General features: G+C 41.4%; 1 protein-coding gene across 4 annotated transcripts; it reads left to right on the top strand.

Moving 5' to 3' along the window:
• The first annotated feature begins 9,305 nt into the window (after window positions 1-9,305).
• On the top strand, window positions 9,306-202,732 carry LYPD6 (LY6/PLAUR domain containing 6). Of its 4 annotated transcripts, none has more exons than XM_036320152.1 (5): window positions 9,306-9,406; window positions 175,703-175,891; window positions 185,205-185,303; window positions 197,909-198,039; window positions 199,817-202,732. In XM_036320152.1, exons 2-5 carry the CDS (start codon window positions 175,774-175,776, stop codon window positions 199,982-199,984), a joined length of 516 nt encoding a protein of 171 aa, XP_036176045.1. In that variant the 5' UTR covers window positions 9,306-9,406; window positions 175,703-175,773; the 3' UTR covers window positions 199,985-202,732. The 4 variants fall into 4 exon arrangements, with proteins under 4 accessions (XP_036176045.1, XP_036176046.1, XP_036176047.1 ...); XM_036320153.1 differs by lacking the exon at window positions 9,306-9,406 and adding an exon at window positions 82,967-83,141 and having other exon boundaries at window positions 197,909-198,062; window positions 199,817-199,950; XM_036320151.1 differs by lacking the exon at window positions 9,306-9,406 and adding an exon at window positions 82,989-83,141.
• Window positions 202,733-229,453: the final 26,721 nt, after the last annotated feature.

Genomic DNA, 229,453 nt, shown 5'->3' with positions numbered 1-229,453 from the left:
TTCCTTTGGGCCTGTCTTATTAGTTGCCCTTAGTTTTCAAATCAACACCTGGTCATGCAGCAGGGCAAGAGGCTGCAAGTCCAGGTTACTCTGCCTGGGACAGGGAATTAGGACCCGTGAGCTTATTTCTATGCAGGGCATGTAATTAAATCTTGCGGAGGTGAAGTCCACCGTGAGTGCACTCTAGCTGTAACTCACTGCTCATGGTGTCGCTGGTGTGATCACTGATGTAGCATTCATCAGTCTCTCCAAGTATCTGCACTCAATCAGGAGACAGACGTGATTCCACTTTGGGAGACTTACGATCTAAGGATCTTATTGTAGCATTTCCAATTTCCTGCTCCTCTTGCTGGTGGGTCTGTTAGGCAGAAGAAAGGCCAGGCTGATAAGGTGTGCTTTATGAAAGAATATGAAAGTCAGGAATAAACGAGAGAGCTTTCTTTGATCGATATTCAATTAGTCCTTTTTGTCTTTGTCCTGAAGTTTTATTTTGAATTAATTTATCTTTTAAATTTATCTTTGTTGCTGAAAGTATTACAGATGTCCTCCTATGTCCCCATTGACTCCTTCCACTCCGCTCCCGCCCCTCCCCAGACCTATCCTGAATGTTTAGATGGTGGGGTTGCATTTCTTCCTTAGGCTCAAGTAGAATGTAGTTTTCCTGGGGAAAAGTTCTGAGAAATGCCTGACCCTGAAAGATAACCAGATTTGTAAAAAGTAAGCCATAGGGATAAGAGTGTTAAAATGATGGAAAGAATGAAAACAAAAACCTGATTAAAAATGTACATTCTTGCCTCTGTCCAATGCTGTGGTTTACGCTTCAGTAGAACTTCAGGACAAGGTCTTGAAGAGCAGCCTGGATGCTGGAAGCCACGTTCGCATTAGAAACAACCTAAGCAGCATTTCTAATTTCTGGGGGCTTGGTCTCTTTTTGCCCCCACCATGGGAGACAAGGTCTCCAAGTCACTAAACACCGAGCATGCCTGGCTGGTTCCTTCCCCTCATCCTGCTGGCCCTCCTCTCCCTTGTAATGGATGAGGGTCCTCCCTGCCCTTTGGATTTGCCAGTGGGCATGGGAGGGGTGGTGGTTCAAGTGTAGGTCTCTCCTAATTCCAGTTTTCTGCATCATTTGATTTATTTAAGTACCTACAATGCCAAGGCCCCTGGGCATTCATCCAATTCACTGCTTTTGTTTCCATAAACAACGTCAGCTCTGGGACTCACCTGAATTAGGCCAAAGGCTGGCTGAAGGGGTATCTCTCCTGCTCCCTGAAGGTCAAGAGACTGGGACTATCAGTGTATAAGAGTTTTTTCAGAAAAGTATTCCCAGATCAGCATTTTATAAACAGTCTCACTCAATATTCAAATCTTGCCCTGGCTGGCGTGGCTCAGTGGTTGGAGCATGGACCTGTGCACCAGAGGGTCACAGGTTCAATTCCCAATCAAGGGCATGTACCTCGGTTTCAGGTTTGATCCCCTCTCCTCTCCTCCCTGATCATATCCCCCCACACCCCCAACCTCCAACCCTGCCCCCTAGGTCAGGGTGCCTGTGGGAGGCAACCAATCCGTGTGTGTCTCTCTCACATCGGTGTTTCTCTCTCTCTTCCCCTACTGCCCTCCTTTCCACTCTGGCTGGACATCAATGGAAAAATATCCTCACTCCTCAGGTGAGGATTTAAAAAAAAATTCAAATCTCAATGAATTTCAATAACCTAAGTTTGGGTTTTGTTTTGGTTCTCGTAGAAAAGTAGGCCCTAGAAATTGATGTGTGGTGTTAGAGGCTACCACCCATTGATTAACACTAACAGATTTACATTGAAGAGGCAAAGTCCAACAAGCTGATGTCCAAATGGCAGTCAGAAATTCACAGATTGATGAATTACGTGTTTTAATGCTAAGGTCAAAGAGAAATTCAACTAGATGTTTGAGAATTCAAATTCCTTATTATTTGCTCATGGACCCTAATGATTAGTATACACACATCATACTAGTTAAATGAGCAAATCATTAACCTTGGCCCTTGCTGTGCACTGGCACCATAATCAATAAATGATATTTGTTCTTTCCTGCCAAATAGTTGGAGCATGAGTGTCGGGACAATATTCACAATGGATACGCATGAGAGGGAGCAGTATTTCTAGCTGGCTTGCTACAGAGGGATTCCCTTGAGTATGATGATGCCCACATCACCATGCAGAACAAATGGATGTAAGCAAGATATCCATGAATGCTCAGCACGCCTTCTTTGAGGAGGCTTAGGGACCAACAATGATAGAGTGATTCTTGTTATTTCTAAAAAGTCCCTTAAAGTACTATTTTCTGTAGCGACTGGTTTTCTAAATCCTTCTGTTCTACTTCCCTTACTTACAAAGACAATCTCCTTTCTGTTTCCCTGATGCCTGCCCTTCTTAACACCACTCCGTACTTAGAGGTCCGGGTGTAGCCTCCCCTGCATCAATCCTTCCCCTAATCCTCCCAGCTGACAAGTTTGAATGAAACTCCATGGAAGGTTAGGAGATCTTGGAGAGGAAATACAACATGGAATTACTGAGCACTGATATCAGAAGTGGCTGTACAGGGTCACTCCACAGGGCCCTGATACAACCCTGGGCCTGCCTCCCTGTGCCAGCAGCCAGCTGATTGCCACTCTTCATTTCTTACTGGCCCACCCAATTCCCAGCCACCAGAAATCCACTGGGCATCTTAAAGCTTTAATTATTGAGGCTCCATCTGTGTCTGGCATAGAGAAAGGAAGGTGTTTCTTCCCCCTTTTGGTTTAGGGTAGGCACCTCATCTCAGGATGATTGCATGGGAATATCTACTTCATTCAAGAGTCTCCTCCCCCACCTCTGATGGTACATTATGGTCCACTGACCTCAAAGATAATTATATAAAAATAGTGTTATTGGAGACTTAAAAACCAAGAATATACTAATGTTGGATCATTCTTTGACCTATTCAGATGTAGTTAATTTGAGGGAATGATAGAAAGAGGGGAAGTTGCAAAAATATTGGGAGGAGGAAGGGATAGACATTATGTTAAGAACTATTTTATTGTCTCTCAGGACATATCAGATATTTCTCCATTCTGATAGCAGCTATTCAATTAAGAAAGTAGGGACTACTGTTAGATTGTTCAGTGTTTAAATCTTTACCATAATGAGAAAAATAGTACTCATGTGTGAAAATATCTTAATGTCCACAAAAAACAAACAAAACATACATCAGTGCAGAGTACTCTGGCTGCTAAAGGCCATGCAGAGACATGCTCGTATGTACAGGGCATGTGGTGGGGCCCAGGAAATGCATTACCATTGCTACACCATTGCTACTACTTGGTCAATGTAGTTGTGTCATTTTTGGAGGCAAAATCTGGGTGTTGTCCTTTAAATTTTCTGCTACGTGATGTATATATGTCAACTATATTGCCAATTCACAACGTTTCTTCTTTTTAAAGTGTATGTTTATATCCCAACTTTCTCCTTCTCCTTGAACTGTGATACACTTGAACCCTTTTTGTTTTCTGTTGAAGCAACTAGAAAGCTGTTGGTATATCTGACCATACCAAATAGCAGCCATGAGGAGAGGACTGTACCAGAAACTCCCAATGGTGCAGCTAGCGCCAACTGCAATGTCCCGGTTTTATTTGTCACCATAGAGTGGATTTCTACAATATGCCAAGACACGTTATGCTCAATTTAGTGTTGGTGGAGGCCATTATGGACTGAATGTTGATGTCCCTGCTCAAATTCATATGTTGATATCCCAACCCCCAATGTGATGCTATTAGGAGGTGGGACTTTGGGGGATGATAAGGTCATAAGGGTGGAGTCCTCATGAATGGGACTAGTGCCCTGATGAGAGGACACAGAACTCTTTCACTCTCCTTCTGCCATGTGAGATACTATGAGAAGTGGGTGGTCTGTAACCCCTAAGATGGCTCTCCAGTGCTTGGCCATCCTGGCACCTAATCTCAGACCTCCAGGCTCCAGAACTGTGAGGAATAAGTTATAAACAAGCCACCCTGTCTATGGTATTTTGTTATAGCTGCTCGAACTAGCAAAGACAGAGACCAACTATCAAACACCTCCATGTTTTTACAAATGCTGCAAGAACTTTTACAACCTTTTGACAGAGTCAGCTCCTAAGCACTTGCTGGTGAGCCAGTAAATTGTCATTTTCTTTGTCCTGGAAGCATTAAGACTCCCTTTTTCAGGACAGTGTTATTTAAAACTGGAGTCATTCAATGAATAGCTGAGCCCACATACACTAATAATCTTCCCTTCTCTTCCTGGTCATTGGATTTCCCCTCTGTTATGATCTCCTCTCTATCCTATGAGAGACAGAATCTTCCTGAAACAAATACCCTTGGAGTTTTCTCTAAAAACCAAACCAAACACAAAAAAGGTTACATGGAAACCAAACCAACTTACAAAAAGGCAAGAAGGTGGATGATAATCCTCTTATGTCTGCCTCAGATTTTTATTTGTTCAGGATTTATGAATTAGTAATTATTTCCATGATTGCACAAAGGCTTATAGTTATAACTGTTGAATTCAATTAGCTACTGAGACTATTTCGTACATTCAATAATTTTTTTAAAAAATCTAATCCCAAAAAGAAACTCATATTAAAATTTAAACATATAGAACCTAGTTTCTAGGTTTTCCCTTTAAGTTTATAAGATAATAAATCTAGCAATGTTTAACCACTCAATAAATATTTATTAAGTGTCCACTATACTGAGCAGTACTTTCAGGTGCTGGGCATACAGCAATGAACAAGTCATCGTCTTTGCTTTATGGAATTTATCTTCTACAGGAAGATAGTAAGCAAGCAAATAATTCAGGAGAGATGTTGCCAGGAAGAAAACTAAAGCAACAAGAAAGGGATGAAGAGCATTGGAGAGGGTGTGTTGTTGTAAGGGACCTGTGTAGGTGGGAGGGGCGTAAGCGAGGATGTGAGGATGTGACATTTGCACAGAGCTCATCAAGGTGTTTTGCCTTGAAGTTTGATTTGCCTTCTATTTTATGTCCAGGCAATTATGGGTTGGATTTGCTGAAATGGACTTGGTAGGCACATGGTATTGATGAGGATCAACACCTGTGAAAGGGAAGGAGGGGGAGGCAGTTTTTGGCAGAGAGAGATAGTGAAGTGTCATGCCTTGGCTAACCTGTGTCTATCACACAGGCCTTCTTATAAAAGCATTTTCTTGTTAAAGTCTTGCTCACTCAGAAGTAAAACAATCAATACATTGTTAAGTGAGTCACTGAATGAATATTTAATAAATATCAACTATGTACTAAGTACTCCAAGAGGATCTGAGTAGGAAGGAGAAGCAAGTGTTCTGCCCTCATGAGCCCTCATGTCTGGGGTGATACATGTGCATGTGAATAATTTCAATTCAGTGTGGAAACTTTATTTAAAAGGGGCTCTTGCAGTGCATTGGAAGGCATGGCTAAATGATTTACCTGCAAGTACATTTTGTAGCTAACTGACCTGGCAGGCTCATTGGTATGCAGTCTTCCTCAAAATCAAGTATTCTTCTGGAACACTATTAAAGTTATATTTTGGAAGAGGCAGAAAGTTGATAAACCCTAGCCTCAGAATCTCCCAACTGTAGAACAGCTGCCCTCAGAACCTCCCAAATCTATAACAGCTCTTCCACACTTTATCATTCAGGACTCATGGGCTTCCACTGATTAGTTTTTGGAACATTTGCATGGACAATGAATGAATAAAACCTTCTTTCATGTAAGAGAATAGGTCCTGTATTATTTTTCCACTTAAGCCTCACAGTCACCGCTGCACACAATGCATGGATATATATAAAAGCGTAATATGCAAATCTACCGGATGGCAGAATGACCGGTCACTATGATGCGCACTGAACACCAGGGGGGCAGGCGCTCAACACAGGAGCTTCCCCCAGCCCACAGGCCCCAATCAGGTCCCTCCCCTGGCCAGCAGGCTCCAATCTCCCAACGGGGAACTGGGAACCAGGGATGGGTGGCACAGACGTGGGCGGTGCCAGGCCAAGGCCCCTGCCCTGACATTGCCCCACACACAGAGGGCAATGGGAGACTGGGGGCGGGGCCAGCGAGTGGGCGGGACGGGCCAACCTCTTGGTTCCTCCCGCCCCCCGCTGGCAGGCTCTGATCGCCCAATGGGGAGTGGGGAACCAGGGGTGGGTGGTGGGGGGGGGGGGGGTTGGCTGCTGGCAGCTGGGGAAGATGGCTCTGATCACAGGCCAGGCCTAGGAACTGTACCTGTGCACGAATTTCATGCACTGAGCCTCTAGTAGATAAATAATTTCCTACCCTTGAGCTATATCTCTGTAAAGGAGCAATATATAGGTGCTTGGAAGATATTTATATGTTACACCACAGTATATATAAACTCTTTGTATTCAACTAATGTCTACAAGTTGTTAAAGAGGACCAAAGAGACAGACCTTTCTAACTTAAAAAAAATCTGGAGATTCTAAAGAAATGAAAAAAAGTGAAATAAGAAGTTGAATAGAAAATAAACCTACTGAAGGGACCTGGATAACATTTGCATTTAGAAAAATCCAGGAGCTTTATTTTAGAAAGAGAATATGTCAACCATATACATTTTTGTGACTGTTTTCTTTGTGCTTATTTTTCTTTCTGCAAATAACATACTCATTGAAAAATTCTAGAAATGCTCAAAGAAAAGAAATATAAATTCTACCCATAATTTTACAACCAAGGAGAACTACTCTTGTCTTCCGATCTTATTTCTATGTGTCATATTTTGTGTCCATTGAATTTTAAATCTAGCATCTTTTCTTGTCACTATGTGATACGAGATGAAAGGGGAACTCAAGCTCTAGAATGAAAAAGCCTCATAGCAGCCGAGAAGCTATTTTGGTACCCATCAGTTTCAAGGGTGACGTTGCTGCGGAGGTCTTAAATTTAATTTTGGCCTTGCTGCCTCAAGGCACCCAATCTCAGTGTAGTCTTTAATCTTGTGGGAGAGACTTTGTTTATATCCAGGGGAGGACAGAGTGAGCTAGCACACTGAGAGCTACTGCACTAATTTAGAGATTTTAGTGTTTAATAGAAGAGTATGGAACCAGTTTGGGATCAAAACCCCTGTTATTGGAATTGTATTATCTTCTAATGCCTTCCTCCTCAGGTGCCTTCCTGGGTCAGGCTTGCCTTTACTGAGAGCCTTGAAGCAAATCATCCCTTATTTGATGAAATTTGTCCTCTAACTAAAATAATCTGCCCATTCACCACGCAACACCTAAGTCCTCACTTAGTCATCCACAGGTTCTTGGAAATTGTACTTTAAAAGAAACAATGTGCAGTGAAACCAATTTTACCATAGGCTCACTGACACAAACACAAGTTAAGTTCCTAAGGCATACTTCTGGACACAAAGGTATCCAGAACTTCTAAATCAAGACCCAACACACTTCTAATATTAAACATTTAAATAAAAGTGAGCTACTCATACATTTAAGAAAGATTAATAAAACAAGTGAGATGTTTCTCAATCGGGTCGCCGGTGGCTGAAGCCAGTCCCAGCAGCTCAGGGCGCCAGGTGGGACCCACCCTGGACAGGATGTCCTTCTTTCCAAGAGGCACTCACACACACCCACACTCACTCGGATTGGGACACTTCAGACACGCCTGTCCGCCTAACGTGCACATGTTTGGGATGTGGGAGGAAACGGGAGTTCCTGGAGCAAACCCAGAAAGACACGGGGAAAATGTGCCAACTCTACAACAGTCTGGTCCTGGCCCGGGACCCATTATTTTTCCTCATCAGTTATGATACAACGATGTTGAATGAAACATTATGCAAGCGCCCGCTATGTACAATTTTAGGCTAGATAAATGGGGCATGTTAAAAGCACACACACAGAACATATATCTGTGGCTTTTAGAGATGATAATTGAAGAAAAGAAAGATTTTACCTTCACGTATGGTTGATGGTTTGTCAACCCTCTAATATTCTTGGACAGAATCCAACACCTGCATAGTCACTTCTGTGCATTTCTTGGATGACATGTTTGATACGTGGTCTTTGCATGAGAAACTGCAAAGCACAGAAATCGACAAGGTTTCCCAAGGTGGAAGGTGAGTTTACATGGTGACATCAGGATCCAATCTGAGAATTTAGCAGGAGACTGTAACAAATTCACTTAAAAATGTGTTGCATGAAAGTCCTTTAATCTGACAGGCACAAAGCTGCCTTCTCTCCACCCTCCTCCACAATTGGCAATGATTTAAGTCCAGAAAGTAACTTTTTCTGGAAAGCACTTTCCTAATTAATAGCTTTCCCTGTGACATCATTTCTTTGTTGCAACATGAAAAGGGTATCACTATAAAGTCAGTGCTGCCCTTGCCTTCATTACATGAGGAACAGAATGCTTTTTTAATGTTTGAGTTGATTTTTTGTTGTATTTGAACAATTTCAAAGTGGACCAAAACAATAAGGAAATACTAAAGATTTGGTTAAAATAGACTACATTGATGAGAATCTATACACTGGCATTTGGGAAGGACATTTATAAGACCACCAATCCTCCTTGGAAAACAGTCACAGGAGTCCATGTCTAAAATATCGTTGGGCCTCTCTATTCCTTGAGCATGTTATACATTCATGGAAAGGGAATGCTTCTCAAACACACTAAAAACAGAGCAGAAGCCATGACTTTAGAGCAATGGGATTATAATTATGCTAAAACCCACAGAGCTTGTCTGATTTTCATTGCCTTAATTAGGGATTCTCAATATTTCACAAGCTGAGAGGGCCAACAGTTGACATGCAGGTTAATTTCCTGTCCTCGGGCATTTCGGAAATGCTGCTCCCGGAGGTGTGCAGACTGGGTCTCACTCTCTCTGAGTGATCAGCATCCTCCTCCCAGCATCTGCCTGTGCAAGTCCACGCATCCTACGTCAGTCTCTGCAAGACCACTGGCCCCAGCATCAGACTTAGGTGACCTTAAGAAGTTTCTCTTCATCATTCCTCTCATTTTCAGCTATTGCAGATGGAAATGAAGAATTAAGAATGGGAATCTAATCAGGATTTTAAAGTATTTTTTTTTTCATGCTGTATGTCAAAGCCTTGGTTTTTGGGCCTTAATGATCATACTGCATAAATGGAAAGGAAAGTCTAAATCTGACAGTGAGACAGTATTTCCCCTTTGGTTGCAAACAACTTGAACGAGGTCAGCGCCCCCAGGTTTTAGTTTTTAAGTCCTCTAACATATGTGTTCCCACCATAAGAAACAAAGTCTTGAAGCAGAATGTTGATTTTATGTTTTCAGATGCTGTCAGAAAGGATAAAGAAGGTTTTACTTGCACATCTGTTTGACTGCTTGCCCACCTTCTGGATAACCTCAGGACTTTGTGGTGTTTTGGTTTAAAGGTACGTGAAATGATATTTTTAAAATGGAATGGTTAAAGATTATATGAGGCAGTAGCACTTCATAGTTATGACTTGAAGAATGACACCACAATAAAGTCTCAAGGTATGTATTCTGGAATGTTCAACTTTGAGAATATCAATGGCATTCAACCTGACACAGACTAAAATATGCTTCCTGGCACAAGAATCCTGGCCTCCATGCGGCTGCCTGTGCTTTGGGCTAAGGAATGTTCACGCATTGAAAAACCAGTTGTAGGCTCATGCTCCATGCATGTTAAGAATACGAATTCGATAAACGATAGAGAGTTTTGTATGTAATAATGGGACTCGTGAAGATTTAAATCTAGAGGAAGGATCGTTACCACCTTCATAGCTCTACCTCCTGCTGCAGCTTTGTTCTCAGCAAAGCAGGCCTCCTTCTCTATTTGTACAATTGAAGCAGAAGTTCAATTTTATTGTCCCAGATTGGATTGAGGGCCAGGATTATGGCAGATGCACTATGTTGCCTACACAACAGTTAACCCACCTTCTCCTTTGCTAACAGAAGCCTATACGGGTGGCAACATGCTCAGGGAAGGGGATCCCTTCCAAACCGCAGGACTTCTGGGAAATGCCTTTGTCTCTAATCAATAGGGCCAGCATATATCCTAGTTTTCCCAGGACAGTGATGGTTTATGTGTATTGTCCTGGTAAAATTGCTAACTGTGCACTCTTTCACTTTAAAACATTCTAATTTGAATGATACATTATATGAGAGAAACCACTGCTCTACCTTTGTTTCTGCCTCTGGTAATCTGAAGTGGGGTATGATGCTTGGAGCTGTGGCAGCCATTTTATGCTTAGGAGGATAAGAGCAGAGAGAATCAGAGATCTAGACCCAACTGATTCTGGATCTGCAGTAGAGGCGAAGAGTTGTCTTTCTTACTTAAGACATTTAGGGGAATAGTGTCTTACTTACAAGGAAGGGTATGAATGGATGAAGCTGTTCCATGGGAAGGATTTGCAATCATTTTGGGTAATATTTCTGAATTATATTTAGTATTATTTTCTCCTTTCCTCTTTAAGAATTCTGGAAATCACATATGGTTGAGAGGTAATGGTAGAAAAATAGAAGAAGCCTGGTCTACTGCTCAATGAGAGGGGTGGAAATTAAAAAGGAGCAATGTTTTCTAACTCCCTAGTATGGGCTTCTTTTGGACCAGCGGAAATCACTGGCAATATGTTTAGGGATCAAGGTTCTCACTTCCCACAACTGAACCACCATGTCCCCTGCCCATCTGTCACTAGCTAGCTCTGGGGCCTCAACAATTTGACTTTTACATCATCAAAATGGCTATATTCAGAATTTATGTTTTCTTTATAGTTGTGACATTCCTTGTGTGCTATTTCAGAGGAGGATATGTAGTTGAGAAATTCTGAAAACTGCTTTGGATTCTTTAAAAATGTATAGAAAAGAGAAAATATTTTCCTTTACTTACTTTAGGAAAATAATGGCTTATGAAGTTCTAAAGCAAAGTGACTGACTTCCAAGGGAGAACACACAGGGAGAGAACCAAAATATGCAGTCTCTAGCACTATGCCTGGCACAGAGTTCCAGGGGGGATTTCCTTTCTTACCATCTTCCTTACTGTATTATTAGGTAATGATGTGACTCTGTGGGATCTGACTTGGTAAGACCTGGATGCTTACAGGATAATTTTCTTTGCTTTAGACAGTGCATCCTTCTTAGCTTTACCTCTTAAAGAGGGCAAAGTTCTTTTTATTTCTTCTTCTCCAGAATCCTTGGAGACTTCCTTCAAAGCCATAGAGTAGTGGGTCAGTCCAAGGGAACTGATCTGTCTGAATGAGTTCAGTATCTTTAACTATCTGTGATGATCTGCAACAATTAAAGAATTAGTCTTTCCAGCAGTTTCCCATCTCTCGTATGTTGGGTCCTCTGCCATCTTGGCCTTACCTTTGTGGCAGGACAGACATCGTAATTGACAAACTCCATGTAAGACTACACAGACTGACGAGAATCTGTAATACTTGACACTTTCATCAGCAGCATGTAAAAGTGCTCATTTCACTGTACGTGTGCAAAAATGGATATTGCTCCTTCATATCCAAGGGGCAAAGATTTTTTTTAATTAAATCTTTATTGTTCAGATTATTACATTTGTTCCTCTTTTTCCCCCCCCCATAACTCCCCTCCTCCCAGTTCCCGCCCCACCCTCCGCCCTCACTCCCCACCCACTGTCCTCATCCATAGGTGCACGATTTTTGTCCAGTCTCTTCCCACATTTCCCACACCCCTTCCCCCCCCCCCGAAGAATAGTCAGTCCATTCCCTTTCTATGTCCCTGATTCTATTATAATCACCAGTTCATTCTGTTCATCAGATTATTTATTCACTTGATTCTTAGATTCACTTGTTGATAGATGCATATTTGTTGTTCATAATTAGTATCTTTACCTTTTTCTTCTTCCTCTTCTTAAAGGATACCTTTCAGCATTTCATATAATCCTGGTTTGGTGGTGATGAACTCCTTTAGCTTTTCCTTATCTGTGAAGCTCTTTATCTGACCTTCAATTCTGAATGATAGCTTTGCTGGATAAAGTAATCTTGGTTGTAGGTTCTTGGTATTCATCACTTTGAATATTTCTTGCCACTCCCTTCTGGCCTGCAAAGTTTCTGTTGAGAAATCAGCTGACAGTCGTATGGGTATTCCCTTGTAGGTAATTGAGTTTCTTTCTCTTGCTGCTTTTAAGATTCTCTCTTTGTCTTTTGCTCTTGGCATTTTAATGATGATGTGTCTTGGTGTGGTCCTCTTTGGATTCCTTTTGTTTGGGGTTCTCTGCGCTTCCTGGACTTGTAAGTCTATTTTTTTAAAAAAATATATTTTATTGATTTTTTACAGAGAGGAAGGGAGAGAGATAGAGAGTTAGAAACATCGATGAGAGAGAAACATCGATCAGCTGCCTCCTGCACATCCCCCACTGGGGAAGTGCCTGCAACCCAGGTACATGCCCTTGACCAGAATCGAACCTGGGACCTTTCAGTCCGCAGGCCAATGCTCTATCCGCTGAGCCAAACTGGCTTTGGCGTAAGTCTATTTCTTTCACCAGGTGGGGGAAGTTTTCTGTCATTATTTCTTCAAATAGGTTTTCAATATCTTGCTCTCTCTCATCTTCTGGCACCCCTATAATTCTGATGTTGGTACGCTTGAAGCTGTCCCAGAGGCTCCTTACAGTATCTTCGTATTTTCGGATTCTTTTTTCATTTTGCTTTTCCGGTTGGGTGTTTTTTGCTTCTTCGGATTTCAAATCTTTGACTTGATTCTTGCGCTCCTCTGGTCTGCTGTTGGGAGTCTGTATAGTATTCTTTATTTCAGTCGGTGTATGCTTAATTTCTAGTTGGTTCTTTATCACAACATCGAGGGTCTCATTAGATTTCTCGAGGATCTCATTAAGTTTATTGGCGGCTTCTAGACAGTTCTTGAGAGACCTTAAAAGTGTGGTTCTGAACTCTATATCTTCCATTGACAATTTTGTCCTGTTTCTTTGTCTCCGCATTTTGTTATGCTTTCTTGGTGCACCCCCTAGTGGTCTTTGTGCACAGTCTTGTAGTTAAGCCTTGATTGTTGTAGCTAATACTAGGGGGGATTTGACCTCCAGGCCAAGTGGCTGTGAGAAACGGGGCAAAGATTTTTTAAAAACTGGTATCTCATTACTATTTTCAAATGTATTTCTTTACCACAGAGGGTATATTTTTGTTATTTCTTTTCTTTTTTTAAAATTGCCTCTTCCTGCCTTCTCACTTTCTATTAGAGTATATTTTCTCTTTGCAGCTTATGTTTGTTTGCATAAACAAACGTGTGTGTGTGTATGTGTGTGTGTATGTGTGTGTGTGTGTGTGTGTGTGTGTGTGTATGCACACATGAACGCTAAGTTGGGCTTAGGCTTGGGAGAGTAATGTCAGCATCACCCACCTCCATGTCAATGTACCTGATGGGGGAAAGGAGGCCCACATAATATTTTGAAAAAGCAAGATATTATGATACCCCAGTTGATTAATTAATTATCTAATCAATCAATTTACTCATTTGTCATTCCACAAACATATTTTAAGTGCCTACGTTGATAGGCATCCTTCTAGGAGCTGGAGGCACAGTTGCAGTAATAGGACACCCTGTCTGCATTGGAGCTGCTGACATTGCAGTTGAGAAAATATATGACAACCAGCAAATAAGATGAATGACACATGCTAATTCCCACTGCTGATAAGCATCGCGAGGGAAGCTACAGCAGAGTAAATGGATAAACTGTGACTGTATTGGGGATAGTGTAGAACCCACACTCTTAGCCTCCCCATAAATATCATACTGCCTTTTGGACAGAGAAGGAAGCATTGTCATTCCCTTCTTTCCTTTTTTTGCTCCTTCCTCTCTTCCCCCTTTAGCAAGTGCTGTTAGGACAAATAAGGCAGACTCCGTGGAGAGAGCTAGGGTTATTATTTTCATTTTCTTCATGGAAAATCTTCTTCCTGGTGAGTATTTTGTTATCCAAGGAGATAGTTCAATCTTGACAAAATTGGCTGATAATTGCAATAAATAAATATCTTTCAGGCCCATCAGCCCTCTGTCTTTATTGCCCAATTCCCAAAGGTGACTGAGTTTTGCACTGAGTATTACATGACCTCAGAGCTTTTGCATTAACACACTCAGCCACCGAGCCTTTTCTTGGCCTGTGTGTATTGGCTCGTCTCCATTTTTGAATCAATGTGTAATTAATTTTCAAGTGTGCTTCTTGATTTAGTCACAGAGCTAATAATGTGGAGGATAAAAATATTTTTTAATGAAATTCATGCCAGTTCACTTCTAATCGGCATTTCTTCAGTATAGGCCTTTTTCTTGCAGCTCATTTCAAACTCAGCCATTTAAGATATCCTTGTCCTCCTTTGAGCCTGTTTTAAAGGAGTAATCTTAGAGGCACACTTTGATAGTGACCCTAAATTATTTACCTGTTAAGTTCAAAGCTTCCAAATGAGTGGACTTTGTTTACATGCATTTATATACATCAGCATAATGTTCGCAATGAATCCTTGGCCCTTAACTTTTTTGGCCTTAAGCAGATAGCCAGATCTTTCTCTAGCAATATGTGTTCATTCATGAACAAAAAAGAATTGCAATTCAGGATATATGGTCTGATGGCAAACCACATGCAAGTCTAGAGAAACAAGGGAGAGGAGCGCTCTTTTATTAACTTAGGAGGGTTGTTGTAAACAAAGTGTCCACTGGAGGAACCTAAAAGTTCAAAGTATAGAGACTTTTCATTGGCTGAGCTATGTCAGTTTCCCATTGGCTGAGCTATTCCTAGAGAAGGAGGGATCTTTTCTTCTGAAGTAGTACAGTAGCATCACTTCCTCTCACAGATGCAAAGCATGTCTCTTCCTATTGGGATCAGTAGGTGTGCTGAGTAACACATGTGTGAGAGTTGTTTCTTGTTGCCCCCCCAAATTTATTTTAAATGAGGTTTCTGTTTATTAATTTTCACAATTTTTTTTCTCTAAAAGTTTTTGTACTGTTTCCTTGAGATAGCTGCAGAGTGGTATCTGGGCTTTTATCCTAATCCTTTAAAATTGAAGTACAATTTATACAATCAACATTAAATGTGTGGCTGGCACACTAATCGCATTATATTTTTACTTGAGAATAGAGAGCAATAGGAAAAAATAATGTAACAAACATACTTGAAGATACCTATTACTCCTTCCTACACATTTGTTTACTAGCGATACCTTCAGTGCAACATCAGCCTGCAGCAAAGTCAGGCAAAAGGGGGAATTCTTTTCTGTTCTTTTCTTAGTACCAAAACATTGAGCCAAGTATTTTTTCCAACTACTCATTTAATATGTATATAATTTTTTTTTTTCAGAGAGTAAGGGAGAGGGAGAGAGAGATAGAAACATCAATGATGAGAGAATCATTGATAAGCTGCCTCTTGCACACTCCCTACTGGGGATCAAGCCCACAATCTGACTGGGAATTAAACTATGACCTTTTAGTTCATAGGTCAATGCTCAACCACTGAGCCACACAGCCAGGCTGCAACTACTCTTTAAATTGTTACTATTCACATTCAAATCTTGATTGCCAATGCTAATGGTGACAGATAATTTAAGAGTGTCCTTAATAAAAATAAAACAAACACACACACACACACTTAAATTTAGCTTTGAAATGCATTTTGGTACTTTAATTTTAATGTGGGATAATTAAGATTCATAATATTTCACACAACAGGATGGATATAGTTCTATTATTTAAGGAAATTAAATAAGCTAATGGGATGTGTTAGTGTGAACAGCATCAAGCACACCTGAATTCACACCAGGACTCTGCCACTGGAGAGCTAGCGGGTCTCAGCCAGTTGTTAAACTTGGAATGGTGATCGTAGCTACCTCGTGGCATATTTGAAAGGATTAAAAGAGATGAAAGCATGTAATCACTTAGAAAGGTCCTCAGCACAAGATAAGCTCCCAATGTTAGTTATTATTTTTGTTGTCACTATATGGATAAGTGTCAACTATTGAATGTATGTATTGGATTTTTAAATGGTCATATAGTAGGTTTCCTATCAAAATATTAAAAAATATATTATTATAGACTTTGGAAAATATATTATCAAGGATAAGAAACCAGAGTAATGCCAGGAAATGTAAACTAAGAATTATATATACAGGATGTCCCCCCAAAATGGATACACACTGTAACAGGTGATAGCTCAATTTGGAAAATGAAATGTATTTTAATAAACACTGCCTTTATAATTATTCAAAGTGTGTGTATCTATTTTTTTGAACACCCTATATATACTTCTCTGGATCAGCAAGGCTAAACGTAGGGTCATATTGGAGTTGATGCTGGGCTCATGCATTGTTAAGTGGTTTATACTTATTTTAAAGGCAGAAATATACATTGATGTCAACTTTGAAAAGAGAATCAAGAAACTCTATGAATCTCTAGTACCATTCATTTTAGCAACCTAATGGAAGGCTCTGTGAGTGGATCAAAATTGAGGTAGACAGACCAGTTTCAATGGGTAAATATGAGCTAACAGGTTTGATTCAGGCCAGCCAGGCTGGCGGTTGTTATCTTGCCTAACACTGCCCAACAGGCACAGAAAGCTGGGCAGAGAGGGAGCGATGCACATTGAAACCTTAGGAAAGACATATTGCACATTGCACATATTGCACATACTGCACACCTATTGCACATTTAAACCTTAGGAAAGACATAATGAATACAGACTAGGTCCAAAGAAGGCAACTAAAATGCTCAGAGTGCCAGAAGCACATGAATAAAAAGAAACTCAAATCTGAGCTTCTATCAACAGAGACTAAAATCTTAGAACTGTTGAATCTAGAAATACAAATGTGGAAAGAATATACTAAACACATTGACATAATAATGAAATATAAAAGTAGACTTACTGATTAAACTGTGTTTTACTAGAATGAGTGTGATACCCCTTGAGACTGAAAAATAATCATTTAATATACAGAAGGGAATATTTTTCACAGCAGTAATGAATGTATGGAACTTGTTAAATCACATAAAAATAATGTAACTTTAAAAAGACAATAATGGATTTTTAGATTAGAACTTCAAGACAGGTTATTTGGATAAAAGAAGGATGTTTAACTCAATATAACACCATAGTAGTAACTCTGACCCACCTCTCTTGGATTCATTGTAAGAAAGTTAGATTGAATTGTCCATCAGTCTGATCCAATAAAGCAATTTCTTAATATTTTTATTAGTCAGTTTGGTAAAAATATTTTTAAATACATTATTTTATTTTATTACCAGTCTGCATTCAATATTTTTAATACACTTTTAATTGAAGTACAATATGTGAAAAATGCACAAATCAAACAACAGTTTGATGAATTAGCACGAAGTTAACACATTCATGTAACTATCTCTTAGGATCAGCATCCCAGAAGCCCCAGTGGGTGCTTTCCCAATTACTATTCCCTTTCTCCCACACAAAGGGAGGGCACTCTCATAACCTCTAATATCAGAGATTAGGTTTACCTTTTCTGAGGTTTTAATAGAGCAATCAAATGGTATATATTCTTTTCTGTCTGGCTTCTTAAAATTATGTTTGTGAAGTTCATTCATATTGTTGTGTGATGTGGTAGTTTATGAATTTTCTTTGCTGATTATTACTCTTTTATATGAATATACCACAATTTATTCATTCCAATTATAGACATGTGGGTTGTTTCCACTTCAGGACTGCTATGAATGGAGCTGCTATTGTTATCTTGTACATGTTTTTGGTGTACATATGGATGACTGTTGAATATATATGAAGAAGTAAAATTGCTGGGGCATAGGTTATGTCTATAAAAATAAGATTTTGGAAAAAACAGGACAATTGCACAAGCCTCCTTCTTCACATCGACTCCTTGATGTTTGTTTATATGTTGGGAATAGTGACTTTTCTGCCAAATAAAGCAAGGTGCCGATTGTTCCTCCTGGGTCAACACCCAGAAGAGAACACTTGTTTTGAGGCTGCTGGGGATTGTGGCTTCTTCTGCCATTTCAGACCCTTAGTGTAGAGAAGCACAGGACTTGATTGAAAAGTTTGTAAGGAGGATTCTCTGAAAGGTCGGGGGCCTCTTGGGGGACCTTGCCGAAGGCAGCAGACCCTGCCTTGACTTTTCCAAACAAGTCTGAGCCCCCGGGTGTTTTATTGGAATCTTTAGACTTCAAAATGTCCTTGCTTAAAGGACACTACAGACGCATGTGTCTTCTCAAGGATCTAATAGTTAATTTTAGTTCAAGCTGTAGCTACAATAAAAGCCTAAGGAGGTAGGTGAACGAGGCTGTTTGGTTCCTATAGCCAAGCAGTCCCTTAGCCCTCTCTTTCACAGAAACATGTGTCAGAATAATCATTTATCTGTCGCTCAGAGTCTGCCTGTCAGCCCCGGCACCTTAGGACTTAGTAACAGTGGAGCTCTTCCTGCTTTCATGCTACTTGCTTTCTTTAGACCACAAGATTTGCTGCCATACTTGGATAAAACTTCTCATTAGCAACTTTAAAAATATTTTCCATTTGTCTGGAATTTGTTGTATCTGGAAATGGACTTTAATATTTTTATTTGCCAATACTTACTGCTATCTAATGAAGGATACAGTTCAAGTACCTGAGACTTGAGGTAGGGTAGCCACTGTCCTGCTTTATTCATGCTAGATGATCAGATTTTTGGAAATATCAGTTGTACTGTCAACCGGTGATTGTTGGTGCCAATTCAACACCAATAGGAGTCCCCAGTTTGAGGTGCCCAGAAGGAAACTTTATTCAGTGCAAAACAGCTCAATGGTGATACAGCATGGCTGTGAAAATAGCAGGGCTGTGAAGTGACACTGGGGCTAGGCCCCTCTCTAGACAGCTCTGCTCTGCTCCTTGCAGGTCTACCTTGCACTGTGCTGATCAGCCCCATTGTGTGCCAGGCTGCTCTGGCCTGCGCTGGTCTGCTTCACGCAGCTCAGCCAGGGAAACACCGTCTTCTGTGGAAAGGCAAAGTGTGCTCTCAGAGTCAGAGTGGAGTGGGCTGATATGGACCGAAGTCCCAGCCCCTGGTCCCTGACTGGTCTGCCCTCATACAAATGAGGACTCCAAATCCTCATAGTTTGGTTCAAAATAGACACAGAAGCATGGAACAGACTGACAATTTCAGAGGGAAGGTGGGGATGGTGTGTGTGTATGTATGTGGAGGGGAGGAGAGGGGGAGGTGGGAAGAGATTAACCAAAGAATGTATATGCATATATGCATAACCTATGGACACAGACAATGGTGTGGTGAAGGGTGGCCGGTGTGGGGTGGAGAGATCAATGGGGGACAAAAGGAGACATCTGTAATACTTTCCAGCAATAAAGATAATTTTTTAAAAAGGTATTGTCCTGATTGGTCAGGATAGAGTGGCTCTGGTTGGTGGGAAAGCCTCTCCTATTGGTTGAAATAGGATTCCAGGAACTCCTTTATAAGGGCTGGCGCAGATGGCAGAAACACAGTGCAGGCAGCTCAGCACAGGCATCTTTCTGAAGTGCGGTTTATGCGAACGGCCCCTGTGTAGAACTGGCTGCTAGGACTCTGTTTGTTGTTTGTTTGTTGTTTGTTTTTTAATTGGAACCTAATTAGCCACCAGGAGCCCTTTTTAGGTGCCTTGTTTTCCCCTCAAGGTTTACAGTATGTACTTTTCTCTGCACTGAAGAGGCAGAGTGGGTTTAGAGTAGGGGGTATTGGTACTATGTTGTTACTGACTGTTTGAATGCAACTGAATTGCTGCTTTTAAAAAACAGTTAATATTCCTAAAGAGGGATCAATTTGGCACCCCTAGTTGGGGATGTCTGACTATGTATGTCTTGAGCACTCTTCAGAGTTCACTTAGTTTTTAACACTGTGAATGTTTAAGATATAGACACTTATTGCCAAATTTAATTTTATATCTGATTTTTGATCACGTGCTAAGCGCTTTATATGTAAATCTCATTTAATTTCCTAAGCAACCCTATGAGTTAGATGCTGCTATTATCTCTTCTCATAGATGGGACAGCAGAGGCTTCCAAAGGTCGAGCATACTTCCCAATGCTAAGTAAGTAGCCCCGGTTGGTGGCAGTATCAGAACTCAAGCCCAAGGTCTACAGACCGCTACTGAAATTGTGAACCACTTTGTACACTCTCTCCCTGCTCTTGTCTTCCTATGATCCTGTTTTGGTCCTTCACTTGTGACAAATCTAGTCTTGTTTCTTGGTTAATAGCTTGGCAGCATTTAGGATTCTCTCCCATAGGACTGTCATTCACCATATTAATCATTTCTGTCTTCCTTCGGGTGTTGCCTCAGAATTCTCTCAGCCAAGCAGGTTGATGCTGCCTCCGTGCCCAGTCTCATCAGATTATAGTTTGGCACGAGGGCATACCTAGCACATAGGTCTTCTCTAAGGCTTCTGTTTATTGGCTGATATTTTAAGACTACGGCCTATTCAGTGATGATGCCATACACTATAGCATGTTAATGGTTTGCAGTAACAGAATATTTTACATGACATGTTAATACCTGAAAATGAAGTGTATGATGTTAATTGAAAAAACAAAACAAAACATGAAGTTGTACGCAATGTAGAGTTGTATTTCAATGTAGAGTTGTGAGACTGCACATTAATAGAGATTGGCAGATAATTTGCACATGGCTGGTATTGTTGATTATATTCTTGGTGTATGCTAAGTTGCTAAAGTTAATAGAGCTAATAAATAACAGATCGACTTGGAAAAATGATGTAAAAGTAAATACAAACCAATGATCTTAAGTGGGAATTACATTAAATGCCTTTTTTTGATCTCACTTTTGATCTCAGTTTACAAAATGCACTTGGCATATGTTCTTATTTGAGCATTGTAACAGCACAAGGGAATAGGGAATAGGAATTATCTGCCCTGTGTTATAGATGAAGAATGTGAGGCTCAGGGAAATTGCTTGCCTGCCCTAAGTCTCCAGTGATGGGACAAAGATTCATACCCAGTTCTCCTGACTCCAGGTTTAAGGCTCCTCTCATCATACCGCATCGTTCTTTTCCCCAGAGGGCAGAGCTACTAGCATTTGCTACACACCCATAAGCCACTTAACGCGAGAAGTCTACTAAAACCTTAAACCAAATCATCGTTTCCAAACCACATCTCCAAAGCCATCTTCATCTAAGAAAGCCTGGCCAGTGACACACCTCTAAACTAAGTAAATGAAATCCCAAACCAATGAATTACTTAAGTGGTAGAGAAAATAAAGATGTAACATGATCTGAATCCAATCTTCCTCAATCCATCTTTTGGGGCTGTAAAATAGGTTCTTGAGTCTATGGTAGGTTTCACCTCTTCTTCTTCTTCTTTTTAAAATAGTGTTTTATTAGCTTTTTAATGTGGTAAAATACATGTAACGTAACATTTACCATCGTACCAGTTTTTAAGTGTACAGTTCTTTAGTGTTAGGTACAGTCCCATTGTGCAAGCAATCTCCAGAACTCTTCATTTTACAAACCTGAAACTTTGTACCCATTAAACAACTCCCCATTCTCCCCTTCCCCAGCCTGTGGCAACCACCATTGTACTTTCTGTCTCTATAAATTTGGCCACTCTAGGTACCTCACATAAGTGGAATCATACAGTATTTGTCTTTTCTTATGACTGATTATTTTACTTACAATAATTTTCTCAAAGTGCGTTCATTGTAACATGTGTCAGAATTTCCTTCCTTTTTAAGGCTGAATAGTATACCTTTGTATGTATATAGCACATTTTGCCTATATCTATATCTATCTATCTATCTATCTATCTATCTATCTATCTATCTATATAAAGTGTAATATGCAAATCGACTGGATGGCGGAACGACAGGTCGCTATGATGCGCACTGACCACCAGGGGGCGGACACTCAATGCAGGAGCTTCCCCCAGCCTGCAGGCCCTGATTGCCTGATTGGGGCCTGTCCGCCAACCGCTCAATCCCTCCCCGCAGCTGGCAGACTGATCACCTGATGGGGAATGGGGAACCGGGGGCAGGGCCAGAGGGCAGGGACAGGTGCTGGCAGCCAAGGAAGATCGGCCCTGATTACAGGTCATGCCTAGGGACCCTACCTGTGCACGAATTTCGTGCGCCAGGCCTCTTGTATTCATATATTGATAGACACTTGTGTTGCTTCCACCTTTGGCTGTTGTGAATAATGCTACTATGAACATGGGTGTACAAATATTTCTTCAAAGGCCAGCTTTCCATTTTGGGGAGTCTATACCCGGAAATGGAATTATTAGATCAGATGGTAATTCTACTTTCAATTTTTTGAGGAGCTACCGTATACTTTTCCATTGAAGATGCATCATTTTATATTCCCACCAACAGTTGACGATAACTCGGCTGAGGCTAGCAACAGATGAGGGTGCTGGGGAGATGTCTCTTCAATTCTTTGGTGATCCGAATCCTTACCTACTAGTCTTCAGGTCTTGTATTTCCTCTAGTGGAGGAAATTCAGGTTTGCATTTTTTTAGTGACAGGAATTTAACTACAGTGGCAAAAGGGAAGGCACAGGTTTGTGTAGGTAGTGGCTGAAATGTATATTCGGGTCTGAAGTGGGGATTGCAGCGGCGAGGCAGGCAGGAATAGTGTTGATTGTTAGAAAGGTGGCTGCTCCTAAGGAGATGTGCCAGTCAAGCCCAACCAGAAAAACAGAAATCACTGTGCGCATTTAAAACGGAGGGGATTTAATGCAGGGGACTGGTTTCACGGGAGATGGAAGAGGCTAAAACTCTAACCAGAAAGCCTATTGTCAACCCAGAGTGCTGACGGAAGCAGAAAAGTAGGGAGAAAATAGTCCAAAGCAGAAAGGAAAGGGGAGAAACAGCTGGCTTCTCCCTTCCTCCAGCTAGTGTATCCCAACGGCCGAACCTAGCCAAGAGCCACTGATCTGGGACCTTGGAAAACAGAGCAGAGCTGGGAAGGGCAGGGAATTAATCTAAGACAGAGAGGCCCAGGTGTACTTGGGACAACGGTGCTGTATGAGACACTAACAATCCCCTTCTGCTTTATTTGGAGAATTTCAGCCCTTTTTTGGGCATGTCACCTGCTGGGCTTGGCGGTGCTCCTTGAGCTCTGCTGACAAGGCTTCATGTTTGTCCAGGGCTGTGAAAGCCTGGGATTGGGGTAGCTAGTACAGGTGGAAAACAAGGGAGGAGTAAGCAGCCCCGTGGCCAAACTCATGATCTTGGCTGAACAATACAGTCAGGTAATTCATGGAAAAAAGCTTGGCTTGTTGGTTTGGGAAGGTCAAGAACAGGGTGCCTTCTGACAATGCATCCCAGGAATGTAGGATGGGGGGTTTTCATATTAGTCATTTTGAAATAAGTTTCTTCTTCTTCACACAATGAAGATATGGCTTATTTTTCATTCTAAGTCTTTATGTATATATTTTCTTACATATAGCCCTTAGATAGAGTGGGCCACAATGACTTACGGGAAAACACTATGAAAATCAGCATTATACTTATAAGACATTATAGGGTGTGGACAAAGTGATAAGAGGGGAAATGTAGGAGGAAGAGAAAATAGCAAGAAGGAGCACAGGGAGAGAGCAAGGCAGTTTAAAGAAAAGGGAAGAGGTTTTGAGAGAGTTGAGACGTTGCGTAGAAGGTCAATAATAGAGAAACTGAGAGATAGTTAAGAGAAAGAGGAAAGGGAGTTAAAGAAAGGCAGAGGAATTTTGAAGGGAGCCTTAGGTGAGGTCTATTGTCAAGTATATTAAACTGGGCACTTAAAACTTTGATTTTCACAAGAGTCCCTCCAATGTATAATCTGTGAGCCGCTCACTTCTTAAAACCAGCCGGGATGATTAATATAGTGGTAGCAGCTGTTAAAATACCAATTTACCAAATGGTCTTAGCTCTGAGGCATCCTGCCCCCATCACCTGCTCCCTGAAGCCTCTGCCCCATCTTTGGGAACCATGCTGACCTCCTCACCATCCAGTAACCAGAGATCTTCAGATCCCTGCTCCTGGGCTTCATGCCAACCGCTTGGCAAACATTGTGAATATCACTGTATTTCACTTGGATTGTCACCACACCCAGCGAAGAAGGGTCATTCTCTGGTTTCAGTTGTACTGATCGACATATTGTCATTCCATAGGCTGGAAGAAACTAGAACAAGGAATAGATGTGTTCTGAAAACCAGCCATTCCCTGACTGTGGCCTACAGACAAGAGAAAAAGGCAGCCAATAATACAGCTAATTCCCAGATATTCTGTAACGTTGGTGTTAGATTGATGTGCTCTTCTGGGGCATCCTGCCCCCTAGAGAATGAAGTTATGACCAATAGTTCAGTTGAGCATAGAACGTGGACAGGATTACATCTAAACAGCACCTTGGCCCCACCTTATCCGATGATTTGTTCTCTTTAAAGAATTCAAGCTATTGATCAATCACTCAAGCAGAAATTTACTCAACAGAGTTCTATATCAAGGAAAGCATATAGCAAGAGTTAGACCACTGGTTGGCTCTATGCTTCAAAAGCCCTGACCAAATTTGGGCATCCCTTGATGTTTGGGATCTTAAACACCCCTAGCGCTAGGATGTTTGGGATCTTAATTGTAGACTTGAAGTCCTTTTTTTCTCATAGGAAGTTATCACTCTTTACCCGATTGCCTAAAGTTCACTTTAAGTATGAAATTAATTCCCTGCAAAAAAAAAAAAAAAAAATGAATCTGTTATTAGTCACCTACAACTTATTTTTTTTCATTTATCTGCCAGTTCTTTTTTCTTTAATATAGCCTCTGTGGGTTTTTTTTCTATTTGTGCTATGGCAGTAGGAGAGAAATCTTGAATGCTGTTCTCTTGAACAGAGAGTGACTTCCATATTGGGGCATGAGCTGCAATTGGCCTTTTCACCCCAGCGTAGAAACACAGACCTTATGCTAGCTCTCTCTGGTGTTAAACACCCTTTCTGGGAACCCCTGGTGGGAGCAGCAGTTTAGGGCTGTTTCCCACCTACCGTTGTGTGGGTTACATTTGCACACGTGAAAAAGAAATTCTGAAAGTACAGTTTGACCTGGCCGCCATCATGCTGTGTCCATGCTATTTCCTTGAGGGCCTTCTCTCTGAGTCCCATTGCCCAATCCTGGTGAACATTTGCCGGGTCTTTCTTTAAAGAATGAGCTGATTGAGAAGTCACCTCGCTCTGTTCTGCAAGGAGATTTCTGGAGAGACAAATTGAGGGACACTCAACCACGAATTTAACCTCAATTCAACCTGAGCCTGACTCCTGCCGATTGCATTATTTTTTTCTGGGAGGAGAGTGAGAGTAGGATGACCCTGGCAGCCTGAGAATGACAAAGCACCCAAAAGCTGCTGGGAGATCCCTGCTGTGAAATGGCTCTGGCTGTGTTTAGCTGCGCCTCTCAGATGAGCAGGCTGCGGCGGTGTCTCTGAGGCCTGGCTTTCTGCAGAGGAGGCCCTGCTGAGGCAGCAGCTGAAGTTTGCCTTCAAGATCAGAAAGCAAGCGTGTTCAGGTTAGCTTTCAAAGTACTAGTTTTTATTACATTTTAATGATCAGACTCATATTTTATTCATAGGACTCAAGCTGAGCTCCCTAGAGTTAGTAAAACAGAAGGTTTCCATTTTACTCTCAGGCCAACCTATGAAAAAGTTTGAAATAGAGGGGAAATTTGGGGATTGGGCATCCTTATTAAAAATGAACATAAAGGATTTGCTCAACACTGAACATAAAAGATTTGCTGAACATCGACAATAAAATATGTAGAGTAATATACTTATGAAGCTTTCAGTGGTTTATGTTGAATATGTCAATAAGATATCTCTTTTTTTAGAGACCTAGGCTCCCTTGAACTTATATTTCCAACCCTTCACTCTGTACCTCTAGTAGAAACAGAACTCTCCCTGGAATTCCTCTCTAACTTTAAAAGTTTCAAAGCAGTCTGTGTTTTACCTTTTTCTTTTGGAGAAAGTGGGAGGGGCAGGCATTGGGTCATGCTGCATTTCTACATATAATGTGGAGAAGATTGAATGAGGTTCTAATTCATTTTGTAGGGAAGAATGAAGAAGAATTTAATTTCCTCTGTACTCTGCTGCTAGATGCAAGTAATGATAGGGGGTGATTAACTTTTATGTTTCTGAAGCATTTTCACATGGAAGTCATTTTCAAAGAAACAGCAAGTAATCCTGGTAATTTAGCGTTTGTTTGAGGCACTTTCAAAGTGACCCCTGTATCATGGGGAAGATTCAGATAACACCCATTGGAGGGAGGAGGGTGATATCCAGATGTGTAATTGGCATCCCATTGTGCAAGTTTTATCTATAAATCACCTTGAACTCTTTGGCCAAAAGTCAAAGCCCTGAGTGTGGCCTATGTTGTTCTCTCTCTCTCTCTCTCTCTCTCTCTCTCTCTCTCTCTCTCTCTCTCCCCCCCCCCCCCCCCCCCCCCCCCCCCCCGCCTTCACTTTTTACAGCTATACTCAAAAATCAAAGTACACCTCCGGAAGGAGATCTTAAGTTAATGGTGATAACAGAAATTCAACATCAATTCAGCATCCTCAGTTTAACATAATCTGCCTCAATTCAGGGCCCAATTCTTCTGTATTAAGCAGCTTCACTATAATTATGGAGTGAAGAAATGAATGAGTAGAAGAGAAGGGAATAGGAATGAAATACTTCCTAATAGCAGATAACCCAAAAGCATTTTCTGGACATAGCAAAGCAATATATGTTTTGGTTTTTTTGTTTGTTTTTCTGTTGTAGATTTACTTCCTTAATTACATTTTGCTTGGGTTAATACTAAAATTCATGTTTTTAAGTGCTTTCACACTAATTATGTGAATTTAAATGCCTCAAGGGGCTGAATAGCAAGGAGACATCAAGAGTAAACCAAAAATGTTCCGGTGCTAATTCTTAAGTAGGTAATTCACATAATTTTTCTTCACTGCCAACATATGGTACCTATGTGTTTCACCAACAGCTGCTGCCTCCTAAATATTTGGACTTGAGTGGAAGGAGATAGTTTTTGTGTATGGCTTGCACTTTTTCAATGCTTTGTCTGAAGAAGAAAAAAGGGATTGAATTTCAAATGCTTTCAAACTATTTTCTATAGATCCTTTATTTTTGAAATTCTGGAGATTCATCTATTTAGATGACAATAGGTCTCATTCTTATAGTTCAGTTTTCTTATTTGAAAAATGGGAATAAATAGGTTGTTGTGAGGATTAAAGGAAATAATCCACATACAAATATTTGGACAGTTCTTGGCTTATTAAATGCCCGAACTAGTGGGTATCAATATTCCTCTTGTTACATGCTCTATAGAGTAAATCAGCATCGACTTTGGCTTTCCAATGAAACTTAGTGGTTGGGATACTTCATTGATACTAAACATACATGCTAGTGGTTTTCCAACTTTTCATTACTAAATAGCTCTCCATGCTTTGTAGTACAATAACTTAACTTTTTTTATTAAGTAATTTTAAAAAATTAATCAAGGATGCTTAACTACCACCCAGCTAGTGTGGTTAAGTGGTTGAGCCAAGAGGCCCCTGTTCCATTCCAGGTCAGGGAACATGCCTAGGTTGCAGGCTCAATCCCCAGTAGGAGGCATGCACGTTGGCAGCTGATCGATATTTCTCCCTCATTGATGTTTCTATCTCTGTCTCCCTAGCCCTTCCTCTCTCTTTTAAAAAAAATCAATAAAAACATTAAAAAGAAAGAAAAAATTATGTTAACTGCCAATTGGAACTTCTGATTGATGTGGCATGATCAGTACTGTAATAAATTGATATTATCCCAGTTGTTTAGCAAATTAATATATACTTTCTTTTAGGTTTTAAAAACTGTCATTATATATTAACTCAAATATATTACTTACTGTAGATACACCTTATTTAAAGGCCCTGATTTATCTACTGTTCTATATTTCGTTAGGGTAGAATGTTGGACAGAAAGAGGTATAGCAATTAGTAGTTTAACTACTTTATTTAACAAATGGGGAAAATGAGCACAGAGGGGGTCATGTGACTTCTAATGTTAGGGGCAGAATTGGGACTGGGATCAGATCTTCCCGTGTGAAGCACTATACTTTTCCCAATGTGCCGCATGAAAGTCCACATAAAGGATTACACTGTACTCTGTGATGTCTTAGCAAATTTTTATTCAGAAGAGAATGAAGGTGATTTTTCCCCCATAATAAAGATACTAGCCAACAATTACTTGTAGTTCCTAGGTAGCAGTCATAATGCTAAGTGCTTTACAGGTGTAATCTCATTAAATATTCATGGAAACTTTATAAGGTAGGTACAGTTGTTATCCTTACTTGGGAAAGTTATCCCAGTTGGGAGAGTAAGGCTCAGAGAGGTTAAGAACTCAAATTGTAAAATATCAGCGAGGGTTCCAATGAGGTATCCTGGATTCTCCTCTTTGATCACTCCACTGAACTACTGCCTCTCTACATGTGATCCCTGCACCGAAGAGATGGAAGACAATGTTTGTGCCTGTGGCTGCTTACCTCAGGAACTTAGGACAACTGTGTAAATAAAGACAAAGCCATGAATTCTAGGTTGGAAAGTCAAAGAACTTTTATCTCCCATGTTCATAGTCTGCATTCGTAGCCTAGGCTACTTATCTTGTAAGTGTAAGTCTTGGCTTAATGGAAGCCCAGTGAAAATCCTTCTCTACTCAAGTGCATTTAACTGGCAAATTTAACCACGAACCAAGAATGGGGACTGGGGAAACCATAAAATTACCTAAGTAGCAGCTAGAAAGCCTGTGTCCATGTATCTCTTTACTTAGGAGAGTTCCTCTAATCCTTTACTCTTGGAAGACACATTTTCTTTATAAATTGCTTTTCATGTTCTTTGTACATTTTTCATTTTTGTGATATCAAATTGCTTTGCAGGAACTCTTTCCATACTAAGCCCATCAATTTTGGGGCTGTCATAAATGTACAGCTATTTATTTCTATCTGTTGATTGCTTTATAATTTTATTCATTCTTTACATGTAAAATTATTATTGTTTTATGTAGTAAAATCAGTCAGTCCTTTTCTTTATTATTTCTTCCTTGAGCATTATAGAATGTATACCCCCTTGCCTGGCCACTATTCTATGCATCTGAAACTAATATAGAATATTGAATGTAAACTGTGATTGAAAGATAAAAAAGAAAGTATACCCCATCCCCAAAATATATTAATATTCACATATAGTTCTTCTGCTGTTTTTAGAGTATCTTTTTTTCACTTTAAAATTTTAATCAAATTAGAAGTACTTTTGGTGTTGGCTATAAAATAGGGATACTTTTTATTTTTTACAAATTTTTAGTCTTTTAACTCACCCATTTGGTGAAAATTAACCCCTTTTCTATTTATTTGAAATATTCTAATTTCTGATATATACAATTTTTTGTGTAATTTCTGTGGTGTTTCATTAATACATTATGCATTAGTATTTTACTAGTTTCAATTATTGTTGGGTATGCACTTAATTTACACTCATTTATGCAATACTGGACTGGGTCTCTAGTTTCCTGGCCCTTAGCAAATTACAACAACCTCCAGGTTCTTAAAGCGAGCATGAGCACATAAAAAAATAAATGACTATGATTAGCTTGACTAAAAGATGGGAAGTAGAAAACACTACAAAGTAATCTTGAAAACTCACTTGAAGTTATTTGGGAATATGTAATATAAGTTAAAGGTCTTTCAAGATCTCAAACACCTCGAGACTTTCACTAAGTGATTGATATTCATAAAGAACTCAGGTTATAAAAAATAAATATTCACATATTCATAGACTCAGAGCCAATTTCTTGGACTGAACTGGGTCACAGTGAAGTATGGGGAAACTCAGACCCTGCCTGCTCTGCCAGCTGCATGTTATGTAATAGATTTTGCTTCCTACTTATGATCTGTGCAAAATATAAAAGGCATAAACTGGAATTAAAGCTTAAATCGGCTCACAAATAATTGAATCAATTATTTGGCAAGCGTGTATTTTTTTCTTTGGGAAACTACTTATGGAAACATACAAATTAAGAATAAAGATTACTCTACAGAATGCATCACTACCTAAACCAGGTTATTTTAATCTTGAGTACAACCAGGGCAGCTGGAATTCTGGAGGAAATAACTCAGCTTTGACATGTGCATAACAACTAATTCTACCTTTTCTAGAATTTCTTCCCTTTTCTCCCCTCCTTCTTCCCCCATCAATACAAGGTCTAAGAGCAAGTAGCAACACCTTACAGGGCTCGGGAGCTTCACACTCAGCTTGCATACTCTCTGACTGCTGTAAGGAGAGTCTTGTCATAGTGCTGAGACAACAATGAGCTATCTGTTAAAGTGAAAGAGGGAGTGACCAACCATGGCTAGTTTTATAGTTCTATTTAAAAAAAAAAAAAGTCTCCCAGCCTGTGTGGCTCAGTAATTGAGCATCAACCTATAGACCAGAAGGTTGGGGTTCAATTCCTGGTTAGGACTTGATCCCCAGTAAAGGGCATGCAGGAGGCAGTTGATCAATGATTGTCTCTCATCATTGATGTCTTTATCTCTCCCTCTCCCTTCCGCTCTGAAATCAATACAAATATTTTAAAAAAATAAAATACAAAAAATAGTCTTCATTCTATAAAACATATAGATCTTAAGTGAAGAGTTTGATGAGTTTTGACAAGTATGTGTACCCATGTACCCAACATCCAAATCAAGATATAAAACACTTCTGTCACCTCAGGGAATCCCCTCATGTCATATCCAGTGAAGCCTACCTCACTAGAGAGTCAAGCCCTCTTCCAATTTTCTCACCACATAGGTTAGTTTTGCCTCCTTTTATAATTCATACTAAGGACCCAGTGCATGAATTCGTGCATCTTGAAAGGAACTGTGGGCTAGGAAGCTATGGTAGGCACATGGGTGGGTCTCAGCCCATCTTCTGTGCCCCCGCCTAGTCCCTCATGCTGCAGTCCTCAGCCCCACTCTCACCTGTCTGCTGGCAGCCCCACTCCCACCACCACCGCTCCCACATGCTGACGGCACTGGCTCTGCTTGCACCGGCTGATGGCATGAAGCAATTGGGGCCGATGCCAGCAGCGGGTGAGAGTGGGCCCAGCACCATCAGTGGGTGTGAGCAGCAGCTGCTGCCCTGATCACCCCTCAGGAGCAGGGGGAGGTGGAGAAGCCCTCAGGGGCAATCGGGGCGGTAGCTGCTGCTTGCACCAGTTGATGGCACCAAGTGATTGGGACCAGTGTTGGGCGCTGGCAGCGGGTGTGAGCGGCGGTTGCTGCGCTGGCTGTGTGTGCGAGCGGGACTGGCACCAGCAGTGGGTGCGAGTAGTGGCTTCGGCACTGGCAGCGAGTACTAGCAGGGCCAGAACCACAGCAGGTGCGAGCGCCAGGTGGGACCATGGTACGCAGGAGCAAAGTATTTTAAGTAACCACCAGACCAGTGGTTCTCAACCTTCTGGCCCTTTAAGTACAGTTCCTCATGTTATGACCCAACCATAAAATTATTTTCGTTGCTACTTCATAACTGTAATGTTGCTACTATTATGAATCGTAATGTAAATATCTGATATGCAGGATGGTCTTAGGCGACCACTGTGAAAGGGTCGTTCGACCGCCAAAAGGGTCGCGACCCACAGGTTAGAACCGCTGCACCAGAGGCTCGCCCTGATGACTGTGACGGGCGCCCCACCTTAGTCTGCCCCCCCCCTCACCTGCTCCACCATCCTGCTGCGGGCGATGCCTGTCATGTTGCACGTGCACCCCCTGGTAGTCAGTGCACGTCATAGCTACCGGTTGTTCGGCTCCACCGTTCCGTCTATTTGCATATTAGGGTTTTATATATATAGATAAATGGAATCATAGCATGTTCTTTGAGTGGGGCAGTCTGGCTTTTCTCAATCACCAAAATGTTTTCAATAGGCATCCATGTGGTTGTGTGGGTCAACTTGTTCCTGTTTATTGCTGAGTAGTACTTCATTGTATCACTAACCACCATTGTTTTGTCCATTCATATGTTGGTGCTCATTTGGGTTGTTCTAGATGTGGGCCATTGTTAATGAAGCTGCTATGAATGTTTTTCTATCTGTCCTTTGGTGGACATATATTTTCACTTCTCTTGCATAAATAACTGAGAGTGGAATTCCTGAATCAAAAGGCAGATGTGTGTTTAACTTAATAAACTGCCCGCATGATTTTCTATACTGATTGTATCATCTTAGTGTCTGAACAGGAATGTGAGAGTTCATGTTATTGCACATCTTTACCAATATTTGGTATTATAAAATTTATTTCTATTTTAGCCATTCTAATAAGTTTGAAGTAACATCTCATAGGTGTTATAATTTCACTTTTCTGATGACTAATGATGTAGAGCACACTTTCCAGTGTTTATTGGTAATTTTTGTGTTTTCTTTTATGAAATGACTATTCAAGATTTTTGCTCATTTTAAAATTGGGTTCTCATTTTAGTACTTTATAAGATATTTTTATATATTGTGGACAGATGCCATTTATCAGATATATTGCAAATATTTTTCCCATTCTGAGACTTGTTTTAAATTTTCTTATTTTTTGTTTGTTTACTGTCTGAATATAGCTCCAACCAGAATATAAACTCCATGAGAACAGGACTTTTGTCTCTTTTGGGTCCTATGGTTTATTTAGCATTTAGAGAAATTTCTGGCACATCATAGACACCCAAGAGGTATTTGTTAAAAGGACAAATTGATGCCTTTCCTCTGGGGCTTGCAAGGTGTTTTGGAGATGTGGAAATGAAGACTCAGATGAAAACAAATTTGGTATGAATCTTGAGACTCTTGGTTCTTGTCAGAGTCCCTTTGGGGCCTACTTTTTAACAACATAACATGTGTCGCATCAGCACGGCCAAGGGTGAACCTGAGTGGGGGCAATGAAAGGCTTAGAAAAGGCAGACAAGAGAATGAAAGCTGGGTCTCGGTGGGACGCTGCTTCTCTGATGGAGAGACAGCGCCGACGCCCACAAGCCATGTCTTTATTTTATAACCGATGCCACGAGGCAAAGTAAGGGCGTGATCAAGATGTTTACAACATTCTCTGGGTTTCAATCCTACTCAACTACATGTACCTGAACTCTATTGAGCCCACATCACTCAGGCACATGGGGCCACATGTTCGGACCATAGGTTCAAGCTTACAACTATAGCTTTTGGCTATAATTGTGCTGGGTGGGCTCTGCCCTCCAAGTTGGGACTTGCACATGGCATTGAGAGGACTGTGCCCTCTCATCAGTCCAAGGCTTGAACCTGTCCAAAACACTGTAGCAGCTCCCCACAATAACAGCAATGGAAAACCCAGGGAGTAGAGTGGAAGTACAACATCTCTCCCAGAGAGCCCCCTGTGCTGTTCCTAGAATAGAACATTCTCACTTTACGGAACTAAGAACAAAGCAGAAATGTATGGAACACATTTTAGAAATATTTTCAAACTAAAACAATTAAGAATGTAAAGTTTGTTTTTTAAAGAATTAGGCTTTAGTAACTTGCAAAATACATTGTATTTCCAAATAATGCTGCGAAACAAGGAGTTATTATATACATTATCAGTGTGGTTATATGGCTGCTGATATTAAAGCACTTGCTGAATGCTTAGGACTTTATGTGCATGAACTCATTTAATCCTCACTGTACAATATGTAAGACAGACTAAGGTACTATAAGAATATACACTCAGGAACTCAAAGCTTAAAGAGGTTAAGTAATATGACAGCAATGCCCATGTATTTACTCAGGACATCACATTGAAAATAAACTTTATCTGAATTCCTAATGCTGAAGGCACTGTCAGGGGATCTTCAAACCTCCTGTCCCAAGTTTAAATGTGGCCAGACCTAGACTGGTTAAGGCTATTATTAAGGATTTAGCACTTGCTGCCCAAATGTGGTGTAATAATATGGACATCAACTTTAGGGTTCCCTCACTACCATCCAACAACGCCAAAAGGGAAATCCCCTTGGCACTCTGGTGCTTATAGGAAGACTAATTTCTACTCACAGATCTCCAGACTCACATAGTTGAAAAAGATGCCTGAGTTTCAAGAAAGAGAGAGGAAAACATTCCAAAATACATGGTTATAGTCTGGCTATGCTACCGTTAGGACTTATGATAACCCACTCTCCCCCACAACACACACACACACACACACACACACACACACACACTAGTTCCTGGAATTACAAGAAAGATGCCAGGCATTGTGAGATTGAGCTAGCATGCCCTCTGTGAAAGGAGTTCATTTCATGGTCCTCTTGGAAGCTGTTGAACCAATCCTGGGAATGATGCTCTCTTTGGTACCTTGATGTTACCATTTTCTGATCGTTGCAGCCCTAAGTTACTTTGGCCACAGGTACAGGAAGTCCTCTCTTCAGAATCTGTAAATCTTCTGCTTCCACAAGAAAAAAATAGAAATCTCTCCAATTGGCTCATTGACTTCTCCTGATCTCCAATTTCTTCCCAAAGTCCCAGAAATTGGCTCATGCCCTATTTCCCCAAGACTCCGTTTCTCTCTCTATTCCAGTAACGGTGACACTGATTTAACCCATTTTTCCATCCATTTCATCCCTTCTTTCCTCATGTCTCCTAGGTTCTTGCTGACATGCAGCTCCTGTGGCAGCACAGTGCCCACTAACTTTCTTGGGCCATCTTCAGGTCACCTGGTGTCTGTTTGGCCCTCAGGTTGAGGCTGTCTCTGTCAGGTCATTCCATCACAAACACATTCTGTTAGGAAACATGACTAGGATGTGGAGAAGGCTCCAGATCAAGGCTACCACCACATAGGCATAGCACAGAGGAGGGACTAAGGCTACACAGCACAGGCTCATGTGGAACCCCGAGAAATCACTGGCCTGGCCAGAGGATGGCTTTGTGCTGGGGAATAGTGAGAACGAACAGGTGGGGGCACGAACAGGTAGAAGCCTCCACAGTCAGACTGAGGAATACTATATTTGACGAAATAGGCAGAACCCTTGGAAATGCTTGTGCAAGGGGGTAAAAGGATAAAAGTAAAGCTTTAAAAGATTAGTCTGGCTATTATGGTATATTGGATGGATTGAAGGCAGAGACACTGCATTTAGGAAGGTTTTAGAGCAACAAAAGAATGAAAAGCCATGGATCACACTTATGAGAAGGAACAGAAAGAGGAGAAGTTAAGGAATCCATTGACAGAAGAACAAACAAGAGATGGTGACAGTGTTTATATTCATAATGCTGAACAGCTGGGAGAAAATGGAGACATGAAGTTGAAATCCAGATGTTCTCAAATACATATTCAATTCTTTAATGTTAGATGAGCCATATGTCCAAATTTTTTAAATGTTTTTTGTTTGTTTTCTGACGGTTGATGGCTATTTTATAGACACAATCATGCTATGTATACTCAGGGTAAACAATGTTCAAGAACAAGCTAATAAATTTTATTTTATCTTATTGTTTAAAGTATTACAAATAGTAGTACATATGTCTTCTTTTTTCCCCCCCATTGACTTTCCCTCAGCTTCCCCTACCCACCCCCCCGCACATGCCCTCACTCCACCCCTCCCCCGCCCAGTGTCTTGTGTCCATTGCTTATGCTTATATGCATGCATACAAGTCCTTCGGTTGAGCTAGTTAGTGATGGTACTAATAATTAAGGATAGTTTGGATAGAGGTCTAAGTGAACTTTGGGAATTAAAGATAGAAAATTATTTTGTAGAGTTTTTTATCATGAATATTCATGGAATGACTTGCTTGCCCCCACTTGCCTGGGAATAATATATGGCAGGCCATTAACAAAGAATGTGCATTTTATTTATTATTCTGGCTTGGAGAGCGAGGGGTTGGTAGGTCTTGTGCTTCTGTTTTTTGAAAGGGTAGAATTTGTTTAGAGACAGAATGATATAGTCTATTGTAGACCAAATAACTATTTTGAAAATCCGGCGAAAGCCCGCCTGGCTTGGGCACATAATCCCATCTCTGCTGTTTAGCAGCCATGTAATTTGGGCAAACTCACGTCACCTGCGAGGTGGCCGATTTGTTATTGCAAAATAGGGATAACAGTATGTAATTTGTGAGGCTGATTGCAACACTTAGCTAAGTTAATGTGGTATTAATGACAGCAGCAGGGGAAGCACTCAGGAAAAAGGTTAGTTGCTGTCCTTGAAAAACTTTGAGAAAGGCTCATTTGCTTAGCCAAGTTATCTTGATTAAACCTGGGAGAACCAGTGCAGAATTTATTGGGGGCTGGAAAAACGTACGTGCAATCAATGCTACCTGATTCTTATGAAATTGCTCTAGGCCTAGGGTGTTGACTGTAGTAGACAAGCAAGGACAAAGAGACGGTGTGTAAAGTCATCCTTTACTCTTAAAGAAAAGTGAGAAACTAATCAAGGAAGTCAAGCGAAGGAATAAGTTATAATTTGATCTCAAGTTTGGACAGATTTATTTCCATTTTTGAAGCAAAGTAATTGTATCAGTGAATAGATGGAAGGGTCAATAACACAAAGATGAAGAAGGGACCAAATCACAGGAATGGGGCAATAAATTCAGCGCTTCGCAGAAGCCAAAAACGAAAATATAAAAATCAACAAAAGTAATATGTCTGACTTTGTTTCCAGAGGCAGATGTTATTGTGGATAGATGGCAACTCCTTGGCACCATGTGAATGATTGTGTCTCTTGCTGCATAGGAAATGCTGATTTAGGATTTGGGAGATTTTTATTAAGAAATTTAATCTAAGGTTGGTGGAAAACAAGAATGAGTGATTAATAATCAAACTGAAGAATGAAAAAGGGTCAAAGCAAGTTTGAATAAAGGAAGAAAAATGAGGCAGAAACTTATTTAAGGAAGCCAGGCTAAATTATGTCCTTCAAGCCTGCATAAGTAGCTCCAAAAAAGAATAGTAATTGGTGAGTAATGGCCTACTATTTAGAAAACAAATAACTTTTCTTGTGTGTGTGTTCTGGGTGTAGACATATCAGCACATCGATATAAAATTATTAGTTGCTAAAATGGAATGAGTGTTACATTAAAATGAAGACAAATACAAGTGAAATAGCTAAATATCTATATAACATTGTATCATTTAATTTTTTCATAAATTGTTTGAGAGAAATGAAGGAGTCATACAAAATGACTGGGAAGTTTGTGAAAAACTAAAGAGGAAGCACATCAAAATGAAGACTGGAGAGATTTAAGAAGAAACAATTCTTTGAATACATTTTAATAGTAAGATTAGAATTTCTGACTTCATACAGATCAAGGGAGAAAGCCAGTATCACCCTTTGAGAATGGCAAATGAGGTTCAAGAAATGGAAGAGACTGACTTTTGAAGACAGTTTTATGGAAAATTGTTCAATTGTATGTTCCTTGAGAACAAAGATCATGTCTCTTTAACATGTATGCTTCAGTCATTTGGGATGCTCATATGGTGTTTTCTGAATGACACTAATCCCAGAAATTGAAACCTGAAAGGTACTGATTCAAAGAAATTCCAGTTCTTTATTATTTGAAAAATGCTCTTTATGACACCAACTACAAAATTAAACCAAGTGTTAGGAACTCAACTCTGATATTCCAGAGCTTTGCCCCATGCTATTGATATGTTTTTCACTTGAGACTGAAATTTGATTCAGAGAACCACTATTTAGACAAATACTCGTAGATTTGTCTGCACTATAGTGTCATATCTGTGACAAGTTTCATTTTCAGAATTTAAATATGCAATTACTAGGGGGAAAGATCTGGAAAATACTAAGGAGTTCATCATAAATGGACTTTGTGAATATTGAAGGATGGTCATCAATATCTGCGTAAGGAATGCCATAGAAAGGGTCATTGAGTCATAGGCACACACATCAACTTCCAGTACCTTCACACTCTCACCTCACTCCCCACCCCATCTCACCTTCTGATATTTGATGGACTGATCCAAAGGCAAGTAGCAAGTAGTGAGTAGCCACAGGTAAATCCCTCTCAGGTAATGGAGAACTGACTTTAACAATAGAGTCAATATCTAGCTCACAAAGTTTATTGATATTAACCTAGTTTGAGACCCAACCCTCAAAAGAACTTAGTTGAAATGATCTCATAAATCTTTTAAGATAAGTTAGGAAGCCAGGTCTGAAGAGGTTTCATGATGAATGATAAAACACAGGAGCCTAGATTGCGTGCCCCAGAGGAAAGCAAGTGAAAGGTGGGGAATGAGAATCAAATGGGGTGAGCACTTCAATGGCAACAACAGCAATCACCCCACAAACACCACAGCCCATGCTGCTTTTACTGGCTTGTTTATGGGGTTACAGAGCCAGTCATGTTTACTCTGTCCCACAGTCAGTTATCATTACACACAGAAACAGCAAATGAATTCTTCTCAGTGAAGAAATAAACTTCCTCACTGTAATGGGGTAGTAGTTTTGCCTGTCATCGGGTTACTGAAACCAATCATTATTTGGGGTGGGGGGCATTGAAATTATTTAGGAATCCCCTATCCCCGGGCAGACAGACCCGAAGTTGTAGCTGACCTTCACTGCTTCTGCCATTTGAGCCGTAAATCTCCCTTGAAGGCAGACAGCCCTTGGGCAATTGTAGAGAGGGCAAAGGCAGAGAATTATAGGTTGTCTGGGAAGAGTTGAAAGATTAGACCTCAAGAGCGAAAAAAAATAAAATGAATCATCATGAAGGGCAACTACTACTTAGGGTCAAAGTTTAAATGTCTGTAACCCCTGTTTTTGTTTGACTTGCTGCTCGGATAATTAATGCTCTCAGGTCTTGGAATAATTGAAAGTAAAGCAGTACATTTAGAACAGATGAATTCATTTCAGAAAACAAAAAGGATAGTCATTTTAAAAAATCTGTCTATTAGTCACTGAACACATGAAGACAAACACAAATGACCTAGCTTTCCTTTTCTAAGTGAGTAATTTCCTTTTTTCAAACTATAAAAGGATATGATGGGTTTCTTTAGAATAAGAATGGTGACATAATATTAGAATAGATCCTCAATTTCCTTTCTTTAAATATGTCTCTCTGCATACAGCTTAATTTGTGTACTTTTAAAAACCTTGATGTAAAGAGCCACAGAGGATTTTGGAAGGAGTTAAGGCTTCTGTCCTACTGTCTGGGGAGGTGGTTGCAGGCCTTGAGCTTGAAATGACATATCAGAATGTATGTCATGGTCAGTCTTCTGCACACATAGCATAACCAGCCAATGTGGTGCCTTAAAATTGCCTTTCTCCTCAGCAGCAAGAAGGATTACCATGCATGTTTAACAATACACTTAGACAGATTTTAATTATTTCTAATTTAAAAAATTAATACAATGCCTGATAACTGGCAAACTAAATATAGACTATTTTGTTATATCAGGGAGAAAAAAGATTTTTCTGGCCTGCCAATAATATGTGTATTTGGATCCTAGTCTAATCTATGAGTCTATTTCAGTTATACGGGGAAGATAGATTTAACATTAATGCTTGGAAATAGGAAACTTTAAAACTTCAACTATTCCAGATATTCCCAATTCTCTAAGAATGTGTAATCAATCTGATAATGTATAAATAAAAGGTATGAAGTGGAAATCCATGACAAAATAAGATGCTGGTAAGTCATAGAGAGATTTGCAAACGTTGGTTGTTGTTTTCAGGTGTTTGCTGAGAATCATTTTAATTGAACAATGAGCATCTTTGTGGATGAATAATCCCAAACACCTGCTGATATGGATGTGCCACTGCACCTGGGACAGTTGACTCTACCATTTCTCTGATTTGGGGCAAATAATTCTTCAATTCTGCCTCAGTTTCCCCATTGTCCAATTTCTCAGAGAAGTTATGCCTTTCAAATGCCATGTGGAAAACAATGCAGTGAAAATGAAATCCTTTGTTATCACAGCTCTCTGCAGTGCTGCCATTGCTCCTTCTAAGCCAGAATAGCTGAGGGAATGTGTGGTCTTGGCCATGGTCAAACTAGCTGCAGTTACCTGTATCAACCCTGGTTTATAAGGAGATCCCTGTGGACTCTGAAAAGGGGCCCAGTCTGTCACTGTCAAGACCTATCAGACGCAATTAGAAGCAATTATGCCGATAAAGCTGAAAAATAAAAAAAAAAACCTTCAAAAATCTAACAAACAAAAGCACCCCTCATTTCTGCCAGCTAAACTCATCAGACATCTCAAAAGAAAATATTTTTAATTTTTTTCTTCATTATGACAGTATGCCTCGGTTCTCTGCCTTACCTATTTTCACACTTTTCATGAAGATAAGCTCTCTGGTGTCTCCATGCTTAAGGACTATTAGCCAAAGTCAAGTTTTATGGAGGCCACAGAGGGGCCTGCCTATTGCTTGTGTGAAGATGCATCTCTGGGGAAAGACTTGGCAACACAGTGACCAAACCCGGACAATGACAGTGATCTCCGTTAACCCGCAGGCTTAAATCATCTCTTAAATGTGTCCAATTGGTAGTAAAGTAGTGAAGTTTGGTTGACTAGGGCTCCACATGCTTCTTGTTCCATTCCAAATCTTTCTTCATCTCCTTATTAGAATAGCTTTCCAAAGAGAGTTGTGCCTTCTGAGAATCTAACAGATCTCCAACTCGAAGTGAGTTGATCTACTTGCACGTTACGCTTGGTTGCAGCTTGCAGAGTTCAGCTCTCTGTGCTCATTAGAGCTAATTGTACACGATACTTTCTCATGTGCTGCCCCAAGTCCCATGCCAGGTAGGGGTGGCATTTAAATCCTCTGATAACATGATTATTGAGTACTAGAGGCCTGATCACGAAATTCCTGCAAGGAGCTCAGCCCTCACAGCCCCCGCTGCCTTGACCGGCCCTCACAGCCCCTCACAACCCCTCGCAACCCCAGTCGGCCCTCACAGCCCTGGCTTTGTCCGGAAGGTCATCCGGACAGTCGTCTGGATGGTCATTCTGCCCTTTGGTCTATTTAGCATATTAGCTCTTTATTATATAGGATTAGAAAGTAATTAAAATGACTCTCTGTGACAATCAGTTTCATCAACAACAGGGAAGGAAGCTTGCCTGTGTTCTTAAAGGCGTAGAACTATGTGGCAAGAACTTGCAACCACCTGATGTTTAGAGATTTGCAGAATGAGTAAATCCGCTACTTTCCCAGAGTGGCAGGTAATGTCCTTTGGCTGCAAGTGTGTCTTTAATTCCGGTGAGACTGCTCAAGGCACTGCACGGGCCTTACTGCTTGCTCTTTCCCATTCATTTTGAAGTTGTAACCCAAGTCCAGAGCTGTTTCAATGTGACCCTGAGGATACTTTAGTTTCCCATTTGTGTTTAAGTAAATAATTGTGATCAATAATTTCCCTCGGGAGCCCTTAGAGTGAACCCTTAGAGTGTGGCAATTACATGAAATTTGCTTGGCTCTTTCATGCATGCCCAGAGTTAGAAATAAGCCTGCAAGGCATTTGGAATGATAATTTCCAAGATATGCCTGAGTCCCTCAATAGCTCTGTGTTCCCTCTCTGGCTCATCAGTATCCCATTGTCACTTATAACTGCACAGACTCAAGGAGATAAGGCAAATGGAGGGTATATTCTTTTAAGCCGCGGAGAAGAGATATTCTATTCTCTTTTACTAAACTGAAACCATGTATTTGCTACAAGCATAAAAGCTAATGCTTGGGGTGATATTTCTTGTTTGACTTTTTTTTTTGCCAAAAAAAAAAAAATTGATATTTTAAAGCAAACTATGCTATAGTTGGCTAGGAGATGGCTGGGTTTGTGATATGAATTAAATAAGTATTATGTCTGAGTATCCATTTAGAAGAGTATTCACATTGTCAACAGCTCTTAAAGAAAGGCAATACATAATCAATAATGATGTATTTTTTTTTTCTGAAAACCAAACCTTCTATGTAGTGACTTGACACTTTTCTGAGAAATCAATGGACATTAATTTTACATAACCACAAGCCACATTTATAACAAGTGGAGAGAAATAAAAATCTTGACACATCCACTTCATAGAAGTTGGGTAAATGTTTAATTATGCAGCTTATTTTGTAACCTTGTAGGATTTCTAGAGGGTGTTGTGTTCTAAAATACAAATAGTACTACAGAGTTTTACGATAACTAAACCATAAATTGATGTTATGATCTTTAATAATTTAAGAAATGACAAGACATAATAAAGTTGATAAAACAGACACTAAAGTAGAAAGGCTCCAAACTTGCTAATGAGGAAACCAGCACTCCACTGTCAAATCCTTACTATGCAACTTAAAACCTGCACTATCCCACTTATTGAGGAAGTCCCTTAATATCCCTTAACTTCAGTTTCTTCATTTATAAAACAAGGATCCAATTTATCATCAGGTCACAGGGTTACTGTGAAGATAAATGAAATATTTATGACAGGGAATTAAAAACCATAATGTGCAATACAAGTGTTAATTCTAACAACAGTTAATATCACATGGCAAAAGCTCTGTAAGGATTGTAACCTTTGTTATCTCCTTAAAAAGTTCACAAGAGGGCTAGTCTTGTAAGTTCACATTTTTTAATTATCTTCACAAATATTTATGCCTATAATTTGGATCAATGGTTTTAGTAAGATAATGGTGATTAATCATCTAAATAGCTTAGCTTCTCATAGATGTGGGTAACAGAAAGAGTTAAATCAATAAGCTTTTCTAACATATAGAATACACTTATATTCCATACTAGAGGCCCGGTGCATGAAATTCATGCACTTGGCGGGGGTGTCCCTCTGCCCAGCCTGCACCCTCTTGCAGTCCAGGAGCCCTCAGGGGATGTCTGACTGCTGGCTTAGCACTGCTGCAGAGGCAGGAGAGGCTCCCACCACCACTGCTGCATTTGCCAGCTGTGAGCCTGACTTCTGGCATTGAGCATCTGCCCCCTCGTGGTCAGTGCGCATCATAGCGACCCGTCATTCCACCATTTCGTCGATTTGCATATTAGCCTTCTATTATATAGAATGTTCTTTTAAAAAATGAATCAAAATGAAAAACTATTAAATTAGTCAATGTAGTAGATTTCAACAAGGCACATAGAAAGATCAGTGCACAGAGTGGTAAAGAGGCTAAGAATGTCTTTGCTGCTTTGTCATTAACATGCTGTGCGATTTCTTCTAAACCCCTCTGGTCCCCTATTTCCTATGATGCTCCACAAAGACAGGGGTTTGGCTATGGAAGTGCTCTTTAGGAAAAATTTATTAGGGAGGGAGTGAAGGTGGGGAACGTCAGCTAGGATGAAGGTGAGCCTCAGGGCTCATGCCTCTGGCATAAACCACTGCTCCTTGGTGAGGGGCTTAGGGAGATATAAGAAGGGACAGCAGTGAGCTTTTAGCAGGCCACACTCACAGCACTGGCTGGCATGCACCAGCTTAGTAAAGAGCATCAAGGTGGGGCACCAAACTGCGTCTATGACAACTGGCCATATACTTTCTTACAAAAAGCTTTTAATCTAACAGAAAGTCAGGGAAATGTGTATTATGATCAAGTTCTCCCTGAAAGTTACTTGCTTCCTTTTGTCTCATCTATGTCAAAGAACTGTAGACTTTGCCTTTAAAATTTGGTATGCTTATCTTCCTCATAACCACCCACCACATGGCCATTTCAGTAACAATGTCATCTTGCCTTACAGGGCAGATTCCAAGAAAAAGCTGACAAGGCAAGAAAAATGCTAAGTTGATTTAAATGGTTTTGACAACTAAGATATTGCTTCTCCTTTTTCATGTTTTCTCCCAATTGTCCATTTTCCGTAAATCTGATGATACACTTCCTGATTGGTTGTGGATGGCCAGCAGGAAGAAATGCTGTCATCAAAAACTAGGTATTAGGCATTTAATTATGTAAATTTCAGACCAAAATTATGGAACCAACAGTAAAAAAAAAAAAAAAAAAAAAAATCCAACAAAAAACCACAACAACACCCAAACTTAGAGTGGTCTGTCTCAAAGAGAGCCCTTTTCTTTCTAAAAAATCCAGAAACTCAGATTTCTGAAGCTAGGTCTTTTTGTTTGGGACACGCAACATGTGTTATCCTCATCTGAGACCTTCATCACAAATACTTTGTAATGTGTTGTAGTTTTATTGGTTCACTATTGATAGTCTGCTCTCCCCTTGGTTGCAAGTACAAGTGTAGGTGTCTGTCCTATTCACCACTGTATCCCCAACACCCAGCCCATTGTATCCTGGAATATGAAGCCTGTTTAAATGTGTTAATCCAGTGTTTTCCAAATAAATGTATGCACAGACCTCCCTCCCCCACCCTCCCCACAAACACACTCAGTCCCTATCTGGAAAATATTTTGGGAAATACTATCTTAAACCAAGAAAAGACAATTCAACAGAGGTTGGCATTTGGTCTTAGTCTAGATCAGTGGTTCTCAACCTTCCTAATGCCGCGACCCTTTAATACAGTTCCTCATGTTGTGGTGACCCCCAATTTCATTGTTACAAATTGAACATAATTAAAGCATAGTGATTAATCACAAAAACAATATGTAATTATATATGTGTTTTCTGATGGTCTTAGGCGACCCCTGTGAAAGGGTCATTCGACCCCCAAAGGGGTGGGAACCCACAGGTTGAGAACAGCTGGTCTAGATGGTGACTGGGCTGATCATTCACCTTTTACCCTTCCCCAAATTTAGTCTCCACCCCCCTCTATCCTGGCCCCACAAGTTACATCATCTGGGCTCCATCGACTCTGGTTTCTGGTTGGATTGGGACAATGTGAGGCAATTCAAGAGAGCAAAGAGCAGGGGAAAAGGGAACATTGGAGAATCCTCCCTCCCCACTGCTCCCTCTGCTTCAGCCCGGCTGTTCTGTTCCTGGCTGCATCCCTCCAGGACAATTTCTCCTCCACTGTGGACTCCCATTGATTCTGCCAGCTCATCCAGACTTCAAGTACATGCTCCCTCCCTCCTCCCGTCAGTTCCCCAGGTGCTATCCTTGGGAGCCTCAACATTGCCTGCAGGTTTCCTCAATCATCCTCGGGCCTCTGTAAAAAGTCCTTTTGGTTCAGTCTCTCCAGAATCCCTTCAGAACATGCCTTTTGTTTTCTGTGGGCCCCTGACCACTACAGTGAGAGCCTCTTCAGCCTGGCACAGACTGCCAGGAGGGAATCGAACATCTTCCTGGCAGATGTTCACACTGTGGTTTTGTTATTTTGACTGAAGTTTCATGAATTCCCAGAATTTCATCCACACCTGTAAGGGTAGTACAAAAATAAATCCCAGAACCAAAGTAAAGTACTCTTATGAGCTCACAATTGGGAGGTGAACTGTGTTTTAGAGGGTTTTAATCTATTCCTTACATAGGTTCTGAACTTCAAAGAAAATAGGAACTTACTTCTTGGGTCCATCACTCTTCATTTTTAGTATAGTTCAGGACACTGTAGGCACTCACTGCACATTAATTTAATTCATATATTCATTTACATGATGGCCACAGCTGCTGAGAATAGACAAGGTGGAGGCATTACCCATTAGCTTCAGACTGAAGGATAACATTTGGCAGCACTATGAAGAAAGGAAAAGAGGGACACATTTGTGAAAAGAAGGTACCAAATCCCCAGGTGTAATGTTTAGCACCTTTTATGTGATATAAAGATAAGATGAATACACTTAGTTTTTATTATAGCAGACTTGGCAATAATTAGCATGTGTCCAGTGATGGTAGGATAATAAGAGTGTCCTTTGGGTCTAAGAAGATATGCTCTGTAGATGGGGGTGATTATGTCACTGCATGAACTATTGGTTTTCTAACTAGCTTTAGTAGGTATATTTGCCTTGGAATGGATATAGGATACAGCAAATCAAATAATGTTGCAAATCAAAGTTCCCTAAAATGTGTGGGAAGAAAACTTCCCATTCTGATGATGGGGCTACAGAAATCCAATGCCATGTGAAGGCCGCCACTGGGTCTCATGAGCAGTAAGAGGGGGTAAGACTAGGGAAGCAGACTTCTTCCTCCAAACTAGTGCCTGGGCTGGTTATTTAGTAAAGACCGCAGCATCGATCCAGGCTGCTACTTGGTTAACTTTATGGTGGTCCTCCATAGTTTGCCATGATCTGCTTGGATTTTTCAAGGACTACATTACTATATTAAATGCAGAAACCACTGTAGGAAACACAGAGAATATCCTGAGTGTTTCTTTAGCACCTCAGGAAGCCTCTTGCAGCATTAATATAAATATGTGACCATCTCAGCACCAATCTGCATTCCCACCAACAATGCATGAGGGTTCCCTTTTCTCCACATCTTCACCCACACTCGTTGTTTGTTGATTTACTGATGATAGTCATTCTGACAGAAAGACAAGTACCATGTGATTTCATGCATGTGGAATCTAATGAACAAAATAAACTAACAAGCAACGTAGAGACAGACTCAGATAGAAAGCAGGCTGACAGCCGTCAGGAGGGGAGGGAGCTGGGTGGGAGGGTGGAGGGATTGAGAAAAAAAATATAAAAGGAAAGACTCATGAACATGGACAACAGTGTGATGATTGCCAGGGGAGGAGAGGTGGGAGGAGGTTGAGGAGGGTATGGGGGTATAAATGGTGGTGGGTGGAGACTTGACTTGGAGTGGTCAGTACAATACAGATGATGTGTTGTGCACCCCAAACTGGTATAATTTTGTTAACCAGTGTCACCCCAATAAATTCAATAAAAAGAATAAATAAATAAATAAATAAATAAATAAATAAATAACCATCAATTAGAGTTGGTCTTTTCCATCAAAGATTTTTGGAGGAGTAAACCCAACATAACCACTGCTTCTGTTTTGATCTCTTGCTCATTCCTTCTCCTAAACCTTAGCCCATTTCTTCTTGATATAGTTTCCATTGCCTTGGAAATTATGCTGCAGGATAAAATGGTTGCCTTCTAGTTGTGTGGGTCCTTGAAATGAGTTGTGTGTTTCCCTTCAGTGGAACTGGTTCATAGGATTTCAGGCTAAAGCTGTCTGGGCAGCTAAGCTTGTGATGAAAATAATGACAATCCAGTTCTCCTGTTCCTCCTTATAATTATTTATTGTAATAATCATTTGTTTATATGTTTATCTCCTCAAAGTATTAGTTCCTTGAAAACCTGTCTCTTTGGTCTTTATCTTGTCCTAGCAGCTGACTCTTCCCAGGATGACTGAAAGTAGAAATGACATGTGCCCCGAGGGAGAGCCCTCCCTAACCCAGGCTTTTTATCTCCACCAGAGAGATGATATCAGAGCCCACAAGTATATCCCCAAAAATGTGAGTTATTCAGTCTTAACACCAAGTGTAGGACATCAACAGTCAAGATTAAGCTTTATCTAGCCTGCTCAGAGGTGACTGCCATTACTCTTCCTGAGTGAGATTAGGATCTAGGCTTGTCCCATTCTCGCTTTATACTTTGAGGTCCCCGCCCCGTGTATCTTCAGTGTCCTCTGCTTTTGACATAGGCAAGTGTTTAACAGTTTAGTAACAGATAGCCAAAGAAACTCAAAACCCTTATTTCTAATAATGGTATCTGTCATTCGCATGAATCAGTAGTCAATTCTGGTGGTTTTCCCAAAGCAAAACAATAGAATGCTGTGAACTGGATCCAAATCTCCAACTCTTGCTAGTGGAAAGAAACTTTGCTTTCCATTCTTACTGTATCCATTAAGATTCCAAAGATTATGTAGGTAAGCTTCAGACAGAGAACAAACCCAGAATATCCCATGTGTTTCCCACATTGGTTTCTTCTTTTAATATAGCAATGTAGTCCTTGAAAGATCCTGGTAGATCATGGCAAATTATGGAGGACCACCATAATTGACTAAGTAGTAGCCTCAAGCAACTGTGCTGAATGCAGTGTTGTTACTAGAACATAGCACATCCTCTCATACTTGGTATGTGACCATTTATTAGCACAGAAATCCTCCAGGCTGCATCAGGAAGTAAGGATCAAAGAATAGTTGATCCTTAAACAATATGAGTTTGAGCTGTGAGCGTCCCCTTGTAGGTGAAATTTTTATCAATACATACCTGTACTGCCTTTGATTTGCAGTTGGGAGTTCATGCATGTGGAGGGCCAACTGCTACACCATTTCATATGGGACTTGAGCACTAGTGGGTTTTCATATCCACAGGGGGTCCTAGAACCAATCCTCCATGGATACCAAAGGACAACTACATTTTTGGGGGCATCAAAAGTTGTATGCAGATTTTGACTGTGTGGGAGTCATCACTCCTAATCCCAACATTGCTCAAGGGTCAATTGCGGTTCCCATTCACCTGGGATGGGAAAGCTGTCTCAGGGCTAAATTAACTGTCCAGGTCTCTGACAGAATATAATCCCAAATGATTTCAGTAATCTACATATTCCACAGATGCTCATACAGATCCATTGCTGCCCAGCTATTTGGGGCTTCCAATGCCAGGAGTCTAGCAGGTAGAGAAGGAGTTACTAGCGTTACTGACTGACACTGATATCTTGAGAGGGAGGGTAACTGCTTCAACACGGGGCAGGGAGAAGAGTCTTGCTGGGGAAGCTTTCCTACACCTGACACCATGGAAGGATGTTCCTTCCCATGTTCCTTCCCATGTTCCCGGGCACTCAGTGTGCCCTTATATAAAACCTGCAGTTTCTACTGTAAGACCTGCTGTTTTCTGTCTGATGGCGTTCCCTGGCTGAAACATTATTGGCCCATGCAAGGGGCAGGCCACATGCCAGAGCATCAGTTGGTGGGTAAATACCCCAGCTTCTTCTCCCTTGAGTGGGAACCAAATATTGATTTTGACAGTCAATTGCTATATAAGCTTAGAGAGAGATTTACCACAATGGGCTGGATATAAAAGGCTTCATGGAAGAGCTGGAACTTGACCTCCTAAAAGAAAGATCAGATTTGGCAAGTGACAAAGTGGATGGAGGGTATTAGGTTGGAGGAGTGACATGGGCAAAAACCTAGGAGTATAGTCACTTTACTTTATTCTAAGTAGGTTAAGCTAGTATTTCTCATCCTCCCTTATATGTATCAAGCACTGTGCTAAGTCAATTACCTAGTCCAGTGGTCGGCAAACGGCAGCTCGCGAGCCACATGCGGCTCTTTGGCCCCTTGAGTGTGGCTCTTCTGCAAAATACCACGTGCGGGCACGCACGTACAGTACGACTGAAACTTCATGGCCCATGCTCAGAAGTCAGTTTTTGGCCTGGGCGAGTCTATTTTGAAGAAGTGGCATTAGAAGAAGTGGGGGGGCGTCGGTCGGTCAGGCAATGGGAGACGCGGCGCAGGCGGGACACGGGATACGCAGCGCGGGGGGAGGCACACGCGATTCATGCACGAGTTGAGTGAGCCAGTCAGTCAGCAGTCTCATGTGCAGTGGTTAGTGCTAGTCGCGTCCACAAATCGCGCGCCGGTGACAAAAGTACCTACTCGAAGCATAAAGTTACCTGTATTTTTCCAACCAGCTGCAAATCCTACAGGTATTTTTGTCATCAGTTTAAGAGTTTTAATTCTTTTGTGTTGGTGGCTTTATTATTATAAAATGAAACATTATTTTAGGTGCCCTGTATGACATGGCTACAAAGAAGAAGCAAAAAAAAAAAAAAAAAAAAAAAAAGGGAAGATGAAAACCGTGAATTTACAGTTGAATGGACCAAGACTTTCGCGTTTATTCAAAACTTAAATGGCCTTCCAACCTGTCTTATTTGTCAGGAAAAATTGGCGCATAACAAGAAATCAAATTTGGAGAGACACTTTACAACTAAACACGTGTCATTTAGTACTAAATATCCTGTCGGTGATGCAAGGAAGAAAGCAGTTGAGGAACTTCAGAAGAGTCAAGAAAAATCAAGTTCTGTATTTAATTACTGGATGCAATCTTCCAACAATGCTAATATTGCAAGTTTTGTGGTTAGTCAAGAGATTGCTAAGAGAGGAAAACCATATACAGATGGCGAATACATAAAAAGTTGCTTTATAAATGCATCCGAAGAGCTATTTCGGGATTTTAAGAACAAAGGAGATATTCTAAAAAAAAATTAAAGAGTTACCATTGTCTGATAAAACAGTGAAAGATAGAACAGTCAAAATGTCTTCGAATATAACCAACCAGCAAGTCGAAGATCTTAAAAAATTTGGCTCTCAAAAGAAATTTCAATAGTTGTACTGTTGATATTTGGCTCTGTTGACTAATGAGTGTGCTGAACACTGACCTCGTCTATTAGGGAAGAAGTAGATCAATTTGACTGAGACAGAGTAGAGGAGCATTCAAAATGTATTAAGAATAGACGTGAAAATTTGGATTCCAGCAACAAGAGTTTGAGGTATATTGGTGGGATTTGAGAATGTAATAAATAACCTTCTAGAAGCTAATGAGGTAGTATAAATAGCAAAGACTTGATTAAAATCATATTGGAGGGGAAAAGACCAGTTGAGAGACCCTTGTAATAGGCCAGATGAGGTATGACATGAGCCTCATTAGGATATAGGCCACATGGAATGGACGGGAATCTGCAGACAGGAGCCTGCCAATGGTATGCATTAGGGAAGAGGGAGAGATCAAGGCTGACCCCAAAGTTTTCTACCTGATGGTGGAGGGGGTGGGAGAGATCAAATATCAGAGAAGGAGTGGGTAGTCTCGAAAGTGAAGGAAATTATTAACTTGCTTCACCACACGTCTCTTTCTTTTTCTGCAAATCCTTGCCGCCGGGAGCTTCTGAAACCTAATACCAAATTCAGTTTCTGTGGACTAGATCCTCTAAGGGAGGAAGTGTTGAACCCTATTCTAAGCCTCCCTGAGCTCTTTCCTTTTGTATTTTTCATGTATCATAATATTTAATAGAAGGGGAATTGTACTTTCTAATTCCCATTCCAAATTGCCGTCCTTATGGAGAATCTTATTTTCACAACACCAGGGGTTGGAGACTTTCTAAAATTGGAATTTCCCAGCTCACATCAGGATAAGTGATACTTTTAATGTTCCTTAAATATAGTGTTTGAACATTTAATTATATTATGCAAAATTAGTAAACAACTATTTCAAGACAGGGCTGATTAACATGAATCTGCAAGGTGTGGTATTTATTAGTATTTTGTTTTCAGGACCAAGCGATACAGTGTCCTAGCTCTTGAAGTTGAAAGATGAGTGGCGCCTAGAAAATGATATAACAATGATGACAGCTGGTGTTTAAGTTTCAATGAAATAGTTGTTTTGATGATTTCTTATGGAACTGATTAGTCCCCTGCTGGTTGGCTGAGAGAGAGAGACAGCTGTACTCTCCTCTTTTCCTTTCTATGACTTGAACAGCCCCGTGGATGCTCCTCACCTATTCGACTTTTTGCTCTTTGTCACATGGCTAGATGTTGTGTCAGCTGAAAGAGTTGCTGGCCAGAGAGAACCCAGCACTGTAGATGAGATGGCTATAGATAAGGGACTGGGAAATTGTCGAGGAAAGATGATGAATGGAAATATTGAAACAAAATATACATCTTTCTATTGGTCCTTCAGCTAAAGCCACGGTGAGCACCCTTCTGCCACATGATTATGTGCCAGCAGAGTCTCATGGCTACCATGTGTCTTATGGAATTCAATACATGTTGCTATGTTAAGTTCTTTCTTTGCAAAAATAAGGTGTTAGTTGCAATATATTCTAAAAGCTCTTTTTCATTCTCTGTATGCCCCTTCCTGTTTGTATGCCTCTTTTTATTTTTTTAATATATTTTTATTGATTTTGGAGAGGAAGGGAGAGAGAGAGAGAGATAGAAACATCAATGATTAGAGAGAATCATTGATTGGCTGCCTCTTGACTCCGCCTCACTGCGGATAGAGCCTGAAACCTGGGCATGTGCCTGACGGGGAATCAAATGGTGACCTCCTGGTTTATAGGTTGATGCTTAACCACTGAGCCAAACTGGCCAGGCAGCCCCTTCTTATTTTTAAGGGATTCTCAAGTGGAGACATTTACCTGCTTGCTACTGATGGTCTCTGGTCTATGAAATCTGCCTTAATTCTAGACACTTCTAAAACAGGACTCCACAGCCGAGCTGTTGTCTAGACACTGACTGTGAAATAGCAGTTTTAGACCTGATTGAAGACTTTTAGTGTGATTTCACCAGGCTGTGTCTCAAGACAATCACCAGCATGTAGATTTTCTTTGCGCCTTTGACCATGCTGCATATTACAGGCAAACACTGTAAGTTTGATCATATGTAGACACCACTGGTAGCCTGCTTCTGGTAAAGTGGCCTCCGTTGGCCCATATCCCTTCCCCAGAAGTCCTATGGACATTGTAGAATATGAATATTCTACATAGACATTTAATTTTCATGAAATAATAGAGAACAAATATAAAATCTGTAAATTTCCTATGTGCACTTTTCCTCTTTTTAACTCAAATTCCATTCTGTAAAAAGCCTTCATCTCTCCCCTGGGGCTGGTGAGGATGACATTGTTTTGGGCTGTAAATCCCAGGGCCTCAGCTCTGGAAATCATTTCAACATCTTCCAGAAACCATGGGTACCTACATTATCTATGGCATATTTTCAGGTGTGCTTGGCTCTTTGGTTATTTTGGAATCAGCACAGTTTTATCCTTTTCTGCTTTATGTCATCATTTTTCTTTTCTTACCCCTAGGATTTTCCTCCTTTCTAGTCATTCCTCTATACTCCTTGTGTCTGCACATCTATGTGTCATTTCCATTTCCCACTGGTAAAGGCCTTTGGTTAAATTATCAACTGATTATGTATTCTTCACTAAAAGGGGCATAAATTACTTTTTATCTTTTCAGCATCTTTTCTGTTCAGGAACTAGCTGCCCTTCCCTTATTTGGTGGGCTGTTTGGTCATATGGTCTCACCTCCTTCAACACACAGCTCTGGCTGGCCAAAATACCCCGCCCCTTTAGCCTGAACCCTGACCTAAGCCAAGCCAATCATTGTCTTCTCTAGAAATTTTGTGACATCTTTCAGGAAAGTGACTGCGTCTTATGTTTTCTTAGTGATTACTAGTTGTAAGTCAAATAAAACTTAGGACTGATAAGGACTATCTTTGCCACAACCTGGAAGAGAATGAAGCCAGCACAGAGAAAAGCAAAGCCAAGAGAGGGCGGGGGTCTGCATTGAGTCCTTAAAACATGGCAGAATTCCAGGCTTTCAGCCTCTACTTTTCAGGTACATGGGCCAACAAGCTCCCTTTTCTTAAAAGCTAGTTTGAATTGGGCTCTTGTCACAACATCTGAAAGATTTTTTACTAAAATACAAGTACAAAAATGTCAGTTATAAGTCAAGAAATATCATCTTAAACAAGAAAAGGTCTCATAGCCTATGACTAGAAATATACTTTCACATACATTAAGTAATGCATTATAAATGAGAGGGGCTAGATTCTTGTCAGACATAATGTGGGGACAAGAATCCAAAGTGTCCCCTGTTAATTGGGTCCTTCAGAGTGCTGTCTAGCCAGTGCTCAGAAATGGGTGCCTCTGAGAGGTCCCCAGCATTCTTGGTTCCTGGTCCTGCTGCCTCACCACTGCTTTGAACACCTTTAGGAAGCCCAGGACTTTGTCTCCTTCAGGCAAGCATCAAATACCAATCTGGCCTTCTGAGGTGTGGGGTTGCTCTTCCCTTTATCATTCCTTCTCAAACCTGAGAGAAGATCCTTCTCTTGATCTGGACACCACAACTGTGAGCAGAGCACAACTAACAACCATGTTCAGATTGGCTGCGGTCACAGCCCTCGGGCCATGGATGCTCCCTGCTTGGCTCTCAGCCTGACCGCAAGGTCTCCAGGTGTGTCCAGCCCTCAGAGCCAAGGCCCTCCTCTGCAAACCTTATTTCCTATTCCAAAACCAACTTATTTCATAGACACTTGCCAAGGGAAATGCCTTCTCCAGATGGGGAAAGCTTACCCAGTCACAAGGGTATGGTCTTACTCACTGGCCCCCGGGGCATAACGATCATAATGATGCAGCAGGTATTGCCCAGCATCAGGGCTTTCAGCCTTCAGCCTGCGTGGGACAGCGCCAGTCCAGCCAGCCTACTGAATTGCTTCCTCTAGTGCCTGTCTCCCAGCAAGAGTGAAGGTCACGCCTTAACATATGCCTTTATGCTTAATGCTGCCCAGAGAAGACACACCCCTTAGCACTGCCTAGAATTGTTTGAATTCTGATTCTGCTAAGTAGCTGTATCACATTTCAAAAGTAACCACGATAAACCTCCATTTTCTTCACATGTAAATGGAGACAAAGATAGTAGTTACCTCATAAATCAGATTAACTGATTATATATATCAGTTCTTAGGCTAGTGCCTGACTAGTAGTAAGTTCTTGATAATTGTAGCCTCTGCTTTCCTTGCTCACCTTTTACATACAAAAGAGCGTACCACACTTGGAAAGAGTAAGAAACAATGGCGGGCTAAGTGCAATATAGAGTCTGCATGATAAAACCCTGTTTCCTAACCCACAAAAAGGGGAGAGCAGTAATTCTGGCAAAGACATCCCTGTGCTGTGAGTGTACTCAGTGGTTCAGATCACATGGAGCACTTAGTCTCCAGACTAAATCATCTGCCCTGAGGTCGATGATGACTTCGAAGTTTCCCCAAAGAGAACTTGGTTGTGCTGCAGGTGGTGGGAACAGCAGCAGGTGTCTGACCGGTGGGGTCAGAGCAAACCTGGGTCAGCAACCTCGGTACTTGGGTTCTGGCTAGGAGAGAATTCAGAGCAAGATCCAGACTCTAAGGGAGCACTTATTTGGTAAATTATAGAGGGAGAGAAAAAAAAAAAGGAATTCCTAGAAGAAATAGGATTAGGAAACAAGTTATGGAAGTAAAGGAAGGGCCCTTGGAACTTGGGAGTGAGGGAGAGTGCACGGGGTCCTCCATCCTGAGAGTTTTAAGGGCAGAGATGTTAGGGAAGGTCCCAGGGAAAGATCTTACTAGAATATTCTGAAGTTTCCCAGGTATGTTCATTCAGGGTTGATTGGCCAACACCAGGGAAGGGGTCATTATCCCATGCAGCTGGTCCTGAAGTCAGCCATGGCTGGTTTTATTGCTTACCTGGGCCTGGAGCTGAAATACAACTGAGACATAGACATTATCTCTAGGGAGGAAAGACCAAGCCACATGACCAGCAGAGGAGGTCATGCTAGGGGAGGAAAAGTCACCTTAGGGGGCCAGGTCCCACCCTACAATTGATTGGCCCTTGCTAGGCAACAGGTGTCAGAGCAAACCTGGGTTCAGCAACCTCAGTACTTGGGGCTTTCCACCCGGGTGACCCTCTGTACCTGGCCCATCATCCTTGCTCTGCTCATGTCTGTCTAACTGCCTACAGCAGTTGGAAATTGCTTTTTGACATGTGAAAGTAAAGAGCCCCTCTAACAGTGCTCCCAAATCAGGAAAACTACCTTCCCCAGAGATTAAAGGCACTCTTCTACCTCTTGAGAAACAGAACATTTCTTGCATCTTTTAAGACATTTTCTCCAACTTCTTCCCAATTTTAAATGTCTTTTCTGGGATCATTATTGGTGTGAATGCACAATGATAAGCCATCCATTTTTGTTGGAAGAATGGAGGTAGTTTGTGGGTGAGCCTGTTTATTATGCATCTACTCTGTCTGGCACTGTGTGAGGCACCGGATTTATGCTGGGGAATAAAGAAGGCACCTTCTATTCCCCATTGTATCCGAAGAAAAGAACAAATGATGACTCAGGAGAGTGAGAAAGACAAAGGGAACACAGTTCCTAAGAAGGAATAGAGAGGAGTGGTTTTCACACATTAGTGTACAAGTGCATATGAAAACGCTGCGCAGCTTGTTAAATGGCAGATTCTGAGTCAGCAAGTCTGGGGTGGGGCTCGAGAGTCCACATTTCTAACAGTTTCCCGGGTGACATTGGGGCTGCTCGTCCAAAGACCGCTTTGAATTGCAAGTTTCGAGTAAGAAGGGCTATGCTTTTCATTCAAGCAATGACTTTTTTCTCCCCAGTTTTAATATGTTTTTCCCAGTTTAAGCCCAGAGAAAAGATGAGCATCTGCAGAGGCGGGGAGGGATTTCTATCTGTAGGGGGCGTGCAGGAGGCAGCCAGTCTATGATTTTCTCTCATCATTGATGTGTCTATCTCTCTCTCCCTCTCCTTTCCTCTCTGAAAGCAACAAAAATTTATTTTTTAAAAAAGAATGTATTTAGCTGTAAGAACAGATTATTCAACTACTAGTACCTAAAGAGCATCTAATATGACAAGAAATCCAGAGATGTTCTTTTAATTGCTCAGCAATCCCATCTTGACCCAATCTCTATGTATCCTTTTGTCCTCAAAGTTATTGCCTCCTGCTTACAAGAAGGCTGCTGCTGCTCCAGATAGCCGTTCCATGTTCCAGGAAGGAAGAAAAGCAGATGGCATGATGCCAACTGTAAATGTCCCTTTTTAATCAGAAATGCAAAAGCTTTCTCTGAAACTCCTTGGCAGACTTCCACTTACATTGCATTGGCCAGAATCTCATCACATACCCAGTCAACAAGGGAAGTGGGTAAAATGAATATTTAATTTTCCTACTTTCCATGACAGAGTTTGAGAAGGGATAAAGAGGTTGGGAATGAGTGATGGCTCAACCAATTTACAATATCTGTGTCATTCAGGGTCGCCTGTAGAGTTTATCTAAGCATTTCTGTTTTAGAGTAATTAGCCCACCAACAATATCCTATCATGTTAAATGTACTGTGCTCACTAATAAAGAGCTGCCTTCTCTTTTCCTGAGTTCTCCTTCTAGTCACAGCTAGCATGAAGGCCTCCGTTTGAGAAGGAATATGGGACAGACTGAGACCTGTTATTCTCCAAGCTTGTAATCACTCTTACCTGGCTCATGTTCCCAGGCTAATTCAGTGATTGTTTAAAGGAAAGATAAAGTAAAGACTATCAAGTGCAATTAAATCTAGGGAGCAGTCAATTCTGGATCATCTAGCAGTAGATGATTTGTTTAAGGATTTTCCACATTGAGAGGGAAAAATTACTTCCTTCAACTAAGTCCTGTGATTTCAGTCCTACCAGTAATTCACCAGGTTTCTCAGCAGAGCACAGAGGGAGTTCTATCATCTCTTAACCAGGTTATTTGAAAGCTTTATTTTGTACTTCTTTGAGAAGGCAATACCTTCAAAGCCATAATAATATGAGATTCTGAGGAATTCTCAGGAAATCACCAGAAAAGTCACATAATAAACCCCAGTGGAATTAGCGGAGTCTTTGGGATGGGTCTCTTACTCCTAGGACACAGGCTCCCCTGACAGCCTCCCCAGCTGCAGCTTCTGACTCTGCCTCCCACTTGGGGAACCGATGGTGCACTGGGAAAGGTGATAAAGACAGTTCAAGGGACTCTTTTATGGTATGGACAGTAAGGGAAGATTACCTTGGGGCCAGAAACAGCAGGAAACTGCAAAACTTGCCCCTTCTGGTAACTGTTCCCTCCTCTCACTGAAATTTAGGAGGGCTTTGTAGCCTTAGAGCAGTGGTTCTCAACCTTCCTAATGCCGCGACCTTTTAATACAGTTCCTCATGTTGTGGTGACCCCCAATTTCATTGTTACAAATGGAACATAATTAAAGCATAGTGATTAATCACAAAAACAATATGTAATTATATGTGTGTTTTCTGAGGGTCTTAGGCAACCCCTGTGAAAGGGTCGTTCGACCCCCAAAGGGGTTGCGACCCACAGGTTGAGAACCGCTGCCTTAGATGAACACAGGCACTGCTGAACCCTAGCTGGGCAGAGAGGGGGAGCTGGATAAATGAACACTTCTCTCTCCTCCTGTCCTGCGGGCACCCTCCTTTTAGCAATTAAAACCTGAAAGACGGAGAACAAGGGAGGATACAGTCCACAGAAGGCAAACTTCCAGGCTACAGAGCAGAGAGAAGGATCTTAGAGATTGTGCTGGGCGTTCTCCATTTGCCCCTACAGATCCAATGGCCTTCCTCCCATTTGTTGTTCCATCAAACTCACTGTCACCTCTTTAGACTTGTGTAGCATGTCTACTATGCAGCCTTCTTTAACTTTCTCTGGGCCCTTCTTTTGCATCTACCTACACATAGCCCCACCTCTCCTGTGACATTTACCACTGATCATCACGTTCATTATTTAATAGATCAGCTCCCCACTAAACTGTAATATTATTGAGGTCAGAGACTCAATACCATATATACCATATATACCATATATATCATATATACCATATATACCATATATACCATATATACCATATATACCATATATATAGTTTTTTAACCCCTGTCCTACTGTCTGACACATAATCGATGTACAATAAATATTTGACAAATTAAGGTAGGTGGAAGAGTATGAATTAAAGAGAACCTCTCCCTCCCCAAAGATCTGTCTACTGAAATATAGCTCTATTAACACTCCCTTGCACATTCATTTGGACTAAGATTCAGATGTTCTCTATGTAATTTGTAAGTCCTAGGCTTTTTGCTGACGATTTTTTGTGTGTCACATTTGCAGTAACAGTTCAAATCTCAAAGCTCCAAAGACCCTGCCTGCCTAACTAACAAGATGTATAAATTCCTCTTATGATCCTCTCTCCTGTACTGGTAAAGAATCTCCAGGTGTGCTTACAGGTGTCACACAATGTCCCTAGTTCCGTCCTTACTCCTTCCCTAGGATTTAAGGATCTAAAATGGAGTCACTCCTCCAGAAGTCCCAGGTTGGGATTTGCCTCACAGATGATCAGGATCACTGCTTGCAGCTTTGCAGTTCCTCTACTTTTGCTGTGACCACTTTCATCTTTCTGCTGTCGCTTGGTCACCTTCTGGGCTTTGTCCTTGCTGCTGCCAGCTCTTCTCTGGACTGACTGTATCTACACCACCTGCCCCAGAGACCACTGACCTCCACACTGCCCACAGGTTCCTAGTCACATAGCTCCCGACTTCCTCTAACTTGCCAACCACCATTGCCTCTCTTCCCCGCTGTTCACTGGGGAAGTACTTTAGCTTTGCCTGACCAGACGTTTCAGAAGGGCTTCCTATACCAGAGCAGTGCGGCCTCTAAGGACTAAGCTCCCTATTCCTGATTCCTCTCCTTCACAGAGCTCAGGCATTCTAGGGTCAAGATGGATTGTATTTGGGCATGTGAGGACCTTAACCCCCACCCAGAGCCAAAGTGTCAACCCTTCTTGCTCACTTCGCCACACTTAACAGGCTGCTTCCCTCAAGGTGATTTTTCTCTAAAGGTTCCATTTCCATTTTCTGTAGCTTGCTTCTTTTTGAGGATGTCTAGCCCATCCAGTGAGACTGTAATGTCCGAACCCTATTTGTATACAGGATTCAAGCTCTCTGATGAGGGTCTATAGGGTTCTATCAAAATCAAGGAGAATTAGTGATCATTTGTTTCAAATATCTTCAAGTACTCTATGATAAGTAAGAATCACTGAACCTCTATGACAGAAGGATTTCTGTCCAGAAAACCAAAAATACTTTCAGGGAGTGGTCTTGTTTAACCCCATAGTCTACCCAAACAGTCTTACACCCAGCCCAGACAAGATACCCAGTGACATCTGGAAGGAATAACACTTTTTAATCCTCTACACCTGACATGATTTCATTTGACATGACCAAGCTTGCTGCAGGCTGAGGGACACAGTAAATGATAGAACTCAGAAGTGGAGCTGGTACATGGTGATAGGATGGCCCTTACCTGTGTTCCTGGCTAGCCCCAGGTCACTGCTGTACAATAAGCCTGCAAGCCTGTGAGCCCGGGGCCTCCAACACCACAGAGTCCTAATGCCAGCTGGGCCATTGATTTTCACAGAAGGAACTCAGTCTGCTCTCATACTTGTGTATGTTATTTGCACTTTTCTTGTTTGCTGGTTTGGTAGGAAAGAGAAATGAAAACCAACTTACACTGAGGCAGATTTGTTATTCTTGTCCAGCTTCATAACTGGCTGAGGCCTTTGCTGTTTTCTGTTGGTTTCAGTCAAGTCATCAAACTGTGTGGTGATTTTGATGAGTGGAAGAGATCATAAATATTCAGACATTTGGATGCTTTCAAGCAGGCGAGAGCTCAGGGTTCAGGATGATGAAGTGGAAAACCACAGGCCTTGGAGTGCACAAGTCCCTCAGCTACCACATGTCATTTAATGCCATATGAAATAGCAAGGGCAGCATTTGCCCTTCGTCTACCTTCCAGGCTTTAGATGACTGATGGTCAGTAGGTGGAAGGTTATAGATATACTTTGCAAAATATATTCACAGGTATAATGTTTGGGAACATTAAGAGTACAACAGAAGGAAGTTGGAGAAAGGGATCAATGGCACTAATAATACTAATTAGAGGCATTAATGAGCAACTTTGTTCACTTCCCAATCTTACGCAAGATTAACAACCTCAGGGACGTGTTAAAAACATGGACTTACTCTTTAAGTGCGGTGAGTGTGGGTCATAACTGATCCTTATTAGTTATGCTTGTGAACAAATTAATTGATTCCTCTAACCTTCAGTTTTTTTCATTGATTAAAAATATCTACTCTGTAGGCTATGCATGTATGGGGACAGGGGATACATGAGAAATCTCTGTGTGTCTTCCTCTTAATTTTGCTGTGAACCTAAAAGTGCTCTAGCCCTGCCGGCATTGCTCAGTGGTTGAGTGTTGGCCTATGGCTCAGGAGGTCACGGTTATATTCCTGGGTCAGTGCATATGCCTGGGTTTTGGACGCAAGCCCCAGTGTGGGGCGTGCAGGAGGCAGCAGATCAACGATTCTCCCTCATCATTGATGTTTCTATCTCTCTCTCTCCCTCTCCCTTCCTTTCTGAAATCAATAAAAATATATTAAAAAATGAAAATAAAAGTGCTCTAGTGCAGTGAGCTAACAAAATAGATCAGTGGCTTAAAAAAATAAATTATTTTTTAAAAGTGACTAAAAATAGTATTAATTTAAAAAATACCTACCTAGAAAGATTCATTTGTAATTGATGATATTGGTGACATAAAGTATCTAACAAATAAGTGGTATTCAATGAATGATTTGGGAGGAAAAGATGCAGTCATTAGCGTTTCTCATGAACACATTGCTCTCATTCCTTTATTAAGTTCCAAAAGGGGGAAGGGCTTTAAAAGCTGTAGGAGCAGAATATTCTCTTTTGCAGTATAGATAATAGGATGAATGAAAGTATACTGATAAAGCCCAACAGCAGCGCACATAAAGCAAATATGCTAAAAGCTCAGATTCAGGAGCCAGACCGCCTGGGTTCAAATCTCAGCCCTTTCACTTGCTAGAAATGTGACTTTGATCAAATTACTTTAACCACTCCATGCCCCAGTTTCCACATTTATAAGTTGAAAATAATCATATATTTTCTAGAGTGTTGTTTAGATAATTGAATGACTTAACACATGTTAATATATATAAAGAGATTAGAGCAATATGTGCCCTTAGTAAATGCTATGTGTGTTTGCTATTATTATTATTTTATTACTATTACCCTTTTTATACCTTTTAAATGACTGGACAGTGCCTTGGACATGAAAGACATTCAATAAATATCTTTTGAAATTTTTTTTGAAGGAAAGAAGATGAGGCAGTTAGGTGGTAAGTGACAAGGCTTGTAGTATCTATTAAAAATGATAGTGCCCTGGCCGGTTTGGCTCAGTGGATAGAGCATCGGCCTGCGGACTGAAAGGTCCCAGGTTCGATTCTGGTCAAGGGCATGTGCCTTGGTTGCGGGCACATCCCCAGTGGGGGGTGTGCAGGAGGCAGCTGATCGATGTTTCTCTCTCATCGATGTTTCCGGCTCTCTATCCCTCTCCCTTCCTCTCTGTAAAAATAAACAATAAAATATATTTTTTTAAAAAATTATACTAATATTTAGCCCCCAAAACAAGATTGAGTGAAAAACTGTACATGACGACATTAGAGAGAATGTCTTCTCACCGTCTAATTTAGACGATAGGCTCCCGTAGTCAGAGAAATTAGACCCTCCTGTTGCCCCTTGCTGGGCCACTAAACCCTCCAGAGTGGCCACTTGTGTGCCTCTAACTTGCACCTGCTGGGGGGCTGCATGGCTGCTACTGTGGGGAGCAGGAGCCCTGCTCGTGGGATGCAACCAGGGCAGCTCTGCTCTCAGCTGCTTTATGTATTGTGGTCTCACTGCTTCAAAAAGGGTGGTTTTGTTTTGTTTTGCTGTTGTTGGTTTTGTCTTTAAATTACTGCACTAGATAAAACAAGAAAAGGGAATATGCAGATATCTTTCAGGATGTGCAGTGCAGCCCACCCGGACCTGGCACATCATGCCATTCCCTGGTAGATCTGTGTTCTGAATTGAAAACGAAGCAAACCTCATGCTTGTCTAAAGGCCTTTCTTCCTGCCCTCTCCTCACTCTTTATTTCTTACTGTCTTTTTGTGTACCAGTTATTGTATGCATTTTCTACTTGTGTGTTTATGGCTGCGGGATTGCTTTCAGAGGGATACCGTAAGAGCGGGGAAATTAAAGCATCAAAGGACCTCAAGCAGAAAAATCCATCTGACCTGGTGACAGTTGGTAAGCATTAGAGAAAATCTCATTTATTTGAAAACCATAAGTTTGGCAATTTCATTTCGGCTTAACTTCGCTGTCCTTCCCGGGTTCAATCAAAGAGAGGAGGAAAAAGCAACTTCACTGAATTTGGTCAGAGAGAAACTTTGAAGCTCACAGCAAGGTTGTTTATGTAAGAAAAATATCTCATTGTTGGTCCAAATCCGACTGCCTGATGCCCTGTTGCATTTTAATGCAAACTTTTAAAGCTATGCCCCAGATTTTCCTTTGCAGCTGATGGATGGGGAGTATGGCTCCATAAGAAGGCACACATTTTTTCCGCCCTTTTCTACTTCTGGCTGCTTTATTGGGTGCTTTATCTCAACCGCTTACAATTGTTTTATGATGGAGGCTGCATTCCAGCTCATCTCGAAGTAGAATGTGCTCTTCCACAGGGGCAGGGCCCAGGAAGAATGTCTTTCTCGCAGAAGGAAAAGTGGCATTTGTCAGTGATGCAAACCAGACAGGAAGGGAAGCATGGGAACGCTGCTTGTTCACAAAAGGATCCTAAGACACTGAAGAGTGAGCCTGACAGATTCCATCAGTGACTGAGGTCATCTGCCTGCAAGTCGGTGATCTTGTCTCTAATCACAGAGCAGATAGGCCCGGGCCGGCATGGGGCTGTGCACCCTGGGCTTTGAAGGTAGTGACAGACACTGCGGTTTTCACCAGGCAGAGTGATGGCGCTGCTTTCCTGGGAAGACCTTTGACCTGGGTCATGTTCTTTGTATCTTCAATCTCCCATCTGCCCCAAATTTAACTCTTCTAGACAGGCCAGAGCAAAGATTCCATCCTGGTTAATCTAATCAGTCCTATTTCAGAACTCAGACTAGAACTAAAACATTCCATTTCTATGATAAAGTCCATTGTAGCTTTGCTCATCTACAATGTCACCATCTTCATGGAGTATTGTATTTTCCTGAGAATGTTTGCTAGAAAAGACTTTTAAAAGCAAATATGTATATATATATATATATATATATATATATATATATATATATATATTAAATGAATAAATAAATAACCTATTGTGCAGTATTTGAGGGTAAGAAATAGCTGTTTTGTTTATTTTTAATGTGTAGTTTAAATCTAAGAATCAATTAATTATCAATTGTACAACTGTGTAGCTATAAGATACTTAGGCCTCATTTAGTTTTTATGGTGTGCCAAAGAGTTTCAATACTTTTTTGTTCACAAAATGTTTAAAATTTGTTTGGGGAAACAAAACAATCTTAAATAGCAATTAGTGAGAAGACAATGTGATAATTAACTACATTTTATACTGTCAAAATAAAGTGCTGAAGAGTCAAGTACTCTAGAGAACAGAGCCTAGTAGAATGAGGTGTTAATTGCATGGTATAGATTAAAAGGCAGGAGCAGTTCCAGAGAGTTGACTATAGTGCAGCTTTGTTAGGAAACCACTGAGGAGGCAGTTCATGCAGTCATTTAAAACATCTTTTCTTGGTTATATTGCATTGTTCTGAGAGTAGTTTATGATTCTTGATATCAGATCCCCTTAGTTACCCTAAGGACTGGAAGAAAAGGTGTATGCTAATACATCTATGTGTTAGACTGAATCTGAGTGTTATGGGGTAGGTTTACCTTGGGAAAAGAGGTGCTCATTTAAGCTTTTACCAGATAGCTTTTAAAGCATGAACTAAACTCACTGTTCTTTTAAAAATGTTTCCTAGCTTTTCCTAAAATATCTAGCAATGTTCATGAGAACTGGCGACAGGGAGCTTTCAAAAGAAGTAGATTTTATTTCATGGTTCCCTTTACCATCAAGCACATTTCTCCTTTAAGTGGCATAAAGCTGGGATCTTCATCTCACACACTTAAAGCCCCGAGGTGTGTTAACATTTCCGTTGAGTAATGAGGATTCTTCTTCACTCCAGAGTGTTTTGGACTCTGAGTGATATCACTTCAGGAGATCTTCCAGACCTTTAGGAGACTTCTCATTAGCTAATGTTTAGTGCTACCACCAGGACCACCAAGGACTTATATCTTATAACAGTCTTTTCTTAGACTATGTTGCAACTCACTCCTTTTGTCATCTATTTGATCAGGGGTTTCTTAGTAACCTTGGGTTCATTATAAAGGATCTATGGGATCTCTGTAAAAGTCTTAATTAACCTTACATTTTCAATTTGTGATCTGGGTAGGAACAAAGTTTCTTGGATGCTTTTCCTGAACTGAAACTGTTAAAGCACGAGTGGATTATTTGATGGGCTAACAGGGACCACCAACGTTCTTTGGATCCCACTACGAGAAATACTGCTCCAGGTCCATCAAAGGAATGGGCTGCCATGCCTGAAAGAGAACAAGATGGGGAACTGCTGCTCTGTGGATGGAAGAAGAATGAAGCCTGGCCATGGGGTGTGGGCAGTTTTCCTGAAACTGGGCAAAGGAATGAGGTGGTGGCAATACAACTATCTAGAGATGGCAGAACCCCAGATGGGAAAGATTGTGCTGTGGAACTAGAAGCCAAGCAGCAGAGATAAATTTCTTTAGCTGAGCTTGGTAAGGGTGTGAAGGCTTATTCAAGGGCCTGTAAACAGTACTAATTTTTAAAAAACCCTAAAAGTCTGTGAAACAAGGACAAACTCCTCCATTTTCCTGGATGACAAAGATTTCATAACAAATAAATAATTTATTGTGCAGGACCTCTGAGGCTAGATCTAATTGGAGGAGAGAGGGAACTAAGTAAAATAGCCCAGTTTTATTTATTTTTAATGTGTTGCTTGGGGTTCTGGTAATATCCAAGGGTTGTGATGAAGCCCTGATAATCAAACTTCTCATCAACCTCGTGAAGGAGTGTTAGAAGAAAATTTCATTTTATTTCAAAAAATTGTGAAACATAAATGCTGTTGCATTCCAGAAGTCGTGGGAGTTCAAATCTGTTAACAAGTCTTCAACAGAAGATCACTGCAAAAAGACTTACTTCTGTTGGGATGTAGATTTCTCTGATCTTGAGAAGTGGCTTAACAGACAAATTGGTTTTTGTTTTTAATCCTCACCCAAGAACATATTTATGGATTTTAGAGAGAGGAAGGGGGAGAGAGAGGGAAACATCGATGTGAGAGAGAAACATCTACTGTGGTTGCCTCTCACACATCACCCAACTAGGGACCAAACCCCCAACCTAGGTATGTGCCCTGACCAGGAATTTGAACCCGTGAACTCTCAGTACATGGAGGACACTCAACCCAAGTGAGCCACACTGACCAGGGGAGGCAAAGCAAATTTAACAAACATAAATGCAAGCCATGTAGGGATTGCGTAAGCCACAATCCCATTTGGTAAAATGGAAAAAGAAAACCTAACTAAACATGTGTTTAGTGGAATTCATCAGTATTTCTAAGCCACGGTGACTGTCAACACTGACTACAGAGAAGTAGTGGACCTGAGGACTCTTGCGGACTTTCCACTCATATCATATCAATCGTATTAAAGTGAGCTGACAACCCACATTTAATTAAATGCATGCAGAGATATGAGTTGAGTTGGAGTCACAGGTTCCCATGTAGCATTTTAAAAATATTAGTTTTAATTTTGTGATTATATTGTTAATAGCTGGAACCAATCAATTCCTTTTTCCGTATCTCACGTATTTCCACAGGGAAATATGTCTGGGAAATCTTGAGGCCCCAGGTGATTGTACCTCTGTGCCTAATGGAGTGAAGGTGAAGAACGAGCGATCAGAGTGTGCTTCCTGTGCCAGCTGACTTGTCCTCCCGCTCCTCATAAAAACAGCGGGGGGTGACCTTAAGCCAGTGTCGGAGTCTATCACCAAACACGATACAACCTGTTCCTTTCCAGATGAACTACAAACGTATTTCATCCTAGTGGAAGGAATGTAAGCAATTTCGTCCTAAAATATCTATAAAATGGTTAAAAAGCTTTTTATAATGGTACAAATAAATCAAACCAGTGACTTTTTTATGGCTTCAAATGCAAAGGCATTCTTATTTGATGAGGTATATTTTATAAGAATATGAAATTTCTCCTTTTATTTTTATCATTTTTTTAATCCTAACCCAAGGATATTTTTTTCTTTTCAGAGAGAGTGAAAGGAAGAGAGGGGAGAGGGAAAGGGAGAGGGAGAGAGAGAGAGAGAGAGAGAGAGAGAGAGAGAGAGAGAGAAAATGATGTGAGAGAGTGACATTGACTGGTTGTCTCCTGACTGGCCAAGGATCAAACCTGCAACCCAGGTACATGCCCTTGACCAGGAATTGAACCCAGGACTCTTTGGTGCATGGCCATCACTCTAACCACTGAGAATACTGGCCAGAGCTGAAATTGTTCCTTTTAATTGGCAGGTTTGAGGTAGCTTGAAACAGTGAAATACTGGCAAGAATACTGGACATGTGCCAGGGAAAACGAATTGTGTTTTATTTCTCACACAAAGGAATTATATGAGCTTCACTGCATCCCTTGCAGTTAAGTCCCCAGTTTCTTCTGTTGTGAGGTGAATGATTTGTAATGGATAGATATTTTCTAAACTTCAGTCATTCCAAATCATTTCATGATTTTTTTTTTTGGCCATAATTACATGCTAGTAAGCCAAAAAAGGTTGTGATACTTTTCTTTATATATATTCCACTTTTATTTTAAAGATGTATTTGAGAAGACTTCTGTTTCTAGTCAAGATGGAATAACAAGAAGCAGATTTATCTTCCCACCTGAAACAACTGAATATATAAACAAATTATAGGAAGCTGACATTTTCAAGACATTGAACATCAGGGAATGAAGGCCAGTGATATCTGAGAGAGATGATATAAATGAGGTTAGCCCTACCGTTGTCCCAGGTTATAGCCTAGAAAGTGTTTTCAGATGTGGAACCGGGAGGGCGAACCCTGGCAGAGCCTCGTAGTCTCTCTGAGTTGAGGCCAGCAGACTGGAGAGGAAACAGCTGCAGAGTAAACTGGAGACCTGAGAAGTTTCCCTCCAGTATTCAGCTTAGTAGTAATCGGTGCATGCATGTGAGAAAACTACTTGAGGCTGAGAAAAGAACCATCTGGAAGTATTAGAATGAATGATCAATAAGGATCATAAAGTGCTGGGAATAGTGCCTCTTCTCAGCAGTCAGACCTCATAATTCTGAAGAATCAGGTATTCAGAAGGGTGTTGCCTCAGTCATGGGAAAGTTGGCCCTCCATTAAACTCCACTGTGGTCTCACCTGAAAAAGCTTAAAAGCAAAACCTGATAGGATCAAACTGTACCAGGCAACTTAACTGTGCCCCAGAGCAAAGTTAAAGAACTTTTATTTAAAAAAAAAAAATATCCCTGCTGGTGTGACTCAGTTGGTTAGTCATTGTCCTGCCCACCAGGAGGTTGAGAGTTCAATTTTCGGTCAAGGGCAGGTGCCCAGGTTTTGGATTCAATCTCCAGTAGGGGGTATGGAGGAGGCAGCTGATCATATCAATCTTTCACTCTCTCATCCATGTCTCTCTCTCTCTCTCTCTCTCTCTCTCTCTCTCTCTCTCTCCCTCTCTTTTCCTTTCTCTCTAAAAATCAATACACTATTCTTTAAAAAATAATATCCAACACCAATCAAAATAAAATTTCCAATTCTGGTACCCATTCAAAAATTACCAGGCATTCAAAGAGGGATAATGAGAAGGGGAAAAAATAATCAAAACAACCCCAAACTGACACACAATTTAGAATTTATAGACAAAGACATTAATCAGCTATTATAGCTTTAATCCACATATTCAAAATTGTAGAGGAAAGACTAAATATTGTTAGTAGAGAAATGGAAAATATGAAAAATATGCAAATTGAATTTCTATTGATGAAAACTAGAATGTCTGAGGTGAGAAATACACGGGGTAGAACTGATGGCAGATTGGACATTACAGAAGAAAAGATTGATGAATCTGAAGACATAGGAATAGAAACTATTCTAACTGAAACATAGAGGAGAAAAAAGAAAGTAATGAATAAAGCTTCAGAGGGTTATGGAAAAACTTCAAACAGTCTAATGTATGTGAAAGCTGATCTGCCCAACCATTCTGGTTCAGCAGTTTAGTGTCAACCCATGAGCCAAGAGGTTACTGGTTCAATTCCCAATCAGGGCACATGCCTGGGCTGTGGGCTCAATTCCCAGTAGGGGGCATGCAGGAGGCAGCTGATGGATGATGTTCCTCTCTCATTGATGTTTCTAACTCTTTATACCTTTCTTTCCCTCTCTCTCTAAAAGTCAATAACAAATTTAAAAAAGAAAGCTGGTCAAGCTGTATTAATATTAGACAAAATAAGTATCACAACAAAGAATATTACCAAGGATTTTTAAAAGTCCATTCCTTAATGATAAAAGGGTCAATTCAACAAGAGAATATATCAATCCTAAACATTTATACACCTAATAACAGAACTTCCTTCAAAATATATGAAGCCAAAACAGATAGAACTATAAGAAGAAATAGACAAACCCACAATTATGGTTGCAGATTTCACCACCCTTCTTTCAATAATTGATAGATCAAGTGGGCAGAAAATCAACAAGAAGACTTTACTACCACATCAAACGCACTTGACCTGATGGACACTTATAGAACATTCCATCCATCCATTGCAGAATACACATTCTTCTCAAGGGCACCCAGAACATTTGCCAAGAGAGACCATATTCTGGGCAATAAAACAAATCTCAATAAATTAAAAAGGATTCTGACCACAAAGGAATTAAAATAAAAATCAATAACAGGGTGATGTTTGGACAATTTCCAAATATTTGGAAAATAAATAACATACTTCTACATTACCCATGGGCCAAAGAAGAATTCCAAAGAGAAAGAAGAACGTGTTTTTACCTGAATGAAATGAAAACACAGCATATTAGAAGAAATGTATAGCACTAAACCCCTACAGAAGAATAGAAGAAAGATCTCAAACAAATGACTTCAGCTTCTACCTAAGAAACTAGAAAAGGAAGATGGAATTAAACTCAAAACAAGCTAAGGAAAGGATTGTGTTTTATCCTGGTAACAGTTAGCTGTGTGACCTGGGGAAGCATTGTTCCCTAGACCTGCCTGGTTTCATAATTAGAAAAATGAGGGCTGTAAACAATATCACGTCATACCAAATGCTGGGGCTGCAGCACAGGAACCACCAAGGAGCTTATTAGAAACACTAATTTCTAAGTGCTGACCCAGATCTAGGGAATCACAATTTCTGGGTAGAGCCTAAGCACCTTTAAAACACAGAAGTGATACGATTGTTCGGAGAGCGGCAAAACCAGTGTCATACCGTTTAATGACATGACTTCTGAGGAGATGCAAGCTAGGAAGGCTCAGCCTTTGACAGGAGGGTCCTCAGCTTCAGGGTGATCCCTACCTCCTGTGACTCAACTAACCAGGTCATCCTGGGAGATTGCAGGACCTGGACACTGAGGATATTAGCAGTGAGCAGGATGGACTAATGATAGAGATCTTTCATTCATCGTATGTTATAGAAGCCTCAGAGATTTTTGGTTGCTTCCTTAGTAGGTGAGGGAGTTGAGTATGACTGAGGTTGGATTCCCAGCCCTTCTAGCAACATGGGAACACAGGAAGTGGTTTAATTTGTTTCATTTTCATTTCATTTCTGCCTATTTCTGTTCCCTAACTTACTTCCTTAATCATAAATGTCTCAATGTTTCTCTTTGAACAACCTCAACAAATTTATGCTGGCATCTTTTCGAACTGTTCTCTAAAATGAGTTTCATTTGGAGCGAATTATTCTTTCAATCTTTTGTTTCTTGGCTGTCCTTCCAGAAATTAGTCCTTCTTCCTATGCTTTGGAATTTTGGTTTGCAGACTCATTTCTAGTATCCACTCCAAGCATTTCCCTCCCTCACAGTTTGGTGGTTGTCTCTACCTAACCCAGCTCTTCTACTCTTAAACCAGAACAGGGTTTTACAATTCAGCTGGGATGTACTGTCTCTAGGGGCCATTGAAAGGTACAGTAGGTCCTTTTACAGAGCCAGTTGGCTCAGTTCCTGTAGCATTTAGGCTTTTTCCATTGTCTTCTGAGGTTCACAGCTTCATCTGAAGTCCTAGCCCCTGTAGAGCGGAGAACCCTGTCTGCCTCTGGCATCAAACAGGAAGCCTGGCTCTGCTCCAAGTCTCATTCACATTTAGAACTCCTTGTTCCGCTGGGACCAAGCTCCCAATCACCAGTGCCTACATCCAGGCCCAGACAACTCACAGTTTACATCTTCCTTTTGTATCTGGTCCATAGAGATTTTATCTTGTACCAGAGCCTGGTTGCATCTTCTTGGTTTTCTTTCCTTCATTTCTTTCTTCCTCTCTCCCAGTCCCTCCCTCCCTCCCTCCCTCTCTCTTCCTGCCTTTTAAATATTTCATCTGTCCCTGCTATGTGTTCAGAGCAGAAAGGTGAACTCACAGCCTTTTGATCATTATAAAAGTCTGAATTCATTTGAAATGGTAAACAAATGACATTCTTTCCAACCCCCAGTCTCAGGAGTAAGATCTACATCCTCTACCATGATTGATTTTCATTGTTCCTCCACCTGACAGAGCCTGAGCATTTATGTCTCCTATTAACACTGTGGTATGTTTTACAAGTTGGTACTTATTGATTTGTTGGAAATGTTATGTGTATATGTTTTCCAAGGTAATCTGCTAACTGCTTAAAAGCAGGGATCGTGGCGTATCATTCAAGTATTCCCCAAATGACACATTCTCTGGTAGCCAAACACCAAAAGCCTCAATAACTAGGAAATTTACTCCCCCATCTCAAATTTCCTTGATTCCTCCATCAAGTGTCCTATTAATATTAATAAAAATATTTGTAAAAATATGTATATACCAAAATATAATGTTGAAATATGAAAATGGACAGCTATATACAATTTAAAAATATGTACATATTTGACATTTTTTGGGGCCCTTTTCTTTTTCTGCTATGTGCTTTGAGTATTTGTGCCTACTGATCTTTCAACTTGAAAAATATTGTACAGTTGTCTACTATCCATTTCCCAGTGATCTGAGAGAGAAATTCCCCATGGAAGGGCCTGCCCATCAGGAAGTCAGCTACCTGTGACCAGACAGCCAGTACATTCTTTCTTTGAGCAGGTGTTAACCCAGCCCAGCTAGTTAAGAGCCTGCAGGGTCTCTAGTTTTGGGAGTCAAAGAGGCAGCCTGTGTGGGGTCCCTTCTCCTCCCCCACAGACCCATTTGTTACTGGGGATACACGCCCTCCAGGAATCTTTCAGTGTTCTTCAAACAGTGGGCAGGCACAATGCACCTGACCTTGTTCAAAGGCAGGGGCTCACTGCCCCAGGCAGAGAGTGCAGAAGTACAGACAATTACATCTTTCTCCAGGCTTTTTCACTTCCTTGCGTGGAAAGGCTCCTATATCTGTCGACCAAAACACTTATTATTTCTCCCTTTTTTGTCTTCACTTCAGTAAATTAACTAATGCACACCATTGGTTCTTAATGATTCAGCAATAAGAATCTTCGCTTTGATAAGAGGCAGCCAGTGGGGAAAATGCAAAACTTTGTATTCTTTATACCTTAGATCATTTATTTACCTCAGAGAAGAATGTTTTTTGTGCCCCCTCACTGAATCAGGAATGGACTTTGTGCGAAGCATGTTTGATCCTGCAGAAAGGCTCTTTGGAGAGTGGCATTTGCTCAAAGGGAACCAATGCCTGCAGGGTGTTCTCACTGAGGTGGAGGTGGCTGGTGACAAGATGTGACATCTGTAGAAGAAATATAGCCAAGCATTTTAGTCGCCTAATACTTCTCAAAAGACACAGGACTCACTCACAAAGCAATAGTAGAGAAACTTGGCTCATGGTCGAAAGGCTATTTACTCAGAACTCTATCCACCCAATGGTACTTGCATTTTAATTATAAAATGGAGAGAGAGATGTGAAATCTGTGTGAGGCCAATACTGCCACCACGTATTCATGAACACACATGAAATGCCTAGCCTAGCGTGGCAAAGACTATCTTGAAAGAAATCCATGATAAGACAAGTGTGTCCATTTGTGTGAGAAAATGAAGGATACTTTACCAAAAAAAGGTAATTTGCTAAGTAATTGAAATGTTATCTTTAGACTCTAGGTTTCCTTTCAAGTTTCATCTTGGGCTTATAAAAACAAACTAGAAAGTGACTACATTCCTAAATCCCTGTAAAATGGACTTAAAACCCGATTGGCACATTTTAACGACTTGTGTGAGTTGGGGGTGGAACACTAGGAAATGTTTTTTTCAAGTGCATACTCAAAGATGAAATATAGTAATGTGTGCAAAAATAGTTATAGAAAAGAGTGCTGTTGAATATGTTTGCCAGGAGATTTCTATTCTAAAAGTGGAAAACTTGAAAGTCAGGGCCAGGGCTGCCCGACTTGGGAGGGGCCTAGAATTCAGTGAAGCCACCACCCCACCTTCTAGTACAGGGAGTGTTATGGGTTGAAAACATAAGAAGTTCTGTTTCCTGAGACCCCAGCATGTGGCCTTATTTGGAGTTAAGGTCTTTACAATTAGTTATAATGAGGCCATACTGGATCAGGATGGGCCCTAATCCAGTGACGGGTGTCCTGTCTTTCCAAGAAGAGAAAACAGGAGACAGAAGATACCCGGAGGAAGCCATCGACAAGCCCAGGAACGGCCAGGTTTGCTGGCAATCACCAGAAACCAGGAGGGAGACGGGAGATGTGGAATAGACTCTCCTCCCTGAGGAGGCCTTGATTTTGGACTTCTACCTTCTGTGAGAAAGTAAGTTTCTATTGTTTTAAGCCAAGGAATTTGGAGTATTTCATTATGGAAGCCTGAGCAAACCAATGTGAGGTAACATGTCTACTAGGCTTATGATATGGAAGTGGGAAAAAGGGCTGAGACCTCGGCTTTAGAATAGGATTCTCACTGAGCCCCTTGATTTCAGCGTAACAGAGTTTGCTTTTTGGGTTGCAGGTTTGATTCCTGTCAGGGCATGGGCCTGGGTTGCAGGTTCAATCCCTGGTTGGTGGTGTCAGGATGCATGTGGGAGGTAACCAATGTTTCTCTCTCTCCCTTCTTCTCTAAAAAAATCAATTTTAAAAATTAAAAATAAAAGAAGATAATAATTTGAATAACATTCTCTAACTTTGACAAGTATTTAAACGTGAAAGTATTCATTAAAGTTGGGTTCCTGTTGTGTGTGTGTTTTTTAAGAAAACCTGTAATATTTAATATCGGCTAGTTGCCTCCATTGGCCTCTGTACCCAGTCTTGGGTCTCTGTACAATGATTTATTTGAAGTGCTTTTAAGATAGCATAGCTAACTTGACATCTTTCCAGGAATTTACGTTTATTTTCTGGATTTTTCTAGGCCTTGTCATGGTTTCTTCATCCATCTGTCACATTAATATTTTTTAGTATCTCCTTGGAATGTGAATTATTTTTGTTCTTTCTTTTAAGTTGCTTCATTTCAAGGTCATTAGGGTTTTCATTTGGGCTTGTGAAAATAATTTTTTTAATCCTTTGGGTGACTTGGGCAAATTGATGAAGTAAGCCCAGTTTCAGTTTGTTTTTCTCTATATTCCTCCCAAACTATATTTTTAAAAACACGTTCAACCACAGGTTTCTTGGCTCCTACCAACCTCAGATTTAGGTAAAACTTGGCCTAAATTCTGATTCTAAGAATGTACAATTTCTGAGAAAAGGTCACTACACCTTGCAGAATTGTACTGACTTGCTTTTTTTGTTGTTGTTGTTAATCCTCACTGGAGGATATTTTTCCCACTGATTTTTATTTAATTATTTTTTCCACAGATTTTTTAGAGAGTGTAGGGGAGGGAAGAAGAGAGGGAGGAGGGAAAAAGCAAGAGGAGGGGGAGAAAGAGAGAAGCATCAACACATCAATGCGAGAGAGACACATAGATGGGTTGCTTGCCTCCCACATGTGCTCAGACTGGGCCGGGAATCAAACCTGCAATCTAGGGACATGCCCTTGACTGGGAATCGAATCTGTGACCTTTCAGTGCTCGTGCTGAGGCTCTAACCATTAAAAAATACCAGCCAGGGCTACTATTACTTTTTGATGCATTTTCTAATGTCTTTTTATGGATACCTTCTGCAAGGGCATATTATATCATAAAGTGAGTTTGTTGTTTAATCCCTCAAGCATTCCTTCTGAAACCTCCCAGATTCCCCTGCTAACACTGTCATGTTTCATATTTACTTGTTAGGTTATTGATCAATGATTTTGTCCCTCACTAGACTGAAAGCTCAATGAGACATGGCATCAGCTATATTTTTGTTTTGCACATCATTGTCTTTCAAGCTTCTAGTATGTACCATTTGTTCAAGGGGTATTTAGTAAATGAATGAATTTGCTCTGTCAGCAAAACTCATTGCTATTCTTTTAACATAGAATTCCAGGGAACTTTCACACTTCCATATTTGATTATTCCATGTACCGTTACAGTGTCAGTCCCATGACACCTCTACATTTGCTCAATCTATCAGACATGGAGAATGTTGGCAAAGGAGCACGTTTGTGTTAGATTGGCAAGATTGTGACTTATGCCTTCCACTGAAGAGGAAGGACTGGCTGCTGGATCCTGGCCACTAGGCTCTGGACCCTGTGACAATCAAGGCTCTCCCAAGGTGGGACAGCCAGGCCCTGCACAGAGGACACTGGCCAGAGATGTACTGCTGAAGAATTGTACAATTTTATTGGAAAACCCTGTTTTCTTGTTGAAAGTGATTTCTCATTGGGAAAAAGGGGAAGACAGATAGCTATGACAACATCCACATGTAGAACTAGGAATGGACTATTCACAGTTGACTCTTCATAAGACCACCAGAAAAACCTGAAGATCAAGCACAGATAAATTTATCTGTTCTATGGTAACACAGACAGCACCTCCTGGGCAGAATCTTAGTAGAAACTTAAAACTTGAATAACATTCTTGCTAGCATAAAGCATTCCTTAGCTACTGTCCTGTTATACCGCCCCACAGAGTGCTAAATCTGGATTAATCCTACAATTTGTGATGAAATTGTTTTTCATCTTTTCTTTCAACAACTGTCTGCTGTCTGCTGGTTGGTAGCTGTAGGAGAAGTGAATTTAGAAGGGCGCTGAGGCCAAGTCAGGGCTCAGAAAAAAACAAACACATGACCATTCACAATGTCTGCTATGGGCACAAGAGGAGAGTGGTGAAAGTTTAACTTTTATACTTGTCTTTTTTTCTTTAAATATATTTTTATTGATTTCAGAGAGGAAGGGAGAGGGATAGAGAGATAGAAACATCAATGATGAGAGAGAATCATTGATTGGCTGCCTCCTGCATGCCCAACATGGGATTTAGCCCACAACCTGGGCATGTGCCCTAACCAGGAATCAAACCATGACTTCCTGGTTCATACATAGATGCTCAACCACTGACCCATGCTGGCTGGGCTGTATTAAGTCTTAAACATTTATATCTCTGTTGAGTTTTGGATCCACATAACCAACTACCCACTGGGTAACCTTGTCTGGATGTTCTACAACCTTCTCAATCTGCACATGTCTAAACTTAAAATTGTGATTGCTCTCCTTCACTAAAGTTTATTAATCAATCCATCAGATAGGCCTGATGATTCTTGCCAGCAGTGTTCCAGGCAGGATTACCTGTTTTGATTAGCACTCAACTTGAGAAAAACCCTCTTTGCAACCTGGCTAAGGAAATTTGTTCTAATTGTGGAATTATAGGCATCAGCAGTGGGGATGAGATGATGGAAATCCGACCTCCTAAGATCTTATCCATTTCACCTTTCTTGGCTGAGTACAGACATGAGATCAGAAGCAAAAATTTAACTGGTACTTGTTTATCTCAGGTACAGTCATAGAAGGAAATAAAACTATTGGATTTATTCTTTACAATATCCTATTTAGGTTTCATATATCTGCACATATCCCTCGACTTCCTCTCTTTCACTTCCAACATTTTCATTGTCTGATGGTCATTAGGAGAGAACTTTACTTATGTGAAGAACTAGTGGCCCGGTGCACGGATTTGTGCACATTGAAAAGAAATTAATTAGAGGAAACATTTTAATATCGCTATTCGGCCTTTTTCTATAATAGAAGTGTCAACCAAATTCATGATCAACAATGCCATATTGAAACACATGTGTGCAATTGGTGCCAGCGAGAGCTTTATATATATATATATAAAGATAAACTTGCTTAATTAGACCTGCTTTCTGATTTAGCTAAACTTTTTTCCAGCCCAGTGAAGCACCCCAACTTCTCTTTCAGGTAATTGTCAGCAACACAGGAGTAAATATCAACACAAAGCAGATTATTATTGTAGATCATGCAGAGAGAACAAAGGGTAAAATATTTAACTGCAGTAGTGTTTGACTATATTCTGTACAGTGAGCAAACCTGAAGTCATTTTCAAGGTCCACTATTTCTTCTTTTCAGTTGGGTCAAGTTTCTAAGCTTTCTAAATCTCCATTTTCCGGCTAATGAAAAAAAAAAAAAAAAAAAAAAGAATTCCACCAAGTCTCCTATCTACCTACTTAAGGACTTCTATGAGGATCAAGTGAGATGAGGCACAGAAAAACACTTCACAGACATTTGGTTAAAGTGTGAAATATTTGTACTTGGCTATAAAGCAAGTCATGTTCTTGGGCTGAAGAAACTGCAAGAAGGCTAGCCGTCCTTATGGAGAAGAAGCTGGGTGTTGCTATGTGTTGTCATTACCCAGCGCCCACAGCCACCATTTCTGGGCTGGGCTGGGCAGTGGGCCACATTTTGTGCCATGGGGTCTTGGCAGCTTTGGCTGCGATTTGGTGGGCTGTCGCTCTGGGATGGTGTCAGGGCCTGTGTCCCACTTGGGGGAAGCCAAGTGTTGCTTTGTGGGCGCCAGGCCCGCGGTGCCATTTTTCTGTAAATGACCAGTGTGCATCATGGCAGCTCCTGCATTGAGAGTCTTCCCCCTGGTGGTCAGTGTGCATCATAGCAACCGGTCAGACAGTCAGACACTTAACATATTAGCCTTTTATATATATAGATTACAGTGTCAATTCCCAGCAGGATGATATCTGAGTTTATGCAAAAAATGCTCCCTGATAGAAACAAGGTCTAAAGCTGTCTTAACACAAGTGAGGGGTCTCTACTGGCAGCCAGAATTACTGTCTTCTAGTAGAAAAACCGGTAGGGAAAATTGAGTTCTTATAATAAATTTCATAACAGCAGCTTAGCTGTAAATGATTTTTTAAAAGTCACTTGACTGTGCAAACTAGTTAGAGCAGAAATATTTTAATGATATTTCAAGAGCTTAATGTCAACCATCAGTGCCCAATAAATGAAAACCACTTTTAGTGATACATCTGGAAATATGATGGTTTTGTTGAGCCAAAAATCTCTGAAGCTCTGCAAAATCTGAATTTTTATTTTTACCATGTGCTTGTTATATAAACTTCTGGTGTTTGTGATAGAGGAAAAGAAGATGAATTAGATACTACCTGAGATGTTGAAAAATGAGTAAAATGCTAAGGCATTAAATTTATTGTTTACTCATTGAGAGAAAGAAAGTTAATAATTTACTTAAAGGAAACAATTTTACTTAAGGAAAGGATAATCCTATATAATAAAAGCCTAATATGCTAAGTGTCCGGTCGACTGGTAGGCTGTTCAACCAATCAAAGCGTTAATATGCTAAAGATCTGCTAAGGCTGCTCAACCACTTGCTATAACATGCACTGACCACCAGGGGGCAGACACTCTGATTGGTAAGTTAGCTTGCTGCTGAGGTCCACATCACTCCCCAGCCCTGATTGCGCACCTGTGGGGTCCCTAGGCCTGGCTTACACCCTCTCTCAATCTGGGACCCCTCGGGGGATGTCGGAGAGCTGGTTTTGGCCTGATCCCACAGGCCAGGCCAAGGGACCCCACTGGTACATGAATTCGTGCACCGGGCCTCTAGTATTTTAATAAGCAAAAAGGGGAAAAAGGATATATTTTTAAATAGGAGCAGCATCACTGGAATGAAACAAGTAATGTGCCGAAGTAGCTACTTTGAAGGGGGAAGCACTCATTGGAATGGAAAATTTCTTGCATTTCTATAAAATCCAAACGTTGTCTTCATTCTCGTCTATTTATTCATTTAACTAATATTTATTGAGTACCTACTCTGTGTATTGCATTGTATGAGACATTGGCGATATGTCATAGCTTTTTCTTTCATGAACATTTAGTTAAATTGTCATTAAATTGATTAATTCATGCATTCATTATATTAGGTAAAATTAGTTTAGCTCTGTGTGACAGGAAACTTGAAATGACAAGGGTTCAAACAATTGCCTCATGCAAATACAGGTCATCCAGACCTCAAATTGTGATTCCATCATCCTGAAAATCCATAAGTTATTTTACCTTGCTGCTCTGCTGTTCATATTTTTTTAGGTTATTTCGTACACTTAAGTTTAGTAAAGTCCTAAATATATAGAATTGTTACCCGTACACATGAAGTAAATGCTCTGCCATTCTTAACTAATGTATGCATTTAGCTTTTTGAGTCTGTTTCCTTTCACTTAGCATAATGCATTGAGATACATAATGTTTGTATCAATATCTCATTCCTTTTATCTTTGAATAGCATTCCATTTTATGGATGTACTCAGTTTGTTCATTTATTCCCCAGTGGAGAGATTTTTGGATTGTTTCAAGATTTTAGCTATAAAGTAGCTATAAATATTTGTTAAAACGTTTTTGAGGGAACATAGGCCTTTTATTTCACTTGGGTCAATATCTAGGCATGGGAATATTGGACCATATGGTTAAGTATATGTTGAAATTTATAGAAGCTGTGAAATTATTTTTAGAGTGACTGTTCCATTTTGCATTCCCACCAGCAATGTATGAGAGTTCGGGTTGCATTGCATTCTCAACAGTATTTGGTATTATCATTTTTTAGCCATTTTATTAAGTGTATCTCATTGTAGTTTAATTCAAGTTTCATTAATTATTAATGATAATGAGCATTTCTTCTTGTGCTATTTGTGATCTGTATATCTTTTTTGGTAACATGTTCAAATCTTTTGCTCATTGAAAAATTGTGGTTGTTTTCTTATTGCTGAGCTTTGAAAGTTTTTTATACATATAGGCCTTAAGCCCCGTGTCAGATATATGATTTGCAAATATTATCTTCCAGTCTATGTTTTTCTTTTCATTTGCTTAACAGTGTTGTTTACAGAGTAAACATTTTTAGTTTTGATAAAGTCCATTTTGTATATTCTTTTATGGACAGTGCTTTCTGTCTTAAAATTGGATTTTCACATGTTAAAAACTAAATTTATTTTAAAAAGAATAAATTTCTCCTAGCAACAATAGATTATCTACATAGTAGATAATCTACCTTAGCTATATTTCATAAATGTGACATCAAACAAGAAGAAATTAGATAATTTATGCCAAGAGAACCAAATTAGAGTTATGATAAGGATCTAATTATATTAATTTTTAAAACATAGAACTAAATTGTTTTAGATTTTTTACAACAGTAGCATGTTAATACATAAAATAAAATGCTTCATGAGTATTTCAAAGACCATTCATTTATTCACCTATTTACTTATTTTAAAAATTTTATTGAGCACCTACTATGAACCAGGCACTGTGTTTTAGATGTGGGTACACAGATAAATATGGTGAAATACAGAACTTTGGACAAGTAAGTCAACAGATTATTACATAATATGATAAGAACTATGGCTGGCCTATGTTCAAAGTAAACCATGCTTTTCCCATATGTAGTGGTTTTATCACACTTATCTCAGTTTACAATTATTTGGTTGTGTGATTTGATTTAATGCTTGTCTCTCCCATGCTGTGTTTTAGGAATGTAAATATGATATGTTTTCTTCATTGTGTTTGGCACATAATAGGAGTTGGGTCAATAGTCGATGAATAAATGAAATGCTTGCTACTGGAGTACAGAGAGGAGGAGTTGCTAATTCTGGCCCTATCAGTTTTAAAGACTTCATTAAGAAGGTGATATTTTGAGTGAGTCTTAAGCAGAGGTAGAAATTACTGGTAGGGGTGGAACAGGTGAGGAAGAAAAGGGTGGCATCCCAGTATTCTACAGTTTTAGTCCTGGACGTGTGAAGTCACATAACACATGTGCAAAGGACAAAAAATTGCAGTGGGGAGGCAAGTGTGAAAGTAGGGGATGGAGCCAACAGGGAAGGCTGAGGTGAGAAAGGGAAGGGAAGGCCTTGCCAACTAGGCACCAGGTTTGAACTTCATAGCAATGGAGTTGGGGGGATTGAAAGATTTTAAGCTTATATATACCATAATCACCTTTGTCATTCTTAAGGAGATACAGAGCATTGTGGCTGACTAGACAGCAGAACAGTCAAGGCTGCTGCTGAAACCTGGGTGAGATGATGAAATGGAGGCAGTGACAGTACAGATGTTGAGGAGGGAGAGATCTGAAAGCTATTGTAGGAGACAGAATTCAAGGGACATAGTGACGGATAAGATGTGAAGGGTAAAAGAGAAGGGGGATTTAATATTTTAGCTCTTCTGATGGATGCCTGAAGAGTATTGTATGTTTGGAGTGAACAGATTTTTTAAAAATTTCCTGAATAATAAGTGTTACATGTTCTTTAGAAAATATGGTAAAGAATAAAGAAGAAAACAAACAAAAAATCATCTATTATCCTGCCACACAGAGATAATACTTGCCAACATTTTAAGTGTATATCTTTCTATCATTTAAAAAATACATTAAAAAAAAGAGATCCTAAGGATTCTATCTCCATTAGGAACTGAGCTTGATAAACTGCAGTAATACACTTAACTTCATTTTGAAGCCAAATATTAAATTTTTACTAAACTATGAGCTGAGCCAATGTAAAAAAAAAATAATCAAGTGAACTAGGTACATAGACAGAACTTCAGAAGAACACATTTCTTCCTTGGCAGCGATGACACCCAGGACTGCCCTTTTCAGTACCAGATCCTAACACACAGGGTCACTGAGAGAGTTCCAGGTTCAGTTGGATTAATTCATGTTCAGTTCCTCTAGCCCCGCAGGGAGACAGCCCCACAGTGGTCACCGCGGGTGTCTAAAGCAGTGTTGATTATTTTTCCCACTTGAACCCTGAGCTTGTGTAAACCTGTGCACATAAACCAAGTAAGAGAAAAACTTTCTGAGGTCCAGAGCTCTTAGCCAAAACTGTGCTATCCGAAGCCCTCCCAAGAAGAGAGAATGGAAAGGGAGGTGGTGGTGGTGGTGGTGGTGGTGGTGGTGTGTGTGTGTGTGTGTAATGTTTTATGTTGAGAGGGAGTAGATTATGGGGAGAGCAGAGGCAGGAAGTTTCAGAGGAGGCTTGCCCTAAAAGAAGCTTAAAGAATACAAAGTCCAAGGAGGAGATTGAGGAGCTTCCAAGATAGATAATTGTAGCCACTGGGGCGACCGTCCTAGCAAAGGCAGCCCTGCAGGCCAGGTACCTGGTGGAGGTGGGGCGCCCCCCCCCCCGCCCCCCGCCCGCTCCCGTGCCTGACTCCCAGGGGACCCATGGAATCCTTCTTCTAGACCTTCCCAGGGACCTTCCCTAGTCACCCCCCACCCCGCCAGCCCTGGGCAGTGCTCAGAGGGCAGTGGCTTAGGGCCATGCTCCGCTTCCCCTCTGAGGCTCTGGGTTGAAAAGTCCAGGAGAGTCAAACATGATTTACAACAAGAGAAAAATCAATGCCGCTGAGAGGCTGGGAGGAGGAGAGGGCTTTACTTGGGGAAAGGGTATGGCAGAGGGTGGGAGAATTATGTCCACCAGAACCCACACCGATTCCCACTTCCTCACGAAGACTTGCCTCGCACGCTCTCATTCCCCTTCATTGTTCGCCCCGCACGAGTCCTCATTTGCAAACGTCAAAATGATCTACGTCTGACCCGGGTGCGGAACTCCGTTTGCTTTTCAGCGCCGATCTTCAGTGCAACGGGTTTCGTGCGGCCCCGGGGGCGGCGGGGAGTAAGGTTTGGCGGGGCCCTTTCCCACCGCCAGGCTTTCCATCACTCATCTGCTAGTCCGGGTGAGACCAGCAGCGCAGGGCTCGCTCTCCGGAAGGAATCGCTGCAACCTGAGCAAACACTGTTGGCTTTGAACGCTCCTGGGAACGGGATGCACGGGCAGGTCTCCAGTCCCCCGGGTTCCGCCCGCCGGACTCGGCTCACTCACCCGGCCAGCCCGAGCGCGGAGCGGGCGCCCCACGGGTGCCTGGCCGGCCGGTCCCGCGGGCGGGAGTTTGCAGACTTGGGGCTCCGGCGGACACTCCCGGAGTTGGGCCCTGCGCGCCGGGCCAATGAGCGCACCCCGCGGAGGGCTCGGCTCCCCCCGCGCGCGCTGATTGGTCCTTCGGCCCGTGAGACCGGGCTGGCCGGCAGCGGCCAGAGGCGGCAGCGAGTGCCCGGCGCGGGTGGGAGTGGCGCGCGCGCCCCTCGCCGCCCCCCGCCCCTCCCCGCTGCGGTCTCCCTCCCTCCTTCCTCCTCCCTCCCTGCCTCCCTCCCCGCACTCCCGGCTCCGGCCGCGCGCTGGCGGGGCTCCGCATTGCACACTCCGTGGGCGCCGCAGTGATCGTGGGATGGGGCAGCGGGCTGCCGCTGGCGGCCGGAATCCGCACGCAGCCCGGGTGAGTAGAGGCGGGCTTCCCGGGAGAGCACAAAAGGACACGGCGTTGGTGCCAGCGGCCCGAACTAATGCGGAGCCGGGGCCGAGGGGGAGTGGGCTAGTCCCCGAAGCTGCCCGGTGCTAAGATCGCCGCCTGGGACCAACGGAGCTGGGGTCCTCGCCTTGCCTCTTGCTCCGGCGTTTGCCTGGGAGGGAGCAGCCGGCACTGCGCGCAGCCTGGGCAGGTCCAAAGGGGCGTGTGCGCGCGCCTGTGTGTGTAGTGCTGGGGCTGGGATGGAAATGTCAGGAGCTACCAAGTTCAACGCCGGAGAAATCTTCCCCCAGAGTCATTCAGTCGCTTTCCAGGGCCAAGCATGTGTCTTTCAGGAACTCCAGCCGGCGGGAGTGCCCGGGCGGCCGAGTGGCAGCGCCCCACATGTTGCTGGCGGGCTGGCGGGCTAGGGGTGTGGGGACGGCGGCCGTGGCCTGGCTGAACCCACCCAGAGCCTCTGCCCAAGGTGCTGTGAGCTGGGGCGCCTCCAGCCATGGCTAGGACCTTAGACCACCCACCCAGGCGACTCCGCGAGGGGCAGTCCGCCCAATCAGTCAGGGCTTCGCCTGGGCTTGACTTGGGGACTTGCTTTTCTCTTTCCTAACAGCGATTCGGTTGATTTACATTTGGCGAAACAGTCCATTTTAGCCTAAAGCTCTCTGATGGTGTTTCTGACTCGCTCTGACTCCCACCACATTCTCATCAGCTCGCCTCTCCTCCCCACTCCCCGCCCCCCAGTATCCACTCTGCTCCTCACTTCGCGATTCAAAACTTGATGTTTGAGGATGATTATTCACTATGGTCCCTTGCATCTTAAGTACCACAATAATTTTTCATTTCCTCGGGGACTACGAGGACTTGTTTCAGTTTTTTGCTGGGGGGTGGATGGATGGGGAGTCGAGGCGGGAGCAGATCTTTGGTAGTGATTTGTTGGTAGAATAGCATTGACCTCCGTAAGCATATGACAAAAAGAACGTTACGCTTCTCCCTCTGGTAACCTACCCAAGGTGTGACCTCCAAAATTCAATTTTCTTTGTGGGAGGCCAGGGAGTTCAGATTCTCCAGGGGGACGCTTATTTCTTGTTAAATTGACTTACTGTGACATATGCTTGGTTTTGCCCTGCTCTGGCCAGCCATTGCAGATGCCATGATATTATTAGAGCAATTCCCTTAAAGCCATTACATTTTCTTTCGAGTGAAAGGACTCGGGGTAGGTGCTTACATTTTTGGATCTGCACCTTATTTCTCTAGAAGACATTAATGGTTACTGTATATGTGTTCACGTTTACCAAGTTTGCAAAAGATATTTGTGCAATCGTCCATGAAATGGCTTAATGCACATTTATGTTAAACCCATTTAAATGTAAAACATCTATCTGTTTTCAATTTTAGTTTCCACCTTGACCAAAGGCATCAGACTGAAACAGAACTTAAAAGAGGCTTTCTTGTTTAAACAGGATTTTTACAGAACTTTAGGCTGTAGAGCACACAGTAAGCTTTCTGAGCCTGTATGCACACATAGGCTGTTAAATTTGCGAATTGGTTCTTTGAGTTAAACATATGGGACATGCTTCCAGATAAGACAGGTAGGTAAGAATCATAGGTCCATATTTTGAAGCTGTTGACGGTCTTTGTAAGATGAATGTTGATTTCACAGAATGCATAAGTGAGCTGACTACAAGCAGATAATTCCAAGCAAAACACCATACTATATATGATTGCATTATGCTGTACAATTTACATGGTACATTGAGATCTGCTACTGAAGTGTCTTAAGAAATCATGTTTTATCAACCCCATTTACAGGTGGAGCAACTGAGGCTCTCAGAGATTAAGTGACTTTTCTGAGGTGAATAGCAGAGTTCCAGTCAAGTTTTTTCCAATTTTAGTTTCTTCCCTCCCTTCCTCTTCGCTCCTTCCCTTTCTTCCTTTATGCTGGGCTACAATCTTTAGTGTCTTTCTATTTCTAATTTCTGCACCTCTTTTTACTATTTAACCCATGGCTTTAGGACCATTATGTGCCATTCCTACTAAGGTGTGAGCTAATGAAGACTTAAGGAGAAAGCGAATAATGGTTTTAAGGAACTACCCTTTTCAAAGGGGTATATTATTTTCATCAATGAGTTGTTAAATATATAAGTAATCAAAACCCTAAAGAATGATGTATTAATGGCAATGTTTCAGGAAATCAGGTGCCTAGTAGTGGCAGAGAAGTTTGAGAAACATGTAAGTCTCCCACTTTATAAGCAGATTACTCATAAACTCTATTGACAATTATAATGAAGCCCCAACAGATGCTTATTTTATTAGGGCCATTCTTATTTTAAAAAGAATTGACAATACAGATTACTTAAATAAACCCAGAACCGCTCTGGGGAAAAAAAACAAACATCCACACACCATACCCACTTATTACAAGTCCTGAAATCCCCATTACCTAGTGTACAAATGCAACAGAAAACATTGATTAAAGAGCAATCATGTTTTTACTTGCATAGGTGGCAAGGAGCCTACAGGTATCTGTCTGATTACAGTAATTCCCCCTTATCTGCAGCGTATATGTTCCAGGACCCCCAGTGGATACCTGAAACCACGGATAGTACTGAACCCAATATACACTATGTTTTTTCCTAAAATACATTCCTGTGATAAAGTTAAATATATATATATATATATATATATATATATATATACACATATATATATATATATACACACACATACATATATATGCATAGTAAAAGATTAACAATAATAACTAATAATAAAATAGAACAACTATAACAAAATACTATATTAAAAGTTATGTGAATGGCTTTGGGGCCACTATTATGCAAAGTAAGGGTTACTTGAATACAAGTACTGCAGTATCAAAGCAGTCAACTGATCTGATAATGGAGAAAACTACCAAGTGACTATAGGCAAGGAGTACATACAGTGTGTGTACACTTGGACAAAGGGATGATTCATGTCCCGGGAGGGACAGAGCAGGACTGTGAGAGTTTTCATCACACTAGTCAGGATGGCGCACAATTTAAAACTTATGAAATATTTATTTATGGAATTTTCTACTTAATATTTTCAAACTGTGTTTGACCATGGGTAACTGAAACCGAGAAAAGCGAAACTGCGGATGCGGGGGAGGGTACTGTATTTGTTCTAAACTCATCTCTTGCACATCTTTTCTTAGAAAATCATTGCTCACAGTATTTATTATTGACATTGCATATTATTTATTAAGATGATTAGAATTAATTTTGTTTGCATTAAAATAGGTGGGTATTGAGTTTACTAGTAATAAGTCCTGGCTTCACATATACTAACCACAGGACTTCAGAAAGTGACTGAACCTCTCTGTGCTTCAGTTTCCTTATGTGTAAAGCATGAATAATAATGGCACACAACTCATGCAGATTTTCAGTTTCTCCATGCAGCAATATTTAGTGAGCACCTACTGTATGCCAGCATTGCTTTAGGTCAGTGTTTCTCAACCTGTGGGTCACGACCCCTTTGGGGGTCGAACGACCCTTTCACAGGGGTCACCTACGACCATCGGAAAACACATATATAATTACATATTGTTCTTGTGCTTAATCACTATGCTTTAATTATGCTCAATTTGTAACAATGAAATCACCACAACATGAGGAACTGTATTAAAGGGTCACGGCATTAGGAAGGTTGAGAACCACTGCTCTAGGTACTAGGAATACATAGCAAACTCTTAAGTACTGTGTAATGAGAATTGTATAAGCACTTGGCTTACATCGTACCAAACATATACTCAGAGGTAAAAAGAATATACAGTGTAAATGAGTTCTCTGCTTCTGTTTTTGCTGAGTAATGGCTCTACACCCAGATTTTCTCATGCAATAAACACACTGGAGGTAATAGATGAAGAAATGGCAAATGCTCAGGATATTCCAGACCTAATCAACAGACTAGATGCAGATAAATCACCAAGACTAGATGGCAATCACCCAAGTGTGTTGAAGATACTTAGTGTGTAGGTGACAGCTCTCTGGGGCATTGGCTGGCATCCTTGGGGGCTCCTGTTAGGTAGGCCTTTCAGGGAGGACCCTGGAATCATCAAACCAAATCAACATCCCTGTAGACAGTTGGGAGATCAGTATTCAAAGCAACATAGGTTACAGCAAATACAACTTATTTTGTAGAAAAGGGGAATAATATATTACAGTTAAAGAAGGAAATATGTTTGAGGCTACAAAAAAATGTGATATTTTTTAACTTTCAAAAAGCTTGACCAGGTTTCAAATCCCAGTTCTTACCCTGTTCATGACCTTTTTGTTTGGCAGAGAGAGAAGAAACAAAGAGTGGGGATAAATAGACACTTTCTAAGTGGACAGATAGGCTCTTCCAGGAAGTCGTTTGGGAAAGGTTTTCATGTAATTTTATAAAAGTTTACAGAAGGTGTGCAGTTCTTATTCATAAGTGAAAACCAGGCTGGTAAAGTTGAACCACAGGTATAACTTAAAGACAATCCAAATGGGAAGACAATTAAAGTCGAAATGGAAGATTGAAGATAAGTATACTTGGGAAAAGCAATGTCAAGCACATTTGTAGGAGATGGTTTTAAATTCTCTTTCCATCAGCAGTCAACATGGCTGGATAACATTCTCTCAGTTCTCTAAATAAAAGTGTGTCTGCAAGTTAAAGGCAATATTAAGGAAAGAGTAGGATATAAAATTCTACACTAGTGTGATACCATTTTAAAGATGAGTAATTGATCTCTACTTATCAGTTCATCTATATAGAAAGAAATGTCTACATATTAACAGTGACTATATCTAGGTATTATGGGATTGCAAATGTTTTTCTTGTCTTACTACAGTATTTTCCAAATTTTCTACAATGAACATGTATTGCTCTTATAAGAAAAAGTGCTATGAAAATAAGATGTATTATAACTTCAGATTTGATATAGTCTAACTATAAGAAAAGCTTATTTGCTTATCATTTCTATGTCTTCTACAAATCTGTAGTTGAAAAATGTGCTGTGTTTCCCCCTGAATTGCCTATATATAAAAGGCAGCATGTTTAAATACTTTTTATTGTATTAGGTATTAGGAAAAGGTATGCTTTCTTTAGATAGTAAGAACTGAGAAATCAAAGGTGTTTATTTTTTGTATAGTTATCAGAATATGAAGTGCCAAGTTAATGGAAAGATTGCTGAGTTCTTTCTATTGTATAAGCCCCATGAGGTCAGGGACCAAGTCTGTTTCTTTCCTTTCTGACTCCATAATGCTTGCCTTGGTGCCTGGCACATAGGAGTCTCCCAATACATACGTTGAATGTTTTTGAATTGAATGAAAGGGCTGAAAGCTCCCATAGACTTATAGAGATTTGAAATAAGAAGAGACCCTAGGGGCCATTTAATCTTCTGAAGTCCTATGGTTCACTCAAGTCTTTAATTTAGTTGTGATTTGTAAGTCATTGGGCCATTCCTTGTACCACGGTAACTGCTAGGCCACAAAAATGGTTTGTGTTGGTCACCTAGGATCCTCTAGCTTATTCTCGAGTTTTGATCCAGGTCCTGCCACTTGATTCTATCTCTTATTTCATGTCCTTATGTTTTTGGACTGGTATATGCATAAATGATTAACACATAATGGGTTGTTAGGTGAAATGAAAGTATTGGGTGTGAAATCTTCATCTTTTGATAGACTTTAAGAAGGCATAGATGTAAGAATTCATAAACCCAAGATTATCCTTCTATCTCTGCCATTTTTTTGAAATCGTGATTTTTACTTGAATTATCAAAACAAATGCCTTTAAGAATTCTAAATGATTAAATAACAATATGGTTAGTGTGTTTGAGTGGTAGGATTTTGGGTGAACATTTAAAAAATATACTTCTCAATATTTTTACAACCTATAAAGCAGGAGAAATAAAGATTGCATTATTTTCATTTCATTCGTTTTCTAATTTTCCCAGTAGCAAATAGTATAATAAATTAGCAAATATATACATTATTTAAGTTTCCATTGAGACATCTAGAAATACCAGTTCCTTTCTGCCATTAAAGCAATTTAGATAATGTATACACTTACTTGCGCTTATAATAGTAGCATTTATTACCCTCTACTTTTTATATATATGGATTTTCATCTAAGGGACTCTACCTGCTCATGAAGGATTCTGTTAACTTTTCATTGGCAGAGAGGAAATGTAGAATAAAACTTAAAAACCTGGGATATCCTGGGTTGTAATTCTGGCCCCACCAGTTGCCAACTGTGTGACTGTGGACAAGTTATTTAGTTTCTTTCAGGTTAACTGGTTACCATTAACTAGCGGGGTGACCTTTAGCAAATCAGTCACCCACTGTCTGGGCTTCATTTGCTTGAACTATAAAATCATGGGGCTACCCTAATTAAACTTTAAATCCCCGGATGAATTGTGACCAACATATATTTTTTTGCCATTTAAAACTGTCCATTAATGCTGATCTAATAAAATAGTTTTGAGCAACTGAAAGTGTGGCATAATATTGATATTTAGACCAAACCAAGTTAAACAGACAGTGTTCTTGGCTTCTAAGACCATGAGATCTGTAATAAATAATTTAGAAGATCTAGCGCCTCTCCCTTAAATTAGTTCTTGCTAAGCTGTTCTTTGACTTAATTCTCCATGCAGAACACATTTAATTTCTTAGAAATTTTTCATCTTGAAGATGCAAACATTTACTTTCAAGTGTATAAAAATATTACCACTTAAAAATACTGACTTTAAAAGGAGCAATATTCTGTATTTATGCAGTGTCTTTTCATACAAGATCAAAGAAATAGTATTAGAAGTACATGTTTTCTCTTTTATGTATAACTTCATAGAAGAATTTGCTTCTATGGAATTCCTGTAACTCATATTCCCAGTAACCCACTCAAGTGAAATCACAGGAACTTTTGCAGCAATTCTGACTTGTTCTTGGTCAAACGTGTCCTTGGCCAGGAGTGTCTTTCTATCTATTATTTCTCAACTGACAATCCTTTTTATTCTTCAAGACCTAGTTCAAATGCAATTTCCCCAAAGAAGCCCTTTCTCCTGATTCCCCCATCAGTGTGAATTTTATTCTTTTACTTATACCTGTATTTTGAACCGACATAATGTCTTTTTACAGTCTAGCTTATTTTTTATATAATACTTTATTTCTCTTGAATGCCAGCATGAGCATATTGCCTTGCACAGAGTAAGCCCTCATTAAATATATTGAATAGAATCACAACTTTCATAGAGAAAAAAGATTGTAAAGATTGAGGAGAAGGAGGGGGGGGGAATCACAAAAGACTGGTTTAAATGAAAGGAATAGCTTTTGTATTTTATGACAACTGCCACATAATTTGAGTCTCTGGATGCTGGATGTCCACAAAGAACAAACAAATACCACAAGCTGGCACCATTTCCTCTAAGGCACTACCCTGCTGTTGTTTCTTAGGAATAGAATCTCTTCCAGGTAAACCATGATTCACCATGACCTTGGACTTGGGAAAGTTAGGAATGCCATCTTCACAGGTGGAAATCAAAAGCAGGCCTCGTTACACTTTCATGCTAAATGGCATGTGCTTTTAAAAGTGTATAGGTAGTTTCTGTGTAGGTAGGGCTGGCGCTTTTTAAACTGAGAACTACACAAGGCTGGGTCTGCTTGATCTCTAATAGCTGCTGTTCTTCTTCCTGTTCTGCAGTCATAGTTTGGATTCACAGCCAGCTGACTTGCAATGTGGTTTTGAGGAGCACCAGGTGAGATATGGCTGGCTCAGCATCGACTCCACCCAGTTCTGAGAAACAACTCAGGGTTCATGTTCTCCTGTTGCCAATGCTGTTATTCTTAGGTGTAGGCAAGCCTGGCAAGTGGAAATCAACAGGATGAAAAAGATATTTTTCCCACCAAAGCGACTCCAGAGGCTCAACTTTCTAAAGGAAGGATAATACATATCATTTAATGGAATAGCATTTTAAAGAAAGGTACTCTTTGTCATGGTGCTTTCTTCTTGGCTTGGGAACTACATAGGAGAGGCCTTTGCTAGAAAGGGTAATTTTCAGCGAGGCTACACAAATTGAACAAGTGTGGAGTGCTATAGCACCCAGAAGGCACTGAAGACAGGCAGGTAAACTCATTTCTTACAGCTTCCGAGCAGTGGTGACCTTGCATGGAGGTTTCAGATCTCTCCAGGAGAAGGGTGTACTGAATAAGGTTGAGCATGGAAAATGGCAAAGGAAAGAGTGCAGTCAAGAAGGAGCTAGAAGACTTACACCAAAGAAAAGATCACCACTTTATAATCGGCGTAAGAAAACTTTCTGATCCTGCTTCTGATCTTATCTGTGAAGCCCTAAAATAAACAGAAATAAATTTGAAGAGAACTGCCAATCTTTATCTACCTTAATTATGGGCTGCGTTCCTGCCATGGCCTCCATTAAAGCCACTCCCTTGGTAAGTCATTGTCTCACCTTTAGAGTTCGAGAGATCACAGGTTTCCCAGAGGGGATGGACATGCTTGCTAATGAATGAATCCAGGCTGGTTTCATATATGTAGCACATATACTGGTCAAGTAGGCAAGTAAAGGTTGAAGGGATATAAGAACCCAAGGGGATTGAGACAGAAACATAGAGGAGGCAACTATATTGCAGTGAGGTAAGGGTAGAAAGGAAAGATGTTGGGATTATTTGCTTATTTTTATTTCCCACTGTTAGTTTAAACTCTCATCATGCTATGCTTTGACCATCAGTTTCCACATTTATAAAATGATTTTACAAGCTCAGCATTTCTAGAGCAGGATCTTCCAGAAGAGACACTGTTCTGTGAGATGATGAAGGAAAAAAATGTACGATGGTCAAATATATCTGGAAATAATGGGTTAAATAATATTTTTTATTGCAAGACTTTTCAGGACTTTTAGTATCTGAAAGATCACTCTAAACATCTGAAAGGAGGTGCAGCATTCAGTGAATCCCAACCTGTTTGAACCCATTTTGAAGGTCAAGTGTCCTGCACAACACCAAATATTGGACGAGCTTGTGTGAGGTTATTCTGGGTTTGAAGTTATGTGAATCTACAATTAGACCATTTGTCTGTCCTCCTGTATCTTTTCTAGCTAGCCTTGCATCTTCTGTAGAAGAGTTTGTGTTGTATATAAACCTTTCGATCAAAAATGTGCTCTGTTAGAAAATTTCTGCATCTACATTAAGAGAACAGCACTGTTAAGATAGTGCAAACCTGCAAGCTATGCATTTTCCCCTCTACTTTTATATTTATTTAGATTATGCAAAGTCCCGTGCAGTCAAAACACAAATAATGGATTCCCAAACACACACACACACACACACACACACACACACACACACACACACACAATATTGAAACATTTATATTAGTAGAGGGGATAATATTTCAGAAAAGAGCAGTTTATAAAAGACCCAGATTTTATTCTGACAGGCATTCCTGAGCAAAGCAATGCAATTAATCACAGAGCTGTAACATAAAGATGAAAAGATGAATGCTGAACACATACAAATGTGCACTGTTCTTCCCTTCATCTTCAGGATTACAGATATTTTCACACCTCACCCCACCAATACTAATCTTAGATTTTCTGTTTGGCGCCTGCCAGACTCACTCCTTGCTCAAAGAGGAGCTGGTGTAAGCTGGGGTGTTCTGGGGAAGGGAGTAGAGGCATGGCTAGGACTGGATTATGCCTCCTTCTACTGAAACAACTCTATTTCCAGAGGTTGTTGGGGTGGGGGAATACACCGTGGTCCTCTGTAATTTTTGGGGTTAGAAAGAGTAAGAATTCACAATGGCTCTTTTTCATATTGCAATCATTGTAGTTTGTGAATTTTCTAAAATTAGAGTAATCAGAATCGATAGCTAACCTATAGGTAATCTACAGTAGACAATTTACAGTGGGCTATGAATTTGGTTTCCTTTATATGTTTTTAAGAAATAGTTGATTAGTTAAGCTTAAGAAACAAAAGCCAAATTGGAGACTAATTTCCCTTTACAAGTACATTACATTTACATATTGCTCTCTTTCTAAGGTTTGGTTGTCTATCCTCCACATATATTTAAAATGTTTAAGAATCTTTGTCAAAAGTTCTGTTATTTGAATCAAGCTTATTTCTGATGAGACATCAATATTCCTATTTAGGTTGGCAGAAGAACCCAAATGACTTGTTTGTGGTTTGACATTGACATTGATTCTATTTGCTGTAATTCACCCACCTGACAGTATTAAAGTTTCCTTTCCCATCTTTTTTGGGTAATACTTGTGTCATTTGGGGGGGAACACTTAAGAAATTGCCTCTTAGTGGTGATTTTGAGAATTGTTCGTACTTGAATAGAGATTATGAGCTTAAGTTTAGTTTTGAAATGCTTTAAAAATAGTTACATATTTTAATATTGCATCAACAGGGTCTACATTTAACATGTCCAACAGTCTGAATGACCTAATATTTTACATTTGCCAATGCAAACATGACACTAATCAGGCAACAATTACTTTCTTTCTGGGCCCTACCCAATGGCATAAAAAGGAAGGATAAAACATGGCATCTGTTCTTATGGAACTTGGAATTGGCTTCTCTCTCTGTCTCTCTCCTTAAACATTTGAGGACCAACTCGTGCCAATCACAGCTTAAGGTGAAAACACAGAAGTGAATAAAACAGGCAAAAGTATCTGGAGATAAAGCAGTGAATAAAGCTCACAAAAATCATAGAGGGATGGAGGCAGAAAATAAAGAAATAAATAAGAAAATAGCCAAAACCGGTTTGGCTCAGTGGATAGAGCGTCGGCCTGCGGACTGAAAGGTCCCAGGTTCGGTTCCGGTCAAGGGCATGTACCTGGGTTGCGGGCATATCCCCAGTAGGAGATGTGCAGGAGGCAGCTGACCGATGTTTCTCTCTCATCGATGTTTCTAACTCTCTATCTCTCTCCCTTCCTCTCTGTAAGAAAATCAATAAAATATATTAAAAAAAAAAAAAAAAAGAAAATATGCTGTGCTTGGCTGGTGTGATTCGGTTGGCTGGAGCATTATCCATGCACTGAAAGGCTGCGGGTTCGATTCTAGTCAGGGCACATACCTACGTTGCAGGTTTGATCCCTGGTCAGAGGATTAATAGGAAGCAACCCATTGCTGTTTCTTTCTCTCTTCCTTTCCCTTCCCCTCTCTCGCAAGTCAGTAAGCATGTCCTTGGCCGAGGCTTTTAAAAAAAAGAAAATATGCAGCGTTAGGTGGTAATATGTTCTATGAGAAACTAATGTGGGGAAGAGGGAGAGGGAATGTCAGAGGGGACGGGAGCCAGTTGGTAACTTTAAATATGGTGGCCATGGAAGACCCCACTGTGACGGTGCCGCATGAGCACCTGGACCAGGTAAGGGAGAGAGCCATGGGGACCTCTGCAGGAAGAGCCTTCCAGGGAGACACGCAAAGGTGCTGTGGTGGCGTCATGTCTGGCTTGCTCACAAAACAGCAAGGAGACAAGTGGCAGGAGTGGAATAAGCCGGGGGGAGAGTAGCAAAAGGTCATAAGGAGGCAGGCCATCCATCATACCAGCCTTAGAGGGTATTACAAATATTATTTCTTCCTCCCTCCCTCCCTCTCTCCTTTATTTCTCCCTTTCTCTCCCTCTCCCCCTCTTTCCCTCCTTTCTCCCTCCCTCCCTCCCTCCCTCCCTCCCTCCCTCCCTCTCTCGCCCCTTCATCTCTCCCCCCTCCGCTTCTCCCCCTCTTTCCCTCCCTCCTTCCTTCCTTTCTTCAAGTGAGTTGGGGAGCCATTGAAATAATTTGTACTGAGGAATGACATGATAAAATGTATCATTTAAAAGATCACTGGCTACTGTGAGAATAAATAATAGGAGGGAAGGGGCAAGGTTGGAAGGAGGCTGTTGCTATAATCCAGATGATGTTGGCTTAGATTGAGGGGGTGAAATGGGGCATTCCGTGTTGATTTGGAAAGAGTGGAGGAGATAGGATTTATCAAAGGGCAGGATGTGAGGCATGAATGAGAAAGCAGAGTCCAAGATGGTTTCAATTGTTAGGGTCCCATAACTGGAAGGGTCAGTTGTCATTTACCGAGATGGAAAGGCTGAGTGGGGGCAGATGTGGAAGAGGATCAGCTCAGCTTCAGACACCTGACAGTTGAGATGCCCATTAGGCTTCCAAATGGAGCTATGGAGTAGGTGGTTGGAAATATGTATGGAGTTTAGGGAAGGGATCTGGGCTGATATATAATTTTGGGAGCTTCATTATGTCTGTACAGGCCGTGGAACAGGAGCCAATCCACAGGCCGGAGGAGAGGAGGTCAGCAGGGCAGAGCAGAGGGAGGACAATTAAGTGGCAGTTGTGTGGTCCTTTAATGTTTCTACAGGTGAAGAGAAGTGGGACTTTGTGGGCTAGAAGTGATGGGGCAATTTTCATGGAACTGGTCCTTGCAGTGGGTAATATTTGGAGGGTGTAGAAATAATGAGGAGAGGGCATTTGGGTTAAAAGGTACCAGGATTAAACACTCTGCAGTCCCTTAGTAGGAAGGTAGTAGGGAAGACGTACCAAGATCCTGGTAGGTTTCTCACACGTGGAAGAGGAAGGACGTCCAGTCTCTGTTCAGTCTGTTTCCTGGGATTGTGATATGCAAATGGTAGTGAGACTTGGGTCCCATTAAAATCTGGAATATTTTCCAACACTTTGCTAACAGCTTTTCCTCCTAATCCTTGCAGCTGGTGCTGCCGTATATTTTGTTGTAACTTGAAACTGACATGTGGGGAGTTTTAAATACATATGTTATCAAAACAGATGTTTCGCAGACTTTATAGACGATCAAGAGGTCATCTCATCTTTCAGAAAGCAGCCTGGAATTTGAATTTAGTTCTCCCCATAATTTCATGCTCTCCAAAGTAACTCTGTGGGGAATGTAAAATTTATTAGCAACTTTGTCTTACTCTTGGATTTTAGAGAAATGGCTACTTCAGTAAACCTGAGCAAAATTATGTGCTGTGTTACCTACAGGCAGATTACTGAATAGCTTTACTGGCCTGGTGATAAATCTAAGGTAAATTAGTATCCTATCCCTGGAACTCTGGGGTTATATTTCATTAAAAAAACAAACAAACACAAGAAAACACTGCTTTTTTCCCCCTGAAGTCAAGTGATAATTAAAGCAAAAATGAACTTCATAAAATAATACAAAGGACGCCAACTTCAGAACAAATAGAGAAATTTTGCCTCGTGTTCCCTCTCCCCCTATTATTTTTTTACTAGAATCTAGATGAGAATCAAGTCCTGCTTTTATTCCGTGTAAAAGTTTCTCATGGAGTTGCAAAAGCTGTGGACTTTGGCAGAACTCCCTGAGGTAAGAGCAAATGATGTATTTCCTTGTTCCCTTTACAGAAAGAATGTCTTTAAAACAATGCGGTGTTGATTGTTTGGCATAACCAGGTGTGACAGTTGAGCGTCCCCATTTTTTCTCTGGGTTTCAAGGAGCTACCGAGAGCAACCCCGGCAGCCTCGGCAGTTTGTGGGTCAGGCCCTCTGGGTGTGGGGTGGAAAGAAGTGTGGTGAGCCCACAGCACTGTCAGTAGAACTTTCTAGTCTCTTCTGTGGTGACAAAAACATTCTCTCTCTGCACTGGCCAATGTGGTAGGCACCAGCTGCATGTGGCTGCTGAATTCTTGCAATATGGCCAGTAAAGCCAGGGAACTGGATTTTTCATTTCATTTAATTTTAATTTACTTACATTTAAGTGGTGACATGTGACTAGTACCTGCTGTATTGGACAGTGTGGCTTGAGCCGACGGCTTACCTTGGATTTTCTGGGACGTGAGGTGGGCAGATGCCCACCCTGCCCTTACTGGGGCCTCCCCACCATCCTGGTGAGCGTCCGCAAACATATCCTTCATGTACAGACACAAGGCCTACGCTGCACTATGCAGTTGGCGATAGAACAGGACTTTATGAAATACCTCTCCCCTGCCCTTCACGCTAGTGGGGGAAGACAACAGGAAAAGGTGGAATGATGATAAATGAGACGGAGTAGTTGCTATGGCCTTAAAGACTTTTTATATTTAACAAGCATGATATTCAAAATAGCCAATTTAAATATTTGAATATTTTATTACTGATTACAAAAGAGAATTATCCCGAGGAGTAGACTTTAGAGCAGGGGTGGGCAAACTTTATGACTCGAGGGCCACAATGGGTTCTTAAACTGGACTGGAGGGCCGGAACAAAAGCATGGATGGAGTGTTTGTGTGAACTAATATAAATTCAAAGTAAACATCATTACATAAAAGGGTACGGTCTTTTTTTTTTTTTTAGTTTTATTCATTTCAAATGGGCCAGATCCGGCCCGCGGGCCATAGTTTGCCCACGGCTGCTTTAGAGGCAACATTTCGAGATACTTATTTTACTAGTGTCTTGAAAGTAGGAATTCTGTGAGAGGCCAATTTCTGACCCTGAGGAGGATTGCTTATTTATAAGGAGCACTCTTAAGGTCTTAATTAATTTTTGAAATTTAAGAGTGGATTATTGAAGGCCTACTGTGTGCTTTCACATAAATACCAATGGGGTGTGTGGCACTGTGCTCTGGGGAGGGGACTGTTAAGGAGAGGGGCACTTAGCTTGGGCTATTAAAATGGCTACGATAGGGATGCTGAAAGGCAAGGAGTAAGGTTGGGTGTGTGACAGGGACAGACCGTGGGCCCAGCCTCAGAGTTCTCGGTTGGAATGTTGGTGTAATGGAGAATGCCAAATTGAAATTATATTCCAGATCCCGGTGGGTGGTCAGGGAGAAAGGAGGCCTTTGCCTCTCAGCGATCAGTTTTACACCTGCAGGAGTTTGACACACTAGCAGTCTCACCGGTACTGTGAAGAGCTGTCCACCTCCTGTATCAGGAACGGTCCCCCTGGAATTCGCAGAGAAGGATGTTAAAAAAGATTGGTTGGTTGATATTTCTGTGGTCATTCTGCCACTCTCAACCATAAAGCTGAATGGAGCTTACGTGCCAGTGACTCTGCCTCACTTGCCATCTACATGAGGAGCAAAATACTGTGTACATGGAAGAAGAAAACTAACAATAAAAAGTGCCACGAGGTCCCAGATGAGTGGTGCAGACAGGAAATACCGTATCCTACAGTTGTCTTCAAAGACATCCAGGGCCGTCAGGTGGAAGGGCCATTGTACTTAATCTCTGGAGCCCCAGAAGGCAAAACTGGTGGTGTTTTCTGTACGTAAAGAAATGGTTTTTGTAGGCCCATGAATGCAGAGCACTGTGGGGAGGGAGAGTGATTTAGGAGAGGACCCGGTGTGTGGAAGACGAAGATGTGAGAGTGCTGGCAAGCTGCTGGGAGATTCATTTCAGTGAAAAGGAGGGAACGCTTCAGAGAACAGAAGAGCCTGGTAGGAGGGGGCTAGCCCCTTCACTGGAAGTGTTCCCAAAGAGAATCCCAGGTCCCTGAATGGGGGAGGGGGCACATGCAAGGAGAGCAAGGGTCAGCAAATTGCTGACCATGGGCCCAATCCAGCTTTCTGCTTCCCTTTATAAATAAAGTTTTATTAGAATCCAGCCGTGCCCATTTGTTTAAACTTCATGAGTGGCTGCTTTCACACTACAATGGCAGAGGTGAATAGTTGTGACAGACCCTAGGGCCAACTAAGCCTAACTTATTTACTATCTGGCCCTTCATAGAAAAAGTACGCTGGGTCCTACAGAAGGTTGGACCCAGGGATATATAAAATCCTTTCTAGTTCTCTGAATGTAAGGGATTCAAAAGAGAAAACAGCCTCTGCTAGGAGCTGGTCATTCTACATGACGAGTTGGGCATATCTCAGGGGATTAAGTCAGTGTTTCTGAATGCAGGGTACAGACTCATTCATTCATTCATTCATTCATTCATTCATTCATTTTTATGCATCCAGCATATCGTTGGCTGATGTAGATTGTAATCCAAAACACTTCTCTGTCTGCTCTTGGTAAAGTAAGTGCAAACTCTGGAGTGAGCTGTTGGCATTTTGATAACTTTGCTACTATGGAAATGCTCATTAAGTTCACTGTTTATAATTAAGTTTTATGGAGTTATTTTATTTTAAGTATAATGGTCTCACCTAGACACAACTTAGAATTTATTCACGTGTTTGGCTTAATTGTCGGATGTAAGAAGTGATTGTTCCAAAATGAAAACCTGGCTGTATTGGCAGGAGAGGCAGCTCGCAACATTAAGGATGGGATGCACATTACTATTCATGCCTTTTTAATTGATTAGCCTTTAAGGCTTCTGAAAGCCTCTAAAAGTTGTTTTGTCAACATTAGACCAGCTGCTGTGTAATTATGGGAGCTCTTCTTGCAGTTAAATTCTTTTAATAACGTGTTCAATCTGCCGATGCCAAAGTGCTTTGAACCTGTGATATATTCTACGGAGAGCTTTTGTTTTTACTTACAGATGGTTGGTGCCGTTTTCTGGGGAACTCTGTAGAATTTTCACAGAAATTTTAAAGACAAATTACTTCAAAAGGGAAGGAAAATGCATTTGAACATCAGGTTTCTCCTCCCCCTATTACATGTGACTTGAATTTTGAACTTGACTCATAGCAACCTAAATATGCTCATTAAAAAAAGAATTCTCCACCTTGGAGCCTTTTAAGGCGCTTTTATCTGACTCTAGCTTGTAAATGAAAACTTTTTGGCCCCAGTCAGATGATGATGAAAGCAGTGGGCTTGTGATAAAGATCACTGCTTAACCAGGAACCAGGCTCGGAGCAGCCAGGCTCAGTGGTGATGGTGCCTTCTGTGAAGGGGGCTGAAGCTGTGCTTAGACACTCGAATGCCACTTTAGAGTGTGTTTTGTTGTCTTCTAAAGGGGTTTTATCCTAAGTCTGGCATGAGAAGGTATAACTAGGGATGGGACTGGTGTCAGAAAGATGCAAACGGGATACCCTAGGCTTCTTCCCTCTGGTCCTCACGGCTCCTACCCTTGTCCCCTTGTGCAGTGTTACTGTGGACAGGTTGGTTGCACTGGTGCTTAAGGCAGGTACGAGGAGGGCAGTGATGATGGTCGCGGTGGAGGTTACTTCTGCTAGTTCAGGCCATCTAAGTAACTTCTTTCCTGTAGCATTTTAAGAAAGACAAAACCATCTGACCTAGAGGCACAGTTCTTCCGCATCAGGGGAACAGGAGACTAGACGGGCCGCAGCTGGCTCTTTCTGGCCCCTGTGTTCAGTTTGTGTTAAGGAATGCATGTATGTTATTGGGAAACTGTGACGTAAGTCCCTCAACCACCTGTATTCACCTTTTCTCTCCACTCGGTAGTGTAAGGAGGCTCAGGGAGAAATTGACCTTTAACTGTATGAAAAGGCCAGCATGCTTCATAGAAACAGGAATATGAGTGATCTGACAAATCTGGAGAAGGAGCTGACCTTGACAGTCAGGGCTTACTAGTATATCACAGCCCGGCTAGCTGAAAGTTGTACTTCTTTGCTCACTCACTCAGATGTGCAGATTTCTTTGCATGACGCTCTTGAGCCCAGAGAATTGAGGCATTTGGGGGAGCATGAATATGTAGATGGAAAGTACTTGTGTGCTATGAGGTAGCCATTGAGATGCTGGTATAAAAAGAACTAGAATTTATTTAATAGAAAGTTGCCTACATTAATTTGTTTTTTCTTGTGGGATAAAACTTGTTCCTAGTAAATAAATTCATCATTTTAAAGTCAGATTAAATATTAATTCAGAGTATTTTTAATATTTCAAGTTGGTAGAATAATCTACCCATGTGTGATCAATAAAACTAGCTGAATCTTAGTGTGCTGTCACTAAATATCAAAACTTGTTAATATCACTATACATTTTTTGGTCACATCACCTTTTGCTAAGTTACATAGTTTACATTGATATGACCGGAATTAAATCTGCCTTCAAGGGTCAATTCTAATTTCTTGCATGATACCTGGTCTTCTAATTAATTTTACCGTATAAACGTTTCATACATAATGTTTATCACATTAGCATTTTATATGCTTTCTAAAAGTCTTGCAGATATTTTTAGAAAATTATAAACTTTCAAAATTTTTCTGAAGGCTGCAAAATTGTTTTTGTTACTTTCCCATACTTTCACATTACCTTGAGATTGCATTAAATCAGGGGGAGAAGATGTGACTTTAACCTCTGGAGCTAGGAAAAGCCCTGATGTTCTTCAATCTACACACCTATGTTTGTACATATATCCATGCATACGAGTTGTAAGTTCCCAAAGAACACCACTATCAGCAAGACAAAGGACTTGTGCACACTCAGATGGCCAAATGGTTATGGAGGTCTTTGCTCGTCAAATTAATCATCCTTCTAAATGTTCTATTATATTCAAAGATACTCAGATAAATTCTTTTCTTAAGAAATATTTAGATTCCTGTACATGTACAGCAAAAACCAAACTCAAATGAACTTAGGAAAATTTATTTTTAAAGGGTTATTATGCATGGAGCAGAATGGATCTTTATCTTGCCTTTAATGTATTTTCTTTAGACTCTATAAGGATTGGCCTTTGCACTCTGGGTCTGTGTGTTAAACTCACAGGACAGCACTGCTCCCCCTGTACATGATTAAGTGTAGAGTAATTAAGGGAAGAGTCAGGCAGTGAAACTATAGGAAGACCAGGGCTATAGCTGGGCCTTGAATGCATTTATTACTCCCTCCTCATCTCAATTTTTCTGAACTTGTTGGTTTCATTCTTTCTCGCTGCAATCAGGTACAGAGGAGGTAGGAAAGATAACCTCGATGCTTCTGAGATGTACACATCTTGTAGTGTGTGCATGCCACCATGTTGGATTGGCTCATGCTCTCTTTGGTCCCAGACTCAACAATCCTGGGAAAGAGCTTATTGGCCCAGCCTGGGACAGATATTGACTTGGACCAATCAACGGCAGCTGAGGGTAGGACCACTCTGTACTTGTCATTGGTGGCCCCTTCCCTGTGTATGCGAAGAATCAATGTGAGCTGGAAAAACTTAATTCATGTGAGATGTTTTCCTTCTCTATACACAGACACATCACCTCTCTCTTCCCAACCATGACTACCTGACCTCTTCCAGACACCTTCTTTTTTCCTTTCACCTCTGCTTTGCATGCCACTACTTTTCCTGATTTGGTAAAGAACACGAGGCAAGACACAGTGTAGACAGGAGGAGAGTTCCTGGGTCAATAATTTAGAGCAGATCTCTTCTGGACTTTTCCCTCGAGCCCCAGACCTGCTCATCTTCCTTTTCATAATGCAGGAAGAAGTGGCAGTTTGGGAGAAGGCAAATGAAAAGGTCAAATGATGAAGCTCAAATCTGCTTTTGGCCCAGGAGACAATGCCCTTTTCTAAAGGCTAAATGTTTTCTCAGGATGAATGGGTCAGTCAAGAGTCCAAAATTTCACGACCACCTTAGGAGATATTTGATTCTTTATTGGATGTGTGACATGGATAAGAGTTGAAGAAAATGTACTTTTGATTTGTCTTCATTTCCTAATTTGTTTTCATCTTCCAAATTCATTTGCACATACTTTTCAGTCTCAGGAAATTTTCCAAACCCATTTAACATTTAACTTCAAAAATGTACTGCGTTTCTATGTGTGTTCACTTAAGTAGGAGTCATTCTTTTCGCCCCAAGTTAATGGTGCTAACTCACTTATGTTCTGCTTCTGACAGCCATTCAGTAGTAATGCATTCCCTAAGGAATTGCAGTTGATTTCTAAATCTTGTGTTTTCAGCTGCTGCCTACTTAACCCACTCTGATTGGCATTTAACCATTGAATTAGATTTTTCTGCTATTAAAGAGAGCTTTATGAGCTTTAACTTCAAGTGCCTGTATCACAGTCTGACACCAACTAAGCACTTTTTGCTGGAAAAGACATTGTCTCCTGGGATCGAGGGAGGATTTGGATGCACAGTTACCTGACACTCTTTCTCAGGGTTCAGTTTAGTGTGCTTTTGGGTGGCTCTGTAGGTGAACACATTATTAATGACCTCACCTGGCACATGCTAACATGCTGGCTTTATTCTTGCCATCAGTAGTGATCATATTCCCTGAGAGCTGTTTCCCTGGGCCTGTTGACTGACATGGCAATAAATACATCCCTGAAGGGTAAAACTGTAGCTGTTTCAGCACAGGTAGGACAAAAATAAATATTTCACTGTTTCAGTATTACAAATTATAATCTCATGGCAGCATGCAATTCAAGGTGGTCATAGCTCAATTTCTACTCTTTTTTTTTTTTAACATGATGGTTGAATAAGTAGAATTTTAAACATTTTAATCTAACAAATTTTGCAGACTATGTTCTGTGCATGTTCATTCTTTGCCCTCTAAATCATGGAGTGCATCATATCTTAAAAACAACATTTACCTTAAGAAGTTCTCATCTTCAGTTATTGACAGTACATAAACAAAAACTGGTTTCTGGACCCATAAATGGATTTTGAGGACAGGAATATATCTTTGCCTTAAGGAGACCAAATAATGCACTTGCTATTTCTTCTCCTTCTTTTATCATATTCATTCAGTCCACATGCATCAGTTATGTACCTGGTCTGTTCTACCTCTGGAAAGTTCAAAGTTAATAGGGAAATTTCCAGTAAGGAGTTGTAGAAATCATGATAGAAGACATGGGGGGACATGAAGGAGGCAGAGGTCAATTCAGATCAGGGGAGGCTTTAACTAAAGATGACAGCTGCAGTGGGCCATCTGAGCAAGGTGGGTATACCTCGTCGGGCAGGAAGGAAGAGGGTGAACCAAGTAACAGAGCATAAGGCAGCATGGACAATAGCAGGAAATCATGAGTTTGAATAAGATTAGGATGAAGGCTATAATATGTGTATAACTAGAAGTGGGTAGGCTATGGGCCTAACGATATATGATATATACCATATATATATTTTAGTTAGACGCACACATGTATATGTATATATACATACACATACATATGTAAATATATATATATATATATATATATATATATATATATATATACACATATGAGTGTATATGTATATGTGTATCCAACTAAGGAATATTTTATTTTAGATGCCCCTATTTTTTAGTCTTTTTGTTATTCATTCCTCAGTTTAAGAGGAGGATGAACACTCCTGTATTCATTCTGGAGAAGTCTAAGAATCTTGTGGTGGAGGAAAGGGGTGTATTAATAATCTGAAAAATGTACTAGATGATTATGCTAAGTCTCTATGTCTGCCCCTCTGAGAATTACAGCTAAACTAAAAGTCTCTAAAGAGGCTTATATTGTCTTTTAATATCAATGACTTCGTTAGAGTACTATCTCAATTCACTCTTCTTGAAATAAGACACTCTAAACATTACTGGCTTGCCTCCTCTCTGCCTAGGCTCTCATGATCCCCCATGTAATTTTTCACTACTGAATAAAAAAGTTCATTTGTAGCCTAGTTGGCACGAACATGTTTTAAAGTCTAATAGGAAAGGAGTATTTGGGGACAGAACATAAAAAGAGTAGCAGTTGTAACAGAAAATGGCAGATATTATTTGTGGCTTCACATCTTTGATTTTCATGATGGAGGTCATTTCCAGGACCGCGTGAGGGTGTCCAGCCAAGGGGGCGGACAGCGGACGAAGGTGTTGCTGGCATTGTGCAGTGATTGTTAGTACCCTGTCCTCCCCTCTCAAGCTCTAGCCCTTGACAATCAGAACACATCAGACTTTCTGCAGTGGCTAAGGCCGAGAGTGACTGGGAGAAGGGGTTGAAACTGAAAAGAAAATAATGACTCAAATATGAGGCCCATATAATGTTAGAATGAGAACGGAATTTAATGATTATCTAATACTTCTTGGGAAACCATGGCACTGAGAGATTGAGCAGCTTGTCCAAAAGTCCCAAAGCTAATCTTCATCAGAAAAGGATGAGAGCCTAGGTCCTCTGACTTCAGATACTAGACTTTTCCAGATTCTCAGACATTATGCCGATGTCATTTCTACATGCTTTTTTCTTTTGGCTAAACAATAAGAGTTAACCCCATTGGAAGGTCTCATCAGCTCATCTGAAATGTATCTCTCCATGAACTGCCACCTCTTCCTGGTTTTTGGATCACTTAGTGGAATCAATATCTAGTTACTTCTAGCATCACTTTTGTCTCCCTCTTGTATTCCGTTGGCCCCTTGGTCCTGTTCATCTCACTTTAGAAGTGTGTCTGAAATCCATCTTCGTTTTCATTCCCTGCATTCCTTCCTTCACTTTGTATTTTTTCCTTTTTCTCTAGACTATTGATGTAGCTTTTAAATTAGGGCCTGCCTTCTACAATCCTCTCTCTTCATTGCCTCTGGAGTTTTCTTTGTAAAACATAAATCTGAATGACGGGTTCAGCAGCCTTCAGTGACTTTTCTCTCTGTAAAATTCCCATGCTGTCATGTGGCCCTTCACGGTATGGCCTTAATGTTTCTCTTCAACATTTTCTATGTCTGTTTTCTCCTCCCTTTATCCCCTAGGCTCCAGTCACACCAGTCCATTCAATATTCCTAACTTTTCCATGTATTTTCCTTGGAATCCTTCATTGCCACAAGTTTAAGTATATATCATTGCCCACTTCTATGTACATATCACTTTATCACGAGGCCTTCTCTTCTCTTCTTGGTTGAGATAAACCTCTCTGTCCTCTGTTGCCCCAGAACACTTGTTTATACTTCTCTAATAGCCCTGTGTTGTGCAGTCTGATGTGCACTAGCGTTCATTTTCTTTTCTTTTTTAAATGTCTGCTTTACTTAATAGTCTGTGATTTCCTTGAGCTACGCAGTTGGATCAGATTCATTCTTGCATTCTTGGTACCTGTGGTAGACTGAATAATGGTCCCTCAAATGTGTCCATCCCTTAATCCCTGGAACCTGTTAATATTACCTTATATGGCAAATGGGATTAAGTTAAGTGTCCTGAGATGGAGTGATTATTCTGATTATCATGGTGGGCATAATCCTATATAGTAAAACCCTAATATGCAACTTGACCTAACGGTGGAATGACCGGTTGCTATGACACGCACTGATCACCAGGGGGCAGACACTCAAGCAGGAGCTGCCCCCAGTCTGGAGGCCCTGACCAGTGGCAGGGGTGTCTGCTGGTTGCCCCACATATTGGCCCTGATTGCTGGCCAGGCCTAGGGACCCTACCCATGCACGAATTTCATGCACTGGGCCTCTAGTGTAATTATAGGGTACTTATAAGAGGGAGGCAAAAGGATGAGGGACAGGGAATGTGATATGATGAGGGAAACAGGGGGAGAGAGGGAATAATCAACAGCAGCAGACATTGGAATGCTGCTCTTTGAAGATGGAGGAAGGGTCCACAAGCCAAGGAATGCAGGTAGCCAGTGGAAGCTAGAAAAGTCAAGGAAATGGATTCTCTCCTAGAGCCTCTGGAAGGAATGTAGCTCTGCCAATGCTTGGTTTTAGCTCAGTAAGACCATTTCAGACTCTGACCTCTGGAACTGTGAGACCATAAGTTTGTGTCATTTTAAGCTACCCAGTTTGTGGTAATTTGTTATAGCAACAATAGGGAACTAATACAGCACCTAACACACACCTGACAGGTAGAAGGACTCAGTCTATTTGCATCTTTTAAAAAATGTTTTTATTGATTTTTAGAGAGAGAAGAAGGGAGAGGGATAGAGAGATAGAGACATCGACGAGAGAGGAACATGGATCAGCTGCCTCCAGCATGTCCTCTACCAGGGATGAAGCCCTGGTATGTGCTTTGATCAGGAATCAAACTGGTGACCTCTTGGTTCATGGGTCGATGCTCAACCACTGAGCCACCCTGGCTGGGCTATTTGCATCTTATCTTGATTAAGCAGAGAATTGTTCCTGATCCTCAATCACTGGCTCTCCTAATTATGGTAGGTAACATTTTGCTGTGTGCCAGTCACTGGGCTCAGCACTTTACACATGATCCTTATAATCACCCTATGGCTAAGTGTTATTATAATCCCCACTTGGCAGACGATGCACAGAGTGTATTAACAATTTACCCAAATTAACACTACCCATAGGTGATGGCACTGGGACTTAAGGTGGGTGTGTGGCTTCTGGGTCTTGCTTCCACCAATTTATCTTTTCTAATCATGTACTCATGTCACATACATAGAATTTACATATGCTGTCCTAGGGTGGAAAAAAACCTGGAAGAGCTAACTTTGACTACTGATATTTTCAATAATTAACTGGATCTGTAAATGTGGGCAAGTCAGCTAACCTAGAGCTGGGTGTCCATCTTTGTCGAATACGTTTTTTTTCTGTTTACCTTATGAGGTTAATATGAGGATTGAACCATAAGTCTTATGGGAACGTGCTTTGAGAAGGATCAGGCACTACACATATGCTACTTATCACTGTATATTTGGTTGTATGTGTATGGTCCACAGATTCCCCTGTACCAGGGTTACCTGGCTGGTTAGCTATGATGTCTGACTCATTTGGTAAGCGGATGCTTGATAGTACTTGGTAAATGCATTTGATAAAAAAGCTCTTTTGCTCCCTTGATTATCATTCTCACATTTTGGATCAATGATACTAAAAATCTGAGAGCTCGCAATTTAGTCTTCTGCATAGAATTTCATTTGAAAATATTTTTATTGATTTTAGAGAGGAAGGGAGAGGGAGGGAGAGAGAGAGAAACATCAGTCATGAGAGAGAATCATCGATCGACTGCCTCCTGAATGCCCTACACAGGGACGGAGCCTGCAAACTGGGTATATGTCCGGACCGGGAATCGAACCATTACCTCCTGGTTCACAGGTCAAAACTCAGCCCCTGAGCCACACCAGCCAGGCAGAGCTTCATTTTTTTTCTTTTAAAGCTGAATCCTTCTGATTGCACTCCTGAGAGAATATTTGTATCTTATCACATGCAGGAAAGTAGGATTTATAGAAGAATTGCAGTAAATTCAGCAGCTTTTCAGTGTTTTGGGGAGAATAAGGGACAATTAATCCCTAGAGAACGATTGTCATTTGTGGTGGAGAATCTTAGCTGGTGATGAGTTGCAAATCCTGGGGAGTCTTGACTCAAGAAGATTGTGAGTTTTAAAAGAAAGCCCATAAAGTGAACTTATTCTCTTTTCCACTGTGCTGCCTTAGCCTGCAACATTACCTGTTCCTTTAAGATGCTTTAATTGCTAATTGCTTGCCATTTGATTTTGAGATTAGTGGAGATCACCAGGATAGTGGGAGGCTAAGGCCTGACCTGTCCAGACCTGCGCTGAGTGGCAGGGTCTCAACTTTTTGAAATATTAATGAGCTGCAGGGCAGCTGGTTTTGATTGAGATGACACCTGATTTTTTACACCTTGCTTTAATTTATTGTTTCTTTTGTTTCCCTGTCAGGTATTCCTACCCGTAACACGGGGTCTACAGAGCACAAGTGTTTTATGCAGGCTTGAAGCAACTCAAGCTGTTATCCATGGTATATGGAGGATGCCCAAACATACTAGTAAAATCATACTGTGACAGGCGGCATCCTTATGTATACATTTTTGTTCTTCTCTTTGATATTTTCCTTAGGATGGGTTCATACACACAGAATTATTCAACCAAGGGTATGAACTTAAAACAAAAACAAAATTAAAACTAAACTAAACAAAAATCTTGATACATATTGACAGATTGCTTTCTATAAAGAGTATACTCATTTACACTCCCACCGGTAGAGTATGAATATGCTGATCTCATTGCAACCTTGTGTGCTCGCTTATTCAATGCATATTTGTGGAGTTCTCCCAATCTTCCAGGGTCAGGCATTTTTCAAAAGTGCAAAAGTGGCCCAAGCTGGTGTTGCTCAGTGGTTGAGCATTGACCTATGAACCAGGAGGTCATGGTTTGATCCCTGGTCAGAGCACATGCCCAGGTTGCAGACTCGATCCCCAATGTGAGGTATGCAGGAGGCAGCTGATCAATGATTGTCTTTTATCATTGATGTTCCTATCTCTCTCTTCCTCTATCTTCCTCTCTGAAATCAATAAAAAAATATTTTTTAAAAGTACAAAAGTACCCCCAGTGATTCCAGGACCACTGGTTTAGTTGATGGGAGAAAGATAAGTAATTTTTTAAATATATATTTTTATTGATTTTAGAGAGAGAGGAAGAGGGGGAGAGATAGATAGATAAACATCTATCCATGGTTTCACTTATTTATGTATTCAATAGTTGTTTCTTGTATGTGTCCTGACCATGGATGGAACCTGCAACCTTGGCACATAGGGATGACGCTCTAACCAATTAAGCTGCCTGGCCAGTGCCAATGTTTTCTCTCATCACTTCTCTGTGGGCTGAATATCTCCTACTAGCCCCTTAAAATAGGATGGATCACTCTCATTGGATCATTCCTATGTTGTTGGCGTGTGTGTGTGTGTGTGTGTGTGTGTGTGTGTATGTTTTACATAGTACTTGCTATTCCTAACTAGAAGCCTCTTCACACTCAGTCAAACACCATCTTGAAGCAATAATTCACAGTAGTGTCAACTCTAGGCTTATCAATACAATCCTCTACCGTGCAGCGCTCTCCAGCATTCAAATAATTCTGCTGGATGATGTTGTCTTTCAACTGAACAGCAAAGTGTTATATGAATATTATCTCATTTAACCATTGCAATAACCATGTGAATCTGACATTTTAATTCTTTTTACAGAAAAGGAAAAGAATGTAAATAAGAAGTCACTTTTATTCAAGGTGACACAATTAGTAATTAAGTGTTAGGAGCTGACTCAACACAGGTCTTCTGACTTCAAGGTCAAAGTTTCTAATGCTGTGTTACAACCTGCCTTTGGGATTTCTCTAGTTCTGCTCCTGTTTTAATACACAAATGGATGCAGTGACTAGATTTTATTAGGATTATTTCATTTAGTGTCTGCAGGTTTTACCCTGCCCTCCTTAAGCTCATTTTCTTCCCTATTTGCTCATCTAGAATTCTAGGCATCTCGAGTGGTGTTTCTCAACCTTTTCCATTGTCTCCCTTCACCCAGAGAAAAAAATTTTAATTTAAATTCTTCCTAATGAGAGAAATTAAATCTAAGGAATAAGATCCTGTTGAGTAGGATTGAGTTTTGGTTGGCCACAAACTATAGTAATGTGTAAAGTTCTTTGCATCTTAACAATCGACTTTTATTTTCATGGAGGGCGCGAAAATGCTGTTAATGGGCAAACCACCTTAGATAACCTTCATGCTGGTTGCCAGAGGACGTTGTAGGACTTACAGATGGAGCTGGCATATACAGGGTGCCCCAAAAAAGTCTATACAGACTTCGAGTGATTAAAAGGCAGTATTTATTAAAATACATTTTATTTTCAGCTGTTAAAGTGTGTATACATTTTTTTGGGACACCCTGTATGGTTAGCTAGTGGGACAGTTACGGAACTGACATTACTCTTTAGCTAGAGGCTATTTGGAAAGCTACAAGCCAGCCAGTTACTTTAAAGGAAGCTGTGCTTTAGGGTGAATTGCTAATTATTTAAAAATGCATTCTGTTCGATCAAACCACCTGGAATTTCCAACTTGACTTTGTTTTCCATATACATATATGTCATGTAGATTCTGTGTCCCCCTCCACCCACTGCCTGCTTTTTTATGAGTTCTGTATGGGCTCTTGTCTACTTGTTGTCACAGCTCCAGGCTGAACTTTTAGATTTATTAGTTTCAGATTTGTGGCAGTTACATATGTTTCCATTGATAATTTTAAAGAAATAAATGCTGTCATGTTCAAAAACACTGCATTGGTAGATAAGGGACGCCTAATGCTGGGCTTGACTGGCTGCCACCAACTCTGACATCCTCTGACCCTTGGCATGGAAAGAATGTAAATGAGTGGGAATCAAAGGCCCCAGGTAGCTTCTGTTTGTTTTTGCAAGAGAACCAGATCTGAGTGATTTGAGTGGATGCCAGATTTATAAACTGCAGAGCCAAAGAAAAGAGCAAGGTTGGCAGGGAGGGGCCCAGGAATTGGGGGAGGCGGACTTGCAGGGGAGTAGGCGGTGGTGGAAAATGAGGCTTGCATTCATTTCTATGGGTAGAATTTTTAAGATTAACATGCTAATTTCTTTAGTGAAGTCAAGCAAGATTTTAAGTCATTTATCAAGGCTCATCGAGTGCCTATTTATAGAAGTCAGAATAAAACTAAATGAACCACGAATGCTAACATGCATCTAGCAAATGTAATAAGATTTAAAAGTTAAATAAACCAACGGGGCCTCCAGTTTTCTCCAGAGCCCCTTTACAAGTTTTAACCATGTTTCCTTTCCTTCCCCCTTCATTTTACACAATGTCTTGCGTGGATTCTTATAGCCTCAGTTTTTAGAATACTAAAATGATTTAAAATCTCGTGTTGAGAAGGCATTTCATTTTTAGTTAAACATTTAGTGGATGGTGGCTTTCTTGTTTTAATCTCCTGAAAAACGGAAGATTTTTGTTTTCTGGGCAGCAAGGCTTTCAGTGGGAGGCTCCAAGTGGGTGGCTTAAAACTGCAGGTATTTATTATCTCACACCGTCTGTAGGGCATGCCGTGGATGGGTGTTTGTTTCAGTCCCTTCCAAGGCTGCCAACAATTGTTAGCCAGGGCTGGGATCTCATGGGAAGGCTCAGCTGGGGCAGGACCACTTCCCAGCACGGGTGGTTGTTGCATACGTCAGGTTTTGGACCAAGGGCCTCAGTTCCTAGCTGCTTTGGAGGCTGCCCTCAATTCTTTCTTATGTGGGCCTCCCCAACTTTGCAACTTGTTTCATCCAATCCAGCAAGAGGTACAGTCAGCGATGAAGCGATCCCATCACCTCTGCCATCTTTTATTGGTTAGAAGCAAGTCACATGACCAGCCTACACTGAACAGGGAGGAATCAGCCCACGGCATTAATACCAAAAGGGGCCACTTAGAATCCTCTGCCAAAGAGATACAGGGCTCCATTCCAACCAGCCTTAGGGCCTTGTGTTCTCTGAGGGAAGGGACCTTGTCTTTTCTGAATTAAACTATTTCCAGAGCCTTTGCCAGTACTTTCTGCTGAGCTGGGTTCTGCAGCCCTGAGCCAGCGCTGCTGGGAGCATGACAAGGCCACTCTGGAAGTAAATACACAGAGAACCACCTCCTCCAGTTACCTCAAGCAAGAGAATGCAAAGCCTCAGCGCTCTATCAAAACAATGGTGGAAACACACCCTCACCTTTTCATTTTCAAAGCTGGAACAGAAGGAAGAGAATGTATTCTGGGTCAGGACAGTCTCACTTTTTTTCTCTCATTCGTTTCCTGCTGGACTCTCCCGGACAAGATATCCAGAAAGCCTGCTTTGAACGGCAGGCTCTGAATAAAAATCCAAGAAAGGCAGAATTTCTTCCTTTAAGGAACTTACAGACTTGTGAAAGAGACACAGATAGAAGTGACTGATTATGAAATGGCATCAAAGGCCTGTGATAAAGTTAAACAAAGAGGACTGTGGGAACATAGACGGAAAGCCTAAAGTGTAGGTGAGTGAGCCTTAGGTGACATTCAAGGAAGGCTTCCTGGAAGAGGTGATGCTGAGTTGAATTAGTTGAGTTAACCTTTGAAGAAATGTGGGCAGACTCTGCAGAGAGGATGGGGCATCAGGTGTGAAGGCTCCTGGGCAGGAAGTTTGGGATCTTAGGAAACAGCAAGTTGTTTGATGTCGATAGAATTTCCAGGCCCACGGCAAGGGAGTGAAAGATGCGGCTGGCAAGGAGGCAGGAGTCTAATCATCATCAGAGTTCTTGGATACTGTTCCAAGGAATTTGGCCTTTACTTTGAAAGAATCAGGGGATAAGTCAACCAGTTTTGTGTTTTAGAGAGGGGTGTTAGGAGATCAGAAGGCCAAGTAGGATAAAATGATGGGGTCTCAAATACAATGAAGTCAGAATGGAGAGGAGAGGATGCATGTAAGAAATCCTAAGGCTGCAGAATCATGAAGACACAGAGACTGAATTGACTGTGGAGAGTGTGGCAGAGGGAGAAGTGAAGCTTGCCTCAGATGTCTGACTTAGGGGACCGGGTGGATGGTGGGGTCATTCATCAGTCTACAAAATATTGGAAAAGCAATACCTTTGAATTCAGGTTTGTAATTAGTAATTTTTAGGGACTTGTGGGACATCCAGGCAGAGATGAGCAGTGTTCAGGGTGTACTGGTCAGTAGCTCTGAAAAGAGGTCTGGTCCAGTGACTTAAATTTCAGAGTCATCTACCCAGAGGTGGCAGTTGCAGCTGGTGCATGGAGGATACCAAGAGAGAATATACAGGCTTGAGAAAGAAAAGAGCTAGGGGTGGGGTCCCATGGTACCTGAATTTAGGGGGAAGAGTAAACTGTAAGAGAGGAGGAGAAGGATAGGGTATAGTAATCAAAGTTCCTGTGGTTGCAGGCCACAGAACCCACACAGCTGGCTCAGACAGGAAAGTACGTTTCTAAGGTTTATCAGAGGGCTGAGGAGGTATCCAAGGCACTCAAGCTCTGGGTCTAGGGACCACAGGATGACTACGAGCAGCAAGAATCTGCCATTCTCAGTTTGTCCTATCTCAGCAAAGCTGCGTCTTCTTTGTATCCAAATCTCATCCCTTCCTGCTGCTCTGTGCAAGTGACACACCCCATAGCTCCTGAGTTTGAACCTCCCTCAGTGACATCACCAATCTGGTTGGTTGCCCCTCAACCCTGGAAGAGTTATTCTAGTTTTTCTGTCTTGGGTAGGTGCCCATGAGGCCTTGCAGTACCAATATGGCTAACAAAGGCCCTCTCCTGCCAGGGTCAGCCTCTAGAGCAGCGGTTCTCAACCTGTAGGTCGCGACCCCTTTGGCGGTCGAACGACCTTTTCACAGGGGTCGCCTAAGACCATCCTGCATATCAGATATTTACATTATGATTCATAACAGTAGCAACATTACAGTTATGAAGTAGCAACGAAAATAATTTTATGGTTGGGTCACAACATAAGGAACTGTATTTAAAGGGCCAGAAGGTTGAGAACCACTACTCTAGAGAAAGAGGGCTGTGGAAAGAATCATACTTACTATGATCTGCCCCAAAGACAGCACAACTAGTAGAGATTGGGGTCAGGAGGGACAGACAAGGAGGGAGTTCCAAGGAGGAGGAAGTGGTCCATGGTGTTAGATGCCACTGACCTCACAGAGAGGCAGAGTTTAAGAAGAGTTGATGAATGAGTTGGCTAGTTATCTATACTAATAAAAGGGTAATATGCAAATGGTTGGGACGCCCTCACGTGTAACAACCGATCAGCAGGCTGCATGCACAGCAGGCATCGGTGGGCAGGCACTTGCAGCGTCTGGGACTTGCCTCATGCCATCACAATCCATCACCAGGAGGCCCTGGGGCCCAGTGGAGGCCTCTGCATGGCAAGGCCTAGGGGTTCCACGACTCTCTGTGGTGCAGAGGCGAGACCCCTGGCTCCAGCCTAGGGGAGCTCAAGGAGCCCTGAATGGGTGGGCGGGGCCTACCTCTTTGGGGTGATGAATCATGGGGTTCCCACACTGTGACAGGGCACAGGCCAGGTTGGGGGGAACCCCCGCCCCCTGAGTGCACAAATTTCATGCACCGGGCCACTAGTGTGAAAATAAAAGGGGAATCTTTCAATTGGTTTTTATTTAGATTGGGAAGGCATAGATATGCTTATCTGTAGAGGAAAAGGAAGAAAGCCATTCAGTTGGAATTGAATGTGTTATTGAGGGATGCGTTCCTGAGGGTGTGGGAGGGGTTGCAGATGGAGGGATGAGCCCAGAGGGGAATGGGGTCATTGCTCTCACTAAGATAGGAGGGAAAGAAGGTTACAATGTAGATCATTTGGGTGGTGAATAAAGAGGGTGGGCAGCCAAGAAATTAAGTCCACGTCCCTGTATCAGGAATGATTTATACTCTACAAAACCCCAACTTCTTCTCTCACTCCTTAAATATATTGAATGTCTTTGCCAACAACAGTATTTGATATTCCATACACTAGGGGATTGACACGGAGAGCTGCAGCCAGGACTGAGTATCTTTATAGGACTCGTCAGTAGGACCCAGTGTCCCTGTCCAATGCTAATGCCTCTATGTTTTTAAGTAAGAGCATCCTGTGAAGAGCAAACACACAAAAAATGTGAGTGCAGCTAACAAAAATATGGATCAAGGGCTGGTTGCAATTGTACAGGTTAAAAGACTTGCCTTCTCCTATCTCTTCACCATGATCTTCCTCCTCCTGGCTGCAAGGTTGGGATCCTGTCTTAGGTAGGCTTACCGCAAGTTCCACAACAGTCATTGCTACAGAACACAGCTGAGGATGCCTGGCCCTACCTGGGACTTGCACTCCCAACCAATGAATTATTTACCAGATCTGGAAGGTTTTCCCATGCATCTTAAGCCAGGCTAAATGAAATTTACTACCACATGGTTCAAGGGAAATTTAAATACAGAAAGGAAGAGAAAGTTGGATTTATGTTACATGTCAACCCATATTCTAAAGACATACATATTTTTTTTCCTCTAGGTAGTACTCTGGCTTAGTTCACCAAAAAGGATGGGTGATGGTGATTTTACCCCAATTTCTTTCCTATCCTCTGCTTCCCTCCACCCTCCTGACTCTTCAGACTACAAAGAAAGCAACTCTTTTTCTCTTTTATGTTAAGGAAGCAAAACTGGTTGTGGGAATCCCTTCATGGTAACAGTCACCAATGTGTTTTTAGTGTCTTCCATGTGTCAGGACTCGTTCCATTGAAACTCATGCCTGCCCCTTGGCTGGCATCAGCAGGTCTCACCAGCTGATAGGCTCAGCAGATGTCTAACTGGTGTCAAAGAGTGCAGAGCACAAGACCCTCCAGTAGAGGGATGCTTGGCAAGACATTAATTTATCCAGGCTTTGATCAAGTCTCCAAGATACTCTCAGTCAATCCTAATTTTAGCTTTAGGATTGCTCTTCTTGATCCTAGGGAGGGGTATTGGACCATCAAGGAAGCAAAATCAAGTCCCTGGGCCTTCTGTTCCCTCTCCCCACTCTCCATCACAAGCTTCAGAAATTCCAAACCCTGGGAGAGGTCTCTGCAGTTCAGCAAGAGGCATAATAAACTCTCAGGAGAGACGGGTGCATTCCAGGGGCTTAGCTTCCCTGTGCTGTTTATTGGGATTGGCCCTCATTCTGGACAGAGGGACAAGACCTTGGACTGCACCTTGAAAGTAGGGATTTGATAGCCTTCCCCAGGGTGAAATTTTAGTGGTGAATGGGTGCAGGTGAGGCTTTGTTTGGCTTTAAGCTGCCCCACCACAGCCCATCCTCCTTAATTCCTAATACTTGGAACACAACTCTCCCAGTAAGACCTTGAGCCTAATAAAGTCCCATTCATCTGTTTAGATTGTAACTGTACCCTTTGCTCATGTGTCACATTTTTATTACTTTGAAGTCTCCGTTTGAATGCAAAGAGTTCTTCCTTTGACTGAATTTGCCTAGCAGATTAGTTATCCAGACTGGCTCAAAGCCCAAGAGTAGAAGTAATAGTCCCTGTGTCATCCTAAGTACTGAGAGACAATTCATGGGGCCAGCTTAATCTGGAGTGCTATGTGGATTTCATTCTCACTTGTTAATTAACAAACTCTTTGGAGGAGTTGAGACCCTAGAGCTAACACCTGACTCCAGGTGACTTCAGGATGTTATTGTCTTAAAGCTGATTTAATCATTAATTTACAGGAGACTTTGAAGAGTTTCATTAACAAATTTCATCTTTATTAACCCAATTTACATGATGTTTAAGAATAGCCCAAACTAATCTATTGTAACAAAGGCCAGAATCATGGTCACCACTGCAGAGGTGGGGACAGGACAGGGACGTGAGTTTTCTGGAGTGTTGGGAATGTTCTGTGTCTTGCTCTGGGTGGCAAGTTACATAGGGACATACATATGTAAACATTCATCGGTGAAAAAGAAAACAAATATTTTCATCTAGGAGTTATGCCATCATTCTCCAAGGTCACAGACTTTGTCATAGATCCTCCGGGCAAACCTTTGGAAGGTTGTAAAATTGTGCAGAGTTACACGGTCAGATTTGTTCTTTGAAGAGCTCCCTCTGCTTGTTGCTGGAGAAAGGGTAGGAAGGGACACAAGTGAAAGCAGTGACAATGGTTTGAGACCATTGATGCAGTTCAGCAAAAGACAGTGGGCTATTGGATTAGGTGTGGTGGGAGAGAGGAGGAGACAAAGGGATGAGTGGGCTGCGAGAGAAGGAGGTGTCGAGGATGACTCCCATGATTCAGGAGCAGTAGGATGGATGGAGGGCCATTGCTTGGAGATAAAGAATTCAACTGGAGACATGTTAAGGTTCAGATGCCTGCGAGCCAGCCTTATAGATGACAAGTAGGTAATTAAATAAATGCCTCTGGAGTCAGAAAATAGGTCTGGGCTGAAGTTATAAATGTGAGCATTGCTGCCGTGGGATAGCACTGGGAATGCATGAGATCACTTTGCAGACACCGTAGAGTTGGAAGAAGAGATTCCAGGACTCTGCCCTGGGGAATTGCCACTTGTAGAGATCAGGCAGGGGAGGAGCCAGAGCCAGAGGCTAAAAAGGTGAGGCAGAAGGATATTAAAGAGACTGCGATGCAGTGCGTGGCATTTGAAGGAAGAGTGTGTCCAGAAGCTAAGGGAGGTCAACTGAATGATGTTGAAAGCCAAGTAAGTTGAGGACTGAAATTCTTATTGGATTTAGTAGCATGGATGCCATAGGTCCCCTCAGCATGAATAGTTCATGTGGAGCTGGGTTGGTAGAAACCACACTAGAGTGAGGCAAAGATGGATTTTTTTCCCTTGCAGTATATTTATTGCTTTATCTGTACATTCAAAACATCAATCGTCAATGTAACATTTAATTGTGCAATAACAATTAAGTTGAAGTTTAATTCTACAGTGCAATGTAAAGGGGACTAATTGGGGTCCTAGTTTCTTAGTTGTTTTAGTCAAAGAAATTGAATTTAGAGAGTGCTATGGGAAATTATTTTCAAGTCCATATGTTTACTCAGTAAGATTTTTAAAGAGATCATTTTCACGGTCCATTCCTGCCCCCATGCAGAAATAAGCTGCATGAGGCTTGATTCAAATTGCTTTAAAGGGCAAAGTACTGAGTGAACTTTCTTGGGAAATTTAGATGTTCTCCACCTGATATTGAAGCTAAGTATCCCCCTGGGCTAAATGACCAGCATCTTTTCTTTTCTTTTTTTTTTTATTGCTTAAAGTATTACAAAGGGTATTACATATGTGTCTCCCCCCCCCCCCCCCCCGCCCTTGACTATCCCCTGGCCTCCCCCATCCCCCAGCGTCCCATGTCCATTGGTTATGCATATATGCATGCATACAAGTCCTTCGGTTGATCTCTTATACCCCTCCCTCCTGGCCCCCAACTTTCCCCGGCCTTCCCGCTGCAGTTTGACAATCTGTTTGAGGCAGCTCTGCCTCTGTATCTATTACTGTTCAAGAGTTTATAATGGTCTCTATTATCCATGAATGAGTGAGATCATGTGGTATTTTTTCTTCATTGACTGGCTTATTTCACTTAGCATAATGCTCTCCAGTTCCATCCATGACGTTGCAAATGGTAGGAGTTCCTTCCTTTTTAGAGCAGCATAGTATTCCATCGTGTAGATGTACCACAGTTTTCTAATCCATTCATCTACTGATGGGCACTTAGGCTGTTTCCAGATCTTAGCTATGGTGAATTGTGCTGCTATGAACATATGGGTGCATATATCCTTTCTGATTGGTGTTTCTGGTTTCCTGGGATATATTCCTAGAAGTGGGATCACAGGGTCAAATGGTAGTTCCATTTGTAGTTTTTTGAGGAAACTCCATACTGTCTTCCATAGTGGCTGCACCAGTCTGCATTCCCACCAGCAGTGCACAAGTGTTCCTTTTTCTCCACATCCTCTCCAGCACTTGTCGTTTGTTGATTTGTTGATGATAGCCAGTCTGACAGGTGTGAGATGATACCTCATTGTTGTTTTGATTTGCATCTCTCGGATGATTAGTGACTTTGAGCATGTTTTCATATGTCTCTTGGCTTTCTGAATGTCCTCTTTTGAAAGGTGTCTATTTAGGTCCTTTGCCCATTTTTTGATTGGATTGTTTATCTTCCTTTTGTTAAGTTGTATGAGTTCCCTATAAATTTTGGAGATTAGGCCCTTATCAGATATGACATTGGCAAATATATTTTCCCACACAGTGGGTTTTCTTGTTGTTTTGTTGATGGTTTCTTTTGCTGTGCAGAAGCTTTTTATTTTGAAGTAGTCCCATTTGTTCATTTTCTCTTTAGTTTGAAGTGCCCTAGGAGCTGTATCAGTGAAGAAATTGCTTCGGCATATGTCTGAGATTTTGTTGCCTTTGGATTCTTCTAGAATTTTTATGGTTTCCTATCATACATTTAAGTCCTTTATCCATTTTGAGTTTATTTTTGTGTATGGTGTAAGTTGGTGGTCTAGTTTCATTTTCTTGCATGTATCTGTCCAATTTTCCCAACACCATTTATTGAAGAGACTATCCTGGCTCCATTGTATGTTCTTGCCTCCTTTGTCAAATATTAATTGAGCATATTGGTTCGGGCCAATTTCTGGGCTCTCTATTCTATTCCAGTGATCTATATGTCTGTTCTTGTGCCAGTACCAGGCAGTTTTGAGAACAGTGGCTTTGTAATACAGATTGATATCTGGTATTGAGATCCCACCTACTTTGTTCTTTTTCAGGATTGCTGCAGCTATTCGGGGTCTTTTTTTATTCCAGATGAATTTTTGGAGAGTTCGTTCTAGATCTGTGAAGTATGCCGTTGGTATTTTAATGGGAAGTGCGTTGAATTTATAGATTGCTTTGGGTAGTATGGACATTTTAATGATATTGATCCTACCAATCCATGAACACGGAATGTTCTTCCATTTGTTTATGTCTTCCTCTATCTCTTTTTTCAACGTCCTGTAGTTTTCTGAGTAGAGGTCTTTTACCTCTTTAGTTAAGTTTATTCCTAGGTAGCTTAATTTCTTTGGTGCGATGGTAAATGGGATTGTTTTTGTAATCTCTCTTTCTGAAAGTTCACTATTGGTGTATAGAAATGCCTCAGATTTCTTGGGGTTAATTTTGTATCCTGCTACATTGCCAAATTCATGTATTAAGTCTAGTAGTTTTTTGATGGAGTCTCTAGGGTTTTGTATGTATAATATCATGTCGTCTGCAAATAAGGACAGTTTTACTTCCTCTTTTCCAACAGCATCTTTTCTTAAACTTATTTCAGAAGTCTCGGTAATGGAAAGAAACCAAGGCAGTCAGCGCTCGCTCATGCCGCATTTTTTCAGAAGTCAAACATACTGTTTTGTTGACCTAAATGCATAGGTTGAAAAAGACAGCAGAAAAATTATTATGTCCTGGTCTTCAGCGTAGGGAGTGTTTTATGAGTATGATGTGTTGTATTGCTTTGGTCAATAACTTTGACAAGTGCAGGGTAGAAGTGACTCTAACATCCTTGTGAGTCGTGGTGACACCTGGCCTTGGACCTGCAGGCTCCACAATCCTGGGAATGGTGCAATGATTGGAACATTACTTTGAGCCCAGGAAGTAGTGGATGCCCAGGGGATATTAAATGTTGAATAATATTACACTGAATGGAAAATATGTCCCTGACAATCTCCTTTCTCTTGCTTTTCTTTCTGAGTCTCAGGCTCTTAAGAGAAATGACCTGTATTAAATTTCATATTATTCACTGCTGAGAATTGCAAAGTCAAATCTATAGTGAGGTTCTTTATATACTGGTGTTGAGGGGTAAAGAGTTAACGTCCTGCTTAATGGGAAGGTGGTTTTTACTAGATGTGGCTAATATTTTTAGGACAAATTTGATTTTACAGCAGTCATATTTACAAAGTATTATATGTAACATATATTACACTATATATTTTTTATTATTTTGCATGCAAGAAAATGTGCTGAGATGACCTAGGGGAGAAAATATTAAAAGAAGGCACCTCATTTCCACACTTAATTAGTTTTGGCACTGTGCCAAGGTTTCAAGGGAGGTTGGTGTCCACCTTGGTCCAGGTGAACTTGAGTCTTCAAGGGTATAGGGAAATGTAGGGGTGCTTCCATGACCCATTAGAAGAGCGATTTGCTTTAGATTAGAATCACAATGCTTTTGCACATCCTTCTTAGACGGGGATGGAGTATTTGTGGATTCATTTTGGCAGTGGCCTAAAAAGACTTGCCTTGATTTGTTGAGGATTTTTCATCAGCATGAACGAGCCCTACAAGTAAGTACCCATGTGTGGCACTGTGAATTTCGGCATACAGGTAGCATCAAACCAAATTATTCTGGGATTTGGAGAGACTGAGACATGAAGCTGTTTGGATGCACATATAGGGGTGAGTGGGGAGAAACTTGAGTGAGAGATTTCTTTTCTTCTGATGGTTAGTTGATGGGAATGATGTCGCCTGCTTTTTGATTACCTGCTAAAGATGGGGTCCTGCTCCCTGTCTCTGCGTGATAAAAGTGAAGCCCAGGAAATTCATTTGTTCATGGACCCTGGGATTGCAATGATCTCAGGCAAGATCTAGAAAGTACCTTTTCCTAAACAGAATCAGGAAAGTGGGTTCTGCTCTTGCTATTTGCACACTCTTGTTTCCCTGCCCCTTCCATCATGCTTCCTTAAGGCCCATTGCTATAACTGGTACCAAGACAGTAGAAGTTCCTTCCTAAATGCCTTGAAGGGACCATTCTGTTATTATTATTGCTATTGTTGTTCTTTAGTATTGCAGAGAGGCAAGGAGTTGGGTTTGACAGATGGAGTCGGAGGGACTCCAACAAGAGGGTGTGGCTGGGATGGAGGGGAGCCCTAGGACTGAGGTGTGAAAGAGTTATACAGGATATTACTAAAGAGAACAATGCCATAAATATGCAAAGCGTATGGAATCGGGCATCTAGTTCCAGAAACGCTACCACTGCAAAATTACAACGGCAGCATTTTCTCAGCATATAAGCCAAGTGTTGTTTTAGCCGGAGCGGAGGCAGCTGAAGTGGAGATAGTGAGCACACCTAAACAAACGGGGCTCAGGATAGAGCTGCAAAAACACAGAAGGGCTGGATGCTGGCATGGAAACCGCCGCGGGGCTGAAACAACAGAAGCTGGAGTCCAGTGGTGTGGTGCTCTGGGTCTGTTTGGAGGCCCCGGGAAAACAGCCCTGCAGATAAACTCTTCAGATTCCCAATCTAAAACGGGCACAAAAGAAACAGCTCTCTCTAACTTGGTAGTATGGAAGCGCTTTCTGCCTGTTGCCTCACATTATGCAATCTGTTTGTGTGCCCCGAAGTTGATCTGAATGCTGTTAAAATAAATAGGTAGCGGTCCCTCACCCACCACACCAACCTGGCACTTTTTTCTTCATTGCTGAGTAGGTGGGGCCCTTCTAATCTGGAAAACCCACTGGAGGGATGGTTAAGAGCACAGGCTGGAACCAGATATATCTGAATCCCCATCTGAAAAATGCTACTAATAATAACTACTTGGCAGGGTTGTTATGATAATTAAATGCAATTAATTGTATTATTTAAATGTAATGCAAAAATGTGTTCTCATTAGATGCCATGTATCTGTAGAAGATCTAATAATAATACATTGCCAGGTGCTTACCATGTCTCTCCCCCTCCCCTCTCTGTGCCCTGCTGGCTTTCTGTGCAATATCTCATTTGGGATAAGCAACTGAATCCAAAATCACACAGCTCACAGGAAGCAGAAGTCAGATCTGAAATCCTTAGAAATGACAGCAGAGCCCCTGTGTAACTGTTGCTACTGCCCCTCACTTGGAACCTGGGATGTGATAGGTGCAGTTCTGACTAACTCCATTTAATTAATACAGAACAGTACAAAGTTGCCTGCTCTCTCTGGGTTCCGTACAGATTGTCCACAGTGCAGTCCCCCAACAGTGGGCCTTCTTGTCTCCTTTGTCCTTCTGGTGCCAGAAGACGGCATGAAATCAGACTTCTGCTGCACATGGCCATGGATATACGAGCCATCCACTGCAGGATCCCACTGTCTTACTGGGTTTAGGCCACTGCTGCTAAGAAACCTGCTGACCCCTGGTTTAGGACTTTGTCTGCAAAAAGGCTGAAGTCTATTCTACTTTGAATTAAGCAACTGATTTTTCCCTGTGGCAAAGCAGATACCTTCCTTTTCTTCCTTTTTTTGGGAAACATGCCGAATAATGTGGTCTCTTTGGTGTGTTGGTAAGTTTTGGTGCAAGGAGACCATGCAGGAGTCTGCCTGCTTTGCTTAATGACGCGAGAAAATTGTCATTGCTGAAAAGGTCCCAGGTTTCAGGGGGCACCGCGCACAGGAGCTGCTGAATCAGATTGGGAGGGGTGCAGCCGGAGACCAGAGCTCTCCTCCCAGACACGGGCTCTGACCTGGCGATGGCTCAGCGAATCTCACAGACTCCATGATAATGTACATGTAGAAAGGCAAAGCCAGGGAAACTATGTTGGGCCCCTCTGATCCTTTCAGTCTTGTATCATCATCTTTGTTCACTGGCGTTCTCATTGTTCTTGCCCTGAAGCCTCCCTCAGCCTCTACATTCATTCATCACACAGGCACCGAGTGTCTCCATGCACCACACCCTAGGGCCTTACCCTGGGAATCCAGTAAACACAGTTCATCTACATTTTGCTGCTTTTTTTTTTATTATGCATCTTCTAGAGCTAGTGATGCCTAGTTTTACCAGTTCTTGGGAATGACTCTGCTAGATATAGCTAATTCATAGTAAGAGTCAACGGAGTTTACATGATCAAATTTTTTATAATAGTATTTGTCCTGTCACTTCAATTAAGTTCTATTGCTTTTAGGTCGTCAATTTAGCAGCAATATTTTAACTTATTGTAATATTCATTAATTTATTAACAAATATTTTAAGGTATAATATGGTTCCTGTTATCTGAAAGGTATGATTCCTGCTTTTGATGAGTGTTTATGTTTTTTTGCACAGATTTTAAGTGAGAGTTTGCAGAAGTTCCAGGGAAGTCTTACACTCAGCAATTTACCTTGCATTTAATGAGCCTTATTTCTTCCCCTCCACTGACATAGCCTCTAAGGTCACACTGCAGTTGCCGCATGAAACCTCCTCTGACAGCCGTGCAGTTGCCTTCTCCATCACCCAAACCCACTCTTCCTGTTTCCAGGGCATTTCTCGCCCACCTTTACAGTGTGCTTTGTCTTGCAATGTATGTCTTGCTGCCCCACTCAGGAATCTCGTGCCTACATCTTTGTTTTCGCCACAGTGTTTTGCAAAGTGTCTTGCAGAGAATATAAATACTCAAAAAGTACTGACTGCATGATTAACTGAATTTTGTAAGAGAGTGATGCTGTTTGAGGATACTGAGTATTAGCAAGCATTTTAATGGTCATCTCGGTCCAGTTGAAGAAGATATTCCTTCACTAGATTGACAGAAACCTGCTCTCTCAGGGACTCTTGGGCGTTTTACAAACCAGTTTGGGTGGGCTGAGCAACCAGGAGGGTGTGTCTGTGTGGTAGAGGGGCTCCCTCAACTCAGGGCATAAGAGATATCATCAGAGAGTAAATTCAGGCCATAGCTGGTTTGGTACCAGATGAGCAGCTGTAAATTGGGAGCCAGTGGGAACTGAAGGACTTGTGCCCAGGAACAGGAGGAAGGTAGCTGAAGCAGAGCCCGTCAGCCAACACCCAGACCTGTGCATCAGCATCTGCCTCTGGCCTTTTGTTCAAAACTGGAAGACCACTGTGAGCCGGATCCTTACAAACCACTCACCTTAAATGTTTAATGGTAAAATGATGGGAATAAAAAGTATCTTACCAAAGGATGCTTGGTGGAGTGGAATAGACCTCCATTTAATAATTAGTATTTGAAAAAAATTCTGGATCAACCTTCTATGAGGTTCAACCAAAATCAGCAGCAGGGGAATTGATTGCCATTGATTCTTGTGCCTGGATACAGCTCATGGTGCTTCAGGCCTGTCTTCCATTTCAGGAGAGGCCCGGAGCAGGAGCCCTGCGCTGAGCCCAGCTGTGCTCCAGGCCAGCTCTGTTCCTTTAGATTTGAGGTGTGTTGTGGCCCTTTGCGGGTCAGTTGTGTTTTAGAAAAAGGGATGCTGTCTTCTTACCTACTTCAAAGTAAGGGATGACTAGGTCTCTGAGATCCTTTATGACTAATTCCATAATTAATTCATTATAATTTATTAAGAGTGACTATAATTTAATTCATTAGTTCAACAAATATTTATCAAGCATAACCTACTAAGTGCCAGGAATGCAGCAGGGAACAGCAGACAGAACCCCACCCTTGGGAAGCTTACCTCTGCGGAATTGGGGGAGATAGACCGAAAACAAAATAAATGATAATGTATAGTAGGTGAAAAATAAGTACTGTACAGAATGACTTAGAAATAAAGCTGAACAGGAGGATGGAGAGAGATTTGCTATTTTCCATAAGGTCAGGGAAGGCTTTACCAGAAAGGTGGCTTTGAACAAAAACTTGATAGAGGTGAGGAAGCAAACCATATTGATCTCAGGAAAGAGCATTCCCGACAGAGGAAGGAGCAAGTACAAATGCCCGAGGCAAGAGCTTGTCACATTTGAGAAATAGCAAGCAGTGGACAGAAAGATCTGGCCTCTGAGCTGTATTGTATGGTGTGTTGAAGGCCTTTGTAAGGTCTCTGGGTTTCATTCTGAGTGAGATAGAGAGACACAGGAGTGTTATAAGCAGAGGAAAACCATTAGCTGATATCTCTTTAAAAAGAACCACTGCCTGCTGTGCTGAGAAGAGACTGTAGAGGGGCAAAGTGTGGAAGGTGCGAGACCTGGAGGGAGGGTATTACAGTAGTCTAATTAAGAGGTGATGGGGCAGTGGAGTGGTGAGAAGAGGTTGGAATATAGATATGCTTTAACTATTTGGAATGGGTAAAGTTTATGTGTGAGACCAAGAGTGGAGTCAAGGATACTCCAAGCATTTTGACCTGAAAGACAGGAGAGGTGGAGAATCGATTAACAGAGGTCGGGTACCCTGAGAGCACAGCAGACGCTTGGAGACAGCTCAGTAGTTCTGTGTTGGACCTTTTAAGTTTTCTATGTGCATTAGAACTTCATGAGGAAATGTTGAGTAGATAGTTGGATCAGATGTGTGTAGCTCAATGGAAAGAGCTGGGCTGAAAACACATAGATGGTATTTAAAACCATCAGACTGGAAGAGCATCAAAGGATGAATGAGGATCAAGAAAGAGCAGAGGCCTAGGGACTGACCTTTGGGACTCTGAATATCATGAGCATGGGCATGAGGAGGAACAGCAAAGGAAAGGCAAAAATACCAACCATCGGAAAAGAAAGAAAAGCAAACAGAGAGGTGTTCCCACCTCCAAGTAAAGAAAAGCTTATGAAGATGATGCGATGAGTTATGTCAGATGCTGGGAGTAGATCAAGATGACGGCTTAGAATTACCATTGCATTCAGCAGCCTGGAGGTCAGAGGTGGCCTCCATGAGAATTGTTCTGGTGGAGTGACGGAGAAAATGCTGGTTTGGAGGGAGTTTAAAACAAAATGGAACTGCAGACAAGTATAAATGACTCTTGAAGAATTTTTGGTGCAAAATGAAGATAATTAAGGGGACTGGAGTGAAGAGGACTCTTGGGTTGTTGTTTTGTTGTTGTTGTTTCTAATTTTAGATGGGTGAAATAGCAGTATCTTTTCTGCTGGTACTGATCTGGTAGAGAGCAACAATGAATGATATTGAGAGGAGAATTGCTTGCATGTTATGCAGGTGGGAAAAGAGGACCTACAGGAGAGGTTGCCCTGTTTTATGCACATGGACATTCCATCCCTGTAGCAGAAGGAAGGCCAAGTGGACACAGATTCTGGCAGGTGGGTAGAAATGGTAGTGAGAGCATGTGGAAGTTGTTTTTTGATTTATTCTAATTTCTCAGAAAACTAAGAGAACAGGTCTCCCACAGACAGTGACACTAGTGTAGAGAATGGCAGATGCTTGAGGAAGTAGAACATTGAAGAGAAAAAAGATATAACATTGTCATCCAGGAGAATAGGAGCATGAATGGACTGATGTCTAATGTTGTGGATGAATTTCTAATCCTGGTGGTAGGTGTTATTACCAGTATTAATGTATATTTGTCAGTATTGTTCTACCAAGTCATATGCTGATTATCCCAACAACACAATGCGGGGTGGCCATGTTGGGTGTTCTAAAATCACACAATTTGGCCTGGCCGGTATTGCTCAGCTGGTTGGAGTGTCTTCCCGTACACCGGAAGGTGGTGGGTTTGATCCCGGTCAGGGCATATACCTAGGTTGCAAGTTCGATCCTTGGTTGGGGTGCATGTGGAAGGCAAGCGAATGTTTTTTCTTACATGAATGTTTCTCTCTCTCTCTCTGGGTCTCTCTTTCTCTGTTTCTTTGTCTCTCTCTCTAAAAATCAATAAAAAATTAAATCACAGTTTGAAGTCAAAGTGTGGGATTCAAAGCTAAGTCTTCTGAATGGCAGTCTAGAATTCTTTTCTTCTATTAAGCTTCTCTTTTTAAATGACTAATTAGTGATGATTTTCAGGTATGATGGTACTTCACCAAATCTCTATTTATTCTTTGATGTTTTATTGCTCCGAATAGTACTGGAGAGAAAAGATCAGATTAAGTATCATTTGTCCATAACTAGTTTCATCATCTTCAGTCCTAGTCCAATGTACAGCAAGTTTAATGGTGAGAAAATTCTTGCAGAACTTAAAAATTAAATTGACTTAACTTAATAGGAAAAACATAGTTTTGTTAATGGAAATTCTGGCTGCTTTCCAGATCATAAATACATCTTAAAAATACTTTTGTTAACATGGCGAAGTTATAATTTCCTTAAGCGCAAAGTATTATTATAAATAGGAAAGAGGTATGAAATTATTCACTTTACTCTGTAGTTGCATCTCATAAGATACTAATTGTGCCATGTGCATACGTAATATTGGGATAAAATATCTCTTATTTTCTTTTAGGTATCATTAGAATTTCTAAGGTAGAATTGCTTATTTTCCTATTGTTACTTGTTATATTATTTCTTATTGTTATACACAATTCCTGGAATTATGTTCCTATTCTACTTATTAAGTTGGTTTAATAAATTTCAACTGTTACATAACCTCCTCAAAATGCTGACTCTTAAAACTAACTCTTCAATGTACGCTACCTTCTGGATATTTGCTTACTTCTTTTTACCCACTTTTACCAGTAGACCCGATTCTGCGACCCTAAATCACTGTTATGACACTCACATTGACATCAGTCAGCATCTCATTTTGGTATTACTGACTATATCATGAATCACTGGAGTTTCTAAATCTTCCAACAGTTTGATTCTGATCTTGTATAAGATTTAGTTAGTGTCAGAACAACTTAACTATGTACAAAATTTGGTCAGACATAAAAACTTAAAAATTGAAATAATTTATGAATGTCTATGGAAGAGGAGTAAGTATTCAAATTGATAGCATGTTTTAATAATGTTACTTCATTAATTTAAGAAAAAGTTATGAAAATATTGTGGACTAATCTCCCTCTGGAATTCTTTAAGATGGATGAGGTTTTCTTATATTGTTAAAACTTTACACATGGTTTTTCCTGGTATATATGGCAATAAGTAGAGAATTGTTGGTGATCTTTTAAAATATTCCCTAAGGAAAATGGTGAGAATAAATAACTCTGAATATCAATATGTGTCTTATAAAGACAATGTTACAATGGGTGCTCTTATGTTTTATTGTGGTAAAACATACATAACGTAAAATTGACCATTTTAAACTATACAACTCAATGGCATTCATTATTTCCACAGTGTTGTCAAACCATCACTACTATTCTATTTCTGAAATTTTCTCATTATTCCAAGCCCAATGAGTGCTTTTTAAATTAATGAAAATATTAAAAGTTTTCTGTATCAGATGACTCATCTTGAATAATGCCTCAGGGCTTAGGAGATCATTAAATGTGTTTAGGGTAAAAGGCTATCCAATATGGGTGTTTATCTGATAACACGCTCATTTGTTACTAGGCTGAAGTCAGCCACATCTTTGGCCTCATTAATTATTGTTATAATTCAGTTTTTCAGGTAAGGTGATTGCTTTCATGAGCCTTCCCTTAACCCTTTTATAAATGTACCACAAAATGAAACTTGACATCTGTTAGTTTAACATCAGAGAGACTTGAGATTATGTATGTTGCCAAAGATTAAAGTAAATTCAGTCTAAAGAGACCCCAAAGACAGATGACTAGAGGAAGAAGTTATGGAAACTTGAATGAGAGAGAAGTATTTGTCTTGCTCAGTTAGTATGGGTCATGACCTTCGAACTGTGTCAATACCATAGAAAGAAACCTGTTTGGTAAAAATACAATGAACTGAATATACATGGAGCGAATTTACAACTTTTCATTTTAAAGCATTGATGCATTTGTTGTTAGATGACAGTGGTGATGATTTCCTAGTGGATGACATAGGCCAGTAAGAAATACAACTGAGTTTCTCCACGAAGGTGTGCTTACTATGACCTACACTTCTTTCTCCAACTATAAAACATGTATTCATTTTTAAGGATCTAAATTAAGTGTCATTTCTTTTCCAAAGCCTTCCCCAACTTCCATAGACAGTCGTTGAATTTTCCTTCATGGTCCAATAGTACTCTTCAAAAAATCCATACTGTAGTAAGCATCACATTAAATTCTCATTTTCTCCACACTGCAAGTTTCTCAGGGGTGGGGGCTGTCTCTATTTCTACTTGTGTTACCACCACTATTCCTAGCACACAGTAGAAACCCATTAAATATTTGTTGACTGACTGAGTGCAGGAGCTACTCAATCTAAGCATTCATAGTGAGATTCTCATTTTCTGACACCATCTCAATTATAAGATATTCATATTTTATTTACTAAGGGAATAGGCAAAATATATAGGGTCTGATTTTATGTGTTAAGGTAGAGAGACATTTCCTTTTGTGACATAAATGGAAGACAAAGTATTCTGATCACAAAGTCTTAGACATTTGCCTGTGACTTAAAAAACTCAGCATGGCATCCGTTACAGAAATTCTTGAATGACCGTGTTGATTTGTCATGAGAATTGAGAAGGCAGTGCTAAGGGATGTGTTTCCTTCACGTCTTCTCTGGTAGAGTATGGAATCACCATTATCTGCTTTGTTCCTGGGGAAAGGCCCAGCACTGGTCCCTGTCGCGGGCACTGGTCAGGGCAACATTCCACTTGACGTGGAGCTTCCCACAGTTGGGTGCTGGTGTTGGTATTGCAGCTGGCACCACAGAAGAAATAGCCCAAAGGAAATAGCCTGTCTCGAGGTGTCACCATGGTTGTCTGTGACTAGACCATGAGATGTCTCTCACTCCCCGCGAGGCTCTGTCCAGATGCAAATACAGCATCCCTCTACCTTCAAGTGGCGTCAGGGCACCTATTCATTCATTTTCTCTCCCTTCCCCTTGCTTCACTTTGGGTCCCTCCTTCTCCATGAAGGGGGAGCTCATGAAGTTCTAGGAGGCAGAGTGTGAATAAGTGAGGTTGGCTATTCATAGGTGCCTCATGTTATTCACTGTGCATAAACTCAGCTGACCAACCTCGGGCCCTCTCTGCTTGCAACTTTCAGAGCAGACACATCTGAAAGGTACACTTCTTCCGCTAAGCCCCAAGAGGACAAACCCAGGAAGGACATACTGAATTTATCGGAGTTTAACAGTATTAACCAGAAATAAGCCTTAGTTTGTAAAAGAAACTGGCAATTTGGATAACCAGCAACAGAGTCCTAATATCAGTCATGTCTGCCTAGGGCTACCTTGGTGAGCTGCTTGTTAAGAATTCAAGGACTTAAACTGGCCTTTTCATCCAGGCAATTGGGGCGATTTATTTTCTTATACTGAAATGACCAGTGAATGAATTCAGTGAAAGCAATTGCACTGCTTCTGTATAGATACGGAATTTCCCGCCTCCCCCCGCCCATGAGTATTAAAGATAGAACTCAAGCCTTCATTGTTTGTGCTCTTTACAAAACAGAAGAACTATAGGAAAGTGGGAGGGAGAGGGGGTTGATTTTCCTTTGGCACTGAAAAGAAATTGTACATTTGTCTCTACGTATACAGAGTGAGAGCAAGAGCAAGAGAGAAAACATGAGAACTACCTGCTTTGGAGACTGGGGTGGGGTGGGGTGGGAACTTCCTTTGGGCAGTTAAGGCAGCACTTGGTTCTAGAACATCGGCCACTGTTCCCCAAGCCTCTATTCCCCAGGCGCAACTAAATAAATACATTTTGGCAACACAGCAAGAATTTCCCCCCAAACATGTAATTAACTATTATAATTGCCTTATGTTTTCCAAAATGAAAATGTCCTTAAAACCTAAGCCATATATTTTAACCTTTTGAATCTTCTGTAAAAAGATAAATAGCATGTGGGGGAAATTATCCCTGCTTGAAGAATGAAGACTAACCTGAACTTAGTTATAATTACAAGGAAAGGACCATCTTCAGAGCAGTAATGGCAGGGTAATCGGTTTTGTTTCCGATTGCACTTAGATTTAGAGCATTTTTGTTTCCATTACAGATGCCTAGGAATTTGCCCCTCTTTGCAAGATGGTTTCCAGATTTCTCATCTGCTGTGAGCTTTAAATTTTAATAATATTTATTGACATGGAAGGTCCTGATTGTCTCCTTCTTGATAACCTCCTCTTGCCTTCAGCTGCGAGAAACTGTTCTCCCCTAAAGGAGCCTGATTGCAGAGTGCAGCCTTGAGGGTGGAAACAGGGCCTTTATTATCAGCCTCAGAGTGGGGATTTGAATACCTGCTTCGCAGAGGGAAATTGTGGCCCTTGCTTATGGACATATTCCACCTGCTGAAAACAAGAAGGCGGGTAGCACAAGTTGATACTGGCAGGATGAAGAACCATGTCTTCTCATTTAGCAAAGAGCAATGACTCAGAAAATAGGCATTTTAGAGCAAATCTGGAGGCTAATGGAATTTCTGAAAAGGGAGAGAATGGATGTAAGGCACGCGGTAGTCAGCACTGGATGAGAGGCTCTGGTAGAACAAAACTAACATCCCTCTCTTGGTGGCAGCTGGCCGCCAGGCAGCAGATGGCCGCCTGTGATCCTCATGCACGTCGGCTACCTGTTGAGTATAAACAATGAAATACATTGAGAACATGGGGAGATACATTTGTTGAGACTCGGAGTCTCTTCCAATCACAAAAAAAGGGAAGGCTGGTCCGCCAGCATTCTGCTCCTCGTTATGAAAATATAGCCCTCTGCCCACCCCCATCAGAACTGCAGGACCATTGTATTGTCTGGGAAAGGTGAGGGGCTGTGCTGGCAATTGGCAAGACCGAATGGTAGAACTATCGGTGCACCTGGCATGATAGTGACACTGTCCCCCCAGAAACACTGAGGTGCTCTTCCGGAAAGCCAGCCCCTTCCTTAGTTTGAGATTCTCTATATTTGTATTAACTCTCAGTCCCCATATGAACATCTGAACAGAATGTGTCTTTGAAATGAGTAAAATCAAGGACAGCTTTTGCGATTGAGTGTGGATAGTAGGAAAGGGAAGAAAATGTTTTTATACTTTTAGTCCTGTGAATTTGAGTCCTCTTCATGGCTCTCTCAGGCCAACGCATTCTGAGTCATGGACATCCTTGGTTGGGTTGCAGGTGGAAGGAAGCAAACTGGCATCTACTTCCATTGCCTTTCTCACCTTGCCTTTTATTCAGGTAGCACTGACTAATATAGGTTAATTTCACTGATTCATTCTTTTGTTTGTTTAGTAAATATTCACAGAAGATTTACTACATGGGAGGCACTATGTTAGATGCCAATAATACAAATAGGATGGGTCCAATTGGGTGAATAGGATGAATAGGGTGGGTCCATTTGGGTGTGGAGACAGCTGGCTAACAACACCGGGAGTGGCACTAGGGATTCAGGAGAAGTGAGCACCTCAGTGAGAAAAGACTGCTTGAGCAGAGATGGAGGGACATTCACTGTGCAGATAATGAAGATGAGACACTCCCAGCAAGGAGAACAGGAAACGGTGGATAATAGTGAGACAATGTAGAGAGAGACTATGAACAATGAAGTAAATTGAGAAAATAGGAAGACACCTTTTTCCAAGACTTGGAGCATCTTCCCAATTGTCTTTGCGTGTAGTGCACCAAACCAGTGCTCATCCATTAGTCATCCTTGATCCATGGAAGGTGGAGCCTAGATTGCAGGTGACTTTGGTGCTCCACTAAAGATTTTGGTTTCTTGCTAAATCTGTGGTTGGGCAAAAGGAGGTTTACAGTTGTGAGTACGAGAAGCACAGAGTTAATTCCTGTATTATTATTTATTTATTATTGTATCATTTTCCATATGAACAAATGTAAACCTCCTTTTGCCCTACCCTGTATTTAATAGAGGCATTGAAGGATTTGAAGCTGAGAATCACATGTTCCTATTTTTATTTTGGAAGGTGTTCAGTTACAAATGGCTGAACCTAACTTAAATTACTTGATGCCAAGAGGACTTTCTCCCTCTCACACAAGTGGGAGCTCTGAGGGGTTTGGGCTTCAGGTGCAGTGGAATCAGGGGTTAAAGTGGCATCATCAGGACTCGGTTCTCTCCTACTCTTTGTGTCTTACACTCTCCCTTTATAAATGTCTCTCTGTGCCTTTCTCTCTACAAGTCTGTGCTATTCCTCCGCTAGGTTTTCTTTCAGAACCTCTTTTATATGAATTGGCTTGATTCATAGGAGGCCTTCTTCACATGTTAAGGGACTTCCTCAGAGTTATGTGTAGATAGTAACAATATAGAGGAAAGACCTTTGAGGCAAAAGTGCTGGGGTGTTTGCTGGTTGGCTTTGGTTGGTTTGAAAGGTTTGACATGCCCTTTCCTGAACCAACATTTGAAGCTGAGGCAAGACATATCCCATGTAGGCCTAGGTCAGGTGCCACCCTCTTTACAGGTGCTGGGGGAGTTAACCTCCCTTAACTACTTGAGATAGACTTCCTGCTTGGCCCAGGAAAAAGGCAATGGGAATGTAGCAAAAATTCCAGCTTCCACCTCTTCTACACTATCCAGGGGAAAACAGGGAAAAGAGTAAAATTGAAATTCTCTCTTCCTTCTAAATGTTTCTACACAATGACTTCAGTTTTATTTAAATAATTAAACATGTTGAACTACCTTTCTCTCACTTATTTTTTTCTAAAGCTGATCTACAAAAACAAAGGAGATTAAAGGTTTGAGTGAATCTCTATGGAAATAGAGGATAGTGTAAATTAACGCTCATAGTGTACCCACAATACACAAAGGATTAACCTTGTACAGCTTCCCAAAGTATTCATTCCACATGAATTCAGAAAACATATCGTTTTATCTGACAACAGATGAATATATTATGGAGTAGAATACAATTGATATTTAAAAAAATAAAACATGAAGCAGCAAGGAAATTTCTGTTTTTTACCTTGGGCTGAATCCCAAGCTGTCTTGAATAGGTATTTGCTCTACTTTGAAATTGGTGGGTGGTTGAAGGTTGAGAAGTACTGGGCTCCATCTTCCTGAATTAAGGAAAGCCACACATAAGGAAGTCCTCTCACAGAACTGATGTGTCAGAAGAACATATCTGAGGATTGTTTAATGCTCATGGAATTTTCACAACTCAACAGCAAGGATGAGGGGGTAGGGGTGGAGTGGAGGAGGCAGAGATGTGATGGGAGGGAGAAGTGAAGAAGAGTCAGGTAATTCTTGCTGAATGCTTGGGTTTCTTTTTATAAGATGATTATTAGCTAGATTTGAAATCTCTTCTTTCCATATTCTTAGCTTCACTGAGTCAAATAACTTTTCTCCTTCTTTATGTTGTTATTTTATGAGCTGCTCAACTAAATCTATTTTCAATAGCATACAAGTTAATGGTACCATGACTTACATTAAAAGGAAGATTAAAAATTCTCAACAACATGATAAACTTAATCCTTTCGAATGCTAGGATTATCTCTCATCTCTCCTGGAAGGACTGCAAAAGTTCCAGCAAGTTCCTTGTGCAACAGAATGGGCTGATACTGTACTGCACACTTTGTTAAGGTTTACAGTGGGTATTGCCAGATCAAGTTACAGCAAAGGACTTAAAAGTCAGCTATGCATTATTTTAGGGGGAGGGGAGAGTGGCTAGGAGGTAAAAAATATCCTAAGCCTCAGCTTTTAAAGACTTATGAAATCGTAGTTGCTTTGTGACATTCCATCCATCACTGTTCTTAACTTCCACTCTGATCACAATCTCCCTAACCTTTTCCTAGGAAAATCTTTCAGGGCAGAAACAATGTCCTGGGTATAATAGAGAGACCAGGCTGGTTCTACAGGGTGGGAAACAGAAGTAGGGGTGGGAGGGCAGAGGAGGGTCTCCTGTCTCTGTGAATTGATTTGCTAATGTTTTCCTGGGTTTATTCATATTAAAACATCTGAAGAAGTTAAAATCTTAAGATATAAAAAATGTTATAGTCACCAACAGGCATGAAGCTGGCTTCAGGGAGAGTGACCGAGTTAGGCATTTAGAGGATGAGAACCAAATCAGAGAAATATGAAAATTAGAAGCAGAGAAGCCAAAATGGCCCCACGCATTAATGAATGGCCTCAGGGAACATCTGTGCTAGTCGCCCTTGGCTTACAAACTGAATCCAGGCATATTCTCATCACAATGGCTGCATCTGAATAGCAGGGAAGGTCACCTGGATTAAGGGTTTTGACCTGTCACTGCAATGGGGTTTTGGCTTGCTATCTTTATTTGTGGTCAGTAAAGTCTTTTGTTCAAAGAAAAGTTGATCTCCCTGAACCAGGCCTTGAGTGGAGGTAGACCAGCTTCAGGTTTCTAATTAGTCCCTCCCCCTGCTCCCAACTGCCTGTGTCCTGATAGGACAGGAGCCCTAAGCCCTCTCTGAGACTGCGGTGCAGGGGATGCACTCCAGTGCTGACTGGTGCATTTGTGTTGCCTGCATAGTGGCTTTCTCTCTGGGGATCACATTAGCAGAGCCCTGTCTATCCCTGGCTCTTGACTATGTAGCATTTAACCTCCTAGTATTTTTCTAATTAGAATTATATATATCTAAACACTTTAGAAAGCATTATGTGCTGCTGGTTAATTAGATGCAGTTGATTATAATTATTTTGTTTTGAATTCCTTTTCAGGAGATAATCTATCCAGGTAATTCACTCATATTTTTGGATCTTGAGTAACTTTCAAAATGCTCTATATTGAAGATCCAAAAGAAGCTATGGCCAATTTTGAAAATCTTTAGCTTTGTAGCTCTACTGTTTAGTCTGGCTTTCTGACCTCTGACTCTCAGCACCTAATTACTTCATCTCTACTTTGAATACTATCTTGTCTATTCTTTCAAAAGGTAGGTAGGCTACCCTTGTCCTTGGGGAGTGGAGGGGGGAGACCCACGCAATGTTGTGAAGCTGTTAGCCACGATGTGGGCTCTTGGTTCTTAAGTTTGGCAAAGAAGGAATTCAGAGCCAAGAACTGTAGTGCAAGAGGAAGTTTGTTTAGCATGTGAAATGAAAGGACGCTTGAAGAGAAGATTTGAGCATGCTGCTCAGAGAGCTGCCTTGACCTCTTACAGAGAAAGACACAAAGGCAGCTGGCCAGGCTTGGTCAATGGTTGAGCCTGGAGGTCACGGATCGGTTCCCAGTCAGGGCACGTACTGAGGTTGCGGGTTTGATCCCCAGTGGGGGACGTGCAGAGGGCAGTCGATCAATGATTCTCTCTCACCATTGATATTTCTAGCTCTCTCTCCCTTTCTAAAATCAATAAAAAAATATTTTTTAAAAAAGAAAGACACAGAGGCAGAAGGAGTGAGCTAGCAGGGTTGCATGGACTCAGGAAACAAGTTATAGAGGCAAAAGAAGGGCTCTTAGAGCTTAGAAAGCAAGCAAAGACACATTCCTGAAGAAAGAAGTGGGCGTACTCTAGAGAGAGAGTGCATATTGAGTCCTTTGTCTTAAGGATTTTTACCTGTTTTCTAAAAGGAGGGAATTTTAGAGGAAGTCTCAGGGGCAGATCTCAATAGAATACTCATCAGCTTTCCAGGTGTGTCCTTTCTGGGTCATAGTCTCTACTGATTGGTCGGTGCTAGAGTAGGGGATCATTGGTAATTGCATCTGGTCCTGATGTCAGCCATGGGTTACATTGTCTGCTTTTGCTGTTTTTCTGGGCCCGGAGCTGAAACACAATTGAGGCCTAGATGTTATCTCTAGTTTGGCCAAAACTCTGTCTCAGTGGTCAATAGACCCGAGGCTTTGTTCCTAAGATTATTCGATGCTGACCAGAACCTCATTGTTCTGCATCAGGGAGAGGTCGTGTAAGGGAGAAGGAGGTGGGTAAGTCAGGGTGCTGGATAAGGCCAGTTTGAATCAGCTGTCTCAGTTTCCCATTCCACTTGCCCAGGAATTTTCCTAGCTACTTACTATCCTGCCTCAAAACTACATGCTGCTTCTCACTGGTATAGGAAATATAGGGAGGCCTAGCTTGTCCTCTGTTTCTATCTTTAACTCATCCAGCACTTCCGGTGGTTCCATTTCATTGCATATTTCCATGCTGGCTTATTCTGACCTTGCTTAGTGGCCTTCTGACCTATTTAGAAACAGGCTACTTTTTTTTTACTTTCTGGAAAATTCCATGGGACATTTCTACTTGGAATTATCGCAGAGGTGCCAAATCCATCAGCCACAAAATACCACAGACTGGGTGTCTTAAACAACAGAGATGTGTTTCTCAAAGTTCTTGAGGCTGGGAAGTCCAAGATCAAGATACCTGCTGATTTGATTTCTGGTGAGGGCTCTCTTCCAGGCTTGTAGGTGGCCACCTTCTCATTGAGTCTTCACATGGGAGAGAGAAAAGAACAAGCTCTGTGGTGATTCTCTTTAAAAGGACATGAATTCTATCAGAGAGCCCCACCTTATGGCCTCATCTAAACCCAATCACCTCCCAAAGGCCCCATCTCCAAGTGCCATCATATTGAGGTTGGGGCTTCAAAATATGAATGTGTAAGGAACACAGTGCAGTCCACAGCAGAGGGTGTTATGGCAGAGAGGTTAGAACTCACAGAGGAAGCACTCGCTCCAGGGCAGTCAGAGCAGTGTGTGGGGGTGTAAGTGGGGTGCAAAGGCACCATCTACAGGGTTGTAGGAAATAATATCTAGGTCACCGGGACTGAGGAGGATGGAATCTGTGAGTGCTCAGCATGTCTCAGCGTTTCTCCCAACTCCTGAGAAATTGATGTGGTGATTTTAAATTCCCAGGAGGAAAACGGAGGGCTGTGATCACACAGTAGTGAGTGTCATTCCCATTGACATAAGCAGGATGCTGCCATACAGAAATGTTTTGTCATTTCTTTTGAGGTTATACAAAACTACTGAATATTCTTTTGAAATCCTTGGGTCCAACTTTGATCCCCAGGGAAAGTTCCCTGTCAATTGAAAGGAGATTGCGTTATGTAGAGCCCCACTAGAAAGAATAATCCGTGCACATTGGCTCAGGCGCACAATGAAAAGTATACAGTCTGTGTTCTTTCGCTATACCCACCTGGTTCAGGTGCAGCCTCGCATAAATCTTTTCTTACTTCCAAAGTTAGGATGATGCCATGATAAGTCTAAAATCCCCTTTTCATGGTAATTATAATCAGAGTTCTGAATCCATCTATGCGTCTATAGCCTTTCAGTGTTACACTTAAATAGATGCCATCAGGTGTATTTTGAGGCCTGATTTAGCTTCAAGAGTTTCCATTTAAAACCCTTTCTTGTGTTTCCAGCATTTGTCAGCAGCAAGGCTAGTGAAGTCAGCCTGGTCATAAATGACTGTGGTGAAGCAGATGAATTCAAAGCTCTTCACTGTGTGAAGATAAGAGTATTTCCTCCTCACAACTACAGAAGCATACATTTGGAAAATAAATAGCCTCACGCTGGCTCTGTCAGGATTTTAGCAGGTGCTAAATAACCAGGTGACGAAGAATTAAGGCTCACAGAGCTAGTGGGCCTAGAGGACAGAGGGTAGACAGAGCAGCCCACCAGGCAGGGAGCGAGCCAAGTGTGGTCCTGCTCTCACTGTGTGGGCAGCTGGGGGCTGCAGACCCAGGGGTGCATTCGGGAGCTGCTTTTTTGGACACGGCATTACTTGAACATCAGAGGGTATTATGCACAAATCTGAGGAAGATTAAGGGATCTGGGTTGCACTGTACCGTAAGAGAAGATGAGATTAGCTTTCCCCAGCTAGAAAGCCTGGATGCATTTTAAAAAGTATTTTAGCCACAGGGATTTCTAAATTCTCCTGGAATCTATTACCATCTATTAGCTCCTGGAGCTCTGAAGCACGGACTGCTAAAGATTGGGCAGTAACGGGGCGATTTGCTTTCCTTTGTGGTAGGGTTTGAATACCAAGGTCCCAGTGAGATTGAGGGCTGCTCCATGCCTGATGCCTGATGCGGGTGGCTCGACGCCTGGAATAAAAAGTGTGGTAATCAGCTTACACTGTCACGTCTCTAGCAGGGTGACAACAGTACCTGAGACCTACTGTTTGGAAAGTCAGAAGCAAATGTTTTCGCTTCAGCTCTTAATTCGCAATGATGTCACCTCTTCTCACAGTGCAGTTGTCCTGAGGAAATCAGCCGATATTCTTTCCTCTGCATGAAAGTGGTTTTAGAGCCGTCAGAGATTCTATGGTTTCCCTTTGCCCTGGGTCCCTGGGTTGTACTTTTAGACAGAGTTGTCAACAGTGACCTCTAAACTTCTGGAGTCAGGACAATAGTAGTGATCTTTAGTCTTTGTCAAGCATGTGCGAGGGGCTTTCCTTCCCCACCTTATTTAAGTCTCACAAAGAAGGTTTTGAAGACCCTCTGACTTGGCATTCATTTACAATCTATTTTAAAATTAAGTTATTATCTCTATGTTTGTACTTTATAATTTTTTGATAATGAAACTTGTTTTTCCCTTGGTTATATAAAGTAAAAATCATTTGAAATTCATGCCCCTGTAATAATCATGAATAACATTTACGTGGCCACACTTTCATTTCTCTCTCTCTCTCTCTCTCTCTCTCTCTCTCTCTCTCACACACACACACACACACACACACACACACACACACGCATTAGATAAACTGTACATTCTGTATTTATTGTTGGGGCCTTTTAAAAAATACATTGTTTGTTCTTCCCTCCCTTCTCATCCAGGACTGCCCCCCTCCAACATCAACTAGTACTAAAAGAGTATATAACTCGATTTTTCTCACCATGTTTCTATAATCATCACACATGTGTATATTTATGTTTTGTTTTGTACAAAAAGGCATCCTGCAAAGCAGTGCTAGTCGTGTCCTCAGGATCCAGCATCTATAGTTCTGAATTGTGGACAAGACATTCCAAAATTGTAACATATTCTCCGAATCTTACTTTTCTTGCTCAGCAGTACGCCATGGACTTCCCCACTTGAGAAAGCATAGAGCTAACTCATTCTCTTTAATGACTTCATATAGAATGGGGGGTAGGAGCCCCACCTATCTGCTTTTTCCCCATCTGCATAGTCAGTTGTGCATGTGCCATTTATCAATAAGCCGTTCTCTTCACAACACATCACAGTGCTTGCTTGGTCATGTAGAGACTTCTACTTGTGAATATTGCCATGACCAGGTGGGGTTTACTCCAGAAAAGATTCTGGGATTCATTTCTAGGCTCCTCAATCTGTTCTGCTATTTATTCCCATGCCATGTTTTAATTATGATGGATTTAAGTCTGGTATGATCCACCCCTCATTATTCTTTTTCAAAAATTTATTACCAATTTTTGTACATTTAATCTTGCCTAAAATCCTGTATAATAAAAGCCTAATATGCAAATTGACTGAACAGCAGAACGACCGGTTGGTGGGGGGCTGGGCCGGCAAGTGGTGGGGTGCAGCGACCGGCGATGGTGGAGGGGCAATCAGGATGGAGGCGGGCTGCTCATCAGCCAGCACCATCCTCCAATCACCTCGTCAGTCACCCGCAGAAGGAGGCCTGACTGCGGCTTAGGCCTGCTTCCGTGCGGGGAGGGGAATGGGCCTAAGCCATCAGTTGGACATCCCTCGAGGGCTCCTGGTCTGCAAGAAGGCACAAGCTTGGCTGAGGGACCCCTCCTCCCCACCCCCGAGTGCACAAATTTTCATGCACTGGGCTTCTAGTTTTATTATATCCACTTTAATTGGCATTGTATTAAATGTATGTATAAAATTTGAATTTATTTTTTTTCTTTTCATTCTCATGCTATTATGTTTTTTAAATTTTTACTGCAAATGTGAGGAAAAGCTAAAATTTTTCAGCCACCTGATGGAACTCCTTCATTGATTCTAGTAGTTTTTACTTTAAAACTGGTATAAAATGTCTAGGTATATAAACATAACATTAGTATTTAAAAGGGAAATTTATATCTTTTTATTCACTCTACTTATATCAACTATTTTCTTAATGTCACTGCTCAGTTGTAATGATAATAGCAGGCATACCATCTTATTCCTGGCATTTGGTTGTTTGAAATGATATTTGCAATTGGTTTTAAAAAATAGATATTTTCACATTCAAGAGGTTTATTTCTACTTATATTTTACTTGGAGTTTTACTAAAAATGGCTGTAGCATTTTACCAGATGCTTTTAGGGAGCCTATTGATGTAAGCAACCACTTTTCCTCCATGTATGTGTTTGTCGCTATCATGAACGATGCTAGTGGATTTGCTGGTGTGGAAACTGCCTCTCTGGCGTTAACTCCACTCCGTCATTGGCAATATTCACTTGTCTACTTTTGGATTGTACTTGCTAATACATTATTTAGATTTTTGAAAATATTTATAAATGGGATTGCTCTGTAGTTTCTTTTATTGGACTTTTAAGGCTAAACCAGTTTTATAAAGTGGATTTAGGGGCTCTCTCTATGTTTCTATAGTCTTATATAACTTAAATAACATATTACTATTCTTGATAAGTTATATGGGTCTCACTACAAAATCATCTGTTTCTGCTGCCTTTTTTTAATGGTAGAAATTTAAACACTTTCCCAATCTCCTCTATGGTAATTGGTCTATTCAATTTTCTAGGTGTCAAGTCAGTTTTCTTAATTTATATCTTGCGCAAATTTATGCCAAGAACTTCAGAATGTTTTTACTCCTTTTCCCCGCTTCTGCCTCCAGCCTTGCTCCTTTTCAGCTCCTGGCTTTTATTTCATTCTGCACTATTATGATAGCCTTGCAGTTTGTCTCTTATTTTAGTAGCTTTAATGTTTAATTTGTATGTTCTCAATAATGGTAATACTAGTTATTTAGATTTCACAATATATTTACATGATACACTTCTCACCACTGTTTTATTTCTCTTTTTTCCCTTTTCCTCTATCTTGAAGTCAGCTCTGATTCATTTTTGTTGCATTAGAGTCTTTCTCAATATTTTTATTGAGAAAATTATGAAGCGTGAGGTTTATTTATTTTTGAATCTTTGCATTTCTCAAGGATTTTCTTTCTAGCTGTATAACCTTGGGAAAGTTACTTAACTTCTCTGGATCTCAGTCTCCTTATCCATAAAATGGGGTTACTAACAATAGCTACCTTACATGAATATTGTGATGATCGAATGAGTTGGTGTAAGCATTCTGGTGATCGACCACAAAATAACAATGTAAACAATTTATTACTATCTCTCATGGTTCTGTGGGTTGGTTGGGCTTAGCTGAGCAGTTCTTGTTTGGAGTTTCTCATGTGGTTGGTGTCAACATAGCAGCAGGGGCTGGTTCCTCTGAAGATTCAGCTGGGCTGTATGTCCCAGGTGGCTTTTTCACTCACATGTCTCAGTTTTCCTTCATGTAACCTCTCTCTCCATCAAAGGTGCCTGGATTTCTTACTTGGGGACTTAGGGCTCCAAGAGGCAGAAGATGGACACTCTTCATAGTGATTTGGCTTGGAACTGGCACAGTGATACTACCAGATTCTATGAGATGGGAGACTAGACTCCACCTTGAGTTGGAGGAATGGTATGAATGGAAAGGGAAGGAAGGAATTAATTGCAGCTACTTTTATAGGCAAATGATCACAATAAGGGTAGTACTTAGGATAGAACCCAGCACTGAATAAGAGTGCTATAAGGATACCATTGTTGTTATTAAATTACCTTCAATATTTCCTTTTACTCTGAAAGTCGAATGATACCTCATATGGGTACAGAATTCTAGGAATGCCATTCTTTTCTCTCAGTAGAGTGCAGATGAACTCTGATGCCAGACTAATTCTCTTTTCTTTATAGGTAACATTATTTTTGTCTAGAAGCTTTCGAGACTTTTCATTAAAATCAGAAGTGACAACTATTAACAGACTTTTGGAGGTTCTGGAAAATATAAGACAAAAGGGTGGAGTAAATATTGAAAAAGCAAAGATAATTCCTTTTTGTGCTGATGATAACTTTGAAAAAAACCTGTAGAGTCTATTAAGAAAAAACTAACTAACTAAACTGAGGAGGAAATACTAGTATAGTAAGATGAGTGATTACAAGATGTACGCATAAAAGCAGCAGCTTTTCTCTATTTGACAAGTACCAGAGTTTGTACTGATAGGTGTCTCCTACAATCATTCTTAATTTGGAACCAAACAAGCTCTTCCACCTGCCGATGGAAGTCTTTCTGCAAGATGGGGAAAGTCTCCTCTAGTATTTCCTTAGTTTTTTCCTCTCCTCCATTGGCTCCTTTTTCTCTGCATGTTATTATTGTATGTATGATTATGGTCTACTAGCTGCTTTTTTGCAGGGGCGGGGCGGGGGGGAGGTTTTAATTGTCTTATTTTGGAAGATTATCCTTTATTTTATGATATGATGAGATGACGGGAGGTCTCTCTCTCTCTCTCTCTCTCTCTCTCTCTCTCTCTCTCTCTCTCTTTGTTTTTGTCTTATGGCTGCTCTGAAAGTGCTCCCAATGGGTTTCAGAGAGTGGCTGCTTTCTTCTCATCAGAACATTCTTTTTTGCTGCTGAGGAGGCTGGGTTGGTGCCGAGAGGTTTTCCTGGGGACCCCAGCAAAGGACAGCCAGCCAGCCAGCTGGACCCGTCCCAGGCTCATGGAGTTGTTGCTGTTCAAAGTGTCCCAATAGTGTGACCTGAACTCAGAGGCTGAATAGAATAAAAAGTAAGCCATGGAAACCAAGATAAGGGGACCCAGCTACCCAAGATGATCAGCAGAATATAAGTGGTGCTGATCAAATAAGATGGAGGAGAACGATAATGACTTAAAAAAGGGTATAAAGTAATTTCATTGCAGAAGAAAAGTTTATAAAATTTAAACAAAATTCTTTTTTAAATGAAACATTCAATAGATGGCAAAGATACCCAAGATATTGGTAACAGCAATTTACTCTGGGCAAGGGGCAGTGGGGTGGTTGGGGGACTAAGGTGAGAAGATGACTTTCTTTTCACTGACATGTGCCCCTATGTCAAAATGACACATCACCTCTGTATGCAGTTATGCAGTACAATTGGGAATGAAACGAGCTATAAAAAAAATCAAGTGGTGGTGTTAGGATGGGGAGATAGGATTTTCTGTTTCTGAATTATAGGAGAATATAACATTTAATTTGGAAGGAAAATGCATTTTTATTTTTATTATCTTCTAATGAAACCACAAGAGTATTAGTAATACCTGTGACTTTATCATCAACAGAAATAAAAAATATTTTCATTTAACAGGGTTGTTGCAAATATCTTGAAATATCATTTATGCTCATCAGTGCTTGAAATTATAATCATTAGTATCACCACTAGAGCTTGATATTTAATGTTGTAATAGGAAAGCATATCTATTGCTATATCATGAATTTGTGTATTTTATTATTTTGATATTGGTACTTAAATATAATTGCTTTTCTTTGTAATGCCATGTATTCCTTTTTATTTGTTTAAAAGTGTTATTTGGGGAAAGGCTGCATAGGTTTTAGTAGACTGCTGAAAGGACCCATGTCCCAAAGAAAGTCAAGAATCTACAGGATATATGGACTGTTTGGGTGAACTACTGGCCCAGACAATCCAGTGTAAAAACAGTGTTTCCAATACAGAGGAAAATATATAAATAAATAAAGGATCAAGTCATTGGAGGGACATTAAGAGACTTTAAGGACAGTCCCCCACTTCCAAAATAGGCAGAATAAAAGGAAATCTTTCATCATAAAAAACCCCCACACAGATCTTCCCAATAAAGGCTGGCTGGAAGCATTATGTCTGTGTTGGCTTTTGTTATTACTTTATTTGTATGTCTATTAAAGAAGAATGCAATATTGGCAAAGCTGTGTTGGACTTCAGATTTTTTATTTTCAAGTAGAATTTTATTGGTCTACCAGATCCCCCAGGCCCAGAATCACTGATGCAGGTCAGCCCCTTACAGCCCAGGTGGAGAAGCCAGTGTGATTGTCCGAGGAGAACAACCAGTTAGGGCAGGAGCCAGGACTGGAGTGTCCTGCCCCAGGCCTCTGGGCTGTTTGAGGAGGGTCCTGGTGGAGTTGGTAGTGAAGTCCCAGGACACTGGCCTGATGCCTTTATATCTATAAGAACATTCAGTGACCTGTCACTGCAGCAGGCAGTGGCAGCAGCGTCCTCTGCCTGAGCGCCCCTTGCTGTTTGCTCCACAGCAAGGGGTAACTTGGCAGTTAACATTATTTCTGGGGTAACAGAGAAACAAATTAGAAAACTCTCTCTTAATGTCCTTCCCATTGTGTTTTTCAGTCCCTGTTTATGTAGCAAATGGAGAGCAGCATCAGTGCTTGAGGCTACCGACAGGTGTACAAGGCAACAACAAAAGGCCATGCATGTGCATGTGCGTGTGCCTGTGGGGGTATGTGTGTGTTACTTCAATACTTTATAGTTCTCTTTCTGGAGGAGGAGAGAGGAGGAACAAGTTTTGTTTAAACCTGGGTTATATATTCATGTGAATTTTTTTTATTACTGGTCATTGTAGTCTTATTGTATTAGCTCTCAGTTAAATATATTTCAGGTAGCACGATCGTTAATAGTGTTTGCATTTATAAAAAGTACCAGGACAGTCTTAATTGCAGGTTTTGATAAAAGTGAAGGATTCAGCACATAGTGAAAGGATGGTAGCATTTGCTCTAAGATTTGGGGCCTTCCCAAATATGCAAACAAACAAAAGAAATAAATACTAATGCATAAATAGTGCTGTTTATGGGTATGAGACTCCAGGGGCTGAATTAAACAGGGATTTACTTTTCTCAGCAACAAGAAGACTGGACATAGGCAGTCCAGGGTGATGGGACACCTCCAAGGGACCAGTCTTGTTCCATCTTATCATTCCTCATGCTCCCCAAAATGACAGCCAAGCTCCTGGGCTTCTCATCTGTATTTCAGGCAACAAGAAGGGGGAGGGGCAAAGAAGGGAAAGCAAAAACCAAACGTGAGCTCACAGCTTTCCTAGAAGCCCTACTGTGGCTTCCACTGCATCCTTAGTCAGGAACGTGTCACATGATTGCCAGAGCTTTCAGGAATACTGAGAAGTATATTTTGAGTCAGGCCAGATGCCACCTGAATAAAATAGGACTTCTGTTTGTAACAGACAAAGGAGTGGTAGGATTTGGGATATGTAACCAACAGCCTAGCACAAATCCTTCACCATACTCCTCTGTCTTTATTCTAGCTGATTCCTGATCATGTGAGGTCTCCATCTGTGTCTTCTCCTCCAGGAAGGCCCCTGGGACCTGAGAGAAGTAAAGTGGACATTCTTTGAGCATTGATGCCAGGCTTTAGCCATATAGTTAATCCCTAACGTATCCATATAATCTGAAACTATCTGTTTTATATACATTACACTTGTAAGTGCCATCATAGTAGAGTTGGCGTCCAATTTTTACTCCCAGCTCCTAAAATAGCACTTGGCACATAGTAGGTGCTTCTTTAAAGTTTGTTGAACTGGACTATTGAAACCTAGTTCAACTTAATGAAATTTAGGCATCTCAGAGCACTTTTAGGTGTGGTTTTTTTTCATCCTTTTTTCTTTTTCCCCTTTTGGAGGTATAATGTGTCTATTTATAAGTGCATCTGTTGGATACATTTTTAGATGTTTTCTATCTTGTAAAGCATAACCGGTGCCAGTATTGTGTGTGTGTGTGTGTGTGTGTGTGTGTGTGTGTGTGTGTGTGTGATCAGTATCTGGATGCAGTCAAACTCGTTATTTCTTATGGCACTAAGGGCTTTGACAACTGTGAACCATGTAGGGGTGTTAGGGACAGTGGTCTCAGACATAGGATTCCAGTGTGGTGACAGGTACAGTTTACCACCCAGGGGTCTTGGAAGACAAATGAGGTGGTTGATCTGAAAAGTATTTGGAACTCTTACCTTTCCAGCAGAAAGGTCCTATGTTAATCCCTGGTACAGTTAGTTAATCCTCTATTCCCCAAGTCAGTGAGTTTGGGGGGTAGAGGGATTGTCTAAAGGTCATCTGAGTCTTGATATTGGGATTGAATTATAATGCATTTTGGATGTTGGCAGGAAACCAGCCTCCTGTGTGGGTAAAATGAGGCCATTGTTATTATAGTCAGTATTGCATAAGTTAGCATTATCAGGGCTGTCTCAGCCCTATCGGGGGCAGGCGACTTGGAAGGCATCTGTATTAAGAGGGGCCAAGGCATGTGCAACACATTTATATCTGGCTGTCCTCAAATTCCATCTTTATTATCTGTTTTGATCATAAGGAAGAGCTGTATTTGGGCTTCATGAGCTTTATCAGCACTTTCACTGGGTTACCTTTCAGTGTTTTACTGAAATGCTCATATGAAGAGAATCTCCAGATCTTTGGGCAGAACTGCTTGCGAAGTCATTGACCATTAAGGGTAAATAAATGAATGGTTGATCTAAGACCTGAATGTCCCAAAGTGTGGTCCCAAACCAGCAGCATTGGCATCGCCTAGGAACCTGTTAGAAATGCGCATTCTCAGGCGACCCCAGACCTACTCAACCAGAAAGTCTGAGAGTGGGCCCAGCACTCTGAATTTTAACAACTCTGAGAGATGCTGATGCAGGGTCAAATCAAGATGTTTCCAAAGGGTCTTGAATCATGCCCTTTAGAATTCAGCAACAGGTATAAAAAAAAGTCTTCTTTGGTAAACAGGCAAGAAATCTTTTCCCAGACAATGAGAATGATATCAACCATCCTGTTTCCATTTCTGCCTTTTCCTTCAAAAAACTTAGAGCTGTGCTGACTGTTCAATCATAGGCAATATGTTAGCCTGGGGTTTTTAATTTCCCTTTTCTTTCCATGAATTTTATTTGCTTCTTTTATTTAAGAACCTTAGTATGAGTCTTTTGTTATAGGACTTCTCAAACCCATTTTACAGTAGGTGGGTTGGCAGTGTGGGTAGGACATAATTTGAAATAAATTGTCTCAAAATGATTGACAATAGAAGTATTTGACTAAGAACTGTACTAGACAATGGCATATTCCTTTTTTCTTTTAATAAATTATATGTATCTTTCTTTTTGAATGCTACACAATATTCCTTTGTGTGGTTGTACTTTAATTTATAAACCTACCTCCTATTACCAGATATTTAGGTCTTCATGAACATTCTTGCCTATGTTATCTTACTACACTTTTGAAATATATCTTCTAGGTAAATTGTTGGAGATGGAATTGTTGAATTAAAGAGCACACACATTTTTTAAAAATGATCTGCTAGGTAACTGCTTAATTACCTTTTAAAAATGATAAACTAATTTACTTTTTAAAATGAGATTGTCTCTTTACCCAAATACTCATTACCACAGGGCATTATCAGATCAACACAATTTTCCCAATTTTATAAATGAACAAGCTATATTGTTTTGAATCATTGTTTTTACCTGCCTTTCTAAAACTCTGATGAAATTGAACATTAAAAAAAATATTTATTAGCTAATCTTTTTTTCCTTTCTTTTCTTTCTTTTGTGTGTGTGTGTGTGTGTGTGTGAATTGCTGTTTAAAGATGATGTCTATCCATGTTTTTAATGACCTAATTCTAAGGTTTTCATACCGGGAAATCTTTTGAATCACCAGAGAAGCTTATTGAGTCTGTTTTTCTAGTTGTCTACTTTCTAAGATCATGTTGATGATTGGTCAGGTTGGGACTGTGGTCCATGAACATCGTAAACACAGTGTCAAGAGAGGTCTCTCAAACTAGCAGTGCTTATCTGTTTTTATGGAGTTAACAGGAAATAAATATTCAATATTGCATTGTGGGGATGATTGTAATTGGGAGTCAAAATAGTCTCTACTTTTCCCCCTCTTTTACATTAAAAATTATATGTAAAATGTTATCTCGTATTAGGATCCAAACTGCCTTTTGTGCTGGAAATGAAAATGGAAGATAGAGAATTAACAATTCTAAGAAAATTTCTATTGTGAATTATATACCAATTAAATTTATTTCTTTCATAATCATTAACTCATCATGCTGAATTTTAACTCACCGAGCTGAATTTTAAAACCCATCATAGTAACAATATATTAGGTTTCTGGTATTTTTAATTTCCCCTACATTTCTATTGTTTTTCACAAGGTTGCATTCATCTAAAAAAATCTCTACTATGGCTTGCATTTTTCCATCTCCCTGACTTTACAAAGGATTAACATATCTTTAAGTATCACCCAACAGTTGGTTTTATCCTCAATATTTCTCATTACTCAGTAATCCTGAGCCTAACATCCTTGCCAGGCAGCCTTTTCTTGCCCAGTGAGACTGGGGTAGGGGAAGAGAAGATCAAGTTTGTGAGTCACTGGATGCATTTCTACCTTATCATTCACCACAACATTATACGGGAAAATAGATGAAGAGACTAAACCAGCCCCAATTGTCTGCCATATTAAGAAAAATTGACTAGAAACTTGATTAGAAAAATAAAGGAATTAGATAAAGAAGGGTTTGGTCTCTCTGCTATGTTACAGACTTACAAACCATAGTTTCTATGCCCCAATTATTTCAGTTGTTCATCTCCCGCTTATTTTGATCTCCTTTCCCACCTCATTTCTCTGAGATTTGCACTATCCATTTGTTCTTGAAAGCAGTTAACAGTTAATCTATAACCTGGTATTAGGGCCTCCCCTGGGGATTTACCAATTGATTGGCCTTTTAATTCAGTAGTTAAAATTCTCCCAGTTCTCACTGACACAGAGCAGTTCCAATTTGTGTGTTTTAAAGTGTTGGCCAGAATCATTAGGAAAGTGAAGTTCACACATCTGCCTGAACCATACCAGGCAGTTGATTTACAGTTTGATTGTAGCTTGATGGTGGAGTAGGGAGGCGGGGCGAAGGGAAGAGGCATTTGGCCAAGTGCTCTCATTCTGGCCTGCATCCCAGTGCCACATCTTACAGCTGGGTAACAGCACACTCAGACCAGCTTAGTGCAGATGTGCCTGCATTGGGGACAAGAGCCAAAGGGTGGCCAAGTATATCTTCACAATGTATAGGTGGGTCTTCAGCAAAGCCAGGAGGATGTACAGTCAAGTTTCCCTAGAACCACTGCTGTTACAAACTTACATCATTAGAAATTGGACAATAATCAGTGGAATTTCGATAGGGTAGATGTTCTGTTAAGAAAATTGTGCTATACTTTTTGTTTTCTTCCCCCAAATCAGTTTGTGTTTTATGTCACTATTCAGAAGAGGAAATGACTGAATATGCTACAGTTTTGAAGTGATTTTATTAAAATATTTACTTAGACATTTACTAAATGTTTATTAACATATATATTTTAAATGTTACCTACTCATATTTCCTAATCCTTTCTACAATTTTATAATGAAAATATTTATCATTCATTAAAACCTTTCAGATAGACAGATTATGGTTTAAGGTGTTTCTTAAAATTGTTTTGTTTTGTTGTTCAAAAGATGTTAATATTCTTTAAGAAATCAAGATGCTTGCTTTTGGTAGGGAATAAATGTAATAATACAACCTACTTCTCAAATAATACAATATTGTAATTTTAGATCTCTGTCTTTCTAATAAATATGATTTTCTTGAGGCTAAGGGCTGGCTCTTATTCAAATCTGACTCTCCCTGCTTAGCACAGGGGGTGGCCCATGTCAGGTCCTCAGTAAACATTTGTTGAACAAGATAATGAATTAGTTGCCTCTTTGGTGACGTTAGTAAGGTCTGCAGTAGCATAGGGTTATGAAATACCCTATGGACAGAGAGAACAAAATTCAAAATAAAATGATTCAGTCTCTTAAAAGAGCGAGCAGCACAGCCTCTTCGAGGCATCACCGTGTACAGAGCCTCCAGCATTCAGCCCTCCAGGGTGCATTCCATGGGGGTCATGGTCAAGGACTTGGAGTGTGTTAGAATGGTGGGCACAAGCTGGCAGTTCTGAACCACAGCACCATTGGGTAGACTTTGTGCACTCTCCTGTTGGATTGTGTTTCAATTTTGAATTAGTTTATAACATTTAAAATGCAACAATTTCACAATAAAAATTTGGATTTCTTAAAAACTCAACAGATCTCTCCTCATCAGACCTCATGGCAGCATTTCTCTGGAGCCAGGTAGTGACTGCTCCTTATAGATGGACATACTCTAGACTCTGTCTCTGTCTAGTGGGAGAGATGCTTTGTGGGACACATGCCTGTGGGATAAACATATGAACCCCACAGCTGGTTATAGGACATGGAACAATCTATGCTCCATAGTCAGGCAGGTCCCCCTGAACTGGCCATGCAGAAACAGAAATGGTGATATTTCCCCAGGCCAGTGCTTATACTGGGCCCAGACCTAGAGAGAAAGTAGAGGGGGAAGGGCATTCGAGACAGGGAATAGGGTAGCTTTTCCTAGACTTGATGCAGAAAGAAGCTCTTTAGTGGTGGCTGAGGAGCACACAGCAGGCAGGAGGTAGCTGGGAGGAAGGAGGGGATGAACCTAGAGCAGTGGTCGGCAAACTGCGGCTCACGAGCCACATGTGGCTCTTTGGCCCCTTGAGTGTGTCTCTTCCACAAAATACTGACTTCTGCGCATGGGCCACGAAGTTTCAATCGCACTGTACATGCATGCCCGCACGTGGTATTTTGTGGAAGAGCCACACTCAAGGGGCCAAAGAACCGCATGTGGCTCGCGAGCCCCAGTTTGCCGACCACTGGCCTAGAGAGATGGTAGAGGAAGGTTATGAAGGACTGTGAAGCAGATGCTGAGACAGGATTAGATGTGCAGGACACTTGTTGCACGTCTATGAGGGAAATGGGGATGGAGCTGGGGAGGCTGGGAGACTGTAGACTACAATGCAGAAAGAGGGAGGGAGAGAAGGAGGGGGAAAGATAGGTTGGAGAGAAGGGTCTTAGGCTGCAGTGCAATTCCAATAAGGTTTAGCAAGGAAGAAGAGGAATCCTTGACACAAAGTCGCCTATCACAGGAGTACCTTGTCTTCCCAGAATGAGCCAGCTTTGGTACCATGCCATGCTCAGGCACTGGCTTGGATCTGCCTTTTGGAAATGTAGCCTCAGTGTGAATGTGGTGATGGATTTTGGAGCACAGTAGCTGGGGTCATAGGTTAATTGGGCTCCCCACAGTCAGAAATCCCGAGGCTTATTCTCACAGCTACTACAGTCTGCCCTTTGTGCCACATAGACTTTCTCCATGCAAGTTCAAGGCGTAGCACCTCCACGGTTCCTGGGGGCCAGTCTTCCCGATAGGGAACTCAGAAGACGAAGGTCAGTGGGACAAACTATATTCCATCCTCACTGCAGTTGATTTGGGGGCTGCAACTGCGACTCATCCTCTCCTTCCTGTAATAGCCATTCTGAGTTGCTCACATCCTTGATGATCACCTTGGTAGGTCTTCATGTTTTACCCAAGGGCATGATCCCAATCTTCTTTCCTGAGGTCAGCGGTGTCTGGAACCTTGGTAATCATACCCTTCACAGGCCGGGATGGCTGCGCTTGTCTGTTCATAGTCACAGTGGGGTAAGGGAGTTCCAGGAGGCACCCAGGAGGGTCACCCAGGTTTCAGATGGATCTCCCTGCCTTCACTGTGTCAAAGCAGCACTGCCTATTCCCTTTATTTAGGGCCAGTTACCCCTGCAAGTATGGTGTTCTATTGGTCTTTAGACACAGAGTCCAAGCTACCTTAGTGGCAGCTGAAACCCACAGTTCAGTAGGAGCTTTGCTGTAATCTTTGGCAAGAGTGAGTTTTCTTGGAGACCAGGACCTCCAACCTTACAGAGCTCAGAGTTGCATGGGTGGGAAGCACAGGCTCCCCGGGTGGGTCATTGGGGAGTGATGATAAGTGAGGCCACTTTTGCTTTTAGCCCTTGGCTTTTGGACACGTGTATTCCTTTTAATTGGGACACCGCCATATGGAGGGTTGTGATCTCCTGCATATGCTGCATCCTGAAGGATGGCACCCAAGCCTTCAGAGCATTGCCTCTGAGCTGGTCCCCGCTGACGCTTAGAAGGCCATTTCAGCATCTGGTGAGGCCAGCTGCTTATGGGTGGTGCAGTATGTGATACAGCAGTGGGTCCCATGTTGTTGGGCCCAATGCTGTACCTGCTTTCTGAAGTGGGTCCTGGTCAGATGTTGTGCTTGTGCAGGATCCCATGCCTGTGGATGAGATATTCCATAAGCTTCTAGATAACTGTGCTGGCTATGGCTCTGTTAGGTCTGAATGGCTTATGGCTGAGCTGGTCCAACAGAACCCATAATGGGCAGTTCTGGATACACGATCACTCGTTATCACATAGCAAACATTCTGTCTTAGTAGGACTCTGTACAATACCAAGGGCCATTTTTCAAAAAGGGTAAACTTCCCTATTTGCTCCAGAATCCCAGGAGCCTATTTTTAGAGTCTCCCACTGGGGCTTCCTATATTTCTATACTGCCTTGTATGTACCAATAAAGATTTTAAGCTGTGTCGTATGATCAGTGGGAACCATTCAGTTTCTAACAGTAAAGTTATAAGAGTAGATATCTGTTTTTCAAACCTGTAAGACAGAAAGATTGAGGGGAGGGGGGAAACGGGAGGCAGGCAGACCAGTTTGGAAGCCAGTGTAATAGTCCAGGCAAAAATTAAGGACCTGAATAGTTCTGATCATAGGCATGACGAAGATGGAGCTGATTGGAAAGATATTTACAAAGCAGGATCAGTAAAACTGGGGAAATTTTATGTCAGGGGGAAAAAGCTGCTGGGACCGTTTTGGGGTTTGGGCATCTGCTGAGGAACCAAAACATATTTTTATGTGTTGACATTTTTGCTGTTTCATTTTAGAGCAGGGGTGGGCAAACTTTTTGACTCGAGGGCCACAATGGGTTCTTAAACTGGACCGGAGGGCCGGAACAAAAGCATGGATAGAGTGTTTGTGTGAACTAATATAAATTCAAAGTAAACATCAGTACATAAAAGGGTACGGTCTTTTTTTTTTTTTAGTTTTATTCATTTCAAACGGGCCGGATCCGGCCAGCAGGCCGTAGTTTGCCCACGGCTGTTTTAGAGGAAAGAGTCCCCAGGGACTATACCACTAAAAGAAACTTGAACTGTGCTGAGCCAAACATGTTAATGAGCTGCCCTTAATCAGCTGGATCTCGAACCAAACCCCAATATTAATTTTTGTTGAATCAATTTTTTCTTCCAGAAGTACTGAGCTGGGATTAACTAGAAATATATTGAGCCAGAATATAAAATATTCTTTCCATCTCTTTTGTTAACTCTGTAAATCCAGAACCTAGAACAGTACCCAATATATATTAGGCACAGTAAATATTTATTAAATGAATGAATTCTCTCAACGAAACCAATATTTCATTTGGAGTTTATGGCCTCTTTGCCATATTTACAGAAGCAATTATTACTGGGAACTGTTGAGCTTGCAGTGTAAATGAAGGTTGGAAAAGACAAGCCTTGTTCACAAGTCTCATGATAAGTGGAGATGGGTTGTATTGAGTCCTGGGAAACTCAGATGTTTCCTGCTTTTTACTGGGACGTGATAATTTTGGCTTCATTAAATACTACAGGAGAAGAGGACCAAGAGGGATACTTTTCCTTCCCTCTTGATTCCAAACAGAGAAAAACAAAGAATCCTGGGAAATTCTTACCTTATCTCTTTGTGGCGCAATTATAAGGAAGGGAGACTCTCAGCATTCTTCCTGGTCCACCCAGTGCATGCCAGGGTCCTTTCATTTCCCTTTCCCCCACATCTAGGAGTTTATTCTAAGAAAATAATAGGGAATAGACCATGTGATGAAGTACCAAAGATGCTACTCACAGCATAAGTTAGAATATAAAAATGTGGAACCATCTGAAATGGGTAATAATAGGGGATTGAAATAGGGAGACATACCCCCTTAGAATTACCTACATTTTAAGATTTGGTTAGTAAAGTGAACTGAGTTAGAGACCAGCTCCGAGCATGTAATGGAAATACTTCTTTCCTCTAGTAATTCTTGTAAGACTTGAACTGTCACAATTTTGCCACTGACCTTAATGACTTGAAAAGGTACCAGTAGATTCAGAGAAGGCTTGGGGAACGGGTGGTTGGCAGAGTCTTCCAGAGCACCTGGTGTCCAGTGCTCACGTGCTCCCTTTATACTTCGTAAAGCTTAAATGTCCACTTTCCCCTAACGTGACACAGTCTTAATATGTCAGGATACACTGAGCAAGCCAGCCCCGTCTCAAAGGCAGCTCGTTTACTCACCGTAACGTCTAAGTTACAGATGGCTCTTTGAAGCTTAGGGTCTGATGCCAGGCCTCCTAAACTCAAATGTCAATTCTCATACTTTCTATCCAGGTGACCTTGGAGCAATTGACCCACCCCGTTTCTTCCTTAGCTTAGTCATCTATGAAATTGGGATTTAAAAAAAATTCTTTCCTCATAAGATAATTGACAGAATCAAATGTAAAGCATACGGAACAATCCCTGTCACATAATAAACGAATATTTTTAGCCATCAGCTAAAAACAAAATAATGGTGGGGGGAGAGTGGTTCTTTGTGGTGCTCCTGAAATTGACACCTACATCAATTTAATTTCTTTTTTTTTTATCTCTGGTTGTCCCTGTCCCAGTAATCAGGCCAAGAGTGCCTTCCATCTAAGTAGTTGTGTGGTATTTTCTGATTTGATTTCCTTGACAATGATATGTTGGTATTTAGCTGCATAATAATCATTCTGTTTCACCCTAGCCTTCATTGGTTTTAAAGTCAACTTTCAGGGACTATTTTTCGTTCATTTATTATTGATTTAGAACAGCACTATTCAACACTGCAGCCACTGTCCACATGTAGCTACTTAGTCTCAATTATAATGAAATACAATTAAATTCAGTTCCTCAGCCACACATTTCAGTTGCTCAATAGCTACATGTGGACAGTGCCAGAACTGAACATTTCCATCCCCGCAGAAGACCTGTTGGCCAGTGCTGACTTAGGCCCCTGATTTGGCCGTTTTGTGTACATGGATCATTGTAGCATTTATTATCACTACTTACTAAGCTCTTGTGCACACACAGGCTGGCTGGAAACTTCGGATTCCTGCAAGCATGTGGACAGGAACTGGAGCAGCCAGTCATCGCGTCAAATCCCAATCCTCTCAATATCTCTGATCCAGCTCTGTTGCCTCCTATTGCATAATTCTCGACACTCTATGCTCAGTTTTGTATCCCCATTCATACAAAAAAAAAAAGACCTGGCAGGATACAATCCAACTACATAAAGTGTATGGTTCTGACGTTGAAACTGTGCTACCCTAACTTTACAGAGTGAAATCAGGATGAATGCATTACCACCTTGTTTGTTTTTCCCCCTGACTGCATTATTTACATTTGCTCCCTTTAGCCTCACTCTCAGCCCTGCTTCCCTTCTATGAGTAACATCAGAACACATAAGTAGAAAGTCAGAGAAGATGGAAAATTGGCCACTTCTAAAGAGATGGGGGTCACTTGATAATCAAGGCTTAGCCTCATAATCATCGTCACTCACGGTGGGAACATCGGTGTGGGGTCCCCAGGAACTGAAGGCAGCTCTGTGTGTAGGTACAGCAGGGGAGACTGAGCCACAAGGTAGTTTTGTTGCTCAAGTTCACAGGGCTCTGTGGAGCAGAGCAAGAGCGTAAGCTCCAGTCTGCAAAAGTCATTCACTTCTCCGCACTCCATCCTGCCTCTGGAAATGTTGGCATATATGTTTCCTTTCTCAAAAACTCACTCATCTCTCCTCCTGTCTTCTGAGTAATAGTTGTGAGTGCGTGTTTGTCCCTGGAGAGGCCTCAAGAAAATTTTTTCTTCTGTTGTAAAAATTAAGAGTGCTAGGTCAAAAAGCCGGAGTGCATTTCACCCTGGAGCATTTCAAGGGCAACATGGGACAATCACTTCATTAAGAGGATGAAAACCATGTTGGGGAAGTTATTACCAAAGAAAGCAGGAGAATCTCACCAGGTTTAGAGCCAGAGCTTTGTAAAAACTAAGTGGGAAGCTGTGGTCTTTGTATAGGTCATGGCCAGCCTACTTTCTTTCTCTAAATAACCCAAGGAGTCCAGGAAGGATAGAGGGATCAGTGACACTGATCGTGCTGGACTACAATAGTCCCTTCATTGAGTGCTAAGGGGAGCTTTCAGTGGGGATTGCCAGCACCTGTGGATGAACAGAATGCATTTGGGGGCTGTTTCCTTCCGTCAGCAACTTGCAGAGCATGGCAAAGTTTCCCAAACTTTGCTGCAAATTAGAATCAGCCTGAGGGTTTCAAAAACCCCAGTACCAAAGACACACGCCATCATGGGTGAGAGCAGCATCAGTAATTGGTAGGAGTCCAGGTGATACAATGTGCAGCAAATTTGAAACCTGGGCCCGTTTTTGGGGCAACCTTCTTCTCTCTCTTACCCTTACTTATCCTCTCTCCTTTTAGCACCCCCTCTCCTTTTAGCATCCTTTTCCCCTGCTCTTCCTTTTTCAGGTTTCTGTGCAAACAGTTGTTCCCTACAGCTGCCCAGCACATTACTTCCTGGGAAGTACCAGGAAGCCCCCTCCCTGTCTGCTTAGAACAGAAACAAGATGACACCCATCAAGGTGGTCATCGCTGGCCTCTTCCCTCCAGTGGGAGGCGCTGTTCAGGTCTCTGTGTCCTTCGAGTTGTCACTGAGGGCCCTGAAAGCTTTGCTGGCTGGCTCTTCCTCCATCACCCCATCCACGGGATGCTCTATGCCCCCCAGGTCAGAGCTTCCCTGGGCATCTGCAGGTGTGTCCTCGGCAACTGCCAGTTCTGTAGATTTAAAAATGTGTGTCTCATTTCTTGGTGCCCCAGTTTTGTCCCCTGTAAAATGGGGTAATACTAATATTTACTTCACGAGAGTGTTGGGATTGAAGCACTGAGAGAGTGCTAGCACATGCTGGGTTGATCCATATGAATCACCATTGCTGTAGATCAAATCGTGGCAATATCAGACTCTAGGTAGTGACCAATAAATGTTAGTCATTACTGTTATTTTTCCATTTTATTTAATTAATGTGCTTAGTTTTATTTATATGTGGTAATTTTTGTTTAGCTTTAAAGATATTGCATGCGCTGTAGGTATAGGAGCTTAATCCTAATTTTCTATCTGTGTATATGTATTATCCTCGATAATAAAGATAGAATATGCAAATTGACCATCACTTTGTGACAAAAGATGGTGGCGCCCACAGCCAATAAGGAGGGTATATGCAAATTAACATGACAAAGATGGCAGCGGCTGGCCCGGAGCGAACATGGGAGGCAGCATCCAGAGTGAAGGCCCAGGTCCTGGGTGCCGGAGGAAAACCGGTGCCAGCAGCCAGGGGAAGGAAGGCCTATTCTTGCATGAATCTTCGGGCATTGGGCCTCTAGTAATTATCATAATTAGAATTAATTGACAATGGGGGTAAGAGAGGTTCTGTCTGTGACACTGTTTTCCCTTTAAAGGAGGAAGCATTTTTCAAATTTGAGAAATTCTGCCCAGTCTGCTTCATTTAATTCACCTGCCCTGTGTTTTTATCCTCACCACAGGATCTTAGCTTGGGATCAGCTAGAAAATCTGACAAACAAGCTGGGCTTTTGATTTCTCCTAACAGAACATGCACTCCACGGGTGCCTTTTGAAGACCTGTCTCACCTCCTGGAGGGCAGACAGTGCTGAACAAGTGCCTTCGCCTAAATGAGTGACCAACGCCTTCCCAGGCCACTCAGGCGGATTTGGAGAATTCTGTTAGCTAGCAGGCACGTTCTAAGTCTGGTTCAAAATGCTTTGTGTGTGTGTGCACCCTTTAGTCCTCACAAGAGCCCTATCACGCAAATGTTATGATTTCTCCCATTTTGCAGATGAGGAAACTGAGGCACAGAGAGGTGAAGAGACCTGCCCAAGGTTAGTCAGCTAGCAACAGCTGAGTCAGAACTGTAGCCTGGCTGGCTCCAGAGCCTGTGCCCTTGGGGACTGCAGCACACTGCTCTCCAGGCATATCTACCTGCTTGTCCTCACAGCCATCCCCGGAGGCAGGGAAGGGCCTGGGTTCTGCCTGGCTCTGGAGCCAGCATGTAAGGTCCTCAGTGCTCTGTTACCAGGGCCTGGTTAGTCCTGCTTCTGCCTGGCGTGGCTCCATTGCTTCTGCCTAGCGTGGCTCCATCGCTGGGCTTGGTGTGGCTCCATTGCTTCTGCCTAGCGTGGCTCCATCGCTGGGCTTGGTCGCTGGGCTTGGTCGCTGGGCTTGGCGTGCCTCCTTTCCAGTACCAGAGCCTCTGCCCCTTCTTTGGGTTTAAGATGAAATGGTTTCTCTGGCTCTTCTTAAAATAATTTTTAAAACCACATGTTATTTAAAGGTAGCTCCTTTCTTTTGACTTTAAGGGCCCTGGGGGCGCCCTAGCACTCTCTTCCTGAGTGGTTTGGCCCCAGGCAGTGCTGGGGGAGGGCCCAAGGGAATGCAGTTGGTTGATTCTTTTCTCCAGCTCTAATGCCACTTCCCCAGCTTGAGAAAACCTGTCCTCTGTTTAAGGGCTGGCTTTCTCCCCCCGCCCCCCTTCCATGAAAGTAGAATGACAATATGTACTTTTATTTATTGACCGAACCCCTCTCAGAGGAAAAACAAGAATATTATTGCCAATAGTAAAAATTGTTTTTGCATTACCCTGGCCAGGATGGTTGATCGGGGTTATTAGGGAGAAGCCCTCCTTAAGGAAAAGAACACGTAAGTTACAATCCTAAAATAGGAACGGAGCCTTGGCACTGGCCCACAAAATCAGGGACCCTGGAGTTTATCCTTCACTAACTTCCGGATAAGTCCACTCTGGCTATGACACTTGGGATATTTGTTGTGGTTGTTGTTGCTAATCCTCACCAGAGGATATTTTGTCTATTGATTTTTAGAGCGAGTGGGAAGTAGGGAAAGAAAGAAACATTGATGTGAAAGAGACACGTCGATTGGTTGCCTCCTACACATGCCCCGACCAGGGCTGGGGATTGAACCTATAATCCAGGTACCTGTCCTTAACTGGGAATCTAACCTGAGACCTTTGGATCCTCGGGCCGACACTCTAACCACTGAACACACCGGCCAGGGTACACTGGGATTTTAACATCTTTTGTTTACTATAATCCCTCTCATTTCTGGGTCCTATTATAGTACACCTATTTTTTTTATTTGTTTGAACCTGGACATTTATCTTGATCTTTATAATTTGTAGTAATGGGTCAAACCTCTCCATTTCTCCCATTCTTTCTTCTTCCAGATGAGCTGCCCTGGTTGATAGGAAAGAATATGTACCTCTTGTGGAGTCTCATTGGTAACACCTTGTTACCTCCTGCCCAGGGCCTTTGCAGGCTTGGTATAGTTGTTTTGTCACCTGGCTCCTCTTCCTGGCATCTTACAAATATGTGTCCTTGGTTGAAAGACAGCAGATCAACTTCAAACCATGGTCACGCTTGACTAAATGGCTCAAAGATGTATCATCTCTCCTGGCATACTAGGCAAGTCAACCCTTCCCCCCATGTACTTAGCAGCCTTTGTGAGGATTTATAAGATTTACCTTTATGATTTCACTAATGGAATTCAACAATTTGGTTATTAAGCCAAAACTGTTAACAGTAATATGTATAATATAACATTATTTATACCTACCTCCTAGAGCAGTGGTTCTCAACCGTGGCTGAACATTAGAATTACCTGGGAAGCTTTTTAAAATCCTGATTTCTGGGCCTCATCCTCCAGAAATTCTGTTTCTTTGTTATGGGGTGAGGCCACAACATTAGTAACAAAGAAACAGAATTTCCGGAGGAGGAGGCCCAGAAATCAGGATTTTAAAAAGATTCCCAGGTGATTCTAATGTGCAGCCAAGGTTGAGAACCACTGTCCTAGAGGGTGGTGAATGAATGAGTGAACAAGTGAAGTAGGAACAAGGACATTGAGGATCAGAAATAGGAAAACTCAGTAATAAGGAGGAAGAGGGAGGACTCTCACGTGGCTCTTTCAGTATCAGTGGTCAGGAGTCAGTTTGCGTACCTGCGTTTCCTTATCCACAAGAGACTAACACAGCATTTGTTTTCTCTTAAGAAGGCAATTAATTTAGGTGCAATAACAAAAAGTTTCTATTATCAAGAATAATCTGCTTTTATTAATAACTCCTATATCTTTTTCTGCCTGAATAAATACTACATTAGATCTTATTATATTTTGTTTTGCTACAATAGACTTTAACCATTATTTATAGAGACTTGTAAGTGAAGATGGTACATTACAAAGGAAGAACTACTTTAATGAAACAGAAGTAGGAGGGCATCCCACACATTCTTTTGGCTTCAGATCCAGGGTGAGGAAATTTTTCCTTCCTTGAAATAATTTTGCTAATTTGAAAAGTCAAGGTATAGTTTAAGCTATGAGTTTAGCAGGTCCCGATACCCTTTCACAAGTGAAGCTGTGATGGTCTTGGAGCTGTTAGGAGATGTATTGTGTGTAGCACAAGGTATTGGTTGATCAGAAATATGGAGAATGAGTGCATGGAAAGATTTGTTTTTAAAAGCACATTCTTTATTAAATGAGAAACATTGGTTAAGATTTAGTGGTTACCTGCTAAGGAACCCAGTGATATGAAAGAAATATAACCATAGCATTTTTATATAAGCCATTCTTTTGATGTTGGTTATTTTTATAATTTTTCTCACAGTAAGAGAGAGCACATGTTGGCTCTCCTACCCTATAAGAAATTCTGAAAGGGTTCTCCACACCTATCAAATGAGCAAGTACATTTACATGTGGAATCGAATGAACAAAATAAACAAACAAAATAGAATCAGACTCATGGATATAGAGAGCAGACCAGCAGCTGTTAGAGGGGTGGGGGTTTGGGGCTCAGTAAAAAGGTGAAGGGATTAAGCCAAAAACAAAACAAAAAAACCTCAGAGACAAAGACAACAGTATGGTGATTACTAGAGAGTGGGAGGTAGAAAAGAGTAAAGGGGGAATGGTGATAAAGGAGACTTGACTTGGGGTGGTGAACACACAATACAATGTACAGATACTGTATTATAGAATTGTACACCTGAAACCTGTGTAATATTATTAACCAATGTCTCCCCCAAAAATTCAATAAGAATTTTACAAACTTGGTTAAAATAGTACAGAATATCTCCACGGATTCACAGCAGGTAGTGTCTGCTTTATGATTGATTATTGCTGGCACTTTTTTGTTTCTGGAATTTTAGAAACACCCTAAATTAGCAGAGGAAGGATAAAGGCACCACCCCCCTAAATACAGAGTGGACCACCTCTGTACAGTGCCAAAGTAACTCTTCTTAAGACATGTGCCTAGTGATCTGAATGTTACATTTGGAACAAGGTTATTTTGAACATGAGATTACATCTGAGATTTAATTCATTTATAACTATTGTATTGTTTCTGAGTACATTTTGTACTTTCACATATTTGGAAGGTCTGTAGGATGAAAATTCCTAGAAAAAAAATAAATGAAGACATGACATTCTTAAAAATATAGAAGTGTTTAATTAAAGGCACAAAAGCAAAAGTTTCTCCAAACTGCCACTCCCTTCCAAGTAAATAAAAAATTGCAGGCTACGGCCAAAATGTGCCCAGAGTTTCATTCCTGCCTAGAGAGTTCTTTGACTTTGTCCCCTTATGGCTATTTGCCCTTCACAATGCCTTCTTGTCAGTTCTAGAGAACCTTCAAATTGATAGAGGAAGCAACAAGCATATAGCCTGCAAGCAGAAGAGAGTTAATACAACATCTTTTAGAAATGCGAATATACCGTTAGGCATACTCAGCCAACATCCTTCAGGAATTGAAGCATTTTTGATGCAATTGACCTTTAAATAAGATGAGGACAAGGTAGAAAGGCAGCTCTTTTCTGTAACTCTAGCCTCGCCAAGGGGTTCCAGAAAAAGAAATACATTTTTTAAGCATGGATTTTGAAGCAGATAGATCCTCAATTCAGGTTGGGAATGTGTGAACATCTATCTCCCTGTAGGTTATGAAAATAAAACACCAATGTCCATGAAGTCTGAAAGAGGTAATCTCTGACTAGTTCTCTATTATTGACATTTTGAAACCAATACTAACCTTTTAGTAGATAAACATTTAAGAAGTATTAAAGCAAAGCTTATTTATTACAAAGGAAAAATAGGCTAGTGGGTGGACTCTTTTGGAAGACTCTTGAATTGGTCAGAGCTTGTAGTTGCAAGGGACAAAAAATCCACCTCAAATTAGCTTGGGCAAAAGGGGTATATATTATATGGAGACTGAGGCTTCTAAGGGAAGAGTGAAAAGATGGTCAAAAAGGCAAGGGGTACACATAGCTGGGGCTCATCATCTCTGATCTCTGTGTAGCTTGGCCAACAAGCTTCATTCTCTTCTTTCCCCTCCACATGGGGAGGAGCATGTCATATATAGCTACCTGAGTTTCACTTCTTGGGGATTTCTATATCAGAAAAGGCTGATTGTTTTTTTTTCCAATTCTGGCTTGAAAAATACCCAGGAAGAACTCTGATTGGCCTGGCTCAGATCAGATGTCCAATCACAGTGACCATGTAAGCACGTGGTGGGTGTCAGTAGAAGAGCCATGCCATAAGAAGGGGGGAGTATAGGGCAGAATGGATTCCAAATGCCCACCCAAACTATTGTTTCAAGTATATATATATATATATATATTAGAGGCCTGGTGCACAAAAATTTGTGCACTGGATGGGGGGGTTCCCTTAGCTACTGGGAGCCATCAGGGGATGTCCTACTCCCTGCTCCCTGCTCCCCTTGGGGAGTGGACTTAAGCCATAGTCTGGCCTCCCTTTGTGGAAGGTGATCAGGAGAAGGCACCCGCCCCATCACCCCACTGTTGCAGCCACTGCCAGTCACCACAGCCACCAAGGTGTTTTCATCAACATGTACTCCAGTCCCTTTACCATGAAAAAATGACAACTTTCTTTAGGCATTTCAAGATGTGTCTTTCATAGGACATGACCTTTCTTTCTTTCTTTTTTTATCCTCACCTGAGGATATGTTTCCATTGATTTTTAGAGAATGTGGAAGAGAAAAGGAAAGACAGAGGGAAACATCAAAGTGAAAGGAACACTTTGATTGGTTGTCTCCTGCATGAGCCCTGACCTGGGCCTGGGCCAGGGAGGAGCCTGCAACCTAGGTACATGCCCTTAGTCAGAATTGAACCCAAACCCAGCAGTGGGCAGGCCGAGGCATTATCCACTGAGCAAAACCAGCTAGGACAGGATATGACATTTCTTAATCCTACAGCAGTGGACCTTCCATTTTTTCTCCAGGAGTGTGGTAAAAAACCCTAGATCACCTATTTGGATTCTTATTACCCAAGTTACTAAGAATATTACCAGTGGCATATAGGGAGCTAAGCCAATGAGCAGTCAGAAAAGGTGTTTCCTCTGTAGTTCACACCAATTGCTGGCTTGGCCCCTGCCCAGGCCTAACGCCTCTGGCAGAGTCATTAGCCCTGGGCAGGGGACCTCCAGCTCCCTCAATTGTCAGCTCAGCCGCTGCTCCCCATAATCGCTGGCTCTGCCCCTGTTCCCCGCCATTGCCAGCTCCCTCCCTGCTCCCCGCAATCGCTGACTCTACCCCTGCACAGGCCTAACACCTCTGGCCAAGGCGGTAGGCCTGGGCAGGAGACCCCCAGCTCCCCGCCATTGCCGGCTCCACCCTTGCCCAGGCCTAATGCCTGTGGCCAAGGCATTAGGCCTGGGCAGGGGACCCCCAGCTCCCCACGATTGCCAACTTGGCCCCTGCTCCCTGCGATTGTCGGCTCCGCCCCTGCCCAGGCCTAACGCCTGTGGCCAAGGCATTAGGCCTGGGCAAGGGACCCCCAGCTCCTCCAATCACTGGCTCTGCCCCTGCCCAGGCCTAATGCCTGTGGCCAAGGCGATAGGCCTGGGCAGGGGACCCCCAGCCCCCTGGCAATCGCGGTCTCCTCTCCTGCTCTCCACCATTGCTGCCCTCCCCCTGCTCCCCACCATCCAGGCTCCGCCCATGCCCAGGCCTAACGCTTCTGACCAAAGCATCAGGCCTGGGCAGGGGACCTCTCAGCTCTGATTGTAGGCTTTACTAGCCGATAGCCGCTGAGCGCCTGTGTATGCAAATTAACTGCCATCTTTGTTGGCAGTTAATTTGCATATCGTGCTGATTAGCCAATGGGAGGCGTAGCGAAGGTATGGTCAATTACCTTGTTTATCTATTATTAGATAGGATATATATATATATATTTCTTTTTTAAAAAAATTATACTTTTATTGATTTCAGAGAGAAAGGGAGAGATAGAAACATCAATGATGAGAGAGAATCACTGATTGGCTGCCTCCTGCATGCCTCCTATTGGGGATCAAGCCCACAACCCGGGCATGTGCCCTTGACTGGAATCGAATCTGGGACCCTTCAGTCTGCAGGCTGATGCAGGCCAATGCTCTATCCACTGAGCCAAACCAGGTAGGGCTCAACTGTATATTTTTATTTGTAAAGTTGTAATGGAGTGGTATTCTATTTTAAGAAAAGAAAATCATGTCAATCATGCTAATTTCACTACTTTCTGGAATTTGCAAAGATATTTATCTGAGCTACCATTAGCTTTATTGTGCATTTGCAGGCTAATGAGGTTATTTCAAACTCTGTATTATTTATTGTAGTGGGCATCTGAGTAATGTTGCTAGCCCAGCATTTAGTCCTTCTTTTTCAGGTGACAAAACCTACATTTTATTTTGGGAGATCAATACCTTCTCTTTTCTCAAAGCACGTGATTTCCATAGTTGTATGATGAACTTGTCCCAGTGACATGCTCACGACCCAGCTCTGGCCAACGGACTTCCACATTCCCCTGGCAAGTTATGATCCAAGGACAGACTGCCCTACTTTTTTAGGGCTTTTTCTGGAACAGTTGAAAAACAGTCTGGGAATGCTTCTGAAGCAGCTGGTCACATATTGGGAAGACCTAGATGAGAGTAATGGAAAAAGAGAGGACAAAGCAGAGTTGAGAGATGGAAATTCATTACAGGGTTAAAAGTCCCGCTGTGTCCAAACTGGGCAGTTAGGTGAGATAGTACAATTTTTCTCCCTCCCTTCTGCCCCTCAGTTTTGGTTACAGCCTGTTTGATTTGGATTTCTATACCTTGCGTCCAATGTGAAAACTGGAATTGTCTTCATGAGCTGAACTATAATTCCTCATTAGCTCTCCTGCTCCAGTTCCTCACGATCCAGATACATATTGCTGCATCACAAATCACCACAAAACTTAGTGGTGTGAGGCCATAGCAATCATCTATCCCTTGTGGTTTCTGTGGGTCAGGAATGTGAGAAGCGTTTAGTGTCGTGGTTCTCGCTTGGAGTCTTAATCCAGCTACATTCAGACAGTGGCTGGAACTGGCATAGAGGGGAAGAGACAGGGCTGGAGCAACTGGAGCTGGGAAGATAGCTCTCTTTCTGTAGGAGTCTCAGTAGCTGTGTGTGCACTGCTCGGGCTTCCTCACAGCATGGCACTCAGAACACCGGACTGCTTACATGGCCCAGAGTGGGTGTTCCGGAGCACTGGGTAGAAGTTAATCACCTTCTATGTCCTAGCTTTGAAAGACACACAGTGTCATTTCCACTACACTCTGGTCAATTGGTCAAGAAGGTTGGCCCAGAATCAAGGGGAAGGGATGTAAACTCCACCTCTCATTGGAGACTTATCAACGAATTTGCAGACATTGTTTAATACTACCACATGTTATAAGCAATACCTGAACTGTGAGAAGGTACTAGGATCAGAATGATGTATTTAAGTAGACTTAGTTTCAGGAAGGCATACCTTATTTGATACTTTTGGAAGATGAATTGACGTTTTCAGGTTATTAAGTCAAGTTGCTATCAAGTCTAGTCTGTACATATTAAAAATCAAATCAAGACGTCATGATGTTTTGAGCTTCAGAATTCCATTTTTCTCTTGTTAAGCATTTCAGATTTTAATATGAATATCATTGAAAAGTATTTAGATTTGCATTAGTTCTTACTTCACAATAACTTATATATTGATTTAGTACTGAGATGTTTTATGTAATACTTGGTACCTCAATAAATGTAGCTTCCAGAAGCGCTTAATTGTCTTCTAGTGTCCAGTTTAAGGAATTAAGAGTATTTATTTTATGGACTCTGTATGGGTGTGGATTTGTAAAACTCAACCTGGGTTGTGGTCCTATCATTTTGCTGCTCTGATGAATATAGAAATCCTCTTTTATACCACCTCGTACCAGGGGGTCAAACACAGAATGCAACTCTTTTCAACTTTCTCTCAAGTGGAGGAACTCTAATAGATCTTGAACTTTTTTTTTCTGTTTCACAATGTAACAAGTAATCCATTGGAATAAAACCAGCAGTTGAGTAACTCATGCAAAGGTAATTTAGAGCACAAATTAAATCTGTCAGAGTGGTATTAGATTTGCAAAAGCTCATAAATAACAAATGAAAGGTCACAGAGCTGTGAAAATGAGAATGTGCTTGTTCATAAAGAGAGCTGTAGTCAGGAGCGGGATCCTCGGTGCATATTCAAATAGCAGCACATAAAATGGAAATCAATGCAACAGCCTTTCTAAATGTCTAGAGCAGTCCAAAGGCACAGTGGATTCCAGGGATAAGCATCAAAGTTCTAGAAAAGACCCCTCATATTATCAGAGCGTGTCCAGCATCGTATTGATGAGGTTTAAAGGGTAAAGTTCCACCAACATTGAGAATATATACAGAAAAGGTACAGCCCCCTCAGCAGGGCCCGTATTCAGTAATAGGCTCATTGTGAATGCATGTCACTCATTTTTCATTTTTCAGTTCCTAGAAAATACTAATAGAGTGGGTAGTGATTCATGATTTACTGCAGGGATGTAAGCCGTTGGTGATATTAATAATCAGTCCTGTCTGTCCAGTTTTTCTCATGGAAAAGAGCAGCGGGAAACCTAGCCCTGGCTGCTGCACAATACACAACGTTCTTTCACTCTGAATTGTATGCAGATCCTTCTTTTTAGTGCTTGACGTTTATAAGGGAGCAAAAGCTTTATAAAAAGTAATGTATGGGCTTCATCAAAATTAAAAATTTTTGTGTGCCAAAGGACACCATGAAGAAAGTGAAAGGTCAACCAGAAGAGTGAGAGAGAAGATTTGCAAATCATGTATCTGAAAGGGGTACAGAGGCCAGAATACAGAAAGAATTCTTACAACTCAACAATAAAAGGATAATACCTCATTTAAAAAATGGGCAAAGAATCTGAATAGACATTACTCCAAAGCAAATATACAAATGGCCAGTAAGCACATGAAGAGATGACCAGCACCATTAGTCACTTGGGAAATGCATATTAAAACCACAATGAGATACCATGTCATCCTCACTAAGATGGATATCAATTTTTTTAGTTAAAATAAGTGTTGGTAAAGATGGAGAAATTGGAGCACTGAGATGGGAATGTAAAATGGTGCAGCTACTGTGAAAGACTGGCAGTTCTTCAAAAAAATTAAACATAGAGTCATCATAAGACTCAACAATTCCACTCTTAAGTATATAGCCCAGAAAATTGAAAATATATGCCTCCACAAAAACATGTACATAAATGTTAATAAGTTTTATTCACAATAACCCCAGAGTGTAAACCACCCAAATATCTATCAACCAATCAATAGATAAGTACATGTATATCAATACAATGAAATATAATTCAGCCATAAATATAATTCACTCTATAATATGGATGAACCTTAAAAACATTATGCTAAGTGAAAGAAGCCAGACACAGACGGCTATGTGTTTTATGACTCCATTTACATGAAATGTTCCCAACAGGCAAATCCACAAAGACAGAGAGTAGATTAGTGGTTGCCAGAGAGTAGGGAGAAGATGGAATTAGGAGTGACTGCTAATGGGTGCCACATTTTATTTTGGAGGTAATGGGAATGTTCTGGACTAGGTGATGGTTGTACAATATTATGAATATACCCCAAACACTGAACTGTATTATTTTAAAATGGTGAATTTTAGACCAGTAAAATTGTATACAATAAAAATAACACGCCCTAAAAAAAGAACAAGGGTATTTACAAGGATTAATAACATTCAAATAGAAGGGAGTGAGTTCTTCGTGGAGTGAACCTTGATCAATGGGGAACAAGAGACAGGAAGCAACTGGGCAGATAAATCCTTCCTCCTTCCTCTTTTCTCCTTCCATGGACTCTACTGAGGTGCAGGTCTTCCTTGCAGTCCTGTCTCTATGTGGCCTGTGAACTGTGAGCAGCATAGTAACCTAGGATTAGGATCACATTGTTTTATGTTGTCCAGTTTCATATTCTCCCCAGCCCATCTCTCTCTCTCTTCCACATTCCCTCCTTCCCTTTATCCTCAATTTCCTGGGCTTGCTCCTCCCAGATAAAGTGTGAGCACCTGTACTCCTGTCCCTAGATTCTGCTGCCAGGGGTACCCGGGCTAAGACGCTAAGGGAAGGGCCTGGTAGAAGAGGGAAGGAGAGGACAGCCTGTGAAGTGCGGGTTCTATTTCTAGAGAAGAGGCAGGGACATTTTTGAGGTTATGTTCATGGCTGTAGGTAAAAGCTGACTTTCCTTTGTAGATTAAAAAGTGAAATTATTCTGTCAAACTCATTCTTTGAGGACTGTATTTTAAACAGTTTTCGTCTGTTTTCGTCTTTATAAAAACAAGACATACTCATTGAAATGTTCTAAGCATGCGAATTGAACACAAAGAATGACATTAAACATATGCAAACTGAGCAAAAGGAACATTATCCAAAATCCTATGCCATTTTGGTGTCTGTCTTTTCAGTCTCTTTTCTATTCATACATAAACCTAGAAATACTTTTTTTTCTAAAGAAAGAATAATTTCCTCAATAAAATGTGTTTTGATAATAGTGACTCAATTACTTTAAGACTTTGGAAATTCTCCATTAAACAAATAAAATTCATGTTAAAAAAAGTAGTTGAGCCCTGGCCAGTTTGGCTCAGTGGTTAGAGGGTGGGCCCGCAGACTAAAGGGTTGTGGGTTGGATTCCCAGTCAAGGGCATGTACCTCAGTTGCAGGTTCGATCCCCAGCCCTGGTCAGGGCACATGTGCAGGAGGCAACCACTCGATGTGTCTCTCTCACATTGATGTTTCTCTCTCTCTCTCTCTCCCCCCACCCTCTCTCTCTTTCTATTTCTCTCTTTCTCTCTCCCTTTCACTCCCTCCAAAAATCAATGGAAAAAATATCTTTAGGTGAGGATTTAAAAAAAAAAAGTAGTTGAATCTCCCAGATTTGAAAACTTGTTGCTAAACAATTCAGGCCTGAAGAATTAAGCTTGCCCTTTTCTATAAGTAGAGCTGATCTCTTTTAATGAATGAAATGACTGCTTTAGCTTAACGCATGATCCTTCCCCATGAGTACCATGTGTGAGCGTGTGCACACAGCACACAGGGAGACTGGAGCCTTGGAAGGGTTGCAAGGTAATGTGCTCCTCACCTGTGCTCTCTCAACATCTTTTATACAAGTAAATCCAACCAAAGCAGATATGTAAGGATCATGGGCTGGAACAAAGGCCTGGGAGGGTAGCCGGGGCGAGGTATGGGGGAGAGAGTAGAAGGGCAGCACCCACCTGTTTGCTTCATTGATGAGGGATGGCGGGAAGTCAGTTGGGTCTGTGTGAGCCTCAGCATATTAAAGTCCTAGTGGTAGGAGGGAGCCTCCCTTTCTCTTCCGCTGGCCTTGTCCCTTCCTAGCTGGCATTGGGGCAGATGTCAGGACGGATTGTTATTTGTCATACCTAGTAGTTTTGGGAATTATGTGTGTTTTTTTCTGATTTAAGGAAAGAGAGCTTTATATTGAACCACAGTTGATGGTTCAATTCACATAGAACAGTATATTGACTGAATTTGAAGAAAACAATAATAGTAAAAATATTTGAAAATACTACATGGAATTTGCTGTGTGACAGGTGCTATTTTTAGTGCTTTACGTGTGGTAACTCATTTTTTCTTTGTTGATTAAGGTATTACATACGTGTCCTTATCCCCCCCATTGCCCCCCAACCCCCACTCATGCCCTCACCCCCCTGGTGCCTGTGTCCTGTGGTAACTCATTTAATTCTCATTTTGAAGATGAGAAAACTGAGGCATGGAGTGGTTAAGTAACTGGCTCAAGGTTGCAGAGCCAGAAAATGTTGGAGTTAGTTTCAATCCCAGGCATTTAGGGTTTCATGTCTGTACGTTACTCATGTATAGCCAAACATGCTGCAAAAGGAAGGCTCGTGGCTGGGTAACCAGGCAGCAGAGGTTGCAATAAGGTAAATTTCAGATGCCATTAAGTAATGCATAACTCTTAGTGAAAGTACCATGCAGAGGGAGATTTTTAAATCAATAATCAGAAGGAATACTGTGGTTAAAAAATGCTCTAATAAAAATGTGCCACTTGCATTGTTTGATATATTGAAGCACTGGTGTGGACTTTCAGTTTCACATTAAAAAGAACTTAGGTTGGCAACTAGTTGATATTTAATGTTAAATGATATCAAAATAAAACCAGGTAGCTCTCCTCACCCTGGGCCTGCTGCCGACAGTGAGGAGGGGGTGTTGATGTGCCGGGCTCTCGCCACGGGACGCTGTGCGGATGTGTTCCTCAGGTGCAGCCTCTCCTGACCAGGTGCATGGACAATGAACCACCACTGCATTCATTCAGGAGGAGACAATGTTTCTCTCTGTCACTCGCAAGGGGAGGATATCAGTGATATTTGTTTCCTCATCATATTGTTCAACTAAGTGGCTAGCACGGGGCCTGACACTCACATTTATTAAGGGAGCGGGCAGCCCCTTCTCTTCCTGAACACAAATTTGCATGGGGAGCCAAACTGTAAACATGCCGTGAGCATGAAATTGGCCCGGCTGGCATCATCAAACTGCTACAGGGTGGTAAGAGCTCTACTCTTATTTTTCTAACAAATTGTCTATTTCTTAAAACAAAAGAACACACCAATCCATCTGGAGTTAATTTTAGTGTATTGTGCGTTGTTTGATTTCAGTTCATCTTTTTCACACTATTTAATCAAGTTATCATAATTCTTGCCATTTAATATTTTTCTCTTCTGTAATTTTGAAAAATTGCTTATATTATGGAAATAGTTGGATCTATTTCTGAGCTCCTTGGAATGTTCCATTCTCTGTATTCATTTTTACACTTTTTATTCTTCTTCTTTGATTAATATTACTCTGTAGTATGTTCTAATATCTGATTAGTTCATGTTGATTTTCTCTATTAAATTTGTTTTGTAATACATTTACTCTTGTTCTAATTTTAGAATTATTTTTGTTATGCTATTTTGTTTCTTTTTTTAGGTTATGATATTTATTGGGATGACATTGGTTAATAAGGTCATATAGGTTTCTTGTTATGCTATTTTAAAAAGCTCATTGAACATTGGTATTAACATTTGTAAACAAAATGTTCGAATCATGTGTTTTTTAGCATGTTAAAAGTAAAGTGACTTTCTAACTTGACCACTTGCATGGGCAATAGAATGCTGGTATTTGGAAAATAGAAGGTGACTATAGGAAAACAATAAGTTGGAAAGCAAATAGCACATATAAATTGAGATATACAGTGGGACCTTGACTTACGAGTGATACCAGCTGTCTCTCGGCCGATTTTTTGCATTGAGTTGACAGAGTAATTTGAGTTAACGAGCTCCTTAACGATCTCAGTCTCAGAACCAATTAAACTCCTAAATCAAAGTCCCACTGTACACTGGGTGGCCAGATTATTACGACCACCTGACGTTTGTAGACAAATTAGCTATAATTTCGCGCTGAAGTTGTGAGGGCCAGACCATTATAAATAGGGAAGCAGGTTGTTTACCACAACAGTAGAAGTGATTTTTTTTCTGAAGATATGGGTAAACAACGTGATTTAACAGCCTTTGAATGTGGGATTTATATATATTATGAGTGGCCAGATTATTATGACCACCCCCTCAGTACTTCATTGGGCCACCTTTTGCCTTCAATACTGCGGGATTCTTCTTGGCATTGACTCCACGAGATGTTGAAAGGTGATGCGAGGAATCTGACACCATGCCTGATGAATAGCACTGTCCAGTTCTGTGAGATTTGATGGTTGTGGAACCAGCTGCCTGATGGCTCTTTTAACTTCTCCCACAAATGCTCAATTGGATTGAGATCTGGTGATTGTGGGGGCCACCTAAGCAAGGTAAAGTCTCCCTCATGTTCTTGAAACCACTCCTGCACAATACCAGCACCGTGGCATGGCACAATGTCTTATTGGAAGAAGCCATCTCCATTGGGATATGCCATCAACATGATAGGATGAACTTGATCAGCAATGATACTTAGGTATGTTGTACTATTTAGACGTTTTTCCACACGAATTAAAGGGCCCAAATCATGCCAGGAAAACATGCCCCAAACCATAACACTGCCCTTACCATCTTGAAGGGTTGTACTCATGCATGTGGGGTGCATGCTTTCATGCTGTTTCCGCCAAATTCTCACTCTGCCATCTGCAAGATGCAACTGGAAACGTGATTCATCGGACCACATGACTTTTTTCCAATGATCAACTGTCCAATCCTTGTGTTCCTGTGCGAATTGGAGACGTTTTATCTTGGTAACTGCAGACAGCAAAGGTTTTTTTCCAACAGGCCTTTGGCTGTTTTGCTGATACTCGCTCCATGGCTCTCACAATCATCCCACGTTCAAAGGCTGTTAAATCGCATTGTTTACCTATGTCTTCAGAAAAAAATCACTTCTGTCATGGTAAACAACCTCCTTCCCTATTTATAATGGTCTGACCCTCTAGCAACTTTAGCACAAAATTACAGCTAATTTGCCTACAAACATCAGGTGGTCATAATAATATGGCCACTCAGTATATATCTACATCTTAGTAGCTGGACAATTCAACCCTAGTAGAAGGTTTTCCTGACCCCAGTTTTAATTGAAAAGGACAGAATGAGAATACTGTAGAGGACAGAATGATGATTGCTTACAGCTACACTGATACCTTGATCTCATTTCAGCAGTTTTTGTGTACACACAACAAAATAATCTTTCGAAGAATACAGTATCACCTAGTGTTTAAAAATGTGGACTCAATGATCAGACTGCCTGGATCTGAATCACCTCCTCTATTTGCTGGACTTTGGTTTACTGCAAATGGATTATAATAGTAGTTAGTATATATGTATATGTATATATTACTTCATATATCTATATAGATATAGATATGGATGTATAGATATAGATATATAGATATATATTATCCAAAAAATGTATGCACACTTTGAATAATTATAAAGGCAGTATTTATTAAAATACATTTCATTTTCAAAATTGAACTATCAGCTGTTAAAATGTGTCTATGTTTTTTGGGACGCCCTGTACCAGTATATGACTTCAACAGCACCTAGCCAATGATGCTACTTATGTTAAAGGGATTTTGAGCTAGAAAGGCACTTTTTGGTTTGGAAGAGGCCCATTTGCGTACATTTCTTTATTCCCCAGATCCGAAAGTCTGCCCTGTGCAGGTTTGCATGGGCACCGTGACCCAGTAAGGCTGTACTCCCGTCCTTGGCCTGCACCATTATCAGGGAAATGCTTCTGAGCTTTTGTACCTGACTTATTTATTGTTGCATTCTGGCAGCCATCCCCTGGCCTCCTGGCAAAAAAATAGCTGGATTTCATTAAAATTCAATCTCTCTTGATAGCATCTCTGCTGGATATTAGAGGGGACTGCTACCAGTGGAGCTTGAGCGACCTGATTCAGAAGAGATTTGGGCCGGAATTTTCTAAGTGCTCTAAAATTACCGTTTATAAAGTTTCTTTCTGCGTCTGCCCACTTCCTTGTGCCCTGGGCTCCCTGTCCTCCTGATGCTCTGCTCCCAACACAAAACCTCAGCCAAGTCCTGTGGCTTTTTCGAGTTGGACACTGAGATGACTCTTGCTTCATATTTCAGGTGCCAGTGCTCTCCCGTGGTCCCGAGTCCCCGCTCCCGGGCGCCCTGTATGAGTGACGCCTGGGCCTGCCATGGAGCCTGGCCCTGCCCTGGCCTGGCTCCTGCTGCTGAGCCTGCTGGCTGATTGTCTGAAAGCTGCACAGTCCCGAGACTTCACAGTGAAAGACATTATCTACCTCCACCCTTCAAGTAAGACTCTGTTCTCTTTGCTGCAGAAATGTCACTCGACTGCAAATAAGATTTGAATTAAAAAATGGCGGGGAGCCCTAGCCAGTTTAGCTCAGTGGATAAGGCTTCAGCCAGCAGGCTGGAGGGTCCCAGTTTTGATTCCAGTCAAGGGCATGAGCCTTGGTTATAGGCTTGATCCCAGGTCCTGGTTGGGGTGCGTGCGGGAGGCAACCGATTGATATGTCTCTCTCACATTGATGTTTCTTTCTCTCTGACTCCCCTTCCTTTCGACTCTCTCTAAAAATCAATGGAAAAATATCCTCAGGTGAGGATTAACAAATAATAATAATAATAATAATAATAATAATAAAAATGGCTGGGAGAAGGCAGCCTGCAGTACAGGGAAAACCTCTGATGATTTAATTGGGGGGTGCAGTGCTACCAAAGATGCCATGGGTTTTATCCTCACATTTTCTAGCATGTTTATTTTTATTTTAAGGCAAATTATCAGGATCGTTTTCTCTGTCCCCTGCACCTTCGCTCTGATTCCGAACACCCTTCCCTTTGACTCATGCCAGCCAGTTATCAAAGTGAAATCCATGTCCCAGGAGGAATGTGTTTGTAAAAGATCAGTCCTTTGTAGGGAAGATAATAGCCGGTCCTGTCTGTGCATCTCATTCTCAGTTTCAATGTAATTATCTTCCACGGCTTCCTGTTCCCTCTCCCTTTCGGTTTCCTGTGTGTAAGACTTATCTAGAGAGTGCATCATAATGCAGATGCACGGTCCCTTCCCTGGAGTGTCTGATCGCGTATCTGGCTGGGGCTGTACTGTGGTTTCTGGCTTTTAGCAAGAATATCAGGTGCCTCTGCTGCTGATATTCTAAGGATCACACAGCACTTGCACCACCTCTCTTAGTTGGATCTTCTCTGTATTATCTCTGTGGTGGTGAGAGCTGCGTATATTGTGCATGTTTTGACCTTCAGCATTTGCCCTGAGGTACATTCCTCTTATGAAATAGTCTGTTCCACCTATATCTTTTTGTGTATCCTGTGTGTCAGAACTGTGATAGGCATGAAAGACATAAAGGCAAATAAAGCGTAGTCCTTGCTTTTGAGGATCTTAGAATCTACACAGTGGAGGCGGCTCCTCGACTCCTTTAATATCATCAGCCAGCTGCTCTACTAAACTGCATGGTCTGGTCTGGATGAGAGGTAGGCCATCCAGTCACCCACCCATGGGTCAGCAACTAGCTCAGCGGCTTCATAGCCTTCTGACTTGTGACGATTAAATCTAAGAATGCACACAAAGCCTTTAGCACTGAATGCAGTAAGTGCTTAATAAATGTTAGGGAAATCTTTTAAAATGTTAATTTTCACATTTCTAAAGTGGATAAAATAATCCATACCCTGTCACATTGTTTTGTGGACTTAATATCGTAAATAATATCTGTAAAATGCCGGGCACATATATACTAGGCAATGGGAGACCTGTAAATTATGATGTTGCTATAATTGGCTTAGAGGGTAAACTGAGGATGCTGAAAATATGTTGCTCTAATTTTTAAATTCCAAATATGCCTTTGGCAAGCAGCAAAGAATTTCTTTAGATTTATTGCTACTGTCTCTCACCATTAGAGTCCATTGCCTACTGTAAATTGTATGGGAAGCTTATCTGGATGCTTGTTTTGCAGGGCTGTTTATTTTAGTAAAACCTGTGAAAAGAAGGTGTTTTGAAAACGGCTCTGTTTTCTAGGATTGCATTTTGTTCTTTTCTCCAAACAGTCATACTTTTTTATTAGACTTGATGAACAAAAACCTAGATTTCAGTCCCTTAGGTTTGAGTGCCAGAATTCTCAGCCTCTGGCGGTTCTTGTCCACTTCAATGACAGACTCAGAAGTCACTGGGCCACAGAGCAGGTCCACACCTGGCTTTCTCTGAGGCTGATTGTACTCAGGGTGGGGAGGAAAATCGAGGGGGTTGGATGTAGGTGAACACAAACAAAACAAACACACATCCTGCTTCTGCCTCAGTGGTATAGTGGGTCCTCTCTGATTGTGTGGGCCCCTATTTCAAAGTCAACTTCAAAATGGGATCTTTGCAGGATGACCTATGTTAATTAAATAGAGCCATATCTTAATTAAAAAGAACTCACCATATAGAAATAATTGGTAGGTTTTTTCTGATACATTTTTTTAAAGATAAGAGGATAGAAGAAGCTAGTTTGTATGTAGACAGGTCACCAGCAGGTCTGGGCTCAGCTCTGTTGTGGAGTCTCTGCAACTGGTCCTGGAGGGTAAAGGTTCTTGCTGGATTGAAGTTCCCGTCCATGGGTCCTACTTGGCTAGAATTCTGTTTACCCTGCCCATGTTAAAGCACAGTTAACTTCCCATTTCAGTGCACTAGGTCAGAGATTTGTGGTGTTTGTTTGCTTGTTTTTATACTTTTTTAAAATGGCCGTCGTCCTCTGCCCTGCATAGCACCCACTAGACCAGCGGTTCTCAACCTGTGGGTCGCAACCCCTTTGGGGGGTCAAACAACCCTTTCCCAGGGATCGCCTAAGACCATCGGAAAACACATATTTAATTACATATTGTTTTTGTGATTAATCACTATGCTTTAATTATGTTCAATTTGTAACAATGAAATTGGGGGTCACCACAACATGAGGAACTGTATGAAAGGGTCGCGGCATTAGGAAGGTTGAGAACCACTGCACTAGGCCATGCTTCGATGGAGCGATCTCTCTATGAATAAGCAGGTTTCTATAGAACACAGACTACAACATATACATGAGGGCAGTGTGGGATTGTTTCGATCGGGAAGTATTAATATAATCAATTCACTATCTAGATGGAGGCACACACAGTTTTCGTGAGGTCAGTAAGTGAGCCAGAGTCCATTTCTGTTAGATACAGCTGGGAACCCACAAGGCAGAAATGCACTGATGCTGGAGACACACGTTTTCCACACCAGGCAAACATGAACTCATTTCTGCTGGACCCAAACAGCCCTCAGAGATAATAAGTGGGTGGGCCGGGAATCCTCAGCCTCTGTGACTAATCTCCTTTGCTCTCTGATTCCCTAATCTTTGAAGCTTCTAAGCCTTAAGAGAAATAAACTTTATGGCTTTCAAACTTGAGGCGCTGTCCTCAGTAACATTCTTTTCCATAATCTGTATTTTATTTTATTTTTCATGTGAGAAATGATGACTTCCTTCCCAACTGATGATTAAAGTACCAAAACCTAATAAATCCTTTAAAACTAAAGTTAGTGATAAGAGAAATGAATAGGAGATGGCAGAATTTAACATCCAAATTGACTTCAACCTGTTCTTGGCCTCCCTCCCTTTCCTTGTAATAGCAAATTTTCCTGAGATTCTCACTTTTCCACTGGTTGCATATTCTGAGTCGTTCCTGTGGACCAAAGCATTGAATCCCTGCAGGGGGTTTCTTATGCCAATATAGAGAACCAACTAATTTTTTTTCATAATTCTGTACCACATAAGCCTTGGGGAGTAAGGACACTTTTTAGAAAGGCAGCACAAAATATATTTCTTTTAGAAATTTGTTTACAGTATTAAGATACTGACAACAATTTGTAGGCAAGTGGTCTGAGAGGTAGATCAATTTATTAGATTTCTAAAAATTTTGTGTTTGCTTCTAGTTTCCAAAAACAATGGGAATTAATTTGAAAAGAATTTAAAAAAAGAAAGGTTGGCTGCATTCCACAGAAGCATGCATTTTAAAACAAGATTCTCTTCCCACCACCGTTTTTGGTAACTGAAGGCCTTTGTCCAGGCAAAAGTTCCAAGAGGTGGAAACAAAGAGGAAATCTTTCCCGATGCCTTACAGATGAATTATGGTCAGTTGAACTATAGCTGACCATGGGAGTTAATGGACAGATTATGTGACAGGAAGTAACTGGGCACTTTAGCGTTTCTTTTTTTTTCTTTACAATCACCTTCTCTTGAGGGACCAAGGACTTATGCCCCGAACTACAGAGTACTAAGCTTATGAGCTCTGTGATCAAGAGCCAAATTAGATTCATTCACAGCTGGGGCCACAACAGTTTGAAACTCTACTTGCTCTGCAATGCTTTGAAGTAGCAAAGAAAAAATAGAACATCTCTTAGGAATCTCTTTCCAGTCCTTTTATAAGAAAACTTATCAGATGCAGTATCAATTAGCAAGTTACTGGAGATAGTTGTTCAATTGTAGACCTATTTTTGGCTGAATGTTTCCAGAGGGAAGAATTTAACCATTGCTTGGTATTGTGCTATAATTATCAACTTAAAGCTGAGTCTGTCTGCAGAGATCTGTCACTGAAAAGGGTTTGGTTATTCACTGATCAGTACCGTCTGCTGAGATGTAAGTTCAAGTTCCCGTAAGCAAATATTAGCATGTGGTTGTTGACAAAGCACACAGATATGAAGTTGTAGATTTAAAAAGAAAACTTACTGAAAATGAGATTGTTTGGTTAATTGTCAGTGATACATGCTGATAAACACATTCAGAGATAAAGTGATTTGAAACAAAGCTTCATTATGCCACCTGAGTGTTTTAGTTCGTGTTCCTGTTTAAACTTTGATCTACTTTAAGTTAATTTCAGAGTTCGGTACTACTTGCATAAGAAATGACAGTATTTAATTAAACATGTCACTAGTCTTGCAAAAGATAGTTTTGAAGAGTCTATTAAATAATCCCAAATTTGGCAACACTACAGCTTATGAGTGCTAGGTTCTCAAAAAGTTTATGAATGGAATGGTTGGAGTGTCAATCTTCACTCAGAGTTCTTAACTTATCTCTTTGATGGGAAAGCTCCCAGGAAAATTAACCCAACATTCCAGCTCAAAGTTCTACTGGCTGTAGCAACATTCAGATGAAATTGGATACTCTAGCGCAGTGGTTCTCAACCTTGGCTGCACATTAGAATCACCTGGGAATCTTTTTAAAATCCTGATTTCTGGGCCTCATCCTCTGGAAATTCTGTTTCTTTCTTACTAATGTTGTGGCCCCACCCCATAACAAAGAAACAGAATTTCCGGAGGATGAGGCCCAGAAATCAGGATGTTAAAAAGATTCCCAGGTGATTCTAATGTGCAGCCAAGGTTGAGAACCACTGCTCTAGCGAGTTAAACATGCCAGCTACAGTGCTATGGCTCTTTTCAGTCATGAACCTTAACCAATCTGATCATTTTTTGAGAAATGCTGTTCTTTGACAAACAGTTTACACCTGTTTTTCAAAACTCCTACTCTGCTAATCCTGCTTCAAAATTTAAAAACTGCTTTAAACTTTTACTTTTTAAAAATATGTTTTCATTTATTTCAGAGAGGAAGAGAGGGAGAGAACCATCAATGATAACAGAGAATCACTGATTGCCTGCCTCCATTACACTCTCTGCTGGGGATTGAGCCTACAATCAGGGCATGTACCCTGACCAGGAATTGAACTGTAACCTCCTGGTTCATAGATGAATGTTCAGCCACTGAACTATACCAGCCAGCCTAAACTTCTTTCTTTTAAACATATTTATATATTAAATATCTTGAAGATGCTAGTGACTGTTTTTTAATGGAATCAGGATGATTTACTAAACTATTTTGCATGTTTTTTCTCATAACTTATAAAATTAAGCCAATTAAAATGTCTATGAGAATATTTGAATGGCTTTGGAATATGAGAACCTGTTTGTTTTAAATTCTTCAGGCATGTACTTCGCTAAACTAGGCTCTTTCAACTTAAATGTAACCCCCCTGTCTAGGTAGTGGGATGTGCAGATATAAAACTTACTTGTGTGTAGTTTTACAAAATAGTTTGCTTCTTTTTTATTATAATTATACCTAGGGAGAGGATGTCTCCTCCCAGTGAAATTCCCTCCTTGGGAATGAAGTGGTTGGATGGCTATGTCTAAGTGGCTTTCCATCCTCGTTTTCTAAGACGATCCATGTGCAAACTATCGTTCTGTTGATGAATTTGAGTCATCAACTACTTGGAGGAACATAGAACTCACATGGGCCCATAAACAGGCCCAGGTACCTGCCTTTTTCAAAAGACAGTTTATTGCTTTTGACCTTGCTACTTTCGGAGGCAGCTCTGTGAACTGTAGTAAGCAAGTGCAAGGATGGGCAGCTGTTCTAGGCAAGGTGAAAATCAAAGTTATAGCTGGCCCATAATTCTGGCCGTAAGCGGCTGCCTCCTCCTTCATTTATTTTTGATAACATACATAATTGGTTCCATGTGGGTAAAGCAATTTACCCTGAGATGATTATTGCCGCCAGTGGGATATGCAGGCTCAGGCATCTGCAAGAGAGAACAGTTGGCTTCTGCAGATGAAGTGTTTGAGTGTTTGCCAAACACTCAAAGAGGCCAGGTAATTCTACAAATTAAACACGCACACACATTCACAAGTTCTGTTTATGAAAGGCAAAGCTCTAAGCAGAAAGGCAAAGTAAGCAAATGATATAGAACTGAGCAGCAAATAAAAGCACATCAGCAGATTGGACTGAGATAACCTGGCCTGATATTCCTTGTGCATCCTCATCCTTAAATGCTAACGAGGCATGACTCTCATGGGACACCTCCCCCCCACCCCAGCATAAATACAAGGTAGAGAATACAAGTAACTGGAGGACAGAACAAGCAACTCAGGGGTGAGGAGAGGAGGGGATGGAGAAGAGGGGCTTCAGGATGGAGCTAGGAGCCTAGAGTGCATCTGCATCCCCAGGGGCCTCCAGTGCTGCCCCACAGACGTTGGACTTGGCCTGAGAGGCCCACCCCCCCCGCCCCCCAGGAGGGTCACCTCTGCATAGGCAGCAACTATTTTAGCATTGGGGACGCCTTTCTTACCATCCCCAGGGATTCTTAACCATGTTGGGTCTGAGCAGATAGAAATATTACAAGGAACTAAAGAAATTGCCACCTTTTCAGGAACAAAATGGTCAAATATCAGGAAAGTTTTTATGATTGAACCTAATATTTATATGTACTTGTTGACCTGTCTACATAAGTTGGCACATAAAAGTAAGTCGTTGGAAATTCAGAGTGCCTTTTGTAATTGAAAAATTTATTGAGATAATCGTAGATTAAGCAGTTGTAAGAAATAATATAGAAAGATTGCAGGTATACTTTACTCAGTTTCCCCAAATAGGAACATTTTGAAAAACTATAGACTAATATCACAGCCAGTTTATTGATATTGATACACCTATCTACTGGTCTTATTCAGACTCCCCAGTTTTATTTGTGTACATTGTCTGTGTGTGTGTGTGTGTGTGTGTGTGTGTGTTGAATTCTGCATAATTTTATCACATGTGTAGGTTTGTGTATTTACAACTAAGTCAAGACACTAAATAGTTTTAATAGCACATGATTCCTCTTGGCCTCACCAAGCTCCCTCTAAACCTGTCCCTACCCTCTAATCTTTCCTCCATTTCTAAAATTTCCTCATCCTATCTAATAAAAGAGAAACATGGTAATTAGCATACGACCGCTACCCTTCCCATTGGCTAATCAGGGAGATATGCAAATTAACTGCCAGCCAAGACGGCGGCCGGCAGCCAGGCAGCTGACGCGAACAGGGAGGCTTGCTTGCTTCAGTGACAGAGGAAGCCAAGCTTCCCCGCCTGCCTTGCCGGCCTCTCAGCTGCACTCTAAGCAACATTGTAACAAATATAGAAGCTAAACAAAACCCCGGGCTTCAGCCAGCAGGACCACAACATTGTTTCAAATACAGAAGGGTAAACAAAGGCCAGAAACCTGCTTTCAGCAGCGGAGGTCTCATAACTGGAGCCGAGCCTCAGAGCTAAAGCTGGCCCAGAATTAAAAAAAAAGGAAAAAAGGGCAGGTTGGGAGCTTCAGTCACCCGCCAGCCTGAAAATGGCCCTCAGCCCCTCACCCAGGCTGGCCAGGCACCCCAGTGGGGACCCCCACCCTAAAGGGTGTGTGACCAGCTGCAAACAGCCATCATCCCCTCACCCAGGCTGGCCAGGCACCCAAGCGGGACCCCCACCCTGAAGGGGGTGTGACCAGCTGCAAACAGCCATCATCTCCTCACCCAGGCTGGACAAGAACCCAAGCGGGACCCCCACCCTGATCCAGGACACCTTTCAGGGCAAACCAGCCGGCCCCCACCCATGCACCAGGCTTCTATCCTATATAGTAAAAGGGTAATATGCCTCCCAGCACCGGGATCAGTGGATCCACGAGGCCTCCCAGCACCTGGATCAGCGTGACAGGGGGCAGCGCCCAAACCCCCTGATCGCCCTGCGGCTCTGTGTGTGACAGGGGGCGGGGCCACAAACTCCCTATCCGCCCTGCTCTGTTTCTGACACGGGGGAGCTCCTCAAGCCCCTGATCAGCCCTGCTCTGTGTGTGACATGGGGGAGCTCCCCAACACCCTGATTGCCCTGCGGCTCTGTGTGTGACAGGGTACGGAGCCCCAACCCCCCTGATGGGCCCTGCTCTGTGCGTGATAGGGGGTGGCGCCGCAACCTGCCTATCGACCCTGCCTTGAGTGTGACAGGGGGCGGTGCCCCAACCCCCCAATAGGCCCTACCCTGAGCGTGACTAGGGGTGGCATCGCAACCTCCCGATCCTCCCTGCTCTGTGCATGACAGGGGGCGGTGCCCCAATTCCCCAATCGGCCCTGCTCTGAGCCCGACCAGGGGCTGCACCTAGGGATTGGGCCTGCCCTCTGCCACCTGGGAGCAGGCCTAAGCCAGCAGGTCGTTATCTCCCTAGGGGTCCCAGAATGCAAGAGGGCACAGGCCGGGCTGAGGGACCTCCTCCCCCCCCCCCCCCACCCCCGAGTGCACAAATTTTTGTGCACCGGGCCTCTAGTGGTACAATATTACGTATAGTAAATGTTACATATAATATATAATGTTTATAGGGATTGACTTTTTTCACTCAGCATAATTCCCTGGAAATTCATCCAAGTTGGTGAATGTATTAATAGTTTATTTTTATAGCTGACTGGTGTTCTATAGCATGGAGGTACCACAGTTTAACCTTCGTCCATTGAAGGACATCTGGATTGAATCCAGGTTTTGTCTATTACAAATAAAGTTGCTGTGAATATTTGTGTACAGACTTTTGTGAGGATGTGTCTCCATTTCTTAGAGAAATAGGACCAAGAGTGCTGAGTCATATGTTACTTGCATGTTGACTTTTTAAAGAAACTGTCAAGATGTTTTGAGATGGAAACTATAAAATAAAATAAAATAAATTTAAAAAATAAAATTTAAATTTAAAAAACTGAAAATGTCTAACTTCACAATGCAGGATTCTGTGCTTAGTCTAAAGCATTACTCTTCTCTCTTGATCCTTTTTGTAGCCACACCATATCCTGGTGGATTTAAGTGTTTCACCTGTGAAAAGGCAGCGGACAATTATGAGTGCAACCGGTGGGCTCCAGACATCTACTGTCCTCGAGGTAAGCTCTCAGTAGACATATTGGGGTCCCAAGAGCTGACCAGGAGTGAACAGGCCTGTTTATCTTGATACATCTATAGAAGGAAGCATGCTCATAACCTCATTCGCTTCTCTTGTGTAAGGCTACTTCAACTGCTTATGCTACACCCATAACTTATCATCAAAAACTCTCAGAATCATAAACTGATCCATGGGGTTGCCTCTTTTCTCACGAAGCGTCGTTGAAGCTCCAGGGAAGGTGAGTGATGCTCACCCCAGGCCCAGTCACATGCAGGACATGAAGAGAACAACCAGCCTCTAATCCACTCTTTGAAGCATTAGTCATTGCATAGTAAGTTCCTTTATGCAAAGTATGAATCGATGTTCATATAAAGATTCCATTTATTGCATATCTTGCCGGAGGCTTTTATCCTGAGACTGCATGAAAGCGAGAATTCTAAATGTCATCGTTGCATAAATGAAAATCCTGAGCTTTTTAAACTGTTCAGTTCTCTTTGAAGGATGAGATGGATCCCCAATGGAAGCATGAAATTTTGACTCAAAGGCCCATTTCAAAATGAAGTAGATGCTTCATAATCATATTTCTTTTATCCTATTGAATTAAAAAGATGGTTATATTTGGCTACAGAGTCATGTTAATTGGCTAGTTTATTTTTGGAAGAAAGTATTCATTTGAAGGGGAGATGACAAGGACAGGGCAATTTATTGATAGATGTTTGAGCAATTAGTTCAGTGGGCTTTGCTGCTGATCAAATTTAGTTGTTAAAATGACTGAACACACCAACACCACATCTGCTATTTTTAACATAGGACAAGAGTTCTCGTGCTCACCCAGTGAAAGGCACTCTGTTTCTCACGGAGCATTGGGCGTTGGCAGAGCTTGGAAGCACCAATTAAGAGACAAGTGTCAGCTACTTAATCCAGTACTATTTAACCTATGGGTACCCACCTAGATTGCCCAATAGGAACTCTTGTGAGTCTTTTCAAAATCACTGGAACCTGTGCCCTGCGGTCCTAACACTTCAGCATGACCATCATTCCCTGGAAGGCTTATTAAAACACTGGCCGGTAGCTCAGTTGGTTAGAGTGTCGCTTGATATACCAAGGTTGCAGGTTTGATCCCGTCAGGGGACATACAAGAATAAACCAATGAAGGCATTAAAAAAAAATCATTGTTTTTCTCTCTGTCTCTATCTCCCTTCTTTTCTCTCTCTTTAAAATCAAACAATAAAAAAAAATTTAAGGCATTAAGAATTAAAATAAAACAAATTTCTGGCCCTACCCCTGTTCTCCCTCCTTTCAAGTTTCTGACTCAGGAAGTCTTGGATGAGGCCTGAGAATTTGCATTTCTAAAGAGTGAGTACCAGGTGATGCAGAAGCTGCTGGGCTCCAGACCACACATTAAGAACCACAGTCTGCACACACTGAGCCGGCATCCCTGCACAGAGTATTTAAATATCCCCGGGAATTCTAGTGGACAGTCAGGAGCAAGAACCACTGGGCGCTCCTCTCCCCGCTAGTAAAAAGTGTAATGTAGTGCTGCCATCTCTAGATGCCTCTTGTTTACTTTGCACTAGAGATGCTGATGGGAAAGACCACAGGGAAGAGGAAAACATGGCGACACTAAAGACTGGCTTAATCACAAGCCAGCTGTCCAGCCATCCGGGTGATCACAGATGAGTCCTGCCTCACTGCCTTCTGCAGTCTCTCGCTCATTGCAGGCGGAACCAGTGTTCTCTAACATCCCACCGCAGAAGGAACATTTGGATAGTCTGCCGAGGGTCCTGGCGAAGCCACTGCTTCTCAAACTGGGCAACACATTCCAATCACGGGGTAAATTTTTAAAAATACTGATGCCCAGGTCATTCCCAGAGATGCATGTTTAAATGGTATAGACTGTGCCTGAGCATCAGGAGTTTTAGAAGCTCCTCTGTGATTCTCGGATGTAGTAACATTTGAGAACCACCAGTGACTCTGGACTCAAACAGGATGGTTTGTTTGCGTAGCCAGTAATTTTTGGGTTGGTTCCTGTTGGGAAAAAGCTGGCAGATTAGCTTTGGCCACAGTTGCCAGTGCTCAGTACTGCTGTACAGGACATGGGACAGTGCTTCTCTCATTATCGCCTTAGCAGAGATGAGGAGAAGAAAAGGAGGAACTGTGGACTGCAGCTTGCTCAGGCTTTGGGTCATATTTCAGAGAGACCCAGCCCAAGGCTGATGGTGTACAAATATATCCCTGTCACGAAGAGAAAAACAGGTGACTGGTGGCAATCTGCTCGAATTCCCCACAGGAAAAGACAAAGATCCCTCTTTATATTTTCTTTTGAGGACAAAATCTATCCTTCCAAAATACAGATACCCAAAATATCATTGACACAATTTCTTCTACCTCCCCTTTCTTCCCCTACTTTTATCTTTTTGTCTATTAATTTATAGGGGTAAATGGAAAGTGCCACCTTGAGGTTCATGACACAGGACACAGGCGCTTGGGGGATTATGCAGCGAAAGATAGGAATGGGGTTTCTTCTTTCAAGGAGCATGCAGTTTAGCTGGGGAGATAAGATCTGAACATCTCAAATGTCACAAATAGCAGGACAAAGGCAAGTGCCAAATGAAACATCACATTAAATGCTGGGGAGTTAAAGGGAAGATTTGCTCTTTGGGGGCTGAGGTGGCGGGTGAGAATGTCATGGGCTCGGAAGATGGGCAGTGGAGGGAGAAGGTGGAAGAGGACATGCCTTCTGGGAAGTCGCTCAGAGCAAAAGCATGGAGACCTGATGCCCCAAGTGAGGAGCATGGTGGACAGGGAGAGAACTTAGCTTGGTATAGCAACTAGTTTATATCAGACAATAGTAGGAACAAGTAGGGGAGCCAGGTTATTTTTCTGGGACCTTAAACATTAGGTAAGGAATGGATACTAAAGCCACACCCAGCTTACTTTTCTTTTTTTAATCCTCATCCGATGATATTTTTCCATTAATTTTTAGAGAGAGTGGAAGAGAGAGAGAAAGACAGAGAGAAACATCGATGTGAGAGAAACACATCGATTGATTGCCTCCCACATGCACCAAAGTCCAGGCCGGGGAGGAGCCTGCAACCAAGGTATGTGCCTTTGACTAGACTCTAACCCAGGACCCTTCGGTCCACAGGCTGATGCTCTATTCACTGAGCTAAACTGACCAGAGTACCAGCTTACTTCTTAACCAGCCCCACTGCCTTAAGCCATTTATCCTTTCCTCTGGGTTTACTCCAAATTTTTCTACCAATGAAAATGCCATTGCTATTATTAGATTAAAATATAAAATGTGTCTCATTACTAGAAATTATGGATTAACCCTAGATTTTGTGTTGTTGTTTTTTTCCTGTTAATTATGAGTTTGTTTGAAGCAGCTACAGGACTACCAACAGGCTTAGAAAGGGCAGCTCAGTAGCTGGCATGGAAAAAGCATACCAGCTTTTTGCAGCATTCCTGTTGTTTGTTTATTTTATGGCATGTCTAACTAGGTTTTAATTATTACATGATGTGAAAATAACTTGTTGAAAGTGAAAAAATAATTATGTTAGCATTTAATCTTATCTCTACGGGATAAGCCCACGTCCCAAATTGCTTAGGGGGAACACCTGAGTTTCAAGAACACTGGAAAGCTCAACTCAGCCATGTGAATGTGTGTAGGACAGATTGTGTTTTAGCAGCTGAGGTAAAGCTTGCTTACTGGTTCAGCAGACGGGTTGTGAAGCATCATTTGGTCAAATAAACATCAAGAAAGCCTTGCCCTGACTAGAATCACTGTGACAGGCAGTGGTGGCATCAGCCAGCCCCCTCCAGCCAACTCAGGCTCCCTGTCACTCCTAACTCTCCAAATATGTGTTATATAAGTACTTCTTCCTCCGTCACTTCGTTATTGCCTCTGGCACTTACAGATTCCTGGTACCACACTCCCTCCCTAGACATGAGAACTTGAGACGCCCTTCATAACCAATCACATTCCCTCACTTCGCTAGCCTTCTGTTGAGTCTTTGGCCCCTGAGCACTTCCTTTGCAATCACCTCAATTTCATCAACTGCTCATTATAAAGCTGTGCAGTTTCCTTGACTTTGTGAACTGGCATGGGAAAGGATCTTGAAATCATATCCTAGGAGGGACCAGTTGAAAAAACTGGTAAAGGAAAAACAGGCGTTGAATGTCATGCTCTCAGGTCCACGTGTTCTCTTGCCTTGACTTTTTTCTGTGCTGTACCAGGTAAGATGAAAAGCTCCTTGAGAGAAAGGGTCCATATAAGTGTTTAAGAGTCTCTGGAATTAAATGTCAAGTAAAAACCATCACAATTTTTTAAAAGGCTAGTTCTGTGTAGGCTACCTAAGGCACTAGGATTTCAAGTTCCTTTTTAATTATGAAGTGCAGATGTCTCCCTCCAAGGCAAATTCTTCATTTGGAGTTATTGCTGATATAAAATCAGACCAAGAGAAATCTTGAGATGGAGGGACACGTATCCTTTTGCTTCCAGCTTCTATGCTGATCACTGTTGTGTGTTTTTTGTTGTTGTTGTTGTGTGTGTGTGTGTGTGTTTTTGTGAAAGTGAAGAAAAACGTGGGCATGTCCCTTAATGAGTCTTTCAATATCCATTATCATATCCATTATCTGGAATAAGCAGGAATATAAATATGATCCCAGCTCCACCGAAGACAGGCCCATGGTTACACGTTTTTAGGAAAGAGTCTTTGTTGTTGACTTTTTCAGACAGAGCCCGGGCTGAGACAAACAGCCTTTTTGTTTAACTTTACCCAGGGGTAGAATTTGTCTCTGGTACACTCAGAATGTAGCCCTTCAAGATTTCTACCATTCCTCAGGGTCTCTATTTCAGCTCCAAACCCCAGGAGGACCCGGGGCCTTGCATCTTTTATAGTTTATATAGTAACACCCCCATCTCATCCCAGGTAGAGAAATCAGCATTGGTCCCTGGGATTTCTCTCACTTTCTGGAGCGTTCATTTGCACATTTACAGTAGCTATTGATTATACGTTATTCAGCACACTTGCTGCTATGTAATGAGATGCTGTTCAGATTATCTCTCTTGTCATATCAGTAAATGGAAGTCTCAGACTTCCCACTTTTTATAAAGTTAAAATTTTGATTAAAGTTTAACATACAGGAGCTCCAGTGGCGCAATCAGTTAGCGCACGGTACTTATAAAGTTTAACATACATACCAGAAAGTGAATAGATCACAAGTGCAGAGCAAAATGAACATGCTGTGTTTGCCACCCATGTTAAGCAATTGAACCCCAGAAGGCCATTGGAGTCCCCGGGTCATTAAACCACACCTCCCAAAGGTAACACAATTGTGACTACTATCCTTGAGCTTTGTGTGAATGGAATCATACAGAACATGCTCCGTTCTTTCCCACATTATATATGTGAAATGCATTCCTGTCTCATGAGCAGCAAAGTCATTCTTTCTCACAGATGTAGATCACTCTATGTATGTACCAAACTTCATCCATCCTACTGTTGATGGACATTTGGAGTGTTTCCAGTTTTGAATATGATGAGCATTCTTGCCCATGCCTTTTGGTATGCACCTGCGTCATTTCTGCTGGGCCTATCCTAGGAAGTGGGGTTCCTGGGTATGTAGCATGTGTGCTGTGACTATACTCGTTCCTGCCTAACAGTTTGCCAGGGCGGCTGTACCAATTTATGCTCTCCCAGCAGTGCCTGCAGGTGCCAGTTGCTGCACAGCCTTGCCAACATTCAGTATTGACAGAAACAGTAGAAGCTAGAAGTTAATGGAATGACATTTTAAAAGTGCTGAAAGTAAATAGCTGCCAACCTGGAATTCTAAACTGAGACTGTCAGCCTCTCTTCTCTGCATTTCCTTTTTCTTCTGGCTGCCCTGCTAGCTCTGGATTCCTGCATGTGCCTCCCAATTCCCTTGAGACTGACAAAAGCTCTGCTCAGCTTTTCTGCCCCTTTGCAGAATTTTCTGCTTGGCTACTCAGCCTCTGTTCCCGTGCAGGTGCCTCAAGGGGAGAACAGGTATAGAATGTCAGGCCCAACTCAGTGTGTTCTTCATTTTGCTGGTGCCTTACTCTTCAAATCCTATCTGCCTTGGTCCGCTCCTATGCTTTCATGCAGATTTTGGGTGTTATTTTAATTTTATTCAGCTATTTTAATTTTACTCTGGTTTTGTTGTTAAGGGACAAATTAATCCATCTAAGCTGGCACTGTAATTTTCAGATTTATTCTTTAATTAGAATTTTTGAAGAAATTTTTAAACCAAATGTCCTACTATCAACCTTAAGATTTTTTTGTTCTTGTAATCTGAGAGCATCAAACTTACTCCAATTCATAGCATTTACATCAGGTATTTTCTGCTAACACAGTTGTCTCAGATAGGAAGCATCTATTTGATGCCTTTGTCTTATAATTTTTATTTTAATTACTGACCACTGTAAAGTCCAGTTTCTCCAACTGTTGTTGAAAGTTCTACCCAATGCAATAAGACAAGAAAATGACATAAAAAGCATACAGATTGAAAATGAAGAAATAAAACTATTTCTTATCACACATCGCCTGACTTTTGAGGAGTTGTTGATATTTCTCTTTAGAAAATCAAGTCACTCTCAAGAACAGTATGGCATTTTCTTAAACGGCTACACATGCAACTGCCATATAACCAGTAATTCCATTTCTCCAATTTATCCCAGAGAATTGAAAACTTATGTTCACATTAAAACCTCTACACAAATGTTGATAGCAGCTTTATTAATAACTAGAGGCCCGGTGCACGAAATTCGTGGGGGGGGGGGGGCTGGGGAGAGGTGTGTCCCTCAGCCCAGCCTACACTCTCCAATCTGGGACCCCTCGAGGGGTGTCCGACTGCCCGTTTAGGCCTGATCGATATTGGAATCAGGCCTAAATGGGCAGTCGAACATCCCTCTCACAATCCAGGACTGCTGGCTCCCAACTGCTCACCTGCCTGATTGCCCCTAACCGCTTCTGCCTGCCAATATGATCACCCCCTAACCACTCCCCTGCCAGCCTGATCGATGCCTAAATGCTCCCCTGACAGCCCGATTGCCTCTAACTGCCCTCCCCTGCAGGCCTGGTCCCTCCCAACTGCCCTTCCCTGCAGACCTGGTCCCTCCCAAGTGCCCTCCCCTGCTGGCCTGATTTCCCACAACTGCCCTCCCCTGCTGGCCATCTTGTGGTGGCCATCTTGTGTCTACATGGGGGCGGCCATCTTGTGTGTTGGAGTGATGGTCAATTTGCATATTACCTCTTTATTAGATAGGATATCCACAACCTAGATAGCCTTTCAGTTGGTGAATGTTTAAACCAATTTTGGTATATCCATAGCATGGAATACTACTCAGCAATAAAAATTAATAAACTGTTAATTAACAGCATGGATAATTTTCAAGTGAATTAGGCTGAGTGAAAATCCCTAGTCCCAAAAGTTCACACACTGTTTGATTCCATTTATATAACATCCTTGAAATGATGACATTATAGAAGAAGCACAGACTAGTTGCTGCCAAGGGTTCAGGAGGGGGTGAGGACAGAAGGTAGAGGATGTGAACATGAGGGATCCTTGTGGAGATAGAACATTCTGTATCTTTCCTGCATCAATTTCAATGTTCTGAGCAGGACATTATACTGTAGTGTTGCAATGTGTTACCATGCTGGGGAAACTGAATAACAGGCACATGGGATCACTCTGTATTATTTCTTACAAATACATGCGAATTTACAATTATCTCAAAACCTAAAGTTTAAACAACAAACAAAATTAACCAGCAATATATATATATATATATGCCAGTGTGCCAATGTTGAGAAACCTTGATCTAGAACAGTGATGGCGAACCTTTTGAGCTCGGCGTGTCAGCATTTTGAAAAACCCTAACTTAACTCTGGTGCCGTGTCACATATAGAAATTTTTTTGATATTTGTAACCATAGTAAAACAAAGACTTATATTTTTGATATTTATTTTATATATTTAAATGCCATTTAACAAAGAAAAGTCAACCAAAAAATGAGTTCGCGTGTCACCTCTGACACACGTATCATAGGTTCGCCATCACTGATCTAGAAGGAAAGCCAGACATACCAAATAAGGAAGCTAAGGAAGGGCTGTGAATCTGTGGTTGGTGGGCAGGGGGAGAGGGTGGGGGGTAGGATCAAGGCTGGTTTCACAGAATACATGTCATTTGGTTTGAGCCTCAAAGAATATCAGGTTTCTAGGAGCAGAAGAAAGGAAAACATTTTTTGTTGTGAAGAATAATCAAAAGTTGTGTCATGGTGTCTCAAAGTATCTAGCGAGCAATGATGAGGTGGTCTGGGGCCTAGATCAAAGAGTTACTGCAGTTCTTGAGTTACAGTAAGTGCTGAGTTTCAGCTCTGAGTTATACACGTAGTAGATGCCTCCAGCAGGGAAGCACAGTTACTCCTATACTCCTGAGACAGAGCTTCAAGGACAGAGAGTATGCAAGGGAGTAGGCCAAATAAACCCAGCGGTGAGCCGTGGGCTCCTTGACACTTACAGTCCCTTGTAATTTTAAGTGTTGCTCATGCTTTCCCAGGCAGTGAGTGGCATGATCTGACCTTCGTTTCAGTAGTCTATCTGGAGGTTGGCTGTCCGGCACCTGCATTAGCAAAGAAAGAGATTGGAGCCAAAGAAGACAGGAAATGAAAGAGGCCCTGTACTGGGGAAATGGAACACATGAGATTAGATGGATAATGGAGACATTTCAGAGAACTTGGAGACACCCAGTTTGGCAAGAGAGGTCTGAGCTGATTCTGAAGTTTCTAGTCCAAGAGAGAGGTGCCATTTCTCAGGATGTCCCTTCCTGAAGTAGAAATGCAGGAAGATAAACAGAGCCAAGAGGGAGGGCGGTGATGTGATTGGTTTGGGCGGTGTGAGGTGCACGTTGCTACTGGCGATTTCCAGGAACTAGTTAGAAACTTGGTTCTACAGCCCAGGAGAGAGAATCAGACTGAAGATAGGTCTTGAGAGGTTGGATGAGGTTACTTGAGTGACAGAAACACCCAGAACTGAACTTGGGAGAATATCAACACTCAGGTTAGAGAAGATAGAAATGAAGAGAACGGAGATGCAGGAGAAAATCTAGAAGAAAAAGCTCTGAAGTCCAGGGTGGGGAATCACAGAGGAAGTTACACACAGCAGAATCTGGGACTGCACAGAAATTCTGCAGAATCAGACAGGGGTGAAGAGCGTTGAATCGACACTTGGGTGAACCAACTTGCGCAGAGGGGCCTGGATGGCGCACTGAGGGTTGTGAAGGGCTGCGTGCACAAGAAGAATCCAGCAGGAGGGAGTGTGCTGCAGGGGCTGTCAGCCTTTCTTTTTCAATATAATTGGTAATATTACGATTCAAGTTATTTTCCTCCCATGAACTTTCTTGGACCTGGTGAATTGTTCTCTAGCATCACTTTCATAATTATATATGTTTGTAAAGAAACCATAACTAATGGAGCAATAGCGGTGAAAAGGCCTTTTACCATAGAGTTGGTCATTTTTAATATCTCCTTTTAATTTAAATCATTTTATGTATTTTTTTTAGATACAGTTTCTGTTATTGGAAACTGCATGTTGATGAGTAAGTGGACATTTACATTTTCACTTTGCACCTTTTTTAAATTTCTGAGCTAGGTTAGGGAATGCGTGCATGTCTATATGTGTGAATTTCATGAAAATTATATTTTGTGCCTTCCAGTAGTTGATTAAGCTTCTTACTCTGTTCTGATTTTGCTTGAATCTCACAGTAAAAGACTTTTGTTTCACAACCTCTGGGAATACCATGCAGTGTAGAATATGAGATTTTTTAGAGGCCCAAACTAACTTGGTAGAAATTCAAATCCATCTTTTATCTTTTAGATAAAAGCCTTTGAAATCCTTTTAGTGTGAAGTTATCAGCAGGCTTGATTCTCATATAACCTCATTACTAACCCAAGGATTATTCAAAATGCATGGAGAGCAATGCTCTGTGGCTGAAACTCGGTTTTCATCAACTCTACAGTCTAGAGATAAGCCCCATGTGGTCCTCCTGGTTCTGGTTGGGAAATTCTGCCTGTCCTGCCCCCATCCTCCTAGAAGATCAAGTACAAATTCAAGGCTCTCATAAGTTGTGCATGAAAGAAACCTGTTCGGCTCTATTTGAGCATTTCCCAAATTTATTTAACCATGGAACCTTTTCCACGTTAACATTTTATAGCTCACCTAGGGGGTTTGTGAGATAAGAAGTGGAATGGATATTTTTAAGGGATTGATGCCTCAGATCTGAAGTCTGTACTGCTGGAAGTAATGGAGTGTCCTCAACATATCTTTGTGTCATGGATCGGACTTGGTGAAGTGTAAGAAAAATTTCTTATCCACCTTCCTCACTGCTCATCCCAGAATGTCAGGAATTGGCTTATTAGGTACTGGGCATCTGCATATTTTCCTGGAAAAAAAGAAGAAGGAGGAGGAGGAGGAGGAGGAGGAGGAGGGGGAGGAGGAGGAGGAGGAGAAGAAAGCTTCATCAGTTGTTTCTAATTTCATTCAGTGGAATAAGATTCCAATTAAGAAATTAAAATTGAATTTGTTGTGGATGTAATCGTATGAACAAAAGGTAGTTATATCAGGTTCACCAGTTGTTATTCTCATGTTTAGTTAAAACAAGATAATTCACTGTTTGGGGGACAAATGTAGTTTCCAGAACTGAGACCATTTGATGATTTACTTATTCCATAAGGGGATGATCTTATCTGCTCAGATTTACATTTGGAGCAATAAAACCTCCGGCAGCTGCTGCTGGCTGTCTGCGTGAAGAGGAGGCTTTCTTGAACATTCCTTTTTTATGGCTTTCTTGAACATCTGAAGTTGGGGTGAGGGTGGGAAAGGTTTACCTATGGAGGCCATAAATGACCAAGTCTGATACCAGGGAGGTAAACCAGTCCTTTTTGGAAGAGCTGGTAAATCTCTCAGGTCACAGGCCTCCATATGTTAAAACCTGTCAGAGGCTTAAAAAAAAAAATCAGGGGACAGCTGCCACCTCCTCTTCATCAGGAAAACAGTCACTTCAATTTAAAAATATGGGCTTTCACTTTTTCTTATGAGGTCATAAGGTGACCTTACTCACCCCACCCTCTAGGAGCCTGAGCAAGGTAGGGTCTGCCTGGTGACCTGATTCCAGCTGACAACATCCTGGTCAGGGTGCAGTGTGGGGACAGCACTTGGGGGAGGGCCTGGACACAGTCTCAGCCCATGGACACTGAGACGGACCAAGAGTGTAGCCATTGCAGAAATCGCTGCCCTTAGCAAGATTCATCGGAGGCCACTCACATTCCTGGCAGGTACAGGCATCAAGGACGATTATTCAACCCCCTGAATTCATGACTCCCAGGCTGTGACAGTGTGGTCTGTGTGAGCTCATTCTCAGAGTCTAAAATTATTCAGCTTTCTTCTGTGGACACGAGTACTTTGGTTAAAGGCTGCCAAGTTTATGACAGAATCTGGTGGGGGGGGGGATTTTTATTGCCTAATAAATAACATCATAGAAGGTCATAATTCCATATTAGCCACTAAATATCTAAAATGGTTAAAGTATGCAAAGTTAGGTCCAAGATATGGATGAAAAACAGCTCAGTGACATTTCTTGAGAATTATTCATTTTCTTTTTCAATCTGAAAATGGAACGGGAACATTCAGCTAAATCCCAGGCTTAGAAAGCTGAGCATCGCCTGGAGGACTTAAAGAATTACACTGGCAAAGCCATTTTTCTTTGGACTTTAAATTAAAAACTAAAAAAAGAAAGTTCTCCCTGGAATTTTGGGAGAAATCTCAAGTTCTCGGGTGTTTAGGAACTAAACAGACCTGTAGAAACTCACACCGCGGTCTTTCTTGCCTGCCATCCTGGACAGACACGAGATCTGCTGGGAAGAGACAATTTTGGAGCACCTTCATTGGTGGGTCAGTTGTCTTCTGCGTTGAATTCTAAGACCCAGCAGTGCTCTTAGGCAAGACCTTCTTTCTTTTGGATAAAGTCATTGCTCTAGATACAATGAATCTATTTTTCATCTTTCTGCCCTTACTAGGGAAGAGCTGTTACACACACACACACACACACACACACACACACACACACACACACACCAGCCTCTGCTATATTCTTTTCTCTCCTTGAAGACTTTTTACCTAACTAACTTCTTGTCCTCTAACCCCATGTTCTTTGAACGTTTTTACCCCTTCATCTCCCTGAAAATTGCTATGACTCCTACATCCTCAATCATCCCTCCAAACCTCTCCTTCCCTAAAACTAAACATCAATCCAGGGTACAATTTGTTGAAAGGCATGGAGTGATGCCACTAGTTTAAGTCTTGGCTCATGGGGGTTGCGATGGGCAGAGACCTCCTCCTCCGAGCAGGGCTCAGTGGATCTCCAAGGACATCTCTGGGATTGGACATGCACCCAACACAGGGCACATCCCATGTGCTGTTAGATCCTTTTAGCACTTACAGGGCTGACACTCCTGCTGTTTCCCTCTCGGGCAGGTTGGGCTAACATTTTCTATGTCAATTAAAACATCGTTTTTGTTGTCAACAGAGACCAGATACTGCTACACTCAGCACACGATGGAAGTCACGGGAAACAGCGTCTCTGTCACCAAACGCTGCGTCCCGCTGGAAGAGTGCTTGTCCACTGGCTGCAGAGACTCCGAGCATGAAGGCCACAAGGTCTGGCAACAAAACATGTGCCGGTACAGCATAGTCAGCCTTTCTCCTCTCCGATGTCCGCCAGTGCTCACGAGCAAAGTCTCCCTTCCCATGGAGCCTGGCCTTTGACTGTCCTTATGGCATTAGAAGATGCTTCCTTTCCTGTTTTCTCTAAAAGAATAAAGATTTATGCCAGGGTGTAGGATAAATGATGTAAACACAACATCAAGAGGGTATTGAAAATTATTGCAAGCCCTTTCTCCACTCAGAAGAAAGTAATAAAACTGCCAGAGGAAAAGGAGCAAGGGACCAATTATGTCCTCATGGCAAAGCACTGCAGGTGCAGCAACCACTCATCAGCTGTGGGCGGCCAAGGCAGCTGAGCTCTGATAGCTCTCTGTAAAGTGGGGCCATGCCGCATGTAGGATGCTGATTTGGGGAATGTATGCGTTGGCTCCTGAGTCATTTCAGTAGGGAGTGAGAGCACCTTTTCCTTGTGGGGTTGCTCCCCTGAAACTCCATCTGGTGCCTGTGCCGAAGCACGCAGTTTCAAACCAACTTTGAGGGCAGTCTTGAAAGAGAATATAAGGAATCAGAGGAAGGCCACCTGGCTCGCGGTTGGGATGGAGAATGCCCCTGACGCCCTGGCTGGTGGTTCAGAGCTGGCTGCCCATATGAGCTTGTATGTCAGGCCGTGGCCTTTATTTTTTTCACCTCAGGCTGCCTTCCTGGGGGTTGGGTTAATTACATTTTAAAGTATAATCTGCCTACTAGCTCCTGGTTTGCAATGTGAAGGTAAATCCCAGGGTTTCACTTGACCCTCTAGCAGGCTGGACCTGGTTCTCAGGCATCATTGTGGGTACTTCACCGAGGAGGAAGTTATAGATCAGAGAAGTGACATCATGTGCTCAGGCCACACAGCTAGTGATCAATAGAGACAGAATCCCAACTCACTTCTGACCCGTTTCTCTCGTCGACTTTAAAATGTCTTCCCAGCCCCTATCAGGGGTGAGCAGACTGAAGTCTCTGCAGGAAGTGACAGACTATTACCCATCACAGAGTCTTCAGGCATTACTGTGGAGGCGGACCACTTGCAAATCTTGTTAAAATGCAGATTGTCGTTTGCTAAGTCCAGGGCTAGCTTGAGGTTCTGCATCTCTAATGAGCTCCCAGTTGATGTTGAAGCTTCTGGTGTGTACTTAGCATAGCTATGGCCTGTCGATAATTCTTTGGGTTTACTTCTGTCTCATGAGCCACAAGGAAAGCTGTATGAAGCATTAATGGCATAAATGAAAACCCTTCAAACCTTAACTCACCAACCAGAATGGAGAGAATGATACAGACAATTCCAATGAAAGTAAATATTTAAGTCAAAATTATCTAGGTTGTTGCCCCTTCACTTTCCCTGTGAAAACTTGGCAAGCGGAAGTTGCCCTCGTCAGTTTCCGCAAGTGGTCAGAGGAGCCTCTTTGGGAAAGGCAGGATAAGTACCATTTATAATCCCCACTTTAGAGAGGGAATAGCCAGGATCTAGGAAACATGTAAACCTGGAATAACCACAGGGTGCGATGTCAAAAGCAGAACCCACGTCCCTTGAAGCGTCGCTGGGGCCTTTCATTTTGACCACACCTTCCAGATGACATCTCATCGCAGCCCCTGCGATGCAGGCTGGTGTCTCCTTTGTAGAGCAGGTCATTCCCATCTGAGTCTCATCATGAAGGAAACAGTCCCTTCAAGAATCCCTGCCTCCTTCCAAGACCTGCCAGCTTCTCATCGCCCTTCTTCTTCTTCTTTCCAGGTCTGCACTTCCTGTTGTGAAGGAAATATCTGTAACTTGCCGCTCCCCCGAAATGAAACTGATGCCACATTTGCCACAACGTCGCCCATAAACCAGACAAATGGGCAGCCACACTGCATGTCAGTGATAGTGTCCTGCTTGTGGGTGTGGCTGGGACTCACCTTATAGCAGCTCAAAGGCTCGATGTGTGGTGGCAATCCGAGGGGATCTCGACGGCCCGCAGTCATGCATGAGCCATTGGCCCGGCAACAGTACACACGTGAAACCACAGCACTCAAGGGTGTCTTCCTAGTCAAGCATCTCCACTTCCCGTGAGGAACAAGCATGGCTTCAGTCCAAGACCTTATCAAAGCCAGCCTGCCCCTAAAATAGACCGAGTTCTATACCACAGACCTTTGTTTTCACCCCAAGAAAGAGTTCTGCATTTATTGAGTTCTGGCTCTTAATTTGGAAGACATGCATGAGCCACAGGAGATCCTGGGCCCCTCTGAGATGTTAGACAACATGAGTAGTTGTGCATTTTTCAGGAGAAAGTTAAAGGACTATTGGTTTAAGTATAACCATGAGTTCACTTACAGCTCTAGAATTTTAAAATTTTAATTGCAAAATGAATGGACTGTTTCCGCGGAGATTCCTGCTGAGTCCCTAGAAAAGAAGTGAGCAATTTGTCCAACTTATGTTTCCAACATTCTTCTCCCAATGGCAGGGATCATATTCTTTCTGCTCTGTGTAGGAAATAAAAAGGCAATCATAAAAGTTTGCTCTATGGGGAGGAGGGCTAGAAAAGGATTTTTCCTAATTTAATGGAATTTGCATCCGTAAAGTGGGCATTTATCCCTTCGTATCATTGGGGAGATTGGCTTGACTTAGCACCTTGCTATGCTCCACGCGATCCTGGTTCTTCCTGGAACTATGGGTGTCCCACAGCAGGATGGAGTATTCTCTCCGGGCACGGGGTTCTATTCAGACACAGCTAATTTAGGCAGAGAGAGGACTTTAAAATGAAAGGAAGGAGAATGTCTGGAGGTTGGTCCTCGTTCACTGTGAGGATCCAGTGGCTCAGCCAGATCTTCCTCCATCAGCAAGTCATGCTTCCCAAGAGCTCTCCCCGTTCTTCCTCCTTTCAAATCCCCAGTGACTTTAGGGGGAAGGTTCTACATTGAATTGTCTGGAGATTCATAGGGAAAGAAGACATCATATCCTAGGATGAGAAGTAGGTGAACCAGTGGGATGGTAGTGAGACTAGTAAGGAGACCTAGTGGGAAGTTTTTATTTCTTTTAGCTGATTGCTTTTGAGGTAGACAGTAAAAACTTCACTATCCTTCCTATATTTTTGGCACCCCAAGTTACAATTTTTTCTTCTTCCTTGTAAATCATTTATACAATATTTATTTTTGTATGGCATAACTAGAAACTAAAGTATATTGTAAAAGATTCTTTATTCTGAACAGAATGATCAAATCAGAATACCTATTTTTCAACAGTGGTAGAGCTTGTAATATATGTGTTGAACATTATCTATAATACTTGCACCAGTGTTGAAAAAAGCTACTTATGTTGTGACCAAGAGTAATGTGTTGGCTTTGAGGTTTTGTGTTTGTTCCTGGTTTCCTCAGTGTTGTGGTTCCAGAAGTATTCGGGTGGTGACCATCGCTGGTATGCATTTCTCTGCAGGGTTGTGGGGCGTATTTGCATGAAATTCAGTGGAGCCATTGCGGATAAAGTTGTCAGGGTCCATCTGCTCTGCACAGGAAAATGTCTCTGGCTCATAAAATGAGACCTCCTCAGGGACCAATATGAACTGACAGTGGTTAACTCTGATACACAATAATCTAAATTGCATCAAATGGCCTTAAATCAGAGTTTGGCAGGTTTATCAATAAGTTGCTTATAATTGGGGTGGGGGATTAGAGGGAGAGGGAGCAAGACATTTATTAAGCACCTCTTACGTGCCAGGCACTATGCTAAGCACTTTACATAAATTAGATCATGTAATTCCTACAAGAACCATGTAAGGAAAATTACTAGTACTTACACTTTAGAGATGAAGGTACTATGATTCTAAGAAGCTCAATAACATGAAGCCTTTAGCTTCTGATTTAGGACAGACAGGATGAGGAGGGATTGAAGAGGAAGGGAGGGTGGAATTACCACCCTTAGGAAAACTTGCAGGCCTGACTTCATGGGAATTGGCCATCTTACCATGCATAGTTTGTCCAGTCCTGCCTCTGCAGGGTTCCATTTGCATGTGTTCCCAGATGTTTTTTCTTTGTGGGGGTGAAGGGATGGTTTCCTCATTCATTCCTCTTGCTAAAAGAGGAGACAGGTTAATCCTACATATAAAGATGCTCTGAGACAATGAAAATTGGATGTTGTACATATCTACATATACATTTTGTGCATGGTCACTCTCCACTGACACCTTCCAAGTACTGCATGAGATTTCAATAGGAGACAAAGTCCAAAAGTTGGTTCTTAATGAGAAAACGAGCACTTCAAAGCCCCCTGGCTGGTGCACAGGCCCAGGTCCACAATGACATCATCTGCCACCCACGGGGTCACTGCAAACTCCAAGCAGATGTGGCTGTGTGTGCCTGTCAGAATGGCTCGTGTCTTAGTCTCTCACAATAAAGTGATTTGCTTGCCATCCTCAGCCTCAAGGAGCCACAGAAGGGCCGTTTATGCAGAAGGCCCAGGACTGATCATCCATCTGACTTTTCTACCCCATTAAACCTTCCGTTAAATCCCAACACTGATGATGGCTTGAAGTGCAAAGAGCCATGATATGTATATAAACATATGTGCCACTTATTTATTTTTAGACTCCCCACAGCATTCATGTCAATATGGGATAAATGCCTAAATTTTGTAAATATTGTACATTTTGTAAATCAAGGAATAAAGGTTTTAAGTGTATCTCTCCAGGCTCTTCTGTGCAAATGCACACGCCAATCAATGATTCTCGCACCCAGATTATGTACCAGGCATTGCATTTAGCGCCATAGGGAACTTTCTGCCAGAAGCTCACGTTCTAGTTGAAGGACAAGAAATGCGCGCATGAAAAGATACAAGACCATTTCCTCGTGCCACATGATTCTTATAGACCAGTGATGGTGAACCTATGACACGCGTGTCAGAGGTGACACGCGAACTCATTTTTTTGGTTGATTTTTCTTTGTTAAATGGCATTTAAATATATAAAATAAATATCAAAAATATAAATCTTTGTTTTGCTATGGTTTCAAATATCAAAAAAATTTCTATATGTGACATGGCACCAGAGTTAAGTTACGGTTTTTCAAAATGCTGACACGCTGAGCTCAAAAGGTTCGCCATTACTGTTATAGACAGTAAGTGCTACAGAAGATCCAAGAAAGAAAGATTACCAGACTTTTCAATCAGGTCTGCAGTTTTCCCAGAGCATTTCTTTGTTAAATCAGGAAATACAAAAAGATTGTGTGTGTGTTGTGTGTGTATCACCCCACTAACAATTTCTAAATCTTGTTCTCTTCTTAGAGTGAATTATGTTGATGATGACACAATAGAAAGCATTTTCCCTTGATGGTTTCTTCTGCAACAGGAAACAAATGTTTAAATAGCATAGATGTCATTTTCATCTATACAATGAATTTATTGTAATTTTCACAGTAAAATGGTAGACATTGAAAGGGACCTTGAAAAACTCTAGCTTGTTTGTGATTTCTGATTATTCTTCACACCCTGTATTTTGAGATTTCCAGGAAAATGTAAATATTTCCCAAAGTTAAAGGTTTTTCTCTTAGGTTCTGGATCAGTGACACAGTTCATGCTCTAAAGTGACATATGTACTTCAATGAGGATAGTTGTTATCACTAACCTTTCTGAATAACTCTGTGTTCAATGGGCACAGCACCTCAGGTAGACTGTGCTTTTAGAAAATCTGATTTTGAAAACATAGACTTACACAGTAGCCCAATTGTGGGGGGTTAAAAGGAGCCTTCACTTCATAAAAGCACTTTATATCTCTTTCCCAACACACGTAAGATCTTATCTACAAATGAGACCCAAGGCACACCAGGTATCAAAAACCAGATGTGGTGCCTTGGCTACATTATGGTAGATTTGATCTGAAATACCTAAAGTGCTTTCACAAGTGTTTTTAATAAGTGACTTTAACTTGCCTATTAGGGGTGGAATAGTGAAAGCTCTTTGAGCATCTGTTATTAATCCACATGATAACTGGGAGATTTAACCTTAGCTATTCAGCCATTTTTCTAACCTCACATAGCAACTTGAAACAGGACCATGCATGAATATGAAGCATCGTGACTTTAGCCTGGAGTATTCTCCACCGAGACTACAGGAAAACAGGTGCTGATACTTCTTTAAATATAAAAATGTCTAACTTAAATTTGGTGTTGCACAATCAGTGCAGATTTCCAAAATGACTTTCTAATTGAGACGTCATTCTCTGCCGTTACTCTCTTTAGCTAATTTTAGTTTTATGCTTTTTCCCATTAGAAAATTACTATTGTCTTGCTATTTTTAATTCCATTGCAAGTCCTGGAATTGGATGGGGAGAAGGGGGTATCTATTTTAAGCTGACTAGAGACCTAAAGTCCAGAGGCTGAGAAATGGTTTCTGTAGGAGCCTTTGCTACACTCCTCATAGCAACCCCTGATTCTTGTATGATTTCAGTTTGAAAGCACTTTGATGTTCATTGAAGTTGATCAACCTGATCCATTTACAGCTTTCTCAGCTAGCCAGAGCTCTGACATGGTTAAGGGAGGTCCCACTGGTCATTTACACGATGACTTTGATTCCTGATCTGCAACTTTGTTCCATGCACACTTGTCACCAGCATGACAGAATTTTTTTTAACTAAAAAGCCATTTCTCAGGTCCCCAAATCAGAGGTAAATGGGACCTTAGAAAATATCTAGTACACTCCCTTTATTTTTTATATATTTTTATTGATTTCAGAGCAGAAAGGAGAGGGAGAGAGAAAGATAGAAACATCAAGGATGAGAGAGAATCATTGGGGCTTGAGGCTGCAACCCCACATGTGGCCTAACCAGGAATCAGACTATGACCTTCTGGTTCACAGGTTGATGCTCAACCACTGAGACATGCTGGCTAGGCTCACTCCCTTTATGTTATACAGAAGGAAGAAGAACCCCAGAAAACTCGGACCATTTGTCTCTGAAAAAGCCGCATTGCTTGCACTAAAGAAAAGAGAAAACTCGTCCAAGTGTCCCTTCGTTGATGCTTGAAGCAATTAAGACACAGGTTATGGGAAATAGTTTAGAGGTCTCCTCCTCCTTCACACTCCCTGTGGGGTTGGCAGTACCATGAGGACTCTCCGCACAGGGCAGGGCAGAGAATAGGTTTGAAGAGGGCAAACAAGAAAGTGAGCTAGCCTGATGGAAATATAGATTGTTCATACTAACTTGAGAAGAAAAGTAGTCCGTGGAAATAGTCATTTTCAGAATCATGTCCTTAGAAAGCAGAATGATGTATCTAAATTAGGGATGATTACTTACTCAGAAATAGCTTTCTCAGGTTTTATGGCAAGTCTGGTGTCAAAAACCAGCTTCAAAAGTCATATTGAGGCCAGGAATTGAGGGTATATTGGAGAAAGTGTGTATAAAAAGCAACTCGAGTTTAGGCAAAGTGAACAAAATATCACCAGAATATAACCATGCTGCAAAAGAAAGGCATACCCTCAATTATCCAATCAACTTTGAGAATTCAACATCAACTTACTGTGTGACCCCTATTCTCTCTACAGAGAAGTGTGACTGTTGGTGTCATGAGGAGTCTGCACCCAGAGTCTGAGCATATCCCACACCCCATGTGGGATATGCTCTCTGGTGTTCACTGGGCCATGGCTACTGGTCCTGTTTCAAGGCTGCCCATCGGCTTGACTTTGCCTCTCCCAGCAATAAAACAGGACTGAGTGAGCAACTAGGAGCCACATCCCACAGAGGCATGTGAAGACGGGTTGTCTGAGGAAAAGGATTGTGCTTGAGGGCTTTTGCATTGAGGTGCTTGTGTGGAAAAGAGCTGAATAGATCTCAGTGGTCTGGAAGAACATATTTGGGTTCCCTTATGACTCACTCAGCCTTACTTGGCCCTGAACATGTCAGAACTTGGCTTATCCCCACCTTGAAGTCTTTCTAAACACTCAAAGGGTTGGGCCCGTCCCTGACTTTAATATCATATTTAATTAATTAATGACCCTGTGTATGTTTTGCCACTGACCTAAATACCAAGTGTGCTGTGCAAAGACGCACCCTCCTTGATGCAAGAGACCAACACGAAATGTGAGACCCAGACCTCCCAGAAACTCACTTTCTTCAAAGTCAAATAATCTACAGAACTGAAAGGTCTATTTGCAGTATTAAATGTCTAGAAAAGCTTAGGTCAGGCTAGGGTAGAACATGTTAAGAAGAGACAACATGAGTATCTAGTCCAACTAGCTGGCCCATTGCCATCTTCATTTTATATGAAGGGGACAGTGAGGGCCTCCCTGTTTACCCACCTCAGGTGCTCCAAGCTACTCAGGCAGCCTACTAGGAATCTGATTTACACAGTGTCCCCAGGTAGACAGATAACTGCCTTAAATTTGCAGAAGCCAGGAACTCACTCTTTGGTACACAGAAGTGAACATTTGACTCAGTCTGGAAATGCTTCTTTGAACAAGACTGGATATTTCTGCTTTGATAGTTTCAGCCTTGTGTCTGGGCAGTTTATTCCTGATACTTGACACAAAGAGAATGATTTAGTTGAAAGAATAGAGCAAAGAGAGCAGGTTGTATGAAAGATTGTAGATCACTGCGGATAACACACTCTTCTAACATTGGGAACCACGGAGAAAGTGATCAGTAAGAGAGAAGCTGAGGATGCACCACCCACTGCCCCACAGCTGGAGAACAACAAAGGCCTCCGCAGGGAGGCAAGGGTAGATAGGTGGTTCGGGTTCCTGTAAATGAACTAGGCAAGAATTTAAGACCCAAATTACTGAGATTAGCAAACATTTCACAAAAAGAAGTGCAAGAACCTGTTCAAACTTAGACAAATGCAAAAATTCAATTCCTCAGACTTGCTGGAGCAGGAATGCTTGGCAGTACTTTCCTTAAGAGCATGGAGTTGAGGGAAGTAAGTGCTTGCGCCCTAATTTGACACCATCACCCTGAGACCTCAGATCTGCTATCCTGAGACCAACGCCAGTGCACCATCGTCTCCCAGGGTTCCTTAGCAGTGCCTCTTATTGCTAGATACACATTATAATCACTTGGGGGCTGGAGACTTTTCTAAAAATAATAATGACAAGATACCATGTGCAATAATTCTAATCTAGTTGGTCTTGGGTGCTTTAAAACACCAGATAATTAGTAAACTCCTGCTGCCCCAGGTGATTCTACTGGGCAGTCATTAGCCAACAGACATAAAAAGCTAATCACCCATCAGGGATGATCAAAAATAATCACAGAAGCAAACTTAGTGAAGACCATTCTAGAAAAATAAATCATAGACTTGTCCACTGGCACCCAACTTCAAGTCATAGCCATCTACAGCTAAGTAAGATTGACCTCACAGCTTTCCTAAAATTTAATGTCCATGACCCTTCATTGCCCATCCCCTCCTTACCAGCTAACTCTTTTTACTTGTCAAACACCTGCTCATTTTTCACATCTTGGATTAAACACAACTTCCCTGGAGAGTCTTCCCTCAACCTCTCAAATAAAAGGAGCCCTCCTTCTATTAAGTGCTATAGAACTTTAAACTTCTCCCTCAGGACACTTTATTCACTTATAATTATTAAATCAGTTATTACTATGACTCCCCACTACATTGTAAGCTCCACAAAGATGAGTAATATCTCTTTTTTATCCTGTTAAGGACGGTGGGCAGTCAGAAGACAATCTGAGGCAGAATTGCTTCCTTCACATCAAACCTCAGTCTTTTTTCTTCAACTGATTGGATGAGGTTCGCCCATATTATGGAGGGTGATCTATTTTACTCAAAGTCAACTGTTTCAAATATTCATCACATCTAAAAATGCCTTCACAGCCACACCCAGACTGATGTTTGACCAAGAAGCTGGGCACCACAGCCTAGGCAAGTTCACAGAAAATTACCATCGCAATTGGTAACTTGTCAGTGCTCTTCACAGATTTATAGATTCACTGTAATCCAGATTACAATCCAAGAAGGCTTTTTTTTCCATGAAAAAAAAATGCACTTGACAGGTTGATTCCAAAATTCATATGGAAGTGCAAAGGAACTAGAATAGTCAAAACGACTTTGAAAAAGAAGATCAAAGTTGAAGGATTTCAAGTTACTAGGAAGCCCCGGTGATCAAGACACGGTGGTGTTAGTGAAAGGATAGACACATAAATCAATGGAATAGGATGTAGTCTAAAAATCGATTCACACAAATTGGTCAATTGATTTTCAAAAAAAGAAGGTGCAATGGCAATTCAGTGGAGAAAAAGTAGTCTTTTCAACAAATGGTGCTGAAACAACTGGATATCTATATGTAAAATTCTAAACTTGTTCCATATTTTGCAGCATATTTTTATTTTTTAAAATATATTTTTTATTGATTTCAGAGAGAAAGGGAGAGGGAGAGAGAGAGATAGAAACATCAATGATGAGACTCACTGATAGGATGGCTGCCTTTTGCATGCCCCCTACTGGGGATCAAGCCTGCAACCTGGGCATGTGCCTTTGACCGGAATTGAACCTAAGACCCTTCAGTCTGCAGGTCAACGCTCTACCCACTGAGCAAAACCGGCTAGGGCTGCAACATATTTTTAAAAACAGCATAAAATAGATCATAGATCTAAATGTAAAACCTAAAACTATTACACTTTTAGAAGAAAACAGGAAGAAATATTTGTGACCTTGGGTTAAGAAAAGAGATCTTAGGTGTGATACCAGAAGCATAATTCATTAAAAGAAACAACACTGAAACATTGGTTTTGATAAAAAATTAAGAACATTTGCTCTTGAAAGACACTCAAGTGAATGAAAAAACAAGCCACTGACTGGAAGAAAATATTTACAAATGATATAACTAAAAGAGCTTCCCAACATACATAAAAAACTCTCAAAACTCAATTTTAAAAAAAACTGTAAAAATGGACAAAAGCTTTCAATAGGCATGTCATCAAAGACACACCAAAGATGTGGATAACAAATAGGAACATGGAAACATTAATCACTAGGAAGATAAAAAATAAAACTATAATTTACCATGACTATAAGAATGATTAAAATTTAAAAGATTGAAGTTAAACAGACACCTTTGCTGTGACCCAGCCATCCCGCTCCTAGGTATTTACCCCAGAGAAATGAAAGCATATGCCCACACATTTAATTGTGTACAAATGTTTATAGCAGCTGATTGGGAATAGCCAAAACTTGGAAGCAACCTAGATGTCTCTCAACAGGTGAACTGATAACAACTTGTGGGACGGCAAGTCCTCACTTAATGTCATCAAAAAGTTCTGTGACTTTAAGCAAAATGACATCACAAAACCAGTTTTACCATAGACCAATTGATCTAAAGTAAGAATTAGGTTCCTATGGCGTCTCATCAAAGTTATAAGGAAACAACGTTGAACAAAATGGCATTAGTCGAGGACCTGCTGTATATCCACACAATGGAATACTACTCAGGATAAAAAGGAATGAACTATGGATACATGCTACAACATGAATAAATCTCAAAATAATGCTGCTGAATGAAAGAAGCCAGATAAAAAAAAGACACATATGGGTATAATTCCATTTATATTAAAATCTAGGCGATGCCAGCTCACGTGTAGTGACTGCAGATCAGTGGTTGCCCAGGAAGGGGTAGTGGAAGGGACTGTGAAGGGACAAAAGGGAAATTTGGGAGTGAGGAATCTGTTTGTTATTTGGATTGTATCCAATTAGAGGTCAATAAAGCTGTTGTAGAGGTAAAGCACAAAAAAATTATAATGTCAAATGCTGCAAAACTAGCATCTCTTGCTGGTCACAGCATAAATTGTTCAAGCTCTTTTGCAAAGTAATTTGGCAGTATGTCTTGAGGGCTATGAGAATGTACATATCTTGACCCAATAATCTTACTTCTGTAAAGGGCTTGAAATATGGAAACACTGCTATGAACAAATTTGTCCCTTGCAGCACACTTGTAATTCAAAAAATAAAATAAAAAATAAAAACTCAAGACAACGTAAATGTGCAGGAGTAGGGGAATAGTTAAGTCAATAACAGCACATCCACCTGTTACATATCATCAAAAATGACTGCCCAGAAGACATTTTCAATGCCAAATGAAAATAGCAGCACTAAAGTATCATACTATCTCTGTATCATACTATCTCTGTATCATACTATCTAGGAAGTAAAGACATACATTAAAAAATTCATGCAGCTTGGCTGGTGTGGTTCAGGGGTTGAGCGTTGACCTATGAACCAGGAAGTCACGGTTTGATTCCCATCAGGGCACATGCCAAGGTTGTGGGCTCCATCCCCAGTGTAGGGCATGCAGGCGGCAGCCAATCAATGATTCTCTTTCATCATTGATGTTTCTATCTCTCTCCCTCTCCCTTCCTCTCTAAAATCAATAAAAAAAAATTTTTAAAAATACATGGCAGAAAAAATAAAAATACTCTCATTGCATATGTTATAATAACTTATTCTTTTCTTTTTAAAAATTTTCTATTATATGTGTCATGAAAACCATAAATATAATACGAACAATTAAGATGTCAATATATGGTTTAAGTAATGGCTGTTATTAATTTGGAGGCTCCGCCTCAGTTGTTAACTAGGGCAGGCCTTGGAGTCCTAGAGCCTGATTCTCAACCCTGGATGCCCGCTGCAGACCCGGGATGCTATAAAATCTCCCAATGCCAGGGTTTCACCCCTAGAGATTTGAATTATACTAATCTTGGGTGAAAAGATTTGAAGAGCACGATCTTTTAAATTCTTTTTTTAAGCTGTTTATTTCAAAATAATTGCAAACTTACAGAGAAGTTTCAAGAAGATTCATTAAGCTTTAAATGTTGTTACATTTGATTTATCATTTTCATTCCCTCTAATAACATAATAATTATTTTTTATTTTTAAACCATTTTAAGGAATGTTGCATACCCTTAATATTTCAGCATTTCCTGAGATAAAGGTATTCTCTAAGATAACCACAGTGCTGTTATCAAAGGCAAGAAATTTAAATGGATGCAGTACTTTAATTTATAATCCATGTTCTAATTCTAAAATGAGCACTTGATAAAGAAAGCAGTTATTATGGAGAAATTGGCTGCCTTCTAATTGTAACAATGGCAACAACAAAAGCCAAGAGCTATAAAGCAGCAGGAACCAGCTTTATACCTGGAGCCATCCCTGTACTTTCTCATGTTTTTCTCACCCTGCCTTCAATTCTGTACCTCCTATAGCCTTCTAGCCAACCCCCTTTAATCCTAATAACATCCTTAAATTAGCTGACACAGTTTCTGTTGCTTGCCACCTAAGAACCCTGCTGGTTCAGAGGACCTGAGCTGGGACTGTCAGCGGTTCTCAGCCTGTGGGTCGCGACCCCTTCGGCGGTCAAACGACCCTTTCACAGGGGTCGCCTAAGACCGTCCTGCATATCAGATATTTACATTACGATTCATAACAGTAGCAACATTACAGTTATGAAGTAGCAACGAAAATAATTTTATGGTTGGGTCACAACATGAGGAACTGTATTTAAAGGGCCAGAAGGTTGAGAACCACTGGTTTATGGAATACATGGGTCCTTTATGAGTTTGAAGTGTCCTGTTCTAGGACACACCCCCCCCCCCCCCCAACACACACACACACACACTTTTTTAGGTCACAAAACACTCCATGATAAAGAAACTAGTGGAAGATGAGCGTTACAGGAGAGCAGGACAGACCAGAGCTCCCGGGGTCAAATCCTGACTTAATCCTGACCTTTTAGGACTCTGGGTGAGAAGAAAGCATGGCTGTAAGCCTCCCTCTCCCAATTCCGAAGGAAACCTCCTCCAGGCACAGGAACTTTAAAGTGTCGTGTCTCCATGCTCTGTGCCTGAATATCTTGCCAAATGGAAGCCCAGCAGCCAAAACCGGTTTGGCTCAGTGGATAGAGCGTCGGCCTGCGGACTGAGAGGTCCCAGGTTCGATTCCGGTCAAGGGCATGTACCTGGGTTGCAGGCATATCCCCAGTGGGAGATGTGCAGGAGGCAGCTGATCGATGATTCTCTCTCATCGATGTTTCTAACTCTCTATCTCTCTCCTTTCCTCTCTGTAAAAAATCAATAAAATATATTTTAAAAAAAAAATTAAAAAAACAACAACAACAAAAAAAAACAAATGGAAGCCCAGCAGAGACTTGTCAAGTGTGGGCCTGTTACTGACACCTTCTCAGGTCTGAGTTGGACAGAAAGCTTATCTGTGGGCCCAGGGGACCCACTCTGGCCTCCAGGCAGGATTTCAGAACCTGCCTTTGTCTGGCAATACAGTATTTAGGCATTCAGGTGCAGGACACCTGCCTGGTCTTTGATAAGGCAACTTTAGACCAGGGAACTACTGTCTCAGCATGTCTGCTCAGCTCCTGGACTAGGGAGTTACATATTTCCCTGGAGAAAGAAAGTCGCTAAAACATATGCATTTCCTGCCTTTCTGCTTCTCACTCTCCAACCCATATTAGTTGAATATGTGGGAATGTTGTGCTGAAAATAAAAGGAGGTGTTAATGGTCCCGTTGAATTTAAAGCATTTGGTTTCTCCCTTCTCTCTCTTCCTCCTGACCTCGTCCTTCCCTCAAAAGTTTGGGACCGCTGGTCAAGAATAATTCAGGAGACTCATGAAACAGAAGCAAGGCTTAGATTGAAGTTGGGAATAAAATGTAATTGAAGGGTAAATGTATGCTATTTACTAATGTTATTGAACAAACTGTACATCTTACAGTCATTGCTACAAATCCAGAAAATATGGTATATACTGCAGTGAAAGAAAGAATTGTGAAATGGAATGCGCATCAGCTTTGATCAACAAGCTTGGACTCAAGTCACAGCTTAGGCACCAAAAAGCTAAGTGACCTCAGAGAAAGTAATTCACCCTGTTTTGAGAATTAAAAGAGATTGTGGAAATCTTGTAACACTGAATCTAGCACACAGAGAGCTCGCTATAAAAGGGACTAGATCTGTGCATGTGCTGATCTCCTCAAGATACTTCCCACTCTTGAGGATCGAAAACATCACCTTTAAACCCTCTGCTTCTAGCATGCATTTGGCACATAGTAACTGCTTATTTAACTTGTATTGACTTGAATAAACCTATGGCAGTGTCATCTAATTTAGGTTTTAAGTTGATAAACTATTTGACTTATTTTGAATAGTAGGGAAGTGAATTAGAATAGAAGGGAACCTCACCTGGCTCTTCAAGTGTTGATTGATTCTCCCTAACCTTTATCTTATTGCAAAAGAAGTGAACTAATACTAGTCAATGCTGGTGGACTGCACTGGGAATAGAGCTGTAATGTGACACAACAATCATCATGATCCCCAAAGGGAAATACATTTTCAGACCAGACACTGAGCAGAAATCTAAAATGCCTTTCATGGGAACAGAGAGCAGAAAGCTTTGATCCCATGGAAATATCAAAAATGGCAGAGAACAATCAGATACAAATCCAGAGACTCAGTAGATCAGAGCTACCTCATAACCCTTACACACCAGCCCTGCAGACCCACATGCCACAGGTCTTCTCTAAAATATCAAAGGGCCAAGGCTTTCAGGTTGTTCTTTGAGTGAGTGTCCAAGCAAAAATTAAAATTGCTTTTAAAATGGACATTTTAGCTCAAGCTAATCCTAGTGGGACCAGAATAAGGTAAGATAAGGAGAGACACATCTAAACCAAAGCAGTTACAATGAACAAATGGGTAACTTATATGAAGAAGGTTGTATTGCATTTTTCACATTATTATTTCTCTATGCCCCTCCAAGGATTTTACACTGCCGATGCCCAGACCACACATGTCTGGGCCGATAAGGGTAAAAAAGCAGACGATGGAAACCCAACAATCAAGCGATATCTGGTTAGCATCTTAGTGTTGTTTAGGTTTGGGGTGAAGGCACATTGTCTTCAGATATACAAAATCCAGCCACACTATTTTGACTGTGGCTCTTATCAGGAGTCCCACTAGCTGAGCCCTCACTGGGTCTATCTTCTCAAATCAAAAGGACTCAAGCACAAGTGATCCAGGTAAGGTCCAGGGAGAAGTGAAATGCCTGCACCTTAAGCTGGAGAAGAGAAGGGCATTCTTTATCTTCCCGAGAAGAGAAAAACATTTGTCATTCTTAATGAAGTGGTGCATTGGTAGACTGAAGAGAAACAACAGTTTCCATTCAGCACAAAACTGAGTAGAGTAATGCATTGGGAAAAGCATTCACTTGGTTTACAATGACCACTTGGTTATGAAGTTAATACACCTGTTGAGGTAAAATAGATACAATTAGAGCAAGAATTAGAATTGGAAAGGGAATGGCTTTTAGGTGTTTGGAGGACAGTGATGCTGGACGCTTTTCTACTATTCGCATTATTACACAGCTGACGCTATGCCAAATGTTCTCTCCCTATCTGTGGGTTGTTTATGACTTAGAAACATTCTGGTTGGGCCATCAGCATGCATGGACATAGAATTATCACTTGCCATGCAGGAAACCTGCTTTGTTCATCTGACATCAAGGTAGTGACTTTGGGTCCAGCTAGAGCCCATCAGTTCATCCTGTAATGATAACATGGTAAGTCTTAAGGGAGGTACTTCTACATACAAGTGTTCCTTGACTTACAGTGGGGATACATCCTGATAAACCCATTGTAAGTTGAAAATATCGTAAGTCCAAATACCTCTAATATGCCTAACATACCAAACATCATAGGTTAGCCTAGCCTACCTTAAATGTGCTCAGGAAATGTACATTAGCCTAAGTTGGGCAAATCAACTAACACAATAAATACACTGTACAGCAGTGATTTTCAACCATGTGTGTCTCATGGCACGCATACTAAAATTCTGTACACACCAATGAATATATATTTTGACAATCTGATGAAAAAAAAAATAGGTGTAACAATAGTAACTACCTACCCTTTTTGCTCCAAAGTGAGTTTTTAAAAAATCAGGTGCCTATACTTGTATACAAGGATTTCTGGTACCAAAAATTAATGCAACCTTATTATTCAACGTGATCAGTAAAATGCCTATTTTATGACCTATATATTTATGGTTCAAGACAGGGCATTCACACCAGACAGCTCTAGTTGTGTTGGCTGTTGTCATTTTTTAATTTGACAACCTAAGAGAAAAGAAGCAGTAGCCCTGACTAAACAGCCAGGTATTGCATGTTTTAAAAATTCCTGCAGCACACTGGTTGAAAATCACTGCTATAGAGTATTGGTTGTTTACCCTTGTGACTGTGTGGCTGATTGGGAGCTGTGGCTCATTGCCACGGCCCAGCATCATGAGAAAGAGTACCATACTGCATGTCGCCAGTCTGGGAGAAGATCAGAATTCAAAGTACGGTTTCTACCGAATACATATCATTTTCGCACCATCTTAAAGTAGAAAAATCATTAAGTAGAACCATCACGAGTCAGGACCATCTGTATGTACATACATTATCTTCTCAAAGCTCTTTAAGGTGATTTCATTCCCCTAATGGCCCCGTCAGAAAGGTGAGCTCAACCACATGAGCCCCATTTGAAAGATGGGAATGTTAAAACACAAAGAAGGTAAGTGGGGACATGATGGGGTCAGGTTCTGCAGACAAAGACATCATGGTCTTAAAGAAACCATCTGCTCCCTACAGACCTTCGGGTCATCATTGAGGAAGGAGTTGACATTGAATCAGTGGTTTCAAAACTTTCTGGCTGCCATCTATAGTAACATTTTGAAGGGCAGATCAATGCACACATCTCTAGGTATCTAAAAATATAACTGAAATACATTTTAGAAAAATATTTGAACCTTCACAACATGCATCTTGTCTAATATTTTCTCTACAGGGTGGGGCAAAGTAGGTTTACAGTTGTGAGTACACAAAACACAGTTTATCCTTATATTATTATTTATTAACTATTGTATTATTTTTCAATGAATAACTGTAAACCTATTTTTTTTGCTGCACCTTGTATTCCATTCTATTACAGTTCACTATTTTAAAATAATCCTAATTGTGACCAGTACATTGATTGTAGGGCCCATTACTGGGCCATAAACTTACAGCTTGAAAGACAGTGAACTATGTGATGACTAATGATCCTTCAGTGTTTATTTCCTATTCTACACCTGGTCCAGAGCCACTCCACTCACTGCTCAGGTGCCATGATAGGGTAAAGATTTCTCCCTGAATTATGAGTTCCATATTCACTGTTGTACAATGGGTGTGTCTGTGATTCGTTGTGTTTTGTTTTTCAAATGTATTTTTATTGATTTCAGAGAGGAAGGACAAGTGAGAGAGGATAGAAACATAAATATGAGAGAGCATCATTGATAGGCTGCCTCCTGCACACCCCACACTTGGGATCAAGCCTGAAACCCGGGCATGGGCCCTGATTGGGAAACAAACCATAGCCTCCTGGTTTATAGGTCCATGCTCAACCACTGAGCCACGCCCGCTGGGCTCATTCTGTTTTGAGTTATTGATTTACTCCACAACCTTTCTGATTCTGAAAGACATCTGGGTTCGAATTCAAGGTTCATTAGTTAGTTCATAAGGTTATTGTGAGGATCAACCATAAACAATGCAAGCACAGAGCATGGTGCAGGCGTGCAGTGAGCATCACATAGATAGTACTGTGGTGACAGGTGTGCTGAGCACCTTGCAGGCACCAGTGTTACAAAGAACTCAACCTGGAGTGTGTCCTTGAGACTTCAGTGCTTCTCTGGGTTACCCTTTTCCTTTTTGTTTTCAAACTGCTTCTTAAACTTAGCAATACATCATGAACGCTGTTCTGTCGGCAAGTAGAGGTGTAGGAGATAATTTTAATGGTTGGTTAGTATTACATTTTATGGTTGTATCATAATTCACTTCATTTCCCGTTTTAAAATGTTTCTAGATTTTTATTTTGAAAAAATTATATAAAGGTAAGGCGTAAGCATTGAAATATAAAGTAGTTAGTAAAGAAGTTTTTCACTAGAAAAGTAAAATCTTCCTCCCTTTGTACTCCCACCTCTTCCCATTCTGCACAATGACCTCTGTTAATTTCTTGAGCATGCTTTTTTATATTTTCCAATGCACACACAAGCAGTTTAAAATATATATCATATATACAATGTAGAGCACAAGTTGCGCAATATATTTTAAAATGAGTATTGTCAGTACATGGAGATCTACTTCATATTTTTAAGTGGTTGTATGCATTCCATTACATGGCTGGACCATAATTTATTTAACCCATCCCCTGTTGATGCACATTCATCATCTCCTTAAATTTGTTTCTAGATTTTGTCCTCACAAACAATCATGCAATGAACACCTGTGCACCCTCTTGAGATAACTCCAGGATAATTAGAAGTGAAATGTTTTTATTCATTTAAAATTTTGACCTGTGCTGCCAAATTACCTTCCATAAATTATGCCAATTTAGGCTTATACTGATAGTGTAGGAGTGTCTATCTCTGCATAGTCTCTCTAACCTTAGTATTATCAATATATCAATATTTTTTTCTTTGTGATCTCTTTTTTTCTCATTAGGAAATATTTGCAAGACTGTTCAAATTAATCCAGTGGAGGACAGCAGGAGATGTGTGGATAAAAAGGATTAATGACCTGCCAGTATTGGAAAACTGGGGGCAGAGCTGCTCATGGGACAAGTCACTTTACCTTCCAGGAGACATGTGAATGGCCTTTGGTGACCTGCAGGACACACTGTTTTCTGAAGGCCGGAGGCACCCACCTTATTTCAGATGGCAACTCAAATGGCATAAAATAAACCCGATACCATTTCTCAGTTCTGTCAAACATGGGCTATGTTAACTCTGATGTGACTGATTTTTCTTCCTCCCTTTTATTCCACCAGCTGAGAGCTAAATATAACACCGCCACCTTTTGTGTCTAGGGCTTGGCTTATAAATAAACATTGGGAGCACAGATGGAAATCAACACTCTTGCCTTTTGCAGAACAGATGCTAAAATTTTGTTAAGAGTAGCTTTTGGTCCTCTGGCAACTTGGATTAACTCACCTGCCATTTCCGGGCAGAAGAAAATCTGCCCCTATGCCTACTCCCCCCTCCCCCAAAGTTTGCAACCCTATGTTCTGGACCTTTTCTTCTTTTTAAATTTATCTTTATTGTTGAAAGTTTTACAGATGTCCTCCCCCCCACCCCCTATTTAACCTCACTCCTTTTCCCTCCCCATGCCTTCATCCCACTATTGTCTGTATCCATGGTGGACTTTTTTCCTACTCTGCAAAGTAGGAATATCACCATAGGAACCATCGATTTTATATTTAAGTACTTAAATATAAAAAAGCAACTGTTGAAGCCCAAATGTCAATAATAATAATAAAAATAAGTAGAAATGGCTTAAGAAAACTAGAGCAGATTCAAATGACCAATTGATATGTACAGAAGCAGAAAAATCCATATTTTTGAAATGTTGCGATAGACACTAGAAATAATTAAACCAAACATCCTCAGTTCATTTTATGGATGAGGCTATGGATACACAGACAAGTTATGTCACTTATCCCATCACAAAGTTTGTTGGTAGCAGCACTAGGACTCAACATTAACCCCAAGGACTCTAGCTCAGAGCCCCTTCTGCTGCACCACAGTCCCTCTTAGGGGTGAAGAGGTCAGGTAGATGGTGGAGGTAGGAAGTGGACACCAAGCGATAAGATTGTAGCTGTCCATGGCAAAGGGTAGGACACAGCAGAGAGGAAAGGAAAGAAGAAAGGGGGTAAAGAAAACAAAGGACTCAGGAGGGGAGAGTCCAAAATTCAGAGTTGATACCAACGGCAAAGTATTTACTGCAACAGAGCACATCCTACCTTAATTTCTAAAGAAGCTGAATTTACTATTTGTTACTAATTTTAGAATAATTTTAACCAACATCCTAAAAATTAAAGCAACCATTATGGTCATGTGTTTCTGTTTTTTTGTTTTGTTTTGTTTTGTTTAAAATATGTAACTACAATAATAGCACATAGCAATGGCATGGGGAATTCTCAGCAGCATATAGGTTTAACATTGGGAAAGCTATTTTGAAATACAGAATGTTCCTGTGTGTGCTGAACTAAATGACACACTGATTCACATAAAATTAAATGGCTATAAGACCAGCCCATTCCATGTTTCCAGTGTTTATAGAGCATTTTTATCACCTTCCCTAGTTGGTTTCTGTTTCTTCCAGAACAGCACCTGCCAAGCACCATGTCTCCAAGAAACTCTCCTTGTTTCTCTCTCTCGCTTTCTCTTTCTCTCCCTCTCCCTATGAAATTCTTGTTTTGTTCTTGTACAATAGAATGGCCACAGGCAGGCTCTGGGCTACACCCACACCCATACTTAATGAAAGGTTTTCTCTCTTCCGCTGAGGGCCACTACGGCAAATCAATAAGAAAAAAAATTACTCTAATTTGGGAAATTCTAGTTTTTCTTACCGGTGATATAGAAAAGATAGGAAATAATCTGCTCTGCTCACACAGCCATGGTCACTATCAACAGGGTGAGAAATTTGTGCAAGATCTTCCTTTGAATTTGTTAAAGTTAGCTGGAACACTGGAGCTGGTTCTGGACTCAGAAAATTCTGGAACATTGAGATGAATTAAAAATAAACAAACAAACATGACCCAAAGAGGCTTCTTGCCAGCTTGTGTGCCAGAAAGAGAATATGTGCTACAACTTGCCTTGCGGAAGAAAAGAGGCCAACCTCGGGCGAAGATCTCTCTCACTTTCTGCTGACCACCTGGTGCTGGTGGCCAAGAAGAGGTTGACTCAAGCAGCCCGGCTCCTCTAGTGTGTAGCCATCTTTTTAATTTATTCTTATTTTTAAATTCACTTTCTGTCATCTTTCAGTAGATTATGACATGGTAACTAACAACCCTAAAATCTTAGTGGCTCCAAAAACAAAGCATTTTTGTTTTCTTTTCCTCTTGCTCACATTACAGATCAGCTGCAAGTTGGCACCATGGATCCTTTTGAAGGAATTCTGGCTAAAAGAGCAGACCCTTTTTGGAACCTGTTGTCTTTTGATAGAGGGGAAGGAGAGCAAGGTGGCTGGAGGAAGGCCGGAAAGCCTCTCAGAGCTTTCTGCCAGGTACACAGACTTTCACTTCTGCTCACATTTCATTGGCCAAAGGAAGTCACGTGGCCAAGCCATTTCCCATAGAGGAGGGCAGTGCACTCCTCTAACCTGCAGGCTGAGTGTGAGAAGGGGCAGTGAATACTCAGGAATGAGCAGCAACCAACCACAGGGTCTCAGCTGCATGTGTGAATCCCAGAAACATTGTGTTCTTCACAAATCAAAGTGGAGTTCACACCTTTAGACATATTCTGACCAGTGGCTCTCAAGCTAAGGGCATGAATATTCAGTTATAATTTTAAAACTAGCAATGGGTCATCTGGCTGGTATGGCTCAGTGGTTGAGCATCAACCCATGAACCAGAAGGTCAGAGTTTGATTCCCGGTCAGGGCACATGCCCAAGTTACAGGCTCAATCCCCAGTAGTGGGTGTGCAGGAGGCATTCAATCAATGATTCTCACCATTGATGTTTCTATTTCTCTCTCCCTCTCCCTTCCTCTCTGAAATCAATTTAAAAATATATTTAAAAAAGAAATCTAGTAATGGGTTAAGGCCAAGATTGACAGGAGTATGGTTTGTGACCATCTATCTTTTCCCATTATTTTCAGTCTGATGTGGTTTCTAAATTTTCCAAAATTGGACAAGATGACATAAACAGGAAAATATCTATAGGTGGTTTTCCATAGGGCTGGGGCTTGGCATTTTTTATGTGGAAAACTTACATGGGGGATTTTCAGGGGAGTCTATAAGAGAAAATTCCAATTTTGAACAATTTCTGAGCCAACTGTCCCTAGTTGTGTGTTTAGACAAAACTGAGAGGAAAGGCAAGCCTAAAGATTAGCTGCTTTTAAAAAACTGAGTTTCCTTTTTTACATGAAAATCAGCTTTAGACATTAATGATTCTGGAATGTAAGTCTAGCTCCGGGCAAAAGGTTTTCAGTAGATGGTTTGTCTTGAATATTTCCTACTGGCACCTTCAGGCAGTCAGTACCTTCATTCGGCCCTCTGCCAGCAGAGATTGCCCACTGCCTAGCTGGACCCAAATCTATAAAATTCAGCAAAAACGTAGGAAGCGTGGACTCAGGGCTGGGAACCGTGCCAGCTGAAGCTCTAACGCTGATTCCACGCAGCCCATCCCCAAGGACCAGCAATCTCAGAGGGGAGACAATCAAGTAACCAAGAAGTTATACGAGAGTGATAAATGCTGCAAGGTTGAGGTACACACAGAGAACTTTCAAGTGCAAAGGAGGGAGCACAACTCACTTGTACAAAATGGGAAAGACTTCATGGAGAGAATGATGTGTAAACTGAAAAATGAAAGATGAAGTAGTGACGGGAAGGAGTGAAAATTCGTTGTGGGGCTCGATAGCCGAGTGGGAGTGAAATGGTGAAGGGCCTTGTAGTTCACTCACTGCCCACAGCATGGCTTTGCTGAGATCATGACAACGGCAAACGCCACCATGTTAACAGTCTTATCAGGCCTACTTCAGTTCCAGCTTTAGTGCTTCAAACATATTTACGAACTTTTGTAATTAATTTTTATTTTGGAATAAAAAATACACCAGAGAGCTTAAGAAAAAGGATAATAAGGTAAGATAAATACCCATGCAGCTACCACCCAACAACCATTAATGTTAGGTCATATTTTATTTAATTGTTTTAGAAATAAACTATTACTAATAAGTTGAAGTCCCCTATACACCTTCCCTGGTCACATTTCTTTTTATCCTCACTTCAGAGTTAACTGCTATCATAAATTGTGTGATTCTAGTCCTTTTTCTTCTGTGTTCTAAATATATATGATAAATAATATAGATTGTTTTATGTGTACATAAATTTTATGTAAATGATTTAATGTACTATAGACAATCTGCAACTTTAATGTTTATCAACATTATTTTTTCAAATAAATTTTAAAGATTAGTTTTATACTAATGAAGTCCACCATATGAATATACTAAAATTAATTTGGCTGTACCACTGCTATGGGACATATAGGTTGGCTTCCATTTTTTGCTCTTCTAAAAGGATTGCAGTAAAAGGAGGACTTTGTATGAAGTTTATTTATCTATTTATTTATGTTTACATATTTCACTTGGGTAATATTAGGTAATTGGGTAATAGCAGGTAATATTACCTGAAAATGCAGGTACTGGGTCATTGGGAATATATGTTTTAAATTTTGCTAGACATTCATATCCCATACTCAATTATGAGTTTCCAATTATGTTCTTCTTAAAGTCTTGATAAGGATACTTCTTTTCTCTTGATATCCAGCGATTGTTTGAAAGCCCCATATCAATTTCATTTAATTTGCAAGTTCTCAAACCTCAAATGAGTGAAGATCTACGCAGATTTGCTCTTTGTCAAATGATTGGATATGTCCCCTTCACACCCCTCCATTCTCTTTGGTTTTATTGAATTCATTTCTCATAGCTGCAGATCCAACTGCCTTTCCCCTCCAGTCTCTCAATGGATGAATTCACTTCTATTTTTTTTTTTATTTTATTGATTTTTTACAGAGAGGAAGGGAGAGAGATAGAGAGTTAGAAACATCGATGAGAGAGAAACATCGATCAGCTGCCTCCTGCACATCTCCCACTGGGGATGTGCCCGCAACCCAGGTACATGCCCCTGACCGGAATCGAACCTGGGACCTTTCAGTCCGAAGGCCGACGCTCTATCCACTGAGCCAAACCGGTTTCGGAGAATTCACTTCTATTTTTATAGAGAAAATAGAAATAACCAGAAGAGCACCATACAATAAGCTGCCTCCTGATTTCCTAATGCACTATTGTGTGTTTACTCTCTCTGCCTTTCCTCTGGCTACAACAGGATAATATCCCTGCTCCTTCTTAAGGCCAGTGCCTCCATTTATAACCTGGGTCCCATTTCTGGTCATTTCTTCACGGCCATTTTCCTTCAGTTTTCCCCTATCTACATTGTGAGGGACTAGCACACTTTTTCTGTGAAAGGCCAGATAGTATTTTAGGTTTCATGGACCTTACAAATGTGTCACTTTGTTCCAGTGAAACTTTATTTTAAAAAGTAGGCAGAAGTCCAACTTGACTGGCAGCAATAGTTTGTCCATACCTGTCCTAATCACCAATAATTTCTCCAGCTCTACTAGAGTTTTCCCCTCACTATCAGGTATGCTGCAATACCACCCATTTTAACAAATGCTTTCTGGACTGTGGAGCTTGTCATAATTTCTCAGCCCTTCCTTATTTGGTATGTCTGGCTTTCCTTCTACATCAGTGATGGCGAACCTATGGCACGTGTGTCAGAGGTGACATGCAAACTCATTTTTTTTGGTTGAATTTTCTTTGTTAAATGGCATTTAAATATATAAAATAAATATCAAAAATATAAATCTTAGTTTTACTATGATTGCAAATATCAAAAAATTTCTATATGTGACACGGCACCAGAGTTAAGTTAGGGTTTTTCAAAATGCTGACATGCCGAGCTCAAAAGGTTCGCCATCACTGATCTACATGGTAAAATGGAAAGTGCATTATAAAAGCAATGAGGAGAACTGATCTTCTCTTATATTTCTAATTAAAAGAGAAAAGAAAAATAAGTAATATAAAGAATATCCTTCTAGACTCTTGTTCCTCTCTCGCTGCTTCCTCACTTCTCTGCTTCCCTCTACAACAAAACTTCCTAAGAGGTGGTCTGCAGTATCTGTCCCCACTTCCACTCTTCCCTTTCTCTCTTGAACCCACTCCTACCACTGTTTTTGGTCCAATCTTACACGAAACCATTCTTCTTTCCAAGTCAGCAGACTCTGTCTTGCAAACTCTAATGCCAAGTCCCAGCCCTCACCTTAATCTGTTGGCAACATTTGGAACCCTTTCTTCACTTGTCTTCTAAAATACTGTCCTTTTCTGGATTTCCTCCCTTACCTCATTGCCTATCCCACCTTCTCTCCATGACTAAATGTTAGAGTGACCTAGGCTCAAGCCTTGATCATCTTCTCTAGATCTACCCTTATTCCCTAGTGATCTCATCAGTTACGTGGCTTTAAATCCTAACTCTATGCTGTTGACCACCAAGTTCATATCTCCTGCCCAAATCTCTCCTTGAGACACACACACAACTTGGATTGGATGAGTACAGGAGAGCTCACATTAGATATGTCTAACCAGAATCTCTGCATATTTCTAAGATCTAATTTTTCTGCTCCTTCAGTTTTTCCCATCTCAATAAACAGCACCAGACTCCTTCCGTTGCTCTAGTCTAGAACCAAGGGGTCATCTTTAATGTTTATCTTTTTCACATGTCTCATCCAATTCATCAGCAAATCTTATCACCTCTGTTTTAAAATATGTCCCGAATATGATGATTTCTAACCATCTGTGTAAGTGCTACTTTAATCCATGGCAAGCCTATCTCCTGCCTGAACTGCTGCAGTAGCCTCCTAACTGCTTTCCATCTTCTACTTCTGTTCTCTTTTCATAAATTCTGAATACAGTAGTCAGACAGATCCTTGACCGATATAAAGGTGATCATGTCATTCCCCGTTTCAAAATCCTCCAAAACCCATATCACACTTAAAATAAAACCCAGACCCTCCATTACCTGCTCCCAGGCCATTTGCTTCACCTACACTGGCCTCTGAGTACATTTCTGCATGAACATTTTTTATTTTTGGTCTCTATCATGCTCTCCCCTGACCTTCACATTGACCTTTAGCTCCCTTCTTTCAAGTCTTTCTCGGGTGTCACCTCCTCAGGCCTCTCTAAACTCCATCCCACTTTCTTATTCAGATTTAGTTTTCTTCATAACATTTAACATTAAATAGTAACATTTGGGTTTTTAATGTATTGTATTTCCCTCTTGCAGGTAAGATCCTTGAGGCCAGATTGTTTACCTAGTGCCAAGAATAGTGTCTGGCATATGGTAGCCACTCAATAAAAATTCGCTGAATGAATGAATGATTTTATCCTGGAAGGATGGGAAGATTTTATACAAAGCCCCAAGACCAATTGTTCATTTCCCACATGTTTCCATCCAGTGTGGCTCTGTTGGACTGTGGCAAGGTGCTTTGATGCTCTGAACCTCTGAGATACATGAACACCTGCTACTCCCAGCATGCAAGGCTTTTATTGCCCTCATTACCATAAATTAATGGTAGCCCCTTCTTGCTCCCACCAACTTTGTGGTAAGAGACAGTTTTCCATATCTCTGGCTGGTTCAGCCCTTGCCTGCTGGGCCAGGAACAACCAGTGAAATTGGTAGAAGGTCTGACAGATTTGCTTTTTGTCTGGAGGTGAAGAATTTGAAGGTCACAAAAGGTGTTTCTTAATCTGTCGACATAAGAAAGGTACAAACCTGTAGAGAATTTTTATGAGTTTATTTGAGCCGACCTGATGACAATTTCCAAGGAGCAAAATCTCAACAGATTAAAGGAATGCTCCACAGAATGGCAGTTTTACAGCTTATTTTATACATTACAATCAAAGGAGGAGAGGTAAGGGGGTGGTGTTACATGAAATGCATGGGTGGTAGATTAGGGAGGCAGGAGAAAGCAAAGTGGGGAACTCTCTGAGATTAGATAGAGAGTAAAACAGAGAGACAAATGCTTATTTTACATTGGTGGGTGTAAGAGAGTTAACAATGAACATTTACAGCACATAGAGATGGTATGTGGGAAAACAAGATAACAATGAAAGGGTTGTGGTCTCATGCTCTGGAGTGGTGGGTATAGGGGTGGGGTACGGTGAGGGGTCAGGAAAACGGGGATTAATCTGACATTCCAAGGGTGTGTTATCTTAGATGCCAAAAGACTTTGCTTGAGGTAAAGATTGACCTTTTTAAGAAAACTGTAAGTCTAGGACATGAGTGCCCACCATGACCTGTTTTTAGTTAGGAATATTTATGTTTGGTTTCAATTTTTTTAATTGGTTTTTAGAGAGGGAGAGGCAGAAAGAGAGAGAGAGAGAGAGAGAGAGAGAGAGAGAGAGAGAGAGAGAGAGAGAAACATCGATGTGAGAGTGAAATATTGGTCAGCTATCTCCTGTATGCCCCCATGAGGGACTGAGCCTAAAACCCAGGCATAGGCCCTGACCTGGAATTGAACCAGGAACCTTTCAGTGCATGGGACAATAACCACCCAACTGAGCCACACCTGCCAGAGCAGTTAGGAATTTTCATGTTGAGACCACCCTATGTGATTGTTTTTGATCTCTGGGTTTGCGAGGCCCACCATGCAGGCCTCTCCTGAGCTTGTCAGGTTTAGTACATGGCCCCTTTTTTGTCTAGAAATCCAACTCTACATGCTTGTAATTCATGAAATCCCTCCCAGATCCTGGCAATACCCACTACCAGTACCAGCTCTGGCCAGTGGCAAAACTTTGCATCTCTTTCTAGGTTTTCTGGGATTTTAGTGGGAAGTTGGGAGAGAATGTATCGGGGTCTTCAAACTACATTCTGTTGTCAAATTGAACTTTCTCTCCCCCTTTATTTTAAAACTAGAGGCCCAGTGCATGAAATACATGTACTGGTGGTGGGGGGATCCCTCAGCCCAACCTGCACCATCTCACAGTCCAGGAGCTCTCGGGGGGATGTCTGACTGATGTGGAGGCAGGAGAGGCTCCCACCACTGCCTCTGTGCTCGCCAGTGGTGAGCCCCGCTTCTGGCTGAGCGGTGCTCCCCCTGTGGGAATGCACTGACCACCAAGGGGCAGCTCCTGTGTTGAGCGTCTGCTCCCTGGTGGTCAGTGCGTGTCATAGTGACCAGTCATTAGACTGTTTGCTCAATTTGCATATTACCCTTTTATTATATAGGATGTGTAGCCAGTCAATGGATATTTTTTGCCTTCCTTCTTTGCCCCTTCATATCTGGAAATTAAAATTCAAAGATAATGAGTAAGTAGGCAGAACTTATACATTTTATTAAATTGTTTGTTTAGCCATTTCTTGAAAGTTGCTTTCAGAAATGTGAGGGTTTTTTTACACTAAAAGGAAGTTTAATTCTGAAGCTCACATTTTTATGACTCTAGGTTTGAAATGAACACAAATGGCGAGAATGTGAAATGACAGGCGGCACCTTCTGGGGAGACAGGGCATGTTCCTGCCTGTTGGTCCCTCCTCACCCCTACCCCAGTATGAATGTAGCAGCTCCGTCCTGTGAATACATAAGACAAGCAGAGATGCAGCCTCTTTCCAGGGCTTGATACTAAGGAATTCGCCAGCCGTGGATGCATTTCTGCAGCTGGGGGACTCAGCAGAGAGAGAAGCAGCTCGCTCAAGGGGAACAGGTTCTCCTGCTGTACTGGGGCTGGAGTGCAGACGTGGGATCTGTCAAAGGCGCTTCTCTGGTCTCCATACTGACAGCTTGTGCTCGCTCCTGACATGAGTGCTGCGGAAACATGACCTGGAACTGATGTGTTCTGGCAGAAACAGGCTGGGAGATTTCAGGCTCTTGCTCCCTCTCCCCCTTTCCCCCCTCTTTGCTGATGGTGCTGAACTGTTGAAGGGATGGGAGCATGCAGTTGTCAGAAGAGAATTTTCAGCCCCACCATCAAAACCAGCCCCATGGCCCACTGAATCCACATGGAGGCCGTCCCTGAGATTCCTAAGAGATGACATTGTTATCTGCATGTGGAATTGTATTATACATCGAATGACACTCTGGGCTGCGATATCTGCAAAATAGGGACTGAAAGAATGGAGAAAACAAAACCAACTTTGTAGGCACAAGTAAATGTAGTAACCAAGGTAACAAGACAGTAATACAGAGAAATATACAATGACCTGGCTGTTTAGTTCTGTACACACAATCAATTTTGGTGTTGGAAGATGAAGGGTCTATTGTGATCAGGCTTGATTGCCTATATTCAGAAAATTGAACTCTCTGGTTTCTCTTTGAATATTTTTTGGGGGGATTGAAGACAAGTGAAATTTCTTTTTGGGGGCCAGGAGAAATGAAATTTAGCTTTGAAAAACTCTACCCAGGTCATTAAGTATTATGTTAATCAATTCAATGGACAAATATGTATTTTTCTTTTTTCTTTTTTTTTCAGTGAGAAGGCAGCCATCTGCAAACCAAGGAGAGATGCCTTAGCAGAAACCAACTCTGGCATCTTAATAAACTTCCAGTCTCCCGAACAGTAAGAAAACACATTTCTGTTGCTTAAGCTCCCCAGGCTGTGGTACTCTGTTATGCAGCCAAGGAGACTAATACGATGCATGAGCAGATAGTGATCATGTGATGTGTTAAGCTCCTTGCTAAGGATTCAGCTCCTCACAAGCTGCTGGCAGGAGGCCTCCCTCAGTTCCTTGCCATGTAGTTCCCTCCACAGTGCTGCTCACCACATACATGGCAGCTGACTTCTGTCAAAGTGAAAGAGAAAGAGCACCCGAATGGGAGCCACAATCTTTCTGTCACCTAATCTCATAAGCTCTCTGCTATCAGTTTTGCCATATTAATTAGAAGTGCATCCTTAGGCCCTGGCTAGTGTGGCTCGGTTGGTTGGAGCACCCTCCCGTGCACCAAAGGGTGGCAGGTTTCATTCCTTGTCAGGCACATACCCAGGTTTCGGGTTTGAGACCCAGTCAGGGCATGTGGGGAAGGAAGCTGATGGATGTTTCTCACATTGATGTTTCTCTCTCTCTCCCTTCTTTTAAAAAAATAAAAAAGGGGAAAGAAAAAAGTGGATCCTTATTAGAGATAAACTCAATTGGAGGGGATTACACAAGGGCATAAACATCAAGAGGTGAAGATAATGGGGGCCGTCTTAGAGGCTGTCTACCACATGACCCATACCACCGCAAACATTTCACAGCGATGGCATTCTCCTACTGACCACAATGTAATCGCCAAAATTAAACTAATACATTACTATGATCTAATCCTCAGACCCTATTCAGGTTTTCCCACTTGTCACAATAACGTCTTTTATAAGAAAAGGATCCAGTCCAGAATCATGGTTTGCTTTTTTGTCATGTCTCTTCAGTTTCCTTCCACCAACTAAAGTTCCTTAATCTTTCCTTGATGGTCATGATCTTGACACTCTCGATAGTCTCTCAGGTTGAGGTTTTCTAATGTTACCTTATGGTTGGATTCAGCTTTTGCATCTTTGGTAGGAAGATCATAGTAAAAGTGATGCATTGCACCCTACCAGGTGGCACATAATCTTACAGCTTTCCCCCTCCTTTGTGGCTAATACATGTTTTGTGGAGAGGTGCTTTAAAATTATGTAGATTTCCCATTCCTTATAAAACATCCAATCTATTCATTTATTGATTGATGTCAGTGTGAACTAATAGATTTTCATTTTATTCAATGGATAACTATTATTATCACTATTAATTTTGATGCTAACAAGTTTCAGATTTGA

This window comes from Myotis myotis, unplaced genomic scaffold (genome assembly GCF_014108235.1).
Source record: "Myotis myotis isolate mMyoMyo1 unplaced genomic scaffold, mMyoMyo1.p scaffold_m19_p_8, whole genome shotgun sequence".
Classification (NCBI taxonomy): domain Eukaryota; kingdom Metazoa; phylum Chordata; class Mammalia; order Chiroptera; family Vespertilionidae; genus Myotis; species Myotis myotis.
Note: the sequence above shows the minus strand (reverse complement) of the source record. Positions and strands in the feature narration are given on the sequence as shown.

Bases quoted from the DNA above. Each gene is read 5' to 3' on its own strand.
- LYPD6 (XM_036320152.1), top strand. From the start codon at position 175,774: ATGGAGCCTGGCCCTGCCCTGGCCTGGCTCCTGCTGCTGAGCCTGCTG. The intron at 175,892-185,204 runs GTAAGACTCTGT...TCCTTTTTGTAG, and splicing joins TATCTACCTCCACCCTTCAA to CCACACCATATCCTGGTGGA. The intron at 185,304-197,908 runs GTAAGCTCTCAG...TGTTGTCAACAG, and splicing joins AGACATCTACTGTCCTCGAG to AGACCAGATACTGCTACACT.